Below are 251,360 nucleotides of genomic sequence, written 5' to 3' on the forward strand. Positions count from 1 at the left end.
TATTTAATGTGATTGCCCTAGTGTTATAATAATGAATTTCAGATATTTAAATTACTAACTTATCTTTTGGTTTAAATATTCTTGGCTTTTTTGTTTCAATATTTAGCAATTGGTCTCTAAATTCCAGTTCAATATCTTTTGAAATGTATGGAACATATTCTACTTGTTTCCGGATGTAATTTATCTTGTGTCTTAGATGCATCAATCCATTGATTGAAAAGTTCTTCACCTTTAGGAAAAGTAAACAACGACAACATATTATTTGTACCTTTTTTTTTCGTATAAAAATCTTTTGTAAACAGCTATAGCATACCTTGCCTTAGCATAACTGCTAGCGTATGTAATATTATAAGCAGTCATTGCTATTTCAACATTCTGCTTTTGGAATACTTGTGACGTCATTTTCCTTTTTCTCTTTCTGACTTCTTATAATCATACATCTCCGTATTGAGGTAACCTGAAAGTTCACTAGCCTTGGGTGTACACTTTAGTGTATCGATATGTTTCGATTAGAGCGTTGACGCCATATTGGCATTTGTGGTGTTATTTACGAAATTATAAAGAGAAATAGTGTTTTCGTGAAAAAAAAGAATTGTTAATTATCATATTGCACGGTTAGTAAAATTTATTTCGCACATATACTACAAAACGTGATTGTATATACATTTGTAATCCACAGAACTGAAGCATTTTAATAATACAGAACATTGTTTTTGTGCAGGTAGCTGTGGTTTTGTATCAGGTCTACTAATAAAATGGGGGTAGTGTAATTAATTCTAGTTCTCTAAAAGAAATGTGTCGTAATATTGGCTTGGAATATTAATATAAAATTATTTATTAAACTTCTGTAGACTAATACATTCGAACTGTGAGTTATTTGGATAACCATATCTTTGTAGACTTCGAAATTGGAATACATTTTGAAGGTAACAATTTTGTATGCTATCATTTCAAGGATTTTATGTTTGTAGAAGTACAAGATCCGAATTTGTCAAAAATTCACACATATATGTGTATATATGTATATTTTTTCTGTAATTGTTTTGCCAGATTTGAAGAAAGAACAACTTGTGCTGTTTTGAGTGATTTCTTTTTAGTCTCGAGTAAAGTATACTCGTTGAGCTTTTGAGTTAAGTGATATTATTGTACATCATTATTTGCTGTGTTTTGTTACGTTCTTTGGCGTGGACGCTTTTTGTTAATGGTGTAGACTATTCCTGCTACCCCATTAAATCTACATGTATTTTGCTTTTCCTTTTGTGACACTTGTTGCAAATTTCTTATTGTCTTTACTTGTTTTCGTTCATGTCTAATTCTTTTATTTCACAGTTCATAGACAATTAATATTGGGTAGGTTAGATTTATTCACAAACTCTTGTAAATAAGCTGTGCACAATTTTCATCTCGATAGTAACCTAGCCACCATCGTATCTCGGTCGGCTAAGACCCTTGCCAGCCTATCCAGAGTTACCTGGTTGGGTTTTTTCCGAGCTTTTCCCTAACCTGAGGCGAATATCTATTGCGAATTCTCGGCCTCATCTCGCAAAATATCTCGCATCCATCGATGCTAAATAACCTAGTAGTTGATGCAACGTAGTTAAATAACCAACTAAAAAGAAAAAAAAAATCTATTACACGGTACTGGTACCTCATAGTTTGTAATGTTGTAACACGTTTTATCGATTTGGTCAGTATCTTTTTATCGACTTCACTGGTTGTACTAGAAAGAGATAAATTGCATACGCTAATGGTTATAGGCCTAGTGAGTGAAGACAGGACCTCAGTATGAAGAATGATGTGACAGCAATTTATGTAGACCCTAAATTGAATTCTATATTCATTTCATTCATAGTGTTCTGCCCAAGGGCAGGTCTTCCACTGCAAACCCAGCATTCTCCAGTTTTTCCTATTTTCTGCCTTCCTCTTTGTCTCCACATATGATCCATATATCTTAATGTCGTCTATCATCTGCTATCTTCTTCTGCCACGAACTCTTCTCCCAGTCACCATTCCTTCCAGGTGCATCCTTCAGTATGCAGTTTCTTCTTAACCTGTGACCCAGCCAATTCCTTTTCCTCTTTCTAATCAGTTTCAGAATCATTCTTTCTTCATCCACTCTTTCAACACAGCTTCGTTTCTTACTCTGTCCATTTCACACACTCCATCCTTCTCCATATCCACATTTCAAATGCTTCTATTCACTTTTCTTCACTTCGTCGTATTGTCCATGTTTCTGCCTCATACAATGCTAAACTCCACACAAAGCACTTTACTAGCCTCTTCCTTAGTTCTTTCTCCAGAGGACCACAGAAGGTGCTCCTTTTTCTATTAAAAACTTCCTTTGCCATTACTATTCTCCTTTTAACTTCTTGGCAGAAGCTCATGTCACTGTGTATAGTACACCCCAAGTATTTGAAGCTGTCCACTTGCTCTACTGCCTCATTTAGAATTCGCAAGTTTACCTTCTTTACTCTTCTTCCTATGACCATGATCTTCGTCTTGTTGGCATTTATCTTCATTCCATACTGCTCACAGCTGTAATTTAGCTCCTGTAGCATATTCCTTAGTATCATCTCCTCTTCTGCTAATATCGCCATATCATCAGCAAATATTACACACTTTATTCTTCCTCCTACTATCACTCCTTCCATGTTCTGAAAACAGTTCTTCACTATATCCTCCAAGTAACTTAGATGTTGAATGTAGTAAGTGATAAAGGGCATCCATGTCGTATTCTTCTCCCCATTTCACTTCCTTCTGACATTTCTTCTCCTATCCTGACTTTGACTCGTTTGATATTTAGGTTACTGAATATCCTGTTGTTGTTATTTATTTATTCTGGTGTAGTTAAGGCCACGAGGCCTTCTCTTCCACAACACCAGGAATACAAATACAATAATAGAAATAAACAGAAAAAAAACACTATATACAAAGTATAGCTACACAAGAAATAAAGAGAGAGAGAAAAAAAAACACTGTAAAGAAAGTAAAGCCACACAAAAATATACACAGGTTGAAGTCACACAAGCTTTAAATGAGTGATTAAGTATCATAATTAATTCTAGCCTGCTCTCTTTCCAATCCACTCATAATTTTCTTTAGGATCCCCATCAGTTTATTCCAATTCACTCTGTCAGACGCATTTTTTAGGTTCACAAATACTATATACACTTCTTTCTTCTTCTCTAGATATCTTTCGCCGATTGTTTGTAGCAGTCCAATTGCATCTCTCATACCTTTTCTTTTCATGAAGCCAAACTGCTTTTCTTCCAACTGTTTTTCCATCTTAGAATATAAATGTTGATTCAGTATTCGCAGAAGAATCTTTGCTGAGTGCGATATCAGGCTAATAGTCCTGAACTCGTTACATTTCTTGGCATTATTTTTCTTCGGTATTGGAAGCAACAATGTCTCCGTGAAATCTTCAGGCCAGTCACCTTGCTCATATATTTTGTTGCATAATGACAGAATTTTCTTCTTGTCTTCACCCAAGCATTTCACTAATTCAGTGGGGATTCCTGTTGCTTTCCCATTCTTCATTTCCTTAAGCGCTAGTTGAACTTCTTCCCTTAAAATAGAAAATCCTTTTTCGTCTTCTAATATGGCTGCTTCGTCTTCTATAGGCAAGTCATCTGGACGATTCCCTGTCTCATATAACTCTTCTACATATTTCGTCCATCTGTTCAGTACTTCTGGTCTGTCTGTTATTTCATTTCCGATTTCGTCCTCTTATCAACCACATAGCCACATAGCCTTAAGAACCATCAACCAGGTTTTCACAACCACGAAAATCCAAAAACATATCAGGTTAAAAGCTTATAAAGTTCCAGCAAGACCTGTCCTCATGTATGGTAGTGAGGCCTGGACTGTCCGAAACTCAGATGTTCAAGGCCTAACAACTGCGGAAATGAGATTTCTAAGGAGGACTGCTGGCTACAGCTTGCTTGACCACAAAAGGAATGAACTGATTACAAAAGAATTGAAAATTACATCTATTTATGAACATCTCAACCACTATAGACAAAAATGGCTTAACCATGTCAATAGGATGGACCGTTCCAGACTCCCAAGACAAATTCTCTGCTATATACCACATGGAAGACAATCTTTGGGACACCCCCTGAAAAGATGGATGGAGACTGTAACAGGCCACTAGGCCTAATACCTGCAAGGACGATGATGATAATGATGATGAACCACATAGATTTGCTTCTCTTACTTGTGAAGTCCAAACATTTTACTTTGTGGTACATTAAATCATATCTTGCATTTCTCCCTAGATCCTCTGTTTCTTTACATTTCTCTTTCATCCAGCCTTCTTTTGCCTTAGCAGTTCCTCTTATTTGTTCGTTGTTAAGTTTCCTATAGTTTCCTCTACCTTCTTCTGTGTTGATGTTTTTCCATTTTCTCCTTTCCTCCTCCTTCTTCAACATTTTCCCTGTGACTCAAGGTTTCTTAATTCTCCCACCTTCTGTGTATCCTATTGTTTCTTCTGCTGTTGTCTGTATACAGCTTCTTAGATGAGTCCAGTACTTACTACTATTCTCAGATGTGGATTATAATGTAGCTGTTTTCTCTTGAAAATTTGCTTCACATTTTCTTCTTTCTTCTTCATTCTTCAGTTTTTCCATGTTTCATCATTTGTCTTCCTCTTATCTTCTTCAGACGAATATCTACTTCGCCTATGAGGAGGACATGATCTGAGTTAATATGTGCTCCTGGTGAAGTCCGCATTTTTAAGCAATTTCGGAATCTTTCCTGTCTGGTATCTGCCTTCGTCCCTTTGGCATGTCTATATGTACATTGGTAATTATATTAGTGAATATAGGCTATGTTTTGTTCTTCCATATAATTACTCCTATTTGTGGAAGGAAGATGTAAGTCTACAGTAAAGATGGCATAGTACTCATTGTTCTAACTTGTTCATGCTTGTTACTTTAAATGAAAAATTAAGTGAAGAAAATAATGTTTGTGCTTAAGGGAATATCTTTTGTCTTAATAAAGTTAAATGAATCTTATTTAAATTTTGAACTTGTTAGTTACTTTTCCTTGAATAATTCAGGAATTACAAAGAGATTCGGCAAACGTTGATGTAATGTAGGTAGGCCTATGTTAGCAGACCAGCGGTAGGTCTCTCATGCTACTGCCGCTGCTTGCTTCTGCAAACGCTTGGCGCATTCTGCCTTGGATATGTTAGCAATGTGGACTGTGGTATTATTCTGTTAAAATAGACAGTGAAGCGTTTCTTACTTACAAATGGCTTTTAAGGAACCTGCAGGTTCATTGCCGCCCTCATATATGCCAGCCATCGGTCCCTATTCTGTGCAATGTGAAATTTTATCACACAACATTAGAGTTCACTTTTGTACTGGATGCTGAAAAATGTTAATGGGAAATTGACTCCAGATCGATTTTCTTTTCCAATGAAGCCTGATTCATTTGCATCCACACATTGCATCACGTAATGATAGATACTGGTCAGCAGACATGCCAAGTTATTGTGAATAAAGTTCTGCTTTATGATGAAAAAATATTGGTGTCGTGTGCTATCAGTGGCCATTGAATTATTATTATTATTTTTTTTTAGTTTTTATTTTATTACTACTACTACTACTACTACTACTACTACTACTACTACTACTACTACTACTACTACTACAGCCAACAGTGTGACGTACATAAGTTACATTTTAGAAGTATTGTGTGATGAATAGGGACCGGATTTTTAGTTTTTTAAGAAGTCCATTTTAGGTTATTAGCATAGGCGAAGTAGACTAGGTTTTTTTTTTTAGGTTTTTTGACCAAACTGTGAAAGAGGTCGCAAAAATTGCCTGATTGTTAAAAGTAGGCTTACAGTCAGTTTTAAATAACATAACTTCATCCTCAATGGTAAAGATGGAAACATTTTCAATGCACTATCGTAATAAATGTGATTTCACTTGTTTTGGTATAGCTTACCAGAATATTTTCCGGTTTCGCAAACCAGCAGTAAAGGCTGGGGGGATCATCATGCTAACCACACTACACCTCCATTCTGGTTGGATAATCGTCCACCTCTGCTTTGGCATGTGAACGTGAGGCCGGCAGCTGGCTGCTCTGTCTTGGCCCTTCATGAGCTGTAGCGCCAAGGATTATTACCAGAATACTTAGGAACTTGTATTTACTGTCTAGTGGTGTATGGAAGGCCGAGCTAGTGTGTCCCCTCCACCTTTGCCCTCCACTTGCCTGTGTTATCCCAACCAAGTGACCAGCTCGGCCTTCCATACGCCGGCAGACAGTACTTACAAATGGTGTTTAGAGAACCCAGAGGTTCATTGCCGTCCTCACATAAGCCCACTATTGGTCCTTAACAAAATTAATCCAGTCCCTACCATCATATCCAACCTCCCTCAAATTCATTTTAATATTATCCTCCCATCTAGGTCTCGGCCCCCTCAGAGGTCTCTTAACTAACACTCTATACGCATTTCGGGATTCACCAATACGTGCTACATGCACTGCCCATCTCAAATGTCTGGATTTAATGTTCCCAATTATGTTAGGTAACAAATACAATGCTTGCATTATTATGATGTACTGAAGTACATATGAGATTTCCGTACAGGAATTCTGCCTTATCATATGATGAAGGATGAATAGAACAGAGAAAAATTCTCTCCGGCATTGGAACTCAGTAAGCTTAATACAACTTATCAATTCTAACTTGAAGTTTTTTTTTAAAGCGGACTAGATGTTTGCCATTTTGGTGACTTATAGCCAGCTTTTCAACTGAACAATAGGAGGCATTTCCCATATTTATTTTGGGTTTAATTTCCTCTCAAGTGTAATTTATATTTGTTATTGTTGATCCAAGGTATTTGAATTTTCGAGAGTGTTTAACCTACAGTATATCTACACTGAATAAAAAAAACGCCCCCCCCCCACACACACACACCCCCACACACACACACACACACACACACACACACACACACATGCACTCACGCACGCACACTGGTATTTGAAACCACTACTAATTATGTTTAGCCGGCTAGCACTTCATCATTAATTAAATTTGACGTACAGAAGTAATGATTTATTTGCGTAAATGTGATTTCAAATATGTGATTTATAATAGATAATTTCGTGCTCTTAAACCACAAACTTCTTTGTGCTTTTTCTCCCACATAATCAGTGTTGTCAGATTAAAAAAATTCGGATCATAATGAAAAAAAATACATATAACAAGCAGAGATTGGTGAGATTTTTCTTTTTCGTGAAAATGTTGCATTTTCTTGGAATGACCCACACTTTCTTATTTTTGTGACATTGGTGCACTTTTCTCAGAAAGTATTGTACCCAGAAGGCTGAAATTAATATACAATATCAGTGTGATGGCATTTTACATAGTAGTGTTAAAAAAATTAAGATTATTTCTATCTTCAGCAAAAATAAATAATTTGTAATAATTCTTAATGCAAAAATGTTATCAATGAATTTTTTTTTTTTGCCAACCATTCAATGGAATTTTAAATTTATTGAACTGATTGTAGTATAGGCTACATAAAGGTATGTTACATATACCCTATTTTTTCTACATTTGTATCTTTAATAACTTTTGACAAAAGTGAACCAAAAATTGTTGAATTTAACATTGTGAGATATGGATGTACAGTCTCCCCTTAAAAATAGTTTTTTATTTTAGTAAGAAAGAAGATATATTGCACTTTTTGGTAAAATCCGCCCGGACACTTTTTTTGACTTAAAAAAAGAGAACATGTTCGGGAAAAGAGGACTATGGTAGCCCTAATCAGATGAAGCTTAACAGAAGGATAGTTTTTACAAATGGGTTCCAGCACACAGTGGATTATCTGGCAATGAAGCTGCAGACCATCTTCTTAAAGAGAGAATAATATTTTACAAAACTCCATACTTTATCCTTTTCGACGATTAAAAGATTAATCAACTCAAAAAATTAAAAGATTAATCAACTCAAAATATACTGCTCAAAATAATTAGAGGAACACTTGTAATAAATTGAATAAGTTAATGTTTTTTGAAGCTGTGATGCTCAAAATTGGACAATATATAAATTGGAACATTAATTTAATCTATGGATACAAATTTTAAAGATCCATGGCCTAAATATGGAGCAATTTCCTGAAATAACAAATATGGAGATATCTTTGATCATGGAAAGCACTGACAACTTCTAATTGGTAAGCTTTCTGGTATTGCTCTAGTGATGCATCCTGACTATTGCCTTGTTTATTAAAGTCTCTGACAAAATGAGACATTTAAATGAGTTTGAAGTGTATCATGCTCTACTTCTTTTACAAGGTCAATCACTGAGATAAGTGGCTAGAGAGCTTGAGGTTTCTCCTTCCGTGGTGTTCAGGTTACGCAACAGGCTCAGAGAGACAGGCCAGTATTGTAGAAGACCTGGCCAGGGCCGTAAATGTAAAACAAGCCCGCAGGACGACAGATACAGTGTCTTATCTGCTCTTCGACAGCATACAAAAACTGCAGGATACCTGCAGAATAACCTCTATATGGCTTCTGGAATCTGAGTTTCAGATCAAACAGTAAGGAACAGATTAAGAAAAGAGAATATTCGTCCAAAAAGGCCTATTAAAAACAGCGTTTGACAAATGAGCATAAGGCAGCAAGCCTTACGTTTTCTGAAAACCATGCGGATTGGAACCTGAATTAGTGGCAGTCTGTACTCTTCTCGGATGGCTCGAGATATCGTCTTACACGTTGTGATGGTCGTTTAAGGGTGTGGGGACGGCCAGGAGAAAGATTTTCTGTAGGAGCTGTACAGGAAATTGATAGATTCGGTGGAAGTTCCATAATGCTGTGGGCCAGAATTATGTACAACAATTGTACGGACATCGTGCTTGTTCCCCAGCTACTAAATGCTGTCCGGTATATCGAGGACGTTCTAGAAGAGCATCTAGTACCTGCTGCCATTGGAGTAGGCTCTGGATTTCTGTTTGTTCAGGATAATGCCAGAGCACATTCTGCGGCTGTCACCAGGGATTTCCTAAGGGAGAATGAAATTGAGGTAATGTATTCGCCAGCGATCAGCCCAGATCTCAACCATATTGAACACTTGTGGGGTCTTCTGGATAGGAAAGTCAGGAACCGACATCAAGCTGCACAAACCCTGCAGGAACTTGGAGATGCTCTAAAGGAGGAATGCGAGAATATCCCCCAAGAGGAAATACAAAATCTCATAAGGAGTATGCCATGAAGATGCTAAGCTGTCATCGAATATCGTGGAGGCCATACAGGATACTAGACCTTTATAACTGGTGTTTAAGTTTGAAAAGTAAGGACAAGATTCAATTTCTTATATAGTGCAATATTTTAAAAAGTTGTTTGTTGATATTATTCATTTGTTTTTATTGACATGGAGATAAATGTGGCCATAAATAACCATAAATAATATACTTTATTAATTTCATGTCTATACCTTTATCCAATTAAAAATATTTAAATAATTCATAGAGTTTCTCTAATTGTTTTGAGCAGTGTATTAAGATATAACATACACCATTTCCACGTAATTTCAAATGATAAAAGATGTGTCTCAATGTGCAACAAAATATAATTCCTTAGTACCCAAGGGAAAGTTGATTTGCATCCTTTCGAGTACTCACAGTACTGTCAAAACACTTGAACAAAATTGGAATTATTTCTTCACCACTTCAGGAAGAAATGGATCAGAATTATCTTCAGCGATGTCCAGCCCTTTCCTCTAAAGCCACTGTGTGTGAGAAATATTGGAGAGCAAAAGAGTTAATGACTTCATTGCCAAGAACTGAGCAGTAGTTAACAAAAATAGTAATAGCAACAGTTTTTTAAAGTATCAGAGACAAATCGAAGTTTACATTAGCAAAATTTGACAAGCATATGTCTATGAGGGTGAAATAAATAAATAATTGAACTCGTTCATGTAATTACCACCAATATTTTAATTTCTAACATAATTCCAAAGCACTTTAATATATAACCCCCCTCTTAAGTAACTTAAATTGGTAAGTCAATTTTTAAGCCCTTTATCTGGAAGTCATTTAAAAATGTTCTTATGAAGTTCATATACACATGTGCATGTACATATATTGATAAAATAAAAGAATGAAAAGAAGCTGGCGAAAACATACTATCTGCAAAAGAATACAGTGGAAGAAAACAAAAAAAAAAAAAAAAAAAAAAAAAAGAGAGAGAGAGAAATGTATTTGATCCACTAACTTCACGATTATTATTTATTCTAGCAACTTATTCACTAGGCTATGGAACTCCTTTGAGCTGTAGCTCCGTCCATAACAATTTATAAAGAAAATTAAAAAATTAAAATGTCGAAAAGTGACAACAAGACTTTCGGGTGGATATTGTTTTTCCATCTTCCTCATGGAAGTTCAACAAAATTGATGTTTGAAACACTGTTGTGTCCCTTGTGAATAACGTAAAGTAGTTTGTTGCTACTCCTTAGCCTACAGTTTACTTAATTATAGAAAAATTTGTTAATGTTCTTTTGAGTTTTTATTATTTAGTGATACTCCTACTACTGTAAGAATTACCTGGGGTTCTTGAAAATTCCACTTCTGAATTGTAAAGTAAAATAATAAAAATTCGGCAATTATGTCTTTAATAACATTGTAGTTGCTATTGAAGAACTGATTTAGTTCATAGTTCTAGTATATTTCAAATCTATAGTTTGTTGGTAATGAGCACTATTGAATATATAATCACTCAATAAGTAAGTTGGAGAGTGTATTAAACATTTTCTAGCTTATACAATATAGAATGCATAGTTTTAGTGTTTACTAATAGCAAGTTTTCTTTTAACAGATGGCTGTAACACATTACCCATATTTGTTCCACATAACGAGATAGAATATCTAGATGAACAAACTGAGGGTTTGAACTATGATGATTGAACGGATTGAGTTGACGCATCAGGTAGGTTTTTGGGAAATGAATATTAAATTTAAAAGTTGACTAATTGAGGAAGTTTTTCTAAATTTGGTTAAATATGTTGTCCAGTATTTGCCCAATCAAAGATAGTTATTTCTAAGATTGAATTGTAATATTGTTATTGTTGATGCGCGAGGAACAATTTCCAAATTTACATTGGAGAGTCTCAGAAGATTAAGGGTTCCTGAAAAGACTCTTCAGACAATTGCATCAACCATTTTAAAATCTTCATTGAACATCATAAATCACCATCTTTATAACATATCACTATATATGATTTATTTTTCAATAAATTCTTATTGTATTGATAGCTACCACATCTTATTGCAGATCGTTAAATTTTTAAAAATTTTATTATGCATATTTCTAACATTTAATTTACATTTTTTTTTTTGTTCATTTGAATTGATTAGGAAGCCGATATTTTAAATACAAGATTTGAATGACTATCAATATGATACTACTTTGTCTTGTCAAATATGTATTATTATTGTAAAACTGAAACTACTCTTTCCAGATTTCCTTCATAGAATGAAAGATATGAAAATGTTTACCTCAGAAAAGGACTTTTCAAGTTTGCATTGTAGGTAGAATTAACTGAGGGGTAATTTCATATCTTTTACATTCCATAAATTAACCCTAATCACGCAAGTGAAGTGGGTAAGCATTGACATTGGCATTGGCATTGGATACATTCCATAAATTGAAGTGTAAAGACATTGTATTTGTGTAAAGAATTCTCGTCAGATAGGTGTTATTAGTTTCATAAAATTATATGTGTATTGTATTCCATTGACTGTAAAATGCAGTATTATATTAGAGGATTCATTGCTTAGATATTGTTAATTAAGGATAAAGTACACCTTTCCCACATTTCATCATTTTAATGTAAGTAACATTAGAATGTTCTGTTTACATTACGGAAGTTGTTGGTTAGATGTCTTCAATCTAAAATTGAAATATTTTACATATTTCTTCATTGAAACATAATAGCCAATAAGAAGAGAAATGTGGAAATGTAAGATTACATTGGTCACATTAAGTGGAGGTATTAATTTGAAGTATTGAATTATTTAAACTAGCTGTTCTGAACCTTCTGAGTGTCACGGATCCCTTGAAGCTCATATTTCATTATGGTGGACCCTCAAAATGTTTTTATATAATTTAGGCTGGTAATCATATTTTACTCATTAAACATTTGCATAATGTAGTGAATTAAACATTGTTAATAAATTGATAGCAGTGTTAAATTTCATTTTTAGCTTCTAAATACAATATAGTCTGAAAATGTATAACAAAATTATTTTATGCTATATCATGTCTTTGCTGTGAAATATGAAACCAGTTTTTTAGGCATACCATAAGATTATTGGTGGGATGGTTGATGCCTATGCTGTAAAAAGTTAAAACAGTTTCTTAGACTTACCATAATGTTATCAGTGGGTTGGTTGGTGATGTTTTGCGAAGTCTGACTCAGTATTGTTGATACACTTAAGTTTCAAGTCTATCTCAATATTAAGTTTATTTATACAGTTGTGGAAATTAATATAAAGGCAGTATGAGTTTTGTGGCAATTACGTTTATTTTGTTGATTTGTTGTACACTTCTGCCTTATTCTTGGTAGATATTTACTAACAACGTATAAAGAAACCATACCAAACTAAATTTATCATTTTGTTTTACACATAATACATGAAGAGTGAAAACTCACTGTCTTAGGGGTAGAAATTAATATAAAGGCATCTTTCTATTGTAGAATAAAATAAAGAAACAATAACAAAACACATTACAACAGAGTTCTAGTACTTGATTGAACCATTATTGTTCTTAATAACTTGAAAAATTATCTTTGGCATTGATTTAACAAGTTTGTTTAATTCGTCCATAGAAATTAAGGCCCACTCTGCCTGAATCACATTCTATACTTGAGCCACAGTCTCAAACTGTCTTCCGTTGTGATACACACACACCTTGCTAGGTCTCCATAGGTTTTCTATGGGGTTTAAATCTGGACTTGTTGATGGCCAGTTCAAAAGTGTGATTCCTTTCTCGAGAAATCACTTCTTCGATTTGACAGAGACATGAATTGCAGCATTATCTTGCTGAAAAATCAGGTTGTTACCAAATTCTTCATACATCTGAACCAACTCCGATTCCAGCATCTCTTGGCTTGGAAGTCTTGCGTACTTATCCGAAATTTTTAGCTTTTTAAATTCTAATCTTCAGAACCTAATTTTAATTGTGTTCATCATTCAGGATAGGGCTGAAGCAATGACAAAGAAATTAAACTTGTGGTCTTGCTGAGTTATTAATCAAGGATCCAATAGATTACCCATTCTCAGTGACTTTCTACACATGATGATGAACGTTTGTTTGATATCTTTGGAACTATAGAAAGAATTTTCATTGTTTGACATTAAAATTAAGGGAATATTATTCTTTCTACAATGAAAAAAACAATTCTATGAAAAATGACAAATGATAATATGCCCATCAGAAGAGAAGAGGGGCTGTTAGAATACTGTTAGAATCATCTTCTGATTAGAGCTTAAAACGTGTTTCCTATAAAGTTCCTCTTGTAGTCTTGGTTGCATGCACCACCCATATATCTCGAAGTTTCTCGAATTGCAATACAACACTTAATGCCATTTGCATCAGCATACTTGTGTGAAAATACTTTTTATGCTCTGGTCTTCTTAAAGAAGAAATATACAGTGGTGAAAATCAGTATAAAGGCACGTGAGTTTTGCAGTATAACACGTACGTATTATCCCATTTCTGATAACTATGATGTAGTTTACTTAGGGATATCACATTGCACTAATGTTCCCACATCTCATGTGAAAACTGATTTAAACATAAGACTTTAATGTTGTGAAAACTAGACTGCGGATTTATATGCACTAAAGTCGTGAAAATATACATGCAAATATGCTCAAAAAATTGAGAAATTATGCATTAAAACTTGAAGATATGCAGTCAAAAGTATTTTATTTTACAACAATAAAGTAATGACTCAATAAGTTTCGTCTATATATTGGAGGATGTAAATTTGCATTAAGATTAAACTTCATTGCTTATTGGTATTACAACAGATTACAATATATTTCTCCAAATTTTCAGATGTAAATCTCTTTCGGTTATCAGCAAGTATGTTCTTATAAACAGAGAATGTTCTTTCAACTTCACATGAATTTAGGGGACAGTACTTAAAAGCTGCTGTTTCTTTAGGTGTGTAATTCTGAACAGTCTGGGGCTCACCTTGTAGAATTCCGCTAATCTTTTTCATTGTTTCCAAACCTGGATTTCGTTCCTTAATTTTCTTCATCTTCTCTGTTAGAATTCTCCCCAATGACCTGGTAATTTGTTGAAAGATGTTGTGACAGTGTTCAACAAACTCACTGCAGTAGTCGGCTGAAGACCACATTCCTGAAGTTTGGTCATTGTTTCAGGAAGTGTCTTGATGTGTGCACCTATGTACGAAAGTTAATTTTGAATTCCTACATTATCTGCTGCCAATATTGCTGAATTAATACAGGCCAGATCTTCTGGATACAATAAATGAAGCACCTAAGAACAAACATATAATAAATTAATTATGAAGAAAATAAGGACCATTGTAGGCCTGCCTCCTAGTATTAAAATCTCTCTTTCAATATATTCAAGAAATTTATTCTTGAAATTCAATAAAAATAAACTGCTGTTTATCTAGTAAACAAAGAAAATGTAAACTAAATACAGTGTAGTGCATAAAAACCCTTACTATTTAGTTTATTTATATAATTTAACTATTTAAATTATAGAAATGAATTTACAGTGAAACTTAGATCTATGCATCAATGAAAAACACAAATATTTAAACTTAAATTAGATAACTGGAAGACCCAAAAATAGGTGGCACGAGACTGTAACAGACCCACAAGGGTCTAATACATGATGGCGAATGATGATGATGAAATTAGATAACTCAGAATACCAACCTTCTTAATTTCTTCAATATGTGAACAGTAGTAGAGTGCAGCATTGATCCAGGTTCCCCATCTAGTTAATACAGGCTCTGATGGAAGGGGAATTTCTGGTAGTTCTTCTTCTGAATAGTGCAGTCCTTGCCGAAGCCTTCACAAATACTTTTTTAACTGAAGAAATCAAATTGTTAGCCTTAGGATGCTGCGAACGAATCTCTTCAGCAGCACGATGTAGGTCGTGGACAATGCAAATAATGTGGATGATTTTGGGGTAGAAAACCATTTTCCATATGCTTTCAGCATATATGCTGCACTGTCAGTTAAGAATGCCAAGAGTCTCTCTTCATATTCTTTGGTTGGCCAGAGTAAACCTAAAAACAAATAAAAATTTACACTCAAGTCATTCTCTGATAGGCCTAGCTCTATTTTTTTTCAGTCATTTTCAGGATAATATACTTACGCAATGTATCTCTCACTGTCCTTGCAATGGTAACATGATTGGTTTTTTATAAGATAGTGCATATAATCAGATGAGGAGATCCAGAGTCTTTGAAGTCCATTTTCCCCACAACTTCATTAGCTATATACCTCCCACAGGAGTCTACAGTTTCATCCACGGAAACCCAAATAGGTGAATCTCCTATGTTGTTTCTAATTTCTTGGCAGACCTAAAATATAATTTATTTTTAATAGTTATGAACACAACTATTTTAAAGTACACATCAATTATACAAATGTTTTAAGCAGTTAGCTTTAATAAACATTATTAAATAACAACTTTTTCATACAGTGGATCCAAGAAATTCTTTCTCATTGTGGACTCGCCAGGAATTTGCCTTTTAGTGTATTTCTGCAAAAATCCGTGAAGTAATGGATTGTCTAGTTTCCTCCAAGGTATATTAGCTGCTACTAGGGCTTCACAGACGTTCACATTAAATGTATTATTTTCATTTTGTTTTGAATTCAAATTAAGTAAAGGCTGATAATTATTTTTCTGAATTTAAATATTATTATAGTCACAATCATGCCATGGTATGAAAGAAAAATTTCACAACCTCGAGCGGGATTCGAACCTGCGACTTCCTGTACTCCAGTCAGGTGCTCTACCACTGAGTTATCAAGTTCGTCTCACACCAAAGGCTTGGAATTATCCTTTCATGCTGGCGACTGTTATAGAGTACTGTCCATAGCGTCTGATCTAGTCAGCACTTCACACCATGGCATGATTGTGACTATAATAGTATTTAAATTCATTAATATATCACATCAACGGACGTATATACATCATCCAACATCGTAAGATGAAGATTACAATTATTTTTCGTTGCATTTTTTTATGTGAGATGCAGATGCAAATGCTGATCCACTTGGAACTTTTTTGTGCAGTTCATCTATTAATTAAAACATTATTGAACTTTAAAATATGCAACTGTATGTGATATGTGTCTTTGTAAGTAAAATAATTAAAAGTGTTTGTGGGTAAATATTTTAAAAAAGTGCAAAAGCTTACTTTCTTCGAACAAACTTGACAAAATATACGTTTTCCGTCTGATATTAAAGTCTTCTCTCCATCAATTCAGCTTTTCAGAAGAGTACTACTTGAACTTTTGTCTTTAGGCATAACGAATATTACAGCAAACCACCATGAAACACACGAACCGAATAAATGCATGGAACGTTGGCAGTCAGTTTGAATTTTGCTGTTAAAATATAAACCAATTTATTCTATTTTCGAAAGGGAATACTGTCAGCCCGCGATAGTTTTAAAAAGACAAAAAAAGAGTTTGCGACGTGCTGCTTAACACTGTAGTCTTGTGTTAATGAAGTAGACATTATCGAGTGAGATGGGGAAAGAGAGTATTGTTTCCTCGCAGTTTATATTTTTACAGAATAAAATATTTCTGTATTAAGTTAGTATAAATATGCAAATATATGCTCTAAAAGTATAAACATGCTATAACGTTACAGATATGATCAAATATGCACAATAAAATTCTGCATACTAATTCCAAACAACTAGAAAGATGTTTATGTTTTGTCTGCATATCGTCAAATTTAAGGAAAAGAACATGCAAATATGCAAAATGCGCAGCCTCGTGATAACATTAGGAATAGACTGTGTAAAAGTTGTACTTTCATAATTGTAATATGTATAGTTCTGTTATGATAATATTAGGAAAACTTTTATATCTATGATTTTCAATAGTGTTAATTCTAAAAGTAATATGGGATTCTGTGTGGTATATGTGTTTCTTGTTAAAGATTTCGTAAAATAATTTTTCAGAAGCAACTTCGTTCTTCTGGGTGAAACTCATGCAATTTGCAGTGGAGATGAATGTAAAAATTGTTCTTTTGCTAAATATGTTATATCTGCGTTTCTATAGTCCGGTATAAAAAATGCTTACTGAAATTTTATATAATTTCTGCCTTCGATCTTTTTAGAGCTACATTGGTGTTTGCTACAAATTGGTCCCAGTAACTTCATTTTTATGTTTGTGTACACACAAATGAAACCTGTTTTCCAATTAGAAATTATTGTCAACATATACATTGCTATCACAGTTTTAAACCAGAAATATTTGACATTGTAGTATGTTCATTCTTTCATGATTTGTCTTTCTTGATCCTGTTATTTGCCATATTTGCCTCTGGAGCCAAGTATTGCATTTATAAACACGGTTGAGAGCTGTGGATTTACAAGTTGAAAGATTTCTAACTGTAACATCAGTCAGATAAAGTAAAGCCTTTGTTTGACCCTATATTGTAAATTTACTACATGCAAAATATATCTTTATTCATGAGCAAGCCCCGGATTTTTAGGTTTCAAAATACTAAAATTAGGTTTTTTTCAACCCGGGTTTTAGAATTGTTTAGGATTTTAAATCTTCTCTATGGGAGTCTATGGTTTTTACGGAAAACATAAACAAATACTCTTAATATATTGCAGTACTATTAGGCTTATATTAAAATATCCGTTATTATAAAATTGTTACTTACGAGCTTTTAAGGAACCCAGTTTCATTGCCACCCTCACATAAGCCCACCATTGGTCCTTATCCTGAGCAAGATTAATCCAGTCTCTACCATCATATCCCACCTCCCTCAAATCCATTTTACGTCTCGGCCTCTCCAAAGGTATTTTTCCCTCCGGCCTCCCAACTAACACTCTATATGCATTTCTGGATTCGACCATATGTGCTATATGCCTGCCCATCTCAAACATATGAAGGGTACACGGGAATAACAATCAAGGTCCATTTTAGAAAGTTTCGAGAAAAACCAATTTTAAAGTTTAAGCACCTAATACTTTGTTATGTGTGTATTTAATAGAAATTGACGTAGTGGAATGTCAAGAACGATGATTTCTTATTACTAGCTAGACCACATGATAGTACTTCTTTTCCACTATAAGATAGCATTATTAACTCAATTTCGATTTTTGATGGACCTTGATCGTTTTTCCCGTGTACCCTTCATATGGATTTAATGTTCCTAATTATGTCAGGTGAAGAATATAATGCATGGCCTATGTATGTTTAGTAGTTGCCCATAATAGTTTTTCCATTGTTCAGGATTGAATGAGACTCTGCAAGCAAGTCACCATTCTCATCCTTGATCACTTTTACCCTTGCCTGATATACATTCTTAAATTCGTTTATGCTCTTATATAAATCTCTAATGTTTTTATTTTTACTATTTGTTTCTACCTCATTCAGTTTTACCTTCAAGTAATCTCTCTTTTTATTCCTGAGTGTATGATTTGCTTCCCGTCTTTTATAATTATCTCTATTTGCCTCAACTGGAACCTGTAATAATTTCAATTTTGCCTGTTTCCTTCTTTCTACTACCATGCAACAACCTTCATCAAACCACAGTTTCTTTTTCTTTGTTTCATAATAACCTACACTCTGCTCAGCTGCAATTTTGATATTATCCCTGATATTTTCCCACACGCTATTAACATCTAACTCTTCCTCAACTTTGTCGGAACTTGCTAATACGGCAAACCTATTTGAAATTTCGACCTGATAATGTTGTTTAGTTTCCTCGTTCTTTAATTTCGGAATATTGACTCCTCTAATATTAACTTGTTTCTCTACTCGCTTGGCTACTGATAGTCTTTCTCTTAGTTCTCCAATTACCAAGTAATGGTCAGAATTACAGTCTGCCCTCCTGAAGGTTCGAATGTCTACTATACTAGTATGTCTTCTTTTATCTATAAGATGTGATCTATCTGGTTATGTGTCAATCCAGCTGGAGATGTCCAGGTATATTTATGTATATCCTTATGGGGGAATGTTGTACTTTTGACAATTAAATTTTTTGACTTGGCAAAGTTGACTAACCTAACTCCATTATCATTACTAGTTACGTGTAGGCTCTCTTTTCCAATAGTCGGTTTAAAAGTATCCTCCCATCCTACTTTAGCATTGAAATCTCCCAATAAAATTTTCATGTGATATCTAGGTAACTGATCAAAAATGTGTTCCAATTCCTCATAGAAGCTATCCTTTACATGGTTGTCTTTCTCTTCTGTAAGAGAGTATTTATAACTACGATATCACACCATCTACCCTTAAGTACTAAATACGATAACCTATCACTGATAAATTCGACCTTTTTTACTGCTGACTTTACTCTTTTATGAATAAAGAATCCTGTTCCTAATTGGTGATTATCATTTCCTTCCCCATAATACAACAAGTAATCTTCTATTTGTGTTATGCCGTTCTCATCTAACTTAACTTCCTCTACTCTCACAAAGTCTATTCTATATCTAGCTAGTTCTTTTGCTACTAATGTTATCCCCCTGTTAGTCTGAAAAATAGCCTGGTGATTCACGTGGTGATGACATTTTATGAAACCATTTACCAATATTAATACATATTAATAGTCTATTATGTTTACAGCACTGTATCTTTATTAAGTTATTACAAATGCAAACCACTCATTTAATTGAACAGCAATATGCATCAACTGGCTAAGCGCCACTTTTTTCAAAATTGAGATTTTGATGCCACCTGTCGTACTGGAGGATAAACTAAATGTATGCACTCTTTTGTCGCCCTTCCTTGAAATATGCCTTTATTAAAGAAAAATGTATGCTCTGTTTCTCGAATCCGAGATTGCAAGTTTAGTATCAAACGGCCATGCACCTAAATCTTTATAAATGCTCAATGTAGTTCTGAATCAAGCATCTAAGTAGTATGTTCCTGGCGCTTACATTGTTAATGCATCTCTTACATACTTTCAATTGTGGAGTTTATTACTTGGATAAGGTCATGTAGAAGATCGTAATTACTTTGTTAATATTATAAATATTGAAGTCTAGTGACTGGAGTACAAATTTGTAAACTAATAATGACAAGCTGAGCACAAAATATTGTAGCCATAATTAAGAATCTCCCTAGAACTGAAGAAGTAACTTCCAGCTGATTACAGGTATGTAACAGTGCAATTATTATGTATAAATTGACATAATTTTCCGTTATGTGAGGCACAGAATATGCATTGGTCTGTACTATGTTTACTAGGAGGGCAGAGTAGAATGGGAAATATGCACTGTGACCTGTGCCACCTTATTGTAATCGTTAATGCAATCAGTGTCAGATTTAGGAGTGCGCCAGTGCATCGTAATACTCTAGAATCATTTATTTCACGTCAACAGATTAATTTGGCAGCTTTAATCATGCATCTCTTTGTTGTTTCTCCGTCACTGAACTGTTTTGGATCACGGGCGAGTTCTTAAGAAATTTCGTAACTAGGCAATAATAGTCCATCATGTCTGCATTTATTCTCTTGAATGTCTAGCATTTCTTAAGAGATTTATACGTTCTGGAATTGAAGATAATTACAAAAAAAAAAAAAAAAATCATATTTAACATTTTCACTTTATGTTCATACATTTTCTTCAGAAGTAGTATATACAGACAACATTTAATTACTCATATCTTTTAATTCAGCATGTTCTTTCTCCTCCTCTAAACAAAAGCTGATGTCGCATAGCACGATAAGCTCTGTCAAGGTCAAGGTCCTCAAATGACACACCAATGCAATACCCAAGGCAGGATGAAAGCAATAAGAGATAAGTTCATCATAAAAAGAATAAGTTACAAGTGATGCACATACTGACATCACCTTTAGCGCAAAGTGGGTTGAATAAAATTACTTATGCAGAACAGCCCAATTGGTGCCTCACTGGAAATGTCATTGATGTTGGATTTCGTGTTATTTAAAACTGATAGTAATTACATTCCATTACGATTATGTTGTTTTGTTTAGTGGAAATTCAGAAAAATGAAGTTTACAGTTCATTAGAGTATAGTGTAGAAGTTTCGGAAAATATATCGGAAAATATGTCACTTGTAAGCTATCAAATGTTTGTTACTATAACATTGTTCACAATTTGCCGTACCAGTATTATTGTTCCAGTTACTTTGTATGAAGCTTATTGCACTATTAAAATATATTTGAGAATTAATTAATTGTTTATATACCTAAGTATATACACCTCTTTCTCGGCTCTTAAATGGCTGATGTGTATCAAAATGTGCCACAGTAATATGCATCAACAATATAAGTGCTGTATCTTGCTGCTTAACTGATTGATGTGTAACTGTAATGCAATCATTTCTATTTCGACTAAGTACGATATTGAAATATCGTCTATAATAGTGCGTATAACTCACTAATATGAATCAGTACATGAAACATTATTATATTTGTGGTTATCAACTCCACAAAAATTAAATATATGTCTCCAGGATTAAAAATGTTTCAAAATATTCTAACACGTTTTTCTGGAAACTAACAGAATGTCACATAGCTGGTTAATGCATGTCACCATCCAATTAGTGCTCCTAACAATATGATACTGAACAATGAAATATTTTGACACATTTTCAGAAGTAAAACCTCCTCATATGAATCCTCAAGAAGTGTCTACTGTGAGAATGAATTGCTATTCGTACAGTATAATTCAGTTAGCTCAATTGAAGGGTCCATTCTTAATAAAAAATCCATTAAATTCACCAAACTGAATCATATTGTACAAATAATAATATTGAAGTTTGTATTACTAGCCCACTACTGAACGATAACGGATCAGACTTCTCACACCTTAGGTGAAGAGGCAGTGGCTATTCTTTGCCCATATCATGATCATGTCGTTGTGCACATATGACTGTAACATGTGCAGATGCTAAATAACCTAAGCTGTTGATAAAGCGTCGTGAAATAACCTACTAAAATTTAAAAAAAAAAACTGTAACATGTGCCTTTTTAAAAATTTAATCGACGTCAATACAGACTATACATTGTCACAGCATTCTACAGACACAGAAACAACATTTGAGCCACCTGAATTTTCCAAGTTCCAGTTATAACATACTGTGCACGCTCAGTAAGCTCAGTTCCAGTTATAGCATATTGCACATGCTCAGTAAGCCCAGTTCCAGTTATAACCTACTGCACTGCTCAACTCAGTTCCGGTTATAACATAACATTCTGCACATGCACATTAAGTTCAATTCCAGTTATAACATACTGCACATGCTCGGTGAACTCAGTTCCAGTTATAGCATACTGTGCAAGCTCAGTAAGCTCAGTATCAGTTATAATGTACTGCACATGCTCAGTAAACTCAGTATCAGTTATACTGTGCATGCTCACTATCAGTTATAACGTACTGCGCATGCTCAGTAAGCTCAGTTCCAGTTATAGCATATTGTGCATGTTCAGTAAGCTCAGTTCCAGTTATAGCACACTGGGCATGCTTAGTAAGTTCAGTTCCGGTTATAACATACTGCGCATGCTCAGTTCAGTTCCAGTTATAGCATACTGTGCATGCTCAGGAAATTCAATTCCAGTTATAGCATACTGTACATGCTTAGTATGCTCAGTTCCGGTTATAACATACTGTGCATGCTCAGTATGTTCAGTTCCAGTTATAGCATACTGTGCATGCTCAGTAAGCTCAGTTCTAGTTATAGCATACTGGGCATGCTTAGTAAGTTTAGTTCTGGTTATAACATACTATGCATGCTCAGTTCAGTTTCAGTTATAGCATACTGTGCATGCTCAGGAAGTTCAGTTCCAGTTATAGCATACTGGGCATGCTTAGTAAGTTCAGTTCTGGTTATAACATACTGCGCATGCTCAGTTTGTTCCAGTTATAGCATACTGTGCATGCTCAGGAAGTTCAGTTCCAGTTATAGCATACTGCACAGGCTAAGTAAGCTCAGTTCCAGTTACAGCATATTACAGATGTTCAGTAAGCTCAGTTCTAGTTATAACATACTGCGCTTGCTCAGTAAGTTCAGTTCCAGTTATACTGCGTATGCTCAGGAAGTTCAGTTCCAGTTATAGCATACTGCACATACTCAGGAAACACAGTACCAGTTGTAACATACTGTGCATGCTCAGTAAGCTCAGTTCCAGTTAAAACATACTGTGCATACTCTCAGTAAGCTCAATTTCATTTGTAACATACTGCACATGCTCAGTAAGTTCAGTTATAACATACTGCACATGCTCAGGAAACTCAGTACCAGTTATAACGTACTTCGCATGCTCAGTAAGCTCAGTTCCAGTTAAAACATACTGCGCATGCTCAGTAAGCTCAGTTCCAGTTAAAACATACTGTGCATACTCAGTAAGCTCAGTTTCATTTGTAATATACTGCGCATGCTCAGTAAGCTCAGTTCCAGTTGTAGCATACTGCACATGCTCAGGAAACTCAGTACCAGTTATAATGTACTGCGTATGCTCAGTAAACTCTGGCCCAAGTTTTGTTTCTGTGTCTGTACAGCTTACCTTTCAAAGAACGTCGCCTACAATAAGTTATTTATGCTACAGTGAACAACAATACTATTTCAGCGAGTTCCACAGTTACTTTAAAATGAAAAAAATACAGATTGATTAAATACCACTAATTAAGTTGTGTAGGTTCTGACAAGCAAACTAGGCAGTTTTGGTTCCTAACCTACGAAATAGGTGCTTTTAGGCCCTATAAAATTGAAGTATGTTATTTGTTGATACATAAAACGAAAGAGAAAGGAAAAGTGATATTTCGAGGGTAACGAGATAGCAACAGAATAGGTTGGAACCTAGGAATCCAGGTCTGGTTCATGAGATAATGAATAAAGATAAAAGCCTTTGTCGTAGCCCACCATTACTTTGTTTCCAACTCTTGATAACAGATGTCATCACAGTAAGAGTGTGAACATATTAGCACAGTCTAGTATATATAGTCACGAAGCTCAATATGTAGTAAATATGCATCCATAGATAGTTGCTAACCACTGGGATCGCTAATATTGCCTCTTTACAGACAATGCGAAATAGTACCGGCACAGTCTATTGTTCCTAGCACCCTCACAATTCAAGCTTTGTGACTGTATATACTAGACTATGATATTAGTTAAAAATCATATTTGTGTACAGCATTATGTGTGTAGAAATATTTGCTGATGTTTGGGTGTGGATACTAATAAATTGAGTTGAGTTGAGTTGAGAAGAAACAGTGACTTATTTGCAAAATTTTCAAACATTTGAATTATTTCATTATCCAATTTTGAAGTACTAAAAAGAATTCGCCTTCCATACTCATTTTGGGACTTTATTTAGAGCAACTCAACTGAGGAGATATTAATTTTTTTTTCAACTTAATAATTATTCCCAAATCATGACGAGTTGCCAATGAAATCTTCATAGCAACTCATAAATAAAAAAATTAATAAATTTGGAATAGTGAAGGAAATGACATCAGTGAATAAAGCAGAAAAAATAAAGCTGGATGTATATGAAGATAATTATAATTTCAAAATATATGGAATATACAACCCTCCAAACAACCAGACTTAGGAATTTTTTTAATAACTTCCAAAACTATAATTTTTGGCGATTTCAGTGAACATTCAGCTGAGTGAAATTACACAGATAGTAGTTCAGGTGAAACTACACTACTGGGATTTTTTTGCATCTGTTGTTTTCTAAAACTAGGCATTTGACAAAGTCATTTATCCTCTTGCACTCCAATATATTTCAAAGATTTTGTCATGGCCAGTCACTGAAGCAGAGATTTTGAGGTATTCCGAGTCCATTTCTTGATTTGAGTTGCACAATGGGCAGTTAGGGGACTGATATATTCAAATTCTATGCAGGTATTTGGCCAAACAGTTGTGGCTCGTTGCCAATCTAAATGAGCTACAGATGACTTGTGTGGTAAATTGGGAATTAACTGTGGATTATGATGCAGAGAGTTTCATTTTTTCCCTTGAGATTGTGTTATCAAAATTCTTTCGTTGAAGTCTAAGTATGTAGATTTAATAAATCTTTTCACAGAGCATACGTAGATTTAGTAACAGGTCTGTAAGTAGAAGTGCCACCCTTCTTTACTAAAGCATTCGCATTCTCTTTTCCTAGGATTCCACAATGGGATGGTATCCATTGGAATACAATTTATTCTTTTGTTGAATGTTATTAATTGAGAGAGCATTTTAGTTATTTCTGCTGTTTGAGATGAAGGTGTATGTCTAAAGACTATTGATAGAATAGCTGCTTTGGAGTCTGACAATATAACTGCATTCTTAAATTTATTGATGTGATATAGAAGATTCCTGAGACTTTCACTTATTGCAATGATTTCTCCATCAAAACTTGTTGTTCCCTATCCAAGAGATCTATAAAGTGTGAAGAGACAGCACGTAACACCTGCACTTGCACCTGCACCTCATTCCTTGGAGATCAAGAATCCGCCGGTGTATAAATGAAGTCAGTTTTGTGGAGGGTACCTAATATTAATTGTCTCTAAAGACAATTGTTTCGTTATTTCAGTGTTTACTTCTGATTTCAGAATTTCTTCTGTTAAATTTAGATTATACTCTATATCTAATAGAGTTAAAGGGTTTGGTTTAATATGTAAGTTTTCTTTTAAATTCGGGATGTTGATTTTCTGTTTTAATTCTTGAACCATGGATATGAAACTTTTTTGAGTTTTTAATCTACAGAGAGGGCTGTATGAATGCCAATTGTTTTCTGGTAATCTGATAAGTTTTTTCATATTGGATCAGTTCTTTTTCTTCTATTGTCATTTTGATGTTGTTAATATTAGTGTGGAATCTCATAGAATCTATTGGAATTGTCTTGATTCCACCAGTAATGAGTCTGAGAGCTTGGTTTTGAACATGTTCTATTTTGCAGTGTAGGCTTTCACGGCCGGAGTCTATAGATCTAGATTCATTTTCCGGGCTGAGAGGCCGTGGTCTATTGGTAGGTTTTATACCAGACGTTTCGTCTGCAACTACAGCAGACATCTTCAGTGGAGTGGTATCCGAGGTCGCAAGACTCTTCTCGGCGTACCTGAGGCATCACCTACCAATAGACCACGGCCTCTCAGCCCGGAAAATGAATCTAGATCTATGTTCTATTTTGTTTATGAAAGGTGAAGTAATTAAAATTTCTCCGCAGTATGTCAGCACTAGCTGTATAAACATTTTGTATGTAGTGTTCAAAGTATTTCTAGAGCATCCCCATTTCTTTCCTGCTAGTCTTTTCAGAAGGAAGAATCTTTTACGAGCTTTTTCAGAAATTTATTTCAAACTAGCCGTACCCGTGTGCTCCGCTGCACCCATTGGAAATAAATATAAAGTAATTACATAATTAAAATAGGACGTTTGATCCAGGGAACATTTGTGTTGATAGAAGGATAAATCGTTTAATATGTTACTTAATTTAAATTGCATCCAAATAATTAAATTGCGATCATTTTGGTCCAGAGACACTCATTTGGTGCAATGACAATTCCTTTAACCTGTTTCTTAATTTTTATTACATGCAACCATAGTTTAATGAAGATTGACATCATTTAGATTTAATGTGTATATTTTATTTTACTTGTTATAGGTTTCCATTGAATTATGGTAATAACTTAATTTTAACCCTTGTTTTCTACGTATTCAGTAAACGGCGCTTGGCCCACTATGGTTGTGAACCCTTCAAATAACTTAAATTATATTATATAATATTACATATTATATTATATTATATTATATTATATTATATTATATTATATCATATCATATCATATATCATATCTCATATCATATCATATCATATCATATCATATCATATCATATCATATCATATCATATCATATCATATCAGAAGTTACTGTAATAACATTATAGCATTATGTCCATCTAGAGAAACTACACTTTCCAATGGTGAAATAATAATTAATTATACAAATCTGTTAATTTTGCTTCCGATATTACTTCATACAAACACAGAAACATTCTCTGTAGGCTATCTTTCATAGCTTTCGATTGTTGCTGTCCAAGGCCCCTTATAGACGAAGTCATTTGTTTTTTAATTCATTACACGTCCTTAGATGGCAGTTATTTTAATTTTAAAACTCATTTATCTCATTAAATATCAGTCCTATCAAAATTTTTTAAGGAATAAAACTTATCGCAAATTATTTTTAAAGAAACTTTTGTATAACCCTCCTTTTAAATAATTTATTTTGAATGCCATATAGCCTAAAATCTAAGTTACAACGAACTTAATTTATATTCCAATTTTCATCTAAATCCATTCAGCCATTATCGCGTGAAAAGATAACATACATACAGACAGACAGACATACAAACAAAAATGTCAAAAAAGCGATTTTCGGTTTCAGGGTGGTTAATTATATATGTTAGGACCAATTATTTCTGGAAAATCAAAATTACCAGAAAAATTTCGGCTACAGATTTATTATTAGTATAGATGGTTACTCCATGTTAACTTACTGTCGAAAATAACTCCAGGATATTTGGATCTAAAACTGTTGAACTCTTATACAAGAAAGGAGACTTTAACTACTTGCACAATAATGGAACTAAAACCCAGATCTTACTGTGGTTTCATCTGATATCATTCTACAGCCTACAAGAATAATAATGGATAACTTAGGGTGACCAGACATCCTCTTTTGTCTGGGCATGTCCTCCTTTTTAGGCCTTTGTTCAGAGTTTGGACAAATTTAAAAAAAAATCAAGAAATGCCCTTCTTTTCGTAACTTGTATGTCTGATATTTTGAAATTATCTGATTTTACGGCTTTTTTTAAAGTAATTTGTCTGTAACATTGACGAATATACTCTCTGTCCTCTCCAATAATTATAGTTCCCTTGACTTTCATATGTAGCTAATTGTAAAACAGTTATCAAGTTTTATCATAATTATTTTGTAATAAAATAGATATTAAAATACTTTTAAGTATGATATAAAACCTAAATCTGTACTGTAAATATTTTATAATAAAATAAAAATATTGACATAATTTAAAGTAAAATATAGGCCTAAGCCTAAATCTAAATACATATTATCTGTCCTCTTTTTTCGAACAGTGTCCTCCTTTTTGAAGCTTTGTGACCTCTTTTCTATCGATGTGAATCTTGTCATCCTATGATGACTCAGAAAGAGATCATAAGATGAAAATTACCACAATAAAACCTCAGACAAAACAAAGTGATTATGATAACACTAAATGCTCTTGGAATTTCAAGAAAACTGACTGGAGTAGGTTTAAGTAAGATCTTGATAAAGAAATGGTATATGTCAATATCCAAGAAAATCAATGACCAGATAAAGTATACAACCATTTCTGCAAGTCCATTTTGAAATCAACTTGTAAATTTATACCAAGAGGAAAAGTGAGAAAATTCAAACTTTCGGGACAAAAACTCTGCTCTAAAAAATAAAAAGGAGGAAGCCAAAATTGAAGGAGAGAAAAGTTCAAATTCATCTGATATACAGGAATGGAATAAAATTGCTGCTAAATTTAGAAAAGAATTAACAGTCTCTAAGATAAATGCTTTTCACAAATTCCTGTAATCTATAGATTATAGAAAAGATAGTAAAAAGATATACAGGGCTTCCATTTCAAAACTTGCCAGTCTAAATAACTAATTCGAATTGAATTCAATTTAAACAAAAAACACGTCAGTTTAGATATTGAGGGGGTAAGTCTGAAACTAGTCTTAATTGTATTTTAGATTTCACTCCCCCAGCCATCCCCACTTTGAAATTTCGAATGGCAGCCCTTTTTTTTATACTTAAATATGAAAGAGCATTCAATTGTTTATACACCTCATTCATTTATTTCACATCTTTTTCCTGGCAACCTGGCGAGAAACAGTTTATGTTGCATTAGATCAAGTGTTCAAAATGTGCTCCATTGTTGGTTAAACAGTAATACAATCTATTTTGGAACTCCTCACGAACGTTTTGGTATGTTTCCTTACTAATCCGATTACATTCTTGGGTTATTATATTTTTCAGTTCTTGAATATTCTCAGGTGGAGGAGTATAAACAACTAATTTCAAATGACCCCATAGGAAGAAGTCAAGTAGCGTCAGGTCTGGAGATCTCGCTGGCCATTCTACAGCATCTCTCTACCAATCCATTTTCGAGGAAATCTTCTATCCAGGCATTGTTGCACAGGTACTGCATAGTGTGGGAAAGCTCTGTCCTGTTGAAAATGCAAATTTTGTTCATCCAATACCAGGTTTCCTTCATTGACTTGGTTCTCTAGCGACAGTGTGATAAATGGATCAATTACATTTTGCAATACCTATGTTCAGATACAATTCTCCAGTCAGGTATTCTTCAATGAAAATTGGTCCAACAATATCATTTCAAAAAATTCCAGCCCACACATTGATCTTCTGAGGAAAATGTTTATTATCTTCATGAAACACATGAGGATTTTCAGTGTCCCAGTACCTACAATTGTGTTTGTTGACAAACCCATATGAGAAAAAAGTTGCTTCATCACTAAAGCAAATATTTTGTGTCAAATTTGAATCATCTTCAATTTTCTGAGACATCTGTTCACAAAATTCTACTCTTCTATCAAAATCGTCTTTGCGGACCTGTTGGTGACTTAGTATTTTGTAGGGGAAAAATTTGTTCATTTTCATCACTTTATGTTTGGAACAACCGAAATGTTTGTTACAGCAACTACTTTTGGAATGGAGGTGATGGTTCATTGATGAAATGACCTAGTATTTCAATCTGCGAAGTTTCATTGATTTTTCTAGGTTGGCCATTTGCTTTATTGCACACAGAACCAGTTTCTTCAAACTTCCATATTAGATCTATGACATATCAGTGACTTACGTTTTTCTCAGGATGCCTCTCGTTGAAAACTCTAGCAGTTCTATGAGCACAACGGTTTTCAGCTCCATAAATAAATATGATTTCTGTTCTCTCTTGAAGGGTATACACCATTTTACAACAATTTAATACACGAACACAACTATTACAAGAAATGTTCAGTGGTATTTGTAGCTTCAGCTCTAATCAACAGTAACAACAATTGAGGTTGCCAGGCAACGCTATAAAACAAAAGATGTGAAATAAATGAAAGAAGTGTATAAACAATTGAATGCTCTTTCATATTTAAGTATAAAAATATTGGGGTGCCATTTGAAATTTCAAAGTAGGGGTGGCGAGGGGATGGGGATGAAATCTGAAATGCAATTAAGCCTGGTTTCAGACTTCCCCCTCAATATCTGAATTGAAGTGTTTTTTTATTTAAATTGAATTCAATTTAAATAATTAGTTATTTAGACTGGGAAGTTTTGAAATGAAAGCCCTGTATAATTTCTTGGCAGCTATAAATAACAAGAAAACAAGTGAAAAATAATTCCCTTATTATATTATCACAGTTTAGTATATACAGTTGCGAAGCTTGGATGATTTTTTGCATTTCTCGCGATACTTGCTAGCCGCTTGGAGCGCTGTGAATACTAGGAACAATAGACTGTGTCACTGCCATCATGATCTAATACAGGCCGTAAGGCAGACCATGTAACTCGCTTAACCTGATCACGAATTGCGGCGTTTCAACCATATAAATTAGTTGGAATGCATAAAGAGTAACATATATTTCTCTAAAATGTAGTGTAATTGCATTAATAAAAGTTAAAACAATGACTATGAGACACTTCAGACATAAATCACTTGCGAGTTAAGATGAAATATTATTTTTGTTGTGAAAATTACATTGTTCATATGTGTAATACCTGCCTTTATTTCGATTAAATATTGCGAAATTCTTGTACATTCATTTATGCACAAGTAAATAATTTTCAGTTGCACTGCATGGATATTTAGATATGTTAAAATTATAGGTTATGTTTACTGTCCTACTTGCCCCTTTCTGTCTAATTTTAGTGGTCTCCAATGCCCTGCCATTCATATGGAAATATTATAGGTTATGTTTACTATATCTTATATTCCTAAATTCGCAATTATACATTATAATTAAGCATAATGTCATGTATGATACTCCGCACATTCAATTTGTCTGTATTTTAATTCTACAATTGAGTATTGAATTATTGTATTTATCTACTACCTAAGAGACGAAGTAACACAATCGTACGTACACTAATTTCATAGGAGTGGTATGATAAATTTTCTGTCTTTATTAAGGAAGGTAGATGTGCTATATTAAATCACAATATAAATTCTTTTTTATTAAACCTCAAAATAGCTTCCATTCTAAACTTAAAATGTTGATGCGAAAAGATTATGTTAACATGTAAAATTCTCTTCACATTAAAATAACACAGTTTTGTAATTATTTCTGCAACATAGGCTATTATGCAACAAGAAGTAAAGGGAACTTATGGACACAATACACTAAATAAAACTTAGCTATGATACGCAATAAAGTTATAATATAATAATTCACTGAGCTCCATACACTGAAATAGAAAACCCAAACATATATTACGGCCTGGTTTAGATTGAAAAGGCATTGACTGTGCCGTATTTCGCATTGTTGTGAAAAGTTGTGTAAACTGTGAAATGTTCGTTATCGGTTGTAATAACTGTAAATGGTTAAAATACTATAATTTGAATAATAATATGGGACAAGGAGACATTTGTAGCACTATAAATTCTAAGAAAAAGAGGTCAGAGTTATCCTTCCGAAAGATCCAGGAAGGTGAGTTTATAAAATATAATATATGCTTTATGAAAATAATATATAAACCTTATGTATTTCGTATTTCAATAGTGGAAGGAAGATGTTAATTTTTCAAAAGAACACAATATCAAAAGTACAATACATTTTATCGTCTGCTAGGGAAAGAGTCTGTGATGAGGCGATAGTAGCGATCCTGGTGGCTAGCAACTATCTATGGATGCATATTTCAATTGTCTATGTTTGCATATTTAGTAAGTATTGAGCTTCGCAACTATATATACTAAACTGTGATATTATGAAAATAAGCTCCTTACAAATGAACAAAAAGATAAATGCCTTCACTTCTATGTTTTCGAATTCAAATAAAGTAGCTAAACATATGAAAAAAAAAGTTTAAGAAACAGCATAAAAATAAATGACTTTATTACTGAAGGAAATGACATATTTCTCAATGCCACAAGTGAAAACTTCATTGTCTCAGCTAAAAACCTAAAAGAATCCTGGATCTGATAAAATTACTCCCAAAATGATCATGAACTTGGGCTCAGTAGTCATGGAAAAGGTTTACAAATTTTAATTAATATGGAAAACAACAGTGCTGATAATATAGAGAAAAGCATTAATAATACCAATATTTAATCCAGATAAACCATCCAGTCTACCAGAGAGCTACAGACCCATATCATTAACATATGTCCTACCTAAAATCATGGAAAGGATGATTATAGAAGACTAAATTGGTATCTGGAGAAACAATATGTAATTGATCCTACACAAGCAGGTTTCAGAAAATGTCATTCAATTTCACAACAAACTGTATTGGTGAGCCAGAACATAAAAGATTCTTTTAATAAAGGAAAAATAGTACTAGCTATCTTCATTGATTTCAGAGGGACTTACGACTCAGTGTTGCATCTAAAATTATTGGAAAGAAATGCACAAACTAAAAATCTGCATTAGAATTCGTACATTTTTCTACAACTCTCTTTTCACAATGTGTGTGTGCTAGATGATATGGAAGAGTTACATCAAGATTTAAGCAAACTCATGTGGCTTACCTCAATGTGCAGTCTGAAGTACTTCTTTATACAATATTAATGATAAATGATCTATCTAGTGAGATACAAAAGTTGAAGGGATGAGAACAGCATTGTATGCCCTTTGTTGACATATTATTTCCGGTAATTTAGTAAATAATATACATAAACTATTTGAGTTGCTTCTGTAACTTACCCAACATTAATTTATTAAAATACAAAATATTGTCACATTATAAAATGACTTAAATAAAAGTCATCTTCAGGTTGAATAGAATCACTTAAGAACACAATGTTATGGCAGGGTATAGTGTTTTACATTTTGCATGTTGGTTATGTATGATTTATACATAAAACATACATAACCAACGTGTATGATACTTACAATCTGCCATAACATTGTGTTCTTAAGTGATTCTATTTGACCTGAAGATGACTTTTATATAAGCCGAAAAGTCGTCCTTTTATATTATGTGACAATATTTTGTAGTTTAATAAATTAATATTGGATAAGTTACAGACGGAACTGAAATAGTTTATGTATAGCATTGTATTCTGATGACTAGGGGGCGGATGTTGATGACCTAAAAATCTACTTAAATGATCAATAAAATCCCTTAAAATAATGGAAAAATGACATGAAATTAAAATAAAATGACATTTAAATATTATTCACCATACTCGCACCACAGCTTCTTAAAAATTAGTCACCTGTTTCAATGACTGCCCTCCAAATGTCGGAGAGAGGAGGCAACTTCCTGAAATTTGACTAAGATAAAGGAAAAGAGCATGCAACAAAATGAAAGTTTTAAGGGAAAACTATAGATTTTAATGAGGGTTTACAATGTGTTTCTGTCAGGGGTGGTCCATGTCATTACCTTCATTCTCTGTCTCCTCCTCATTTCGCTCTTCACTTTTCTTACAGACCTTCTAGATGGGGAGTGTAAATGACAAGGTCGCAGTGTTCATTCTTGCTATCTTTGTGTTAAAATACTGTCTACTGTAGTACATCCCATACGAACCATACTGAGGACACAACGTCCTATTGTCCAGGAAATGGTGAAAATTTTCCCCCTTCCAAACATAAATTCTAAAGACACCCTCGTACCAACAAAAGAACAATAGCGGTCAAAGCCCTCACTTAAACTAAACTGTTGTCAAGCATTTTATATTCTGTTGTGTGAGGTGAAGTCTTCAGTGGAATGAGGGATGGACTTTAGAGTTTGTCCAAAACTATAAAATTCGAACTTCACTGTTATTCAGTAGGTAATTACTAGTAGGGCCTACTACTCATCTGTTTGCTTAGAAAAAGATTAAACAGGCCTATATTTAAACAAGGAAGTAAAATGCATTCAAAATGATCTAAAAAGTTCTTCAAAATATTAAAAATGACCAAAAAATGTAAAAATGACCTATTAGTTCAAAAACGTAAAAAAATGCAATATAACAAATTAATTTTTTACGTTGGTATTAACATAGAAAGGATTTCTATATTAATAGGCATCATCCTAATGTGAAAAATAAGATGACTTTTCATCAACATCCGCCCCCTACTGATGACCTATTGTTATGGACTTCAATTATGCACAAACATCGTCAGGATATCAACAAGAAAATGAACACTGCACTGCAGAAATTGTCAGATTGGTGCCTTCACAATAACATAACGATAAATACAAACAAAATTTGCTATCATTTGTTTACATTATGTCACAAACTGCCTAAGTCAGTATTAAGATTGACCAGGAAGTCACCACAGATAATATACCAACAATGTGGGTACACACTGATAAAAGATTAACTTAGAATCAATATGCTGAAGAAATTGCTAAAAAAAAAAAAAAAAGGAAGAAAATGTCTATCAGTACTTAAAAGGTTGCCTAGTTCTAAATGAAATAGTTAAAGACACACATTAAATACAACATATAAAACCTTTATAAATCCAATACTCCGCTACAGTTTCGAAGTAATGGTAACTGCATCTAAATCTGTTATAAGTAATTTGGAATTGATACAAAATCAAGAACTCCGAATCATTTAAGGAGGAACAAAATCCACACCTATCTTTACCATGCAAGCTCTAACTAACAACGCTTAATTACACAGTAACATAGAACAAAACAGCCTCATTCTGTACAAAAAAATAAAAATACGAAGACCAGTCAACAACACCTCAAAAAAATTTAAAGTCAAGAAAGATTTTATAAAAATTCGCACAAATTAAACATAAACATGAATTCAATCTTGAACCTGAAATCTTTCCACTATAACAATGTCCACTAATGTGCACAAAGACTCCTTGCTCTAGAAAGAATACATTTCATATATCCAGAACCTGAATAGCTACACATACACAGAGTGTATCAAAATTGATAGTGCAAACTGAAACGATTGAAAGTACATGATAATAGAAGCAAGAAAAGGCTCGGTAAACATGGGTCTGCAAATGAACTGTTTACGAGATAGTTATGAATGTATGGTTATGAACTGCCACTGACTTTGATTTGTAAATATTGTACACTTTTCTTGTTGTGCACTAGAAGCAGCCCAAGCTTTGCTCTTTCTTTACAAACTGAACATTGCCAACATACTATACAGTACAGATACAGTAAACAGTCTGAAAAGCACTATTGTAGCAGGCACGTCTCTTATCTGAGGAGTGACAGTTGTGCTGTACTGTAGTCAACGTAGAACAACCTTACAGCAGCGAAGAGTATGAGAATATGCATTTCATTTATGATAAAGCTAATGGCAATACACAGGAGGCTGTATGCTTGTACCAAGAAGCTAACCCTGATCTAAGTCACCCCTAAAGTCACATATTCACACGGGTACATCAACACCTCAGAGAAAATGGGAGCTCCGCATATGGTAGGGGAGCAAATAGGCCTGCAAGCATTATGTCTGAGGTTGAGGATATGGTGCTGGACACAGTATACATTATCCAGTAAATTCGTTGAGGAGAATTGCCACACAAGTGCCTGAGCACAATAGTATGTGGAGAATTTTAGAGCTCAATTCACTGTTCTCTTACCACCTTCAATGCTTACATTGTCTCAATACTCTGGACTTTGTTCGTAGAGTGACTTTTAGTCAGGATGCAACAACAGGTGTAGTCAACCCTCGTTTTGCAAGTAACATTTCATTTACCAATGAAGTGGGGTTCACTCAAGATGGTATTTTTAATTACCATAATTCTCATTTTTGGAGTGAAGTAAACCCACATGCTGTTCATAAGTCACCACATCAGCAACGTTTCTCATCAAATGTGTGATTAGGTGCTAGATGACCATCTCATTGGGCCGCATATTTTTCCATGCAAAGTAGATGGACGGAGGTATCTTCGGTTTCTGTGGCATCATCTTCCAGGATTGCTTAAAGGATGTTTCATTTCAGCAACGTCAGAGTATGTGGTACATGCATGATGGTGCACTGAAACATTTTGCAGCTACTGTGAGATGACATCTAATGCACCAATACTGTCAAAGGTGGATAGGTCGATGCAGACCTGTACCTTGGCCTCCAAGATAACTTGATTTAAATCCTTCAGATTTTTGTGTCTGAAATCACCTCAAAAGCGTAGTGTATAGCACTACTATTGACACAGTTGAACTGGAGCAGAGAATTAATTGTATATGCTAATCAAGAATCCAAAAATAATTCAGGGATCTTCGAAAGAATTCGAAACTCAATGAGGACACGAGTCCAGTATTGCGTCCAGATGCAAGGTCATCAGGGAAGAGTGTATAGTAATTGTAACATGTACGAGTAGAAACACCTTCAAGTAACAGTATTGCTAGTGACACATAAGGTTTAATTTGTTTTTATTTGTTATTAACTGGGACTATGACATCTAGTGTACGAAGTGAAAAAGTACATGTGTTCATGTGTATAGTGAAGCCATCAGTGGCGACTTGTAACCATACATTCGTATCTGTTTCTCAAATAAGCTGTTTACGGATCCATGTTTGCTGGGCATATTTTGCATCTATTATCGTGTACTTCAACCATTTCAGTTTGTGCTATCAATTGTAATACACCCTGTATACATATGAATCTTTGATAGAGAAAAATGGGATTTCAGAAGCATATGTGACATTTTACATTTCATTAGGCACAAACTCAACACATTATGAACCAGAACTTAAAGCAGTAAACACAGCATTGAAACAGTTACTGTAGCGAAACTATTGTTTTAAGAAAGAAGTAATTCTGTGTGATTCATTGTCGGCCATTCAAACTATCAAAGAGAAGTCAGCCAGCTCTTTAAAACTATGTGAAATTCATTAGTCATTAAAACTATTGACAACTACAAAAACAAATGATGTCCTAGAAAAAAAAAAAAAGGGCAACAACAGTGTCATAATTTCTCAGTTCCCACACAGTGAAGCTGTGGCTCTTTTTCGGTTGCATACAGAACATCATTGTTTGGCAGCCCACCTACATAAACTGTCTATATTTACATCTTCCCATTGTATACTATTCAACAACACAATATAATCATGGATCAGGACCACCAAGGATCCAACAACACCGAAAGGGACAAAATACTATTTGGATGCACAATGGCAAAATCATATCATCCACCTCCTAAAACATTAAACAATTTAGAAATGAGTCTTTTCTCTGTTAATCTATTCATACAGATTATCTTTAATATTTCAATGTGACTGGAATTGATGTAAAGATTAAAAACGTTTTATTTGCTTAAAGATATTGTTAGCTGCCAAATTTCTGAGTATGAATCATTTGCTTTCTTGCAGTAGTATAATGCATACAGTTTAGACATACAGTAAAGGCGTGGATTACATAACTTAGCATAGTCCATGGAAGAAATTAGCTAGCAATATCTGAAAATATTCCAACTTCAGTAGGGTTAATTTGTAACTTGTTTTAATCTAATTTTTGTATAATTTCTTCTTAGAAATTTGTTAAGTTAAATTTTATAATTTTTGTATAGAATGTGGACCCAGACCCAGGAAAGGCAGCAGCAACAGCAGCAGCAACAACAGCAGCAGCAAGCATCAAATCTGCGGACCCTGGGAATGACTTCAGCCATTAGCTTAGCTGGGCCCAAGCACCTTGACACCCAGAGAACAACTGAGCTGCAGGAAGTTCTCAAACCCTATAATGTATTTGAAACAGATGAAGAGCTTAATCATCGGTAAATAGTGGCATATTATTATTATTATTATTATTATTATTATTATTATTATTATTATTATTGTTTGTTTAGTCAACTATCCAAAGACAGGTTTCAACCTCATAAGTTACACCAATAAGGCATCACTCATGAGGTAACTAGGCTAGGAGATAATGGGGTAGAGTGGCCAGTTCCTTTCTCCCTTCAATGCATACATCGCTGATTAGCTACATAGTCCACTAATTAGACTTCAGATGCATACAAACAGTTGTTCTTCCTCTGGCACATATCGTCAAGTGAGATGTACTGCCTGATAATAGCCAGAACCTCATTCAGAGGTACAATTATTATTATTATTTTTTGATATCGTTGTTACCCTTATTATCATCATTGTTATTAGCCAGGAATACTGACACATGAATGAAATATGTAGGGCCTAGAAGAGTTATATGAGACAGGGCATCATCCAGATGAGTTGGCTGTAGAAGACTAAGCAGCTGTATCAGAAGCCAAGAAAGGATTTTCTATTTTGAGAGAAGAAGTTGAAGTAGTACTTAGGGAAAAGAAGAATGGGAAAGCAGCAGGAGTCAATGGAATTCTCAGTGAATTAATGAAATACTTGAAGACAAGAAAGAAATTCTGTCATAATGCAACAAAATATATGAGAAAGGCGAATGGCCTGAAGATTTTATGGATACAGTGTTGCTGCCAATATCGAAGAAAAATAATGTCAAGAAATGTAATGAGTTCAGGACTATCAGTTTGATATCGCACTCAGCGAAGATTCTCCTCTGAATACTGAATCAACGTTTATATTTTAAGATGACAGCTGGAAGAAGAGTAGTTTGGCTTCAGAAAGGGAAAAGGTATGAGAGATGCAATTGGATTACAACGAACATTCGGCAAAAGATACCTCGAGGAGAATAAAGAAATTTGTATATAGTAGTGTTGTGGGATTTAATCAATTAATCGACCAATTTCTGTTGTAAGATTAATCGATCAAAAATATTTAATTGAATAATCAAGTGGATTAAAATTAATCAGTTGTAGTTGATATTAATTATTATTTTGTTAATACAAACTCATATTAAAAATTCTGACACTATTTCTCTCTCGGAAATTGCTTACTTAAAAGCACAATAGTATTGTTATTTTCTAACTAAACCAGGTAGCATAGGGAAAATCTGTGCACAAACACTTCAGAAAGAGATGGAGATATGAGGACCGTGACCTAGTCTACCTCTATTGAAAGTTGAAACACAATGCGAAACCCTTATTAAGTTTTATGGTTTTTCAAGAAAACTTCCACCTTGTTGTCAGCTCATCTGCCTAACATATGAAATACATACTTTTCTGGGATTCGTCCCCCTCATCCCTTATAAAATAGCCATGTCTACACTGTGTACAAGTGAGAGCATAATTACCTTCTTCTCTTTCTAAAAACTGGTAATTCAATTACGATAGGGGCCAGTCTTCTGTTTCAACCGCTGTACTTTTGCAGTTGCAGTTTCTGTACTGAAGGTTGTGTGTTTAGTTTGATAAAGAAAAAAAATCAGTTTTCTGTGGTTTGTAAAAAGTGTAAATTCCATTATGTCATATGAGAATTTGAGAGTTAACTCGGTGAAACATTTGGATTTAAATTGAACGATTGTGGAGAAGTGCTTGACAGAAAAAAAGTCTTTTCTTGTTTAGTGATACAGGAAACATTGTTACTAAATGTAGAGCAGCACTTAATTCGGAGCATGTGAATGCACTCACATGTTTAAAATTATGGATAAAGCAGTATTAACTAGGTGAGTCTTCATACTTTTTGTTATTTATGTTTGTCTCAAAAATTCCCGGAGAAATTGACACAATAAATTATAAGCCTCATAATAAATATGTTAGTAAATAATTAAAATAGTTGTTTTGTAATATAAAGATACAATATATACAGATATACAACATTTAATACTTATGCTTATCACCGAACACAAGTGAAATTTAACAATAATTATGTATTACAGTATATTAAACATTTTTTTCAACTTGATCAAAACTCGATTAAATTCAAATAGTTAATCGATTAAATATTTTGATCGATCAACAGCACTAGTATATAGTATTTGTGGACCTAGAAAGGCGTTTGACAGAGTGGATTGGAACAAACTGATGGGGATCCTGAAGAAAATAGGTGTGAATTGGAAAGAGAGGAGGCTGTTCAGTAACCTTCATATGAAACGAGTCAAAGTCAGGATAGGAGAAGAAATGTCAGAAAGAAGTGAAATAGGGAGAGGAGTACGACAAGGATGCCCTTTATCACCTACTCTGTTCAACATCTACTTGGAGGATTTGAGGCACACAGTTCCAAAACCCTCTAAATCCACTTTTTCACCAGGATCATTTTTTATCTCTTTATAGTAAGGATTAATGTACTCTATTGACCTATATATCAATAATGTTCAAAAGAGCTCTACATATAGTGAAAAAATTCGTTTGAAAAATAGTTACTTTTCCAATATCCTCTAAATGCAATCTCTACTTTTCCAATATCCTCTAAATACCAAGCGACTTTTCCAATATTCTCTAAAACCAGGATTTATTTTTTGCATATTCTAGTAGTGTAGGCCTACTGATTGTGAGATCTGGCATTTGGTATGCCTTATCATGTTTTCCCGCCAGGTAGGGTCTTTGGTAGATTAGAAAAAGAATAAGGAAAATAAATACGATCACTGATTCTTCTGAATACATCAGAATTTACGTAGAAGAAGGAACTGTTAAGAAGCTAGGATATGATGTTCCTGTCAACAGCTGGAAGGAAAGGAGTGACACGGGTACTGAAAGCATTTTCAACTTAGCCCCTTCTAAGAGAATTTTCTTCAAAAAAGGAAGTCAGGTGTATTAGTGAGAGGAGAATGCCACTATCGTAACGATTTTGGAGTTTACCGAAGTCTTTTGAAATGAGGAGAAGCAATCCATGACTTGCAGTTGCAAAGAAAACAGTTTGGGGTGACAGTAAAAAAGGAGAAAATTCAAGATATTGATAAACTTTTTTCAAAATATTTCGGTCCTTTGTGGAAAACAAACAACGATCTGGAATTTTATGCCCATCTCATCAATGAAAATGGAGAGCAAGCAGAGGAAGCAGAAGAAGACGAAGGAAACATTTTGTCACCTGAAGCTGTAGGAGTAAATGTCAATTTATAAAATGATTGTTTAAAGTAAACTCTGGACTGAGTTCTATTTTTTTTATTCCTGGAATTCTATATGATATTTTTGATTAATGCATACATCTGGAGATATTTTTGGTCGATTAAAGTGACGACCTGAAGCTGTAGGAGCAAATGTGTATTTATAAGGAGATTGTTCAAAGTAAATCCTGGACTGAATTCTGTGTTCTTTATTGCTGGGATTCCATTGTGATATGTGTGATTGTTGCATACATTTGAAGATATTTTTCTCTTGGAATTCAGCTCAACAGTGTTCTATTAAGAGTTAAGTAATGATTACTTTCGTATGTATTTGAGCACGTAGCCCACCATATCCAGATTTATAGCATGATTATAATAGATTGTTTCTTGAGTAATTCTTTATCTTCAATCTGCATTCTTATTTACGTGAATAGTATAATAATAATAATATCCTTGTAACGCTTCTATAAATAAATATGTTAGTTGAAATCTACTAAAGAAGAGACTAGTGAAGTGCTTTGTGTGGAGTGTGCCATTGTATATTTGCCGGCCTGGATGGCTCAAGCGATAAGGGCAAGGCATGTCTCTATCGCTTGGTCTGAAAGGTTGTGGGTTCGAGTCCCGCCTTGGGCATGGGTGTTGTGAAGCGGAAAACAGAAAACAGAGAAAGAGAAACGAAAAAGGGGGGGGGGAGGAACAAATGGATAAAGGGGAAAAAAAATAAAGTAGAGTAAATTTCTATAAAAAATTAAAAAAATATATGGGGGCAGAAACATGGACATTACGACGAAATGAAGAGAAACAAATAGAAGCATTTGAAATGTGGATATGGAGAAGAATGGAGCGTGTGAAGTGGACAGACAGAATAAGAAACGAAGATGTGTTGGAAAGAATGGGTGAAGAAAGAATGATGCTGAAACTGATCAGAAAGAGAAAAAAGGAATTTGTTGTGGGTGAAGAAAGAATGATGCTGAAACTGATCAGAAAGGAAAAAAGGAATTTGTTGGGTCACTGGCTGAGAAGAAACTGTCTACTTAAGAATGCCATGGAAGGAATGGTGAACAGGAGAAAAGTTTGGTGCAGAAGAAGATAACAGATGATAGACGACATTAAGATATACCGATGATATGCAGAGAGCAAGAGGAAGGCAGAAAATAGGAAAGATTGGCGAATGCTGGGTTTGCAGTGAAAGATCTGCGCATGGGCAGAACACTTATGATTGAATGAGTTGAAATCTTTATTTTCATAGGCTTCATCTCGTGTCTAAAACTTGACATATTTAAAGTTCCTTTCCAATATCCGCTAAATACATTTTGTTCCTTTCCAATAGCTTCTAAATAAAGATTGAGTTCCAAAACCCACTAAATACAAAAAAGAACATTAATTTTTGGCAATATGGTTTATGATATTTATATGAAAAATTATATTGATGTTTTCTACTTTCAAGTTAAGTTCATCAGAAAAAAATCAGTCATTTCAAAATAAAAACAAAAGCAGTAAAATGGCCACAACACAGCGGTCGAAACGTCAGCCAATAACACCAAGACAACGCGGTAGAAGCCCTGAAGCTTATCCACACACCATGTACACCAGCTGCGGAAGCCTACGCGAACACTTAAAAGCAGTAAAAGTTTTTTTCGTTTCCTGAAAAATTTGCTCGAATCGATTTAGAGGGTTTTGGAACTGCATGCCTCATTTAGTGATGAACTGTTTTTAGAACATAGGAGGAGTGATAGTAGGAGAAAGAAGAAGAAAGTGTGTAAGATTTGCTGCTGATATGGTGGTGTTAGCAGAAGAGGAGATGATACTAAGGGATATGCTGCTGGAGCTAAATGACAGCTGTGAGCAGTATGGGATGAAGATAAAATGTAAAGAAGATGAAGACCATGGTTGTCAGAAGAAAAATAAAAACGATGAACTTGCTAATACTAAATGAGGCAGTAGAGGAAGTGTATATTGTACGAAATGGAAATATAAAAATTGGAGATTTATCCTTCGAAGAGGTGGAAAAATTCAAATATCTTGGAGCAACAGTAACAAATATAAATGACACTCGGGAGGAAATTAAACGCAGAATAAATATGGGAAATGCGTGCTATTATTCGGTTCAGAAGCTCTTATCATCCAGTCTGCTGTCCAAAAATCTGAAAGTTAGAATTTATAAAACAGTTATATTACCGGTTGTTCTGTATGGTTGTGAAACTTGGACTCTCACTCTGAGAGAGGAACATAGGTTCAGGGTGTTTGAGAATAAGGTGCTTAGGAAAATATTTGGGGCTAAGCGGGATGAAGTTACAGGAGAATGGAGAAAGTTACACAACACAGAACTGCACGCATTGTATTCTTCACCTGACATAATTAGGAACATTAAATCCAGACGTTTGAGATGGGCAGGGCATGTAGCACGTATGGGCGAATCCAGAAATGCATATAGAGTGTTAGTTGGGAGACCGGAGGGAAAAAGATCTTTAGGGAGGCCGAGACGTAGATGGGAGGATAATATTAAAATGGATTTGAGGGAGGTGGGGTATGATGATAGAGACTGGATTAATCTTGCACAGGATAGGGACCGCTGGCGGGCTTATGTGAGGGCGGCAATGAACCTTCGGGTTCCTTAAAAGCCATTTGTAAGTAAGTAAGAGGAAGTGTATAGCTTCAAATACTTAGGGTTTACTATAAGCAATAACATGAGCTGCAGCCAGGAAGTCAGAAAGAAGATAGCAATGACAAAGGAAGTTTTTAATAGAAAAAGGAGCATCTTTTGCGGACTTCTGGAAAAAAAAATTAAGGACGAGACTAGTGAAGTGCTTTGTGTGGAGTGTGGCATTATATGAGGCAGAAACATGAACATTATGACGAAGTGAAGAGAAGCGACTAGAAGCATTTGAAATGTGGATATGGAGAAGAATGGAGCATGTGAAATGGACAGACAGAATAAGAACTAAAGCTGTGTTCGAAAGAGTGAATGAAGGAAGAATGATGCTGAAGGAAGAGAAAAAGGAATTGGTTAAGTCTCTGGCTGAAAAGAAACTGCCTACTGAAGGATGCACTAGAAAGAATGATGAGCGGTAGAAGATATCAGATGATAGACGACATTAAGATATATGAGGAGGGAAGAAAATAGGAAAGATTGGAGAATGGTGAAGAAGATGGCACCAAAGAGAATTAATGAACAACAATCAATAATTACCATTCCTGATTTTATTACATGCAAAGGCTTATTTCTTATTTAGTTTTTATTTTTAAAAAATCCTGTTGTAAAATTCAACATAATTACAGTATAAATATATCATGCTTTATTGTAGACAAGATTATATCACAATAATCCTCACTTTATTAAAGAAAAATAATTAAAAAAAATGCTTAGGTACCAAGTGATACATGCTTTAATGTTCCCTTAAAATGATGAATATAAGATATGGCAAAATGCCATGAATCACATTTCAGTATAATTTCTTTTTCTTACGTAATTATAACTTTATTTTTAACAATTGATGTTTGGAACTTTGAATGCCAATACATAATTTTAGTTTATCATATGTTATACATATCTATACAGATGAATATAGTAATCAAATTAAACTGTTAAGAATCATATTCTTGTAGCTTCTACTATTTTCCCTCTGGCAGACTTGTACTTCAGGAGATATACTGTTCTCTTGAGTAAATAGATCTTTACCTGGGTTGGCCTTAATTACTTGAATAGATTTCAATCCAGGTGTTGGTGATACTTCTTCCCAACTTCTCTTTCTGGAGATAAAAAAAAATTATGGTTTATTTGACGCTCGCAACTGCAGAGGTTATATCAGCATCACCGGTGTGCCGGAATTTTGTCCCGCAGAAATTCTTTTACATGCCAGTAAATCTACTGACATGAGCCTATCGCATTTAAGCCAACTTTCTTGAGAAATATTCTTTATTTATTACCACAACTTTGGTCTTAGACATCAATATCTTAACTACGGCAAAATCTTCAGTATTTTACAATTGGTGCTGATTTCGATTTACTCATAACTTGAGTACGAACAAGAGATGTAGCCTGTCCACTAATTCCATCAACTATACCCTTTCCATGCAATGTAGCAAAGTTCTTCCACATGAATGTCTTATTGACTTTTTTAACAATCTCTGTTAAGAATTTAGCTATGAATCTGTTCTTGAACTCAGAAAATGGTCCATCAAACCATATTACTTCCTTAACACCTGGAAGTGATTCTGGTTTTGGTTAGCAACTTCATGTAATGCAGAAAGAAAAGCCAATAAAGTATTTTTTCTTTGTGTTTTGTATCAGAACATATATTTGCTGTTAAATGTAGAAACAGCTGTGAATAATGTCACACTTCCTCTACTCCATAGTATACTTTGCACTTCGTTTTGATACAGCTGTAATTCATCACAAAATCAATCTGTGTTGTACGTTGCTACTCTTTGTCAATGTTGAATGGATCCATATTCATTTGGTGTCTATATGCTTCACCATAAGTTTAGAACTTCCATTTATTTTTTTCAACAACTCTCCAGCGCACCCTTCTCTCAAACAACACTTGAGTCTATTTTGTTCTGTATTTCTCACTCTTTTCGTGTTATGGGTTTTGCAAGTTCAAGAACTGTAGTCACTTTAGATCCAATGCAGAACTAATCACAGCGCCCATTCCAGCAGTATGAGTTTATTGTATTGTTGCAAAGATTATTTTTCCAAAAGGTACTGGATTTATAGTTTATTTTTAGAGCATCTAATTTTAAGAAATAGTTTTCACATGTTATACATTTATATTGATCAGCTGGCGTGCCATGCAGCTTGCTTGGTCGAAGGTTGCAGAATGTGGAAAAACCTACTTTCATTTCACAAAATTTGTCACAAAACAACTGATAAGCTTCTTTCAAAGAAACTGTCTAATAATTCTTTCTTTCTTTCTTTCTTTCTTTCTTTTCTTTCTTTCTTTCTTTCTTTCTTTCTTTCTTTCTTTCTTTCTTTCTTTCTTTCTTTCTTTCTTTCTTTCCGAACAAATATCTCTGCTTTCATTCCGAGGGATATACAATGTCAAGGTTAAAATAAAATTGGATAATCTTTTCTTGCATATCAGGTCTTGAGTTGAGGGTCAATTTCCCATTCTTCATCATATTGCATACTACTTCTTTTACTAATTTAGCAACAGCTTTCTTTTTTGTAGGAGATTTCGGAAGAACATGCTTTTTTTAAAGCTTTGCCAAATGCCTGGGATGTGAATGAAGTTGAAGATCCTTGATCATATTTGTTCTTATTTTGTATCTTAATTTCTTCCTGTATGCAGCCTTCCTTAACCCCCTTTTTTTTTTTCTTCTCCATATGTCTTATTTAATTGGATCTGCTTTCTTTTTTACGTTTCTCTCTCATCTTAAGTTTATTTTTCTCTTTTACTTTATCAGCATGTCTTTGTATTCTTCAGGTTTTTCTTTGTCACTCTTTTGTTTACTTTTTCCTCACAGTTTGCAAGAAGTATTAAATGTAATTTACAAATTGTACTTGTCCGTTTTTGTGACAAATTATACTTCAAATAAAATCAGTTTAAAATTCTTACTTACCTATTTACACTGATTACAGAAACTTGCATTAGAAATCAATAAATACAGTTAACTAGGCAAGACAAAAATGACAGGAACAACTTTTTAAGATAGGGTGACAACTTGAAAAAAAAAATTTGTCTGGTGGGTATTTTCAGAGCTGAACACTGATGTTTATGATGTTCACTGAAATATTAAGTACATTTATTGTACAAATCATATCATGAGAAGAAATTCTAGGGCCCTTCTCAATTCACAGAAAGACTGGATCAAAGGAAGCAATGCAATGAAAAGCAATTTCTCTCAGTTCTGTGCATCACATGGACTTTCTGTTTCATTTTGTATATATAATTTACAGCTGGATCTTTTCTTCTAATACATGTTAACTAAAAAAATTGAACAGTAAAGCATTAAAGGCAACAGGAAGCAACTATCTTAAATACTTGTGAAATTGTAGTAGCTTAAATACCTATTAATGTCCTGTGCATTACACAGAGAATTGTCCAATTAATAATAGGCAAGATAGGACAAAATGTTTACATCAGCTTGATACATGATGCAGAATTATTCTTTTAAAGAAAGTAAGGTTAATATATTGGAAAAAGTTGTCTGTTGATCAGGCTTTGAGTATTATTTCAAATATGTTGTTATTGTTGTTGACTAAAGGCTCATTCACAATGAAGATAGATAATTTGTAGAAACAAAAGCCACCCTAAATAAGGGTTCGATAGATCGGCCTACTAACCGTAACATAAACACAGAAGTTTGCGGCCAGGCTACCAAATGGGATCATTCACAATGATTCACATAAACACTGACATTAACATTACTGTAAGACATTAACATAAAAGTTTGCAAACTCCAAACTGTCATGCTTATACTTACGTGATTTGCAAACAGAACACCATCATGGAGCACTGAAGTATACGACAGAGTATGAGGAAATGGCATCATTGTTATATTTCCATGATTACCAAGTATGTTTGCTGTTATGTCACAATTGGTTTTAATGATTATTCTTTATGAATTGATTAGTAGGCCGATCTATTCGAACCCTTATTTAGGGCGGCTTTAAAAAAAATATATTCCCATTGTAAATGATGGTATGACTTCTTGATACGTTTACATTCTTAAGTTAACGCTTATGTTATGTTTAATTTTCATTGTGAATGAGCCTTAATGCTAAGGATCTTGGATTTCTTCCATTCTCCTGTGGGCGTCCCAATAGTATCTAGTGAGCTGCAGTGGTAAATCAGCATATATTTTCTTTATTGCTGGGCATTGTAGCATATGTTCGTCATCCATGATGGAATTCTGATTTCTACAGATGGATCCTTGTGGATATTAATTCAATGTAGATGAGAGGCGAGACAATCATGTCCAGTTGTTAAGTGAAATATAGCAACAGCCTTTTTTTTTTTGTGGTAAATCTGGGATGTTATTACTGTCTAGCAGAATATTCCAAGGTTTGCCTTCGCTTTTCTTCAGGAATTCCTGTTTACAAAAGAATTGGACTATGTGTTTGATCCTGACTTTTGGGCATGAAGAGAGATTGTATCATTTTGAGTTTGTCTGATGTTTGTTCCTTTTTGGCCAGGAAGTCAGCCTTCTCATTACCTGCTATTCCACAGTGTGAGGATATCCATTGAAAAACTACCTCATTACGTAGCCCTTGTAGTATTTTAAGAGCAGAAAGAATTTCTCTTACTCGTCTGTTTTCTGAAGGACTTGATGTTAGTGCTTGGAGTCCAGATTTACAATCACTAAGTATAACCACTTTGTTAAATTTATGTATGTGATGAAAAAGCTGTTTCAGGGCTGTATTGATTCCTTCTAATTCACCATCATAATGAGTGGACAGTGTTCCAAGAGATATGTAAAAGATAAAAATATCACTGTAGATTCCTGCTCCAGCATTACTGTGTTTATCAAGCAGAGATCCATCTGTATAAATGTGAAGCCATTCAAATTTTGGATATCAATAGCTAATGATTTTAATACTGATTGTTCGAGGTCACGTTTTGTAGTGACGTATTATATCAGGTTATTTTCACATTTAATTTCAGGCTGTGAGAGTGGGTGTACTGGGAGTAGAAGCTTTTCTATATTATCAGTTGTTTGTATATTGTATTTACTTTGTAATTTATAAATATCTTGGAAGAAGCCAGATTGTGTTTTGAGTTTCCATTCAGAATTTTTATAGTTCTTCAAAAAACATTGTTTGGAATTCGTTTTAATTTCTCAAATAAAATAAGACTTTGTTTCTCAATTTCGTTTTAATAGTGATATTGTTAGTACTTATTTGCATGGCTGTGATGTGGGTAGATTTAACCACTTGTAATTATCCTCATAGCTTGATTCTGAACCATTTCTATTTCATTAAGTTGTGTTGGTGTCGTAGATATAAGAACTTCACTGCCATACATTAAAACTGGTTTGACATAAGTCTTATATGTTGTATTTAGTGTATATACTGAACAACCCCATTTACTTCCAGCTAGTCTTTTCATCACTGTCAGTCTATTTTGCACTTTCTTTGTAACATTTTCAATATGCTTTTTCCATGTATATTTCGAGTCCATTGTCACACCGAAGTAAGTGTAAGCTTCTGTTTCTTCTATGGACTTGTTATTAAATGTGAGTAAGACTCTGAGTTAGTGTGGCAAAGAGTAAAAACTTGGTATTTGGTTTTAGTCAAGTTGATTTCCATCTCATTCTCAAAGCATCAATCTTGTAATTTCAGTAGGGCTTTGTTCATTTTTGCTGATGTCCACATTATGAAATGTTGTGGTGCTGATGTCCATATTATGAGATCATCGGCATACAATTCACATTTAACATTTTTTGTTTTGTTTAACTCAGATAGTAAATCATTGATGCAAATGTGAAAAAGTGTAGGACTAGATATTGCCCCTTGTGGAAGGCCTTTGTGAGTTTGTCTATATTTTGATAGGTATTCATTGAATTTTGTTGCACAAAATCTTGATTCAAAAAATTGCAGAACCAGTTTAGCATTTTATTATGTATTCCAATAATAGACACTTTCCAATAGTTTGAGTCGAGGTACAGAATCATAAGCACTTTGAAATCGACATAAACAGCCAATATTGTTTGTTGCTTGTCCAAATTCCAAAGATAAATTACCGTACTGCAATTCTGTCAGACAAGATGGCATGCTTATAGGGATGTTTTGTGTTCAAGTGCTGTGAGTTCAATTTTCGACCTTAGTCAATATAATTTATTTTGAATGAAATCATTAATATTGGGCTTATTTTATCTGATTCCTATCTTTTTCCACTTTGATACGTCATACCATCACTCCTGTACTATGATTACTTCTTAGGAGAATCTGACATGTTGATTTAGTTTAGTACACATGAAAATAAAAATAAAATAGCAGTTATTTGAAAGCAGTTCATAGCTATTCACAATCCAAGTAGGGAAGTTTTTATTTTTCAAATCAGCAAAAGTAATAGTAAATAAATCTGTCCTCATTTAATATGTACAGAAATGTTTATTGCTTTCAGGATGGAAATTCTCAGTAAGTTAAATTCGCTTGTCAAGGAGTGGATATGTGAAGCATCCATCAAACGGAACATGCCACCAAATGTGGCAGAACAAGTGGGTGGTAAAATTTACACATTTGGATCTTATCGATTGGGTGTTCACCACAAAGGCGCTGACATTGATGCTCTTTGTGTAGCTCCGAGGCACATTGATCGTTCAGACTACTTCACTTCATTCTTTGAGCTGCTGAAACAACAGAAAGAAGTCACTGACCTCAGAGTAAGAACTTTGTTTTTGTTTATTATACATAGATAACATAATACTTAATATTGGTAGAAGTGTGAAATTATAGCATTAATTTTTTGTAATTATAATAATGTTTTTAAAAGCAGCATTTTATACCATAAATTATTTGAAGAAATAGCATTTGTTAGCTAAAACTTGATTTGCTATTTTATGTATTTGAGAAGGGTAAATGAAAATAAGAAATATAGTGTAATGGCCTAAATGGTAATGGACATACATTATTAACGTTACAATGTTCAGTTCTAAGTTTCAATTATATTGTCAAAAAAGACACAGGAAAACAAACAAATAAACAAAAACCATGAAACTGCAAAAAAAAAAAAAAAAATGCACAGTTTTACGTTGACAACACATTTTGCTATAACAATATAACACAAATGAACATCGTACGTGTTTTATTTCATTGACAACCACAGATTACACACAACTGGCAGTTATTGTAATTTAAAAATCACCAGTCAAAACATTACAAACAACTGCTGCCTACTTTTACCCCTGTTTGAGAACATTATCCATCTATGGCTTGGTAAAATAGATCTGAGCCTTCCAAAATGCATGCACCAATCAAAGTGGAAAAAAATAATGATTCTTTTAATTAAAATCAAAATCAGTGATTTTTTTTAAATTTAAATAAGATTTTTTAATTTCAATAAAATATTTTTACCTAAATACTTTTAATTTATTTTTTAATTGGATTTATTGAAGTAAACAAGGTATTATTAATAACATCACACCAATGACGGGAGTTAGACTTTTCCCAGTTATAAGTTAAAAAAAATATACTTGTAACAAATGAAACCAGAAGCTCCACACCTGAATGCTCAGTCTAAAATACACAATCCAAATATACCAACTAGACCCTTAGTCTGCACCAGCATACAAGCTAGCTAAATACAAGGAAAACATCATCAGAAACAACTTACAATTCGCCAATGACACTGCAGTCAAGAACAACAGAGACCTAGTTAACCACATCAAGGACAAGCACATACCCCACAATTAAACATTAGCATCGTTGGACATCAAAAATCTATACACTCACTAGCATACCCATACATGAAACAATAAAAATACTAGAACATAATGTTACAAGACAACACACCACAATCACAAATAGATGAAAACTCAGCAATTTATTTTCAAATAATTTCTTCATCTTGGATTGTGTTTAACTCTAGTAACACCAATGTATTTTTAATAACATTGTAGTACGACCAGAGGGGTAGGAGATTTTGTTACCACTAAAAAAAAAAAAAAATGTTTAATTTTGAGTGCGTCACTTTCTTCACATCCGTCCTTACATATTGAACATACCACAATTTTACAAAAAAAAAAAAAAGTTTAATTTTGAACGATCTCTTTTTAACATTTGTAATTAGCAAATGGTATGTACTACAATAAAAGAGAAACATTGAAATGTCATTGTATATTTTCTAACAATTACTTCAACAAGGAGGGAATATTTTTTCTCCACCTTGACATATTTTCGTATTTTAGTAAAGCTGTCGATGAAAACAATTCAACAATAACACAGTAAGATAGAGGGATTCATAACTGACAATAAATAATATTTTCATATTTTTGGCATTTCAAAAAATATTTAAAATATAAATTGTTGGAGAAGGTGAACACAGAATCCCTTTAATGGTGTCTGCTTATTCAAATGTTTGTCTAGGAACACAAGTTTTGATGTTTTGTCTACAACCAAGCCTGTTGCATAACTCAGAATGCACCAGAGTGTAATCAATCTTCTTAATGTATCCAGCTGTTTGCTGACAACATAAAGTCCACTATAGTCCACTGTAGTTTATTTAGTTGTTGTTTTTCACGAGAAATGAGGGGTATTTTGATCAGTGAACATTATAGATGCCTGTTGCTAGTAACCAGTTGGGGTGTAGTCAATATATATCTGCAGGACTGTGTCTTCCGCAACTGGTACTGATGATTTTAATTTACTTTGTTTGTGGTTTATGGACGGACAGTATATAAGAATGTGTTCCAGATCTTCATCATAATTATTACACCACAGACAAGTAGGATTATCAGAAATGTGAAATCGGTGTAGGTACAATTGTGTGACAATGTGACCTGTTCTGGCTCTTGTTAAAAATGTTTGAACATGTATGGGCAAGTTTTTGTACATTTCCAGGTCATTTGGTTTCTTTTGTAAAGACTGTAAAATTTTTACTTTGTCATAGGAGAGCCAATTGTTGATCCATAGGTTTGTAAAAAGAGACTTTACTGAAGCAAAAGCACTGGATAGAGATATCGCTTGAAGAGGTCTTGGTTGCAAATATGTTGCCTGTTTTGCAATATTATCGACTTCCTCATTTCCAGGTATACCACAATGACTAGGTATCCATTGAAATGTTATTTCCTTTTGGAGTTCTTTTAGTAGTTGTTTCTGAATTAGAATAATTCTATGTGCATATAGGTTTGGTACATATTTAATTATATTAAATATAGCCCCCTTGGAGTTGGTAAGTGTGCAAATAGATTTTTCAGAAATTTGAGTAAACACACTGAAGAGCAGCATCAATAGCTAGTAATTCAGTGTCAAGACTGGAGGAGGATGAACATGGTATGAAATAACTTTCTTGATATTTTCTAATGTAATACTCTGCTCCTGGTGTCCCATTATTAGGATTTAGAGATCCATCTGTATAAATTTGAAGGTGATCCTTATATGTGCTGCAGAGTAGTTCCATGGCATCTAACTTAAGAATGTATGGAGGATCATTTTTGGAATGATTTCCTGGAATTTGTATGCTATGTTCTGGAATCACCCATTTCCATGGAGGAATTTCGTTCACAACTGGAGTTTTAGCAATGAGTGTGTCTGTGATATAGATTGGTATTTCTTCTTTTTTTATTTTATAGAAATTACACAGGATATCATCTGACAGTTTGAAGAACATCTGAGATCTGGATGAGGCTTCCAATTTTAAATGTATTTTTAGATCCTTTTGTAATATATAGTGTCTGATTGGTTGAATATTACATTCAATTTCTAGGGCAACAGTTGATGTGGTTTTTGGTACTCCTAGGCATACTCTTAAGGCTGAGTTTTGAAGAACAGAAATTTTTTGTAGATGAGTTGCTGATGCTCCTCCCCATATTTCACATCCATAGATCAATTTTGATCGTATATAAGCATTATAAAACAGACACATTGTCGTGATATCTGATCCCCATTTCTTATTAGCTATGATCTTCAAGAGATTTAATCGTGGTAGATACTGCAAAGCAACATTGGTTAAATGTGTTTTCCATAAAAGTTTTTCATAAAAAATTAATTCTAGGATCTTAGGAGTTGGATTGTACTGAATTTCGTGATTATTCAAATAAATGTGAGGTTTATAGTTTTTTAAGCTATATTTTCTTGTGAAGACAGTATATTCAGTTTTTGATTGTGAGATAGATTCCATTTGGATGCCCAATTACTGGTATTATTTACATCTGTTTGTATAACTCTTAATGATTCGTTTGGATCTTTGTTCGTAGCCCATACTGTAACATCATCTGCATAAATACTTATTTTTATCTCAGATGGAACAACATCAGGTAAGTCATGTAACATTCATTATATTAAATAAATTTGGGTTAAAACAGAACCTTGAGGTATACCACCTGTAATTTTTTTGGATAAAGATAAATGATTATTTACTGAGGTTTGAATTGTTCGTTCATTAAGAAAAGAATGTAGAAATCTTAGCATTCTGCCTTTGATACCAAGTTTCATAGATTGTAATAAAATGGATCTGTGTGGAGTATTATCAAAAGCGGCTTCTAAGTCTATCATTACAGTTAATGTGGTCTTCTTTTCTGTGAAATCTTTATAAATTTCTTGAGCAAAAAATAACAGAGCTTCAGTTGTGCCACATGGTGATCTAAAGCCAAATTGATATGGGCTTAAAAGATTGAAAGTTTCAAGTCTCCAGGTTAATCTTCTGTGAACAATGCGTTCCAGTAATTTAGAAATGCAGGATGTTAAAGATATTGGTCTATATCATTTAGGGTCTAATTTGTCTTTACCTGGTTTAAGAATAGGAATTACAATTGCATTTTTCCACGTTTTAGGTTAAAAGCCTATTTTCCAAATATTATTGAAGAAATGGAGAATTTCTTGCCTAATTTTATTAGAGGAATTTAATAAAATGCTGTTATGGATTTCATCCTCTCCTGTAGCAGAATTGTGTAGCTCTGATATCGTGGGTACTCACCTTGTCGTGGTGAGGGGACTTAAACTTGTTGTTTAAGCTAACAAGTAACAAGGAGGTACCCACATGAGCTGCATTAACACCAACACAGTCCCACTATATTTTTCACTCCTTATGATTCATGGAGTCCCTCAGTGTAAATTCTCCACAAGTAAAATAGTCCCTCAATCCGATCTCCGGGTAGGGACTGCACTGAGAGATGCCAAGAATCGTACTAAAGTAGTTATTTGGAACACCAAAAGTCACACCAGAGTGTAAAAAAAATCGTGATTTTTTTTTAAATAAATATTTGATTTAAATCGGATTTTTTAAATTACATTTTTGCTTATATAAATCATTTGAAATCATGAAGTACCTAGGATGAATAATGAAGAATCAATATACATGCTGTGTTTTAACAATAATTTGAATTGGGATATGATACATTAAAACATATTTTTGAACCAGTTCTTCTGTCTTATAGCTGAATGCAATAGAAGAAACTGTTTATAGCATAACATAATTTTGCAACTTGTTTATCTGAGTTCTCTTTCTTTTTTTCATTTGTTCGGATGATAAAGGGACTAAGCTGACTTCGCTTAATTTTCAGAGATCGTCTCTCAATGGATAGGGTGATTTGTAACTAATGATCTCTTTTGTTTTGATACTGAATGTGCAATTACTGGACCTGTCTTTAAATTTTGATCTTCATTGTCAGATATTAGAGTAGACCTTTAACTGACTGACAATGTTAACACTACGAGGACAAAGACTTTCAAACTACCTAGTACGACCAGCACCCGTCATTTTCACCTGCACGTTTTGTCGTCAGTTTTTCTCTTATTAGAAATTTTTATTTGAAATAATATCTTACTACAGACATAGTGACTGTAATTAAAGAGTTGAGAGTTAATTTCAGAACATAATTTGAGACTGGTATACACTCTTCTTAGAAAAAATTATGTTGTGCTAAGATGAAAAAAATTGTTTTATTAACTGTGTATAACTATTAGCATGCTAATTCTACCATTTCTCAGATGCATTTCTGTTCTTAACATCATATTCAATGAATTATTCATGTTGACTCAATTTTACATTATATATTTTGGAAATATATATTTTACATTTTGTTTGAAGCTGCTTTTGATAGTACTCCTCACAGATCCATTTCATTACAATCTATGAAACTTAGAATCAAAGGCAGAATGCTAAGATTTCTACATTCTTTTATTAATGAAAGAACAATTCAAACCTCAGTAAATAATAATTTATCTTAATCCAAAAAAAAAAATTACAGATGGTATACCTCAAGGTTCTGTTTTAAGCCCAAATTTACTTAATATAATGTTACGAGTTACCTGATGTTGTTCCAGCTGAGATAAAAATAAGTATCTATGCAGATGATGTTAAAATATGAGTTACGAACAATGATCCAATTGAAACGGGTAGCAAGAATGCATTTATTCCTTCGTTGGCTACTAACGGACCAATAAGTTCGAAAGACGCGTTGCAAGAAACATCTTTAGTGTTATTGGTCCGTTAAAGGTTTCACTGACTTAGAGCTCTGATTTCCTACCTATAATAATACTTATTCCTCTGTTAGACAGTCATCTTACGTAAATTTTGTGTATTGGCGAGTAGTTTATATATTTTGATTCATCATAATGTTACCTGTATGAGATCCAGGCATGCAATATTTTGTATAATAGGCCTATAACATACACGATATTAAAATAATATTGCATATTGATGGCTAAAAAGTGATCCTCGTATTTGTACATTTACAGGTAAATAAAAAAATTGTTTCAGAAATTATTTTCTCAAAATATACAAACTTCTTATATATGTTTATGCTTTGCAAGATCTTCTATTCGAGAACAATATATTAGTACACTGTCCAATTTTGTGAACACAATAATGTAGTTAATCTAAATAATAATAATAATAATAATAATAATAATGTAGTTAAATTAAGTTACCATTTTTGTTGTTAGAGGTATCTCTTCTTAGCCATCGATATACGGTAATTTGATTACTTATTTATTTACTTATTTATTCATTTATTCATTAATTCTTCGAATAGCGAAGTTATTATTTATTTCTTTATTACAGACTCTAGTTCATCGTCTGATGACAAGGTTATATGCTCTGTAGTCTGTTTTTTTTATTTTCTATAAAATCAATGCACTCGTGTGCTATTTCTAAAAAGTAACAAATAGGCATATCTGATTTCTCACTGAAACTTCTGTTCCTGGTTTCTTTCTGGTTCGTATTTATTGCAAATTTTGACAATAAAAACAATGCCTCACATCATTCTAGCAGCCGATGTTCCTTTTTATTCATTCATGTCCCATTGCGTCACTTGTGAATTCCAAAGATGCTTGGTTAACGATCCAATAATTAGTGACCCATTAAATTTCTCTTATGCAACCCAACAATCCACTAACTTTAAAGATCTACTAACTGATGGAGGAATACTTTATTTATAGGTCTGTTTTCTTGCAACTCAGCATGAGAGTTATACAAACAGCTGTAAATAATATCAGTAATTGAGCATCCAAATGGAATCTATCTCACAATCAAAAACTGAATATACTGTCTTCACAAAAAGATACAGCTTAAAAAGATCCTAGGATTAATTCTTGATGAAAAACTTTTATGGAAAACATATTTAACCATTGTTGCTTCGCAGTGTCTACCATGATTAAATCTCTTGAAGATCATAGCTAATAAGGAATGAGGATCAGATATCACGACAATGTGTCTGTTTTATAATGCTTATATACGATCAAAATTGATCTATGGATGTGAAATATGGGGAGAATCATCAGCAACTCATCTACAAAAAATTTCTGTTCTTCAAAATGCAGCTTTAAGATTATGCCTAGGAGTACCAAAAACCACGTCAATTGTTGCCCTACAAATTGAATATAAAATTCAATCCATCAGACACTATGTATTAAAAAAGGATCTAAAAATTGCAAGCCTCATCCAGATCTCAGATGTTCTTCAAACTGTCAGATGATATCCTGTGTAATTTCTATAAAATAAAAAAAGAAGAAATACCAATCTATATCACAGACACACTCATTGCTAAAACTCCAGTTGTGAACGAAATTCCTCCATGGAAATGGGTGATTCCAGAACATAGCATACAAATTCCAGGAAATCATTCCAAAAATGATCCTCCATACATTCTTAAGTTAGATGCCATGGAACTACTCTGCAGCACATATAAGGATCACCTTCAAATTTATACAGATGGATCTCTAAATCCTAATAATGGGACATCAGGAGCAGGGTATTATCACAGTCTAGTATATACAGTCACGAAGCTTGAGTTGTGAGGGTGCTAGGAACAAAAGACTGTGCCGGTAATACAGGGACATCATTTTATTTTTACTTCAATTTTTATTGTACCTGAGTTTTTGAATGTACTTCACTCCCACCCCTTCTAGTAATGATGTTCAACCGTCCTCCACATAGATCCAAGACCGCATATAGTCATAGTACCCTTACGGATATAGTAAACAGTTCAAAAATATGTTCGCGTTTTCCAGTGACGAAAGAGCTTTGAATATTGCATCATTTTCCATTTGCCTACGTCGCATCCCCCACCTGCTTCTATTCGCCTCTCTGTAAATGCTAGTGCCTGGCTGTCTTAGCGCTTTTCTGGGAACATTAATTTCTGTTAGGAATTGGACGTCTACGTAATATTGTACCCATATAATTGTTTAAAATAACTTAAATAAAAGGGCCTCATTAAGTAATTAACTGTGACGTGATTTCCTCCCTTTTCTACGACCCTGCGATATAATCACTTGGACGGACAGTAGATAGCATATCTGAGTAATTTTATCTTTTCAGATCGGGCAGAAGTGAAGATAGAATTTACAGTACGTAAGGTCTCTTTTATAGAGTAGGTACAGAATTATTTCAACATGAGTTACTGATACGAAATACGAACCTGGTAATTGGAATTACGTACAATAGTTTATAGTGCTATAATATGCACATTAGAACTGAAGCCTGTATCGAAACGAACTGCCACCATTTTCAAAAATGTGTTTAAATTTCCATATTATGATTATTTTTCAATTTAACTTTATTCTCTACATTGTACGCTAATGTGCTGTAGATAGTATAATATACACTGCATAATGAATACGTCCGCATGGAAAGCTCAGTTCGTGAGTAAAAACGCTCATTGTGAACACTGTACCGTATATTGATTAAACAAAAACCCAATGAAAATTATCGAACTCTAAATCGCGATATTTCCTAGATTACGTAAATGGATGAACTACTTTTCTTCCCTCCTATACCTAGTACTGTATTGTATATTACGCCAGTATCATCGAACTCCAGTCGTGGAAGTGGTAGAAATCGGTGTTTCCGGTTCTTAATCGTTGATCCAAAGGTATAGCCAGGTTAATATTAGAAATGTTAGTAAAAATAAAATGATGTCCCTGTATTTCGCATTGTCTGTAATGAGGCGATATTAGTGATCCTAGTGGTCAGCAACTATCTATGGATGCATATTTACTATGTATTGAGCTTCGTGACTGTATATACTAGACTGTGGTATTATATTCCAAAATATCAAGAAAGTTATTTCATACCATGTTAATTCTCATCCAGTCCTGACACAGAATTGCTAGCTATTGATGCTGCTCTTCAGTGTGTTACTCAAATTTCTGAAAAATCTATTTGCATACTTACCGACTCCAAAGGGGCTATATTTAATATAATCAAATATGTACCAAACATATATGCACATAGAATTATTCCAATTCAGAAACAACGAAATAAACTAAAAAAAAACTCCAAAAGGAAATAACATTTCAATGGATACCTAGTCATTGTGGCACACCTGGAAATGAGAAAGTCGATAATATTGCAAAACAGACAACATATTTGCAACCAAGACCTCTTCAAATGATATCTCTATCCAGTGCCTTTGCTTCAGTAAGATCTCATTTTATAAATCTGTGGATCAACAATTGTATCTCTTCTGACAAAGGAAAAATTTTACAATTTGTTCAAAAGAAACCAAATGACCTGGAAATGTACAAAAACTTGCCCAGACATGCTCAGACATTTTTAACAAGAGCCAGAACAGGTCACATTGTCACACAATTGTACCTACACCGATTTCACATTTCTGATAATCCTACTTGTCTGTGGTGTAATAATCATGATGAAGATCTGGAACACATTCTTATATACTCTCTGTCCATAAACCACAAAAGAAGTAAATTAAAATCATCAGTACCAGTTGCAGAAGACACACCCCTGCAGTATATATTGACTACATCCCAACTCTGGCTACAAGCAACAGACATCTATAATGAATACCGATCAAAATATCCCTCATTTCTCATGAGAAAGAAGAACTGAAAAGACTACACTGAACTATAGTGGATTTTATGTTGTCAGCAAACAGCTGGATACATTAAGAAAATTGATTGATTAATTGATTGATTGACTGATTGATTTTGTGTTTACTGTATGTATCTACCGTCTATTGCAGTGATTTTCAAACTTTTTTGAGAATGTACCCCTTAGCCATGACTAAATATTTAATGTACCTCCACAATAATGTTTTCCTAAATGACAGGTTGAAAAAAATACGACCACATGCCAAACTGTTATTAAGGCAGTTTTTGATTTATAAAGGACATATCTTTCAAATACACAGTATAATTAATAAGACAAGATCGTGAAAAGAGATATAAATTTAGTAACACATCACAGCAGAGCAACCTGAGTGTTGGTGTCAGTATCAAATTTTGTGCAATAACAATAATGTATGAAAGTTTACAAGACACTAATGTTGTTAGTCTCAAAATGAAATGCATGTAATAACTAAGAATGAATATTTTCAATCCTCTTATTCAGATTACGATTCATCAAAGTTTTCAGTGAGATGGGTGAGCCTGCATGGCTTGATACAGTCTTCTGATGTCTGGTTGTCCAGTTGAAAGTCTCAAGCGGAGGTTTGGCTCCAAATTCAGTTTATTGCGGTACTTGTTTTTTAGGTACACCATGGATGAGAAACCACTCTCACATATGTTGTTTAAAATGGTATCATAAACTTCACAGCACGGTCAGCGATGTAAGGAAACTCGTCCAGTGTCTGCATAAAAAGTTTGTCAAAGATGTTTTCTTGAAACTGGATTTGAGAGTTTCATCACAGGACAGTTCAATAATTTCTTCTTTTTCTTTCATTGAAAAGAAGTCTGGTAGAATGGTGTCTTCCACTGTAGAGAAAGGGTCTTGCATCCAGAACTTGCTGTCTAAATTCTCAGGAAAATATTTTAATTTATTTAACTAGCTAGCTAGTGAGTACAAATTAAAATTATAAAACAAAAATGTTTCTAGCCACTATCGTAAGAGCCAGGCTCGTGTACGGTGTGGTCTTAGCCAATAATATAACATAAAATTTTCAAGGACAGTTTACTAAATACAGTAAGTAACTTAATTCAAACCAATAAATAACACACAAGCGAAAAAAAAAGAAAAAAGAAAAAAAAAAGAAAGAGAAAAAGAGAGAAAAACACATTTAATATATATTGATAATCAGACAGAAGCCAGTGATATTCAATAAAAACAAATATAGTCGACAGAAATAAAAGGTTAAAAAAAAAATACATTTAATATTATATATCATGGATAATTTTATAAATTTCTTTTTTAAAAGCTTCAATTTAAAAATATTTCAAATTTGGAAAATGGTTTGTAATTTTATTATAAAGTTTTGGGCCGAAACTAGCACCATGTTTAAGAGCTGCACTTGTATGACATTTAGGCTCAATTAATGGGAAAGTAGACTTTTGTCTTTGAGTACGATATTCATGTCGATTAGATTTATGTTTTATTTGATTTCTGTGGTAGTAAGTTGGTAAACTACATTTATAACTTTCTTCAATAGTTAATACTTTAAAATCTCTATAAATTAAATTTGTTAGGTAATCCATATTTTTGATCAGACAAATTTTTATTAATCATCTGTGTAATAAAATTAATAGATTAAGTACAGATAATGCTACTCCACCCTAATTTATTATACCATATTGTATTAATGGTTGTACTAAAGCTAAAAATGTTATTCTCAGTGCCTCCTTAGTGATGAAATTTCGAAGTATTATGAATTTATAAATTGTCTGTCTTATATTTGTACACATAAAATCAATTAGTTTATCCCAATGTAAATGCTGATCTATAATTATTCCTAAATATTTGACTTGTGTGGAAGGTGTTAGATGTGGGCAATTACAGTAATTATTTGTTAATTCATTACATGAAATATTATGTATTACTAAGTGATAATTATTCATAGATAAAGTCTGCAATCATACCCAGACAATGTACTTTGATGTCGTTGATCATGGGACCATGAAGCTGAAGTTAATTTTCTTTTACAAAATTTTCCAAGAATGGAAAGAATGTCAGTTGTCCATTCACAACTTCTTATGTTGCAAATTGAAGTTTCCTTTTTTAGAGCTTTTATTTTGTCATGAACCATGAAGGGCGTTGTGTCTTTACCCTGCAGATCTTTGTTCAGTTCATTCAGTTGCTGGAAGATGTCAGCTAAGAAGGCTAACCTGCACAGCCAATGCTCATCTGTAAATCTCTCGCTCAACTCACACTTCCTGTCAGAGAGGAAAACTTGTACTTCTTGTCTCAATTCATACAAACAAACAAGATAATTTTCTTTCGAGAGCCACCTTATCTCAGTGTGGAAGAGAAGATGTTTATGCTCACTTTCCATTTCTTCACATAAGATAGAAAATAATCTGGAATTGCCTGCTTTAGATTTTATGAAATTAACAGTCTTTACTGCTTCTGCCAATACTATTTTCATATTGTTTGGACATTTCTTGGCTACTAAAGCTTCCCTATGAAGACTACAATGAACGAATTTTGCCTGTGGCACAACCTTTTTGATCTGGGGAGCCACACCACTATGCTTGCCAGTCATTAGTACGTGCACCATCAGTGCAAACTTAAATGCACTTCTTCCAGTCTATACTATGCTGCGTTACAAAGGCATTAAAAATGTCAAATATCTCCTGTGCTGTTGTCCTACCTGGAAGCTCCTTGCAGGAGAGAAAATCCTCTGCCACAGCGGAGGTTGAATCAGTATATCTAACAAATGCTAGCAACTGCGCCATATTAGTGCAATCTGTACTCTCGTCCAGCTGAATAGCACAGTATTTTGTGGACTTCAGTTTGCTGATGAGTTGCTCTTCCAAATCATTAGCCGTACAAGAGGTCCTGTGAGACACAGTATCATTAGATAAAGAGATAAAATCTAGCTGATTTGCTTGTTTTTCACCAATAACACATGTCACCATGTCTTTGGCAGCAGGCAGTAAATATAATTCATCATCTGTTTGTGGTTTTCCGGCCTTTCCTATTCACAAACTGACTTTGAATGATGCTTCAAAGGCATTCATATTCAGAGATGAAAATGAGGCAATTTTTTGTTTGCCAGATTTTATTTCAGCTTCCTTTCTCTTTACTTTTCAGGTTCTCATGTTTTGTATGTAAATGTCTTTTTAGTAAAGATGGCTTCATTGAATTGTTGGAAATGGTCTCAAGACGAAAAACACATAGAGGTGTTAGTACAGACTCAGTTCCTGCATACGAAAATCCTAAAGACAAGTATTGAGGATCATATTTTCTGAACTTATGCTGACATATCTGCTGTTGACTAGTCTTAAGCGAAGAAGATACAGTTTCGATTGGAACACCAACTTCATCACAATCATTTTCACGACCAGTAACCTCACTTTCAGATTGCAATATTTGCCTTTTCACATGCCCACTTTGTTTGATTAACCACTTAGCCATCTTAATTGCTATGAGAAAAGGATTAAAAAGGCTTGAAGCCCTGTGTTAAAAACTAAGAAAATTAAAAAAAAAAGTATTCTTGAACTCTATTTTCCGTGAAAGTTACAAGCTACTGCATCCTGAAACAATTAATGCTAGTTAAATACAGGTTTCCCAACTTTGAAATATCATGGTCTCCTGGAACAACCGCTATATAAACACAGGTTTCCCAACTTTGAAATATCACTGCCTTCTGAAACAAATGCTAAATAAACACAGGTTTTTCAACTTTAATAAGGCATGGTCTCCTTAAATAGTTGTTAGATTGATGACTGTTTGCAGCAAAGTTAAAACTTTGCCAACAACATTCAGATATATATTTTATTTTAAAGGTAGGACGGGAAAATATTTTCACATTCTCTTGAAAGCTGCTTGCTTATCCCCTAAATATCATGTGCATACCCCCAGTGGTACGCATACCACGGTTTGAGAACCACTGGTGTATTGGTTATTATAATCACATCTTGCACACACACACATACATGATTCTTTCAGAACATTGGCCACACAAAAATTTGTTACACTTTGTGCAGACTTGTGGTGTCTTATTTCTGCTATGACAACCTCCAATCTGATAGGGCTTCCTCCCTGGTTTCCGGACACTGCTGGGATATACAATCTTGTGAGATATAATTAGGACCACCAGTCTCATTCTCATCTTCAGTCACAAACACTAACTGGGAATTCTCTCTCCGAATATATTTCTGGCAATGTTTCTAAATAATACAGAATTCGTCATCGCTCATAATATTTTATGCCAGAAGTACATCACTTGAATCCTTTTGTGCCATGTTTGCAAAAGGACTACAGTAAATTGCGAATAGAAATCTTGAGATAGACTAATGAAATACTTCACACAGTTGTCAAAAGAATTGCTGCTGTCATCCAAAATATATTTACTGTATTATGTCACAGGAAAGCGGTTATAAACTCCCTATTGTCGTTCATATATTTTGAGTATCAACCAGTCTACGTAAAGAGAATATTTTCGGTAATATGAAAGACTTGTCGCATGTATTCAATGAACTTGCTACATGGCAATGACGTATTGAGTTCATTGTTAGATAGCGGAAGACAATCATAAAACAGCAATATTTGTAGTTTGCTGCTGCATGAAAATAAGAGAGAGCAAACCAGTCAAAATGACCTGTTTGGTTCTACTAGGTAGCTGTACTTGTTACGTCCATAAATACTAGTTTGGAACTTGAAATTTTCAGGGGACCTAAAGAGAGTAAATGCAATAAAAGTCCCAAAGAATGAACTTGATGAACCAATACATAGAGGAGATACAAACAAATTAAATATCATTATGGGTCAAAATGACTGATTGGTCCTAATGTTAAAGATAGAGTAATTTAAATTTCTATTTTATTCACATAATACAATTCGCGCCATTTATGTTCAATTGTAGTCTAGCTACACCCACAAGGTTCTCTATTAGCTCGCCACACTATACATGTCCATGTTAGAGAGTCTCAGAATTATACTTGCTGGTCCATGTGCTCTGTTGCAGACAATAGCAAAGGTTAGTATTGTCCATGTTTGTTTTACAGTATGCGAGACTACACAAAAACGAAGTTCCTGGCTATGTCCTGAAGAATGAAACTAAGTCTAAATCATTTATTCGAAGTAAAATAAAAATAAATTATGCATTATTTGAAACTGATCCTATTTCGGTGAAAGTACAATTGCAGTAATATCCATTTATAGCATCAATTTGCAATAATGAAACTGGCTGCAAAGTGTTGCAATTATGATGAACTGTAAAGTAAAATTTAAAAAGGAGCAAAACGCATGCTTCTTATTCTTATTACATATATCCAATTGCGATATTTTCATGCCTCTAGTTATTGATAATAATAAGTAGCTTTTCATGGTATACTGTAGTGATATAGTTAAAGTGAAAACATTACCAGTTAGTTAGTCATTTGTTTGAAGGCCTGTTTTAAAATTCTAAAATTGCTGAACATGTAGTGGTTCCTTTACCCTCTTCCCTTCTATTGAGCATTCAGCATTTTGTTACAGTATAAAATTTGGTTCACTATTGTCACTTCTTTTTTTTTTTTTTTAACAGGCAGTTGAAGAAGCTTTTGTTCCAGTCATAAAAATGAATTTTGATGGCATTGAGATAGATATGCTGTTTGCCAGATTAGCTTTGAAGGAAATTCCTGACACAATGGTAAGATTTTTTTGCATGAGAATCTGAATTATGCAGTTAATTAAATTTGACATTTGAATCTAAAGCCATTGAATTCATACATTCATAAACATTATTGTGACACAGTATATTTTATTTAGTTTTTTGTGTAGTGTAGAATGATATTTCAAAATCTGTTAAAATCAAATGAATCATTAATTTGTTATAAGTAATTAAGGCTTCCATTCTGTATTAAGTATACTAAGTCATGGTGTTGGTGTTTTACTGGAACCACGTGTGAGAGATGAAGTTATATCAGTGCATTATGTTGATAACTGGGTGGTAATGGTGAGACTACTAAGGAAGAAAATAGACTTAGTGCTAGTGCAAATTTACATGCCACATAGTGGATAAGCAGATGAGGAAGTGGAAGAAAGCTATGACAAGATATAAGAGGTAGTTAAAGAGAAGGAGGGAGCATGCATAATCCTATTGGGCAACTGAACACAATAGTAGAAAGATGAAAGAATAGTTGAAAAATATGGATTGGGAAAAAGAAATGGCAGAGGAAAATATTTGGTGAATTTCTGTAGAGGGAATGCAATGATTGTTGGAAATACAAGAAGAAAGAAGAAGAAAATAAACGTGAACATGTCCAAGGGACAAAAGGAGCTTATGTACTGGTATAGAAAAAATTTCGAAATTGCTTAAAAAAAATCTACCAGGAGCAGATATTAACTGAGATCGTGTTCTATTGATAGACAAAGTAGAAGGAAGAGAGGTGATGAAGAAATTTGACATGGAAGAACTGAAGAACTAAGATGAAAGAAGGGAATTTGAAGCAAATATTCAAGATGAAGCTGCTATATTAGAATCCACACTGGACTCATCTAAAGCTGTATGCACTTAACAGCAGAAGAAACATTAGGATACAGATAAGATATGCATATTAAGAAATCATAGGTCACAGGGAAAAAGTTGGAGAAGTTGGAGCAAGAGAGAAAATGGAAAAATATCAATACAGAAGAAAATAGAAGAAACTAAACAATGAATAAGAAAAAAAAACTGATAAGGCAAAGGAAGACTGGATGAAACAGATATGTAAAGAATAGAGAATCTAAAGAGAAAAGAAATATATGATTTAATATACTGCAAAGTAAAACGTTTACACTTCACAAATAAGAACAGAAAATCCATTTGCTTCATAGCAGACAAAATCTGCAATTAAATTACAGACAAACAAGGAATACTAAACAGATGGACGAAGTATAGTCCGACCATCGAATCTGTGCCCCCGTAAGATATGCGAACTGAACCTTAATTCCTTTTCAGCCTCGGCAATTCATTTCTCTCCCTGTATTCCTATTTCTCTCTTTTCTATCCCTCTCTCTTTCTCTCACCCACTACTCACAATTTTGAGCCTTCTTGCAGGACAGTTTATTTGCACTTGCAGTCCAGTGTTGTCAACTCAACATGAATACTGTAGCACGGAGTGGTGAAAGAAATATTATTAAGCAAATAATAGCATTTTGCATAAGTCAATCAGCGTCATTAGACCTACTTAAATTAAATTATAAATAAGTAATAATTAACCTTACAGTATTATAAGCAATATTCAAGAAACATGACACTGTTTGACGGAAGTTTGGCAACATCCCTATTCGGCGAGGTTCGTGGCCTGCTGTTTGACGTAGTGGGAGAGAAACGGGTGGAATGGGGTGAGTAGAGGCGTTAACTTTTCCAAGAACGACGACAGCGCTGAAGGGGCATAGATCTGATGGTATGACAATATGTAGAAGAGCTAAATGAGACAGGGAATCGTCCAGATAACTTAGCTGTAGAAGATGAAGTAGCCGTATCAGAAGATGAAAAAGGATTTTCTATTCTAAAAGAAGAAGATGAGCTAGCGCTCAGGGAAATGAAGAATGGGAAAGCAACAGGAGTTGATGGAATCCCCATTGAATTAGTGAAGTGCTTTAATGAAGACAAGTAGAAAATTCTATCATTATACATTGAGATATATGAGAAAGGTGAAAGACCTGAAGATTTAACAGAGGCAGTGTTGCTGCCAATACCGAGGAAAAATAATGCCAGGAAATATAACAAGTTCATCGCACTTGGTGAAGATACGCCTGCAAATACTGAATCGACGCTTATGTTCTAAGATGGAGGAAAGAAGATGGAGAAGGAGAACAATTTGGCTGCAGGAACGGAAAAAGTATGAGAGATGCAATTGAACTGCTGCGAACAATTAACGAAAGATACCTAGAGAAAAATATTAAAGAAGTGTATGTAATATTTGTGGATCTGGAGTGGACTGGAATAAACTTACGACGATCCTGACGAAAATTGGTTTGGATTGGAAAGAGAGAAGGCTATTCAGTAACCTTTATATGTAACAAGTCAAAGTCAGGAAAGGAAAAGGAATGTCAGAGGGAATTGGAATAATGAGAGGAGTACAACATGGATACTCTTCATCATCTACTCTCTTCAACATCTACTGGAGAATTTAGTGAAGAACTGTTTTCAGAACATGGGAGGAGTGATAGTAGGAGGAAGAAGTATAAAGTGCATCAGATTTGCTGTTGGTATAGCATTGTTAACAGAAGAGGATATGATACTAAGGAATATACTACTGGAACTAAATGACAGCTGCGAGCAGTATGGGATGAAAATACATGCAAACAAGACGAAGGCCATGGTTATTGGAAGAGGAATAAAGAAAATAAACTTGCGAATTCGAAATGAGGCAGTGGAACAAGTAAATAGCTTCAGATAATTGGGGTGTACCATAAATAGTAACATGAGCTACTCAAAAGGAGGATAGCAATGGCAAAGGAAGCATTTGTTAAAAAAGGAGCATCTTCTGCAGACCTCTAGAAAAAGAACTAAGGAAGAGACTAGTGAGGTGCTTTGTGTGTAGAGTGGCATTATATGAGGCAGAAACATGAACATTACGACGAAGTGAAGAGAAACAACTGGAAACATTTGGAATGTGGATATGGAGAAGAACGGAATGTGTGAAAGACAGGAAGATTGAAAAATGAAGCTTTTCTAGAAAGAGTCGTTGAAGAAAGAATGATGTTCCAACTGATCAAGAAGAAAAACTATCTGAATCTCTAGCTAATAATAAACTGCCTATTGAAATGCGGACAATGCTGGTTTGCAGTGGAAGACCTGCCCTTGGGAAGAAAACTGCGAGTGAATGATTGTGGTAATTGTAAATTGGAGGATATTTTTCAGTTCATATGATCTAGTAGAAAATTTTGAAATTAAAATGTTTTCCTTATGCTTCGTGTGATTCTCTTTATGCTTTTTATATAAGACATAAGATTGTGTTATCTAAGAACTTGAGGTTTCTTATGTTGCAGGACCTGAGAGATGACTGCTTGCTCAAGAACTTAGATCAGAAGTGTGTGCGGAGTTTGAATGGTTGTCGTGTGACAGATGAAATTTTGAGACTTGTACCAAATATTGAGAATTTTCGACTTGCACTCAGAGCAATTAAACTTTGGGCAAAAAGTAAGAAAGAACATGTCTTTCTTTACATGTAGAAAATAAAGTACACAGACTTTATGTTTTTGATCATATAGATGGGACAATTTTAAAATAGTAATTATATTTAATACTTTCTTCAAATCATTTTATACAAGAAGACTTCACATATTAACATACATATCACAAAATCTTTTCATGCCCCAACTGCTGTTTAGTCCTGTGTTCGCGCTGGAAAATGAGGCATGCATCAACATGTGTAGAGAAATGACAGATGACATGTCATAACAGATAATTATTTTAAGGAACAACCTGATGTAAAGCCTTGAATGCTTGCGGGATTTTTACAAGATTGTACTTACATTATGAAGCATCTTTGTCTGGCAAGGGACTGTTTCTAAAGGGTTTCCCTATATTATGTTTGAGCCCTGAATTACCAGCAATTTGCTCAACCATTATAGTCTACATCAGTGATCGTCAAGCGGGCACGGGCACTCAGCACTGCTTCTGTGCAGGGCAATCGGGCATTGCCTCATCCTCGGCATTATGCATCCCTATGTCCCATCCAGTAACGACTCTTGGCAGGCGCTAACTGCAATGTTGAATAGAATTAGTATGTCTCATTGGTCATCATCTCTTTTGGGAGGAATTTCATTCACAATTTCAAGACTTAAACGTATGGAGTCAGTAATAATAATAATAATAATAATAATAGGCACAATCTTACAATTCAGTTTTTTTTTTTTTTTCCATTCTTGTTACTATATTAATAGCAAATAATATAACTGAAGGTGATTGGCCAATCAGGCTGATTGTTTAATATTGAAATATGCCCTGCAAATTCATTGGTGTTAAAAATTTCGTGCTTTCCCCATCATACTAACCTGTGAAGGAACTTCTATACATCCAAGGGAACACTTAGGCTGTAGCTGTTATAGTCTCTGAGAATGTATCTGGAGTGTTCCAGACAAGATATTTGGATGGTATGTTTTACAGTAGGGCTTGCCAAACTTTTCATAGCGAGAGCCACATTAACCATTCAAGAAAGAATTGTGGACCAAGTCACGTAAGTTTGAATTAAGTCTAATAAACAAAGCTCATAAACAACATTAGTATTAAAATTTAGTGTTTTATTGCCCTGAAACCTACACTTACATATTAACTGTTGCAATTAATACTTGACAAGTTATTAGTCATTGTTGCTTAACAATAAAACACGCAAACATGACATTAATACCTGTTATGATACATGTAATATTAACGGTCTGTATTCAATGTGGAGAATGAAGCTGACTTTTCTGTGATATACACAGGGTTGTTTCCGATCTCTGGAAACGAATTTGAATGACGTCATGTGCGTCAGGAATCACACAGACAGTTGAACTGCGGCAAGAGGTGATAGATCAGTAGTGAGTGATTTCATAATCAGAGTGCACAGTGTCTCACAGTAGCAATGTCCAAGAAAATCGAGCCTTTTTGGGGAGGGGTACATAACAACCCTAAACACAAAACCAGAAGGCAGGCGCAATATTGGCAGACAGAAACTAAGATGGTTGGATGGAGTGGAGGACGATTTAAGGACTCTAGGCATGAAAAGATGGAGGCAGAAGGCTCTGGTTGGACAGGAATGGACCAAGATCCTAAGGGAGGCCAAGGCTAGACTACAAGGGCCGTAGTGCCAAAGAAGAAGAAGAAGAAGAAGAAGAAGAAGAAGAAGAAGAGACATAACAACCCTTTCCAGTGCCAAGTAGTTACGTGAAAATCATAGCAGCCTGCGAAAAATGTGGTTTCATTATTTCCAAGAAAGGCATCTTCTGTGTACTTAATAAGATTGGCAAAGCTGGGATAGGATTAATTCAAAAGTGGACAAAGCAAGCAAATCCACCCCTGCCACAAGCCGTTGCACCCCATGAGATGATGCAAATTAATTCTATTTGAGCTTTAGCAATCTTATTAAGTACACAGAAGATGTAATTTTATTCTTTATATTGTAGTTGTAATCCCCTGGTAGAGGGGTAGAGAAGACCTGACGGCCTTATCTCTACCAGGTTAAATAAATAAATACTATTAAATATTAAATACTAAGATGCCTTTCTTAGAAATAACGAAACCACTTTTTTTTGCTGGCTTCTTTTATTTCCACTTAACTGAACTTGGCATTGGAAAGAGTCATAATGTACCCCTTCCAAAAAGACTCGAATTTCTTGGGAATTGCTGTTGTGAGACGACATGCACTCTGACTGTGAGATCACTCATTACTGGTTTGTCACCTCTCGCCACAGTTCAGCTGTCGTGTGACTCCTGACGCACATGACATCATTCAAATTCGTTTCCAGAGATCGGAAACAACCCTATAATTGCAGATATTTGTGGTTCTAATTTTGTGCTTCCAATGAGCAAGACAGACTCTAAATGTTAATCAGACATAACAGATCTGTGCTTTGATTTGACATATTTCATTTTTGAAAACGTTTTTTCACACACATAAGTTGACACAATCACTGATATTAATCCTCGTGCAAAGTCTTTCAAATTAGAACATGTGTCACTCGGCAGACAGTTGTAAAAATCCACCAACTTCTCTACGTCGCATTCAAATGAGTTTTGGAACACACTGATGTTTTCTGCATTGACATCGAGATCAGAAAAGCGATTCTGGAACTGTTGTTGAAGAGAGTGTATAACCTGCTGACAAAAAAAAATGGACTGTTCTGTTGTGCCTTCCATGCTGAATTTTTCACAGCATGAGAAATGAAGGAAGCTGTTGTTCACAAGTTGGTGTCAAAAAATCTCCAACTTTTTTCTGAATCCCTTCACTTGAGTAGAGTTCAGAGATGAATCCTCCTCCTCCTTGTAACCTAAGGTTGCAGTCATTCATATGCTTGGTTATATCTGAAAGGAAAGCCAACTTCCAAATACAATCACAATTAGCAATTATGGGCAGGGGCTGTTTCTTTTCGTTCAAGAAAATTTCATTTTCTTTCCTGTGCTTGAAGAATCTCAGTAATATATTTCTGCAGCTGAGCCACCAAACTGAAGTATGGTAGGGAATATTGGAATACTCTGCTTCTATTTCCAGAAGAAACTCTGGAATTGGTGGTTGTTAAGTCCATGGGATCAAATAAAGTTCACTGTCGACACTACAGGCTCCATGACAACAGGTACCTCCAAATCTTTTCCACATAATGCATGCTAATGGATAATACAGTGCAATATAGGCTTTGGGCACCCAGCTATATTGCAGACTTCAAATACTCTTCCAACAAAATCATTTTCGTGCCGCACATGTTTCTACCCCGTCTGTTGTGATACACTTAAGTTTTTCCCACTTCAAAGCTGTACCGAGTAAGTGTTTTTTCAACTTCACAGAAGATGTCTTCACTGGTAGTTCCACGCATGTTACATACAGATACCACTTCTTCAATGACTTCAAAGTCACTGTTTATGCCACAAATGAACACCGGTAACTGTGAAGTGTCTGAAACATCTAAGGACTCATCAAGTAGAAGTGAAAAATATTCAAACTGCTTTATTTTTTTATTCAACTGGCAAGTTATGTTTTTGGAAATATCTTCCATTCTTCGAGCAACTATATGTACTGAAAGACTAATGTTCTTAAATAAATCTAATTTCTCAGGACAAATCTCTTTTGCCGCCATTATCATGCAGTTCACCATCATTAAAAGGTTTTTCCCCTTTTCGCCAGTTCTTGCAATACACATAGGCCTAAACTAGCCACTGTTGTTGACTGCTTCTTTGTCTGATCTCTGTTTCTTGAAAATATTCTGTTGGCATGATAGTTCACGTTTCATTGCTTCAAATTTATCATTCCGTAACTTCCCCATAAATTGTGAAAATTTTGAAGAATGTTTGGCTTTGTAATGCCTGCGAATATTATATTATTTAAACACAGCAATTGATTCATTACAAATTAGGCATACTACTTTTCTCCAGTTTCAATCACAAAATAGTCCAAACTCCATTGTTGTTTAAATACACGACATTCACTGTCCACTTTTCCTTTCTTTTCTTTTCCTGCCATAATTAAAATTAAGTTACGCAGTAAGAACTACTAGTAAATGCTTGTGGATTAACTCAGAGTGCTAATATTATTCTTAACTGGATAATATTTAACACTTCACATTGTGTGAGCATGTACCGAAAGAAGTTACTGTTGTCAGCTTACTGCGGTGCAATCTCTGTTTGCTCTGTTGCCACACTTCGTGCTTGGGCTGGCCAACCCATGGTTGCCTGGCGACTGACTGCTTGCAACCAGTATATAGTAGCAACATCATTGTTCTCACAGTACATGAGCAATTTGTTTAAGAATTTGAGCCTCTGATTTGATTTCATCGATCGAAATTCGTGAATAAATTGGTCTAATATATGCATACTGTTTATTTTTCTTTTTTATTTACTTTTAATTTTTTGAAGTTAGTAAGTGGGCCAAATAAAAGTAGCTTGCAGGCCGTAGTTTGGCAAGCCCTATTTTATAGTAATCCACTTCCTATGAGGAACAGTATGTCAGAAACTCCTACAGTTATTTTGGAACAATGTTTCGATCTACAGTTCTTTTTTTGAAACTGTTATTTTCTCGGAACTGTTCCGAAAGTACTGTTACATTATTTTTCTCTATCTCTATCATAGACCCATCCACTATGGATGTAGATGGTGTTCTTCTGAGCTACAGCTAGAAATTACGAACTGATAGTGTAATAGTGAACTGAAGGTGAATTATAAAAGCAGGAAGAAGTTTGTGTGATTTTTATTTACATTTTCCATCAGTCAAATTTCTCAGGCTTCATCAGCATGCTTTTGACAGACTGTGCATGTTTGGATCTACATATATATGCGAACATTGTTTTCGTTAATGAAAATAAGTAAATCCTACCTCAGAAGTAGCTAATTCATCTGACTACAATCTACAAAATTTCCTCAGTTCATGCACTGCCCAGATCATAATGTATAATATTGAGCAATTAATACACAATAAAGCAGCTCAGAAATTCCGTAAAATTATCATTACAGAAAATCCGTAAATATTTTCACTAATGATTCATTAATGCATTAACAAAATGAAAGGAAAAAGTAGAAATCTAAAATGCAGTACACTATTTAGTTTTATTCAGCTTTCATTTCATCCCTAACTTATCAACCAATTGGTTTCATACAAATATTAGTATTAAACATTCACATTACTTTAAGTTCAATTTGATCATTATGAGAAACAATTATCACGAAAAAGGAGTCATCATCGCAAGCCTCTGTTGTGTCTGTGGCAGCGAAACATGAGCTCAGCGGGCTTCAGGGCAGGCTGAGATGACATCACAGGACATCGAGTTGATGACCACTCGTCTACACTATCACATATTTTGCAGGACATAACAACATACAATTTTACGACAGCACCACACCGATTGATACTCGCCCCCGCTTACAAATCACATTCCTTCTTCATAGCCTCAATTAATTTTCCAACTTCATATATTGTATTTTCTTTTCGTGTTTAGAAAAATGGCACATTTCCTATTAAATCTTCGAAAATGTACAACAGGTTGTATTTTCAGACTGGAAACTAATGAATATCGCATACTAGGTGCCATAAAGAGGTTCCTTGTTCTGTTGCCTGTGAGATGGACTTCGAACACGTGCATTTGTTTACATGTGGAGTCTTCTTGTATGGAATAAGGAATAATTTATAAGTTTCGAGATAGTATTTGTAGTGTAGCACATACGACATTTACAGATAACTTGAGGTTAATTGAGATAGTTGCATTGGAAGAATATGCTTTTGATCTTCATTTTTTTCCCTTTAAATGATTAAATTATTTTCCAGAGTTTTTCGTGAAAAATTAATAAATCCTTTCTTTGGAATTTCAACAGGGTCTACTGCTGTGGAGTAATGGTTAGCATGCCTGACCGTGAAACGAGCAGGCCCAGGTTCAAAACCTGGTTAGGACAAGTTACTGGTTGAGGTTTTTTCTGGAATTTTCTCTCAACTCATTAAGAGCAAATGCTGGGTAATTTTCAGTGCTGGACTCTGGACTCATTTTGCTGGCATTATAACCTTCATATCATTTAGACGCTAGATAATAACAGTTGATAGTTGTTAAATAACTCTCTAAAAAATAAAATTCGACAGGCAGTTTTAATATATTCATGAAAGAATTTGCAAAAATTGTAAAAATTAATAATTCCTATACTTATTTTGACTTGTCAGAGCCAATCGAGCAGTGGAAAAGGTTTTTTCTCCTGAATTCATCACAGTTCTGAACCTGCTAAGGTAGTGAATTCTACTACAAACAACACCGATTTTATTAACTAAAAAGAAAAATTAATTATTGTGAAACTAGCTGTAATGGCCACCTCTGTCGAGTAGCCATTTCTGTTAATAGGTGAGTCACATGTCAAATCAACACAGGCCACAACCTGACTCTCTTAGATAGTCATGAAACTTCGCAGATTTCAAGATTTTGTGTTTTTAATTTAATTTTGTGACATACTGTATTTCATCGCATGATCGTCGCATTTTTATTACTTTTTTCTTGGTGTCAAAATCAGTGCGGAGTGTGCGAGCAAGCAGGGTCAAGTTGCATGATTCATAGTAGAAGAGGTAGGAAAGGGAAGACAGGAAACCGATATTTGTGTAAGGCTGGAACTGTGACGTGAATAATACCTTTAAAATAATAATTATTGTGGTGGTTTGAATTAAAGAAAAAAAAAAACACTTTTTTTATTTACTAAAAACATTCACAGTATTGTTGAATCACATGTACCAGTACTTCTGATACACTGAAGTCGATATTATCTGACTACTGGACCAGTCCATGGAAAGATGATTGATGTAGGCATAAAAAAGTATGTGATCACTCATAAACAACCATCACTCAGAACCACCTAAAGGCGTTTATGGCTATTGGCTTGATGCTAACATCTCACACCTCCACTCCATTTACTTCCTGACAGCTGCTACTTCTGTTTCTCGTACGTTCGATCTTGAGTGTAAAGATATTTTGTGTTGCAGTGGACGCACATTATTTTAATTCTTTATTATGATAAACAGAAATATCCATGCAATGATTATGTGATGAAATTTTAAAATCCTAATCAGTTTGTCTATAAATAAGAGTGCGACCATTTTGCGAAGATGACAATTATGCGATGAAATACAGTATTCAAGATCTTTGTGGAATACTTTTTTTGGAATAAATACAGTAGAAGTCCGATATAACACGGCTTTTGGGAGACATACTTCACACCGCACTATAGCTTAACCGCAGTATATCGAAAGGTGACCTGTAGAGTGACAAAACTTCTAAGTTCAAGTTCTTATTTCGTCCATTTCTAATTGTTTCTTCTGGGATACAATCCCCACTTGATAAAATTGTCTTTCACACACTGTTCTCCACACAATCAATTATGTTGTTTTTGTGGCTCACTGAAAAAGCTTTCCTTTCTGGGACATCACACGTGCACCGAACTCAAGACTCAACAGTACGCAAATGTAGAGTTGCTAGTGAGCAGATGCGGGAGCTTAAAAACAAGAAATCTATGTGAAGGGAGTCTCCTGAGAGAATTACCAAAATTGGCTACTGCAGAGTTAATTCCTTATTTGGTACTGGTTTTAAACCGCCAGGAATTTCTGCACTTCACAAAACTATTCAGAATCAAAACATTGAGAAGTGTGGAATTAGAATATTAGGATGCTAGGAATGGCGTGGGACTCCTCTCAAATCGAGATAGATTTTCTGATACACTGTAGAATACAGAATCATTCTATGCAAACTAATGAACAAGTATACTGAATGTCTAACAACTCAGAATGTTGCTAATAAATTAATAATGGTATTGTTCTGTCGAGGGACATATTCTTCACTGCCTTAGAATCCGCAGTATTTGGGGCTTCTACTGTATTTGAATTTTAAAAAATGAGAGATTTTTGCCTTGGTTGTTAATGTATCATGACAGTACATAATTTTTGTACTGAACCTACTTACTATCAGTTTTATTTCAAGACTGAGTTCTTATAGAAATCTGCCATTTTTCTAACCTTCTCGTTTGTATTTTCAAAATGCTGTTAATCCTTAGTCAAGCAATCACAAAAATTGTGCTTTCAAATTTCTGTTACATTAAAACAGAAACGACATAAGTCACTGTTAATCAAATTCGTAGTCTTATGATGATACTTAAAGGGGGCAAATCAGTGATCAATTTAGAGAATCAAAAACTAATTTTCTTCTGTTGCAAATAATAAGTAATAAATTTTCCTTGTCAAAGCCTAGGATACCATGACTCCACGTACACGAAAGTTTGATGGACAGAACAATTATTGCTTTTTCTTTTTTCTCCAAGGTAACTCAAACTTTATTAGAATTTTCAGTTTCAGCTATTTACAGAAACTTCTGTGAGTAATAAATTTTATAGATTGGAGCTGACGTTCTTTGCACTGAATGTGTTGTTGAATTTCGGGATTATCTTTTTAAAATGATCAAAGAGAAGATACAAAACCTTGCCTGTTAATGCATATTAATTCCTGTCTTTATTTGTTCTTTGAGTAGTATGCATACCTGTAAAGAATGATGATGGCTTAATGTAGTATGACATGTCTCTAAACAATAAGTTTTTACTAATGTAGATAGATTGTACAGATTATTGAAGAGAGAGAGAATGTAAAAACTGAAAGAATTGATGTACGTTTATAGTTTATTAAGAAAAACTTAAGAATATAATTGTTCAGCAAAGAAATATAAATCCTACACACATCAAAAAAAGTTTTTCATCACCCTGTAAATCTCGTCTATCATTACACTATGTTGAATATTTATATAAACATCATTAACACAGTCCTTTAAACTGTGTAGAAATGTAAGCAAACTTGCATTGAGCACAACTTATCAAAAACAAATCAAACTCAGAGGGCAGGCAGTATGTCAGTTGAAGTCATAACGTCAAGAAGAAAATAGAGTAGCCCGAATTTCAGTATTGCATGGCAGTTCTGAAATGCTGAGAAGGCCAATCTCGAAATTCGATTGTGTCCTCATAATCATCTTTTGTCAAGAAGGACTGTCAACAAGAGAAATAGCCACATGTGTAAGAGTGAATCAGAGTGATGTTGTTCGGATTTTGTATCATTGCAGAAATACAGGAAGTGTTGATGACTTGCCTCAGCCACAACTGCAGCAGTTGACTGCTATCTGCGAATTTGGGCTCAGAGGAACTCCGACCTCAATACTACCATTTTGAATAATGATTTCTTAGTGACTAAAGGACGTTGTGTTGCTATCCAAACTGTGCAAAACAAATTAATGTCTATCTGTGCTCTCAATGTCTATGGCGAGGGTCAGGGCCCTGTTGCATGATTTTACTAATATTATTAGCATAAATTTATAAATTATAAGTTACAAATTACTAATACTAATTATTTCTGTTGCATAATACTCGTAGTTTACTAATATTATTAGTGATTTTTGCTAGAAATATTTTGCAATGGGGAAGAGAGAAAAGGAACGAAACCTCAAATTTTGCATATTAAACAAAATTAAATGTAAAATTTAAATATTATTGGCCGATTTAGCAACACTTTAACTAATGGTTGGAAAATTATATGTGAATATGGAAAATCAATTGGAATAATACATTTTCTGTCATCTGTCATAAGTCTTCTTTATCTGAAGAATCCACAACTAGATAATTAATCATGATTTAGTTTACTATTGTTGTTTAGTCAACTTTCTGAAGACAGGTATGAACCTCATAAGTGATACCAACATGGCACCAATGAGACAAATAGGCCGGAAGATATTAGAGTAGAGTGGCCAGTTCCTCTTCCTCTTCATTGTATACATTGCCTATTAGTTACATATTACATTAATCAGACTTCAAATGCATACAAAGAATTTTTTTTCTCTGACACATGTTGTCAAGTGGGATGTACTGCCTGAGAATACATGTACAATTGTCAAAAAAAAGGTGACTGCACTCATGAACAGCGAATATATTCTAGGTCCACTTCTGATTACAATGATGTTACACAATGCATGCATTTGTAGTTGCACACTTGAAGCAGTTTCGGAACTATGGTGTTTAAGCAGGAGTCATTCAATATCTGCATCTCGTAGAACAGCGGTAGAGTGCTCGCTTAATGATTTGAAGTTGTAAGTTCAAGCCTTGTTCAAGTTATCATTTTATTTTGTCATTGTTCGTTAGCAATATAAATAATATTCAAGTTATCATTTATATTCTATTATTGTTCTTTAGTGATATAAATAATATAAATTTAAAGTTAGGTTTGGAACAATACAGTTGCATAATACTGGTGTTAATTTTTTCTTCTTATGTTATTACATTATACTATCCTGTAACACAATAAAATGAAAAGGAGTGACGAGGATTTGAACATGATACATTGACACCTAAATTCCGACGTTCTTCCAACTGAGCTATGGCATTTATTCTGAATATTTAATAATGATGTAAAAAGGTTACATTTATAACAATAATGGTTGTAGTTGTAGTAGCAGCTGCAGTAGCAGTAGTATATGTAACTATAACTCCTGATCACATATATAACAGATTGGCCATCCCCATGTTAAAAGCAGTAACATGTTGAAGAGATCAAACACTAGGATCGCCACCGTCGATTGGGAATGACCGCTAGATTGAAGTACAGTTGCTCCATGCAATTCAAATGAGAGTTGTAACGTCATTTCTTATGCAGTAGCTAGATGACAGCATAGTGAAATTGATAAAAGTTATTGCAGTCAAAGCCTGTAAGGCTGAGCAATCTGTTATATGTGATCTGTGCTGTAACCAAAGCAATGATTAAGGACTTACTGTGTGGATACTGTTCAATGCAGGTATTTCGAAAACAAATTACGACTCTGAGGTCGAGATTATGAACTATATATTTTTTTAACTCTGTGAAATTTATGTTTGCAAATTATATAGTTATTAATAAGACTCTAACATGTATTTATATTATTATTTCCTAATTGAATAATGTATATTTTTATCATAGTAAATGTTTTGCCATTATTTTAATACCTAGGTAGAGGCTAAGACTCTTTGAGGAAACCACGACGCCAATTCTGCCTGCAACTTTGACTGACATGGCTCCACAAAGAGGTGCAGGAACGAAAGAGTGTAATACAGGCTTTAATTCATCTTGGTTTTTCGGCATCCAAGGCAGATAGGTGTTTCCATGTTTCAGAAAGGACAGCACGGAAATGAGTGCAAAATTATTAACTTTGGCAATTTTTGGCCGAAAAACTGAGAATGATAGAAGGAAAATTTCAACACCACAACAGGACGCCAAATTAGAGGCAGAGGTTGAAAGAAATTCGTTTCATACTGCTGCAGTTGTTAATTTCCCTAACCATGACCAGACTGTGAGAAATTGTTTAAGGACACAAATTTGAGATCTCGATGTGCCATTCATAGGAAAGTTCATAAGGAGGAGCATATAGAAGAGTGTTTAGTCTTTGCAGTGGGAAATGGTGATCAGGATTGGGAAAGGATAATCTTTTCTGATGAAGTCACCTTTTCTACTACAAAGGAAGAACCCATTCTTGTATATCCTCCTGGCATCCAATTCGACCACAGGTATGCTGCCATTCGTGCCCACAGTGGTAGAGTGTTGTATCGTGTTGGGGGTGGATTTCTCGTCGTGAAGTGGGCACAATCCATCGCATTTGCGGGAAATTGAATCAACAGAAATATGAACGTTGCTGGAATGCTAAGGCAGACACCAGTAAATTTGTTTCGTTTATACCACAAAAGATATTTTTGTTGAGAATAAAATCTTTCTTCATTTCCATTTGTAGCCATAATGTCATAATAAATAATGATAAAGTCATGGCATAATACATTCATGAATCTGATATTAATTACTAAAACAGTTATAAAAGAGACAGGAGTAATTATATTTTCTCTCTCTCTTAAAAACAAGAAAACATAAAAAGCACTAGGTTGTGTTCGAACGTATGACCTCATGAATACCAGCCTGGAATAATATTAACATGCAGAAAACTTCAATTATAACTGTAGATATCAGGCCACATGGTCCAACAACATGTAACATTGCCTGTCTCCAAATTGTAGCGAAGAAACCTGAAGGGAACTTAGATTCTAGAGAGTGCTCACTTTTTTTTTTTTGACAGCTGTACATATCAGCCAAAACCTCAATCAGAGGTATAGTTTATTATTATTATTATTATTGACTAGCCTCACTAATAATCTGTAAAATGGGTGAATTCAAACTTGTAGAAAAACATATTAGTAAACACTAATAACAAATAACATTAGTTTCAATTATGCAACTAAAGCTTGTAAATTTACTAACAATATTAGTATTATGCAAATCTAGTCTTTCAGGTGAAGCTCCCTGTAAAGCAGATTTGAATAATTTCAAGGGAAAAATTGTTGAGACGGTGTCGGGTGGAGTTCCCGGCTAGCTCAGTGGTAGAGTGCTGGTACGTTCAACCAGAGGTCCCGGGATCGATACCCGGCCCCGGAACAATTTTTCCCTTGAAATTATTCAAATCTGCTTTACAGGGAGCTTCACCTGAAAGACTAGATTTGCATAATATATAAGTTACTGTGTACGTTAACAGAAAACCACAATTCCAAGTCACACAGAGATTGTGTGCACTCGTTGTGGGTCTCTGGCGTTTCGTCAGCCCACGCGAGTTGTGTGGATATAAAGGGAAAAGTTGAGACGGTGTCGGGTGGAGTTCCCGGCTAGCTCAGTGGTAGAGCACTGGTACGTTCAACCAGAGGTCCCGGAATCGATACCCGGCCCCGGAACAATTTTTCCCTTAAAATTATTCAAATCTGCTTTACAGGGAGCTTCACCTGAAAGACTAGATTTGCATAATATATTCGTTACTGTGTACGTTAACAGAAAACCACAATTCCAAGTCACATAGAGATTGTGTGCACTCGTTGTGGGTCTCTGGCGTTTCGTCAGCCCACGTGAGTTGTGTGGATATAAAGGGAAAAGTTGAGACGGTGTCGGGTAGAGTTCCCGGCTAGCTCAGTGGTAGAGCGCTGGTACGTTCAACCAGAGGTCCCGGGATCGATACCCGGCCCCGGAACAATTTTTCCCTTGAAATTATTCAATATTAGTATTTTTACTAGTAAGTTTTCTTCTTAGTATTATGCAACCAGAAATATTCTACAAATTACAAAACACAAGTAAATGTACTAATATGATTAGTTTGTAAATTATTATACAACAGGGTTCAGTTCTCAAACTGTTACATGTGTCTTGTTGCAGACGATCTCTAGCAATGCGTTTGAAGGCAATCAAGCCAAGTTGTGTCTTGTTGCAGACGATCTCTAGCAATGTGTTTGAAGGCAATCAAGCCAAGTTGTGTCTTGTTACAGACGATCTCTAGCAATGTGTTTGAAGACAATCAAGCCAAGTTGTACCTTGTTACAGACGATCTCTAGCAATGTGTTTGAAGGCAAACAAGCCAAGTTGTGTCTTGTTGCAGACGATCTTTAGCAATGTGTTTGAAGGCAATCAAGCCAAGTTGTGTCTTGTTACAGACGATCTCTAGGAGTGTGTTTGAAGACAGTCAAGCCAAGTTGTGCCTTTTTGCAGACGATCTCTAGCAATGTGTTTGAAGACAATCAAACCAAGTTGTGTCTTGCTGCAGACGATCTCTAGCAATGTGTTTGAAGGCAATCAAGCCAAGTTGTGTCTTGTTACAGACGATCTCTAGCAATGTGTTTGAAGACAATCAAGCCAAGTTGTGCCTTGTTACAGACGATCTCTAGCAATGTGTTTGAAGACAATCAAGCCAAGTTGTGCCTTGTTGCAGACGATCTCTAGCAATGTGTTTGAAGACAATCAAGCTAAGTTGCATGTTTGTGACTCATCGTTCAATGAGTGCAGGGTGATTGTTCTCTAATGTTTTGGAGTGACATTGTATGGGGTCATCGTATGCCTCTCCTGGTCATTCAGGACTCAGCAATACAGGAATAACATTTGCCAACCAATAGTGAAACTGTATCATCAGCATTTTAAAGAAGAATCCATCACGCATCCAATTATGCGTGTGTAGTTAATAACTTCCTTCTTCGTGCAGGCATAGTCTGACTAGAGTGGCCTGCTTGTTCCCTGGACATGAACCCTATTGAACATGCCTGGAATCAGTTAAAAATGTCTGTTTAAACATGTCCAGATTGACCATGCAATCTGCAAGATTTATGCAGAATGGCCATTGCAGAGTTTGACAGATGAACCGATTGAAACAACAAATGCTTGACGACCTGGTGGACAGTATGCCAAGAAGGATCCAGGCATGCATCAATACAGGGGAATGAATTACCAGGTATTAAACTTGCTGAGGATGGCTCTTGTAATCAGAATAACAAACCAAAGCTCTGCTCTTGTTCAGACAGTCTTTAACTTCGATTTTGGTGAGCAATATGAATTTCAGTATATTACAGTTATATGTCTTTCTTTCATTTTGTTGTTAAAGTATCATAAAATACTAGTTCATAAGTGATGAAAAACTTTGATGTGTGTATTTGACACAGTTCGGACACTTACATCACAAACAGAATATTATAATTATGATGTGTCTTCTTAATCATTTAATTACATGAGATTATTGTAATTGTGATCTGATTACACTTATACTATGTTTCTATTACATGTTTGTTCAAAAATAATCAACAATAATTTGTTACATTGTTAGAGAAAATAATTTCCCAAGAAACACACAAATATATATTTTTTATTTCTTACTTAAAATTTTATGGTCAGTCTGCTCTAAAATCCATTATCCATCTACCGATATAAATAAAATTGTAGAACTGGGAAATTCTGAGTTTGTGTGTTTGCGAAAAATTATGTTTTTGAGTATATTTGTATATTAGGATGCTTCTTAAAATCCAACTTTTAAAATATGATTGGGTCACCCCATCATTGTTCTCTTTATCTAGAGAAAAAGCGATGGTTAAAATTTTATCAAATTTAGTTACATTTTAGAGGTCGCTGCCGCACATCAAAGTTATTTTATATATATATAATTTTAACTGGTCTTGAAGACATTCACTACTTCCTCTGAGAACTCAAGATAAGAAATGCTTGGCGCCACTATAGCATGGCTTCACTTCCCCTGTTGCACATGGTGATTCTCCCCGTTATCTTCCCACGATATAATCTACAATATGACAGGTTGTTGATAATAGTAGACCGCTTATTACTGGGATGGAAAAATTATAGATGTTACCGGACATGAAACTGTGGATTGTCTTCCGATTCTCATATCTGATGAGAGAGTTGATCAGTTTTTTGCAGTTCCAGGAGTTATTTCTGGCAGCTTTGTCTGTTTATGAAACAGCATTACCATGGGGAATTTGCGACCAAATAAAATGTATGAACTTCGACACTACTGCAATAAATACTGGATTAAGGAGCTGAGTATGTATTCTACTTGAGCAAAAGATGGGCAAAGATATGTTATGGTTGGCCTGTCATCATCATATCATGGAAGTCATGCTAGAAGCAGTAGTTGTGGGTTTTCATCAGGGCTAGAGTCACCAGAGATATTGTTGTTTAAGAGATTCAGAAATGCTGTGAGTACAATCTGGCATACAGATTATAAAATGCTTGCTACCTCTGCTGCTTTTACCCTGAATGAAGTAAAACATGTTGTCAATGATATAATCACTTTTGTCCAGCCAGAAACAACTTCAAGAGTTCTAACCCCGAGGTGACTACAAGGAATTAGTAAATCATTCTAGGAGGAGGAGTTCCTGAAAGACGAACATCTTTCAGAGCATTTGCAGGACTTCATCATCCTCGGTGGATTGCAAAATCAATGTATTTCTTAAGATGACGAAGAGAGAAAAGATGGGAATTCGTGACATTACAATTTTAACACTAAAAATTTACGTAAAATGTTGGTTCCAAACAGCCTCACCATGTTCAATAACGAGGAAATGGAGTCTCCAATAAAACATATGATTGTGGATCCAGATACCATTGCTATTAAAAATTTAGAATATTTTGCATCAGGCAAAACACACAGATTTTTCAGTTTTGCTGGTATTCCATCTGAGTTTCTACAGAAAAACATTGAGATTTGGGAGAGAGATCATTGTTACAAGACAAATAGAGAAATTTTCTATTCCATACTACATAGTGGGAAGTAGAGATGGGTAAAAAGAGCTGGAACAGTTTTTTTGAAACTGTTTCGTATCAAAGCAGTTTCGTGAAATAACCTGTTTCAACTGTTCCAAAGAGTGATACACTGCTCCAGTGATCATGTCAACGTTCCACATGGTTCCAAGAGATAAACGGTTCAATTTCTAAACAGTTTTCTTCTTCTTTGCTTCTGCGAAGGCCACGTAGCCTATAAAGGTATCATTGACCTCCAATCGAAAGTAGATATAATAATATCTATGTTCCACATGGCCTTCGTACAACAGTAGCCTGTGTAGGACCGCGCAATTTAATTATACAAATCAAATTCTCTGATAAATCTGATATTAATTATTAGCTGCTCATTGATGGAAAAATATGTTTATGGTGTTCTAACATGATGTTAATTATTAATATACTGCGAAAAATATCATCGGCTAATGTCTTATCATTATTAAACTCTCCCAGGGTTATATGCGTTATTTTTACTAAAATCAATTCATTTTGTATTGTAGTTATTTACTGTACTATTTAACAGTGACCTACGAAAAATGACTTTCGTCGTCATAATATACTGAACAGCTGATTTAAAGATGATTCAAGAGCTTTGAAACATGTTCCTGAAATAAATGAGAAGTTGAAACAGTTGGATCACTTGGCACTATGTTGTAAACATATTCTTCTGAAACTCTTATTTTGGAACAGCTTCGTTCATGAAACAGTTACAGTCGAAACTGTTTCTTTAAAAGAACAGTTTATCCCATCTCTAGTGGGAAGTGACATTGATGAAAAAAATACAACAAATTGCATATCACAAACTAAGTACAAAAGCATTATATGGACTTCTAAAAATCCTCTAGACCAGCCATTTTCAACCGGTGTGCCGCAAATGAAAATGAAAATAGTAAAGGCTGCCATAGGAAAAATTGGAAAAGTAAAATTAGAAAGATTAGTAAAAAAGTGAGTCCACAAGAGTCAACTTTCAGCGAATGTGACATAATTCAACATTCAGTAGACACATTCCCTCCTGAAACTCTCAAAATCCCCCCCCCCCAAATTGGAAAGTGAGTGTGCCATGGGATTTTAAATTAAATCTTTAGTGTGCCACATGTTGGAAAAGGATGAAAACACTGCTCTAGACTATTGTTAGGTCACCAGATTTAGTTGTGTATAATGTTCCATTTTGTAGTAAACACTTACAAATAATATTATATAATTATGTTTATGTATTTAAATAAATAATAAAAAATGAAATACAAATTTTCAGTGCCTGATAGCGATCATTAAAATGTAAGTGAAAAAATAAGAAAAAAATACTTATTACTTTCTCACAAGGTAGAACATAATGACTGGATACCTTCTTAAAACTTCATTATAATTTTTTTTTTTTTTTTTTCAGTGAAATAAGCAGCACTCTACAAACTGAAGCCATTGACAAATTAAATAATTATGTTTATAGAAACTGTCCTGACCACATTATCCTGAGGGAACTCTAGGTCATGCAGTACAGGTTTCACTGTGTATTGGAAAATCATTAATTGAATCTTAATGGATTTTTATACCGATGTTAAATCTCTACCAAAATGATTTGAACAGTTCATAAAAATATCACTAAAATACGGTTTTTATGTATGTGTCTCATTCATATGCCTTTTTTCTTCTTTAATTTTCCAGAACATGGTATCTATAGTAATGCTTTAGGCTATTTGGGTGGTGTTTCCTGGGCCATGTTGGTTGCACGCACTTGCCAGTTATATCCCAATGCAGTAGCAGCCACCCTTGTCCACAAGTTCTTCCTTGTATTTTCCCAATGGAAGTGGCCACAGCCTGTCTTACTCAAGCAGCCTGATAATGTTAACTTGGGTTTTCCTGTGTGGGATCCTCGGGTAAGAAAATATGTTTTTGTCTCTAATGGTTATTCCGTCATGAATAATAGTAAAAATACATGTATGAACAATTCCTTCACTTAATATAGAAGATCTAGGAAGAGTCTTCAGAAATGTTAGACATTTAATACTAGCCATATTAAGTTGTCATTTTGAAGAGAGAATGAGTTAACCCACAATCGAAATGAGAAATTTTGACATTTAAAATATTTAACTGTGAGACTATGAATATGACAAAAGAAAATTATACAAATTGCTTAAATATTGTTGATACTTATACATGGAATAAGTTTATAACTGTTACATCAGGACATGTTACTGGGTTCTTAATACAGGGATTGTTTAAAACCTTGAAAGTTTTTAATTTGAATTTTCATTTAATTTGTACACTAATGGTCTTTTATTACCTTAATGATAACATCATGCAGTTAGTAGTTTGTGTATGTTACGAATATGATGTGTTTTTTTTTTTTCTTGTGTTAACTACACAAAAATAGGTGCATGATTGCATGAAGTCGAGATGGAATTGAGCTTTCCAGTTCTGAAAAGTAACAAAGTATGTCTGTGTGTATTTAAAATTGCAGATAAACATAGCAGATCGTTATCACTTGATGCCTATTATCACACCGGCATACCCACAGCAGAACTCCACATTCAACGTGTCCATATCCACTCGTACCATCATGCAGGAGGAGTTCAAGCAGGGTCTGGCTATTACTGATGATATTATGGTTGGCAAATGTACCTGGGACAAACTTTTTGAGCCACCCAACTTCTTTGGAAAATACAAGTATGTTGATAAATTTCTTCCTTTTTCCTCATTGAATTGAATTAATGTTAAAATTTTATTATAGTATTGTTGCAAGAAGAAATAGGTAATATTTTCTATATCCTTACAAATTGCTTTTCATGTTAATATCCAATCTGTTTTCTGTCACAGACATTTTATTGTACTGCTGGCTAGCTCAGCTTCTGCCGAGGACCAGTTAGAGTGGGTTGGTTTGGTTGAATCAAAGGTGCGCCATCTTATTGGAAACTTGGAGAGAAACCAGCACATTACCCTGGCCCATGTGAACCCTGAATGTTTCTCACAGTTAGAACCTGAACCTGATAAGTTCTGCACAATGTGGTTCATTGGTTTGGTTTTTGCCAAGACTGAAAACCTTAATGTTGATCTCACATATGACATTCAGTCCTTCACAGACTCTGGTAGGTGTTATTTATATGCATACATATTATGGAGTTTAATTTATTTGCAGTGATTTTATGATTCAATTTACCTTTTTCCTTTCTTTCTTACAGTCCATAGACAAGCACTACAAATAAAAATGTTGAAGGATGGAATGAAAATTGAAGCAAGGCATGTTAAAAGGTGAGTGTCATGTTTTGGTGCCTGTCAGACTCTACTTTCACTGAATAGTGCCATAGATGTTTCCATTTTTTATAGATGATGTCTTGTTGTTCATGGTCTTATTGTTGTTTGTTGTGGTTGATTAATTAAAAATAAAACTATTTATTTTATAGTGACATTACTGCATCTCTAATACAGTGTGAAATAATTTATATTCCAGGAAACAGTTGCACACGTATCTCTCACCAAGCCTTTTGAAGAAGGACAAAAAGGTAACATCACTCACAAACTAATTAAGTAAAGAAAAATTAAGCTTCTTGAGAAATATTAACTGGTCATGGTCCATTTGATTATGAATCTGATTAGATATTAATGCTTAAAAATGTTCTTCCATTCGTCTTTGTAAAATAGGAATTTCAGCATATTCATTTTTGTGTATGATTCTTAAAGCTATAAATATATGAAAAGACTTAATGCGAGTTTGGTCCCCAGTAAACAAAGCAGCTTTTCACCTTCTTTTACTTACTTACAAATGGCTTTTAAGGAACCTGAAGGTTCATTCCTGCCCTCACATAAACCTGCCATCAGTTCCTATTCTGTGCAAGATTAATCCACTCTCTATCATCATAGTCCACCTCCCTCAAATCCATTTTAATATTATCCTCCCATCTACGTCTCGGCCTCCCCAAAGGTCTATTTCCCTCTGGTCTCCCAACTAACACTCAATATGCATTTCTGGATTCGCCCATATGTGCTACATGCCCTGCCCATCTCAAACGTCTGGATTTAATGTTCCTAATTATGTCAGGTGAAGAATACAATGCGTGCATTTCTGTGTTGTGTAACTTTCTCCATTCTCCTGTAACTTCATCCCTCTTAGCCCCAAATATTTTCCTAAGAACCTTATTCTCAAACACTCTTAATCTCTGTTCCTCAAAGTGAGAGTCCAAGTTTCACAACCATACAGAACAACCAGTAATATAACTGTTTTATAAATACTAACTTTCAGATTTTTTGACAACAGACTAGATGACAAAAGCTTCTCAACCGAATAATAACATGCATTTCCCATATTTATTCTGCGTTTAATTTCCTCCTGAGTGTCATTTATATTTGTTACTGGTGCTCCAAGATATTTGAATTTTTCCACCTCTTCGAAGGATAAACTTCCAATTTTTATATTTCTATTTCGTACAATATTCTGGTCACGAGACATAGTCATATACTTAGTCTTTTCGGGATTTACTTCTAAACCTATTGCTTTACTTGCTTCAAGTAAAATTTCCGTGTTTTCCCTAATTGTTTGTGAATTTTCTCCTAACATATTCACGTCATCTGCATAGACAAACTGATGTAGCCCGTTTAATTCTAAACCCTCTCTGTTATCCTGAACTTTCCTAATGACATATTCTAGAGCGAAGTTAAAAAGTAAAAGTGATAGTGCATCTCCTTGCTTTAGCCCACAGTGAATTGGAAAAGCATCAGATAGAAACTGGCCTATACGGACTCTGCTGTACGTTTCACTGAGACACATTTTAATTAATCGAATTAGTTTCTTGGGAGTATCAAATTCAATAAGAATATTTTTCTTCCTTCTTTTACAGTTTAAAACTCTTACAGTACAATAAGTTTTGATGATCATTACTAATCATAGCAAATAAAGCATTATGGAAAAGATCTATAGAACAAAGTATTTTATTACGTCATTAATTTGGCTAACCATGCATTATTTAATCACAACGAAATGAATTAATCATACTTCTCTTAGCATTGATACTAATGGGTAAGCAAATCATCTCCCTGTTGGAAAGCAGCAACTTTGGGTATTGACAGGTGTGCTCTCATTTGCTGGTTATGCAGTATCAGTGATTTAACAAATCACAGACTGTTTATGTAAAACACTGTTAAATAATAACAGTTTAAATGTCATTTACTTACCTAAATTAAGAAAATCGATTCTGAAATTATCTGCCTTTTCATTCCAAATATTTTTGGCACCTACGTAAGAAATAATGCATAATTTGCTCATTACCTTTGATAAATGGAGAGTATGTTTTCCTGGATGTTATTGTTCGGCTCTTCTAGAGTTTGTGAATAATTTATATACACTTCATCCACTGGCACAGCAAGGATTTAGTTCTGGAGGGAGGGTTTGATTTTTTTTTAAACTGACTGTAATACATACAGTAATAAAACTTTAATGTTTCATTATTTATAATTACAGTTTGAATGAGATAGAACTTCTCATTGGACTAAATAGGTCCCCAACTAAAGGAAATAGAAATCCCATTTGCTGCTGATTTCACATGGTCAGAAATGCAGCATATACAGAGTGATCCGTTTGGGTATGAATAAAATAAAAACCCCGTAAAACATTTACTACTGAACTTTATTTGTTGAAACTTTGTGCATACAATACTGAAAGATGGGAGATTCCTCAGAGCTCAACATGACCCCTATTGTGCACCCTGCACAACTCATAACGGTGATGCAATTCAGTCCATATCTGTTGTAACAGAAGAGCAGTAATTTGTTATAAGCTTGAGTAATTTTTTCTCTCAGATCATCAATGTTCCTCATTTTCTGTGAATAGACAATGTCTTTAACAAAACCCTACATGATGAAGTCAGGAAGGATTAGATCTCGGGAGTTTGGGGACCAAGCCAAGAGATAGCTGCTTTCATGCTGGGTTTTGCCTGCGACCTCCTGCACGGTTTTTTAACACAACCCATTTCTACAAATGTTTGATACCACAACATTATGGAATCATATTTAAGTACATCACACACACTATACTTACTTCGAAATTCCTTTTGAACTCTTTTAACACTCTCAAATTTAGCATATCAAAGAACACATTATGCTTGCTGTTGATTTGTAATAGGTAGCCATATTAATCATCTACGATTTTCATTTGTCCTTTCAGATTATGCTTTGTTTATTGTCATATATGGAAACTTCCATCTTTTAATCATATTATAACCAGCATGAAATTTTTCCTACTATCATAATAGCTTTATGATAATAAATTAATATTATCCATACCCAAATGGATCAGACTGTACTTTCTCAGCAACAGTGCAGTAATGCACATGTGCAACATGTTATCATGACATGCCAGTACCACAGAAAAACATTGTGAGTTTACCTTTCGGACCACATATCGCTTATTGTGCTGTTGCATAAATATGAAATATTGTTAATTTTTCTTGTTGCAGTTGATTTCGTCGCACATAGGATATAGGTTTCTTTTAGTGTAGGTATATTCATAATTCCAGATGATTGGTTTACCAATGCTATATGGTGTACGCTACCATAGCCTATCTCATAGGCAAAGGCACAAAGTCTCTACTTAATTTTAGTGGTAGTGTATAGTAGCACATTTGCTTTGTTTTTTTTTTTAATAGTGATTAGGGAATTAATATGGCTTCAATAGAAAAGATCATACAGCATTGAAAAAAAAAAAAGTGATTATTTTTTTCTGAAATTGATCCATGTAGGTAGGCAATTTATAGGAAATTTTGTAAAATGTTTCCTCCTGTTCCTTCTTCCATCAAAAAAGCCCTATAACATGCTTCTTCGAAAATGTAGTTACACACACTGGAGCTGTTTTCTTATATGAACAGCAACAGTAAAATCGTCTTAATAACTTGTAGAACAAATCTAACTTTTAGGTAGGTAATTTATAGGAAACTTCGTAAAATGTTTCCTTCTGTTACTTCTTTCATAAAAAAGTCTTATAACATGTTCTGCCGAAAATGTAAAAATGTAGCAGTTCTTATGTAAGGTAAAATTGTCTTAATAACTTGTAAAATAATTCTAACTTTTCTCACGAATAATAAATGCATCACTGTTTTGGCTGATGGTATTCTTAATTATGCTCCAAGGCATTTCTATCAAATGTACACCATACAATCGTGCTTTCATGCTTCCAATATTTCTGTGGTTATTTATTTTTTTGGCAAATGCTAATACCCAAACATGTAATAACATGTGGTTCTTACTGAAGAACTGATGCTTCCAAATATGTGGAAAGTAGTTAATCATTTGAAGGCTTTTGTTAGATTATGAAATAGCATCACACAGTGCTGCCAAAATTAGTTTTCGCAGAACTCCAAAAGAAAGCATCTTAAATTCGAGAGTGGTTTAAAACTGTTTTTTGGTCTTTCCTATTTACCAGCATTAGAGGTATAAGATGCTTTTGAAGAACTAATATCAGAGGTTTCTCCTGTTAGTGAATGTTTCGAATTTTCTGATTACATTCTGGAAAACTATATTGAAGCATCAACATTTCCCCCTGAATTATGGGCTGAAGCACCACAATTTCGAATTGAAGGAACTACAAACGCAGCAGAATGTTATCACAATGGACTGCAACATGAATTTTGTAAGACACATCCACTTATCTTCGTGGTCATAGATGTATTAAAATAAAAAATACACTACGTGTAAGGTACTAAAAATGCGAGAAATATGAATGGGAGGGACAGTAAAAAAAAGAGCGGAATGTACAAACACACAAGAATTATTCATCATGAATCAGTATGAATAACACACTTTGAATATCCTATATACAGTACTTGAGGAGCATGGAACATCGACATTAGAAGGAGCACAAATTTATATAGTGTTGCCATACGACAAAATGAAAAATATTTATGTACTGAAATAAAAAAAATTAAAGTTCAATGAAATGATTGACAGCTATATTTATTTTATTACACTTTTAAGCTGAACACATTGTATTTCATACGATGAAAGAGTAATGGAACGGAGAAAAATTCTCGCCGGCGCCGGGATTTGAACCCGGGTTTTCAGCTTTATGTGCTGATGCTTTATCCACTAAGCCACACCGGATACCCACCCTAGCGTCGGACAGAATCGTCTCAGTTTAAGTTCCAACTCTTGGGTTCCCTCTAGTGGCCGCCCATTGCACTACGTCATAGATGTCTATGAACATAGGACTGAAGTCCACACATGTGCTGAGGTGCACTCGTTATGAGTGACTAGTTGGCCGGGATCCGACGCAATAAGCGCCGTCTTAAATCATGAAGTGATTTACGCATATCATATATATTATTTTAATGTACCGAAGTACATATGATATTTCCATGCAGATATTCTGCGTCATCATACAATGAAAGAGTAATGGAACGGAGAAAAATTCTCTCCAGCGCCGGGATTTGAACCCGGGTTTTCAGCTCTATGTGCTGATGCTTTATCCACTAAGCCACACCGGATACCCACCCCGTATGATGACGCAGAATATCTGCATGGAAATATCATATGTACTTTGGTACATTAAAATAATATATATGATATGCGTAAATCACTTTGTGATTTAAGACGGCGCTTATTCCATCAGATCCCGGCCAACTAGTCACTCATAACGAGTGCACCTCAGCACATGTGTGGACTTCAGTCCTACGTTCATGGACATCTATGACGTAGTGCAGAGGGCAGCCACTAGAGGGAACCCAAGAGTTGGAACTTAAACTGAGACGATTCTGTCCGACGGCCGGGGTGGGTATCCGGTGTGGCTTAGTGGATAAAGCATCAGCACGTAGAGCTGAAAACCCGTGTTCAAATCCCGGTGCCGAAGAGAATTTTTCTCCTTTCCATTACTCTTTCATCGTATGATGACGCAGAATATCTGCATGGAAATATCATATGTACTTCGGGACATTAAAATAATATATACAATGTATTTCAGCCTTCTGCATTTCTTACAGCTAGTTCCTTGAGCACATCATTTTCATTCACAAAAACTTTCTCATGTATGTATGTATGTATGCTTCTTCCCTGTGCTGTTCCTAAGGTACGTTTTCTTAGTAATGAAATGACCTTTCAGGAATACAAGTAGTTACAGGAAGAGTTGTCATAATTGTGAACAGTTTGTGTATTACTGGAAGTAAGTCACTGTTAAAATGTTGCAGAGCTTCAACAGAGTTTTTTTTTCTTCTATGGACTTTGGGGGGTGTTTTAATCTCCAAAACCTGCCAGTGCTTTGTCTTTTAAAGTTACCAGAGATAAAAGTTACTGGAGGTTAGGCTGAGAGATCGAGCAGGCCACACATTCCTGCTAATATAATCTGTTCCCAGTTACTATATGAAGTTCGACTGTAGAATAATCAGTTCTATGTGCTGTTGCAGAATCCTGTTGAAAAAGGCAAAAGTACACTACCTCTCCACTAACTCGCCAAAAAGGGGATGGGATATCATTTCCATATACATTTATACTTACAATAATCATATTTTACACCAATATTTCGTGGTTTGACGAATCACTATTCTGTCTTCATAACTGGCATTTAAGAGTGTGCCTATCAATAGCTAAAGTTGTAATTTTTCGGATGGGAAATACATTGTTGACTCAGTAGAAGCACCGACATCCTCACTTCAGATATGTACTTGATTACATGCCAGACGAGAATGGAATTCGAAAAGAGACTTTGAAAGTACGGTTGAAAACTAATTGCTACGATGCATGTATGTTCTTACATAAATTTGTGACGATCATCAGCAAAAGGGTTTAAATTAATTCTTCATTTGATTGTAGTAAAGTATATGCGAAAATTATTGCATTCAAATCACTTATTCACTTGTATGGGCACCTGACTTGTCAGAATTAACTGATGGTAGTCTGTTACATTCATGATCAGAGGAGGAATATTGTTATACTCAATTACTTTCTCTTTTGCAGACTAATGTTACTCCGAACAGCACGCCACCACAGACACGTAATGGTACCACCAGTCCAGGAGCACCATTGAGCTCAGTTGATGGGACCCTTACTAATCCAGCAAACAAAAAGCGACATTCAGACTCATCTTCTGAGAACTCGTGCAAGAAAGCCAAAACAGGAGAAGAGAACTCTAATCAGGTATGCAATAGTTGCATAAAAATTCTTATCATAGTAAAATGTTCATTCATTCATTTTCATTTATAGTGTTCAGCCCAAGGGTAGGTGTTTCACTGCAAACCCAGCATTCTCCAGTCTTTCCTATTTTCCGCCTTTCTCTTAGTGTCACATACAATCCATGTATCCTAATGCTATCATCTGATGTCTTTTTCTGCCCTGAACAGTTCTTCCATTCACCTTTCCTTCCAGTGCATCCTTCAGTAGGCAGTTTCTTCTTAGCCAAAGACCCAGCCAATTCCTTTTTTACTTCCTGATCAGTTTCAACATTACTCTTTCTTCATCCACTCTTTCTAGCACAGCCTCGTTTCTATGACATTAAATTCATGGTCTCTTGATAACATAGTTGTCATTTCTACTTTAAATATTATATTATATCATCATTGCTTTTATGAAATCTCCTGTGTGGCAGTACAGAAAATAATTTTTCGGAAGGAAGACAAGATTAATTAAAAATTGATGTGCATATGTAAGAATATGATATAGTTCGGTATAAAATGTTGTTGTTGTTTTCTAATGCCAGGCGTTTGACAATAAAGTCATTTGACCTCTTGCATTCCAATATTTTTCAAAGATATTGTCATGGTCAGCCACTGAAGCACAGATTTTGAGGTGTTCCAAATCCATTTCTTGGTTTGAGTTGCACAGTGGGCAGTTAGGGGACTGATATATTCCAATTCTATGCAGGTGTTTGGCCAAACAGTCATGACCTCGGTATAAAATGTTGGTGAATATGATGAACATAAATGATATCATCGAGGATCAGTATAGGCTATTGATATTTAATCAATTTTTTTCTTCCTCCTGAAAAATTATTTTCTGTACTGTGACATGGGAGGTAAAAAAAAAAGTAAAGATCATAGATATAATACTGTAAAAATGACCTTTATTTTTACACATTAGTATAACTACTGTATCGTGTGTTATTTCTATTTGTAGTTTATAAAAGTAGGCCCTCACCAGCTAAAGAAATTCCCATTGACACAAAATTTTTACTCAGGCATTTAATTGTCATATATGAATTTCCATAAACATAACAGTGCACTGGTAAACTCTGTTCACTGAACTTTAACTGCGCATTTTCAATTTGTTTATTCTTCAAAGTCATATAATTGGAAGAATCATCACTACTGTCCATTTGCAGAGTCAAGCGACTGCAAGTAAACACAGATAAGGTGCACAAGTAGCTAACTAAAATCGAATGTGAAGCAGAAGAGTATTACATCTAGTGGATGATAGAAACTTTTTTTTTTTTTTTTTTTTTTTTTTTTTGCGAATCAGTGATGTGCATCTGTGTTGTAAGTTTTAGTGAAATGTTATCAATATTTTATAAAAAAAGAAGCATGACTAATTTACTGTGCAGTTACATACGTAAACGTTTACAGTAGTGCCTGAAAAATGAAGAGTGAACTTCCAGCCAGATGTCTGAGACGAACTGCTGCTGCTCTCATTGCTTAGGTTTATAATTAGAAGTTCATTGTTTACACTACTATGTTGTCCAACTTCTACAGTCTTGTTTCCACCAAACAGTGTATTGTTTTACATCTTTTTTCGACTTTTTTTCCACCTTTTTATTAATTGCATCTATCAGAAGATTTTCTGAGATCAGCTATTTAGCTATTTTAAAAATCTTATTTTTCTGGCGACATAATTTTTCATTTGTTTCCATATAAGTTAATTACATTTAGTTCACAATAGAAGGGAGGTAACCACAATACAATTTTGTTTGCTGCTTTTGTCATTTCACTTATTGCTTATTTTACTCTGACAGGCTTATTATGTCACATTATTTGTAACATTTCTTTTTTAAACAAGACATCCTCAAATAAAATGTATTTAGACTTAAGCCATTCTTTAATTTGTTGTTTGTTTCAAGCTGTTGTTGTGAGGAATGATATGAAGCATTGCCCATTACAATAATTGAATTATCGTCTAGTGAAGGAAGAATTGACAATGAGAGAGAGACTGGTTTCATAGGCTTAGGCATCCATTTCTTCATGTTAGTCACTACATTTGTTCGATTTAAATACCCACAAACAATTCTCCACATAACCTGATTTACTTTCAGTATGAACAACCATCAAGCCTGTTTTATTAAAAGATAGATTTGTAGTAGATAATCCCAACAAGAGATCTTTCTTGAATAAATGGACAAATCTAGCCAGATCTTATTTTTTATGTGACCTGCATCGAGCTATATTTCTATATTCCTTAAATGTTAAGTTCCACGACACAGTGGAACACCCAAAAATCTATTTCTGAACACATTCATCATGAAAGTTTAAAAACTCGTTATGATTTGTAATATGCGTTCTCTGGAAATCCAATAAAACAGGATCTTCATTAACAGAAGAAAGCACTTTGTCAATGTTAGCAGTTCATTTTCAAAGAAGAACACATGCACTTTTCTTCTAATAGCATTTTTATCAATTTCATTAACACTGTCCACAATCTTCAAATGTGGCAGTGATTTGTTCTGTATCACCAAATCACTTTGTAAACGGAAACTGTACATTTTACTGTGGACTATGCAGTTTTTACTTGTGATGTTAGAAATTAGGGTGGTTGGATTTTAATGCTGTTGTGTTTTATACATATTTGACAATTTTGAAATGCTCACTTGAGTAAATATGTATTTACATACTCTGTTATGTGACATATTTTCATGTAACATTAAATTCCCGAAGATATAACAAAATACAAATACAGTAGGAGCCCCATTTAACGCTGTTGTTGGGGTACAAATATCGGTCCCACATTATAACTTAACTATGATACATCAGGAAATAACTGTAAGGTCGCATGGATGTGTAAATAAAGCATGTAACCTAATGCAATATTACTGTAATTAGACATAAATTTAAGTACAGTAATTAAACATACAAAATAGAAAAAAAAACACTCACTGTTTTATGCATTTTACTACGAGTACATGCGACATCACTCCACGTTTATTAAACTCAAAATTACATGTCTACATGTCAGATCAAAAGACTGTACACTGTACGTAACTTTAACAGATTTTCAAGATTTCTGAAAAGAAAAAGCCATATCTGAGGCAAATTGTATTGAGAACTTGTTGAGGCAGGGTTTATTTCCCGTTAATTCTGTTCAATTCTCAGAATTCAGTTTTACAGCCTCAAATTAAAGTCATTGTCCATTAGGGTCGTAGCATATCTGACTACAGTGGTATGTTGTATTGCAGGAACATGCTATGCAGGAAGCTCTATGCTGACTCCAATATTTTACTGCATTTGAAATATAAACATTTTGGGGGATACACTTCCCCCCACATTAATTACGAATTCGCAGTATATTGGATAGCATTAAATGGAGCTTCTACTGTATTACAGCTAGCAAAGTAACAAAAAGAAAGAATATATGTACAAAAAAATCACAAGTACATGCCACTGGTCGCTCTCGGTAGCATAGTTGGTATAGCGCTGGCCTTCTATGCTCGAGGTTGCGAGTTCGATCCCGATCGAGGTCGTTGACATTTAAGTGTATTTAAATGCGACAGGCTCATGTCAGTAGATTTACTGGCATGTAAAAGAACTCCTGTGGGACAAAATTCCGGCACACCAGCGACACTGATATAACCTCTGCAGTTGCAAGCGTCGTTAAATAAACCATAATTTAATTTTAATTTATATGCTACTGAAGGAAAGGGAGCAATATTGAACATCCATTACTCAGATATATAGAACAGTGACCTTACCTATGTTCAAATTGAGGTTGCTCGTCTCTGCAAAAGGACAGTACTATTGATTTCTTCTGCCTCATTTGTAGCATTCATATGTTTCAGGTCCTAATTCATATTGAATGCTTTCATCACTCTTCAATTGAGGACCGTTTTTGCAAAACTTGCTAATTGCAAAATTTGAAAAATTGAGATTTTGATGGATTCGTTAACATAAGGCAGGCCTCTACATGATGTTCAAAGCGTCTTAGTAAAATTGGGTTATTTCTCTTCATTGTAGTGTGTCAAAGTGTGATCGTTTTTTCAAAACTTGCTTTCTGCTATATGTGAGACATACAGCAAAACTTGCTTACTATAGTGTATTGTCTCTCCTGTAAAATTTATTTTTTCAGTTAGCAAGTTTTGCAAAAACGGTCCTCAATTTTTCATGCTCACATACTATTTTATCTGATTCAAATGCCTCACTTTCTAATGTACTGATGGTGTTAGGCTTATGGCTTTCTACCAATCAAACCATTTTCTTCCTTATGAATGATCTCATCCTTCCTCCATCCTCCTGAAATTTTTGTGTGTGAAGGCTTAGAAATTTTGTTGCAATGTCGTCATTTTAATATTGGATATTTAATCTTAGTCTTGGACAGGTCTTATTTTTGGTACATCTAACTGATTGAAATATTAATTCGAAAGTGAATGCCACTTTTTGTTACAAAAACCCATTTCTTTTATACAGTTAGAAGTTTGTCTTTATTGGGAAAATATAACTGATATTTCTACGTCTCCTTGGAAGTGTTGACACAGTCATAAACACTGCATGAAGACACTTTTGACAGTGCAATGTGAATAAACCGAAGAAGAATAATAATAATTTCAGTCAGTATTTCAGTGAATACCAACATTTTTGGTATGCACACATAACCATAACAGTCCAGTGATACATTGTCAGTCAGGTAAACATTACATAGCTGCCTGCTTGCTGCGTCTGATGACTAGTGTAGAGTGATATCATTGCAGAGGACCACCATCTTCATAAATTGTTAATGCTTCTGTATTTTGCAGTGTGATTTTCAATGCTGCCATTGCATCCATCTCCTCTATGTTAAATTAAATATATATTTTTAGTGAGTAGTTCGTTAATGCCAATGGTCAATAACTGTGTACTAGATAGTGTCAGCCAGAAATATTTAATGTGTTCTGAAATGAGTATTTTCTAAATTTTTGTCTGGTTACAGTCAGTGCAGTACAGTTACAGTGAAAGAATTTGATCATACAGGGAACTGTATAATTATTTATTACTATTTAAGATTGAGAAGAATTTTTTTTTATGAAAATTATGAAGGATTTCCCTCTTCTCCAAAATGGCATGTCATCCACTTTTGTTTAATAAATTTTCCCTAGTAAATCAGACTATACATGTAACGTCCATTAAGGAGAGTGAGTCGAGAGTCCGTGACCTCCATCTCAGCTGTGTTACCTAATCAGTATAAAAATTATGTTAATATAGCATTGCACGAATTTTATACTAATGAAGTTGATTTTAATGTAGTGTTGCAAGCAGAATGCATCTACTGGTTTACAAGTAAATTGAATATAATGGTAGTACTGTCATCTGTTGGCATAGTCCAGATCAACTACTGGTAGTTTGATTTCTAACAGTTACACAACGTGTTTAACAAACTGAATAGCCAAAATTCTTGAATGTCTTCTGATCTCAAGCATTAATCCAATATTGAATACCACAGGCCGATTTCGGCACCAACAATTCGAACTGGGGTGAAGGGAAACGGTTTCAGATATCCCTTACTTAGACATCTTGTAACATACGGTTTATAGGGTTATTATAAAGTAACTAACATACTGATTAAATTTCAAACTTCTTTACCGTGTTAATATTTAGGATTTACCTTGCTTGACTAATTTCGAGTCTTGTGCTTCATTGTCCAAAGCCTAGTGGAGATCCTGCAGATGAGTGATAAGTGTTAAAAGTGCATGTAGAAAAATAAAGAAAGATAACTAACATAGTTGAAATTAATATAACTGCCAAATAAATTGAGCAATCAGGATGAACTAAATGGCTATGGTATGTGTCAAGAAAGGAATTTAATCTGTGCACCTAGATTGTCTGTTGTCCATATTCAACAGTTGTGAGTATTGACTCCACCATTGAGAATAAAGTGGGCCCCATCTGTCCACTGAATTCATCATCTTCACAAAATTTAATCACTTTTCCTGTAGTACATCAGTGATTCCTACTACTTTTCTTTTACCCATTTTCTGTAATATATTTTCTTCTGTCAATTTCACAAGATGATCAAAAACATATTTCTTCTCAGCCAAGAATTCGGAAGTAAATTGAGAATTTTTACTTTCTCTTTAAGAATGATAGTACACTTCTGTTTCAAGTTTTCAGTTAGTTGTACATGCTCTTCTGTCAAAGATTTCTGCTCATTTTCTTTGGTATCAGGTATTTTCTGATCAAAATATGTTTCTGTCAGCGCATAGAAAAACTGAAGGACAGATTTGATCATTGCCAGAGAACTCCAGAGACTCGAAAATGTCACAAGTTTCATAATGTTGCTGAAAACACTATCAAATGTTGCTTGAAATCAAACTCAGAAGAATAAGAAGGTCATCATATCAGTCAGATTGTACCTCTGAGTTTACAGTCATGTAACACTGTTGCATGCATCTATGATCGACAGTGGTGGATCACAGAAATTGAGCACATCAGTTTAGAAAACAAGGATGTTTATATGTTATTCTATCACCCAGTGGGACCAAGAACCTTCTTCAAAAAGTCAGCTGCTGACATAAAATATCTGCTTTGGAACTCACAACAGTAACAGGTCACTCACATGTTATTTCTGACAAATCCTGTGAAGAAATATCTCAACTTCATAATAAACACATACCTTAAAAAGTTGTTGATATTGGACTTTTTACACAAAATATCTAATTAGTAAGCATAATAACTGCTTTTATATGATGATTTGTTAAACAGAGCAATATTAATCGCACAAGTATTACTATAGCAGGGCTGGGCAACAGGAGCGAATCCAAATTCTAAATGGGGACACTTAATATTCATCCACCACGGCATTAACGCTGCGTGGTGTTCAGCGAGGAAGAAAGGGGTTGAAGGAAGTCATATGACTCCCTGTGAGGGAGTAGAATTCGCTCTTGGTGCCTAGCCTTTTAGTATAGTATAAACCCACTTCTCACTCATTTTTTCCCTGTTGCAACTTCGGTCCCCATGGAATGTCAAACTCTGATTATTTATTTATTTTTTTTTTACAGGTACCTCTTATAGAGTACTCTTTGTGTTAAAATTTGAAAGTTTTATTAGGTCTCCCACCAGAGATATTTCGTTCATTCATAGAATTCTGTCCAAGGGCAGGCTTTTCACTACAAACCCAGCATTCTCCAATCTTTCCTATTTTCTGTCTTTCTCTTTGTCTCCACATATGATCCATATATCTTAATATCGTCTATCATCTGATATCTTCTTCTGCCTCGAATTCTTCTCCCATTCACCATTCCTTCCAGTGCATCCTTCAGTAGGCAGTTTCTTCTCAGCATTGACCCATCAGTTCCTTTTTCTCTCCTGATCAGTTTCAGCTTCATACTTTCTTCACCCACTCTTTCCAACACAGCTTCATTTCTTATTCTTTCTGTCCACTTCACACATTTCATTCTTCTCCGTTTCCACATTTCAAATGCGTCTATTCACATCTCTTCAATTCGTCAGAATGTCCGTGTTTCCGCCCCCCCATAGAATGCCACACTCCACATAGAGCACTTCACTAGTGTCTTCCTTACTTCTTTTTCCAGAGGTCCGCAGAAGATGCTCCTTTTTCTATTAAAAGCTTCCTTTGCCATTGCTATCTGCCTTTTGACTTCCTGGCAGCAGCTCATGTTACTGCTTATAGTGCACCCCAAGTATTTGAAGCTATCCACTTGCTCTACTGCCTCATTTAGAATTCGCACGTTTACCTTCTTTATTTTTCTTCCTTTGACCATGGTCTTCGTCGTCTTTGCATTTATTTTAATCCCATACTGCTTATAGCTGTCCTTAGCTCCAGTAGCATATCCCTTAGTATCATCTATTCTTCTGCTAACAATGCCATATCATCAGTAAATCTTATGCACTTTATTCTTCTTCCTCCTACTCTATCACTCCTCTCATGTTTTGAAAACAGTTCTCCATTAAGTCCTCCAAGTAGATGTTGAACAGGGTAGGTGATAAAGGACATTCTTGACATACTCCTCTCCTATTTCACTTGCTTCAGACATTTCTTCTCTTATCTTGATTTTGACTCGTTTCATATAAAGACTACTGAACAGCCTTCTCTCTTTCCAATCCACACCTATTTTCTTCAGTATCCCCAACACTTTATTCCAATCCACTCTGTCAAAAACCTTTTCTAGGTCCACAAATACTATTCTTCTCTAAGTATCTTTTGCCGATTGTTTGTAGGAGTCCAATTGCATCTCTTATATCTTTTCGTGTAGCCAAACTGCTCTTCTTCTAACTGTTCTTCCATCTTAGAATATAAATGTCGATTCAGCCAGAGATATTAGGGCCCAAATTAAGACATAAACTGAAAAGCGAGCATTTTTAAACTGCTCTAACTAGTACCTAAAAAGAGGAGATGAGTAAGAGAACTAAAGTACTTCTTGCTAAAGATTTGAGTGTATAGCTGTCCCCTAACAAAGTGACAGTCCTGGTATTTCATTCCTTTCCACTGCAAAAAAAAAAAAAATAAATAAATAATATGTATTTTTTTTTTAATACGGTAATCAATTTTGGCTCTAACTTTCAACTATTAGAAAGAGGGATAGGGTAAAAAGATACAGGACATAAAATGTAGCTTGGAATGTGCTGAAAAAAATGGTGTTCTCCCCCACCTTTCTGTAATTTTTTTGAGCTGAGCTATCGCATTTACTGCAACTGTCCGCAAAAATAAAAAATGTCGAACACCATAATACAAAAATGGTTGCCATTGTTATATGAAGGTAAATAAAAATATAATTTCTGTCTACTTACAGATAGGGGTCATCACTGTTTAAAAAAGTAAACAGTTTTAAAAATGGTCGACCTACTAATTAATTTATTCCTGGACCATTTGGTATGGATTGGCCCTGCTACATCTACCACTGTGATTGGCCAATCTAACTGAGGTTTTCATGGTTTCTCTTAGTCATAAAGCCAAATGTCAAATTGGAAATTTAATAGTATGATTTATCACTGCCAGTCACCAATATCATAAACATTAAAACAAACCTAAATCAGTTACATGAACACACGACAATAGAAACTGAAACTCAACTGGCCTACTGATATACCTAAAGATCTCACGCATGTGATAAGACCATAGATATTAAAGTGTGTGTATAAAAAAAGAAATCAAATGACTAACAAACATCTTTCCCCCCCCCCCCCCAAAACTTAAAGGCCCTGTCAACTAAAAAATGAAGTGGTACTCAAAATAAAGGTTTTGTTTAGAGAAATATAATAGTGAAATCCGCAAGTTTCTATGATGCTCCGTTCTCTCAAATCTGCGTGTATAATGATACACCAGCTGTAGTCGTGATGTCACAACTCCAGGTAGTTCACTGCGATTCTTCCTTAGAGCTTTACTCAGTAGCGTTTTGTACGGTGAAGCAACTAGTGTCTTATTATTTCATATATAAGTTTGTGTGCTCTTTTATCAGAAATGCCTCATTGTCGTGTTTTTGGGTGTTCAAATACTACAAACACAGATCTTGGAAGAAGTATTCATGTATTTCCTAATCACCAATTAGATTCAAAGCATGAATGAATCGAATAAATCAGCGTAATTTCGAACCCACTTGGAATTCCATCGTTTGTTCTGAACACTTCATTCTAGAAGATTTTTTGCATATCAAAACAAGTAGACCGGTTTTAAAAAAATGTGCAATCCCTTCTTTAAGATTGAAACCAGATGAAATTAATGGACGTTATCAAGGTCAGAGAAAAACTGGTGCATATGTAAGGAAGAAGATTATAAACAAGCAATAGACTAGTCATTTACAAGTTCATTCAGCGAATTTTGTGAGACAGTGAATAAAGAAGCAGGGACCAGTGATATCCAAGAACAAACAAGTGATGATGCCAATTTAAACACACATACAAATTGCAATGAATTAGGTGTGCAGTGTGGGCTGGGGAGTGAAATTTTCAGGGGTATTTCAAACTGTGAAAGTGAGGAAATAAATGATATGGATGTGTCCTTTTGTGAAACAGCTAGTAGCAGTAGTGACAAGTGCACTGTCTCCATAGGAGAAGCGGTTTTACCGAAATATAACAATTTAAAAATAGACAAGAGTGCTATATTTTTTATTGTGTGGGAATGTTTACTCTCTCTGTTCGCCTTTTGTCCAGTAAAAATTTCGATATGTATATTGATACAAATTTATCAGTTAAAACTTTGAATGTTGTAATAGGTTTTTGAAATTGATTACTTTTTTCTGATCGAGTTATCACTAACATTGAAACAATTATAAATGGCCAACAATATGTTTATTGGAGTTAAAGTTATTAAAACCTTATAAAAGGAAGGAACAATTGGAAAAAAAAAAATTAAAATTAAGATAATTTTTTTAATGTTCTTAGTATTGGTTGAAAATATAATAAATTGTGGTGAATTTTTTTTAAATTAAAAAAAAAGTTCTAATTACTCAAAATACGAAATTTCCCTTCTATCAGCAGTTTGAAAGTTTCTGTACTCATTGTCAGAGTTGGGATATTTACGACGAATTTCTTCTATTATGCATGAAGGTATGACTTTTCTGTTTCCTCTTCCGAGGAGATTCCAAGAATTAATCCTGTAAACAAACTGTCTGTAAGCTACATAGCATATGTTCCTGTTATTTACCTCCCATAACTGTTCCCTTTCAAAATTAGACTCCGTCCTACCATCGTAACATGCCTAGCAGTATTCAATGTGTGTCTGTTTAGTACAACATCATGAAATACATTATGAAATGCTCATAATACACATAATACACTCAGCACTTTCCTTTACATATCTTACCATTGCACTTTCACAGCAACAGAAACACACTATATGGGTTGCTGAAGAAACACATTCACTATAGAAACACCAGTCCATGGTTCCTAGCCGGTCTATATTCTCACTGCTTTCTTCCCATATTCTTACAATTTCACCTTTCCTGGGCTCAAATTGATATGGTCTGATTCCAGCCATGATTCGTGGAAATAACTATTTCATATAAGACACGACACCAGAAACTTACATTAATAATAGGAAGAGACTGACACGGGAAGAAGCTTACAATTACCATATAAAGCCCAGTTGCTGCTACTCATGGCCATGGCATACTTGCCACGGTGGAGTTGTGACATCTCTTCTGTACCTCTGGGAATTTTAAACTGTGGATTGTCACCGTTCTATTAATCGTACCACGCTCAGGTTTTCACAGAAAATAATCTCTACACCTACTCTGTTAGAATTATTTTCTATCTAAAAGTGCATTTTTTAAGTTGACAGGGCCTTTAATTGTTGCATCATAACAATGGAAGCATTTTGTTTTAGCATGGAATAACTAAATCCTGTTCTTCAACATTTGTAGTCTCATAGTTCTCTTGATTGTTCAATTTGTTTAGAAATACCAGTAATATTAATTCCAACTACGTTAATTACTTTGTACCCATAATAACCCTACATTTAGGAAGGTTTTCAATGAAAAGCACCAGCTGTCACTTTCTTGGATTAGCTCAAGCCTCTAATAGTATTTGGTATGATGGACTTCTGTATGTTACAAAACCTCAATATTCTAAATGTATACAGTATATACATTTCATTGTTCAATATCTACAAAACAGAACATATGAAATACATTTTGACATATCTAGACAATAGAGGCTGGAGTTCCACAGGACTCTGGTTTGCGCTATAAATTATTCAATAAACCATAGAATCAGATATACTGTTCATGCAGTTTAATTTTGTTTTTCAACTTGTACTATTCTATGTATTTTACATAATTATGTAATCCTGTTATATTTTTTACTTTTAAGATCAACAGTTGGGTCTACAGTAATACAATTACGAGGATCATTTCAAAAGTTCTGCATAATGTAAAATGAAATTGAAAAAAATAATTTATTTTACAAAATACCTTTACAGACCTTCAATATAATCTCCATTCTTCTTTATGACAGCTTCCCAACGTTTTGGAAAATTTTGTATTCCATACAGGATATTTTCATTGTTGAGCTGTCTGATTACTCAAGTCACCCCATTGGAAACTTCGTCAGAGGTACCAAATGTTTTCCATGGAGTGGTTGCTTCAGTTTGGGGAACAAATCAAATGGACTCAAATCAGGACTGTGTGGTGAGTGGTGAAGTACTTCCCATCCATATTAAGTCGAACATTTCTTGCACTGTTAGGGCAACATGTGGTCCCACGTTATCGTGCAAAATGAGGACATTAGCTGCAAGCATGCCAGTCCTTCTTTGACGAATTTTCAGGCGCAAAACATTTTGAATAAACTGCTTGTAATAAGTGCCTATTACAGACGTCTCCTGAGGCAGATTATCTGTGACTATGACTCCATTTTCGTCATAAGCAATGCTCATCATCAGTTTCACATTTGATTGTTGGCAGTGGCATTTTTTCAGATGCGGAGAGACTGAATGTTTCCATTGAGAGGACAAACTTCGGTTCTGGCTTAAAATCTCGTATCCAGGATTCATCTATGGCAACAATCTTTTTTAGAAACTGCTCTCCTGATTGGTAATGCTAAAGAAATTCTTCTGTAATTCTCTTGCAACCTGCTTTCTGCTCTTCATTCAGATGATGAGGAACCCTTCTGCCAGCAACTTTTCTCATCTGTAAATTTTCAGTCATTCTGAAGCGACAGACATTCTGGCCTCGTGTGAAATTTTCTCACATGTTTTTGTCGATCCTCTTGCAAAATGTCATTAACAATAACTTCAGATATGTAGTCTGTTGCAGTTGATGGTCTTCCACTTCTTTGGTTGTCCTCAGTGCTTAGTTGACCTTCACGGAAATAAGCAGACCATCATGACACTGTGCTATGATCCACTACACTATCTCCACACACCTCACGCAAAGAAGTGTTGTGAATTTCAGTTGGGTTCTTCCCTCATAAAGTTTCAATTTTGATGTAGGATCGGTGGTCGCTACGTGAAATTCCAATCTGACTCGGTTTCCTCTTCCATTTTAAGGCAGAATTATTCAGCATAGAGCCAAGCTAGCCAGCAGACATACATACAGCTCTCTAGCCTGAATTCTGGTTCATAACTGTCGCAGATTTCAGAGTGATCATGCCACCATAACGGTCACACATGTGCAGTGTGCAGAACTTTTGAAATGATCCTCGTATATTGTATAGAGGCTTAAAACTGGTGTCTTTGTGTGTTTCTAACCTCTTCATTGGGTCTGACACAGTGGTGTGTTACCTGTGTTGCTTACTGACACTGGGTCTGCCTCATAGATGTGCCAGTGAAAGAAGCATAATTGTGGCATTACCCACAGAAAGACCAGGTAAACATAGCAGATACATATAGAAGGAAAAAAAGTGCAAATGTGTAAGTGAAATGAGCTTATCTGAATATGAGGGTGATATTGATGAACTGAGTGTTTCTGTGCCGCATCTGAAAATAAAGTTTTAGAAAATGAAAGTGAAGTGTTGGTGTGGATGGAACATCAGTCATATAGTTGCATCTGTTGCATCTCGCCGTCATAAATTAATGTGCTTTAAAGAAATGTTCACAACAGATTCAACAGACCAAATTACGTGATCTTTTTATAAAGAAGATGTAAAGTGTAAATACATGGTGTCCCATAATGATTGATCCGATTTCACAATACTTTGTCTTTGTAAGTGTTAATGCTACAGAAATATAGTAAATGCCAATAGACAGGTAGTCTCAAAGTTTTGTTTTATAGCTTAAAGTTCTTGATGTGTGAACCTCAGATCACAAGCCACACATCTAGGCAGTATTCCAGTTTCTTCTACACACTGTGCAGCACGTCACCATCTATAGCAGTACCACAGCTGTGAGGCAATGTCATAGCTCCTGCAGGTTATTGACCAAAGGAGGAATATAAATATTGTCCTTATGTACCCACACAGGAAATAATCACAGGGAGTTAGGTCAGATGAGTACTGAAGCCATTGGTAGTTTTGGTCATTGGTAGTGCAATGGTCGTCCAACATTGAGGGAGATGCTCGTTAAATACTCACGTATGTGATGATGAAAGTGACATGATGCATGATCATGCTAAAAAGTGAACTCACAACGAGCTGTAGATTTGGGTCACAAAACACCCTCTGAGATTTCGATAACACCATTTTTTTATCAGTGTCATTTTTCAACAAAGTTAGTACTTGTGCATATGACAGCCATACACTTAATAAACTTAAGAGATATTAGCTGCCTACTGAGGCTAACTGCATTCCTACAGCTTACATACTTTTCGAAATAAGCCATATTAAAATCAGAGAAATCATTTTGGGACTGTTCTATACAGTAACCATATCAGAATATGGTAATAAGTAAAGTTTTAAGTGCAGTCCATAATGTTTAATTTTCTTATACTCATAGAGTAAAGTTTCGTTGTACTGCAGACATGTTATAACATGGGTGTAAAGCATGTTATCCGACCTCCATGTTGTTGAGGTTTTACTGTTTTTTCAAGATCTTTTGCAGTGTCCTAACTGTATGCAAATTTTCTATGCTGATAGTGCAGTTCTGTACACAAAATATTAATATTACCTGTGCCATCAGATAAGAAGACATTAGCTCTTCTCAGTCAGTAGTCTACTAGATGGAGACCACAGTAGCGTGCAAATTAATCTGAACACGACATATTTTTACATTTTCTGTCATTGTTGGCCTCACAGCTGCTCATACTGCTTTAATTGACATCTGTAGTACGTGTAATTCCATTGTTGAAGGTCTGTCATTTTTTTTATAATATGTGACATTTTGCCTGTCATTTTGTACTTATAAGCATTTCAGTTGTGTTGGAAGACTTAATACTGCAATCCTGTGTACATTCTGTCGTCTTCACAAATGGATACAACTCCACGAAAACGGTCTAAAATTATAACATTAGCAGAGCATTCTTCTATGACACAGAGGCAAATTGCTGCAGAATGTCACATCGGTTTGGCTACTCTTAATTCGATCATAAAACGATACAGGGAGACTGGATCCATCACACCCCAGAAAAAAGGAAACTGTGGCCGGAAAAGGAAGACTTCACCTACAGATGATCGTTTAATTGTCAGGAAAAGTAAATTAAATCCTAGACTAACTGCTGTCGACTTAAACCGCGAGTTAATGGCTACCACTGGGGCGAATATTCACGTCACAATAGTGCGGCGTAGGCTTTTGGAAGCTGAATGAAGGGCTCGTAAGCCTATTAAGAAGCAACTTCTAACCCCTGTTATGTGCAAAAAACGCTTAATGTGGGCAAAATTACATCAACACTGGATAGTGAATGACTGGAAGAATGTACTTTTTTCCGATGAGTCTCATTTCGAGGTCCACGGCCACCGTGTTTCTTACGTACGGAAAGGATCCGAAAAAGTAAAAGCAGCTCATCTCCAACAAGCACCCAGATACCCCCTAAAGTAATGTTTTGGGGTTGTTTTACACGTGAAGGGCCTGGAGCATTAATACCTATCAAGGGAATGATGAATTCTGACAAATATATTCACTTATTGGAAACCAGAATCGTACCCCAGCTGCAAAAATAATTTCCGGATGGCAGAGATGTGTTCCAACAAGACCTGGCACCATGCCATATGTCTCGAAAAACTACAGAATTCTTCAACAAGAAGAATATTCAGGTACTCCCCTGGCCAGACAACTCACCCGACATCAACCCATTGAGAACTTGTGGTCAATTTGCAAAAGAAGAATGCAAACAAATGGATTGTTCTACAAAAGAGAAGATGATTTCTGCCCTCATTGGTGTATGGTTTCGTGATGAAGAAATGAAGAATATTTGTGGGAAATTAGTGGAATCCATGCCAAATCGTCTCAGAGCTGTTATTAGGAACAAGGGAGGCCACATAGATTACTGAGGTATGTCTTAGATCCTTTTTTTATCCCGTTTGAGTGTTTTTGCATAAGTAATTACGTTGTTCGGATTAATTTGTACGCTACTGTAGATAAAACGCACATAGTTGTCTTGTACATTGATTTCCTCATCTAACTGAACAGTTAAGTATCCATCAGGAACTCATCTACAACACAACAGTTATGTATTTTAGAAGTTCTAGATAAAAAATAACATTTGGACAACATATGCTGAAACCAGAGCTAAAGCCTTCCAACTTTTTATATTATTGTACCTATTATTTAATAGTTTTATTTCTCTTCACTTCAAGCTTTTTTCTATACGAATCACTGAACAGTCTGTCTACCAGTGACGAAAGTAACGAAATATAACTAATTTTATAATCTGGATTATTAAGGGTAATGAAAATTCAAAGTTGAATATTGTAGTGTTTAAATCATGGTAATCTAACGTCGCTAGATGCCGCGTTATTTCAAACTTGCAAAAGTCAAACATTATGTTGTGTTTGTTTCTTTTATTTTTACAATGTGTGAAGTATATAATTGAAGAAAATGAAGTAACATGTCCTCAGTCCCAGACATATAAAATTCTCAAATTTTTAATAATGACAATAGAGAGTCCATCCCCCTTCATCTAATATCTCAAGATAAATGGCTACAATATTATCAAGACTTATGGAGTCAAGACACATCTCCCTTGACTATGCAACATTCAGAAAATTCTGACATAGAACATATTACACTAGATGAAGTTATATCAGTACTCAGTAATTCCAAGTTCAATAAAGCACCAGAGGAAGACAATATAAACATGGAACTATTTAAAAACTTGAGTGAACCACTTTTGCACAGATTTCACAACTTCCTCAACATGATTTGGAATGGAAAGAAGCCTCCTCAATGCTGGTCAAAATCACTTGTGATACCGATCTACAAGAGAGAGAATAGAAAGGATTGTGAAAATTGTAGGGGTATGAGTTTATTAAATACTGGTTATAAAATATTTGCAAATTTAATAAAAAAAATAAATTATATAAATATTATGGGAACATTTTGGGCGAAGAACAAAACAGATTTAGGAAAGGCAGATCATGCTGTGATGGCTACTTCACAATGAAACTTTTGATTGAGAAGAATCGAGAATTCAAGATAGAAACACACATTGCATTTCTGGACTTCAAAAAAGCTTTTGATTATGTAAATCGTAACATTGAATATATTAGTGGAAGATTGCATCCCACAACAAATTGTTCAGAATATTTATAATATATATAAAGATACTTTAATCTAAATTAAAATTGCAGATAAATTGTCAGCCTGGAAGATGGTTTCTTCTGGTGTCTGACAAGGATGCCCACTATCCCCCTCATCTATTTAACATATATATGAATGTCATGATATGTGAATTTAGGAAAACAAGACATGGGGTCAAGTGAATAAAGTCTAGCAAATGCTTTTACTAGTACATTTTAGGCAAAAGCTAGTAATATTAGTGAATAACATCTAAGATAAAGCTTTTGCTAAATAGAAAGATCTAGCGGTACTAGTAAAAGCTAAATTTTCCAGCATATACTAGAAAAAGTGTGAATAAAACCAAGCATTGTCTTGATTTTATTAGCAATTGCTTAAAAAATTTTAAGTGTGGGTCAACCCAGACTTAAAGGTTTCAGTCTTTTTCTAAACTTTCATTTGAAATGGGGGGATTTATGCAGTTGAGGTCTCCCAAGTTCTACAGGGAACGAGTAAGGACCAGGGAAGAAGACTACTGTGATTTCTACAGGTTTAATGAGGAGAATGTGGAATCGATTGCTAATTATTTTCTTGGTGCGACGAATGAATCCAGAGGTGGTCAAACTTATGAAAATTCAATTGTTTTTACAATTATTATTAATTTAAATGCAAGAGATGTTTTCATTCTGTGACCATTCACAAAACTGTGTAAGTTAAGACATTACTCTCACTGTTACTTAGCTTATCGTTTTTCAGTCCCTCTAATATTAACATCTCTTTTTCTTTTTGAATTTTTGTCAGCTGTAATTGTTCCAATAAAAGAAGTCTTTGCAATTCACTCGTCGAATTCTTCGTTTCCTCTGTTTTCGTGAGAAAGAACTTGGACTTTTTTTTTAGGTGGCGATGGTGGGGAAAATTCTGAAGTAACTTGAGGTGCCTCAGAACAATTACCAACAGTTAGGACTCCTAAATTAAAAAAAATAGTATTGTAAACTTTCATATTTTTAATGTCTCATACTTGTTTAAATAAGTAAATAAAATTATTTTGACTCATCTGGAATTTTACTGAAGACAGGATTTTGATCTGAAGTCAGTAAATGTAGAAGCTCTTTTTCCCATGGCTTTAGGACTATTTTCTTGTTACCTGTCGCTGTTTTGTCCGTTTTCTTTTTTACCTCTGCTTTCATATTCTGGACTTTCTTCTTTAATTGCTTCTCTGAAGTAGACTTCCCAAGTTCTTGCTGATATTCATTCACGATCTCTCCCGAAGCTTTTTCTTTTTTACCTTTGATCATAGGAATCTGTGATTTATTAAAAATCATAGGATGCTTGCTCAAAATAGTCACAAGCCTTGCTCGAGAATCGCTTCCACAATCATCAGGATACTCACTTTCCGAAGAAGACATTTCTAAAACTACACACCTGAACTACCCAGAGTCGAACTAAATAAATGTTAAAGAAAACATCTGAATTAACCCAACACAGAGTCAAAATAAAGAAAACAGGTGTTAATTAAAGTAATTTCAACAATCGATAATGGTATTGTCGTCAATACATGCTACACTGTAAATACACGTGTCTAGCCAGCAAAAGCTAAGATTTTCCAGCACTTTCTACCTAGCATTAGCAAAAGATTATTCACACAATGTTAAGCTAATGCTAATGCTAGTACTGAATGCTAGATAGCAATTGCTTTTGCTAATACTTAATTCTAACAGCTACAGCTTACTTTTTATTCACTTGGCCCATGGTCACATACCAATAAACCACAATTTAAATTTGGACGAATTGTTATTTGTAGATGATTTAGCTTTGCTAGCCTGTTCACAGGACGATTTACAAAGGTTCATATACAGTACAATTTGAAACTCATAGCAGACAAATACTCTATGGAAATTTCTACTGACAAAACTAAAATTATGGCTTTTTATGGCAAGGAGCCCGTTTCTAGCAAGATTTATATTAATGGAAGTATTTTGAGAAGAGTTAAAGAATATAAATAACTTGGCTACAAATTATCTTTCTTAACGGATTTAGACATCCATGACAAAATTTTATAGTATAATAAATCAATGGTTATCATAAACGAAATCATGAAACCATCTCTAGTTCAGCGACATACTTGCACTCGTCTGTATAAAACCTTAGCACTATGGAAGTGAAGCATGGACTCTCAGGAAATGTGACGCAAGTAGAATCACTGCTAGTGAAAATGAGATTAATGCGCCAAACAGCTGGTTATACTAAGTGGGACCATAAAGGAAATGAAGACATCTTAAAGGAACTTGAAATGAACTCTATACTAGCAAACATATGTCACTATCAAGATAACTGGCGTCAGCATGTGAGGGATATGTCTAGGACTGGAATCCCTCATGCAATCCTGCATTACCAACCTAGAGGCAGAAGATCAACTGGACATCCAATGAAGATATGGGCTGAAAACTTTTGTGGACCGTAACAACCTTCTGGGACTATAACCTGCATGGCTGATGATGATGATGATGATGATGATGATAATGATGATGTAATTGTTTGTTTAAAAGGGAAGATAAGTGGTAACCAATGGAAGGTAACTAAGCTTCAAGTACGTTTCACTTGATGTGGAAAATAAGTGTCTGTTTATTAATGATGTCGTACTTTCACTTAATGATAAAGCTCCTTCCCTAATGCTTGAAGCGACTTCTGCGTCCATACATTTACCCCATTCTGGAGCATGTATGTGCTCTTTTTCATACAGTACCTCTAAGGTACCTATGGCCAAATGTAATCGACCTGAACACTGTTCTCTTTTCTCACATCTCCATTCATGTTTAACCTGGAACTGAAACACCAGTCTGTGAATTGTATACTGTGGCAACACTGTTGGAGCTGCGCCTCCCTCCTCCATAGTACCTTCATTTGAGACATTTGTCTACAATGCACAGGTGTTATTAATTAGTTACTGAGCGATTGTTGCAAGTTCCGGATCATTTTGTGAAATCGTGCTGGTATCTTTTATTACGCACTAAATCTGTTAGGTATGTAAGACCGAATGTTTCGCATTGTGTATACTTCATGGTTTTCTGATTTTTTTCTTTTTCATTTCAATAGTATAATTTATTAATTGTAAGGCATTTTTTTGGAACTGTGGCAATACTGGTAAATCATCAACATCTTCGAAGAAAGAAAGGTTTATTTCAATGACGAGAATTTTGAAAAGAAATTTGCACACTGGCGGAACATGACTGAAGACGAGTGTGAATAGGAATAACGGATGCCGATCCTGACTTTGTAATGTGTGAGAGAGAGGAAGAAAGAGGAGAAAGAATAGATGGAAGTGATTTGGAAAGTGACAATATTTATGATGGAAACCTGAAAATCTTCTAGAAAATGTACATGAGATTCCGATCAATAATTATTCACATGATGAAAATGAAATTCTCCAGTCTTTCATTGGAAAAAAAATGCAAACGAGATTTCATTTGACAGTCACACTCTCCAGTTCCAGAAGAGAAATACATGTTCGAAGTGTCCATCCTTCAAGGAGAGGAAACATCTTACAAATGCATAATGTGTAACAACCCCATCTGCTTAGAATGTAGCAGAAAATTGTGCATCACATATGCAGTGACAAATGAATGAGGGCTGTGAATGGCTAAGCAAGGAAGTGGATCACCTTATTAATTAGTTACGATATGCGGCATATAAGAAGTATAATGAAACTAGCTTGAGACATGTAGATGACACCCTTATATTTTTGTACTTAAATATGAAAGAGTATTCAATTGTTTATACATCTCATTCACTTGTTCGCATCTTTCGTTTTCTATCGTCGCCTGGCAATCTGGATTGTTGTTATTGTTGACTAGACCTGAAGAGAATAAAGCTACAAAAACTTATTGAGCATTTCATGTAATAGTTGTGTTTGTGTATTAAATTATTTTAAAATGATGTATACTCTTCAAGAAAGAACATAAATCATCCTTATTGATTAAATTTAGGAAATTACACGAAATAAGTTGTGTTTTCATCCTACAATCAATTGATAATAACAAAATTACAGGTTGCTAGGTGATGATGGAAAACAAAAGATGCGAAAACAAATTAATGAGATGTATGAACAATTGAATGCTTTTTCATGTTTAAGTATAAAAATATAGGGTTGCCATTTGAAATTTCAAAGTGGGTTGGCTGGGGGGTTGGGGATGAAATCTAAAATGCAGTTAAGCCTGGTTTCAGACTTCCCCCTCTATATCCAAATTGGTGTGTTTTTGTTTAAATTGGATTCAATTTAAATAATTAGTTATTTAGACTGGGAAGTTTTGAAATGAAAGCCCTGTATATCATTTTTGTATGTTAATAAATACATATAGTATCAAATACAACAAAAATAGTGAAATAAAACATGCAAACAAGCGATTAAATCATATCAGTTCTCTCAGACCGAATGTTTCTAATTATGTACTACTGATCGATGTTTCAGTTTAAGGGTTAACATCTCCTTCCCTATGTTTTGAGTATAAGAAACCTCTGTAAATGAGTTTGAATTTTCCCCTTTTAGACATAGTTAGCCTTGGCGGGTCCATTTACAGATAATTTTGTAATTTACACTTCCAGTTTAGAAACCTATTGATTTGTAAAGCTATAGCAATGACAACAAGCACTGTATTTTTAAGTGACAATGTTGTATGAGTTCTGAGAATACTCTAACAGTAACATATAGGCTTGTCGTTGTATTTGTACCTAACAAGTGGAACGAACAAAAATATGGGACAAAAGTGTCAAGCTTTGATCCCAATTGTGTGGTACAAACAATTTCATACGAAAACTGTTTGTGGTAAAATAATTCCTGGGATGTTAGTGACCTGGGATGAACTGCTCGGGACAAAAAGTCTTACTATGCTTAGAAACACACTTCGATAGACAGCATTGTCACCACCAGGTAAAATCCACTTGTTACAGAGCTAAATTTCACACTAACAGAACCTTTTCATACTGTTGCCCTTCATCCCTCCACTCAAAGGTGATGCTAACAACTCTGGCAGAATGTGGTACTTAGTTACAAGCTTATACCTGCTGTTGTTGGGCGAAATACCGTGTTCATGTTACTGCAAAGACTTTCTATATGCACAGTACTATTTGGCTGTTAAAGGAGAAATACTTTATTCAAAATCACCATACTTCTAATTACTGTACTTCCCTACGTAATTCCCACTATTACTGAAGCATTTATAGCATAGCACCAGTTTCTACACCCCTTCCTCATAATACAGGGCCACCTATGAAGACACATTTTGTTACTTCTTTGATTTCAATTTTTTTTTTTTTTTTTATGTTGACCTGAAAGAACTTGAGTTAAGAGCCAAGTGTGGTCAAACATTGTTATGAAACAACACAATCTCTGAGTAAGCATGGCATGCCTTTTGTTTTAGATTGTATAATGCAGTTTCTTCAGGGTCTCATAATATGCTGCTGTTTATTCTACCTTGAGGCAAGAATTCATCAAGGAAAACACTTTGTCTGTCCCAAAAAACTATGCACATGATTTTGTGGGGTTGAAATAGTCTGCTTGAATCTCGTGTTTTTTTGCATTGAAGTATGCCTCCAGTCCATGAACTGTAGATTCTATTCCAGAGAAACATGGGGATTCCTGTTTCGTCACCTGTGCCAATATGTCTGCTTGCACTGAATGTGCTAGAAAGGTCAACATATTGGCATCTTTTCTCGTTCTTGTGTTCCTCAGAGATCATCTCTTGACACCCAGTGCAAGCATATTTTCCATAGAGAGACAAAATTTGCGGGAAATGCAAGGAAAGCAGTGAATTTGTAAACTGTCTATTCTCCCAGATTCTGTCAGACATGCTCACCAGATCATCATTGACTATAGACAGTTGACTGCTCTGTGCCTGGTTTTGCATGAACTCTGTTGGATTCTCTGACACATTTACTCACTGTTCCATCACTCATGGCATTTTGACAATACACCACACAAATCTGAGGAATGTCACTGATTGTGCATTTCTAGCTTTAAAAAAAAAAACAGAACACTGTATTCCATAGTTGACAGGGTGCACGAACATCTAAAAAATGTTTAATCCACAGAACAATTTATAAACATGGTTTGCATGTTCTCACAAAGGCATCTCTGGTTGCCAAGGAATTAAAGAAGTCATTGCATATGTGCAAAATCATAAACATGATTAGCATCTATGGCAGAAATATTCACAAACAGTGTCAACTTTCCAAACATGCCCCATGGATCTGTATTATAATTTTTTACTTTATGACTGTGTACCATTAGCCGAACAGTTAGTGTGTCGGCTTCCCACACTGGTGACTCAGGTTCGAATCCCAGCAGGTCAAAGTGGAATTTGTGGTGGGCAGAGACAATGCTTGATGGTAAGTTTTTGTATAGTACTCCCATTTCTCCATTAATAATCTTCGTCATCATGTAGTACTATAATACTCTTCCTATGGTGGGCTGAGGAAAACGCTTAAGCACTGGCAAAAAAGAATTGCAGTTTTGACATGTGACTCCTAGATGGGAACACTTGGGTGAATGATGCAGTCAAGTACCAGCTATTGGATAGAAATAAAGCATTGATGACCTCTATTTTAAGTGAAGCAGACGAAATATGTTCCCCCCCCCCCCCCATTTAATTTTACATTGATTTTGGAACTTATATTCACAGTTTTGTTTATTTGCTCTGTATTTTGCATATTTTAAGCTTTTAAATGAGGACTTCTATTTTGTTTATCTATTTATTTACTTACTTAGTTACTTTATTTACTTATTTATTCATTGTGTAAAGCTATAGTTACAAAATATTATCTCCAGAGAGTTATCTGGCATATGACTATAGCTGTAGGATACTATTTTTCCTTGGTTATGTGGCTTCATAAAGCAATACTTATTGTTCTCAAATTTTTCCTCAACACCCCTCATTCTTCTCTATTTTATCAATATTGTGGTTTCTTCATAAGGTGTTGAGGAAAATTGTCCATTTCATTTAATATTCTAACAACATTTAATTATTTAGACCTGCTGTATTTTGTTCTACAGTCTATACAAAACTAGAACGGTATTAACAGTTCAGTGGCTTCAAAGCGTCACCATGGCAACCGCTCAAACTAGCCAGTCAGAGACCATGACAACAGGCCGACTTTGCCGACTGTTTTGCAGCTAGCACGTGGTAGCCAGTTGCTTTTTTCGGAAATGTTGAATCTTCGTTACTGTGTTACAGCAAGTATTGGTGTTCTGTCATGACTATTGTTTTCGCAGATATTTGTTGTTGATGAAGGTAGAATAAGTTTGAGTTTAGTTTTAATTTAATTTAGTTGTGAGTGTATTTGTAACGCGATTTATAGTGTGCAATTAGCGGCACAAAACGAACCATGAGCTCAGAGAGAGAAAGGAGTGCTACAAGGGACAGCAGGAGGTCTAGCAGTAATGGAAAAGGTGCTCCTCTTACAAGTCAGGCAAGAGGAATGGTTTGTAATGTGCGGGACTATTTTGAGAAAGAAGAGACAATGGCGGTCCTCTTATTCCTGTACAACAGGTGGTAAATAGTACTGCAAAGACTCTCAAAATAGGAAAGAACATCATTGTTAAATAGGAAAGGAGAAATTTAAATTGAACGAGCAAGAGGATGGATTTTTCCGACTTGAAACCCCGGGAAAGAAAAGGAAAGTGGAAAAGCGGTGACAAATTTAGATGCCTTTCAGGAGGATGCAATCCGGTGGCATGTACGAGTATATTTATATTACCGACAGAAGGAGCATCCTACATTAAAAAAGCTACAAACTTCGCTTCAAGATGTGGAACTTTTCCACTGCAGTGTTGCTTCTGCACACTGTCTTAAGGGGACACTCAACTTAAAAATTGGAGAAAAAGTGTCATAGAAATGAAAAATTAAATTTCTACACTAATTTACATGACAGAACTAAATCAATACGCAGAATTCTTCCCCTATTCATTGAGAAGTCACAGTCAAATCTACAAAGCCAAAAAATAAAAAATGATAATTAAAAGTGATATTTCAATCAATCATTAATTGAAGTACCACTTTTAATTATCATTTTTTATTTTTTGGCTTTGTAGATTTGACTGTGACTTCTCAATGAATAGGGGAAGAATTCTGCGTATTGATTTAGTTCTGTCACGTAAATTAGTGTAGAAATTTAATTTTTCATTTCTATGACACTTTTTCTCCAATTTTTAAGTTGAGTGTCCCCTTAAAGAATTTAGGTTTCAAGTATAAAAAAATCAATGGTCGTAAGGTATTAATGGAGACAACTTATCGCTTACACACTATGTACCATATTTGCATTCATTCATATGTTTATCATTATTATTATTATTATTATTATTATTATTATTATTATTATTATTATTATTTATTTTTATTTTATTGGGTTATTTTACGATGCACTATCAACATCTAGGTTATTTAGCATCTGAATGATATGAAGGTGATAATGCCGGTGGAATGAGTCCGGGGTCCAGCACCGAAAGTTACCCAGCATTTGCTCGTATTGGGTTGAGGGAAAACCCCGGAAAAACCTCAACCAGGTAACTTGCCCCGACCGGGATTCGAACCCGGGCCACCTGGTTTCGCAGCCAGACGCGCTGACCGTTACTCCACAGGTGTGGACATTATTATTATTATTATACTAGTCTGATCAAAAAGTACTGTATGATACAAAATTATGAGTTTACGATCGATTTCGTGTCAGCTGCATAGTTCCGACAAAGCAGACAGGCGGTGCAAAGAGCTGCACAACTTCACAACATCGCTCCCTTCCCGCGTATGTGAGAGAGAACTGTCAATACCTTTCTAGTTTTGTATAGATTGTAAGTGTGGAAATGCCGAATGAGTTAGTGCATATTCTCAATAAAGGAATTCAAGGAAGCACATGTCCATGTGCCCCTTAATTAAAGCTGCCATTAAAATAATATGCTACAAATCCCTATTATTATTGTTTATTTTACTTCTCCCAATAGGGGACAACCTTTGCAAACAAAGTATACAAAGAAACAATAGAAAATATAAAAAAGAAGAGAAAAGTATGTATAATACAGGTCAGTCGGCCATCAAATCAATGTAATCTGTTAGAATGTATACAAATGATTCCGTAGAATGTAAATGGAGTACTTTATTGCAAAGAGAGAAATACTCTTCATCACTGACTTGTTAAGTTTTTGTAGGAGCTCACAAACCAACAAAAAATTACCTTCACACACAATCCACGCTATGTTGACATTACTTTGAAGTGATTTATTAAAGGGTGTATTGAAGACTAATTTAGGAAAATATAAAACGAATGTTCCAATGTTCCCTGAACTGAATGATCCTATTTTAATTTTGTGTATATAATAACAATTAAGAAACAAGGAATTATCCTTGCACCAAATTTGTGCTTTCTGGACCAAAATGATCGTATTTTAATTATTTAAATACAGTTTCAATAAAATTAAGAAACATGTTAAATGATTTATCCTTGTACCAAAAACAAATGCTCCCTGGCCCAAATATCCTATTTTAATTATGTAATTACTTTCTAGTTTAATCTGGTATTGTATGAGGTTATGACTGAGATACATATTGTTAATTGTAGTCCATAAGTGATCGAGCATATAAGGATTTGCACACAGTGGGGTGGAGATTGGGGTTTGAGATGGCCCATAAGCCATAAGTCGTGCTGAATATTGTATGTTACTTTGCTAATTATCCAGTATGGAGTGATGTGTTATAATTTTGAAGTTATTTTTAATTATTTAAGTACGCATTTTCTCCCGTGTGTGGTGTAGGAGGAAATCGAAGTTGTACCATATTTTGTAATGTAGGTTGGACATTAATAAATTGTGTGTCCCATTTTGAATGTTTTACATACTAGATGGCACTGTGCGGTTGTGCCCAACTTTACCGAGAATCATGGCAGACAGCATCCTGGCTCCTCTGCCTCCTAGAGGATTAGTAGTGCATGTGGGGCATTGAATTTGGTTTGTGCTTCGTTCATTTTAGTGAATAAGTATAAGGCCGTTCTCCCATCAGCCCTGCACTACTACGACGCTACCGTAATGAAACTGAACCTTCGATATCGCGCAGCGACTGATAAGAGGCTTGCACACATACACTGCGACCACTACACAGATGTTTGGAAGATGTCTTCTGATGAGGATGTCATGATTGTGTATCACTATCTCAGAAGGAAGAAAAGGCGGAGCTGTTGGATGAAGCCATATATTAGGAACGATGTGAATAGAGGGGCTTTTGTTTGTGTCCAAGAACTGCAAAATGACGAAAAATTAAATTAAATTATAGAAAATCTAATTTAAGAACTCTTTACATTTTATGGCTCCAACAAACACATTATATCATCGAAATTTATATATTTGTTGAGATTATTTCAGTATATTATTTTATTTTATTAGATACAGTACGTAACATTTTGGATTTAGATTTCAGCTTTTACATTATGCAGTAATGAGGATGATATACTGCATCGGTCACAAAGTGATGGCTGGCCAGGAATTTCTTCATGGGATCAAACAGATGAAAGTCCGACGGTGCAAGATCTGGACTGTATTGTGGATGCTGGAGCACCTTCCAACCAAATATATTGATTTTCTCACGAACAGAAGCCGGAACATGGTGGGCGAACATTGTCATGAAGTTTGACATTATCAGCATTAATGTTACGGTGTTCGTCATATAGGGCATGATGCAACTTTACCAACGTTTGAATGTAGGCTGCGGCATTCACAATGGTCCCGTGTTTAGCAAAGTCCACCAATAAAACACCATGCATATCCCAGAACACTGTCACAAGCACTTTCTTAGCAAATTGCGTCATTTTGAATTTTTTCTTTACTGGGGAAGCATCATGTTTCCACTCCATAGAGGCCTGCTTTGTTTCAGGCGTGTAGTGATACGTCTAGGACTCATCACCAATGACAATTCCTTTCAGAAAGTCATGTCCTTCTGCAGCATGACGCCTTAAGTGGTCCAAGCATATCATCATTCGCTGTCCTTTGTGGCCTCTGTCAGGTTCTTAGGCACTCAGCGGACACTAACTTCATGAAATTTTATGTGTCATAACAATGTCATACACTGGACCGTATGAAATGTTGAACTGCTGAGATAAGGTTCGAAGTTGGATCAGCAGGTCATTCAAAATTGCTGCCTCAATGTATGTGACATTCCGCTGGGTTGCAGCTGTTACCGGCTGCCCGGAACATAGCGAATCACAAAGTTCTTACGGCCATCTGCGAAGAATGCGCACCACCTGGAGATGTTGCTATGGTCCATACAGTCTTCCCCGTACATGCCACACATGTCCCTGTAAATTTCACTTCAGTTATATACTTTAGCACACAAAAATCGCACAACACTTTGCTGCTCTTCACAAGTTGACGACAGTAACATGCGCGCCATCTTTGTTGTGTAGTTCATGCTTCTCTCGTTAGAGCTGCACATGCAAAACAAATTGTGTCTGTAGTGAAAACTTCAAACTATATCTTGATGGAAATATCAACATCCCAGCCGCAATACCAACGCAGAAAAAAATTGTGTGTTACTTTCCGATCCAACCTGGTATTTTCTATATGTTATAATTTAATTTAGAATATTGTCATTTTCATTTTTTGTTAAGTATTACATTACAATTGGTCCTTCCCTCTCTTTCTCTCTCTCTCTCTCTCTCTCTCTATCTCTATCTCTATCTCTATCTCAATCTCCTCCTTCCATTTCTTTCCACTCTTTTTGTTTTCTCTCTCTCTTTCAGTTTGTAATTATTTTATTTTGTTTATAATATAACACATGTAACTGTGTAATTGCAGTTTCTACTCTGTTGTCACATCTCTCCTTGCATATTCCGTCAAATTATGGTTGTATAGGCATGGATATTGTTCTACTAGTTGAATGAAGGCAGTATTGTTCTTTTTTCTTCTGCCATCTCAAGCGACTGATCGCGGCAAGATAGCAAGGAGACTGACGTGTCGAGTCACGCATGACTCGTCGCCAACAAGTGACGTCGTGATCTTGTATTTGTCGCGCTAGTGAGAGAACTTCCATTTAAAACCCAGTGCAGTGACTTAAAAGCGATGTAGCGTAGCACTGGTTGGAGAACAGTCTAAGTTGAATGTTAATAATTTTGGGTAGTATTCTCTGAAAGAGTTCTAACTGTTAACGTTAGGTAGACAGGCCTATTGTTTTTTATATAGTACATACTTCAAAATGCCAAACAGAAGTCTCAGTTATCCCGAAACACTTCTGACTCAAGTTAAATTTTATTATGATAGGTCAAAAATAAATTTAGAATACAAAGAAAGGTATAATGAGCTTAAGAAACTATATAAATCTGGAATAAAATCAGCTAAATGTAATGCAATTATAATTTCATAATAATTTTTAATAATCCATGCAAAACTGCTTGGAAAGTAATTCATGGAGAAACTATAAGTACAATAAATCAAGTGATAAGGTACATAAAATGTTCATGAATTTAATAAATGTTTTGTGAATGTTGTTCAAAAGATCAGACCTAATGAGAATGGAGTGGACTTAGATCAAATTTAATTAGAGAATAATTTTTTGCTGTAAAAGATACAAGTGCAATTTAAGAATAACAGTTGGGAAACAGTTTGACCTATGAATACAGTGAAACCTCTCCTTACGGTTACCCCCAAGATATGGACACTCCTCAAATACGGACAGATTTTTATGTCTCAACTGAAATAATATAGAAATAATGATAAATTTAACTCTCGTTTATGGACACTCTCAGACATGGACAAGGACAGCTGTTTCACAGTCCTAAAGCTTGCTTTACCTCCTGACTGCGGACAGAACTTGGTTTCCAGGACCTAATGTGTTACAAAAATGGAAAATTTAGTTTTGAGAACTTTACAGAAATTCCTTAACATGAAAGAAGACAATAAGGGTCTCGTAGGCTTAGCCAGCTACTCCTTGTTAGCTGGAAGCGGGTGGATAAACAGAGTCATAAAATTTGACTTGTCTGATAGGTCCAAGGTTTCTGCGATCATGAAATTGTATTCGACACATGATTGGGTTAGTAGGATTATTCTCTTCACTTCAGTCAGTTATTCTGTTTCAAGAGACATGGCACCTAAACGTAAAGGTTAAGTTGAAAACTGTAAATTACAGTACTGCATAACTGTAGACCTAAAATAAAATTGCATGGCACAGTACTGTATTTTCCTTTTTCGGTCTTATCTACTGTAGTTAAAGTTGAAAAAAGTTTACTGTAGTAAAATATACTGTATTTAGAATTAAACTACAGTAATACATTTAATTTAAAGCATGAAGGGATACATAGTGCATATTATAAATTTACTGTTAGATTGGAGAGCCTCCCTCCCAAATGTGGACAGATTATTACATCCCTTTGATGTCCGTAAATGAGAGGTTTCACTGTATAATACAAAGTGTTAATGGTATGAAAAACTCAAGATCTGAGGATTATTACGGATTTTATGATTATTTAATTAAAAATTTATTTGATGTACGTATATATTTTTTAGATGTTTTAATTAATTGGATATTACAAGAAATATCTTAAAATCACTTCAACTGTACAATTTATAAGAAAGGTCAAGAATCTAATCCAGACAATTAAAAACATTTTCTAGTACCTATAATTTCTAAAACTATAGAAAAGATACTACTGTAGTTAAACAAATCAAGAATTATTTTATGAGTAATATGTTTTCAGAATCTCAATATGGTTTCATAAAAAATTAGATTAACTGTTAAAGCCATTGCAGATACTTACTTACAAATGGCTTTTAAGGAACCCGGAGGTTCATTGCCACCCTCACATAAGCCCACCATTGGTCCGTATCCTGTGCAAGTTTAATCCAGTCTCTGTCATCATATCCCACCTCCCTCAAATCCATTGTAATATTATCCTCCCAGCAATGTCTCGGCCTCCCCAAAGGACTTTTTCCCTCCGGTCTCCCAACTAACACTCTATATGCATTTCTGGATTCGCCCATCTCAAACGTCTGGATTTAATGTTCCTAATTATGTCAGATGAAGAATATAATGCATGCAGTTTTGCATTGTGTAATTTTCTCCATTCTCCTGTAACTTCATCCCTCTTAGCCCCAAATATTTTCCTAAGAACCTTATTCTCAAACACCCTTAATCTCTGTTCCTCTCTCAAAGTGAGAGTCCAAGTTTTACAACCATACAGAACAACTGGTAATATAACTGTTTTATAAATTCTAACTTTCACAGAGTTTTTGACAGCAGACTAGATGATAAAAACTTCTCAACCGAATAATAACAGGCAGTTTCCATATTTATTCTGCATTTAATATCCTCCCAAGTGTCATTTATATTTGTTACTGTTGCTCCAAGATATTTGAATTTTTCCACTTTTTCGAAGGATAAATCTCCAATTTTTATATTTCCATTTTGTACAATATTCTGGTCACAAGACGATCATATACTTTGTCTTTTCGGGATTTGTCTTCCAAACCTATCGCTTTACTTGCTTCAAGTAAATTTTCCGTGTTTTCCCTAACTGTTTGTGGATTTTCTCCTAACATATTCACGTCTTGCATAGGCAAGAAACTTATGCAACCTGTTCAATTCCAAACCCTCTCAGTTATCCTGGACTTTCCTAATGGCATATTCTAGAGCGAAGTTAAAAAGTAAAGGTGATAGTGCATCTCCTTGCTTTAGCCTGCAGTGAATTGGAAAAGCATCAGATAGAAACTGGGCAATATGGACTCTGATGTTTCACTGAGACACATTTTAATTATTCATACTAGTCCCTCTTAACTGAGTCATATGCTTTTTTGGAAGTCTATGAATAACTGATGTACTGTACCCTTATACTTCCATTTTTTCTCCAATATCTGTTGAATACAAAAAATCTGATCAATAGTCTATCTATCATGCCTAAAACCGCACTGATGGTCCCCCAATAATTTCTTCCAATTGTACTAAAATTTATTGATGAATTTGAAATCAATAATTCAACAGCAACTATTCTATTAGATCTAATTGAAACTTTTAACACTATTTCACATGACATTTTAATAATTGAGAAGTTTAGATTTTATGGAATAACTGGTATAGAACTATGCTTGTTGGAATTTTATTTGTATGATAGTTTACAGTTTGTATTGTTAAAAATGGGAATAATGAAATCTGATCTAAAAATTACTAATGGCGTACCTCAGGATCCATTTTTTCTTTCTTATTTATGTAAATGATTTCCCAAGTTATATATCTCAGAAATTTGTAATGTATGCTGATGATGCAACTCTTCCAGTTGCTCCTAATAACTTCAATTATTTTGGATTTCATACAAAAATATGCTTCAGAATAATCTGAAATATGGTTTAATTATAATAAATTAAAAATGAATAAGACAAAACTGAAGAAATTATATTCACTTTAAATAAAAACAAAAGTATAAAACAAGTTGTTATGAATTTATTTGCATTCTAAACTTACTTGGAATGCCCATACAGGAAATTAATGCAAAAATTATCTATGATTATTTATTTGCTTCGAAAACTAAAATCACATACAAGCTAGAAATTGTTACTTATGGCATATTATGCCTTTTTCATTCTCATCTATTATGAGGTATCAAAGTTTGGGGCCATTCTCCTGGTGCCAGTCAAGTTTTTAAATGGCAAAGAAAGTCTATGCGAATTATTTTAAAAGGTATCAAATTCAATGTATCATGTAAGATAATGTGCAGTCTTTACCACATTCAGTAAAAATATTTCTAAACTCTGTCTCTCCCCTTTATTAAAACCTGATCAGAAGGTAATGATTATGAATCAATATCTCTGGCCCACTCTTACTTATCCCTTACAGTGTGCTCCACTCTACCAAATCAAAACCAAATTTCTTAATGATTTAGATAAAGTTACCAGAGGAGCATGCAAAGAGCTTATTGATCTTCCTCATGACTGCCCTGACAGAATGCTCTACTCCCCTAAAAAATATTGCAGTCTTTCGTTAATGAAAGCATCTTGGGAAGCTTATGTACAACACATAAATATCTGTAATACTCTTCTTCGTGTTGATGACTGCCATCTCCACAATGTTAGGGACCTTGTAAGCGAAAAAGTTTCTGCTCTGTCAAAATTGAATATCACAACTATTGATGCTATCAACTGGTCAGGTCGTAAAATTTGTAAACACTTGAGAAATGAAGCATTCCAAACTTGGACAAACCATACCTTGCGTGGTAAAGGGGTTATTGTTTATAGTGATCTCCCCAAGGCTAACTCATGGGTAAGCAATTGAAAGGGCCTATCTTCCTCAGAATGGACCAATGCTTTAAAAATGTCAAGCAATATTTCGGCGGTTCGCGTAATACCGGGCAGAACTCTAAGCACAACCCGCTGCCATCATCCAGACTGTAGTGAGGTTGAAACACTTGGACACGTGCTTGGACAATGCCCTAAAGGCGAGCTGCTGATCAGCGCTAGACATCATCGTGTATGACACACTTTCGCAACATCATTAAAAACTTTAAATTGGGAGATTCATGAAGAAGTACATTGTGTATCATAGATGGTTCTTTTAGATGGGCAGACATTGTTGCTATTAATGGATGCTTAAAACGGGCTCTTGTTCTTGACCCTACTATCCGTTTCGAAAGAAACCTAAATCAGGCCACCAAAGTTGATATTGAGAAGAAGTCTATATATGAACCTTGTCTGCCTTATCTTTCTCAAAAGTACAACGTCTCTCTTAAACATTGGTCTGTCATTGGTTTGCTGTTTGGCAGTAGAGGTTCAATTACAAAATTCACATGAAATTATCTTAAGGAACTTCACATTCCTTTTGATTATGTAATGTCTATTCTTATGAATATTATCAAGGATTCTCTTCAAATATTACATCATCATCTCTATTTAAATTAATCCACTTATATTTGCCTTCAACAATTAACTTTCTCTTTTCTTTAATGTATCATATCACATTATATTGTACATGTTTATTGTATTCAGGACCCTTGTGGTCACTCAAATTCTTTGAGCTGATGTCTATAATGTAGAAATATATATTATTGAACTACAAATATTGACTGTGTCTTTACTTTTTATTTTAAATGTCGTATCATATGTCAAGGAGCATTATAATAATTTAATCTTAAGATCTGATATTCACGATTTTATCTCATGACGAAGATATCAATTCAATACTTTCTGTGACAGATTAAATAAAACCCAGATCTCTTTTAAGAATATGGGAATGAAATGTTTTAATAAATTGTCAGTAAATGCAACTAGTGTTCATTTTAAAAGATTTAACGTAGTTATTGAAGAATGATTAACAAGTAAGGCCTTTTATAGAGCTGACAAGTTTCTTAAGACTAATATAATTGACACTATATTGTAATAATATTGTGTAAATTATTTCATTAGATAAGCAAATTACAATTTACATTGTGTATTTATTTATTTCTTCATGTATCTTTCCATTGTACTTGTGTTGGTGTGTACATCCCTATTGTATATGGCTAAGTACGAAAAATAAAGAATACATACACAAAATATTTTGATGGGGGTTTTTAAGTGCACTTTATTGGTTAGGCTTATTTTATAATTGTCTAATGATTACATATAGCCTGCAGAATTGGCATGTTAGTTATCCATGGGCCAGTCACACTCCTCAATTTTAGATACATTTGTTGATTTGGAGGCTGAGTGACTAAAATATTTCTCAGAAGAATAAACAGTTTTCCAAAGAATAATAGCTAAGATCCTTGTAAAATGTTTACAACAACAAAATTGACTTTACGATATTTACTTGAAAGCTCTTTTTCTCTTTGGTCCACCAAGTGTTTGCGTGAGAGAAAATCCTCTGAGTGGGACCATTTGAGCCAAACAGACTTAAGCAGAAGCATAACAACACTTGAATGTCCTTATTTATAAGTCGTAGTTTCATTATCTAATTGTGCAAAAGTTTCCTGCCATCTTGCTGTAACACTATGCTCTGTCCTTCATTGGTGAGAGACTTGGCTACAGGAAGAGTGTCCTTCAGCATACTATAAGATTCTCTCACATTGTCCCAATTCAAATCACTAAAGCAATTAAGAGAGCTCCAGTTCATTTTTTTTCAACCAGTCCATTGGTGCAGTCCACTATGATAGATAGTCAGCTGAGGTGTGGAGTAGAAGTTCTTGACCTCCTTCCTGAAAGTATTTTCAGTCATCTTCCTTTCATCTTCTAGGCTCCTTACCATCTTTAAAAGATCGCTGTTCATGAAATTACTTCTCTTGATTTAAGTTTCAACAGGAGACTTTCTATGCCTTCATCATCTCAGAACCAGTTGTTTAATCTCTTTCAGTGTTTAATACAGCTTCTGAAAATACTACAAGCTGACTTTGTAGAACAATAGCATAGGCAAACTTCACTCTCTTCTCAAGAAGAGGTCGGAATTTAAGAATTATCAGTGTACATTCAGTTCCTTTTCGTGAAAAATGTAACATTTAGCATCTTGATTGAACTTCGTTGGGACACCAGGATAAAATTCCTAAAACGGAATTCTAGAATCCCTACCTTTTCGAGAAGCCAGATCACACTGTAAAGCAGAAGACAGGAATTAAATGTAGCAGTAGTGTCTCCTAAACTGGAAATGCAAACAAATGCAAGAACAAAGGTTATCTTTCATGACCTGCACATGTTTACAACCACATGCTCAGCAAATGTCAAGATCAACTCTACCTTGCCTAGGTTCCCAGAAACATCATTAAAAATAGCAGGACACTCAACACTGATTCTAACTTTGGTGTATATTTTCCATTACATTTATCCATATCATCATTGAACTGATTAAAACAATATAATTACATCAAATTAAATACTATTATTAAAAATAAAATATATAAAGCATAAATTGAACAAAGTGAATTGAAAGTGTACTCCTTACAAAGTAGAGTCACCCGAGAATATTGTTATAAATCAGAGTCACTCATACAGTACTTCTCTGGAGAATGCATTTCGTGTAACAATTGTTTGTTGTGAAGAATTAAGTCATGAAATGTAACACAATCCTCGCTAAAAATGATTTCACAATAAACATTGATTTTACTGTCTTTATAATATCGAGAAAAAGAAGTTACGTAACTTGTTTTTCTCATCAGTCCACAGTGATTTTATGCAAGGGAACAATCTTTCAACATTCGCATTTGTAACAGGAATACATAATTATAATGGGCCCATCACTTCTCTTTAATTTGGGACCTTTTCATCAACACTTATGAACAGATTAACCCAGAATTATTTAAACGTTTTGTTTTAAGGATCTCCTTCAATTTACTACAGGCATCTTCTTTCGAATTCAGAACATTTTTCACTTATCACTTTCATCAAACAAGTGAGATTCAGTGTCACCGCCAATGTCACCAACAGTAATAGAGACTGATAGTTACAATAAAATAGCAGTTGATATTCACAGTTTTGTTTTTTCAGACACTAATTTTTAAATACGGGATAAAACATTTCCCAAAGACCTCTTTTGAGACATCCAGACATATAGTATTAGCAGAGAAAGGAACATTCCTGTATTTTACGGGAAATGTGGGAACCCTTGCTATGCCCCATAGTGTTACACTTATAATGCAGTAGTAATAATGTTTGTGATATGCTAATGCAGACAAACAAGTAAATGCATACTCACAAGAAATGAAAAAAAATTTTAAATCCATGTACAGTTTGTTAAATATCGTCTTGTGGCATTCATTTGTTGTGTCTTATATAATACAATGATCACAGAGAAAGATTCGACTTCTGATGTCTCTAGTACAGCACATGGAAGGTACAGGGCCAGAGTATGACATGGCAACTAACAGCATTCCCCTTCCCAAACTCGATGGCACACAGCTGGATGATGGATAGGTGGATGGGCAGGCGGATAAACTCGAAAGGAAAGTTAGGGAATATATCTATGTGGGACGCTGTGCCCACTTCCTGTGTAGTGTTAGAAAGGTGAATGATGGAATCAGTTCCCTTTGGCTTGTAAAATACAGTGATCGCAGAGAAAGATTCGATTTCTGATGTCTATAGTCAGGGGCAGCTTTAAAGGCAGTGCTATCGTGCCATGGCACTATCAGAACACAGGAGAGAAAAGGAGAATTCATATTTTCAGCTCAAAACCGGAGAGAAATAATTATGCTCAATACTTGCAAATTCTTTCGCCAACAATATCGTTCCTGCCAATCACGTTGTAACCAATGTTTGCAGCAAGGATCTGTGCCAGACACTACATCCCATAAAAAATATAATGGGATGCGCACACAGTGTTCATCTTCTCCCATCCATTGCAGCATCTAAAACGAGCCAGGCACAGTTTACTGCTCTCGTTTTTAAATGCTTGGATAGCTGTATACAACCCCATTTACTATCTCACTCTCTTACCTCGCACTCTTGTCTGTTCTCCCGCTTTGTGGGAATAAGTTTCTTAGAGGAAATGATGAAGAATAAGATAATAAAATCCTTGCCAGTTTCTTAAAATATCTTGTTTAAGAATGCTTCTATTTCAGTATATTTCTAGCTGTAGTGCGAAACGGTAAACCTGTGAAGTGTTATCATATTATGTAATGTTACAAAAAAATTAATTCAGTTATCACTTTATTAAAATCTCCGCTTTCAATATGAACATATTATGAAAACTAACTTCATATTAAATAATGTCTTACACGGCATTTAAATATTCACCAAAAGTAGCAAAGTGCTGAAGTTAACTGACCTGGCAAGTTCAACTTGGATGTTATTATAAAAAAGAAATTGGTTTTGTGGATGATATGGAGAATGCATTCTTCTGTTTCCCGTGTGTTCTGTTCCAAAGTGAACATAACTAGTCAAAACTGGGTGTTACAGATTTATTACATTTAGGGCTAAGGTATAGAATAAAACACATAAAAATCAAAGATTATATGAATAACGACTTCAGTTGGTCTATATTGGTTAAAGAGAATTTTGGAATTCAGTTAAAGCTCACATTGCCGACTCACGATTGCAAAACACGAGCAAGTTGAGGAAAACAGATAAGTCCTAAATTTAATAATAAATTGTATAAAATTTTATGCAGCAGTCGATTTAGCATTAAGAAGGTGCGATTAATCCAACAACTCAGAATATAGGGGCGTGTTTTGTGAATTAGTTCACTTCAGTTCTGAGTTATATGAAACTTAAAAAGTTAAAAGAGCACTTAACCAAGTCAACAGCATTTAAGAGTACTTCTAAAATCATTCAAAACGAGTTGCTTGACTGCATATTCAAAATGTACCATTTTTCTCTAATTTGTCTGGACTTTGTCTTTGTATACAGTTTTATACATTTTGGGGAGTTTAATAATAATAATAATAATAATAATAATAAATAATAATATCATTAATGTTACTATCTATTCCTTATCCCTGGCACTAGGCATTAAATGTTTGAGCCGCCACTGTCTATAGTACAACACGTGGAAAGAACAGGGCCAGAGCACGACATTGCAACTAACAGCATTCCCCCTTTTCTGATGGCAGTCAGCTGGATAGCAGATGTGTGGATGGATAGACAGATAAGCACGGAAGGAAAGTTGTGGCAACATCGTGTCTGCTTCTTGTGTGGTGCCAGAAAGCAAGTGATGTATCCAGTTCCCATTGACTGAGGGATTCAGGGAGCGGATAGGAGTTAAAACATATGTCACAATTTGCTTCTTTGCCTGTGGGACCTTATGTGTGTTTTGTGGACTTAACCAGATTGCACATGAGTGAACACTTGAGGCAGGTATATGTATCTGTAATAAGTAGTATTTTAGACTGCCCAAACCATCGGTTTTGTTACTATTGTGACCATTCTTATCATATGATACTTTACCTAGTTCAAATTTCGAAAGAATATTGCATATTTGTTCTCAGGAATGGCTTTAATGTCACATTCTGTTCTATCAAATTATATTCAGGTAATAATTGTTTTTGTCATAATGTGTTGCAGGGCGATGATTCACCCAGTAACTCTATTGTGGTTCATTGTGGTGATGACTCCAATTCTGCAGAAGAGCAAGGACTGAATGTTGCAGAAGACAGACCATTGCCCCCTGTGTCTAGTTCGCCCATTACTGCAGAAGTAAGGCCTATTTCGAGAATAAGCTAAACTGTGTATACGCATGTAAGTCTCGTGCCATGTATCTGCTCAGCAGTGCTCTTTCAAAATTTATTACTGTGTCTTACTCTGTTTACTTGAGAGAAGCATCACAATTATGGTTCATTTTTAATAGACCAATAAAAAATATAATTAACTGATACTTTATACTGCAGTTTTAAAAAGTTTTTGTTCATTACAAACGTTATTTAGTGTGCCCATAATCTCTTGATTTAGTATTAACATCAGATATTGTTTTCCATTTTTTAGTATTTTGAACTAAAATTTATATCATTTTGATTTCAGGAAGCATCGAGTACACTACATGAAGGTTTCATTTGTACATGACCATTGAACATCAGAACTTCAATTCATTACTTGAAATAGTAAGTAGATTCCAGGAGTAAAGCGTAACTTTTTTTTAAGTATATTTATTTGTTGGTGATTCTGATGAAAGAATGGCAGAGCAGTGTTGTGGTGAGAGTGTGAAAGTGTCAGCTGAAGTGAACATTCCATTACTCCTGAAGTTTAAAAATTTAATGTTGCTCAAGGGCTGTGTCAGTACCGCAGTTGAACGGAGATTATGGACTTTGTTGGCTGGATTGGCATACGTTAATTTTACGTAAAGTGTCCAAAAGATACGGATGTTTTGAGAAGTGAAAAATTGTCAATACGTAATGCCAGGACTGCTGTAGAATTGTGTCTTAATATTTTATTATAGATCATTTGTTGAGATGATGATAAAACCCCGTTTCACAGTGTTGAAATGTGGAGGTGCTTGTAACAGTGTTGATGCTGTCATTCGTGAAGATAATGAAATGCACGTATTGACTCAGCCTTTATTGAGCATGTGGCAGGATGGAGAACTTATGGGTGTCCCTGCCTTATGAACATTGTCTCGTCTCCCCTTCTAAACCCATACACAAGTGGCATTTTATTCCTGGCGAGTGGCTTGTGACTGTGTCTCATTTGCACTAGTGCTGGTCCACAGACAGGTGTCAAGTGCAACGGAAGAGCGTGAGAGGCTGGAACATCTCCAGCATTAGTGCAATCATTTGTTTTTCCTCCCTCATATTATTAACAGATATTGTATTTTTTTAGGGTCTTGGCATTTTTCATTGCGGTAAAGTGAGAAGTGCTGCTTATATTGTATTTTTTTGTCCGAATCAAATATTATAAAAATATATAAAAAAAATATGGCGAGATAGAGCTGTTAATTTAAAGTGATTTAACTCAATGTACTTCATCTTTTTTTTTTTTTTCAAATGAATGTAAATAGAGAAATGCTTAGTGTGAATTTGGCAATTTTATATAAAAATGATCATGTACACGGAATTGTTTCATTTTGTAACAACGTTTGTGTTTCTGGATGTGAGTGTAATGTTGTAGTTCTCCCATATACCCTAATCCCATTTCATGGGAATTGCATTTCCACACCTACCTTTCGTCTGCACTAGTTCAGGCGAATTCATGTCTGATTTACCATAGTACATTAAAAGGTTACATTCTGATTATAACTTAATCGTCATTAAGTGAGTACTTTTGATACTTGAAATGTGTATGTTCTTCAACAGAGAAAATGGCTTCTCAAATTTTGTTACCTCTTTCTAGAAACAAGTGCCTGGGAACTGAACACTGTTCAGGCAGAGTCTCGGTGTTTGTTCATATTTTCTCTTTTTCTCTCTTTTTGTGTTTTAGCTTGACACATTGAGAAACCCTTCTCTCGGCTGAGATATGATTAATTTATCTTGAATGTAGCGGGAAGATATCCCAACATGTGTTATTCATTTACTTAGGCTTGGTGGGATTCAGTATTTGTCGTCACAGTTCACACTTTAGTGAATCAATGGAATTTGACATTAGCTCTGGGTGAAAGTCTAATGAGTGGTTATGTAATAAAACCGTCATTTTTATACCAACTTGTTTATATCCTCTTCCTTCTCCATTTCCGTATGAGGTTGAGATCCCATCTCTTTTTAGTCTAGTAGTGTAACAAAGAGAGTTGGGTTTTTGAAAGTTGGATGTATAAGATTTGACAGATGAATAAATTAATTCTAAGAGTAAGTTTTGTTTTCAGTCTCTCTGTCCCTCATCTTGTCTCCCTCTACTTCTTTCCTCTCTCATCTTCACTTTCTCATCCTTCCTCTTACAGTAGTGAATTTTGCCTACACAAAATCATTTATCATGGTAATATTTAATTTCAGTAGAATCCCTCATATTCAGCAAATATGGGACAAAGGCAATGCTGCATAATTGATTTTGACAGTTAATTGGAAATAATTTTATAGGTTATTTAAAGACATATTGATAGGGAGCTGCAAAATTTCTCATTTTCTTATAAAATAACGCGAATTTTGCTATTTTTTATAAGAATGTCGCGAATTTCTCAAATTTTTTGCAAAAAGTCGCGAATTTTGTGACTTTATGCCATAAAAATTATTTTTTAACTTTATTGAGTGCAAAGAATGTACTTCACTCATAGTCTATGGGCAATAGAATAAACACGAGAAGGAAGTTACTCGTAGAAGAGACAACACAGAACGGTGGATTTCTAAGCTCAACTTCCAATTACGTAATCTCGCTCTTGTGTACATGTGATCGCGATTGCGTCATTCTTGTTTGATTGTGCCTCGTAGTTGCGTGAAAATGCCAATGCCCATTGTGAATGTGAAACAAAGAGAGAAAGAATCCACGAGTGATGGATTGTATGCAAGAGATAATAGGTGTTAATGTGTAAAACTTGTAACTGTACAGTTTCTTAGAAAAGAAAGCATTCACATGTTAAGCACATATTATTATTATTATTATTATTATTATTATTATTATTATTATTATTATTATTATTATTATTATTATTATTATTATTATACTATAAGTTGTGAAAGCTCTTGGCTGCTGAGTTTACAATATAGTACCACTGCACCCTGTCCTGACAAACAACTTTCCAGTTTATAGGTCCTCCTCCAAATTGTCCAAATATCTAAGCCTGGGTCTTTCCAGTGGTCTCTTCCCTAAAGGAGTTTCTGTGAATACCCTTTTTACTCTTCTTTCTTCTGGAGCTCTTAGTACATATCCAATCCATCGCAGTCTTTTTGCTTTAATTCTGACTACATTCAGGTTCATTATAAAAATCACAGATTTCTTTATTGTGTAGTTTCCTCCATTCCAAAGTATCTGCATCTCAAACTGCTGTGTTAAGCACATAGAAAAAAAAAACTTAGTACCAACTAAAGCAAACGAGTCCAAGCGTCAAGCTGTAGTTGCTGTGTTGTTTGAGCCACCTAAGATGAAAAAAAGATGCTACTAGCAAGTTCGCAAAGGACACCACAGAAGCTTTCATGAAAGCAAATATTCCTATTAAGAAGCTGGACAATGCAAACATACGAGGATGAATAAATAAATACCGTGAAGGTTAGTATTTTTTAATATTTTGTCTTCCGGGTTGTGCCTGCATTGAGAATACTACAAAATCTATCAGCTTGCATTGTGATGTAATATTTTTTAATTTAAAAATTATGATTATTCACTATTACTCATTCATTTTTCAGAAGGTGGAGATATACCACATGCAAGGACTCTGATGGAGAGATAATGGTAGAGGCAGTTTGCAATCGAAAAACAGAAGTGCCCAACTAAGTGAAGGCAAAGAGAATAGACATCTGATGTGATGAGACTACTGACAAAATGGGAAAATTTATTTTTGTCATATTGTTTAGAATATGTAATTCTGCTTTTGAACTAGTAGTTGCTGGTGTTCATTAATTTGAATCTGCTAATGCTACCAAATGCATTAGGGCAATTCTGAATTCCCTTAGGGCAGCGAGATGTATTGTAACAGACTCCGCTCACTACATGACAAAATATATAGAGTGATTAAAACTAGTGGTAGTGGACAGTTTAATACACATTCAGTGTTGAACTCATAAACTAAGCCTTCTTGGTAACATTTGTTCTCAGGAATTGGCAGTATTGAACAACACTGTGGTTAAGAAAAATAGTTTGTTTAACATCTTTATCGTTCCTTTCTCAAGTAAAAGACAGGAGGAACCTGCCCTCTGTTCTCAATGCCAGTAGTTACTCTGGAATTCATTTGGCAGATTATCTGCCACATATTGTTGAATTTTGTACCTGTGAAGAACTCAGAGACATAGCTAACTGTGGTGTGAACTGTTTCGTATCTCTAAGTTCTGTAGAGGTTTCTGCTGCCCATTGTCAAGCAATTTTTGTGCAGGAACAATTTCAGTGTTTGGTTGAACTGATAACCAAACTTGAAGAATCAAGTTATCTTACGTCTCATCTTCTTTATGAAGAACTAGGAAAACTGCAGTCACAGTTCAGAATTATACTGGCACAGAGGTTGCACTTGCAGTTATCAATACCAGACAAGTAGCTGCACTTAAAGCGTCTTTTAGGCAAATTGCTTCTAAGATATTGATGAAATTCAATCTTCTATTGTCACAAGATCTGGCGAAGGAAATTTTTAAAGGGCTTCATATCCTACATCCCAAAATTGTTTTTCTAAAAGAAATTAATCTGTCTTTCCTGGCCAATTTTAAGAAACTTCCTTCTTTAAGGAATTGAATCAGGACAAGTTAATTTGATTATTTCGTGCAGTGATATTGTGTTAATAAACATGGCTTGGAAAGTGAATTTGACATGACTGTATTGAAAGCAGTTAGTGTTTCAAAATCAGAGTTTGCTACTAAATGTATGGAACTAATATGGTTGCTTTGCGCAAATGTGGACTGTAAACATTTTTGTCTTGTTATAACAATGTTCTCACAGAAAAAGAACAAATTTGAAGGAAGATAACCTTGCTATTCTGTCACTTTTGCATTTGAAACTAGGATATAGTTAATGATACACTAGTTAATGTAAATATGACGTGTATATATACTAGATTTGTAAATAAATCATTGGAAATAACACCACTTTCTGGAAAAAGTAACCTCCCTTTTGCAGGTCCCTGCATATTGGTACACTCATGTAGAGGTACTTCCATCTTGCAACTGCTGTTTCCAAACATACTTACTAAATTGCTTACTGGTTATCTCATAAGTTTTAGGGGACTGAGGCCATGAATTAGCTGTTCCACCATTTGTCGAGAAAGCACAAAACTACGTACAGTTTTACGTAATAGATGTGCACCCAAAAGCATCACATAACAGTGGCCTTTTATGATAACATCACACTCAGTATCTATAGTGCATATCTACACTAAATGTTTGTGGAAATTGCAGTACCAAGAAGGATACATGTGACTGAAATGAAATTGATGCCATAGATTAGGTACATGACAATACACAAATGATTAGAATTACAGAAGTGTACCTGATCTGTGACCGTGAGATTTCAGTATGGTGTTAAACCTCCATGTGCTGCAATCAGAGCCTCTAAGTGTCTTGATATGGAATCAACGAGGGCCTGGATATGTTTCTGGGGAATCTCCCTCCACGCAGTTTGTATGTGAGTTCACAAAACATCAAGAGTGGATGCTGGAGGAACATGACGAACAAGTTGCCGACCAACCATATCCCAGACATGTTCAATGGGCGACATGTCTGGCAAACGTGCAGGCCAGGGAAGCAGTGATACTCGTTGTTCTTTGAAGAAGACTTGCACAATTTCTTGTCACATGTGATCGAGCATTGTCCTGCTGAAATATGGCATGTGGAGTTGCCTGAAGGAGGGGCAGTACTCCCCTAATGTAGAGGTTGCTGTTCAGATTGCCCTGAATACATAGGAGGCGAGATCGCATATTGTATCCTATAGTGCCACAAACCATCACACTAGGCGTTTGTCCGCTATACTCCTCAATAATGCAGGGTCTCAGATTGCGTCCACCACAGTAGCGTCAAACACGTATGTGGTCATCATTGTAAGACAAGTTGAAGCGGGACTCGTCCGAAAACACACATTTTGCCACTGAGCATGCCAGTGATGGTGTTCATGTGCCCATTGTAGTCTGAGGCATTGGTGGTTTCTGGACAATGGAAGTCAATGCAATGGCATGCAAGCTACTAGTCCAGCCCTCAAAAGACGGCGATGAACCAGACGCAGACAGGTCCACACTCATTGCAGTACTTCAATGTCGACTCAACACTGTGGATGAAGCTGTACGGTCCGTCACAGCCATGCAGACAAGATGGCGATCATCCTATGCTGTGGTCACATTACGCGATTCAGTACCTGCTCGTCTCTGCATACGACCTTCTTCTATGCACTGGTTCCACACATGCATCACTGATGTAGCAGCATGCCCTGTACGAGCTAGAATTTCATGGTATGACACCTGCTTCCCGGAGACCAGCCATTCTGCCCTGTTCGAACTCACGTGCTGATATTGTGCTCTTCCACATCGATGAGGCATACTTGCACAATGGTCTGTCCAAAACAACTTCCGACCTGACAAATGGCGCCTTTAGCATGTTACCATGGCAACCATTCAAATCAACCAATCACGAGAGAGGCGTAACCATGGTAACGGAACGGTGTTGCCGTGTCTATGTTTACAAGTTGCACATGAATACCACGGCCTAGAGCTGAATACAGTGCCCGGAGTGACTTTGAGTTGGCTGGTTAGTGCTTGCTTTGTGTGAATTAAAAATATTATTTAATTGTATTATTGGTCTAGTGTACCGGTATCGATAATTATTTTGTTTCAATTATATTACATGTATTATCTTCGTTGTCATTGGTGGAATGTATGGCTAGTGTGTGTTTTCTAGTTTCTGCGAGAGTTTCTAAACAGGTGAATTGTGCAGTGTCAGAAGGAAGGAAAGGCAGGTGGAGAACAAAGAATATTATACAATGTGCCTCGTTAAAGAGTCAAGCATGAGAGATGGTGTGTTATGTAAGAGAGTATTTTGAGAGGGAAAAAGATAATGTCGGGCCTCTTTTACCTTTGGCGCATGTCGTAATGAGAACTGCTGCTTGTGTTAAAATTAATAAGAGCACTGTTATCGATATTGGAAAAGAAAAAGGCCGTGCAGATTTTTAATCGTAAATATTTTTACAGTTTACAATTTTTGAATGCCTTTCTAATAATATTAAATTGAAGAATACCGACACTCATAAAAGTAGATGTTTCGTATTAAATTTGAACCTGTTTTTACAGTTTACAGTCCTTTCGACACTTTTCTAATGGTATTACATTGAAGAATACCAGTACTACTACTACTACTACTAATAATAATAATAATAATAATAATAATAATAATAATAGACTAATAAAAGTAATAATGTACACAAATTTTAATGCCTAGTGTTCAACAAATTGCTTAGAAATGTATACGTTCATGTCAGCCGTTCATTACTGCACTCTATCAGCAGCGTGCTCGCTTATACGAACGATGGGCAACATGACAACACTGCTCCCCCTTCTCTGTAAACTGTCAAGTCGGAAGTAGTTTTGGTCAAGGTATAGCTTTCAGGTTTCAGCTTCGTTTGGAAGCTCTGCACTGACTGAGCAAGGCCTAACACTGACCTTGCTAGTGACATAAGAGACGTCACTGTTGGGCCTGTGTGTATGCCACCTCTCTGGAAACGTAATCAATTATTATTTGTGGTACACTGTTCTACATTCTCCCGAGTTTGGAGTCGTTCGGGCCATTCTTTCTGGGTGTTGCACTTTTCACAAACAGTAGTGTATATACAAAGTGTATCTAAATTCCCATTACAGACTTTGAGGGCTTGTAGTGTGGACCAAGAAGGTTATGTTTTGCATAGGAACTCATGTCCGGAAACATTACATTTCCCTGCTACAAGCAAAACACCACCATAACACATGTTGAACTCTCCCATTTCTGCTGCTTACTTACTTTGTTTTTGCACCTTCTGCATCCACGTACAAGAAGGGCTCGATGTAGTGACCACCGATGTCAACACAAACATCATACCTACATATCATGTTCTGGTACAGATGATCACCAACACCACCTGCTAGTCCAACATCCGCTGCTGCCATAACCCGCACCAGCAGGTCTTCCTCTGATTCCACTGGGGTCACGTAAATCAGGCTCATTACGTGTAGGCTAATAAACCTTGCCAAGAGGGTGTGTGAAAGTGTCTGACAGTGTGGAAAATGTTCTTCATACAGCTGACGAGCAGCTCTCCCATTACTCTGAGCTTCACCATACAATAACATCATATTGGCGTATTCTCTTAACATCTAGTCAACCATGTTTTACACTACAACACTGCCAATGAATTACAGCTCGACACCACAAGCACTACAGTAGGTACGAACGTCCAAATCATCGACACTTCACCAGGCAGCTCACGAAGTAAATGGCATGCAAACAAACCTGTAGTGAACACGTGACATCAGGTGATCATCAAATGACATGTATAACCTGGTCATTGGCTCCGAAAATGCGAAAGAGTTAAATGTGTGTTTCGGTGGTGTTTTGCTTGTAGCGGAGAAACAGTACGTTTCTGGACATGAGTTACGAGGCGTGTTCTTAAAGTAAGTTCCAAAAGGGTGTAGTAAGTAAAGTGGAAAATATTTACAAACCATTTTTGTTGCATTGTATTCCCCACACTTCAATTATTTCTCAACATAATCTCCACCATTAATGAGGCATTTATCGAGTCGTGGCACGTCTTTCTATCCCCTCATTGTAGAATTCGCCCGCCTGCGATGCGAACCACTCCCGCACTGCTGTTCTCACTTCATTGTCACCATCAAAACGTTGACCACCGAGGAACTTCTTGAGGTGCAGGAAGAGATTAAAGTCACTCAGAGCCAAATCCGGGCTGTAGGGGGGATGGTCAATTTGTTCCCAGCCAAATTTCGAGATGAGATTTTGAGTGTCACGAGCTATGTGTGGCCAAGTGTTGTCATGAAGCAACACAATTCCGTCGATCAGCATCTCACGTCTCTTGTTCTGAATTGTGTGACGGAGCTTCTTCAAGGTCTGACAATAGGTTTCTCTTTTTTTTTTTTGGGTTATTTTACGACGCTGTATCAACATCTAGGTTATTTAGCGTCTGAATGAAATGAAGGTGATAATGCCGGTGAAATGAGTCCGGGGTCCAGCACCGAAAGTTACCCAGCATGGTTTCTCTATTAATAGTTTCACCCCAAGGCAAGGATTCGATGAGTAGGACTCCTTTTCTGTCCCAAAATACAGTGCACATGATCTTGCGTGTTGACATGGTTTGTTTGAATTTCTTTTTCCTTGGTGATGCAGTGTGCCTCCATTCATGGACTGCTGCTTTGATTCAGGTGTTATGTGAAACACCCAAGTCCCGTCACCTGTCACGATATGGTCAAGAAATTCATCACCTTGCTCACTTTAACGTGTGAGAAAGCTCAATGTACTGGAAGCTCGTTTGGTTTTTGTGTTCTTCGGTGGACATCTTGGGTACCCATCGTGAGCAAAATTTTCGATATCGTAATCGATCTATCTCAATTTTATAGAGAACACTTCGCGACATTTGTGGAAAATTCAAGGAAAGCGAAGAAATTGTGAACCTCCTGTCCTCATGAATTTTTTCATCGACAGCACGCACCAAATCATCATTGATCAAAGATGGCCGACCGGTATGCTGCTCGTCATGCACAGAGACACAGCCCTCGTTGAACTTCCTAACCCATTTCCTGACCATTCCATCCCTAATGGCATCATCACTATACACCTCACAAAGTTGACGAATGTCAGCTGGTTTGATGTTTCTCGCATTCAAGAAATAGATAACAGACCGCAACTCACAGTCAGCAGGGTGCTCGATTACTTTAAACATTTCAGCTGATCACAACTAACCACACACACGGACTGAATCTCTGAAACTGCATGCACAGCTTGCCTGAGGACTGAAGAAGAAAACACGCATGCTCAAAATGATTGCAGCGATGCAACAACTATAATTGAAAACGGAACTTACTTTAAAAACACGCCTCGTAATATGCAAAGGTTACATTCTCGATCCCCACTACAAGCCCTCAAAGTCTGTAATGGGAATTTATACATACTCTGTATATCATATAACAGATCTGTGGAGCAAACACAGGCTCTTGCCTGCTTTAAAAGTAGCACCTTCCAGCCTCACTTTTCGATAGGGTTGCCAGTTATCTTACATTTTTAAATTTGTCCCTTATTTTTACTGTATATATATTTCGAATACAATTTTCTGTTAGCAAAGATCATCTCTGGCGCAAACTGATAGCCATTTTTTTTTTTTTTTTTGTTCTCGCATATACTGTATAGTCAGAGTTATGTTTGGCCAGGATGCTCATTGAGTTCTTTATACCTTTGAGGATGCTTAGCTTTGACCACTTTAGCTTCTGCTCAGAGTGACCAGATTGGGTGATATGTAGCCTTTGAGCTGTGTAAAATAGAATTTTGCGACATTTTTTTTAATGCGACTATGACCTTTTGGCGGTATTTTTGGGCGACATAATGCTATCTGCATTTTTAACGTAGTTTAATATAGAGATGATTACCTTCACAAGAACTAGTGAAGAATGGATGGAACGGAGAAAAATTCTCTCCAGCATAGGGATTCGAACCCGGGTTTGACCTTTACGTGTTGACGCTTTATCCACTAAGCCACACTGGATTCAAATTCCAATGCCGGATTGAATCCTTTTCAATTTAAGTTGTATCTCTCTGTTTCCCTTTAGTGCCCTACCATCATGTACTGTGTCACAGAATGTGTGACAGTGGCACAGTGTCTAACACTATGTAAAGAGGTGCACTCATTGTGAGTGACTAAGTGACCGAGATACATGGAACATGGCGCTGTCTTGAATCACGAAGTGATTACTTACGCATATCATATTACTGTGATGTACTGGAGTACATATGATATTTCTGTGCAGGAATTCTTCATTACCATATGGTGAAGAATGGGTAGAAAAACGAAAAATTCTCTCTGGCACCGGGATTCGAAATCAGGTTTTCAGCTCTACATGCTGACGCTTTGTCCACTAAGCCACACAGATTCAAATTCCGATGCTGGATTGAATCCTTCTCAGTTTATGTTCTGCCTATTTCCCTTTGGTGGCCTACCTTCATGTACTGTGTCACATAATGTGTGACAGTGGCACAATGTCCAACACTATGTACAGAGGTGCATTCATTACAAGTGACTAGTGGCAAGGTCCAACGGAACATGGCGCCATGTTGAATCTTGAAGTGATTACTTATGCTTATCATATTACTATGATGTACCGGAGTACATATGATATTTCTGTGCAGGAATTCTGCAGTACCATACGATGAAGAATGGATAGAACGGAGAAAAATTCTCTCTGGCACCGGTATTTGAACCTGGATTTTCAGCTCTACGTGCTGACGCTTTATCCACTAAGCCACATGGGATTCAAATTCCGATGCTGAATTGAATCCTCAGTTTACGTCCTACCTCTTTGGTAGGCCACTTGAACTTCAGCCTAGTTCAGTGGTTAGAGTGCTTGGTACATAGAACCAAGGACCCAGGTTCGATCCCCGGTGCTGGAGCTAATTTTTCTCCTAATAACAATATTGTTACCATAACAGATAAATTCTGTAGGACCACAAATTAATCTTTACGTAGATTCTTTGCCCAACAGTGCATATACTATGGAATCCTGGCCACCAAGTCACTCACAAGGAGCCATTGTCAGACCGATGTTACAGATCAAACGGAATTTTCGAGGTGAAAGTACAGTGAAAATAAAAATACCCGTGTTTCGGCTTTCTCTCCCATAGGTCCCCTTTAAGCCGACAATTTTTTTTTTTTCGCAAATTTGCTTACAGTCGCATATTTCTTCGTCCTAGTTAATATACAGGGTGTTTCTGGGTGTGTTACAAACTTTCAGGGATGATGGGGAAGGGCACATGTATCAATTTGAGACCAGGAACCCTGATCCGGAAATGACTGAGTCGAACACTTGATGTGCCGTACCAAGCGGTGCACGTTAGGACAGTTATGCACACAGAACCTACACCCACTGCACAGCGCTTGTTTATGCTTGCTCATGTTTAGCGCCGTACATTGTATAAAGTGTAAGGTATACAGGCAAATTCTTATCTTTCACTTCCTGTCTCCTTTTGCATTTTGTATGGCGTGGTTGTGTGTTGGTGTTTGTCTTAGAGTACAGTATACAAAAGAAAATATAATGGACGACAATCCAATTGCTGGATCATCTATGCACACGGACAAGATGTTAGCTAATAGTGCAAACTTCACAGTCAGTCTGTCTGATCAAGAAAAGAAGATGCAACAGGAGCAGTCCGATATTTTCAAGGTAAACATACATTAATTCTATTTTGTAATATTGTAAAATAAGTAAGCTACATGACACTACATATAAAATACGAGGCGTGTTCTTAAAGTAAGTTCCAAAAGGGTGTAGTAAGTAAACGGGAAGATATTTACAGACCATTTTCGTTGCATTGTATTCCCCACACTTCAATTACTTCTCAACATAATCTCCACCATTATTGAGGTATTTATCGAGTCATGGCACAAGTCTTTCTATCCCCTCATTGTAGAATTTGCCTGCCTGCGATGCGAACCACTCCCGCACTGCTGTTTTCACTTCATTGTCGCCATCAAAACGTTCGCCACCGAGGAACTTCTTGAAGTGCAGGAAGAGATGAAAGTAATTCGGAGTCAAATCCGGGCTGTAGGGGGGTTGGTCAATTTCTTCCCAGCCAAATTTCGAGATGAGATTTTGGGTGTCATGAGCTGCGTGTGGCCGAGTGTTGTCATGAAGCAACACAACTCTGTTGGTCAGCATCCCACGTCTCTTGTTCTGAATTGCGCAACGGAGCTTCTTCAAGGTCTGACAATAAGTTTCTCTATTAATGGTTTCACCCTGAGGCAAGAATTCGATGAGTAGGACTCCTTTTCTGTCCCAAAATACAGTGCACATGATCTTGCGTGTTGACATGGTTTGTTTGAATTTCTTTTTCCTTGGTGATGCAGTGTGCCTCCATTCCATGGACTGCTGCTTTGATTCAGGTGTCATGTGAAACACTCAAGTCTCGTCACCTGTCACGATATGGTCAAGAAATTCATCACCTTGCTCACTTTAACGTGTGAGAAAGCTCAATGTACTGGAAGCTCGTTTGGTTTTTGTGTTCTTCGGTGAGCATCTTGGGTACCCATCGTGAGCACAATTTTCGATATCGTAATCGATCTATCTCAATTTTATAGAGAACACTTCGCGACATTTGTGGAAAATTCAAGGAAAGCGAAGAAATTGTGAACCTCCTGTGCTCATGAATTTTTTCGGCAGCACGCACCAAATCATCATTGATCAAAGATGGCTGACCGGTATGCTGCTCGTCATGCACAGAGACACAGCCCTCGTTGAACTTCCTAACCCATCTCCTGACCATTCCATCACTAATGACATCATCACCATACACCTCACAAAGTTGACGATGAATGTCAGCTGGTTTGATGTTTCTTGCATTCAAGAAACGGATAACAGACTGCATCTCACAGTCGGCGGGGTGCTCAATCACTTTAAACATTTCAACTGATCACAACTAACCACACACACGGACTGAATCTCTGAAACTGCATGCACAGCTTGCCTGAGGACTGAAGAAGAAAACACGCATGCTCAAAACGATTGCAGTGATGCGATGGCTATAATTGAAAATGGAACTTGCTTTAAGAACACGCCTCATAGCAACTAATTCCTTATTTATTTACATTTAATAAATAAAATAAATGAAACCCCTATCATTCTAGTACAATATATTCGAATACCATTAACAATTATGCGCTCTGCTTATAATGTTTTTAACGTCTATTTTTAGATCGGCTCTTAAGCATGGTGATTATTGGAACTATAACTAATGCGGAAATAACTTCGCTCACAACTGATTGGAAAAGCAAGTTATTGAAATGTTAATGGAAACTCTCGACTTCAGGTGTAATGAAACTGAAAAACTGTTCCACGAAAATGAAGTTGACTCCTTGCAGGACCTTCCACGAGTGAATTAGAAGCACAATACATCATGTCTGATGAAAGTTCCACTCCTTCAGGGGAAAGCGACCTCTCCAACTTCCAGCTTAGTCTGGGTAAACAACCAAAATATGAACATGTTCCCCTTGACGTGAAAATAAAAGTGGTGAATATTGCCAAAGAACATCCTAATTGGATCCTGACCACATTGGAGCATCAGGCATGTGTAGCATTAAAGCTTATGGGAGCAGGAAATACAAACAGGAGTGACTTGTTATGGCAAAATAAACGTGATAGATAGTTGGGTGTATGATAGATTTGTGGAAGCAAGGGGAAGAAATTTATTTATTTATTTTGTTAATAATTGTAACATAAAATATAATATAAACAAAAAAAAACTTTAGCTGGCCCCTGAAAGACTAGAACTCGTACTCAGGGGTGGATTCCTGAATTGAAATTAAGAAGTATATAATACAATTTGTCTTATGTCTACTACGCAATAAGAATATATAAATTTAAATTTACAATTTTTGTAAAATCCATGCATCACTTTTTAAATTTAATACTAGAACTATTAGAATTGACAAGATTAGGATATCGTCCCTCCTCTGGCAAACTAGCGAAAGTGCAAATTGTTAATTTTTCAGGAGAGCTAAAACAAACTTTGATTGCTCACGTAAAATCAAGTATTATTCTTAAAAAAACTAGTTTACCAACTTGTTTGAGATTAGTTTCGGTTTGTGTGCTTTTCTTTGTTTTAAGGGCAGAAATGGCAGTTTCGTTACTTTGCCTGAGTGATATTATTACACATCCCATCTGTCATCATGGTGCAAAGTGTTGAATCTGCACTACAACCGTTATTGTTTTACTAATGATTATGATTTAAGTAGATACATTTGTACTTCGAAATTAGAGGGATTGAAAGGAAATAAGAAGTGTATGTAATATTTTATTAGAACATTTAATTTACGAGTTGATTTTTTTATTTTAGTAAGTTATTTTACGACGCTTTATCAACAGCTTAGGTTATTTAGCGTCTGAATGAGATGAAGGTGATAATGCCAGTGAAATGAGTCCAGGGTCCAACACTGAAAGTTACCCAGCATTTGCTCATATTGGGTTGAGGGAAAACCCTGGAAAAAATCTCAACCAGGTAACTTGCCCCGACCGGGAATCGAAGCTGGGCCATCTGGTTTCGCAGCTAGATGCGCTAACCATTACTCCACAGGTATGGACTTTACGAGTTGAGGGCACACATTCAAGAAATAATGAAACAACTTTTTTTTTGGTCAATAATAATTAAAAAAAAAGACTTTTGTTCTATTTAATAATACTTTTCCAATCTATTCTTGGTCTGACTCCTCTGAAATATTTGGCTCTGCTAAAGCATCTCTCACAGTTGCTGATGATGGAAGGCTTTCATAAAATCCATGTTATGCCTTCCGGATTTGCGGGTCATCACAAAGTTTTTGCAGATCCTTCCGTTTTGCATCAGATATACATAATCTTGCACAGTAAGGTTTCACTGGTTCAGACTTTAATGGGCGGCTCCTTCATTGCTTGAAAGTGAACCTTTTGAAGTAGCTATCTTCATACCCAATCTTTATCTGAACCGTACATGGTACATTCTTTGTGTAATGAAACCACACCGTTTGTCAGAAGGGCAAAGAAGTATTCTCTTCCTCAGCTGTAAAATTATTCTTGTTTTGGTTGAAGTCAAGGAGTCATCATGTACCAATGAAAAAACTTTGTAGGGTGATGGATTCTTACGCACATTCCTTATCTGTTGAACCCACCCTTCTGGAGTGTACACTGAGAGTTGTTTTGCAGACATGAATATGTTTTGATGTATAGAGTCGCACTCCATTAAACTATGTCCTGACTCAAAATAAATATGATCAATCTGCTGAATTTTTGGATGGTTTTTTACTGCTTCTAGACACATACATACAAAATTTGTGTTTTTTTGCTGTCCTCCGCAGCTGTCTGGCATCATCATTACAGTCTCAGCATTAGGGTATTTCATGAGATAAGAGTAAATGCAAGTTGAAATTTCCACGCTTCCTCTCTTTTCTTCAGTCTTATCCCATATAAAACATTCTACTGAAGCATCACCTAAATTGTAAACTGTTGAATTATACACAGCCAGCTTCCTTACATAGAAAAATGGACCCTGAGCTCCTTTTGTGGTACTTAAAACAGCCTGCAAATTGAATTCAAATGCCAACATTGTTTTGTCATTCTTTGCTTTCTATTTACCAATGTCTTTCAAATTACGGGCAGCTTCTTTCCTCTCCACATGTTCTTTGTACGATTCTTTTTCATTTTCAGTTAATTCCCCTGTTTTCTTTTTTTCTACAGCCGTGAAACCAGGTGGCCTGGGTTCGATTCCCAGTCGGGGCAAGTTACCTGGTTGAGGTTTTTTTTTTTTCCGGGGTTTTCCCTTAACCCTATACGAGTAAATGCTGGGTAACTTTCGGTGCTAGACCCTGGACTCACTTCACCGGCATTATCACCTTCATCTCATTCAGATGCTAAATAACCTAAGACATTGATAAAGCATCGTAAAATAACCTACTAAAAATATATATATTGAACAAGTTTTGCAGTGATCCTTCTTAGGAACATGGAAGGTAATTTTGTATTCACGGAAAATTCTCCGTACTTTTCAATACTTGCACAATATCTTGTTTCTGAGTCACGACATTGCTTTTCGTACAGTTCATAAATTTTTGTAATGTTTACATTGGGTTCCAGATATGCGTATTCACTTTTCCTCCTGCAGTAGTGTGATTCTACGCTCAGGAAAGACAGTATGTGTTCCCTAATGAATGCTTCGTGTTCTGTATTAAGCTTGTTCTTTGGTTCATGTGTCCCTCTCATCTCAGGAAGTAAAATTCGTTGCTCAGTGACTTTACATAGTGCTCCCCTCACTAAACCTTCGGAGATATTTAATGTGTCCAGAAAAACTCGCGACAAACAAAAACCGCGGGAAAATTCTAACAATCACACAGCTGATCCGACCTTTCGTTAATTTGCCGTAGTGAATGTTGACTACTTCCACAATAATGACTATGGTAAACTAACAACAGTGTAGATTCGCTACTTCTGCATAGTCTAATATACTAGCATCGTAGTTCGGTGAAAAAAGCACAGCTTATTGTAGCCATAAAGAAGGAGATGCAGATACGATACTTTGCCAGAGTGTAGTTCTTATATAGATTGTACAATGTAGACCTTAAGTGAAGATTCGCTAATTTGTCACTTTCGCTAGTTTGCCAGAGGGGGGACGAATGTAAATATAAATTTGGGCCTAAATTACTACTATGATTAAATACTGTAGCAGTGTTGCTACAAACAATTTTTAAAAATTCATACTTTTGTTTCATAACTATGAGAATACAATTCAAAATTATTTCTATTTTTATGTATGAATTTTATTAATACAATATAATAAATTTGTCTTATTTTAAGAACATTAAAGTCTAAAAACAATTTTTGAGATGAAAAATCAATAGGTTTATGAAGACATATTTTAATTATTTTCTTCTGTAATAGATAAAGTGGATTAAAATTGGATTTATATAAGCTACCCCATCCTATAATTCCATACATAATTACCGATTGAAATAAAGTTAAGTAGGCCTATATTGTGCGTAATAAACTTATTGACAAGTAATTCCTCAATAAAACAAAATAATATATTCTTTTACGTAATTTATTACAAAGGTAATTAATGTGTTGGTTACATTTTAAATGATTGTCGAAAATTATGCCTAAATACTTAACTTCAGAGGACTTCTTAATAATCGAACATTTACACTGTATAAGGCAACAATTAGAGTTATGTAATTTACTGCTTAATATAGATGTAGTAGGTTTGTTACATTTTTCAGATAATGAGAATGGAATAATTATGGTTTTATTTTCATTGATAGATAATTTATATCATACCATTTTTTTTTATTAATTTAAGTTCATTATTTGAATTATTATATGCATCATACCCAGTGGCGTGTGGTGATAAATAATCCAGGTGGTGCACAAATATGTATTATGATTATTATTATTATTATTATTATTATTATTATTATTATTATTATTATTATTATTATTATTATTATTATTATTATTATAGGTACTAACTACTACATAACTATTAACATATATTACATAGGTATAGATTTACATAATTTTGTTAGTCAAGAAATTGCAGTTAATCAGTTTCCTATATAGGTCCAGTAATAGCAAAGTAAAGTGTTCCATTTCTATTGCAGCACACCGTAAATAATATTGTTTTCGCTATATTGCGTTTTATAACACAGTTCACACGTTCACAAGCATTCGATACGTGTGTCATCTCATCAGCCTTAACTGCTAAAAAGTCAGCAGCTTTCTTCATTTCTTTGGAATCTCATCATGGCATACATCAAAATGGCTTGAAGGACTTCGTTCTGTATAGTGTTTGATGTGCTCTTAAACACTGTTCCTCTTTCCAAATGTTCCTTAAGAGTGCGTCTAATTCAGAACTGAAATTGATGAGGCCAAGAAAAATACTAGCGTTTAAAGATGAGTTTCCGTCTTCGTGACCTCTTAAAGCCAACTAAAAGCTCCACAAAACTGCACGCACATATCTGTTCTTGGTAGCTTTATCATTGTGAAGTGCAACAATCCAATTGAATCTAATTGTGTCTGTATGTTTGTTTGACCCAACACTGTTAATTTAACATTATTGTTGATGTGTGCAGCTGAAGAATCGTGTTTTTTAATTCTTTCATTCATGTGCTTCAAATCAATCATATCTGCAGAATGATAATCAAAATTATTTAGTTACTATGCACAGTCCAAAATTCAAACAGAAAAATAAATAAAATTCATAAAACGTACTTGTTTTTGTCAATAAATGTTCGCCGTCGAACAATAGGCAAGGAAAACAAAATACAGCGTCTTTTCTATTGCAGCCGCATATTGCATTTTTCGTAAGTCCGAATGTTGAATTTTCTTGTCACATCTCCATTACTGTTCTTCGTCACTTATAATTTTAATTCATGTGTAGATCTACCCATCTTCTTTATTTTGATATTTTCGTGTAAAGATCTTACAGAAAATTACATATTTAAAATATTTTGCACACTATTCATTGTAGCATTTATGATGGAACGAGCTTGAGAACACATCTGAAAGTGCTCCTAACCCCTCCTACGCACACTGTACTGGCTCCCTACCATGCTCCAAAGCCTGCCAGCGAAACAGTACTACTGCGCATGCTCGAATGGAACAGTGTGCCGCAAGTGTCGAGCAGTAAATGTAAGTCCCAGGCGTCAACAAGAACAGTACACGTGCAGTATTATTTTTACATAGTATTATAATAAAGAATCATGTCGCTCACATATTGTACTGCAGCTCATTGATTTAACTTTAAAAACATGTGTTATTTGAAGATGTGGTGCACTGACCTGTGCTCCTTAAGAGAAATCGCTACTGATCATACCAGGTTTTTCCATCAAAAAGTAAAACTGTGTCATCTGCATAGGAATAATGAATACCATTGTATTGTTGTAAGTCAATTTTTAATAAGTCAATATATATTAATAGGGACCGGATTTTTATGTAATTACATATTATATTCTTTTCAACCTAACCGTATTTAAATAACAAATCTTTGTGAATCTTGTAATTACCATTAATATATTAAAATTTGATGCTACATAAATCTACATATTTAGGGGTTTTATTCATTTTTACTACTCTAAAAGGAAAAGAAAACTTCTGCTGGGGAAGTTTACAATTTAAAAAGCCTTCTTACCTACCCAAGAAAGGATATATTTCAGGACGAAACATAACGTCCCTAGTTCCTGGAAGTAATAAAGGCACTCACCTCATACCGCCCACTGTAAATATGAGTGAACAAAAGGCAACCTTTCTCATACAACTACCATGTATTATAAAAATCACTCAGAAAGTAGCGTTGCTTTCATGCAGTGGAGTGGGACAAGGACGACATGATATGTCTCGAACTATAATTGTTCTGCACACGTTTTAACAAGCCGTTTCCATGTAATTTGCAACCTTACATACCCTCGGAAAACCCATGTCAAGTCTGACATGAACTGCTATAAAATAGTTGACTTTTGAAAAGAAGCTGGAGTAAAGGAACAAACTAGAAAGATGTTAAAAGCTTAAAATAAATAGCTTTTCAGGTTATTGCTTGATCTCTTTACTTTAAATTTAGTAGACCTATACGGAAATGGGATTTTCCGAGCAATTAGAAAGTATGGTTCTCGGCTGGAATAATCCTACCCTTCTGAATGAGACAGGAATGTCACTTTTCAAACAACAGTTTGTAAATGCCTATAGTTTGAGGTATTAGTAGATACTTTGCTTCTTACAGGGAGCAGCTAAAATGCATGTGTCCCACATCTCATATTTTCTCCTAATCCAGTAAAGCGAAACAGTGCTTGCATTACTGTTGTGTCACTCAGTTCTCTAGTTTTAGTACTTACAGTATAAAGTACAAGTGAGTTTATCTACTGCTTTTAACTAAGTAAAATGGCCCCTGTATCTTCAACCCTAACGACAAAAATTAAATCATGGATTGTGATGGACGAACCTTTCACTACAGATGGAGAAATAGTAATGTGTCAAGTGTGCTGTAAAAAAGTCGAGTGCTCTATGAAATCACAACTGGAGATTCTTACCTATCCTATTCCTGCCAGATATTGATATTAAATATTTTCATAATTTTACATATTTTGGTACATATTCAGCTTATTTTTCTTACATAAATATGTACATATTTCACACCTTGATATTACATAAAAATCCGGTCCCTATATATTAAAAATAAAATAGGGCCTAGAACTGCGCCTTGGGGAACACCTATAGTAATAATTGAAGGTTCACTTGAACAATTGTCAATTTTCGTTATTTGAATTCTGCCAAGATACGATTTTATTAAGTTTAAACATTACCTTTGATTCCTAATAAGTCTAATTTCTCAATTAAGATATCATGTTTCACTGTATCAAATGCTTTTCTTATGTTCAGGAAAATACCAATACATTTGTTACCTTGATCAAATTCTCTAACAATTTTTTTAGTAACTTGATACGGCATAGTGCATTACCTATACTGGAATTTTTTCGAAAACCAAATTGATTATCGCTTAATATATTATGTTGATCAAGATAATTCATTAATCGGACTTTAATACATTTTTCTAGTAATTTTGAAATACATGAAAAATGATATTGGTCTGTAATTGTTCATATTTCTTTTGTCTCCTGTTTTAAAAATAGATTTCACAATTGCATTTTTTAAATTTATTTGGGAATTTGCCATTTAAAAAACATAAATTAAAAATATGAATTAGAGGTTTGACAATATAATTTATAACCATCTTAAGTATTTTAGAACTTATGTTATCAGGACCAGGTGATACATTATTTTTTAAAGTTTTGGCTATATTGATTATTTCGTCATCTTGATAGCTTGGTTTGACAAGGATTGCAAAAACCATTATTCTGAGAAAATTGAATTTAAAGTTTTACTATACTATAACTTTTTTATTTATGAATATTTTTCAAAAAAATTTTTATACCTTCTTAGATATCAGTGGAAAGTAGTTTTAATGAGTTCTCTTTGAAAAATTCCTTTTTAAATCGTAGAATCTGAGATAGCAAAAATGCAGTTAGAACCTTGTAACTTTAAATTTGACGCTTCAAGAAAGTTACAAAAGTGTAAGTGCACATAGAACCTTGGCAAACTAACATTTTAATCACTATTCAAAAAATGTGTTAGTTACAACTCCAGATTATAGGGACCAAAAAAATTAAAGCACCGTAAGTCTATGTTGAAAAAAGAACATTATGGTATCAACTATAAAATAATATTGGATTGTGACATTATTTAAAACAAAAATGTATTTAGTCTCTACTAACTGGGTTGCTGAGTAGTAACTTGTCTTGCACAGCATGAAAGTGAGAGCTGCTTTGATGTCATTTTTCAAATCTGATATCTTCTTATTTTGGATTTTTGGTTTGATATTCAAAATACATATTGATCCTGTGGGACAGGCTTCAACACTCCTCTGTGTTCATTAAAATTGATATTAGCAACTTTTTTTGTTCATCTGTCTCATGGGTTAATTTGTATTTGATTTCATGATAAGGCCTATGTTTTTGTGAACAGTACCGGTAGCTACTTGGGAGAATGAAACAGTCTTATAGACCCTAATTTAATAGCTTTACAGTTGCTGAAAAATCCTTGATATCTTCTGCTCTCGTTTGTATTACCCGATTAGATTTACAATGGTCACCTGCTTTAACAGTCTTATCAGATCTATTAGGGAGTAGCAGAATACAGAAAATAATAGATTCTATGAAGCTCTAGTTGTTCTTGTGAGTATTTTTTGGCTACATTTATATTTATATTGCCTGACATTTTTGGTATATTTACAGTTTCTTATGAAAAAGATTTTCCTCTCTATGATTCACATTGTCTACACCTTACCTTCCGATGTGCTTTCTTCCGCATATTACATTTCCATGATACTGGTTTGGCCATAACCTTCTGTACATTCTTCTTCTTTGGTGTATTTTGAGGTGGTATTAGTTTCAATTCCAACCGTATTCCTTTTTTCTACTTCATTTTCATCAACATCCGTGTTAAAACTGTTTGTTATAATGCAAATCTGGCTTTCAGGTAGTAGCTCCCTGTAAAGCAGGTTTGAATAATTTCAAGGAAAAATTGTTCTGTGGGCGGGTATCAATCCCAGGACCCTTCGCTTAGCGCGCGAATGCTCTACCGACTGAGCTACCCCAGGAACTATACATGACACAGTCACAATTTTTCTTTTATATCCACACAACTCACATGAGCTGACAAGACGCCAGAACTCAGTTATGAGTGCACACAAATGGTGTGTGACTTAAATTGTGGCTTTCTGTTAACGTACCTCCAGTAACGAATATATTATGCAAATCTGGCTTTCAGGTAGTAGCTCCCACTACTAATTATTAATATACATTTTTTTACGCTTCACGAACAGTATTTATTGTGAATTGTTAAGACAGTCTTACATGTTGCAAAGTGTAGTATAACGATTCAGTAATTTGAAAAGTATTCTCGCTTTCCTTCTCACTCTCACTCACTCTGTCTACATGCCAGATGAATGGCTACCTTAAAAAGCACTACTTTACCACAAGGAAGGAGGGATTTGTGAAGATCCTATCCAGTGGTTTTTTTTTTCTGGCAAAACGGTGCTCTAGTACCTTTTTAGTGTATTTTTAATTATAAAACCGAAAAATGTGTTAATAATTACATTTTTCTTGAACTCTGCTTAAGCCTTGAAAGTCGTAAAGTTGGATGAAAAGGAGATTGAAAACGACAAAATTCCCGTGCACTTGACAGTAATAATTTCCCTGTCCGCTATAATGTGTTCTACATAGAGTTTCACCACCTTTTTCTCCTACCACGAATTGACCAATTTGGAAAGTCACAGAATGAGCAAGTCACATCACCCAAAACTGCAAAAAGGAAGGCGAAAATAGAATTCAATCTCCTTATAAAATAACTACAGTTACAGTAATTTTAAGTTATTAGCTACATTTGACGATATATATTTGCATTCCACGAAATTCATACCTACGTTGTTTTACCAGTGCAACTAGAATATTGAACAAACCAAGTTTAATATGAATACTGTAAAAAATTAACTCTTGATGCAATTAAATCGACATTTATTTGTAAAGCCTTTAAAAAAAGCACACACACACACCAGGTGTTTCAGACCACCTATATCAGCCTTCCTTCTCGAAAGCTATATGATACTGGTTGTTCATAAAAAAATTTTGATGGCCGAAACTTATGTAAAGAATTGATTAGTGGTAGTACCATACATACATACATATATATATATATATATATATATATATATATACACATATACACACACGAGAGTCATTTAATAAATAATGCACACAATTTTTTTACTTACACATTTATTTTTTTACAGTATCTCTTTACAGTCCTTCAATATAGTCTATCGGAGTGAATCCCAACATCTGGGAAGCTTTAATATTCCATCCAAGACACCGTTCTGTTCATCTGTTGAATAGTTCGGATAACAGTGGCAGAGAGCTCTTCCAGAGAAGCAAAACGACGTTTATGCATAAGTTCCTTCAACTTTGGGAACAAGTTGAAGTCTGGTGAAATCATGTCCTGACTGTAGGGAGCATGAGGTAACACTTCTCATCCGTATTTGCGCTGCTTTTGGGTTACTACATTCCCATGTGCTGGCGAGCATTATCAAGGAGAATCAGTGGCCCAGCCTCAAGCAACTGAGGTCGGTTTTTGTGCATTTTTCTGCGCAGATTTTGCATGAAGTTACGATAATACACTGCTGTGACACTTGTTCCACATGGGACTCTGTCTATCATGATGATTTCTTGGTGATCACAAGCAAAGATTATTTGTTTTACCTTAGATTGAGGTCATCGAAATTTTTTTGGTCATGAGGAAGCTGAACCTCTCCACTCGGACGTGATTTCAACTCTGGCTCAAAGTCTCTAACCTAAGTTTCAACAATAGCGATAATTCGATGCAAGAGAGCTTGACCTTCAACGTCGAATCTTTGTTTCAGCAAGGTTGCAATGTCCAGGTGTTTCTGTTTTTGTTCAGCAGTCAAGCAGTGAGGGACCCATGGTGCAGAAATTTTTCTCTTCTTTAAATTGTTTCTTAGAATTCGGAATACTGACATTGGTGAAATCTCTGTGGTTTCAGAAAGTTCCCCATTTGTTGCACAACGATTTTCTTCAAGAGCATCTGCCACAAGTTTCACACTTCTTTCATGTGTTGGCAGGGTGCGAATTGACGGGAGGATTTCCCTCCATTGGAAAGTTATTCCCCTCTCACAAATTCATATTAACATCCCTGTTAGGGATAACTTCTATCCCCCTCACAAAATATAATTGTTATAAAGTATAAAGTAAGCAAAGAAAATAATATTGATGTACTATCATCATCAGCAAGCTGACAACAATCAATAACTTAGGAATTACACATCTTATCTTAAGCTTGCTCATGGACTTTATTATTATTATTATTATTATTATTATTATTATTATTATTATTATTATTATTATTATCATCTGCAAGACAAACAGCTCAGTGCAACTAAGCATTGAGCTGTATCGAATGAGGCTGAGGTTGTTCTGTTATCAGTTTGTGTGTGGTAAGATAAGAGGAGTAATATAAATCCATGGTGCTACAGCCCTTTGCAGAGCCAAGACCGACCAGCCAGTTGCTGGCCTCACGTCCACATGCCGAAGCAGAGGTAGACGATCATCCAAACAGAATGGAGATATCATGTGGTTAGCACGATGACCCCACAGACATTATAGCTGGTTTGCGAAACCGGATTTTCGCTATCTATCATAGCTATCCAAGTGCATCACGATGCTGGGTGGGCACTGGTCCCATACACTGGCCGAAATTTCATGAGAAAATTTCTTCCCCCATGAAAACACGAACCAGCGCGCATTCCGTAACGCGAGTCCAAGGCTAGATGCCTTAGACCGCGATGCCACGGCACGGAACAAGAGGAGTATTGCAATACGTAAATACATTTAGTTCGGAGAAATTCCGATATGGTTGGATGCTTGTACTGTTCAGTATGCTACACCATGAACTTAAACCAAGGCTATTGTATGCATGATGAATTTAAGGTATGTGAATTAATGATAGCGAAATGAGTCCAAGGTACAATGCCAACGAGTTATTCTCTATCTTAGGATTCTATCCCCCCCCCCCCACCATCAAAAATCTTAATTCTCACTCTGTGTGTTGATATTTTCGGCTTTCCTGGTCTTGGATCATCATCTGTGCACATACGACCACCACAAAAATGATGATCCCAACGAGAAACTGTGCTAAGGTTCACTGTGAACTCACCACAAACTTCACTTAAAGCACAGTGGATTTATGTGGAGTTTTTGCCACATGAAGTTTCGATCTTAACGTACAGTACCATAGGCGCCACTAGAGTCGGGCAAACAGCCTCTTACTCCCGCTCGTCTCGTAGGCGAGACTGGCTGGCCGATAACGCCAGTTCCGAGAATCGTAATCTCGAGATTGGCACTCTCGGGAACGAGGAATACCGGGTCCCGGCCTGTTATCGCACGGCCGACTTATCGTTATGAAATGCGTACACTGACTGCCGGCTTAATTGCCGCTCATCACTGAAATTCGTGACTCTTTCTGAAATATTAATGTTCATAAAGTAATTTAAGAAGGCACAGCAGTGTGGTATGCAATAATACAGCACATTATGATTGTCGACATTCTTACAGAAGTCACACTATTTTAATGAACTACTTATTGCCTTTCTGGAGAAGCAAAATAATGCAGCACTTTCAGTCGTTACCTAATCCTAAGCTAGTCTAAAACAATAACACGTTATGGTTGGAGCTATGATATACTTTCTCGCTATCAGCATTTCGTTGACATTGCATATTTAATCATTCGATAGTGTTTTGTATACGCTATAGTAATGGATAACACACGACTGTATTATTATATTGCGCGTTCACATCTGGATGTTTCGTTGTTATGCAATGGCATCTTCATCAGCATGGGTAATTATTGTGCTGTGTAAGGACGAAATAAAATAATTGATACTTATTTATATTATAAAGGACCAAAGAGTCTGACAAAAGATATTTTTGTTTCCCAACTGATAAAATGCTGCATGTGAAATGGAAACACTTTTGCAAGAGGAAGGACAGAATTACGAAACAGAGTAGAACCTTTCACAAATTGATCTTAATTACTTACAAATGCATTTTAAGGAACCCGGAGGTTCATTGCCGCTCTCACATAAGCCCCCCATCGGTCTCTAACCTGAGCAAGATTAATTCAGTCTCTACCATCATATCCATTTTTATATTATCTTCCCATCTACGTCTCTGCCTCTCCAAACGTCCTTTCCCTCCGGCCATCCAACTAACACTCTATATCCATTTCTGGATTCGCCCATACATGCTAGATGTTCTGCCCATTTCAAACCTCTGAATTTAATATTCCTAATTATGTCAGGTGTAGTACAATGCGTGCAGTTCTACGTTGTGCAACTTCCTCCATTCTCCATCCCTCTTAGCCCCAAATATCTTCCTAAGAATCTTATTCTCGAACACCCTTAACCTCTGTTCCTCAAAGTGAGAGTCCAAATTTCACAACCATACAGAACAACCGGTAATGTAACTGTCTTATAAATTCTAACTTTCAAGTTTTTTGAGAGCAGGCTGGGTGACAAAAGCTTCTCAACCGAATAATAACAGGCATTTCCCCCCATATTTATTCTGCGTTTCCTCCTGAGTGTCATTTATATTTGCTTTATCATAACAACAGAGAATAAAAGAGGGTTATTATTATTATTATTATTATTATTATTATTATTATTATTAAATTAGTTACTTTACGACGCTTTATCAACTGCTATAGCTATCTAGCGTCTGAATGAGATGATGCCAGCGAAATGAGTCCAGGGTCCAGCGCCGAAAGTTACCCAGAATTTGCTCTCATTGGGTTGAGGCGAGAAACCTCAGCCAGGTAAAGGCTGGTTTACAATAAACCGGGAACGGAAACGACAACGAGAAATAATCTATACTAATAATAAATCTGTAAGCGAAATTTTTCTGGTAATTTTCGCTTTTCCAAAAATAATTGGTCCTAACATATATAATTAATTAATTATCCTGAAACCGAAAATCGCTTTTTTGAAATTTTTGTTTGTATGTATGTCTGTCTGTCTGTCTGGATGTTTGTTACCTTTTCACGCGATAATGGCTGAACGGATTTCGATGAAAATTGGAACATAAATTAAGTTCGTTGTAACTTAGATTTTAGGCTATATGGCATTCAAAATACTTTATTTAAAAGGGGGGGTTATAAGGGGGCCTGAAGTAAATAAACCGAAATATCTCGCTTATTATTGATTTTTGTGAAAAATGTTACATAACAAAAATTTCTTTAAAAATGATTTCCGATAAGTTTTATTCCAGGCAAAATTTTGATAGGACTGATATTTAAGTCTGTCTGTCTGGATGTTAGTTACCTTTTCAGGCGATAATGGCTGATCGGATTTCAGTGAAAATTTGAATATAAATTAAGTTCGTTGTAACTTAGATTTTAGGCTATGTAGCATTCAAAATACTTTATTTAAAAGGGCGGTTGTAAGGGGGCCTGAATTAAATAAACCAAAATATCTCGCTTATTATTGATTTTTGTGAAAAATGTTACATAACAGAAGGTTCTTCAAAAATGATTTTCGATAAGTTTTATTCCAGGCAAAATTTTGATAGCTCTGATATTTAAGGATATAAAAGAGTTTTAAAATAACAATACAATACATTTCCACCGCCGCCTCAGATTGTAGCGTCGTTGTTCCGTAACTGCTATGTGCAAACTATTAAATTTTTTAGTAGGAAGAAAAACAAATTTATTCGTTCTATGGCAGTAGTGCATAGAAGATCGTGAATTTTTACATTTTTACACAATCAACTCTATTAATTTGGAGTGATTTATTAAAGGATGCATTCAAGACTAATTTAGAAAAATGTTAAACGAGTTATATTTGCACCAAATGAGTGGTCTCTGGACCAAAATGATAGCATTTTAATTATTTAAATACAATTTAAATTAAGTAACATATTAAACGATTTATTCTTCTATCAAACACGAATGTTCCCTGGACCCAATGTCCTATTTTAATTATGTAATTACTTTATATTTATTTCTAATAAGTGCAGCGGAGCGCACGGGTACAGCTAGTGTTAAAATAAATGTATTTAAATGTGAACATTCACAATTAACGAGAAGATTAACGGGAACGTGAAAGTTAATTGTGAATGCTTACATTCAAATGTATTTATTTTAACAATATTTCCGTTATCGTTGTCGTTTCCGTTCTCGGTTTATTGTGAACCAGTCTTAACTTGTCCCAACCACGATTCGAACCGGAAGCCGATCGTTTCACAGTCAGGTGTGCTAACCGTTTACTCTACAGCGATTATTATTATTATTATTATTATTATTATTATTATTATTATCATTATATCATTATTATTAGTAGTATTACTGTTATCATCATTATCGTAATCATTAGGATGATTAAGATTATGATTATCAGGATTATTATGATGGTTATTATTTATTACTGTCTTGTAAGTTATCATTAGGTACAAGTATTAGAAATCTGATTAATTCTTAATTTGTTATTCTCATTCCTATAACATAGGATAATTATTGTAAATCATATAGGCCTATATAATTTTATATTGTAACATGGCTAGAATACGATAATGATTGTTCTGTAACAATAATTTATAACTTGCACACCAATAGAAAGTGTAGTTTTCTATAGTATAGGCTGGTTCACAATAAACCGGGAACGGAAACGAGAACGGAAATAATGTTAAAATAAATGTACAGTATTAAATGTGAGCATTCAGAATAGTTAATTGTGAATGCTTACCTTTAAATACATTTATTTTAAAAATATTTCCGTTCTAGTTCTCGTTGCCGTTTCCGTTCTCGGTTTATTGTGAACCAGCTTTTAATATTTTCATGTTTCATATCATTGTGTTACAAACAATTTTTTTATTTAGTTGCTATAAAAGATAGCCTAATCACTATAAAGTGTAAACCATGTTGGACTATATAGCCTCATTTTCAACTATCTTTATTAAAATATCAATTAATACTATCCGTCCAATAACGAGTTTTCATGCGTTGAAAGGTTCCGTACAAATTTTACGGAACAAACGTTTGAGTCATGAGTCCTGCTCTAACAGGTTAACTCGCAGTTATTCGAGAACCAGTAAAAATTTTGAGTGGCCATCACTTTTAAAAGTAATTTCCATCCTTTCTCAACATTTCTCTCGCTTTGACCCCCCATCTAACGTGAAAAACAAAAAAGTTTTCAAAGGTGAAAGGTGAAGTTGCAAATGTCTATTCTGAACACATCAATCTCCATCGAAGTTAATATTTTTTTTCTCACTTTCCAAAAAACATTTTCAGTTCGATTTTTTTCCTATGTTTTCCTTAGACATTGAGCTATCAATCCAAAAAATTACAGCGCAATTGATTAAGTATTATAGGAGCTACGACATGATATATATTTAAAGAACCGGGAAATGCATAAGCCAATGCTTCCTATAAGAGCACGGCCCGAGCGATATTGCTTGCTTATCAGTACAACAGTCCCGCATAGACGTCCGAGACTGTCGGGAGTGATCTAGTATCGGTAATCTCGGGACCAAGAGAATCTCGTGTTCTCTATCAATGAGTCATTTGGCTGCGTTAGGTACTCGCGCACTGGGCGAGACTGCGGTGATTACGCAACCGAGAACGGGCGATAATATGAGGCAGTCTGCCCGACTCTAGGCGCCACTATGGGTATGCTTGGTCGCTCAAGTAAACCCCAATATTTGAGTGGATATGCACAGCATACCTCATTGAAAATTGTAGTATTATTTTTTCTTTACGGTACTATTCTGTAAAAAAAAATATATATACAGTATATAAATGTTTTCATCGTACCCAGCTGGCACTATAAAGGTTTGCTTCTTGACCGTAATTAAAATTGACTCACTCATTGCATTGATGGGCGGCTGGCTTTTGTAATACACCGCTGTAAAAAGGTTATCTCAAAAACGGCTAATTGAATTCGTAGGAATTAAAATCCACATTGACATATAAGTGAAGTGACCGTTTTCTAAATAGTCAGAATATTAAGGGAATGCTACTTGTTAAGTCATTAATGTAAACTGAAGGTGGTGATCTTTAATTATTGTATTAAATAACTAGATATGAAGCTGGTTGGGTACGATACGATGAAAATGTTTATACTACGAATTTAATTAGCGGTTTCTTTTAGGATAACCTTTTGACACAACCACATACATTACCAGTGAGCTGACATACCTGCTATGAAGAGTACCTCATCCCTCCTAGCTAAAACATTCAGTAAATGAACAGTACTTATAAGAACTTGGCGAAGTTCTTTGTGCTTTAATTGGCAGCTCTGCAACAATCACGAAATGCAACAGCCAGCGAAAGATTTTTTCTTATGAAATCACGTTGGATATAGTCATAGTGTAACTTATACTGAATTTGAATTTCCAGAATTCAACAATTGAACGAAGTAGTCAGAAGTCAGAACGTGTAGACCGCTAGACGTTAGTTTGTGTTCTGTTTGACCTGTGTCACTTATGCTTGAAATTATATTATGTCTTCATATCTTGTGTGTCAAAATCGTTAAAATGGATAAGTATATAGTGAAATACAAAAGGACTTCGACTGTTAATCGTGATGGTGATGGTGATACCGAATCGACAGCGTGTAGCAGTAAAAGTGATCCATCTTCGGCAGCTTGTGACAATGAAATCCCTGTTAGGCTACTATTTCTGGTAATTCCACGAAAAATGATACCGGTACTGAAAGTGGCAGCTGCAGGGGCAGGACTTTTCAAAAACATTGGATAAAAATATATACATGGATTCAGTATGACGAAAAAGATGACAGAGTTTATTGTTTTTTGTGTAGGTCTATGTGTGAAAACAAGAGATTGCCTCCAAAAACTGTTACTGCGAACAAGGATTCCTATAATGCATTTGTTAAATACGGCTTTAATAACTGGTCTGTTGCTCTAAAACGATTCAAATCTCATGAAAAAAGTAATTTGCATATGTGTTCAGTTAGTACAAATAATTCTATGAAAAAAGGAGTAAATATTCATCATCAATTAGTCATTCTAAAGCAAAAGGAATGCAGGCCGCTACTGTTTGTTTAAGGAAAATTTTTACTTCTATATTGTTCTTGGTTTGCCAAGGATTGGCCTTACGTGGTCATGTTGATGAGTCTTCTAATTTTGTCAATCTTCTGAAATTACGTTCCGAGGATGTACCCGAACTGAAACTATGGCTTAATCAGACTAGTTACAGGTGGATGTCTCATGACATAATTAATGAAATTATACCATTGATAAGCATCTCTCTTCAGATAATTTTGATTCAACAAATAAAAGAATATGATTTATATGCATTAATGTTGGACAAGACATCCGATATATCAATTAGAGACCAGATGTCTGTTTGTTTTCGTACTGTTGACTAAGATTTTACTGTTGTTTTGTGGTTTTTATGAGCTCCCATTAACTGATTGAGATACCATGTTTATATCTGTGAAGAATATATTAAGATATTCTGTTTCTGTGAACAATTGTTATGGGCAATGCTATGACTGCGCAAAAAACGTTAGCAGTTGTCTGCAAGGACTACAGTCACAGATAAAAGAAATTGAACCCAGGGCTATTTACATTCACTGCTTGGCTCATTCCCTAAATTTAGTTGTTCAAGACTCGTTTAATAACATTCCAGTATTAAGAGATATTCTGTCAATTTTCAAAGATTTGATTCCATTTATTCATGGTTCACCCAAGAGGCTATGAAAATTCGGAAATCTTAAACAATTGCTTTCAGATTCTCATGACATTGAAGCAGGTCAAGGTTTATGACAGTTCTGTCCAGCGAGATGGCGCATGCATGTTGTGTCTCTGTTGTGCATAGATAATAACTATGAAGTTCTTTTGCAATTTCTTAATGATACGCAAGATGAAAGAAATGATACTTGTGCAAAAGCTAAAGGATTTCTAAAATGTCTGCAAAAATTTGAAACTCTGTTTCATATCAAGATGCTAATTTTTGTATTCCAAAGAATAGAAAAACTTAATGCAGTACTTCAAAAAGTTTCATTGAATTTCCGCTTTGCTCGTAATTCTGTAGTTGCTGTTTTGTCTTCAATAGAAGGAGCCAGAAATACAGATACATTTTTATCACTTTGGGAACATGTTAAAGAAAAGTCGACGGTCCCTAGGAAGAACATTGTAACTGACATTTTGAAGAATTTGAGTTTTAATCGTAGACCTGAAGATTTCATAATAGACCATCTGTGGAATAAATATGATTAAGATCGGCTGGATATTTGGGCAGTAATCGCGCAATATTGAAATATTGTAACCAACATTCATACATTTTATACGTAGAATAGTATTGTATCTCACTTAAGAATTTGTCGATTGTCTCCTTTCGCAATAATGTCACGTTAAAACTATTTAAGTGACACAGTTACCATAGTCTTCTATGAATGAATAATTGAATCAGTGTATGTAATTTAAAAGTATTGTATCTGCATTTTGCAACAACATGCAGACCTATAATAATCCGAGGCACGACAGCCCATGAAGGACCATGACCAACGAGACCAGCCAGCTGCTGGCCTCATGTCCACATGCCGAAGGAGATGTGGACGATCATCCAACCAGAATGCAGGTATTGTGTGGTTAACACAATGATCCCCTGAGCCGTTATAGCTGGCTTTCATAAGCAGATTTCGCTACCTATCTTAGCTCCCCAAGTGCATCACGATGCTGGGTGGGCACCGGTTCCATACACTGGCCGAAATTTCATGAGAAAATTTCTTCCCCCATGAGGACTTGAACCACCGCGCATTCCGTAACATGAGTCTAGGCAGGATGTTTGCAAAGGAGGTGTATCTATAAAAATGCAGAAGAAGATGTTCCCGGTAAATTTGATTTTGCTATATTTTGTTGTTATTTACTATATAGTGTGTTTTTGAAAACTTTAGCTTAAGAATGAAATATCCAAATACCTATCGTGTGACCACATTCATAACTAAAAATAGAGAAGTTCTCCTTGCACCAACAATATAGAACGTCAATAGATTCTATATAATCCAGCATATGGTCCGTGTGGCTCTGGTTTGTTGCAATATTAAGGCACGGTTATTACAAACCTATCTACAGTTTATTTGTATTCTAGATTTGTTAGTAACTGCAAGCTTGCACCTCAGTCTTGACATTTTATTTTGAAGCTCAGTTAGCTCTGTAATGGTTTTAAGTTATAATTAAATATATTCTTATAAATGAGTTCTATACTTAATTTTTAAATGAAAAAGGTAAGTTTTTAACTTCTTCTCCACCGTCTGAAATTTCCAGAGTAGCCTATTATAAAACATTTTCCATACTTGGGTCTGAGGGCGAATATTTCGATTCAGATTATTCATTGAGATCCAACATTTAGTCTCCCTACTGATAACCTAACATTAATTATAATATTGTATTGTATTACTTCAACTAATACAATCATGATTCGCTTTTTGAATGTTGTTCATTTTATAAGAAAAAATTGCGGTATAACAATGGAATTCTAACATTTCATTTTGTATCACAGATTGACCTGCAACAAATGGAAATGGCACCAGAGCAAGATACTTCTGATGATAACAATAAGGGACTTCTACAACACATTGTATTTGACAATAGTATTATAATATGTCTGTTCAGGATAAATTCCCGGAAAAAAGAACACACATGGAATAAGGCAGATTCAGTCCATACTTTAAATGAACGAAGAAAAAAAGGACGAACAGTATTCACTCCGAACAACGGATAATGCTACTGAAAATGACTAAAGCAAGTGGAAACCCAATGAGGTAACTTAAATAGCACAAATCGATTTTAAAAACTTGAAGTCTCTAATCGCCAACGAAAAGGACAACTGAAATTTGACAGAAGAAAATGAAAAAATGTGTCTCGATGAAAGTGAAGCAAATTCAAATTGTTCCTGAATTAAGCAAGAAAATATTTACAATCATATTGATGAACAAGAACATACAGTAGCATTGACATACAACGCAAAGTCAAACTCAGGACTTGGAAGGATATAAATCTAAAATATGATTACATTGCTCCACTACCCCATCTCCCAAAGTAAAGTATTCATCGATCTGCTAACAGTGTGACGAAATACATCCCATATTCCTGGCATTTATCACGGCAGTGATGAATAACATTAAATTCAGTGGCATTGTAAAACAAATTACTACACTTTTTGTACAAATATGTATGTACATTCCTGTTTGTAGTTATGTAGTTACAATTCTGTTAAGTGTAAACTTTGACATCGCTCCTTCTTTCACAAGCAATACTATTGTATGTCACATACAATGTCCTTACTGGGAATTTATGTTAACTTTCTATTATTGTAAGTAACAATACGCATATAAGGAATGATTTCAGAAAATGTGTTATCACTACAATGGAATAAGACATCAATTTCAATAATGGTAATGCAAAGAAAAAAGGTCTAATGAAAAATCCTGATTTTTCACAGCCATCCGAAGTTGTTTTTAATTCTACTGCAAAAGTTCATTTTGTCAGTTACAATGTTCTTCCTTGGGACCGTCGAAGTGTGATGCATTGCAATTAAGTCTCCCCATTGTTTCACGCCCTAGAAAATTGCCATTAAAATTAGAAGGTAGTGACAAGCATAATTCATCAGATATTCAAGAAAAGTTGCGAATTTTATATTTTGAGGTAGTGGATCAAACAGTAAGCAGCTTTAAAAGCAGATTTCCGCCCGAAACAATGTCACATTTTGTCAAAATAGAACAGTTTTTATTAGGCAAAGAAGATAGTAGTTACGTTACTTCTTTTTACGGTGACGATTTCGACTGTGTAAGACTGACTCTTCATAGAGATATTTTGTTGGATGTGGTAAAACAACATAATGTTACACTAGATAGCTTTGAAAGTGTAGTGTAATACTTGAGCAGGACAGAGGATGACAAGTGTGTAGCTCTGAAGAATATGATACCAGAATATGAAAAATTATTGTGACTTCTTTTAACGATACCTGTGTCCACGTGTACTGCAGAACGTTCGTTTTCTGCACTTCGAAGACTGAAAACTTACACCAGAGCCACCATGAACCAAGACTGGTTAAATCATGTAGCATTATTGAACATCCATTCCGATCTCGAACCTGGAACCTCTAATCAACGAATTCATCAGCAAAACAACTGTCAGAAGAGCACGTTCCAGTCTCTCCCTATTTAGGTGAGTGTTCATGTATTTTAAGTTAATTGTGTAGCATTTAAATTTATTATAATTATATAGGGGGTAATTATGAGTTTTAAAGTGTAACATCATGAGCATACCCCAAGATATTCAAAAGTCGGCGCCTATGTACAGTACGATTATTTAGTGCTGACAATCACCGACAATATGCGCTTGGATCAGGCTAGTTCATTACATTACGCCAAAGGGTGTTTGGGTTAGTGACTCACTTACACTCAGAGCCATCGGATGTCATGTGTGTGGCAGAGAGGTGTGTTTTCAACACAGTTAAGCTGTACTGCATTTCTTTACTGACGGGTCGCCCTTATCTCTACTCCGGAGCTCTCCCCACTACTCCTATTACTTCCCCTCTTTCTCGTCACTGAGCTGTCAGGAATAAATCGGTCTGTACGACCTTTGATTTCCAACATTAACAGTTTCCGAGACACATGCAGGCTCCATTTCTAGCTCTCGTTATTTCAACATATTACCCTATGAATTAAATAAGACACACGCTTCTTCGTCAAGCTTTCAACTGCAACTGATGTAATTTCATTTTCGCGTCACTCAATCTGCAGCAGCTTTGCCAATCATGCGGCTTGATTGGATCGCACAATTGACTCCAAATTATCGTGACTTTTAATTCAAAACAATAATGTTACTTTTATTCACAACAATAATGGCTTTCTATTTCTGAATTTAAATACTCCCGTCAACAATGGGTATTTAACTCCACACAGCAACACAATATTCGTTATTGCACTCCACAGACAATGACAATTCACTTGGATTATTGAGAACAACAATGCATTCCTAATCTCAACTAATGTTTACAAAGCAAAACTGTCAGTTCTCAGTTCACAGTTCGTTTGCAATGGCTAGTTCTTCTAGCTCATTCACTCAAGTTCACAGTATATCGAACCCAAGACTTCCAGGGACATTCCACTGAACTTCGAACTCAAGACTTTCAGATAAAGTTCACTGCACACCGAACCAAAGACTTTCGGACGCTGCCACAGTTACTCAGCTCACCGCTCGACGAACCCAAGACTCCTGCACGCATTGCTTCCGCCTGGGCGCTGCTACAGTTACTCAAGTTCACTCGCGTGTCGAACCCAAGGCTTCCGGATACGCCGCACTCGCCTGGTCGCTGCCCCAGTTGCGGACCCACTCAAGTCGAACTCTGGTCTCGAAGGCTGGCAAGGAAGCCAACTCACGGCTCACGGCTACTTCACAAACCTACTGCCTCGCTGTCCAAACTAAACTGGCCTTGGCTAAAAAAAAAAAATCGAAGGAGAATTGGGAGGAAAATTTAAAAGATACGCAAAATGCGTCCTTGCAAGTGGGTTGGGGGCTGTACAAAACTAAATATGTGAGCTCCAAGCCTGTTAGCCACTAGTCTCACTCCGGGTTACGCTGCTCCCCTGAAGGAGCTCTAGAAAATTTTGAAGGGGAAGCCGAAATTGGACGTAACCTCTTAGGTACCACATACGCGAGGGGGGCTGACATTGATCAATTGATCACGGAACGGGGCGAGGAGGAGTTGGCTGGTGTTTGCCGTTAGAATGGCAAGACGCCGTCATCTGTTGTTCGATGACAAAGCATGTGAAGGCTGTCGGAAGAAGCGCCGTGAAATCTAAATCTGCAATTTGAGAGGTCCCTGTCCTTTCAATTTGCGACTTATTAAGTGACCTCGTATATTTAATAGACTATTTATATTATCTGAACTAGGGCATACATCGTTTATAATAAGGGTGGAATATATATGGGGAAGGGCATATAGGTCCGTGGCCCATTTCTTATAGGGCTCATCCCGACATTTGTCTTACGCCTGAGGAAAACCACGGAATACCTTAGGCGAGATGAGTTGTCTCGTGTATAAGAGACTAGCCAATTTGGCTATTATGTAGGAGGTGATTGTTGTCATGAGCCTTGTTGAATCGTCTCAATTTTGAGACAAGCCATTTGGCTATATGATGGCTCAATTACGAAGAGGGGAAGAGATGTAATTAGTTGATTAATTTAAGTAATTAGGGAGATTAATGGGGATATGAGTGCAGGTCCGTGGCCCATTTCTTTTAGGGCTCATCCCGACATTTCTTGGACGTGAAAGGAGCAAGACGTGTCCTGAGGCCTTCTGATTGGCGCACCGGCGAAAGCAGCTACAGCGGACAACCAACCAGATTCCTCAGTGCTACAGCAGCAAGCGAGCGCAGCAGCCAAGCAGCTCTCGGCCAGGGAGGCTCGAGGCGCCGAGCATCGTACTTCTGTCGGCCAGGCGGCGGACACCTACGTAATCGGCACTTCTTAAAGAGCAGCCTATTGGTTCCATTGCCGCACCGGCGCTCAGCGCGAAAAAAGCCGCGCAGCCTACGGAGGGCTGTGCGCACTAACTTCCCTAGGCCAGGCGGATCCCGGTCGGGGATTGGGTCCTCTCTCGAGGAGACCCCTAGCCGTCCTCGGCCCCTAGGCAGGCTTCCCGCTAGGGAGAGACTCTGTGCCTTCGTGCCGGAGTGACTGCCCAAAGGCAGGGCCTTCGGGCTAATTTGCTTTCCGCCCTCCACTCTTCTACTATTGCCCGGCCCTTCTGAGGGCTACGCAAATTTTCGTCCGGCCCTTATCAGGGCCAACGAAATTAGCGAACCAAACCGACGGTCCCCGGCGGGCTCCGCAACGCTTGTTGCGATCGGCTAACCGGGCTAGGCTTCGGCGACCGGTCGGCCGTAACTGCTGGCCTTCCACCCTTATTGGGAAAGGGGCCTAGCAGGTTCTTGCACTGCGGACAGAGTGCCGCTTAGGTCTCCCCCCTGACAGGATCGAATCTCTAATTCGAATGGCTCCAGTTAAGAGCAACAAGGCCACGAGCCATCCTACTGCAGGTGGCGTAAAGCGGTTGCTAGTTTGCACTAGCCAGACATGGCCCACCACCTCCTACTTGCGCGTGTCGCGTCCCGCGCAGATTACTCCTCCGCCCAGGCGTCGGAACCTGCGATCGGCTGGTCCTGTACGGACGCCGCCTGTCCCGGTCCCCGTTGCGGAGATCCTTGAGCTTCGTCCCCCTACCACCATCCCAGTCCCTTCAGGACTCCCGAGAAAGCCCACCCCTCCCAAGGTAGCTCCCAAGGTCACTGAGGTGACACGTATTGACTTGCCCGGTCCTAGCGGACTGAATAGCCGTGGTGTTACGGTCTTGGCTGATGAAGTGCCGCCGATTCCATCTGGGTCCGGCGCACTTCAGGTCATTAAGGCCAAAAAGAAGAAGAAGAAGAAGAAGGGCTCAGCTAAGACTGAGCAGGGCGGCATTCCTTCCGCTAGTGAGCTCACCAAGGAAGAGAGATCGGCTCTCTCTACCTTGGAGCAATTAGAGGCGGCGACTCTTCAAGTCGTGACCGAGGAGGCAGCACCCCCCGCCGAACCTGAGGCCCTACACGAGACGGCTGCTGCCCCTGAGGTAGATCAGGCAGTTCCCCGCCCCCCTTCCCCAGCTCGTACTCACGTGTCGGAGAGTGAGGACGAGGAAGATGATGTTGAGACTGCCCTCACTAGGAGACGTGGTGATATCCCACCCGTTATTATTACGCCAGCCTTCACTGGCTCGCTGGGCCGACTGAACGTAGAGTTCAAGGCCGAATACGAACCGTTGGGCTTATGCTCGTACAGGGCGCGCGGCGGGACGGCCGTGAAAACTGTTTGCGAAAGGGACTACGCAAATCTTTGCAGGTTCCTGACCGAACGGGGAGTAGCGTACAACTTGCTGCGCCCCAAGAACGACAAGCCTCTGCGATTCGTTTTAAGAGGAATAGATATTCACACAGATGAGGAGGACATCCAGGGCGACCTGGAATTCCAAAGCATAATCGTCCGGCGAGTGACGAGGATGCACTCATCAAGGACAAAGGCCAAACTCCCAATGGTCATTGTCGATGTGGAGAATTCCCCCGAAACCCGGGATAGGATGAAAGCCTTGCGGCAGTGCTGCCTGATGAGGGTTACAGTTGAGGACTACGTCCCCAGCAAGCGCCCGCCTCAGTGCAGCAACTGCCAGTGGTACTACCACACGCAGGCTAGCTGCAAAGCGCAGCCTATGTGTCGAGCTTGCGCCCGCCCCCATAGGACTAAAGATTGTCGCAAGCCGCACGATGTCCCCGCTACATGCGCACTCTGTAATGGCGCTCACACCGCCAATTACGGAGGTTGTCCCGTAGCACTACAGGTTAGAGATGCCACGGAAGGAACGAGCAGGGCTGCCCGACGGAGGAGGGCAGAGCTCGAGGAACAGCGGACGCTCCAATACGAGTGGCTCCGGCAGCAGCGGGTGGAGCGAGCTGCGAGGCAGCAGCAGCTGTTCCGAGAACAGCAGCCGCAGCCACAGGCTCGCACCCCTGTGCAGGGGCCTCGTGCGGAGCGACGCACGGAACTCGGGCCGGTCCGCCAACAGCAGCAGCAAACGCAGCAGCAGCAGCAGGCGGACATCCCTTCGCTTCTGGATGTGCCCGTTCCCGCGCCTCTGTGGTCCACCGTGGCAGCGACAGCCCCCCAAACTGCTGCCAATAATGTAGGACCCCTTTCTCAGCGCCCTAAGCGCAACAGGGGCAGCAGAAAAGCCACCAAGGCTACCACGGTAGAGCCCATCTCCGCCCCTGTCCCACCGGCCCAGCAGGAAGCTATTGCAAGCACCTCCAAAGGCCCGACCGGTCAAGGCGCTACCTTGGACCAAGTCCAGCACTTTGCCGAGGCGTTGCAATTAGCAAACCCCAACCTCCCGCTCGCCCCAATACTAGAAGGCCAGAGTGATAGTTCTCCTTATGGAGAATCCTATGTCTGCCCTCCCGGAGATATTTAAGCTCCTAACCTCCCTCGTTTCTCTCAATGGCCAGACGAAGTGACGGAGTTGCTAGGATGTGTATATGGAACGCCAGGGGCCTTAGACATGATAGACATGAGTTCAGGGCCTTCCTAGACGCTAATAATATAGACGTAGCATTTATAACAGAAACGTTCCTGACATCCCAAGTAAATTTAAGATGCGCGGGGTTTAAAGTCTATAGACAAGATAGAGCGGGTAGAAGAGGCGGAGGTGTAGCGGTGTTCGTTCGTTCTTCGATCGCGCACTGTGAGTATCTCCTTCCCCAGCTAGCGGCATTAGAGGCAGTGGCTATTAGAGCCTACATAGGCAGACTCCCCTTTCTGCTTATGGCTGCCTACAGTCCTCAGGGCACACTAAATTAACGCGATTTAGATATAGTGACAAGTCTATCCGATAGATTCGTAGTCGCCGGCGACCTCAATGCGAAGCACGCTAGCTGGAACTGTCAACGCCCCAATCGGCAGGGCGATAGGCTTTTTCTTAATTCTACAGGAAACGGATACGTCGTGATGGCCCCTAGGGAACCCACACACGTACCGGATGCTGCAAATCAACTGCCTGACATATTAGACATCGCTCTGGTAAAAGGTCTCACAACTAGAGCGAGACTAACAACCCTGGATGATCTTCCGTCCGACCACCTACCGGTGATAATGGAGATCATGCACCCAGTCGAACTCTCCCCAACCGCTGAGAAATTCAACTACAAGGCGGCAGACTGGGTGTTCTTTCAAGACCAGGTAGCCGCTACGCTTCCACCACTCCCCCCTGAAGTCACTCCGGCAGGGATAGATAGGTCAGTTAGCGACCTGACGGAGTGCATAAAGAAGGCAATGGTTGCTGCAATACCGAAACGGTCTTCACAACCGGGACGGATGCAGCTCCCACCCTATATTAGAGACCTAAAGATCGCCCGCAATAGAGCAAGAACATTATGGAAGCGTACTAGGTTAGATCAACATAGAATAGAAATGAACCGCTTGCGCAGGCGGATCAGTGAGGCGGTCCACGAAACGGTCGTGGATTCTTGGAAATCCAAGGTTGAAACGATGGACAGCAGAAACATGTCAGATGTCTGGCGTGTATCTCGAGCTCTGTCCAATCCGTCTCAATCTATTCACCCATTAGTAGTCGGTCCAGATGTCACGGCCTTTACTCCTGAGGAGAAGGCTACCGCACTGGCAGACGTTCTAGAGACCACTTTTCAACCCGTGGAACAAAATTTAAACTTGCCCCATATCAGAGCTGTTGATGAATCGGTTCGAGACCTCCTTAGCAGGGAGCCGGAAAATGGGATACGACCTACGAACACCCACGAGGTCGCCCATTTCATTCGTCGCCTCGGCCCTCATAAGGCCGCAGGAGCCGACGGTATACAAGGAATTATATTGCAGCATCTCCCAAGGTCAGCTATGAAGCGCATAGCAGAGATAATTAATAACATCTTGGCTTCCGGTCACTATCCCATTCCCTGGAAAGAAGCTCACGTAGTTCTCTTTCCAAAGCCCGGAAAGGATAAGACGAATCCAAGCAACTATAGGCCTATTAGTCTGCTCAGTTGTCTCAGCAAACTGGCGGAGCGGGTCATACATAGACGCCTCACTGAAGTAGTATTGCCCCAAATCAGGAACGAGCAATTCGGTTTTCACCCTGGTCGTTCCACTACACTCCAGGCACTCCGCATGACGGAGGACATTACCTGGGCTATGAGCACGAAGCGTGTAGTAGCTGCAGCTTACCTGGACATCGAGCGAGCATTCGACAAGGTTTGGCATGAGGGACTCCTCGTTAAGTTACTGGGCATGGGAGTCCCAGATGGAATGATACGCCTCATTTCTAACTACCTCCGAGGCCGTACATTCAAAACCCGTGTAGGCACTAGTTTCTCCACCCCCCGTGAAATTCACGCAGGAGTCCCACAGGGTTCCATTATCGGGCCCATACTTTTCAATATATTCATTAATGACCTCCCGTTTCGCTATATCCACGGCAGAAGTAGTCATCTGTATATCTATGCAGACGACACTGCCCTCTTGGCGATGGGCAAAACCTATAGATTAGCGTCCCGTAGATTGCAGTCGATCTTAGATCACCTCCAGCCGTGGTTCCACGACTGGAGAATCAAGGTCAAAGTAGAGAAATGTCAGGCCATACTCATTTCACTAAGAGCGAGGCTCGAAGACATACCACCACCACCCACACTTTTCGGACGAGAAATGCCGTGGATGAACCAAATTAAATATTTAGGGATCATTATAGACTCTCATCTCAACTTCCGAGATCACATCCAATCCCTTCTTCGTAAGGCCAACGGGCTGATAGACACTATCCCATTCTGGCGGCCTTAACTCCTGACAACCTGAGGGTAGGACTTACCTTGTATAAGGCCCTCATTCGCTCTGTCATTACCTATGCCGCACCCGCATGGGGGTTTGCGGCAGTGTCCCATCTCCGTAAACTCCAAGTTGTCCAAAACCAGGTGATTCGACTCATTACCCATCTCCCCCGAGTCGCCTCGAGAAGAAAGTTCCATGATGAACTAGAGTTGCCAACCATAGACGAGTTCATTGCTCGACTGGCTAGGAACCTGTATGCGGAAGCTCGTGCTAACCCCAACCCGCTCATATCTGGCCTCGGCCAGTATGATCCTAGGTTACGGCGTAGACACCAGACAGGTCCATTAGCTATACTATTGAGACAGGAGGACAGGGAGGCTGGCGTTACTCCCAGGTTTTGGTAGCCAGGACTCAACTCCATGAGACTCCTTGGATAGTGCAACCGCTGTAAAATGACCTTGTCTTAACTGGGCTAAACAAAATCCCTCCCTAACATTATCTACTTTTGTTGATCGATGGAACTATAATAGAGCCAATTGGCTAGTATATATCCATCGATTCATAGAGTCATTCAACCTAAGAGCCAACTGGCTAGTCTCTGATATTGAGACAACTCATCCTGCCTAAGGTTTTTCCGTGGTTTTCCTAAGGCGCTAAGGCAAATGTCGGGATGAGCCCTAAAAGAAATGTGCCACGGACCTGCACTCATATCCCCATTAATCTTCCTAATTACTTAAATTAATTAACTAATTACATCTGTCCCCCCTCTTCGTAATTGAGCCATCATATAGCCAAATGGCTTGTCTCAAAATTGAGACGATCAACAAGGCTCGTGATAACAATCACCTCCTACATAATAGCCAAATTGGCTAGTCTCCTATACATGAGACAACTCATCTCGCCTAAGGTATTCCGTGGTTTTCATCAGGCGTAAGACAAATGTCGGGATGAGCCCTATAAGAAATGGGCCACGGACCTATATGCCCATCCCCATATATATATACCACCTTTATTATAAATGATGTATGCCCTAGTTCAGATAATATTAATAGTCTATTAAATATACGAGGTCACTCAATAAGTCGCAAATTGAAAGGACAGGGACCTCTCAAATTGCAGATTAGATTTCACGGCGCTTCTTCCGACGGCCTTCAACTGCTTTGTCATCGAACAACAGATGACGGCGTCTTGCCATCCTAACGGCAAACACCAGCCAAATCCTCCTCGCCCCGTTCCGTGATCAACTGAGCAATCTCAGCCCCCCTCGCGTATGTGGTACCTAAGAGGTTACGTCCAATTTCGGCTTCCCCTTCAAAATTTTCTAGAGCTCCTTCAGAGGAGCAGCGTAACCCGGAGTGAGACTAGTGGCCAACAGGCTTGGAGCTCACATATTTAGTTTTGTACAGCCCCCAACCCCTTGCAAGGACGCGTTTTGCGTATCTTTTAAATCTTCCTCCCAGTTCTCCTTCGATTTTTCGATTTTTTTTCGTACTGCTTCGAGTATCTCCCACCCGATCGGCTCGCGTCGCTTTCCAGAACCATCTGTTCTAGATATTTCGTTCCCCCCACCCCTTTACCAAGCATAGCCACGCGCCATAGCCGAAGTCCGCGTCTCGTAGCTTTTTCCCTCTCCGCGCAGCAGCAAATATTCTCTAACAAATACTGGAAAGCTTTCCTGTTTAGCATTGCAAGCGGCGGCGAAACGTAGCAGTGCTGCCATCTAGCGGCTTGAAACGTTCGCACACTTCGTTAAATACGGCTGGTCGGCTAAATGTAGTATCACCACAGTCTACTATATACAGTCGCGAAGCTCAATATGTAGTAAAAATGCAAACATGGGTAGTTGCCCACCACTAGGATCGCTACTATCGCCTCATCATCGCAGATCTCTCGCCTAGCAGATGACAAACACTTTTGTTGTCGTGTTCTTTTGGAAACATTAACACCTTCCTTCCATTATTGAAATATTAAATGCATAAAGTTAATTTATTATTTTAATGAAGTGCCGTATATTAAATTCCACCATAAACTCGAAGATACCTGCAAGAAATAAGGTAATATAATTTTTGTTTGTGTAAAACGAACTGAAATTTACTATAATAGCTTCACTCATTCAAGATTATAGTGATAATTAACTATGAAACCAATAAATATTAATTTGCATTTCCCTTTACAACAATAATAATGGAAATATGAATTAATGGAGTAACTTACGTGTACCGGTACTTGTAGTGTAAACTTACGTAGATAACAAAGTGGGATGAGGTTAAGCAATAATAATCACACCAGAATTGGAAATAAAACGTGATCAATGAATTTTATTGTAACGGACTTTTTCTACGTCTCTAGTAAAGCAACAAATAAAAATAACAAAATTAACAGCTATAATTAAAAACATGTCTTTTGAAAAAAAAAAGTAGGCCTAAGCAATAATAATCGCATCAGAATTGAAAATAAAACGTGATCAATAAATTTCATTAAAACAAACTTAATTTTTCTACGTCTTTAGTAAAATAACACATAAAAATAATAACAAAATTAATAGCTACAATTAAAAATATATCCTCTGAAAAAAAAAAAGTAGACCTAACCTTTATTTCTCTGGAAATAAGTGACAGAACTTTAACCGGTATCTAATGTCCTTTCGGTTAGACTGAAACATTTCATTGTGAAATTTAAGGATATAATGTATTCTAACAGTCACAAAGAACTTCAAAATTAAGAGTTTTATTTCTGCACAGCATTCTTGTGGAAACCTAGGAACCTTTCTGAATCTTTCGGAAATCGGAAAAATGATAACTCTGGCCTCTTTCTCTTATTGTTGCTACAATCTATAACACTACAAACGTCTCCTCCTTATCCCATATTATTATTCAAATTATTATATTTTAGCCATTAACATTTTCATTACAACCAATAACGAACATTTCACAAGCATCAATGTGAAATACGCAACGAGCTAGCACTCGATAGAAATACAACACAGTCCAAAGTCGACCATGGACAGTCTATTGTTTCTAGTTGCTAACCACTTGGAGCGCTTTATCATGAGATTTGCAAAAAAACACCCCAAGCTTCGCGACTGTATATAGTAGACTGTGGTATCACCGTTCCACTGCCGTCGTGATCTAATCGTTGCTTACGAGATTACACAAGCTGGCGCATAGCACGATCGAGAGTAGGTCTCTGTGAGTCATGACAATTTCTGCCGCTAGGTTCGCCTCCCTGCCCTATGAAATGATGAATAGTCCATTACAAAGCATTGTGCATCGTGAAAATAGTTCGATTAATTGTGCATTACTCATTGAGTACGAATATTACAAATATGCCAAGCATATTACAGTGTTATTTGAAGTTTGTTCAGCTAAGTTATATTCGAAAATTGTCTGTGTTTTGCTATGTGAAGAACTCTGTACCAACAGGTCGTATCTTTATAGGTTAAGGTAATTGTCAAAGTTCTCTCATATAACAAGCAATGTTGTGTTAATAGTGGCGAATTGCATTTTCCGACTCTCGAATGATGTGACCCGAAATGTAAAATAATTTCATGCATTGTTTCACTTACCAAGCATTACTGATATAGGCCTAATGAAAATATGAACGACGTGATGTAAACATTTAAGATAATGTTACTGTTTTCCCTTTCTCTTTTAGAAAATACCGACAAAAGTAATGAATTATCTTCATACTGTACTTATTAGGTAATTAATGTGTATTTTTCTGTATTTTAGACCTGTGTATTGTTACGTAATTATCAGTGAATTAGGTTACAGAACTTAACAAGGTTAGTATGAGATTAGGTAATGCACCTCAAACTGGTAACTAATAATGGCTGCTGCGAAATAGGCTGAGGTGGTTATCGTGTGAATCAAACTATATCTAGAATATCTAGTTTTATTATATACGGATACATAAAGTTTTTTTTTTTTTTGTTTTAGCATGTGTTTGTAATTTTGTGAGGTTATGTCTAGCCTAATTTCTTTTTATTCTTGTATCATTACCAATACATTAATTTATTTTATATTCATTTCAGGTGTTACGGAGGTGTTACATCTATGGTGGCAACTCTACTTATGTTAGGATATGAAGTAACAGTATATATTCAACTTCATCATTTGCTAAAAATTAAAGAAAACTGTATGTCTTCGACTCATTCCATCGTCATTTCTTCTATGTAGGTGAACCACGTTCATTCTAAAAGTGCTACATTAAATGAACACTATAGACAACGTGATGGAACAATTTACAAGTTACTGTTAAGGTGCTCAACATTTTCAAGTGGTGCTATACCCATTGTTTCAAAATGTACATACATATTTTTACATTTCTATAAGAGGTGTCATAAATTATTTCAGCATATTTGTAAATTCTTCAAAATTAATTCTTCTAATTAATACCATAAAGTAATGAAATAATATAGCCTAGGCCTATATGTGATTTTATACTACCGGTATTGATGTTGATCTTGGTAAATTAATCCAATTTCACAGTGTTGTCTTTTGTACTGTGGTTCATAACAATTATCACAGTATGTACGTGGAAATGTTTTTAAAATAATAAATTCTAGCTAATGATTTTAAGTGGTCGTTTCAATGGGAGGTTATATTGGAAAGATGATCACAAATGGATAATTTACTGCAAGATACAAGAACTAAATATAAGTGAGTGTTCCGTTGAAAGTGGAAGTGAAAATTTCGTTTTACAAGAGCTAAGTAGGCGTAATATTTATTTTAGAAATTATTTGAAAGCTACAGAATATGAAGAATAGACCTGTAACCATAGAAATCAACTGCGAATGGTGAGTGGCCAGGTATCATTAATAATTGAAAGGCAGTAAAAATTATTTTCTTCTTATCATCCTGTTTTCAATATTCAAATTTAAGCACCTTTCTCTTCCTTGTTATTTCGTGAGTGATTACTTCATACTATCACATAAGCTAAATTTTTTCTGTACAGATAATAAAAATTACATACATAAGTAGGCTACTTGAATACTGACGATACAAACTTCATATACATACCTCATCAGGTATATTCAAGAAGACATCTAATGTACTGTAACCAGCACATGATTAAAATACTGATCAGATGTCCAACAGTTTCTTACTGCACTCTTCACTTCAAAAGTTTGGCACATAGTTAATGAAAATCTTGATCAGGAAATCATTCATAAAAAAGTTAAATGTACACGTTTAAAACTTTCCTATAACATAGGGCATCCTCATTGTTACTTTTAAGTTTTAGGAATGTACGCTTATAACTGTATCACAATCTGAAATAATCATAATATTTATAATACGAGGGTCCTTGTAGATAGTCAGTTCCAGTGTTCTATATGTAATTAAGAAATGGCCCAGTTTATTGCACTTTCAGCATTTTTCTATTTAGGGGCTTCTGATTAAGTTTCCTAATCACTTCGTATTTACTGGAAATATCTTTGGCAATATTGCCCAGTAGTGGCTTCGCAAGTTTTCCCAAAAGAAAGAGGGACATTTCCTCATCTTTACATGTGTCGCACTTCAGTTCTTGCGAAAATCTTGGCTTCAGAAAAGAATACTACAGCGTTTACTATTACTATGCTCAGTAGATTAATCAGTAGGCCTATAGAAATGTTTTCACCACTGCAAGAAAAAATCGCGTAATAATTATACTTCTCAATTATTGTGACGTTCGTATTTTTTTAAAAAGAGAGGGAAAAGTTACGCCTTCTTGCAAATGCTTAATTATGAATTCAAGGAAATTAAAGATAATGCAGTACCTTAATTAGTTGCAATATCTTATTTAATAACAATATTAATATTATTAGGTGAAAAGGGTAGGCTATAGTGCGTATATGTAAGATGTCAAGTTAATTTATTTCCGGAAATGTTTGGTGTATGAACTGAAGTACAGAGCAGACAGTCCCTCAGTTTATATGTAATATGTTTTAATATCAAGAATGACAGCCTTTTATTGTAATATAATTGAGGAGTAGAAGTTTGAAAATTACGTCTCTTGTCCATAAAATATTGTACGAAGCATTTAATAAGCAAATGTCCCAAATGTCAATGTCTTTTAAGTGTTCTGCTATGAATATATAGGGCAGAACAGCGCTCCGAGCGGCGGAATTGGCATTACGAGGGAACCACTTCAGACTCGTTTTTCAAGCTCTATGCGCCAGCTTGTGTAATCTCGTAAGCAACGGATCTAATACAGGCCGTAAGGCAGACCACGTGACTCGCTTAACAGCTGATCGCGAAGGGCGGTCTTTCAACCATATCAATTAGTTGCAGTACATGAAAAATAACATATATTTCTCTGAAATGCAGTATAATCGCGTCAATAAAATTTTAAACAGTGACTGTGAGACACTTGAGACACAATTCACTTGCAACGTAAGGTATAATATTATTTTTTTGTGAAAATTACGTTGTTGCAGGCAAAGTTCGTATGTGTAATACCTGCCTTTATTTCGATTAAATATTGCGCCCTTATGTGGTTAAGTGAATTTTTGGTGTTATAAACAGTAAATATGTGTAATAATATACACGTGAAAGTGAAACATTGACTGGGATGTAAAGTAAATTATGATTAGGCCTAAGTGCAGCGTTACTGATGTTACTCTTGTCTAATCCATTATTGTTAGTTTACCGTATTTATTTTATTAAATTTAAATTATTGCGCCCTTCTTATGTGTGAATAATTTACATTATAAATAATACGTTTGATAATATACACAATTTGAACTAAAAGCGAGATACATATAGTATAGTATGAAAAATTATACCTTATAGTTTTCATTACTGTTACAGTATCTAGTATTGTAATTAATTGAAATAAAGCACGCTCGCTTCATTACGAAATTCTTGCACATTCATTTAAGCACGTTTCAACAATTTTCAGTTGCATCGCACGCATATTTTGATGTGTTGACATTATAGGTTATGTTTACTCTATCAGTACTTGTCTTATTTCTATATTCGCAGTTATGCATAATAATTAAGCATAACGCTAGTATAACTTGTAAATACAATTTGTCTACACTTCAATTGCATTTATTCGTTTCACACGGTACTCCAGTCTGATTAGTTTAATATGTTACCAGGGCGAAACTAGCGCTGAGGTAGTTCCCTTCGTATTCATACACCTTGCATATACTAATTAGTTCGGTTAGTTCAGGCTTTTATTATGCCTTGCTTAGAGGATGAAATGCATCTCCACAAAAAATAAATTCAACTGTTTTCAGTTCAGAAGTTACCGGAATTATACCTCAGCGCTCGTTTAACCCTAGTTAAGTAATATAACTGGATGTATATTTCATAGGAGGGACTGTGGTGAATTTTTTACCTATAAGTAAGGAAGATAACCGTGTTCTGAAGTTTATCCTAAATATATTTTTCTTTATTAAATCTCACAATAGCTTTCGTTCTCAACTTAAAATGTTGGCACAAATAGGTTATGTTAACATGGTGAATTCTCTTCACATAAAAATAACACAGTTTTATAATTATTCCTGCCACATTATGCAACAAATAAATGGAACTAGCCGGAACTTATGCACATATTACATTGAATAACAATTTAATTGTATTATTTATTTGTTCCCTACTATACTGGGTCGCATTGAATTCTATTTATCTAACCTACCAGATGAAGTATCACACAACCGTACGTACCTACACTAATTTCATAGGAGGGACTGTGGTAAATTTTCTACCTACAAGTAAGGAAGATAGATGTGCTAAATTAAAATCACAATATAAATAATTCTTCTTTATTAAATCTCAAAATAACTTCCATTCCAAACTTAAAATGTTGATGCAAACAGGTCATGTTAACATGTAAAACTCCGTTCGCATTAAGGGGACAAGGTAGTATGAAATGGTCAAAAATGGCATTTTTTAATGTTAGAGTAGTTAAATTCTCCAATCTCTCCTGATTAAGAAAATATATAGGTTTATAGTGATACGACAATTTATGGCAATTTAAATGCCATTTTAAATATGACAGTGCATCCCTTTAAACTTGGAGTGCCACACCCCCTTCTTGGTACATGTATTTCTTTGCTTCCAGAGGTGATAAAAACCGCAGGTAAATGTTATTTTGTGCTGGAAAGTTAGTGGCTGCACTGCAGCTTCGTGATGCTGCTTTGTTCTTTCTCTGTTGTTGTGTGGAAAGGAATGTGAGCATTTTTTCTTGTGGATAATAGTGAAAAGTTTAGCAGACTCAGTGAAAATTTTGGAGTTCATTATAGTTTGATTTCATTTCTACAACATGCCGAGAAGTACGAGAGTGTACAAAAAACACAGATTTCATGGTAATCAACATACCAAAAACAATGTGCAGTCTAACCTCCGAACTCCACGTGTTGACCATAGTGTTACAGAGTGTGTGGTTAGTGCTTCCAAGAGGAAACTAAGTGAAGCAGTTGTACATAATGATAGTGACAGTGTAAATAGTAGTAATAGTGAAAATAGTATGCCTAATGATGTAAATATTATTATTAGTGTTGACTTACTTTCATCTTTTGTGAATAAAAACACTATCTGTAAATACTGTAAGTCTTCAGACTCATTGTATATAGAGGAAAATATTAGTGGTAGATTGGGTCTCTGCTCCCAGATTGTTATGAAGTGCAAGAAGTGTGATGCTGCCAACACATCAAGAACTTCAGTATGCACGAGGCACAAATACTATGATATTAATGTCAGACTTGTATATGGTCTCCGATCTATAGGCAAAGGGAAGAAATGTGGTGAACTCCTGTGTGGCATGCTCAACCTCCCTCCTCCACCTACTAAATTTAGTGACTACACTGAATTCTTGGAAAGAAACTTGAGAGAAGTTTCCAAGGGTTCAATGATGAATGCTGCCATGGAAGCCAAGAGAGCAAATGGAGGAAATGGTGACCTGACAGTGGCTATCGATGGAACATGGCAACGTAGGGGACATTTGTCTCATCATGGTGTCGTAGCAGCAACGTCCCTTGCTACGGGCAAGGTATTGGATGTGGAAGTATTATCCAACCACTGTAGGGGCTGCAGCACTAATATAGAAGGTCACAAGTGTGTCAAGAATCATGACGGGTCAAGTGGAGCCATGGAGGCAGAGGGTGCTAAAGAAATTTTCCAGCGCTCTTTAGGAGACCGCGGTGTCAGGTATGTAAAATATTTGGGCGATGGAGACTCTAAGGCCTACAAGACTGTTTGTGAGAGTAAGCCTTATGGAGATGTAGCTATTGAAAAGCTAGAGTGTGTGGGCCACATGCAAAAGAGAATGGGGAGAAGGTTGAGAAACCTCAAGAAAGAAATGAAGGGGAAAAAACTTTCTGACGGAAAGAGTCTTGGTGGACCAGGCCGACTAACTGAGGCTGAAATAGACAAACTTCAGACTTATTATGGCCTGGCTATTAGACGTAACACAAACAGTCTCAATGAAATGACATCAGCAGTGTGGGCATCATTCCTCCATAAGGCTTCAACCGATGACAGACCTCAACACCAACTCTGCCCGAAAGGACCCGACTCATGGTGTGGATTTCAGAAGGCTGCAGCTTCTGGAGAGGCATACCACCACAAGCATTCTCTTCCTAATGCAGTATTGGAGACCATAAAACCAGTGTATAAAGATCTGTCAGATGTTAACCTACTCAGAAAGTGTTTACATGGCCAGACACAGAACCAAAATGAAAGTTTTAACAACTTAATCTGGGAGCGAGCACCAAAAACAGTATTTGTGGGACATCAGACAATTTGGATTGCTGTGCATGATGCCGTGATCACATTCAATAATGGTGCTGCACGTAGATTGCTGGTTTTGAATGAAATGGGCCTAAAACCAGGTTTCAACACAGAGAGAGCACTATGTCGCATCGACAACGAACGGGTTTATCATGCACAGCGAGCTGCCCAGTCATCCACGAAGGAAGCCAGGACCACAAGAAGGAATGCTGAGAAGCAGAAAGAGTCGGCTCGTGAAGAAGCAGATGATTATGATCCTGGAATGCATTGATGTGAGGTACAATTTGTTATCACTAACTTTAAACCCATTTTTCTCAAATCTAAATTTTTTGACACATATGTTCCTTTTTCTCAAGAACTATTGGAGCTAAAAATCTGAAATTTTGCACACTTCTTTCATATATAGTTTTGAACTTTATCCGCCATAAGACATAAGAATATAATGATAATTTTGGTTTTTAGTGACACATTACCATTGGAAAAATTAGAGCAAAAATGGTTTTTAATTTCTTAAATGTGAATAAATTTATTTCTCCTAACCTGGTAGTCCTAACAACATCTTTGTGGCAGACAAAGTAAAAAAGTATATAATGAACATGTACAAAAAAATTTAATCCTGTACTGCATGTCACTTCTGAGAAAAACGTACATGAAGATACCACTGTTTTAGATAAAAATTTCGATAATTTTTATCACATAATAATTTTTATAAAATCAAATACAATAGATAGCAAGACAAACTAAAAACAAAAATAATCTCCAAGGCATTGTGTATATATGGTAAAATTTACATGCAAATTCATTGAGAACCTTGTGAGTAATAGAAATTTTCTTTCCGGAATGTGTGACAGCTAGACGTTCACACTACCTTGTTCCCTTAAAATAACACAGTTTTGTAATTGTTTCTGCAACATTTTATGCAGCAAGAAGTGAACGTCTCTTATACACACATTACACTAAATAAAATTGAGCACCAACACGCATTAAAGTAATATATTTCACTCAGCTCCGTATACTCAAATACAAAAGCCCGACCCATCGAGTGACGTCACACATCCTGCATTACGGCCTGGTTTAGATCACGATGGCAGTGACCGTTCACTCTTGGCAGATTTCTCGTATGCTACTCGAGGCTAGTTGAGCTCGAGCAAAGTGAGAGTGACATGATGAGCCTTTTAAATGAACAGAATGGATTTGAACAATAAAAAAGTAGCTGTTTTAGCGTCTGCAGCTTCAAGTGTTTTGTTAGCTTCAAAGAGTTTGTAATATATAACTAGAGACATAAACGGCGCTAGTTTCGCGTACAAAATTGAACCGCTCTTCGGCCGCCATTAAAGGGAGTTGATACTTCGCCAGGAGTGCAAGCAGTTATTGAGGAGTACGAATAAATATAAGTACACTTGAAGGGAAATAATAAGAAAATGGTGAAATATTGCGCCGCAAATAATTGTTCGAACATAGCTACTATTGTAGGATGCCCAGGAAAGCATGCATATCTTAATATTTGGAAGAATGTTCCAAATGCAGTTCCTCCTTTGAATGTGTTTACAGAATGTCGGAATATTTCTTGGATAAAGTTTTTCCAGAAACACATTAATCAGGTTTATAAGGTTGATTTCAACAATGTATGTAAGGGTTAGGTGCCATCACATGACAGAGGATTATAGTAGCAGAGTGCATAAGAAAATCCTCAGACTAGCTGTATCTGTCTAAAACTGTTTTGTTTCACAATAAATGAATTAATCGTGTAATTTTCGTTTTGTACAGTATGTAGGCCTACTTCTAATTTTTGGTTGTATTAAATGCAAAGAAATTAGTAAAAATATAGCTGATGGCCTATTATTACCACTACTACTAGGTCTACTATGACCATTACTACTAGGTCTATTATTACCACTACTACTAACTAGGACTCACTACTACTAGGCCTACTAATACCACCAAAACTAGGCCTACCATTACCACTACTATTAGGCCTATTATTACCACTACTACTAGGCCAACTATTACCACAAAAACTAAGCCTACTACTACCACTAATACTAGGCCTACTATTACCACTACTACTAGGCCTATTATTACCACTACTACTAGGTCTATTATTACCACAAAAACTAGGCCTACTACTACCACTACTGCTAGGCCTACTATTACCACTACTACTACGCCTACTATTACCACTACTACTAGGTCTATTATTACGACTACTACTAGACCTATTATTTCCATTACTACTAGGCCTACTATTACCACTACTACTACGCCTACTATTACACTACAACCACAGTCTAATATATACAGTCGCGCAACTTCAACACTTTTTTTGCCAACATTCGCGACACTAGCGCCCAAGCGGCAGGCAAGGCACTGGTCATAGGGGTGATACAGCCAGCACGTGCTTTAAAGGGATGCGAGATGTTATAATAACGTTTTAATCATGCGTCGGAATAAAGGCAATGTGTGCAATGACGAAAATTGCAATAACAACAAGTTTAAATCTCCGAATTTGTCGTTCTTCAGATTCCCTAAAGACCAGGAGAAAATCATAACTCAGTCATAACCAATAATCCACGTTGTAGGTACCCCACGTATTGTGTTCGTTAAAACATTTATTATTTATCAGTTACCTATTTGTAGGTCAGGAAGGACAGCTTAAATAAAAAAAAAGTAAATACCTGTTATAGTGTATTATTTTTTGCAGAGATCATATGTGTAAATGTGTAACCATTCCGATTTTGGATAATATATCTACAGTTTTTAATGCAAGTAATTCCATAATTTTTGTATTCGTGTTTTTTTTTTCTTTCTATTTTTCAAAAGTTGAATGTTATATAGCATTCAAGTAGGTATCATGGTGTTAATTTTGCAAGATTTCATGGAGTATAGCAATCCTTTTGCAAAATATTCACTTCTTGAATAAATCCAGACTGTGTCGTTAAATTTCTGATGTGTTGGTGTAGATTCATGTGGCAGACGTATTAGGTTCTCAAGAAATAAAAGTGCCTTTTTAAATTTAATATAAAAAGCAATCTTTTCTGTAATAATTTGCATGACTGTTATTGGTGTTGATTTCACATTCCCAGTGATTATTTGAGCCGTTCAGTGCAGAAATGGTGTAAGTCAAAATCAGGTAATGAGGTTTACAGTAAAAATTCTGTAAAATACAGCGCAAAGTAGCAATTAATATATCCTTCGTGCTATTCACTGACTATTAATAGTTTAAATACATTCAATATTAACTGCCACTTTGCGCTGTATTTTACAGAATGTTTACTTTAACCCTCATTACCCATTTTTGACTTCTGCTCTGAAAATAAAATTAGGCCTACATTTTCTTAGTTAATTGAAGTTACAATTTTTTCAACAAAATTGTGTGTTCATTTACTTGTTCTCACTTACGTCATATTAACAGTAAATGCATGTAAATTACGTATTATATAGGTAGGATAAGTTAAAATTAGGCATTATGTGTGAAAACTGGAAATGTAATGTAAAATGCGGTAAACTTGGCATAAAAATTTAAACTATACATCAGCACTATTTGTGACTCAAAATAATAAAGGAAATACCGGTTCTTAAGAAATGGAAAAATAATGAACTTCATATTAATGTTTAAATCCTCCTCTTTTCTTTATTTTCAAGTTTATCTCAGCGGCCGAGTTTATCCCAATTTGCGGTATGCAAAATCGTTAATTTCTTAGGAAATGGGGAGAAGAGTTCACCACGCGATGTGCCCTACAATTTTGAAGCTACTAATTTTTACTCTTCTCACAGGAAATACAAAGTTCCAATGATTCATAAATATATTTAGGAATGAATTGAATTAACCGACCACGCACGAACAATTATATTATTTCAAACCATGATACGTGATCAAGACCATGATTCAGCTGTAAGGAGCAGAAAGAATTACGTTTATTCCCGGCTTCTGAAACTTGTAGATTAACTGTGTGTGAAATTCTTCCAGGATTCTAAAGTAGAATTAATAAGAACCATATACACTTATTATAGCATAAAAATATAAAATAAATTACGCAAAACCCGTTTTCTGATGTGTTATCATATGTCGTGTGCACACTTTTAACTTGCCTACCGCTAGAGGGCTACTGTCGCTCCAACTGTCAAATGTTGGCATATTTTATACGTATAAGTTGCGTGACTATCTATTAGACTGTGCTACTACTAGGCCTATTATTACCACCACTACTACTAGGTCTATTATTACGACTACTACTAGACCTATTATTACCACTACTACTAGGCCTACTATTACCACTACTACTACGCCTACTATTACACTACTACTAGGCCTATTATTACCACTACTACTAGGTCTATTATTACGACTACTACTAGACCTATTATTACCACTACTACTAGGCCTATTATTACCACTACTACTAGGCCTACTATTACCACTACTACTAGGCCTACTATTACCACTACTACTAGGCCTACTATTACCACTACTACTAGGTCTACTATTACCATTATTACTAGGCCTATTACCACTACTATTAGGCCTAGTATTACCACTACTACTAGGCCTACTATTACCACTACTCCTAGGACTACTATTACTGCTACTAATTGTATTAAAAAGTCTGTACTGACCTCTAATTTGGTGGTCGTCAACTACACAATGAATAGATTGTTTTGTGATAACATTTATTCTCATTATATCTTAAAACAGTTTCCAGAATTTTTATGATCTCATATTTCACCACTAAATAATTTCTAACCCCCATATACCTTCCTCTTCCGTTGCATGAAAGGACTGAAATACAGATCATTTTAAATATTACAGTAAATATCCATTATTATGTCTTTAAAACAATAGGCCTACTAGTAATACTGAAAATTAATGTTGACATTGCCATTATTCAAAATTTCACATACTTATTCCGGGTGTATATGGGTGATTTAATTTATTTTTTAGAATATCGCCAAAGGTGAATCATTATAATACTTTAATAAATATAGCGCTCCTCTGCCATTCATGTTTATTCCATCACGACTCATCCTTTGTAAAAGATGTTTAAAACAGTGTCTATCACCAGGCTACATCAATGTATTGTGGTACTGTTTTCGAATTTCGCGCCGCAAACACTCCCTTTAATGGCGGATGCTAGCCGATTCAATTTGTGACATTTTTCTTGCTTGCCACTCACGGGTATGTGTCTCTAGTAAGTATTAAAAACTCTTTGGTTAGCTTGCACTAATGAGAAGCAATAATAATAATAATAATAATAATAATAATAATAATAATAATAATAATAATAATAATAATAATAATAATAATAATAATAATAATACCAAAGAGAGACTGGGAAAGGAAATAGATATCCAGAAGGCAGGAGAAAGGGTTATTCCATGTTCTCAGTAAAGATTTCAAACTGGAACAAATTGTCCAATAGATATGTATTGTATTAAAATGAATTGTAAGTTTAATTTTCTTTTTTTGCATATTGACTTCTGATGTTCTTTATTTTTGTTTTGATGTCGGAGGGAATAGTATTGGGAAGAACAGACTCCAAATTTTTACAAATAAATTTCAGTGCATTTTCCCTCCGAATCCTATTGTGATAGTCCTTACTTCTGATGTCATAATATAAGCATGGACATTGCTCGTAAAGCTCGATTAATTTCATTACTTGGTTTTTGTTTCACTCTGACATGATGCTACAAAGCGCTCGGAAAGAGAGAAACAGCTGGTTAAAAGTTGTCTGCTACTGCTTCTTCCGAACCATGTTCGGGTCCTGTCGCGTGAATTCGGCTGGCCCACCTAGAGAAATGTCGCACCAGGACCTCCGTCCCCATTTACACTTGCTATTTGTCGTTCGACTTACAGCGCAGGCGCATGCGCAGCACGGATTTCGTTCCTTTCCTTTCGACATCTGCAGAGTAGAAGCTGTTTCTATTTCTGTGCGACATTTCCTGGGTGGGCCAGCCGAATTGATGTTGCGCGACAAATAGCAAATGTAAATAGGGACTAAGAAAATTAGGCTCAACTGCAGTATTTGTCCCGCTATGCTGTAACATCTGAAGGAGTGCCAACATATTTCTAGCGCTTTTTGCGCTACCAACCTTAACTCATCTGCCTCCACTGTAACGAAAATTGTTACTTATGTCAATCTTCCTCTCGATAAAAACCTAATGCAGGTCGAGCAGAGAGTACAAGACGCGGAAAGAGTGTAAAATTCTGCTGTCTTATTAGAAAGTTTGTATTTCTAGTAGGAACTGTTCATCTATGGAACCGCCACCATAGGAACCAATTAAGGCCGAATTCGAGCCCCGAAAATATATAATTCATCATTATAGATATAAAAAATTACAGAAAAGTCCAAAAACATGTAACGCAATTCTCCACTTCCGCGAAATTAGTCTGTAGTTTGGATTCAGTGACGGCATTATATCCTGGATTTGAGCCCCGAAAATTTATAATTCTTTATTAGAGACATAAAAAATTGCAGGAAAAATCTAAAAACTTGTATAGGCAATGTACATCTTCCGCCAAATTACAGTCTCTTCTTTGGACAAAGTGACGGCAATATTTCCTGAGTTCGAATACCGAAAGTGTAGGCTATAATTGTTTATTAGAGGCATAAAAATTTCCAGGAAAAATCTAAGTACTTGTATACACACTGCTCGACTTCCGTCAAATTACAGTCTGTAGTTTGGACTCAGTGACGGCATTATTTCCTGGGTTTGAGCCCCGTAAACTTATAATTCTTCATTAGAGACATAAAAATTGCAGGAAAAATTTAAAACTTGTATAGACAATGCATATCTTCCGCCAAATTACAGCCTGTAGTTTGAACCCAATGACGGTATTATTCTCTGAGTTCGAGCCTCGAAAATTTATATTTTTTTATTAAAGGAATAAAACATTTCAGGAAAAACTAAAAACTTGTGTACACAATGCAAATCTTCCGCCACATTACAGTCTGTAGTTTTAACCCAATGACGGGACCTGAGTTCGAGCCCTGAAAATGTATAATTGCTTATTGTAGGAATAAAGAATTGCAGGAAAAATCTAAACATGTATACATAATGAACCCCCTCCGTTAAATATCGGACTGTAGTTTGAATCTAGTGAGCGTGTTATCTCCTTAGTTCGAGCACCTTAAAATTAAAATTCATTAATGTGGGTATGAAGGATTTGCTGGAAAATCTAAATCTAACAAAACCTTACATATTGAACCTTTCCACTAAATTTCAGCCAACACTGTCTTCTCAGTCATTGTTTTATTCTCAGTCTTCTCTTTCCTTCATGAACTGAACTTTGAGACGAGACAGAGTGGACAGAGGGAAGGCAAAGGGCAGAGTGAACTGAGTGTACAGAGAGTGGACTGTGAGTAGGCCTACAGAGAGTGGAATGAAAGGACAGGCAGTGGACTGAGAGGACAGAAAGTGGTCTGAGAGGACAGAGAGTAGACTGAGAGAATAGATGGAGCACTGTGGGGATAGCGAGGGAACTAAAAGAATAAAGAGGGACCAGAGAGTGAACTGAGAGAAGAGAGAGTTGACAGAGAGGATAGAATTGACTGAGAGAACAGAGAGTGTACTGAGAGCACAGAGTGTGGACTGAGAGCACAGAGTGTGGACTCAGGACAGAGTGAAGACAGAGAGAGGAGTGAGAGGACAGAGAATGGACTGAGAAGACAAAGAGTGGACTGATAGGACAGAGTAATCTGAGAGAACAGGGAAGGGACAGAGAGTAGACTGAGGTGACAGAGAGTGGACTGAGAGAACATAGAGGAGACAGAGCGTGGATCGAGAGGACAGAGAGTAGTCTGAGAGGACAGAGAGTACAGAATATGGACTCATATGACAGAGAGTAGGCTGAGAGGACAGAGTTGGGTGAAAAACTGAGAGTGGATTGAGTGTACAGAGAGTGAACTGAAAGGATAGAGAGAAGACTGAGAGTAAACTGGGGAAACTGCGAGTCAGAATTCTTTCCTCTCGGTCCTCTCTATGCTCACTCACTGTAATTTCAGTAATCTCTCTTTGATATCGGTCCACTCTGTTTCCTTTCCCTGTTCTATTACCTCAGTCCTCTCTCTCCTCTCAGTCCAACCTGCGTCTTCTCAGTTCACTCCTTTTCTCCTCAGCCCACTCCATCCTCTCAGTTTTCTTTGTATCACTTTCCGTCCTTTCAATCCACACAATGTACTCTCAATTCACTCTCTGTAATCTCTGCCCCTTCTCTGTCCTCTCAGTCCACTCTCTGTTCTCTCAATATACTCAACATTTTCTGTGTCCACTCTCTTTTCTCTCAGTTCACTCTCTGTTCTCTTAGCTCATTTCCACTCCTCTTGCTCATTCCCTATCCTCTCAGTCCACTCCCTATCCTCTCAGGCTACATACTGTTGTCTGAGTCCTCTCCCTGTCGTCTCAGTCCACTCTGTCTCTTTTTCCATTCTCTGCCCCTCAGTCTACTCTCTGTACTCTCAATTCACTCTCTGTAATCTCTATCCACTTTCTGTCCTCTCAGTCCACTTCCTTTCCTCTCAGTCTACTCTCTGTCCCCTCCGTCCACTCACTGGACTCTCAGTCTACTCACCATCCTCGCTCTCCACCTTCTTGTCACTCAGTTCAGTCTCTGTTCTCTTAGCTTACTCAATATCCCTCAGTGCTCTATCTATCCTCCCAGGCTCCTCTCTGTACTCTCAGTTCACTCTCTGTACTTTCAGTTCACTCTCTGTACTCTCAGATCATTCTCTGTCCTCTCAGCCCACTCTCTGTACTCTAATTCCAGTCTCTGTTCTCTCAGTCCTTGCAAAAGTTTCTACAGCTAAAGGACATTTGTCACAGCGTTATATCAATATGCCAACAACACCTAAAGGGTTAAGCAAGGATTTTATACGATTTCGCGTTTTCCTAACTATATAAGTGCAATTGACTGAACACATGTGAAAATACAATCACCAGGTGGAGGAGATGCAGAAATATTCAGAAATCGCAAGGAATTTTTTTAAATTAATGTGCAGACTGTCTGATTCTTCCTTGTTGATTCGAGACATTGTGGCTAGGTGGCCAGGCTCATCTGATGACTCACATATTTTTAATTCTTCAAGAATTAAGAGGCGATTTGAAGATGGAGAATTTGGTGCAGCCATTCTAGTTGGAGATAGTGGATATGCTGTACAAAATTATCTCATTACACCACTGGCAATTACACACACGCCAGAGGAACAACTTTTTCAGGAGGCCATCATAACGACTAGAAGTCTAGTAGGGAGGAGCTATGGGGTGTAGAAAAGAAGATTTCCTGTTTTAGCTACTGAAATCAGATTAAAATTGGACAGAATTCAAAGTGTAATTGTGGCAACAGCTATTTTACACAATATAGCTTGCAATGAGAATGAAAATATTCCTCCTGTTACTGATGACCAGTTGGATGCCATTAACGCTGTGCATAACTTCCCTCAAGCAGCTAACAACCACCCAAATGTAGCAGAAAATAATGTCACGCGAAACCATCTTATCCATCAGTACTTCCATGATTTGTTGGTAAACCAGTGAAGGAAGAGATTAAATTAACATAAAATAAGTTTCATTCACTGCAGTAAATGTAACATTGTTTATTATTCATGTTAAACTTGCATATTTTCAAAAGTATATTATAACTTTACTTCACTGGAAATTAAGCATTACCAGCACCTTATCCATCAGTACGTTCATGACTAAAATTTGTTTCTGAATCAGTGAAAAAAAGGGATGAAATTAACATAAAGTAAATTTCATTCACTGTAGTACATGTAACATTGTTTATTATTCATGTTAAACTTGGATATTTTCAAAAGTATTGTAAATTTATTCCAACTCAACAATGTAACTTTTATTTAAAGCAACAATAATAATCACATTCTACAATTTAATTCTGCTCCCGTCAACAATGGGATTTCCACTCCACACAGTAACACAGTATTCGTTATTGCACTCCACAGACGACAATGACAATTTACTTGAAATATTGAGAACAACAATGTACTGCTAATTTTAACTAATGTTCACAAAGCACTATTTACAAATCAGAACTGCCAATTCTCAGTTCGTTTGCCTTGGCTAGTTCTTCTAGCTCAGTCACTCAAGTTCACAGTATCTCGAACCCCAGACCTTCAGAGACAATCCGCTGAACTTCGAACTCAGGTCCCCCAACTGCTCTCAAACTCAGTTGTGTCCGTAACTGAGTATGCAGAGTACTGGTGGACACCGGGGCGATGCTCACTATCGCCAGACCAGACGTCGTGCGTGGAGCCCACAGTTACGGACACAACTCAAGTCGAACTTCGGTCTCGAAGCTGGCTTCACTGCTACACAAGACTGGCTGGCTTGCTGTCCACTGACTATAACAACACTGCTCAAGTTCACTCGCGTGTCGTAATATATAACCACACCATAATTTCTTGAGAGTTCGCGTCCTGACAAAGGCGGAGTATACGGCGTCGGACGTCCACCGTTGCATCGAGTAACCGCATGGCGTCGAGTCCCAGGACAACGTCCTCGGTAATGTTGGCGACGAACACCCATATCTCCAGTTTCCTCTTCCCCAAGGTCAGATCCAGGAAGACTTCTCTCTGCATGGGCAAGCTCACGCCTGAAGCAGTCCGTAGCTCGTATTGGCGCAGCGGCGTCCTCCCAGGTAGGCCACGCACGACGTCTGGTCTGGCGATAGTGAGCATCGCCCCGGTGTCCACCAGTACTCTGCATAGACGGCCTTTTATCCGTCCTTCAGCAATCAGCCCATCGTCGCATCTTCTTTTGACCGGTTTCAGGACGAGCCGAGGGGACGGTGATGATGGCGCCGACATGCTCCTCCTAGCATCGGCCCCCTCTCTCTCCTGACTGTAGCCAGGTCGGTCGCAACTCCTCCGCAAGTGCCCAGGTTCACCGCAGAACCAGCAGGTGGGCAGCCGACGTCCCCGTTGCTCAGGCGACTGTTGGCTCATTTCGGTGTCAGCCACCTCTCTCTCCTGCCGGTACACAGTGGGCCAGAATTCAAATCTAGCGGGAAAAAATTAAATAAGTATGGAATATAATTTTAAATGATTCTGTTTTACTAAATAATGATTTCTAAGAGCTTATGGAATAATAATAAGCCAGTATGGGATGTTATCCATAGTAATGAGCTATGAGTGCGAGTTTGAATAACTATTTTCATGGAGCCTACTAGGTACTTAATTATATCACTTGTGCTTTTTGTGAACTTGTAGTTTCCAATATTCTCTAATAGGAGGAGTCATCGTCTGCATCATCGTCCTCCTTATCTTCCTTCCTCTTTCTCTTCCTCCTCCCCCTCCTCCTTCCCCTCCTCCTCCTCCTCTTCCAGCTGCAGCTGCTCTTCGTCCGCTTCATCATCCTTCCCTCTTGTCACACGCACGTCTTCACTTGTACTATAAGTATGGAGTTCCTTCAACATTTGTCGCACTTTCTTAAAATGGATAAATACTTGATATGATAGGATCAGGAGTTACAAGAAGATGATTTAAGATATCCTACATTGTTTGAATTCGAGAAAATGTTCTTGAATAATCTTTGCAGTACTTTCTAATGCTCTAATGTCTAGCTTCTTGGGCAAATCTGTAGGTAACACTTCACATTGTATTTACGTTTGGTGACGTTATCTATTAAAAATTGTAATGCTTTCTCGTGTGTATATGGTCTTGGTAAAGTTGGAGATTTATTATAGGCTATCGTATACTTTGTCGCTCTTTTTGGAGTAATTTGTGGCGAGTTGTTGTAGAACGTATGTTGCATCTCTTTTCCCTGAACCCCGCAAAGATAATTGAGTATCTAGAGCTAATTCACTTTAAGAACGCTAACCTTTCAGAGACCGTACCCTACATGTTTAATTCTTGTTTTCACGCCACTTTCTTGAAACAATTTTTGAGATCTACCTACTCCTGAAACGGATGGAATTAAATCCTTGGACATTTGGCGAGTTTTTATTTATTGCAGAACTCTTTGGGGAAATTTGATATCCTTTTTTAAATTGGGGACACATTAATTAAAGTGAAAGTTTAATGGCAAGCAGAGTAATTATCTCATGCCTCCATGTTAAATTTTGTACCAATGCACTTTATTTGAACCAGGTACCTAGCTTTGAAGCCGTTAGCCCTGTGAACTGAGAGTGTATTTAATTCCCCTGTTAAAATTTTCAGGTTTTACTAAAATATTGACAATAATTTATTAATGGAGAGAAGAAAGAGTCTGGAGTAATCAGCCAGGCATGTGGGAAAAGTAGAGGGAAGGGAGGAATGTCCGTGGTCCATTGATTTCACTAACCATTCCGAATCTTTACGCAAAAACCTGTCCATTTTCCTGGAGCACTGTTTCAAGCGTTTTTCTAAATTACTTCTAAATGTGCGCACAACTTTTTCGACACACCGTATAATATCCTTGGAACAATGTTGTATTTCTAATTTTGTCACTACGAAATCAGTGAGAGTTTGAGTAGACCCTTTTTAGTAGTCAACACCTCGTTTAAGTCCATCCGAGTCACAGTGGACTGGATATGGGGATTTATCTCTGAAATAAAAACGCAAATATAAGAAAAAGGCAAGCAAACGCAAGCAAATCTTAACTTTTGTAATAAACTCTAAGGATTGCTTTATAATCTGATGCAGATTTTAAGGTGACACCTGGTGCAACATTTTTTATATCTCTAATTTAAAATGAAGTAAAGACATAATTCCGCAATATTTTAAAGCTATGTTTAACGCATCCCTGGTAATATTTCACGTATACAATTAAAGTATGAATAATGGAAATAGGAAGTACGAACCTTCTGTTAAAGCTTCCATCACAGAAAGACACTTTTCTGCACATCAACAACACACAGTTCACCCTCACATCACTACCGCCATAAACCGTCTGGCGCTCGGCGCTCAGGTTCTTAACACTTGGCGACTTTTAGCAGCCAGTCCTGTTGGCATTTCGCTCGGTATAAATTGATGGCATACAGATTTATGAAGATCAGTTTTAGTACTTCGAGACTATATAGCGAGAAAACGTTATTTAATACATTCAAAAATTCAATATTTTCCAGCTAGATATGAATTCTGGCCCACTGTGCGGTGACCAGATCGGTCGCAATCCCTCTTTAGGTGTCCCGGTCTGCCGCAGGACCAGCAGGTGGGCGCCCGTCGTCTCTGCCGCTCCGGTGACTGTTGGCTTCCCTCGGCGTCGGCCGCCTCTCTCTCCCGTCGGTCGCTAGATCGGTCGCAGTCCCTCCTCAAGTGTCCCGATCTGCCGCAGGACCAGCAGGTGGGCGCCCGTCGTCTCCGCCGCTACGTTGACTGTTGGCGCTCCTCGACGCCGGCCACCTCTCTCTCCTGCCTGTGGCCGGATCGGTCGCAGTCCCTTCTCAAATGTCCTGGTCTGCCACAGGATCAGCAGGTGGGCGCTACTCGTCTCTGCCGCTCGGGTTGCTTCGGTTAGCGCCTCCCAGCATCGGCCGCCGTGACGCTCCTGATCCAGTGCGGTGTTGAAACTCCCGCCGCCGGCTTGGCCGCCTCCATCCTGAGGGCCGCCGCCAGAGCTGCGTTGATGGTACGATGCTCTGCCAAGTGTAGCTATTGTCTAATTTCGGGGTCTCGAACTCCGCTCCCGAAGGTGTAGGCCGCCTCTCCAGCGATGAAGTCATTAGGTAGGCCCCTGAGGGCCTTATGGGCCAGTTGTTCCACCGCCTTTGCAAATTCTTGCAGGGACTCGCCTGACCGTTGGACCCTCGTTTTCAGTTGGGTCCTGAATGCTGCCGCAAGTTGATGGTCACCATAACGTCTCTCCAAGGCCGCCATTATCTCATCGGCTGTCCCGTCTTCTGGAACGCTGTGAAGAATCTCCGACGCCTGTCCTTGAAGCGCGGTCAGGAGCTGAGTAATCTTCTCCGCTGGCGTCCACCCATTATGTGCCGCGGTAGCCTCGAACTGGCGACGAAAAATCGCCCAAGACGTCGTTCTTTCGAACTTCGGCGTCTTGACGTTCGAATGTCTGGCTGAAGGTGATGGCTCCGCAGGACCACTACATGGAGTCCTCAAATCTGTTGCCGCTTCTTGCATGGCCCGTCAAACCTCCTCGGCAACTATCTGTTTATGTTCTCTAGCCTGGCGATCCACCAACGCGAGGATGTGCTTGGTTTCTTCTTCATGTTGGTCCATTAACATACTCGTCTTGTCCAGTAACTCACTCGTGTCCTCTTGACGACGTTCGAGGGCGCGAATTTTTCCGTCGAAATGGTCTACGTCCTGTTTTAGTTCGGCCACTGTCTCGTTTGTAGTTGCAAAATTCTCATTTAGTCTGTCAAAATCGGCTTTAAGTTCGTCTCTCACGGTGGTAACTATTCCATCTACTTGGGCCGAAACGCTACCGATTTGCATAGCGACGTCACTTTTAATCTCTGTTTTCACTCCACATATGTCACTTTTCATGTCACTGATGTGCTTGTTCAAGTCGTCTTTCATTTCTGCTTTCAATTCTGCGATGGCTTGCAGGATTCGCTGTAGGTTCTCCATTGTGTCAACAATATCTCACTTCTGCACTAGTGTATATTTTAAAACAAAAACAATAATGTAGTTTTATTGTTACAACAATAACTCTTCACTTTCTACAATTTAATTCTGCTCCCGTCAACAATGGGATTTCCACTCCACACAGTAACACAGTATTCGTTATTGCACTCCACAGACGACAATGACAATTTACTTGAATTATTGAGAACAACAATGTACTGCTAATTTTAACTAATGTTCACAAAGCACTATATACAAATCAGAACTGCCAGTTCTCAGTTCGTTTGCCTTGGCTAGTTCTTCTAGCTCAGTCACTCGAGTTCACAGTATCTCGAACCCCAGACCTTCAGAGACAATCCGCTGAACTTCGAACTCAGGTCCCCCAACTGCGCTCAAACTCAGGACTTCCGGCTCCACAGTTACGGACACAACTCAAGACGAACTTCGGTCTCGAAGCTGGCTTCACTGCTACACAAGACTGGCTGGCTTGCTGTCCACTGACTATAACGACACTGCTCAAGTTCACTCGCGTGTCGTAATTTATAACCACACCATATATTCTGGAGAGTTCGCGATCTCGCGAGCAATCGACAGACGCCCAGACTTCACTGGATTTCTCCTCTCAGTCACCAGCTGCTACTTCCTCTCTCTCCCGCCGCCCAGAATGCCGCCGTTTCTCCTCTCTTACGTCTGTCCCCTCCAGACCCGAGAGGCCACAACCTTCTTCACCGCGTATTCTCGTGCGCCCCCGACCTCTGTGGGACGCAATCGAATCCCGACTGTCACAGTGTTATAGCTTTACTTCACTGAAAATTAAGCAGTACCAGTAACTTACACCATAAATTATTAGCCTAAAATTGTTATTTTTTTTTTAATCTGACATATTATCTTGTGTGGTGTAGCTTTAGATGCAACACAACCGCCATAATATAGAATCTAATGATGACATGACCTAACTGTAACTGTGTTGTATAAAATATTACTACTACACAAATATTTTAACACATTATAGTGTAGTCACAATTTATGTAAAAATCCCACTTTATTTAATTACGCAGTGATGTTACAAGTTCAAATATATCTGCATTTGTATCAAAATTATATTAATGTCGGATTTCAATGAAAGAAAGTAACTAATTACTTAAAATATGCAGTGAGTTTATTTTATAACATATAAGAAATTAGCTGGAGGGAATATACTGTATATTTCATATTATGTTCATGTCTATTAAAATAATTAGAAATGAAACTAACAATTGATTTATGAACATTTTGATGTCATGTTATAATTAGGCCTAGCCTACTGTTTTTTTTTCTTATGTATTATTACTATATTATAAATAAGCCATATATAAATTATGGGATAGGTGATAACATGCAATAAATTTCGTTTTTTCAATTGGAATTAAGTTAAACTACCTACTGATTAACTTGTTATTCAATTATTTAAGAAGCTACATAAATTTAAATATCTTCTGTTTTAAGTAGCATGATAACCTGATGTGATATGTTGAATATGGTATTATTAATACAGTGAATGCTATAAACCGAATGACATTATGAAAATATCAAAATGAAATCATAACATATTACGACCACTACAAACCACTACAAAACTGAAGTTATCAGTATGTAAGTTACCTAATGTGATTTAATATGTTAGATTAAATTTTTTAATTTAAATAAAAAAGATCATATAGGCTTGAACAAAATAAACACCATAACTACTTCAAAATCTTGTGATTTCAGTTAGCTGTTTGTTTTAAGGTCCAATTCCCTATTCCTAACATCAAGTTCAAGAATTCTTCTTTTCATCTCAAGATCAAACTCCTTATCTTTTTGTATGAAGTTCTGTGAGTTTCATCTTCACTCTATGTTCTTCTTTCATATTTATGTTACCGGTACTTTAAATTCATGCTCCATCCTTTGGAACTGAATTTGATCCTCTGTTGCTTGTTTTTGTAACTGCAGAACTCGTTTTTCTTGCCATAATGCCATAAGTTTCTTTCCTGTCAATGAACTGTCTAGTGATGGTCTTTTCTTCTTTACTAGAAGTGTAATGGAAGTAGGTATCCTCAGGTCCCTAATACTGAATTGACTGCTACATGGAATGGCTTCTACTTCATTAATTTGTATATTATCCTGAGATACTATTGGTATATATCTTCAATTACCTGATCAGTGGGATTTGAATCGTCACCTGCGACAAATGCTTGGGAATCAGAAGCTACAGACTTGTATAGATTCACAGATAAAAAGGGAATTACATTGGAATTTTAAATTGATTGGATTTGAGGAGGAAATTGTGCTTTTCCAATGGTTGCAGATGGATGCTCCACAGATGCGAGTAGTGATGACTGGCCAGGACAATCTGAGTCACATACAGATGGTAGCCCCTCAAGTTGTATTGTGCCAATAATCTCTTTTATTTTAATATAAGTAATTATTAAGTTCGGTTGATTTGGACCTCCACCTGCACCTGATGTGTATTTTTTATCTTCGGAAAATCTCCTTTTACAGGTCTTTTTGAGGTTTTCATACTTCCCCTTTAATATCTTCAAATCTCTTACCGGTACTACAGTTCCACTAATTTCATTGAAACTTTCTGCTAGCTCTTGCCAAGCTTTTTCTTTGTCTTTAAAGATACACTATCGGTTTTCTTACACTCTAATATATCTTTCTTTGCACTAACTAAAGAGAGCAGTAAATCAATTTCTACTTGACTAAAATTCTTATTTTTTTCCCTGAATTCTCCATGTCTAAATACAGTGTACGTTAATCAGCTTATGATAATCTGATCAAAATTCATAATGGACTATGAAGCAATTATACAGTGCAACCAACCGTTTACTGAAATAAAAATAATACAAGAGGATGACACTTATTATGAATATTTAGGCCCTGGGTTTAGGTCACTGGAAAACTGAACAGAGCAAATGTTGGCACCCTAACCTCTTTCTTTAACTTTATCCCTTCTATTACCAAACAAAAATGTGAAACAATAATTGTGCCAATTCACCAAACAAAAAGGTGTTTTATTACATTATTTGTAAATATTCATTTTTATTGACCATGTATTTAACAATTATTTCAACATCCTACCTTAAAATACTTTCTCTTGCTCCTTTCCTCTGGGTATTTGCCCATTCTAGCCAATTATAAACTAGGGCCTGTGAATATTACAGAAATAGATAAGGTCACATACTGCAATGTTAAAAATAAAAGCTATTTCCCTTAAAATTATCAAGATCATCAGGTAAGCCTAATTTAGTGGGTTACCGAACACGTTAAAAAGCTGGAAGTTGTCTTCTTGAAATTAATTAAGATCGTGATTTTCGGAGGGAAAGGAATAAACTAAAGGAAATTAATTTTTATATTAAAATGGATCCACACATGCCACCAGTTAATGCACATTAACACAAGAAACAAATTATTCTAAGATCTTGCCTATCAGAGAAAAGTGGAATCGAGAACACTTTCCAATAAATTCAAGAAAACAGCTCATTAAATGATACACAACACTAAACATGGGTATAAATGATTTATTTATTTGTGAAACTATACTAAAAGCCAGGTTATGAACCGACGAAACAGGAAGTAGTTGGATGGGCGAGAGGAAAGTGCGGGTTAGAGGGGTAACCTGTGCAGTGATGACACGTTGAGTGTGAGGGATGGAGGGAAGAACGAGAACTGAGCTTTCCATTGGACCTCGCGTGAAAATGTCGTCTGCTAACGAAAATCTGGCAACGGAATCACGGAGACAGTGTAGCCAGTTCATTTGCAGTACCACGTGCATTACGAGTCGCATTTGTTACCAGCGTCATTAGCTCGTGCTTTCTTAAAAACAGTAATTTTAATTACTAATATTGTGGATAGTGTTATCGAGAACTATATACAGTAGTTATTTTAAACATATCGGTGACAAACGCTGAACACGCTTTGAATCTCGCCCCACTATGTGGCAACAGAGCTCAGAAAGAGACCAACAGAACGTTGCTTCCGGTTTATTCGGTTCATAACCTGGCTTTTAGTATAGTAGATGCATTCCTTCTTCATTCGCGTTGATTAGATTATAGCATTAATTCCCTATAAACAGCTGATATCATGATTTGTGGCTGACAATTTGAAAATCTGACGCGCCATCAGTAATCATGGCTCTGATTGGCTAGTTGTTCAGTGTAGCCAACACATGAGAAGACATGAGCATCTAGTGCCAACATTAGTTTAAACGGGTGGGCTGTCAGATATTTATGGAGAAAATGGAAGCATGTTTAAACTGAATAGTAAAGTTGAACGGGTTTAATTTATCCCAAGTTTAACTAACTTTGGAGAAAACGGCCCTAAACGATGCAATATAACTGCCGCCATTTGTTATGTTGAGTCTCAGCTATTGTGAAATGTACCTGCTAAAACGGTTTACGTACATGTTACTGTTAGAGCACCAGCTTTGTCTATGGTGTGATATGCTCCTTTACTTGTCTGTATCTTGCGCATGCGCAGTGTCCCATCATTGGACTTCGAAAAATTTCTTCCGGGTCACTAACTGCACTTTCTCCGGAAGTTATTGTTAAAAATTAAATATGGGAGCATAAAATGATTTTTAAACAATTTGTTGTCTGCTTCCCTTGGGAGAAGGCTTAAAAATGAAATACATTATCTTTGTCTTCAGGAGGATCAGCACACAAGTCGTCTATCTTGTTGATTGGTAAGAGTTTCAGTTAATATCAACCCTTCCTCTTCAATTATGTAGCATATTATAATCTTTGGTATCCGCATGGTATCTAAATTCCGTCGACACGAATGCGTCCAACGGAATATAAATTTGTTTCAACTATGGTAGGTGGCTCTGAATGAGTATAATATAAATCTTGTGGATGTCATTTCGATGGATTGAGTTTATGCGAGTAGTTGTTTGGGTCGGCAATGTTTGTATTTCCTATTTATATCATATCTGCCAAGAGAATTTATTAGTTTGTTGTTGTTGAGTGCTGCCTTGTGATAGAGTTTATTTGTGATTTTTTGTATATATTCGGAGAGATATTCTATTCGGAGGTCATCATGAAGTTGTCGTGTACTTGTTCCCCATCCACTGCCGTGAATGGTTCTCAATATTTTGTTTTGGATAACTTGTTTCTTGTTCATGACGGATTTGCTTGCATATGCCCAAGCTGGTGGAGGATCAGCACATAGACTCAGACGGTGCTATAGTTTCTGTGATGGATTCCAAGGTGGCTCCGCTGATGGCTGCCCTGCGTGCTCACTTGCTGGCTCCCGTGTTGCCTACGGTTGTTCACACGGTGCTGGCTCTTTTCACTGTTCAAACTGGAAAATCATCTGCTGTTTCATCTGTTGCCAACACTCATGGTCAAAAAGAAACTAAACCGTGAGTGGAAAACAACTAAAGTCCTACATTAACAGTAGTAAAGCCCGGTTCAGACGGTGCGTGTTTCTGTGATGGATTCCAAGGTGGCTGCGCTCATGGCTGCCTGCGTGCTCACTTGCTGGCTCCCGTGTTGGCTACGGCATTGCCATCGTGATTTGATACAGGCCGTAAGGCAGACCACGTCACTCGCTTAACAGCTGATCGCGAAGGGCGGCCTTTCAATCATATGAATTATTTGGAGTGCATGAAGAATAACGTATATTTCTCTGACATGTAGTGTAATTGCATCAGTAAAATTTGAAACAGTGATTGCGAGACACTTGAGACATAATTCACTTGAACTTAAGGTATAATATTATTTTTGGTGTGAAAATTGCGTTGTTACAGACAAAGTTCGTATGTGTAATACCTGCCTCTATTTCGATTAAATATTGCGCCCTTTATGTGGTTAAGAGAATTTTTTGTTATAAACAGTAAATATGTGTAATAACTAGACTTCGTGGAATTGCCACGACAATCGCAAGGTTTACTGCGCACGAGATATAGACTGTATGAGAAGGGGGCGTGCAAAGGATGGAGTATGCCTCTGATGTATGAGCAGTATACTGCGGTTACAATAAAACCTGTATCCTGTATTCAAGAAATATAATGAATGATTATTGAAGTAGGAAATGTCTTGACATGTAAATACACAATTATTTTACAGTGAGATATACGGTATTAACTCTTAAAATTTAATGTATTATACTCACATCATCCTTGAATATGTGCATTGCAGTGAAGTGTTACGTGCATTTTGAGCGACTCCAAAATAACCTCCTCTGATGGTCACTAAAACAGTTTTTATTTTGGGAAAAATGTACGTTCGACATCACGTGATGTAATACGTACATATTTCAAGAACGGAAAGTCACTACTTTTTAGTACATCAACTTCAGAGGTCTTGTCGTGACCTGATGGTACATCATTTATACAAAGGGGTTGATAATAGGCAGAATTTTAGCAATAATGTTTCTCAACTTACATGTCACTTTTTCTGAGATTAGTGAATTGTTATTTTGGATAACGGTTTATGATACTTATTCCATTATATTAAGGGCTTCTCAGAGTTGTAGTTTAGACGATTCTAACAGGATGATGCTTTTGGACACGATTTTGAAATTAGAATCAATGAACAGAATATCAAAGTTTAGTATATACAGTAGCGAAGCTCAATACTTACTAAATATGCAAACATAGACAGTTGAAATGCGCATCCATAGATAGTTGCTAGCCACCAGGATCGCTACTATCGCCTCATCACAGACACTTTCCCAAGCAGACGATAAAATGTATTGTACCTTTGATATCGTGTACTTTTGAAAAATTAACACCTACCTTCCACTATTGAAATACGAAATACATAAGGTTTATATGTTGTTTTCATAAAATATATATTATATTTTATAAACTCACCTTCCTGGATCTTTCGGAAGAAGGATAACTGTGACCTCTTCTTCTTAGAATTTATAGTGAAACAAACGTCTCCTTGTCCCAAATTATTACTCAAATTATTGTATTTTAACCATTTACAGTTATTACAACCGATAACGAACATTTCACAGTTTACACAACTTTTCACAACAATGCGAAATACGGCACAGTCAATGCCTTTTCGATCTAGACCAGGCCTTAATGTATGTTCGGGTTTTCTATTTCAGTGTATGGAGCTCAGTGAATTATTATATTGCGTATAATAGCTAAGTTTTATTTAGTGTAATGTGTCCATAAGTTCCCTTTACTTCTTGTTGCATAATATGTTGCAGAAATAATTACAAAACTGTGTTATTTTAATGTGAAGATAATCTTACATATTAACATAATCTTTTTGCATCAACATTTTAAGTTTGGAATGGAAGCTAATTTTAGGTTTAATAAAAAAGAATTTATATTGTGATTTTAATATAGCATATCTACCTTCCTTGATAAAACAGAAAATTTATCATACCACTCTTGTGAAATTAGTGTACGTACGATTGTTACTTCGTCTCTTAAGTAGTAGATAAATACACTAATTCAATACTCAATTGTAGTATTAAAATACAGACAAATTGAATGTGCGGAGTATCATACATGACATTATGCTTAATTATAATGTATAATTGCGAATTTAGGAATATAATATATAGTAAACATAACCTATAATATTTCCACATGAATGGCAGGGCATTGGAGACCACTAAAATTAGACAGAAAGGGGCAAGTGGGACAGTAAACATAACCTGTAATTTCAACATATCTAAATGTTCGTGCGGTGCAACTGAAAATTATTGAATAGTGCATAAATTAATGTACAATCATTTCGCAATATTTAATCGAAATAAAGGCAGGTAGGTCTATTACACATACGAAGAACGTAATTTTCACACCAAAAATAATATTACACCTTAACTCCCAAGGAATTATGTCTGAAGTGTCTCCTAATCATTGTTTTAAATTTTATTAATGCTATTGCACTAATTTTAGAGAGGTATATGTAACATTTTATGCATTCCAATTAATTTATATGGTTGAAACGCTGACCTTCGTGATCGGATTAAGCGAGTCACATGGTCTGCCTTACAGCCTGTATTATATCACTATGGCAGTACACACAGCGCTCCAAGCGGCTAGCAACTATAGCGAGAAATGCAAAAAATCACCCCAAGCTTCGGGAATGTATATAATAGACTGTGAGAATATCTTTCAATAGCTGTTCAGGAGGCAATGGTTACGTTCAGCCGCGCCAGCGCTGTGGTAGCGCTGATATAGCGACAGCACTGTACGCCTTGCTGGCCGACAGCGCTGAAACAGCGGCCGCCATTTTTCATAGCAAAATTTTTTTCGCTGCAATCCTGCTGCTAGAAAGCGAAAGTGGAGGGGGTAGACATCAACCAATGATCCCGAATTAGACAGAACAATGGCGTGTCTCATTCAGTGATCTCGACATTAGTATAGAGCTCAATGATTTCTTTGTAAACCAACGAGTTAGAAAGAGAAAGATATAGAGTGGTCATTGCGCCGCCATGTTTGAAGAAATTTGAACGACCGTCGGTAATGAACTTATGCGCCCAAAACAAAGTGGGCGTGGTGATAACTGACAATAGAATCGTCAGCTGTCTTAATTTCATTTGCATAAATAACTTAAACTGAAGTGGAAAAACCTAGTATTTCGTTAAATACATGCTAGGAACTTAATCTAAACTTATGTACGCTAAATTTAAAACACTTGAGCTATTCCTAGAAGGAATGCTTAAAAGAATAACCTAAGCAAAATTTATTGTCATGTAGTATGGCAAGACGTCCTAGCAAATATATTGAAGAATATGTTAATATTCCTAGGTTCTTTTAAATGCTACCTTCAAGATTGCCTATAAAATCAACGAGTATGATTCGGATGACTTTATTAAATTGTTTTCCCAGTCTCTACACGTTGCAAAACTATTTACTATACCATAAGATATAGAATGAACGTAGGCCCTATCTGTAGTAAACAACCTTTACCTCCAAGCTTGTAACGTGGGTGAAACATGACAAAACACGCTTTCAGTTTTTTTGTTACAGTAAAGTATAATTATTATCGAAATGTGAACGTGAGGCCAACAGCCGGCTGGTCTGTCTGAGCCTTTCAAGGGCTGTGGCACCACAGATAATTATTAGTGTATAATTGAGCACCCACGTACAATAATGGGGTAAGTAGTTACGAAATATATTCATACTTACCCCATTATTGCACGTGGGTGCTCAATTATGTTCTTTCATGTCCTTCCAGTCAAAATACTAACAACAATACGACCTACCCCAGAGTTTTGCGTTATTTTGGATGCGAGTGTCGAAATACAATTTTAATATTTAATTGCTTTTACTAGGTTTGAAACGGAATTGTAGCAGTTTTATGCGTATTTAGTTTAACTTTATTACTAGTGAACCATTTATTTGATTAATCGTTTGTCTTCGAAATAGGCCTACTTCTTATAAGCTACAGCTCATCGTCTTCTTGCATAAGCAGTAAGGACAGAAGGAGCAGAAATAAAGGATGCCGGTGTCGAAATACAGTTTTAATATTGTATTGCTATTTGTTTTTCACTGGGTCTGAAACGGAATTGTATTGGTTTTATCCGTATTTAGTTTAAGTTCATTACCAGTGAACCATTTATTTTGTTTATGCCGGGCGTTGTTACACATTTATGCATGAAACAAAATGCTACTAATTAACAAAACTATACACTTTACTTCATAAAATTTACATGAAATATGATATATCAGTTGTCTGTTTCCTTTGACATTGCAGTTATATGGAGCACACACAACAGGCATGTTTTTTCTTCGTTTATTTGTAGTTCTTATCTCCGTTATACAACATTGTAAGCAGACGAATTTTTACAAAGGTGGGCGCTTAGCTCAGATCTGCCGTGTTTCGCGGTGGCACCGCAAAGAGCGCTGTACAGGACAACATGGCCACTCTATAGTCTTCACTTTCTAACTCGTTGTTGTAAATACAGCGGACATTTTGCAGCCTGATCGTTCAGCCACTAACAGCTGCTGTAACCAACGAGTTAGAAAGGGAAAGATATAGAGTGGTCATTGCGCCGCCATGTTTGAAGAAAATTGAACGACCGTCGGTAATGAACTTATGCGCCCAAAACAAAGTGGGCGTGGTGATAACTGACATTAGAATCGTCAGCTGTGTTAATTTCGTCACAGTCTAAGACATACAGTCATGCAACTCATACGTATAAAATATGCCAACATTTGACAGCTGGCGCGACAGTAGCCCTCTAGCGGCAGGCAAGTTAAAAGTGTGCACACGACATATGATAACATATCAGAAAACGGGTTTTGCGTAATTTGTTTTATATTTTTATGCTATACAGTAAGTGTATATGATTCTTATTAATTTTAATTTAGAATCCTAGAAGAATTTCACACGCAGTTAATCTACAAGTTTCAGAAGCTGAGAATAAACGTAATTCTTTCTGCTCCTTACAACTGAATCATGGAACTGTTCACGTATCATGGTTTGAAATAATATAATTGTTCGTACGTGGATGGTTAATTAAATTCATTCCTGAATATATTTATGAATCATTAGAACTCTATATTTCCTGTGAGAAGAGTCAAAATTAGTAGCTTCAAAATTGTAGGTTACATTGCGTGGTGAATTCCTCTCCCTATTTCCTGAGAAATTAACTATTTTCCATACCGCAAATTGGGGTAAACTCGGCCGCTGAGGTAAACTTGAAAATAAAAAAGGGGAAGATTTAAACCTTAATATGACAGACATTGATTTATGAAGTTTATTATTTTTCATTTCTTAAGAACCGGTATTTCCTTTATTATTTTGAGTGACAAATAGTGCTGATATTATGGTTTAAATGTTTATGGCAAGTTTACCGCATTTTACATTACATTTCCAGTTTTCACACATAATGCCTAATTTTAACTTATCCTACCTATATAATACGTAATTTACATGCCCTTACTTTTAATATGACGTAGGTGAAAACAAATAAATGAACACACAATTTTGTTGAAAAAATTGTGACTTCAATTAACTCAGAAAATGTAGGCCTAATTTTATTTTCAGAGTAGAAGTAGTGTAAGTCAAAATGGGTAATGAGGGTTAAAGTAAACATTCTTTAAAATACAGCGCAAAGTAGCAGTTAATATTGAATTTATTTAAACTATTAGTAGTCAGTGAATAGCACGAAGGATATATTAATTGCTACTTTGCGCTGTATTTTACAGAATATTTACTTTAAATCTCATTACCTAATTTTGACTTACACCACTTCTGCTCTGAACAGCTCAAATAATCACTGGGAATGTAAAATCAACACCAATAGCAGTCATACAAATTATTACAGAAAAGATTGCTTTTTATATTAAATTTAAAAAGGCTCTTGAGAACTTAATACGTCTGCCACATGAATCTACACCAACACATCAGAAATCTACCGACACACTCTGGATTTATTCAAGAAGTGAATATTTTGCAAAAGGATTACAATACTCCATGAATTCTTGAAAAATTAACACCATGATCCCTACTTGAATGCAATATAACGTTCAACTTTTGAAAAATATATAGAAAAAAAAACACGAATACAAAAAGTATGGAATTACTTGCATTAAAAACTGTAGATACATTATCCAAAATCGGAATGGTTACACATTTACACATATGATTTCTACAAAAAAATAATATACTATAACAGATATTTACTTTGTTTTTATTTAAACTCTCCTTCCTGACATACAAATAGGTAACTGATAAGTAATAATAATGTTTTATAGAACACAATACGTAGGCTACCTACAACGTGGATTATTGGTTATCCCTGAGTTATGATTTTCTCATGGTCTTTAAGGAATCTGAAGAACGACAAATTCGGAGATTTAAACTTCTTGTTACTGCAATTTTCGTCATTGCACACATTGCCTTTATTCCGATGCATGATTAAAACGTTATTATAACATCTCGCATCCCTTTAAAGCACGTGCTGGCTGAACGAGACTATGGCCAGTGCCTTGCCTGCCGCTTGGGCGCTAGTGTCGCGAATGTTGGCAGAAAAAGTGTTGAAGTTTCGTGACTGTATGTCTTAGACTGTGAATTTCGTTCGCATAAATGAGTTAAACTGAAGTGGAAAAACCTAGTATTTCGTCAAATACCTGCTAGTAACTTAATCTAAACTTATGTACGCTAAGTTTAAAACACTTGAGCTATTCCTAGAAGGAATGCTTAAAAGAATAACCTAAGCAAAATTTATTGTCATGTAGTATGACAAGAAGTCCTAGCAAATATACTGAAGAAAATGTTAATATTCCTAGGTTCTTTTAAATGCGACCTGCAAGATTGCCTATAAAATGATCGAGTATGATTCGGATGATTTTATTAAATTGTTTTCCTAGTCTCTACACGTTGCAAAACTATTTACTATACCATAAGATATATAATGAAAGTAGGCCCTATCTGTAGTAAACAACCTTTACCTCCAAGCTTGTAACGTGGGTGAAACATAACAAAACACGCCTTCAGTATTTTTTGTTGCAGTAAAGTATAATTATTATCGAAATGTGAACGTGAGGCCAACAGCCGGCTAGTCTGTCTGAGCCTTTCAAGGGCTGTGGCACCACAGATAATTATTAGTGTACAATTGAGCACCCACGTACAATAATGGGCTAAATAGTTACGAAATATATTCATACTTACCCCAATATTGCACATGGGTGCTCAATTATGTTCATTCATGTCCTTCCAGTCAAAATACTAACAATACGACCTACCCCAGAGTTTTGCTTATTTTGGCTGCGAGTGTCTAAATACAATTTTAATATTTGATTGCTATTACTAAGTTTGAAACGGAATTGTAGCGGTTTTATCCTTATTTAGTTTAACTTTATTACTAGTGAACCATTTATTTGATTAATCGTTTGTCTTCGAAATAGGCCTACTTCTTATAAGCTACAGCTCATCGTCTTCTTGTATAAGCAGTAAGGACAGAAGGAGCAGAATTAATGGATGCCGGTGTCGAAATACAGTTTCAATATTGTATTGCTATTTGTTTTTTACTGGGTCTGAAACGGAATTGTATTGGTTTTATCCGTATTTAGTTTAAGTACATTACCAGTGAACCATTTATTTTGTTTATGCCGGGCGTTGTTACACATTAATGCATGAAAAAAATGCTGCTAATTAACAAAACTATGGACTTAACTTCATAAAATTTACATGAAATATGATATATCAGTTGTCTTTTTCCGTTTGACATTGCAGTTATATGCAGCATACACAACAGGCATGTTTTTTCTTCTTTTTTTTATTTTATTGGGTTATTTTACGACGCTGTATCAACATCTAGGTTATTTAGCGTCTGAATGATATGAAGGTGATAATGCCGGTGAAATGAGTCCGGAGTCCAGCACCGAAAGTTACCCAGCATTTGTTCCTATTGGGATGAGGGAAAACCCCGGAAAAAACCTCAACCAGGTAACTTGTCCCGACCGGGATTTGAACCCAGGCCACCTCGTTTCGCGGCCAGACGCGCTGACCGTTACACCACAGGTGTGGACTTTTTCTTCGTTTTCTTTTTGTACTTCTTACCTCCGTTATACAACATTGTAAGCAGACGAATTTTTACAAAGGTGGGCGCTTAGCTCAGATCTGCCGTGTTTCGCGGTGGCACCGCAAAGAGCGCTGTACAGGACAACATGGCCACTCTATAGTCTTCTCTTTCTAACTCGTTGGCTGTAACTCAGCAAAAATGAATCGCTACCCCAGCGCTGTCCCGGCTGAACGCAGCCAATGATTTTACAGCTCCAACAGCGGAACTCTCTGTGCTATCCAATGCACCAGGTACCTCCACGGCCGTTTACCTAGTACGTCACTTCATCCGTCAGAGCGCTCTTACACGTCACAGAATAGATAGCGCTATCAATTCCTTCATTTGTTCTTTCCAAATAATCCTATTGGCCGGGTCATTACGTCTCACGAGGATAGAGGGGGAGAGAGTTTACCTGTTTAACGGAGATACACGGAACGACACTTAGATTCCGGTACGCGGCAGATACATTTATCAAGGCTTAGGCTCTCGTACGCGGGAGATATTCGGAAACAATTGGCTCAGATTCAAGCTCTCGTACGCGACAGAAACATTTAACAAGACTTAGCATTTTAGTACGCGGCAGATATAGACAACGTGACTCGGGCTTTGTACGTGCTGGAGATAGATCAGTGGAGTAGTTAAATTGCGTCGTGTGTGTTTTGGATTTTAGTGGATCGTAGTTTGAAATATCGCTTGCTAGTGATACGTCTTGGGGGCAAGTTTTAGTATTTGCATCGAGTAACATATTTGTGAGATATATGTGTTTGAGGTAAATTGTATTGGGAATTATGTAAGGAGATATGATTTGAAATGTGAGTTCATGTTCCGAGACGGTTAGAGTGATAAGGCAGCGATTACGGTCTCACATATGGTTTTAGTGTTTTCCCTGCTGCATTTTGATTGTTGCTTTCCTTCGCCGCTATTTTCTTATCATGTGCGTCGAGTTTAGTTGCTATTTAAGTGATCCTTGAAATTGGAATTATCGTCCGTTACTTATTACGTGCATCTGTCTCCATCCCTCTCTCTCTCCGTTGGGTGTTCATTTTGTAAAGTGCAGAGATTTGTCTTAGTGCAATTTGCACAGTTTATGTGACCAATATGTGCAATGGGTAATGTATAGTGATCTGTCATGTAATGCCTAATGCTGGGTACAGTTTGTCTCTTATTGAGTGTACATGTATTTTTAGTTTGGTTACACAGATTGAGTGGTATCTATGGTTGAATGGATCATGTATTAAGTTAAAGTGCTGGCTGGGTGTTGTGTTCAGATTCGTACTCAGATAGTTAATATATATATATATATATATATATATATATATATATATATATATATATATATATATATATATATATATATGTATATTTAGAGAGTGGTCCATGAACATATGCTTAATAGGTTAGTCTCTGATTGTCGAGAGACGGCCATATTAGATTGTTTCATCACTTATAAGTGTTTTGGCATCAGCCTTGTGATACTTACATGATTTACATATCCTGGGGATATCATTTCAGATTAGTTTGTCCTATTTTCACTCACCTATTTCATATTTATTGTTATTTCATTTTCCATTTATGTACATTGTTACTTATTATTGTTAATTATATTTGTTTTACAAATTCACGCTATTCATTTCTAAAAGTCTTCCACTGCGCACATTCAATCCTTCCAATGTGCCGTCCACGTGGCGAAAGCAGCCAATATAAGAAAGATATAGAGGAGGAGTGGATGATCGTACCACCGCCCCTCACAATTGTTATTTTGCCGTAATGTTCTGCATAATAATTAACAGCATCCAACCACGTTCCCCAACGGGTCAAAACTGGCTGCAGGGGTAAGGTAATCGAGGGGCAATTGTTTGGAACAGCAACACTCTCATTGTAGCATGTCTGATTGAATTCTTGTCTGCACTGAACAAATGTTAAGCTTTGACTATTCCAACCACAGTAATGCAAAAAACAAGTGCCATAGGTATACATTAGTTGTGGCTGCTCTATCTATTTGGACCGGTCACAACTCTTAACATGAACTGCTTATACTACGACACCGGCGGTCGCTCACCTCTTCTATACTACCGTACATCGGCAACCTGATTGAATGCTGCGTGTGGCAAATCAACGAAGTCTAGTAATAACATAGTGAAACATTGTCTGGTATGTAAAGTAAGTTGTGCAGGCCTAAGTGCAGCGTTACTGATGTTACTCTTGTTTAATCCATTATTGTTACTTTACCGTATTTGTTTTATTAAATTTAAATTATTGTGCCCTTTTTATGTGTGAATAACCTAGATTATAAATAATACGACTTTTGATAATATACACAAATTGAACTAAAAACGAGATATATACAGTACCGTATATTACGAAAAATTACACCGTTTAGTTTTCATTACTGTTACAGTTCCAAATATTGTAATTAATTGAAATAAAGCACACACGCTTCATTACGAAATTCTTGCACATTCAATTATGCACCATTCAATAATTTTCATTTGCATCGCACGTATATTTTGAGGTGTTGAAATTATAGGTTATGTTTACTCTTTGAGTATATTTACTTTATTTCTATATTCGCAGTTATGCATTGTAATTAAGCATAACGCTACGTATAACTTGTAAATACAATTTGTCTACACTTCAATTGTATTTATTCGTTCCATACGGTACTCCAACCTGAAGTCTGATTAGACCAATATGTTACTAGGGCTGAAGTAGTTTCCTTCGTACTCATACACCTTGCACATACTTATTAGTTTGACTAGTTTAGGCTTTTATTATGCTTTGCATATAGGATCAAATGCATCTCCACAAAAAATAAATTCAACGGTTCTCACTTCAGAAATTATCGGAACTACCTCAGCGCTAATTTCCGTTATAGTCAACGATGTATTCAATGGAAGGGAGAAAGGAACTGGCCACCCTACCTCATTATGTCTTGGCTTAGTTGCTTTATAAGTGATATCTTATTGGCCTTCGGACACTACTAAACGACAGCTGTTCTGCAATAAGGCAACCCCAAGCAACTAGATGTACAAGTTTATGTCATCATGTCGAATGTGAAAGCACAATTATTCAAATTGCAGACTACTGCATTAATATATGTATAAATATATGTTGAATAATTATTTTAGAGTGAAAGCAAGCATTTGCGTTAAGAAATCTTCACTCAAAGTAGTTATAGACACTGACAAAACATTTCCAGAAAAAGATCAGGAATGTTTAATGTATTTAGTTTTAATTAAGAAGTAGTTATATAAAATAACTCTTTTGTCTAATTTTGATTTTCTCCAATGCCCTGTCAAGCCATAGTTACGTTATAATGACATATAAATATTATAGGTTATGTTTACTGTATTTATCTTATATTCCTATATTCACAATTATACATTATAATTAAGTATAATGTCATGTATGAAATTCCCGCACGTTCAATTTGTATTTTAATTAATCTATTTGTTACGATACTGGGTTGTACTGAATTGTATTTATCGACTATCTACAAGGGGAAGTAGGCCTAATATAACCGTATGTACATTTCATAGGAGGGACTGGTGAATTTTCTACTTATAACTAAGGAAGGTAACCGTGTTCTGAAGTTTATCCTAAATATATTCTTTATTAAATCTCAAAATAGCGTTCGTTCTCAACTTAAAATGTTGATGCAAATAGGTTATGTTAACATGGTGAATTCTCTTCACATAAAAATAACACAGTTTTATGATTATTCCTGCAACATATTATGCAAGAAATAAATGGAACTTATGGACACATTACATTGAATAAAAATTTAATTATATCATTTATTTGTTCCCTACTATACTGGGTTGTATTAAATTGTATTTATCTAGCCTACCAGAGGAAGTAACACACAACCGTACGTACACTAATTTCATAGGAGGTACTGTGGTAAATTTTCTACCTACAAGTAAGGAAGGTAGAAATGCTAAATTAAATTTACAATATTAATATTTCTTCTTTATTAAATCTCAAAATAGCTTCCATTGCAAACTTAAAATGTTGATGCAAACAGATTATGTTAACATGTAGAACTCCGTTCACATTAAAATAACACAGTTTTGTAATTATTTCTGCAACATATTATGCAGTAAGAAGTGAAAGGATCTTATGCACACATTACACTAAATAAAACTGAGCACCAAGACGCAATAAAGTAATATATTTCACTGAGCTCCGTATACTCAAATAGGAAAGTCCGACTCTTCGAGTGACGTCACAACCTGCATTACGTGATCGAGAAGGCATTGGCTACGGTGATGGTAGTTGTTCACAAGGAACTGGCTCTTTTCACAGTTCAAATTGGAAAAACTAAACCGTGAGTGGGAAACAACTAAAATTCTACATTAATGGTAGTAAATGTCGTAATAAAGTAATTAAGCCATAAGTGCAAACAGCTGAAGTTCGATATTTAGTTGTTGTTTCTAAGAAGCTTAAGAATATAGAAAAAAACAGGTTTAGTTGGAAAACAACGAACATGGCGACATGGTTTCAGTGGTGATATTATACGATATATATATATATATATATATATCAACGAGTTAGAAAGAGAAGACTATAGAGTGGCCATGTTGTCCTGTACAGCGCTCTTTGCGGTGCCACCGCGAAACACGGCAGTTCTGAGCTAAGCGCCCACCTTTGTAAAAATTCGTCTGTTTACAATGTTGTATAACGGAGGTAAGAAGTACAAAAAAACATGCCTGTTGTGTGTGCTGCATATAACTGCAATGTCAAAAGGAAAAAGACAACGGATATATCATATTTCATGTAAATTTTATGAAGTTAAGTCCATAGTTTCGTTAATTAGCAGCATTTTTTTTTCATGCATAAATGTGTAACAACGCCCGGCATAAACAAAATAAATGGTTCACTGGTAATGTACTTAAACTAAATACGAATAAAACCAATACAATTCCGTTTCAGACCCAGTGAAAAACAAATAGCAATACAATATTGAAACTGTATTTCGACACCGGCATCCTTTATTTCTGCTCCTTCTGTCCTTACTGCTTATACTAGAAGACGATGAGCTGTAGCTTATAAGAAGTAGGCCTATTTCGAAGACAAACGATTAATCAAATAAATGGTTCAATAGTAATAAAGTTAAACTAAATAAGGATAAAACCGCTACAATTCCGTTTCAAACCTAGTAATAGCAATCAAATATTACAATTGTATTTAGACACTCGCATCCAAAATAAGCAAAAGTCTGGGGTAGGTCGTATTGTATTTTGACTGGAAGGACATGAAAGAACATAATTGAGCACCCACGTGCAATAATGGGGTAAGTATGAATATATTTTGTAACTACTTACCCCATTATTGTACGTGGGTGCTCAATTATACACTAATAATTATCTGTGGTGCCACAGCCCTTGAAAGGCTCAGACAGACCAGCCGGCTGTTGGCCTCACGTTCACATTTCGATAATAATTATACTTTACTGTAACAAAAAAACTGAAAGCGTGTTTTGTCATGTTTCACCACGTTACAAGCTTGGAGGTAAAGGTTGTTTACTACAGATAGGGCCTACTTTCATTCTATATATTATGGCATAGTAAATAGTTTTGCAACGTGTAGAGACTGGGAAAACAATTTAATAAAGCCATTCGAATCATACTCGTTCATTTTATGGGCAATCTTGCAGGTCGCATTTAAAAGAACCTAGGAATATTAACATTTTCTTCAGTATACTTACTAGGACTTCTTGTCATACTACATGACAATAAATTTTGCTTAGGTTATTCTTTTAAGCATTCCTTCTAGGATTAGCTCAAGTGTTTTAAATTTAGGGTACATAAGTTTACATTAAGTTCCTAGCACATATTTGACGAAATACTAGGTTTTTCCACTTCAGTTTAACTGATTTATGGAAACGAAATTAAGATAGTTGACGATTCTAATGTCAGTTATCACCACGCCCACTTTGTTTTGGGCGCATAAGTTCATTACCGACGGTCGTTCAATTTTCTTCAAACATGGCGGCGCAATGACCACTCTATATCTTTCTCTTTCTAACTCGTTGATATATATATATATATATATATATATATATATATATATATATATATATATATACATACATATATACATGATCATCTTTGGTTCCAGCCTGCAAACCATCACTAAAAATCAACGGACAGAAAGAGAAGAATATAGAGCGGACATGTTGTCCTGTACAGCGCTCTTTGCAGTGCCACCGTGAAACACGGAAGAGTTGGTAAAATTCGTCTGCTTACAATGTTGTATAACCACAGTCTAAGACATACAGTCACGCAACTCATACGTATAAAATATGCCAACATTTGACAGCTGGCGCGACAGTAGCCCTCTAGCGGCAGGCAAGTTAAAAGTGTGCACACGACATATGATAACATATCAGAAAACGGGTTTTGCGTAATTTGTTTTATATTTTTATGCTATACAGTAAGTGTATATGATTCTTATTAATTTTAATTTAGAATCCTAGAAGAATTTCACACGCAGTTAATCTACAAGTTTCAGAAGCTGAGAATAAACGTAATTCTTTCTGCTCCTTACAACTGAATCATGGAACTGTTCACGTATCATGGTTTGAAATAATATAATTGTTCGTACGTGGATGGTTAATTAAATTCATTCCTGAATATATTTATGAATCATTAGAACTCTATATTTCCTGTGAGAAGAGTCAAAATTAGTAGCTTCAAAATTGTAGGTTACATTGCGTGGTGAACTCCTCTCCCTATTTCCTGAGAAATTAACTATTTTCCATACCGCAAATTGGGGTAAACTCGGCCGCTGAGGTAAACTTGAAAATAAAAAAGGGGAGGATTTAAACCTTAATATGACATTGATTTATGAAGTTTATTATTTTTCATTTCTTAAGAACCGGTATTTCCTTTATTATTTTGAGTGACAAATAGTGCTGATATTATGGTTTAAATGTTTATGGCAAGTTTACCGCATTTTACATTACATTTCCAGTTTTCACACATAATGCCTAATTTTAACTTATCCTACCTATATAATACGTAATTTACATGCCCTTACTTTTAATATGACGTAGGTGAAAACAAATAAATGAACACACAATTTTGTTGAAAAAATTGTGACTTCAATTAACTCAGAAAATGTAGGCCTAATTTTATTTTCAGAGCAGAAATGGTGTAAGTCAAAATGGGTAATGAGGGTTAAAGTAAACATTCTTTAAAATATAGCGCAAAGTAGCAGTTAATATTGAATTTATTTAAACTATTAGTAGTCAGTGAATAGCACGAAGGATATATTAATTGCTACTTTGCGCTGTATTTTACAGAATATTTACTTTAAATCTCATTACCTAATTTTGACTTACACCACTTCTGCTCTGAACAGCTCAAATAATCACTGGGAATGTAAAATCAACACCAATAGCAGTCATACAAATTATTACAGAAAAGATTGCTTTTTATATTAAATTTAAAAAGGCTCTTGAGAACTTAATACGTCTGCCACATGAATCTACACCAACACATCAGAAATCTATCGACACAGTCTGGATTTATTCAAGAAGTGAATATTTTGCAAAAGGATTACAATACTCCATGAATTCTTGAAAAATTAACACCATGATCCCTACTTGAATGCAATATAACGTTCAACTTTTGAAAAATATATAGAAAAAAAAACACGAATACAAAAAGTATGGAATTACTTGCATTAAAAACTGTAGATACATTATCCAAAATCGGAATGGTTACACATTTACACATATGATTTCTACAAAAAAATAATATACTGTAACAGGTATTTACTTTGTTTTTATTTAAACTCTCCTTCCTGACATACAAATAGGTAACTGATAAGTAATAATAATGTTTTATAGAACACAATACGTAGGCTACCTGCAACGTGGATTATTGGTTATTCCTGAGTTATGATTTTCTCATGGTCTTTAGGGAATCTGAAGAACGACAAATTCGGAGATTTAAACTTGTTACTGCAATTTTCGTCATTGCACACATTGTCTTTATTCCAATGCATGATTAAAACGTTATTATAACATCTCGCATCCCTTTAAAGCACGTGCTGGCTGAACGAGACTATGGCCAGTGCCTTGCCTGCCGCTTGGGCGCTAGTGTCGCGAATGTTGGCAGAAAAAGTGTTGAAGTTGCGTGACTGTATGTCTTAGACTGTGGTATAACCACAGTCTAATACTTACAGTCGCGCAACTTCAACATTTTGTTTTGCCAACACTAGCGCCCAAGCTGCAGGCAAGGCACTGGTAATAGGGTTGATACAATCTCGGTCAGCCAGCACGTGCTTTAAAGGGATGCGAGATGTTATAAACGTTTTAATCATGCGTCAGAATAAAGGCAATGTGTGCAATGACGAAAATTGCAGTAACAACAAGTTTAAATCTCCGAATTTGTCGTTCTTCAGATTCCCTAAAGACCAAGAGAAAATCATAACTCAGTCATAACCAATAATCCACGTTGTAGGTAGCCTACGTATTGTGGTCTATAAAACATTTATTAGTTATCAGTTACCTATCTGTATGTCAAAGTAAATACCTGTTACAGTACATTATTCTTTTGCAGAGATCATATGTGTAAATGTGTAATCATTCCGATTTTGGATCATGTTTTCAATGCAAGTAATTCCATATTTTTTGTATTCTTGTTTATTTCTTTATATTTTTCAGAAGTTGAATGTTATATTGCATTCAAGTAGGGATCATGGTGTTAATTTTTCAAGAATTCATGGAGTATTGTAATCTTTTTGCGAAATATTCACTTCTTGAATAAATCCGGACTGTGTCGATAAAATTTCTGATGTGTTGGTGTAGATTCATGTGGCAGACGTATTAAGTTCTCAAGAAATAAAAGAGCCTTTTTTAATTTAATATAAAAAGCAATCTTTTCTGTAATAATTTGGATGACTGTTAGCTGTTATTGGTGTTGATTTTACATTCCCAGTGATTATTTGAGCCGTTCAGAGTGGAAGTGGTGTAAGTCAAAATTAGGTAATGAGGTTTAAAGTAAAAATACAGCGCAAAGTAGCAATTAATATATCATTCTTGCTATTCACTGACTACTAATAATTTAAATAAATTCAATATTATCTGCTACTTTGTGCTGTATTTTACACAATGTTTACATTAACCCTCATTACCCATTTTTCCTTACACCACTTCTGCTCTGAAAATAAAATTAGGCCTACATTTTCTAAGTTAATATTGAAGTAACAATTTTTTCAACAAAATTGTGTGTTCATTTATTTGTTCTCACCTACGTCATATTAACAGTAAGTGCATGTAAATTACGTATTATATAGGTAGGATAAGTTAAAATTTAGCTTATGTTTGAAAACTGGAAATGTAATGTAAAATGCGGTAACCTTGCCATAAAAATTTACACCATAATATCAGCACTATTTGTGACTCAAAATAACAAAGGAAATACCGGTTCTTAAGAAATGGAAAAATAATGAACTTCATAAATCAATGTCATATTAAGGTTTAAATCCTCCCCTTTTTTATTTTCAAGTTTACCTCAGCGGCCGAGTTTACACCAATTTGCTGTATGGAAAATAGTTAATTTCTCAGGAAATAGGGAGAGGAGTTCACCACGCGATGTACCCTACGAGATATGGCCTACAATTTTGAAGCTACTAATTTTGACTCTTCTCACAGTAAATATAGAGTTCCAATGATTCATAAATATATTTAGGAATGACTTGAATTAACCATCCACGTACGAACATTTATATTATTTCAAACCATGATACGTGATCAGGGCCAAGATTCAGTTGTAAGGAGCAGGAAGAATTACGTTTATTCCCAGTTTCTGAAACTTGTAGATTAACTGCGTGTGAAATTCTTCTAGGATTCTAAAGTAAAATTAATAAGAACATATACACTTATTGTATAGTATAAAAATATAAAATAAATTGCGCAAAACCCGTTTTCTGATGTGTTATCATAAGTAGTGTGCACACTTTTAACTTGCCTGCCGCTAGAGGGCTACTGTCGCGCCAGCTGTCAAATGTTGGCATATTTTATGCGTATGAGTTGCGTGACTGTAAGTATTAGACTGTGGTATAACGGAGGCGAAGAGTTTGTAATACTTACTAGCGACACATACCCGTGAGTAGCAGGCAAGGAAAATGTCACAAATTGAATCGGCTAGCATCCGCCATTAAAGGGAGTGTTTGCGGCGCGAAATTCGGAAACAGTACCACAATACATTGATGTAGCCTGGTGATAGACACTGTTTTAAACATCTTTTACCAAGGATGGGTCGTAATGAAATAAATATGAATTGCAGAGTAGCGCTGTATTTATTAAAGTATTATATGATTCATCTTTGGCGGTGTTATAAAAAAATAAATTCAATCACCCATAAGTTATACTGGGGATAAGTAAGTGAAATATTGAATAATGGCAATACCAACATGAATGTTCAATATTACCAGTATTTTTAGGGCCATAATAATAGATATCTACTGTAATATTTAAAATAATATATATTTTAGTCCTTTCATGCAAAGGAAGAGAAAGATATATGGGCTTAGAAAATGTTTAGTGGTGAAATATGAGATCATCAAAATTCTGGAAACCTGATTTAAAACATAAGAATAAATTCTTGTTTTAAACAATTTATTAATTGTATAGCTGTCAGTACAGACTTTTTAATGCAGTAGTAATAATAGGCCTAGTAGTAGTGGTAATAGTAGGCCTAGTAGTAGTGGTAATAGTAGGTCTAGTAGTAGTGGTAATAATAGGTCTAGTATTGGTGATATTAGTAGGCCTATTAGTAGTGGTAAGAGTAGGCCTAGTATTGGTGGTATTAGTAGGCCTAGTATTGGTGATATTAATAGGCCTAGTAGTGGTGGTAATAATAGGCCTAGTATTGGTGATATTAGTAGGCCTATTAGTAGTGCTAAGAGTTGGCCTAGTATAGGTGGTATTAGTAGGCCTAGTATTGGTGATATTAATAGGCCTAGTAGTGGTGGTAATAATAGGCCTAGTATTGGTGATATTAGTAGGCCTATTAGTAGTGGTAAGAGTTGGCCTAGTATTGGTGGTATTAGTAGGCCTAGTATTGGCGATATTAATAGGCATAGTAGTAGTGGTAATAGTAGGCCTAGTATTGTTGATATTAGTAGGCCTATTAGTAGTGGTAAGAGTGAGCCTAATATTGATGGTATTAGGATGCCTAGTATTAGTGATATTAATAGGCCTATTAGTAGTGGTCAGATTGAGCCTAGTATTAATGGTATTAGGAGGCCTAGTACTGGTGATATTAGCAGGCCTATTAGTAGTGGTAAGATTGAGCCTAGTATTGATGGTATTAGGAGACCTAGTACTGTGATATTAGTAGGCCTATTAGTAGTGGTAAGAGTGAGCCTAGTATTGATGGTATTAGGAGGCCTAGTATTGGTGATATTAGTAGGCCTATTAGTAGTGGTAAGAGTGAGCCTAGTATTGATCATATTAGGAAGCCTAGTATTGGTGATATTAGTAGGCTTAGTATTGGTGGTATTAGTAGGCCTAGTATTTGTAGTATTAAAATGTCTAGTAGTAGTGGTAAGAGTAGGCCTAGTAGTAATAGTAGGCCTAGTATTGGTGATGATTGTCGGTCTAATAGTAGTGGTAATAGTATGCCTAGTGTTGGTGGTATTAGTAGGCCTGGTGGTGGTGGTGGTAGTGGTGGTGGTGATTGTAATAGTAAGCCTAGTAGTGGTAATAGTAGGCCTAGTAGTAGTGGTATTAGTAGCCATAATAGTAGTAGTATTAGTAGCCCTAGTAGTAGTGATATTAGTAGGTCTAATATTTGGTATTAATAGGCCTAGTATTTGGTATTAGTAGTCCTAGTAGTAGTGATGGCAAGGCAACTTGTGATGGTGGTAATAAATTTGTGGCCATCGGCTATATTTTCACGAAAAAACTAGAGGTACCAAACGGAAATTATATGGTTTACCGTAATTTATTCTGAAATAAAACAGTTTTATACAGATACTGTCTGAGGATTTTATTATGAACTTTGCTATTATAATCTACTGTAATATGATTGCACCTAACCCTTACATACATTGTTGAAATCAACTGTATAAACCATATTAATATGCTTCTGGAAAAAAAATGTTATTCAAGAAATTTTCCGACATTCTGTAAACACACTGAAAGGAGGAACTGCATTTAGAACATTTTTCCAAATATTAAGATATGTATGTTTTCCTGGGTATCCTACAATAGTAAGCTATGTTAGAACAATTATTTGCGGCGCAGTATTTCACCATTTTCTTATTATTTCCCTTCAGGTGTACTTATATTTATTCGTACTCCTCAAATAAGCATGAACTGCTCGCACTCCTGGCGAAGCATCAACTCCCTTTAATGCCGGCCGAACATCGGTTCAAATTTGTACGTTACACTAGCGCCGTTGGTATCTCTAGTTATATATTACAAACTCTTTGAACGGATGTAAGAACTACAAAAAAAAAAAAAAAAAAAAAAAAAACATGCCTGTTGTGTGTGCTGCATATAACTGCAATGTCAAAAGGAAAAAGACAACTGATATATCATATTTCATGTAAATCTTATGAAGTTAAGTCCATAGTTTTGTTAATTAGCAGCATTTTTTATGCATAAACAAAATAAATAGTTCACTGGTAATGTACTTAAACTAAATACGGATAAAACCACTACAAATCTATTTCAGACCCAGTGAAAAACAAATGCCAATACAATAATAAAATTGTATTTCGACACCGGCATCCTTTATTTCTGCTCCTTCTGTCCTTACTGCTTATAGAAGACGATGAGCTGTAGCTTATAAAAAGTAGGCCTATTTCGAAGACAAACGATTAATCAAATAAATGGTTCACTAGTAATAAAGTTAAACTAAATACGGATAAAACCACTACAATTCCATTTCAAACCCAGTAATAGCAATCAAATATTAAAATTGTATTTCGACACTCGCATCCAAAATAACGCAAAACTCTGGGGTAGGTCGTATTGTTGTTAGTATTTTGACTGGAAGGACATGAAAGAACATAATTGAGCTCCCACGTGCAATAATGGGGTAAGTATGAATATATTTCGTAACTACTTACCCCATTATTGTACGTGGATGCTTAATTATACACTAATTATTATCTGTGGTGCCACAGCCCTTGAATGGCTCACACAGACCAGTCGGCTGTTGGCCTCACAATCACATCTCGATAATTATACTCTACTGTGACAAAAAAAAAAAAAGACTGAAAGCGTGTTTGGTCATGTTTTACCCACGTTACAAGCTTGGCGGTAAATGTTGTTTACTACAGTTAGGGCCTACTTTCATTCTATATCTTATGGTATAGTAAATAGTTTTGCAACGTGTAGAGACTAGGGAAACAATTTAATAAAATCATCCACATCTTACTCGTTCATTTTATAGGCAATCTTGCAGGTCGCATTTAAAAGAACCTAGGAATATTAACATTTTCTTCAGTATATTTGCTAGGACTTCTTGTCATACTACATGACAATAAATTTTGCTTAGGTTATTCTTTTAAGCATTCCTTCTAGGAATAGCTCAAGTGTTTTAAATTTAGCGTACATAAGTTTAGATTAAGTTCCTAGCACGTATTTGTCGAAATACTGGGTTTTCCCACTTCAGTTTAACTGATTTATGCAAACGAAATTTTTTTACAGTTGACGATTCTAATGTCACTTATCGTCACGCCCACTTTGTTTTGGGCGCATAAGTTCCTGGCGGACGGTCGTTCAATTTTTTTCAAACATGGCGGCCCGGTGACCACTCTATATCTTTCTCTTTCTAACTCGTTGCGACAAAATAGCAAGGAACCTACCCTCGAAATAGGAGTGGATCAGGACAGCACGTTTGCACATCTCCTTTTTATGTTAGGTTAGGTTCTTTTCAAACTGAAATGACGAGTGAAGCGTAGGACAGTTAAAATTACTCTAACCTAACGTAACCTAACCTTTTTATGTGAAGTTAAGTTAGGATAGATTAGGTTAGGTTAAGTTAGGTTAGAGTAATTTTAACTGTACCTTTCACTCGTCATTTCAGTTTGAAAACAACCTAACCTAACATAAAAAGGAGATGTGCAAACGTACTGTTCGGATCCACTCCTCTCGAAATCCAACAAGCTAGCCATCCACGGAGCCACCAGAACGCATTACTTCCGGCAAATGAGCACGCATTCTACCCATCAGCGCAGCCACCCGTCCCGGTTGAGACGGTGCGTGTTTCTGTGATGGATTCCAAGGTGGCTGCGCCATAGACTTACTAAATAACCGTTAGACCGCTCACTGGCGCTAATGTTATGTTCCCAAATTGAACAGTCGACGAGCGGCCATTTGTTTGGTAGAGCTGAATAAGTATGGTTCTTTCGTGTGCTGCTTTTAATTGCAGTAATGCACACGGATGTAACGATAAAGAAGGAAGGAATGTTATATTTCACTGGTTAGATAATTCTTAATTTCTACGACGATTGTTTTCTCCATATTATGTTACAGAAGACTAACTATTGTACTTGCCATGTGATCTTTATACTTCAAGTTTCCTCTGAGTAAAGATTCCCTTAACCGAAAGTGGATAGTTGCAATCCGCAGAGAGAATTTCTACCCTACATTGAATCATTCAGTGTGTTCAGCTCATTTCGAAGATAGTGATTACCTTTCAAACTACGTTATTATACACTGTTATTGTCCTTAACTCACTCTATACCATTCATTTTCTTCAAACAGCTGTTGTTTAAGTGCATACATGACTAATAAAATTATTCACCGAACTTAAACATACAGAAACTGCATAAATTATAAAAATATATTTTTTTAATATAACTGATTGAAAGTAATTCTTGTCTTAGTTACGGATTAATGAAACAATTTCTTATGCTATTGCTGCTGCTATTGCTATTATTACTACTACTATTCCAGCTACTGCTGCTACTACTTTTTTGACTTCATGCAGCAGTTTAACCTACAGATTGAATTAAAAAGTTGACATATTAATTCCTTTATTAACCGTGGTTATGAATGTGAACATTCAGAGTTCCTATGAAAATAATGCAAGTCTGAACACAGTACCTATGTCTGACAGCCAGGGTTGTCGGGTATCCAAATTTAGGCGGGATTCTCCCAATTTCCTGGTCGAGTCCCGATTAAAGGGAGTCGGGATTGACAAAAATCCCGATTTTACAGTTATTAGCCTTGAACATATTTAAGCAAATTAGTCTGTATTTCCCATTATCCGATATTTTATTTATATATTGACTCAAATGGTATCATTGAAAACATAGAGATAATCCGCGGATATTTAGGAAGTCTATGATGTAGCCCAGCTGATTACCGTAAGGCAACTAAACTCGCAAAATAATACTTCTTCTAGTTTTACCGCATTGTTGATTATTCCGTTCCGGTCCCTAGTCGCTGTTCTCGCAATTAGTAAACATTGTGTATTTCAAGTGCGTTGGCGGGCAAGAAAGATAACGTTTTGATATCGTACTTTACACTAATAACAGAGACATACAATTATTGCTCCGTTTTATAGTTTAGTGAACTATGTTTAAACATGGACTCATCGTCAGATAGTGAAACTGTTGCAGTACCGGTTCAAACATTAATTTATTAGCAAATTGTTAAAACATAGGCTATTCGCGGTCAGTAAAAGAAAAAATTATTGTAGCGTTTACTGTACTGTGTGTCCCTCGTATTTTATTATTTTCAACGGAGGTGAATAGGCCTATTATATTAAAAAGCACGTGAACACTATGCAGAAAACTGCTATAAACCTTATGATAGGCTAAATTGTTGACAAGTCTAATGTCTTAGGTTAGCTTCTGATATCACGACTTCCCTCGCAGAAAACCTAGCAACTCTGCTGACAGTAGAAACATGGTATTAAAGGTATCCCAAAGGAAGTATTGTTCCTTTAAACAAAAACATTTAACTTTCGGAGACGCAATACAACACGTATTCAAATAGCAGTTTCGAAATCCCGCGCGTTTTCTACCTGACAAATGGCGGCTTTCTGCTGCTTCAATTTGGGAACATATTTCTCAGTTCTCCGCTACGGCGTGGTAGGGGCTCGGGCTGCACGGATGGGTCGCCTGCGTGCTGACTGTCTTGCTCCCGTGTTGCCTACGGTGATGGCAGTTGTTCACACGGAACTGGCTATTTTCACCAACGAGTTAGAAAGAGAAGACTATAGCATAGTCTAATACTTACAGTCACGCAACTCATACGTATAAAATATGCCAACATTTGACAGCTGGCGCGACAGTAACCCTCTAGCGGCAGGCAAGTTAAAAGTGTGCACACTACTTATGATAACACATCAGAAAACGGGTTTTGCGTAATTTATTTTATATTTTTATACTATACAGTAAGTGTATATGTTCTTATTAATTTTACTTTCGAATCCTAGAAGAATTTCACGCGCAGTTAATCTACAAGTTTCAGACGCTGGGAATAAACGTAGCCTAATTCTTTCTGCTCCTTACAACTGAATCATGGCCCTGTTCACGTATCATGGTTTGAAATAATATAATTGTTCGTACGTGGAAGGTTAATTAAATTCATTCCTAAATATATTTATGAATCATTAGAACTCTATATTTCCTGTGAGAAGAGTCAAAATTAGTAGCTTCAAAATTGTAGGCCATATCTCGTAGGGTACATTGCGTGGTGAACTCCTCTCCCTATTTCCTGAGAAATTAACTATTTTCCATACCGCAAATTGGGGTAAACTCGGCCGCTGAGGTAAACTTGAAAATAAAAAAGGGGAAGATTTAAACCTTAATATGACAGACATTGATTTATGAAGTTCATTATTTTTCATTTTTTAAGAACCGGTATTTCCTTTATTATTTTGAGTGACAAATAGTGCTGATATTATGGTTTAAATGTTTATGGCAAGTTTACCGCATTTTACATTACATTTCCAGTTTTCACACATAAGCTTAATTTTAACTTATCCTACCTATATAATACGTAATTTACATGCCCTTACTGTTAATATGACGTAGGTGAGAACAAATAAATGAACACACAATTTCGTTGAAAAAAATTGTAACTTCAATTAACTCAGAAAATGTAGGCCTAATTTTATTTTCAGAGCAGAAGTAGTGTAAGTCAAAATGGGTAATGAGGATTAAAGTAAACATTATTTAAAATGCATCGTAAAGTAGCAAATAATATTGAATTTATTTAAACTATTAGTAGTTAGTGAATAGCACGAAGGATATATTAATTGCTACTTTGCGCTGCATTTTACAGAATATTTACTTTAAAACTCATTACCTAATTTTGATTTACACCACTTCTGCTCTGAACGGCTCAAATAATCACTGGGAATGTAAAATCAACACCAATAACAGTCATGCAAATTATTACAGAAAAGATTGCTTTTTATATTAAATTTAAAAAGGCTCTTGAGAACTTAATACATCTGCCATATGAATCTACACCAACACATCAGAAATTTATAGACACAGTCTGGATTTATTCAAGAAGTGAATATTTTGCAAAAGGATTACAATACTCCATGAATACTTGAAAAATTAACACCATGATCCCTACTTGAATGCAATATAACGTTCAACTTTTGAAAAATATGAAGAAAAAAAACACGATTACAAAAATTATGGAATTACTTGCATTAAAAACTGTAGATACATTATCCAAAATCGGAATTGTTACACATTTACACAGATGATTTCTGCAAAAAAAAATAAATAATATACTGTAACAGGTATTTTCTTTGTTTTTATTTAAATTCTCCTTCCTGACATACAAATATGTAACTGATAACTAATAAATGTTTTATACAACACAATAGGTAGGCTACCTACAACGTGAATTATTGGTTATGACTGAGTTATGATTTTCTCTTGGTCTTTAGGCAATCTGAAGAACGACAAATTCGGAGATTTAAACTTGTTTACTGCAGTTTTCGTCATTGCACACATTGCCTTTATTCCGATGCATGATTAAAACGTTATTATAACATCTCTCATCCCTTTAAAGCACGTGCTGGCTGAACGAGACTATGACCAGTGCCTTGCCTGCCGCTTGGGCGCTAGTGTCGCGAATGTTGGCAGAAAAAGTGTTGAAGTTTCGTGACTGTATGTATTAGACTGTGACTATAGAGTGGCCATGTTGTCCTGTACAGCGCTCTTTGCGGTGCCACCGCGAAACACGGCAGATCTGAGCTAAGCGCCCACCTTTGTAAAAATTCGTCTGCTTACAATGTTGTATAACGGAGGTAAGAAATACAAAAAAACGAAGAAAAAACATGCCTGTTGTGTATGCTGCATATAACTGCAATGTCTAAAGGAAAAAGACAACTGATATATCATATTTCATGTAAATTTTATGAAGTTAAGTCCATAGTTTTGTTAATTAGCAGCACTTTTTTTTCATGCATAAATGTGTAACAACGCCCGGCACAAACAAAATAAATGGTTCACTGGAAAAGCACTTAAACTAAATACGGATAAAACCAATACAATTCCGTTTCAGACCCAGTGAAAAACAAATAGCAATACAATATTAAAACTGTATTTCGACACTGGCATCCTTTATTTCAGCTCCTTCTGTCCTTACTGCTTATACAAGAAGACGATGAGCTGTAGCTTATAAGAAGTTAGGCCTATTTCGAAGACAAACGATTAATCAAATAAATGATTCACTAGTAATAAAGTTAAACTAAATACGGATAAAACCGCTGCAATTCCGTTTCAAACCTAGTAATAGCAATCAAATATTAAAATTGTATTTCGACACTCGCATCCAAAATAACGCAAAACTCTGGGGTAGGTCGTATTGTTGTTAGTATTTTGACTGGAAGGACATGAAAGAATATAATTGAGCACCCACGTGCAATAATGGGGTAAGTATGAATATATTTCGTAACTGCTTACCCCATTATTGTACGTGGGTGCTCAATTATACACTAATAATTATCTGTGGTGCCAGAGCCCTTGAAAGGCTCAGACAGACCAGCCGGCTGTTGGCCTCACGTTCACATTTCGATAATAATTATACTTTACTGTAACAAAAAAAACTGAAAGCGTGTTTTGTCATGGTTCACCCACGTTACAAGCTTGGAGGTAAAGATTGTTTACTACAGATAGGGCCTACTTTCATTATATATCTTATGGTATAGTAAATAGTTTTGCAACGTGTAGAGACTGGGAAAACAATTTAATAAAATCATCCGAATCATACTCGTTCATTTTATAGGCAATCTTGCAGGTCGCATTTAAAAGAACCTAGGAATATTAACATTTTCTTCAGTATATTTGCTAGGACTTCTTGTCATACTACATGACAATAAATTTTGCTTAGGTTATTCTTTTAAGCATTCCTTCTAGGATTAGCTCAAGTGTTTTTAATTTAGCGTACATAAGTTTAGATTAAGTTCCTAGCACGTATTTGACGAAATACTAGGTTTTTCCACTTCAGTTTAACTGATTTATGCAAACGAAATTAAGACAGCTGACGATTCTAATGTCAGTTATCACTACGCCCACTTTGTTTTGGGCGCATAAGTTCATTACCGACGGTCGTTCAATTTTCTTCAAACATGGCGGCGCAATGACCACTCTATATCTTTCTCTTTCTAACTCGTTGATTTTCACAGTTCAAATTGGAAACCATCTGCTCTCTCATCTGTTGCCACCACTCATGGTCAAAAAGAAACTAAACCGTGACTGGAAAATCAACTAAAGTCCTACATTAACAGTAGTAAATATCATAATAAACTAATTAAGCCATAAGTGCAAAACAGCTAAAGTACGATATTTAATTTTTGTTTCCTAGAAACTAAAGAATATAGATAAAACAGGTTAAGTGAAAAACAACGAACATGGCGACATGGTTTCAGTTTTGATATTATATGATCATCTTTGGTTTCCAGTCTGCAAACCTCCACGAAAAACACCAAGGAACTTAACCTCGAAATCCAGCAAGCTAGCCATTCACGGGGCCACCAGAGCGCATTACTTCCGGTGAGTGACCACGCAGGCGACCCATCCGCGCAGCCACCTTGGAATCCATCACAGAAACACGCACCGTCTGAACCGGGCTTAAATGTCGCAATAAAGTAATTATGCCATAAGTGCAAAATAGCTAAATTCCGATATTTAATTGTTGTTTCTTATAAACTAAAGAATATAGGAAAAACAGGTTCAGTTGGAAAACAAAGAATATGACGACATGGTTTCAGTGGTGATATTATATGATCATCTTTGGATCCAGCCTGCAAACCATCACGAAAAATAGCGAGGAACCAGAGACCCTACCACGCCGTAGCATGAAGTGAGAAATATGTTCCCAAATTGAAGCTGCCGAAAGCCGCCATTTGTTGGTAGAAAACGCGCGGGATTTCGAAACCGTTATTTGAGTACGTATTGTATTGCGTATCCGAAAGCTAAATGGTTTTATTTACAAGAACAAAAGTTCCTTTGCGATTTACCTGTAATACCGTGTTTCTGTTATCAGCAGATTTGCTACGTTTTCGGCGAGAGAAATCGGGATATCAGAAGCTGACTTAAGACATTAGACTGATCATCACTTTATAGTGTTCGCGTGCTTACAATGTAATGCTCGCCTCCTTGAGGAACGCTAAATTACGAAGGACACACAATAGAGTGAATACTACAGGCTAATCGTTTTCTCTTTATTAACCACGAATATCTTTTAAAATTCGCTACTAAATTAACTTTTTTATCGGAACCGGTATTGCAACAGTATGAATCCATGTTTAAACATAGTTCACTAAAGTATACAACGCAGGAATTGTATGTGTCTGTTATTAGTGTAAAATACCATATCAAAACGCTATCTTTTTTGCCACTCAACGCACCTAAAATATAAAATGGTGATTAATTGCGAGAGCAGCAACTACTGTAAGTACCGAAAAGGATTAATCAACAAAGAGGTAGAACTAGCAGAACTATTATTTTGCGAGTAGAGTTCCCTTACGGCAATCAGCTGGGTTACCTCACAGACTTACTAAATTTCCGCGGGTTTCCTCTATGTTTACAATCCTAATTTGAATAAATAAAAATATGGGATAATGGGAAATGCAGGCTAACTTGTTTAAATAACGTTGTAGGCTGTTATCGTTCAAATCAGGACTTTTTATCAATCTCAACTCGCTTTATCGGGATTAAATTAGGCTGTCAGGCTTGCATCATTTTCATAGGAACTCTCAATGTGAATATTCATAACCACGGTTAATACAAGAATTAATGTTTACTTTTTTCCGAAGGTTAAACTGCTGTATGAAATTAAAAGAAGCAGCAGCAGCAGTAGTAGTGGTAGTGGTAGTAGTAGTAATAGTAGTATTAGTAGTAGTAGTAGTAGTAGTAGTAGTTGCAGTAGCAGCAGCAGCAGCAGCAGGAGCAACAGCTGCAGCAGTATAAGAAACTGTTTCATTAATCTGTAACTAAGACAAGAGTCACTTTCAATCATTCAAATTAAATAATTAACGTTTTCTAATTTATACAGTTTCTGTACCTTCAAATTCAGCGAATAATTATTCATGTATGCACTGAAACATCAACTGTTTGAAGAAAATGAAGGATATGAAGTGGGTGAAGAACCATAGCTATGTATATTGTAATAACTAGGGAACGGAATTTGGAGTAGAAAAAGCTAGTATTGGCATCTACACAGTCACTTGTTTACAACCCTTTATACCAAGTCCTCCCCTCCATGACATACTCGCAGGTCTCTACACGTCAACAACAGGTGAACGGGACAGTTGTCGCATAAGAACTTCAACATGCAGGTTTGCAGTTCAGAGTAGTGAAGTGCAGGTACATTGCGAAAGTGAAACCAACTAACAATACAGTATTGAAAGACTATATTTGTAAAACCTCCAGATCAAGTATAAAAATTCAGGAAATAATTCCCTAAATTGTCGCTTCCCCCATGTCCAGTTCCTACGAGATGGGGGTCATGGTTAGAAGCTTGTAATTATTACGCACGTCACCTCCAATCTGTGAAGAAAGTGGTCCAGTCTTTCGATACCGATCACGCGGCTGCGATTCAAATACGCCAGGAACTGCTAAATGATGAAACAATCGAGAAAGAAGTCACGGATATTAAGTCAAATTTTGGATATTTACTGGATGCCATTATTCAATTAGGAAAGTCAGGAGTAGAACTAGTTGAGCAAATAAATATTATGAGGACTATTGTAAATAGAATGAGTGCAGTAGAACGTGAAATAGGAAAACGTGTTGGTGAAAAAATGAATAAAGTTTTGATTAAAAATGATGGATACGATATTCTTAGTTGAATTTCAGATGTACTAACAAAGACGTGTCCCAATGACGTCATTCAACATGTGAATTTAATTGACGTATCTTGTTTCAAGTACTCTCTAATTGTCTCTGCAGAAGGAGAGCGGAGTTTTTCCATGTTACAAAATTTTCTTCCTTGCAACAGAGCAAAGTTGTATTTTAAAAATTTGAAAATAATATTTACAATTTATTATAACAAGGCATAACAAGGCATAGCATTAATTGAAAATGTCATTTCGTTTGGATCTACATATTCAGAGGCGAGTTCCATACAGAAGACAACTGTCTATCAACATCAATATGTCCACTGACACGCGAAGATGCAGAGGTTCATATTTAATTGTGTATATTTGTAATGTTGTTTATTGGTGTCTTGTGCGTTGCGAAGAAAAGCACATGTAGTTAAAAAATAAATGCAGATTATGTATGTAGGTCACTATATGTAATTAAACTATTCCATTTGTTTATTCTGAAATATATTTACAGACGTTGCGTGTAAGTTTGTATGAAGTGGACTGTACTCTTCCATGAACCGTGACGCAGCTCGCATGACAGTCACTGAGCTACGAATATCTATACTACGTTTCACCATTCTTTATAATACTCCAAATCCCTTTCCCTGGTAATAACGTAGGTTCAAGGTAACAACTATCTTCGAAATGAGTTGAACACACTGAGTGACTCATTGTAGGGTAGAAATTCTCTCTTCGGATTGCACCTATCCACTTTCGGTTAAGGGAATCTCTACTCAGAGGAAACATGAAGCACAAACAGTCATATAAGTATAATAGTTTGTCTTCTGTAACATTATTCGGGGCAAAAATCGTAGTAGAAATTAAAGATTAACTAATAAGTGAAATGTAACATTCCTTCCTTCTTTATCTTTACATCCTTGTTCATTGCTGCAATTAAAAAACAGCACACGAACGAACCTCTACATTCTGCTCAACCAAATGGCCGGCCGTCGGCTGTTCAATTTGGGAGCATAACTCTAGCGCCAGTGAGCGGTCTAGCGGTTATTTAGTAAGTCTATGGAGGAACTACCCTCGAAATCCAGCAAGCTAGCCATCCAAGGAACCACCAGAGCGCATTACGTCCGGCAAGTGAGCACGCAGGCTACCCATGAGCGCAGCCACTTTTTTTTTAATTTATTTTTGGTCGACCAGCAAACTTGCTATACAGATCACTGTTAAATTATGGAATATCCCATAAAGAATATCATGCTGATGTTGACTGAAAAGGCTCCTCTAATTAAATTTATTTTAAATTAATTAATCATTTTTGTGAACTATGAGAATAAAAATATGATGATGATTTTCTGTGTTAAATTTATGAAGAGTCGTCAGTATCGCTAAGGGTAGGTACACGTTGGAGCAACGATAAACGGTAAAAGAAATGACCTAGCGACGCTTTGGTATTGTCAAAGAATCAAGTGTTCATATCCGAGCAACGAGGACGCGGAAAGCGAACATTTTGATTTATCAGTAGAAGATATTCTATTCATCCACTTAATGAAAGAAGATATATAGGAAATATCAGCTGCTAGGTTCAAGTTTAATATAACTTAAATACGTACAAAAGTGAACCCGTTTCTCATCCCAAAGGTAGTATAAATTCGTTGTGCTGTGATTGGTTTTTGTGATCACATAATGTATCACGAATAAATACACAACTGATCAATTTTCCAATATCTACAATAATTAATTTAATATGCCGAAATAATAATAAATCGATAAATATTCGGATATATTGATAACCACCTGTCATTATGCAGAGTAAAGCCCGGTTCAGACGGTGCGTGTTTCTGTGATGGATTCCAAGGTGGCTGCGCGGATAGGTCGCCTGCGTGGTCACTCACCGTTAACAATGCGCTCTGGTGGCTCCGTGGATGGCTAGCTTGCTGGATTTCGAGGGTAGGTTCCTTGCTATTTTCCTGCGTGCTTCTGTGCTGGTTCAGTGTTACCAAAAGAGTTGTTCTCCAACTAAATCTTTTTTTTTTTAATGTATTTCTTAGTTTCTAAGGATAGAATAATCAAATATAGAACTTTAGTTGTTTTAAACTTCTTGTTTAATTATTGCTTTGTTGCAACATTTACTATTGTTAACCCATTTATGCCCGTAACTTTATTTTTGTCCAGATGTTGTGAATGTCACACATAGTTTTCCTTTTTATACATTTTTAATTGTAAATGAGCGAACACAGATGAATTTTTACATTTAGGCCCCTTTTCAGGGTGGGTCGTTAACGACCCAGTGGGAAAATCTGATATACATTTTTTCTTTCTTTTTATTTATATCTAAATTACTACATGTCACGACAATAATTGTGAATATTATTTCTTTGTGTTATTGAATCATCATATTATTGATGTTTTACATGTAATATTTAGAATTTTACAGTGCACAAGTACATATTCACATAAAGTTTAGTCATAAAAATACGTATAGTAAAATATAAATGACTCAATATTATCCAAATACATAATTACCATGTTATGTATGAAACTCTCTGACGCACTTGTCATGAAGCGGAGTCGGCCATGAAGGTTTGGAACAGCCTTTAGTAGTCTTGTTTTTGCAGACAGCGCATCGGCGACGTGGCTGACCAACCGCCAGCAAGTGTCCAGCATTACGACGTGCTGGACCTGCGACTATATTTCCCACATTCAGATGCTTTCTGGGCCCGGTGAAGATACTGGTGTTCCATATTTCTGCATCATAGCGATTACAGTTGTACGTCTGAAGGACAAATTATCCAAGGAAATTCCTTTTGATCTTGCTGTTAACCATGCATTATTCATGGCGACATCAAACATCCACAAAAGAATTGGAACATACCATTTTTTCCCCTCTTATTCCAATTCTGTATGCTGCTATGTTTTGGTCCATCTGATCAACACCTCCCATAAAACTATTGTATTTCTTGATGGGATGGATTGTGTAATGAATATCCTCTTCTTATATTTGGCTGAGTACCGATCTGCTGTTCCTATAGGGTGCACACCAAATTCATTCGAAACAACTGTCAAAATATTCAGCTGGTTGACTGTCTTTAGGAAGTGATAATGGATGACTCGACTGGACAGGATTATAATCTGGTGGAAAATTAGGGGGGTCTGACCCTTTTTCCACTGCGGAATATATTTTGTATTCAGTACAGATCTTGGATTATAGTTTTTATCATCTCTTGTTTTAGTTGTAGTCTCTAACTCAGCTTCTACTTCCAACAATACCGTAGCCTCCAAAGTAGACTCAGGGGAATCATTTTCATCATCTCTTGTTTCATTTGAAAACCTTACCTCAGCTTCTGATTCAAACAATGTCCTCGTCAAGCAGTCTGGATTATTACAATCCTCATTTCCAGAATCCCCATCGCTTTCTCCATGTAGAGGTGGTGCAATATAAACATCAATTTCTCCAGGATTGCTCCTCGTGTCTGTTGCTTCAAGTTCAGACAGTATTTCATGAGTTTTCAGTCCCTTCTTAGTATATCAAAACAAAAATAAACTATAACTAACGAAAAAGAATCATATAAAGAGAAATATTACTAAGCGACAAAATGGTACCTCTCATTTTCCCACTGGGTCGTTAACGACCCACTCTAAAAACTATTGTCATTGTTGCTATATTACTATAACTGTTACAATGCTATCAGGGTATATTGTATTATTTACATTTTAATGTTTTAGATTCGTATTCAGAAGCTCGACAATGAGCCACACTCCATGGCAACAAATTGAAATTATTAGCTGTGTGCTGCAGAATTCTAGTCAATTACGCAAGCTGAGAGATAGTTTCAAATAAAATGTGAATGGTGCAGCACTAATCATACACAGATGTTTATAACTCAAGACAACACTTTCAGTTACCAACCTAATTTATAGAAGTCACAATATAAAACAACCGGGATATTTTATACAAATTATAAACACTGGGTCGTTAACGACCCAGTGGGCATAAATGGGTTGTAGAATTTTAGTTGTTTTCCACTTATGGTTAGTTTCTTACTTATTATGAGTGTTATATAGACTGTTCTGGGACCTTGGGAGCGAGAAAACAACAGTGTGGATCAATCTCGGGAAGGTTGCAGAAGCTACTATTTTAAGGAGAGAGGATGGTATTTTTGATGAAAAATTACTAAATTAAAAAAAAAATCTTTAAAATACTCTGTGATATGTGTGGATCGCCATTTTTAAACTTCCTGCATTATGGATTTTTAAATCACTCGCCCACTTTTATTGTTGTTTCCTGTAAATTAAATTTTCAAAAAAAAAAAAAATTGTCTTTAAAATACCCTATGATATGTTTGGAATACATTGCATAACATTTTGTGGGTATTTGTGCCCTTATCGGATGTTGTGACGTCATTTTCAATCTTCCTGCGCTATGGATTTTTAAATCACACTCCCTCTTTTATTGGTTTCCAGTAACTTCATTTTTTTGCTACACTGCCAGACAAAATGAATATAATTTCTGAACTATTAAAGATACATGGATGATATTTAGAACACACATTCTTTAGACTATTAGGAAACTTTTCTCTGTAACAGAATTTTGTTAATTGATTTCATTTTAAAAATACGTGCGTTTGTTTGCAAGAAAGGAAATCAGAAAATTGTTATTAAATTTTAATTGTTTATTTTACCAACGTAGGGACTAATATCAAAATTCTGTTACAGACAGTTTGTAGAACATACTTTTGCAAATACATTGCAAAAACTGTTTGAATCTATCTTTAAAAAGAGTTTAGATATTTCGGTTTTAGAGCAATCCTGCATTGGGTATATATTTTTTTTCAAATTTTGGCCCCCCATTATTTTTTTTTTTCAAATATTTTTATTTGGTTGAGTTGCCACAGCTATGAGCTCTCTACATACAAAAAATTAATAATTTTCACCAAATATGAAAAAGTTTTGAAAAATACCATCCTCTCCCCTTAAGACAGCAAGTGGAAAATTTTGATTATGAATTCCTACGGTTGAACCAAAGATCAAGTCAGAACTTTAATTGAGGCGTACAGAGAAGAAACATGTTTATATGCTATATACAAACAGCAGACATCTTGGCCCGTATTTCTACGCAGTAACCATTTTCGGCTCCACATTCTACTCTTTTTAATTTGATCCGTCTCCTCAGCGTTCAAAGCTAGCAAAACAGCAAAGGCTGCTAGACGCCTTCTTCGTACAGCTTCCATATTTGATGTTTACAAATCGTACCGCGCCAGCATCTCCAACTTCCAAACTGGGATCCAGCCAAAAACTCTTTGGATCCAGCCAAAGACGTTATAATAGTATACTAGACTCACACAGAGCGCTGGTGTGCTGTCAAAAATTGAAACCAGTCTGCGCATGTTTACACCGCCATGCTACTGGTAGAAATAGAGCGGTAAACACGATTGTCATACTTGTCCTTTGTTTTGTCTCGGGTGTTTTTAGTGAATAGTGTGAAAGTAATGGCAATATAATTTTGAAAGATGATATATTATCGTCGCGGACTCATGGTTAACATGTCGGCATCATACAATAACGTGCGGTGTGGTTTAAAAAAATAATTTTGCCGACTGATTGTTGCTCTGTAAGTTTCACTCTAAGCGTCACGTTGTCACGTCTACTTCCTCGATAAGAATAAGCACTAGTTTGTTATATTGTTAAATCGAGTACGTTGCCTTTCTTAACTCTTAATAATAATTCTATAATAATAATTTTTAATCACATACCTTAATGTTCGTCCTCAGCACAAGACATTGCAACCTCGGGTTTAGTCTACGTGGATTAGACAAGTAAGTGTCATTTAATAATAAGTGAAGCAGCTTATTGGTTGCATTATTGAAATTGAGGCGAGTGATTGGAGCGGCGACATAAGAAATTGAAAACAATAATACAATTAAATTTCAAAGACCTGCCGAACGCATGAGGCCGCTCAAAGACCTGCCGAATGTTAACCATGAGAGCGCGGCGATAATACCATCCCTGTTGAATTTTCCAAGCTATTTGCAAAAGGTACGATATAATATTATCTCTGTTCTTACTATATCAATATCATTAAAAATCAATCAGTAGTTTACGACAATAACGAATACTTAATTGTTAGTACAGGTATATCAGACTGTAGAGAAATCCCACTGAGTGAATTATTTAAACTTACACATCAGATGTTAAAACATTAGTGGAAAGATAACTTTTTGTTTTTATTATGTAAATGAATTTATCTGCAAGATAATAAACTTTAATTCAAGATCCATATATGGATAAATAAATATACAGATAATAAATAAATAAATAGCTATAATAGCTAAGCCTCCTTTGTGAACTTATGATTCAGAGTTCACCTATAAATAACTCTTTTACGTTTTGCCGGATATATTTTATTAACAAAACCAAGGAATAGCATCTTATTGATATTGCATATGTGCATAAAAATTATGTACCATCACTCCGCAAGCAATGATAATATATCTATTTTATTTATTTAAAATAAAAATACAATATGTAAAAAATCCACACATAAAAAGTATGTGTTTTTTTTATCTTGCATAAAGTGATTGTTTAGTTTTTAGGTCTTCACGTTACCTATTGTTTGCAGTGTATTAGGTACCGATACTTGTTATAATTGATAGCATTCCCTTTATTAATTGAAGAATGAATTCAATGTAATTTGGTTACCTTCGCATATTATATTTTACCAGATTACCTATGTCCTGTGGTCTAAAAGTACCGGTAATATAATTTATTTTTGATTCTCTAAAACTTAACAACAAGTCTATACTGATTATCGCATATTTATTTCACTTAGGAATTTGATTATAACAAGAACTTGTGTAATCAAGGTGCATATATTTATGTCTTGTGATCTAAGAGTTAATATGTTAATATAATTTTAGATTCTCTGAAACCTAACAATTTGCTGATTATCGTAAAATTATACAATCTATAATGTGTATTGTGTAGGCCTATTTATGGATGTAACAGTATGTTTTCTATAAATTGCTGCATACGTATTTTCTTTTCTTTAATGTTCTAACACATATCAATGAAACTTTGAATATGTATATTTCGTCCTAATTTTACGTTAAACTTCGAAAATGGCCATAATATGTCAATTTTAGATCATCACAGCGTTAAATTGCGTGATTTACGCACTGCTATTATTTGTCTGCTCTCCAACAATATGGCGGCAAGCGCAGCGTTCAATTTGCCCCGGTTTCCTCGTTTCGCGCAGCCGAGACTGTAGGGGCTTGATTGTTCCTAGTACTCACAGCGCTCCAAGCGGCTAGCAACTATCGCGAGAAATGCAAAAAGTCACCCCAAGCTTCGCAACTGTATATACTAAACTGTTATTCAGCTCCAACGAGTTAGGAAGAGGGAGATATAGAGTGGCCGTTGCGCCGCCATGTTTGAAGAAAATTGAACGACCGTCCGCCATTAACTTAATCGCACAAAATAAAGTGGGCGTGGCGATAAGCAACATTGCAATCGCAAGCTGTCTAAATTTCGTTTGATGCTGCCCTTTTAATTGGGTACTTTCCACGAGCCTAGAAGCTTGCTGAAATCATTGTTTTTCATAAGCCTAACAAACCTAAGCACTTGCCATCAAGTTATCGACCTATTAGCTTATCGAAATTGTTTGAGAAGGTTATTCATCATCGCATTTGTAAATTTACGTTCCAAAACAAGATTATACCAGATTTTCAGTTTGGCTTTCGTCCAAAACATTCTACAACACACCAACTGCAAAGAGTCACTGAATCCATTTAAAGACTTTGAAAAAAAAACAATACATTGGTACTGTGTTTCTGGATATTGCCCAAGCATTTGATACTGTTTGGCATGATGGTTTAATGCTAAAATTATATAGAATTGGTTTTCCTGACTATCTCACACGCATCCTGAAAATTTTTTTATCTGAGTGTCAGTTCTCAGTACGTATAGATGGGATTAAAACAACGCTTCATCCAGTTTTAGCCGGAGTACCACAAGGATCTATACTGTCACCACTTCTCTTCAATCTCTTCACATATGACATTCCATGTTTACAACCGTCACACATAGCGATGTATGCTGACGATACAGTTCTCTTTTATTCTCATAGTAACCTAAATACTGCAATCAGCACTCTTCAGACATTCTTACAGGAGCTGTCTAAATGGTTCTCTGACTGGAGATTACTACTCAACATTACCAAGATAGAAGCTAAAATCTTCTCTTTAAGGCCTATTCATAATCCACCTCCTTTGGTTTTTCTAAATGAACAAGTTGCATGGCTCTGCAGTCAAGAAGCTGTCAAATATTTGGGAATATTATTAGACAAGAAAAGTACATGGAATGCCCATATAACTCGCATTGTTACACTAACTTCTTCTAGAATTCGAAAATTATACCCTTTGGTTAATAGACGTTCACAAATTGGATTGGACTGTTCAATGCTACTCTACACCTCGCTTGTTAGACCTCTTTTAACTTCTGCAGCGCCAGTGTGGGGGACTGCAAATAAGGCACACATGCATCGCCTACAAGTTCTCCAGAAATAGTTCATGCGTACTGCAACAAATGCCCCCTGGTTTGTAAGAAATCAACAACTGCATCAAGAATTGGGAATTCTTGCACTAGAACAATACATCCATTCAATGTCAAAATCTTTCTTCAACAAACTTCCTGGTGTTCCTGGATCTGTGACATATAACGTTGGAGCAAGATCTTGTCAGCCATCTCGACGTAAAAGGAAACTCCCTCAAGACGTCCTTCTTAGTGATACTGAGACTCTTCATAATTTAACACAGAAAATCATCATATTTTTGTTCACATAAATCACAACAATGTTCAATTAATTAATTTAAATTAATTAGAGGAGCCTTTAGAGCCAACCTCAGCATAATATTCTGCATGTGATATTTCATAATTTAACAGTGGTCTGTATAGCAAATTTGCTGGTCGACCAATGTTAAACATAAAAAAAATTCGTTTGCATAAATCAGTTAAACTGAAGTGGAAAAACCTAGTATTTCGTCAAATATGTGCTAGTAACTTAATCTAAAATAAAGACCTTATGTACGCTAAATTCAAAACACTCGAGCTATTCCTAGAAGGAAAGCTTAAAAGAATAACCTAATCAAAATTGTTATGTACGTATGACAAGAAGTCCTAGCAAATATACTGAAGAAAATGTTAATATTCTTAGGTTCTTTTAAATGCGGCCCGCAAGATTGCCTATAAAATGAACGATTATGATTCGGATGATTTTATTAAATTGTTTTCACAGTCCCTACACGTTGCAAAACTATTTATTATTCCATAAGTTATAGAATGAAAGTAGGCCCTAACTCTATCTGTATTAAACAACATTCATCTCCAGGCTTGTAACTTGGGTAAAACATGACCAAACACGTTTTCAGTTTTTTTTTGTTACGGTAGAGTTTAATTATCTAAAGGTGAACATGAGGCCAACAGCGGCTGGTCTGTCTGAGCTTTCAAGGGCTGTGGCACCACAGATTATTTTGTTCATTAAGAAAGCACTCAACACTTAAAGATTTTTTCTTCAGAAAATATATTAATTACATATTAAATGTAAGAGAAAAACACTTTTCAATAATTACAATATAATAATAAAAATAATACACTGCAATTTCTTACACATTAGGTATATATAACAGAGAAACCTACACTTTTCCTTTAGAAAACAAAGATTTGTTAAATCAAGGTTTAAATGGCATCCCAGGAAACACAGCTTCCTATGCACTCCACATTCAGAAGACAAATATATGTACATGACAAGGAGAAGAACGCAGTTTTTGACAAGGTAGTACAAACAATTGCTGGTTTTCCTGCACATTTACAAAACAATAGTAAATCCAGATCCTCACCTACGAAACGTTAAGTTCATGATATAATGAAGACAGTGTTAATTTCATTTTTTTTTCAAGAAAATGCAGATCACCAAAACTACAGTAAATAATTTAGGGACTTGAACAATAGGTTGTGTGAAACTGCATCATAAATTATAAACATGTGTTCTAATGGAGTACTGAAAGAACTTCTAGAAATTAACAGCTCGGAGAGACACCATTTGTCTCGTTTCATATTTATTATCCACTGTTTCAACAGTTCCTTTTTTTTCAAAGGGTATCTGCAAGAAAGGAAAAATACTGTACATACCGCGTGTTATGCCGGGCGTTGTTACACATTTATGCACGAAAAAAATGCTGCTAATTAATAAAGCTATGAACTTAACTTCATAAAATTCACACGAAAAATGATATATCAGTTGTCTTTTTCCTTTTGACATTGCAGTTATATGCAGCACATGCAACAGGCATTTTTTTTTCTTTGTTTTTTCGTAGTACTTGCCTCCGTATACACAACATTGTAAGCAGACGAATTTTTACAACGGTTCATATCAACGAGTTAGATACTATAGAGAGGTCAAAGACCTCAGAAAGTTGAAGTCAATTGAACATTGGTCCGCCATGTTTCGGTTAATCAAAACAAAGGGGCGTGGCTCGGATGTTGTAGGAAATGACTGAGCGTATTCCGAATCTCACCGGTGAGCAATCCGATGGCATCACGGTACTCCGAATTTCACCGATGACGTCATTGATCTCCACCGGTGTCGCACCGGTGCCATCAACTTGCAGAGGTGGTGGCAGTCTCCATCAGCCGCCATCAGTGAATCTGATTGGTTCGTGTATAGGGCGGGAATTAGCAGACGAATAGCATCGTGCACTCTTGTGTCATGGCGGTGTGTTCTGCTTTAGTTCTGCTGTATTGTTTGTAATGAGCACAACGTAAAAACAATATGTTAATGGCTTATGAGCGAACATGTCAACGGACCAGTTATTACTATTGGTTCAAGAAATAAATTGTTTATGCTATCTTTTCTTTGAACGAGATGAGAGTACGAAAATTTCGCAATATTTTGCTAGCGTAGCACAGACAACAACTTGTACAGTCGCCATGAGAACATCGATCCTTCCAGCAGTTTTGTTCCTTATTTCGCTGCAACGTGACGTCATTGATGCCACCGGACCGGTGAGATTCGGAATACGCTGACTGTGACGAAGTTAGTATTATTGTGAATTGAGTTACATCACAGTCTAATATATACAGTCGCGCAACTTCAACACTTTTTTTTGCCAACATTCACGACACTAGCGCCCAAGCGGCAGGCAATGCACTGGTCATAGGGTTGATACAGTCTCGTTCAGCCAGCACGTGCTTTAAAGGGATGCGAGATGTTATAATAACGTTTTAATCATGCGTCGGAATAAAGGCAATGTGTGCAATGACACAAAATTGCAGTAACAACAAGTTTAAGTCTCCGAATTTGTAGTTCTTCAGTTTCCCTAAAGACCAAGAGAAAATCATAACTCAGTCATAACCAATAATCCATATCGTAGGTAGCCTATGTATTATGTTCTATAAAACATTTATTAGTTATCAGTGTTTTTCTCTTTATATTTTTCAAAAGTTGAATGTTATATTGCATTCAAGTAGGAATCGTGGTGTTAATTTTTCAAGAATTCATGGCGTATTGTAATCCTTTTGCAAAATATTCATTTCTTGAATAAATCCAGACTGTGTCGATAAATTTCTGATGTGTTGGTGTAGATTCATGTGGCAGACGTAATAATTTCTCAAGAAATAAAAGAGCCTTTTTTAATTTAATATAAAAGCAATATTTTCTGTAATAACCTGCATGACATTTATTGGTGTTTATTTTACATTTCCAGTGACTATTTGAGCCGTTCAGAGCAGAAGTGGTGTAAGTCAAAATTAGGTAATGAGGTTTAAAGTAAAAATTCTGTAAAATACAGCGCAAAGTAACAATTAATATATCCTTCGTGCTATTCACTGACGACTAATAGTTTAAATAAATTCAATATTAACTGCTACTTTGCACTGTAATTTACAGAATCATTACCCATTTTTTACTTACACCACTTCTGCTCTGAAAATAAAATTAGGCCTACATTTTCTGAGTTAATTGAAGTTACAATTTATTCAACAAAATTGTGTGTTCATTTATATGTTCTTACCTACGTCATTAACAGTAAGTGCATGTAATTTACGTATTATAGAGGTAGGATAAGTTAAAATTAAGCTTATGTGGTAAAACTAGAAATGTAATGTAAAATGCTGTAAACTTGTCATAAAAATTTAAACCATAATATCAGCATTATTTGTGACTCAAAATAATTAAGGAAATACCTGTTCTTAAGAAATGGAAAAATAATGAACTTCATAAATCATTGCCTGCCATATTAAGGTTTAAATCCTCCCGTTTTTTATTTTCAAGTTTACTTCAGCGGCCGAGTTTACCCCAATTTGCGGTATGCAAAATAGTTAATTTCTCAGCAAATAGGGAGAGGAGTTCACCGCGCGATGTACCCTACAATTTGAAGATACTAATTTTGACTCTTCTCACAGGAAATATAGAGTTCCAATGATTCATATATATATTTAGGAATGAATTGAATTAACCGTCCACGTACGAACAATTATATTATTTCAAACCGTGTTACATGATCAGGGCCATGATTCAGTTGTAAGGAGCAGAAAGAATTACGTTTATTCCCAGCTTCTGAAACTTTTAGATTAACTGCGTGTGAAATTCTTCTAGGATTCTAAAGTAAAATTAATAAGAACCATATACACTTACTGTATAGCATAAAAATATGAAATAAATTACACAAAACCCGTTTGCTAATGTGTTATCATATGTCGTATGCACACTTTTAACTTGCCTGCCGCTAGAGGGCTGCTGTTGCGCCAGCTGTCAAATGTTGTCATATTTTATACGTATGAGTTGCGCGACTGTATATATTAGACTGTGGTTACATATTAAGACTATGTTAATAAGTTAAAAGTAAAATACTTACAAAATTTTACGTTTTATAACAGCTGTAGGTCTATGTTTTATGAGTTTCACTAAATATAGCCCAGATATTAAATGACAAGCTATATACTCGATGCAACCTAATATGAAATTATGTAATTCATTGCTCACCAGGTGATTTCAAGAGACGACATATGTAACTAATAGGAGTAAAATATAGGAAAGGTAGTGTCGAAAATTAAAAAAAATATCCAGTAATTAAGTTATTGAGAAAAATTCATTTGAAATTGGAATTAATACAGAGAACTTTTGAAAACTGCAATTATTAAAACTAGAAATAACCTCTTAGCATGCAACATAATAATTAAAGAATGACACTAATAGAAAGTTGCTCATGATCATAACTCAACACAGTTATTAAAACGATAAGATACGATTATCATTGTTATCAAAAACAACAGGAGCCACAGCTAGCTACACTTCTTTTCGCGTGATGGAGACATCATGTAGTCTAATATAATTTGAAACAAATATTGTCGCGTGATGGAGACATCGTGTAGTCTAATATAATTTGAAAC

General features: G+C 35.9%; 1 protein-coding gene and 1 non-coding gene across 6 annotated transcripts; one reads left to right on the forward strand and one right to left on the reverse strand.

The window, feature by feature from the left end:
• The first annotated feature begins 485 nt into the window (after positions 1–485).
• On the forward strand, positions 486–136,878 carry hrg (poly(A) polymerase hiiragi). Of its 5 annotated transcripts, none has more exons than XR_011331384.1 (14): positions 486–614; positions 10,837–10,947; positions 37,914–38,117; positions 50,335–50,593; positions 65,792–65,896; positions 69,226–69,376; positions 87,183–87,394; positions 87,979–88,184; positions 88,335–88,603; positions 88,697–88,766; positions 88,966–89,017; positions 95,448–95,627; positions 134,217–134,456; positions 134,668–134,794. XR_011331384.1 is itself a non-coding variant. In XM_069821433.1 (14 exons), the coding sequence occupies exons 3-13, from the start codon at positions 37,915–37,917 to the stop codon at positions 134,824–134,826; spliced, it is 1,866 nt and encodes a 621-aa protein (XP_069677534.1). In that variant the 5' UTR covers positions 486–614; positions 10,837–10,947; position 37,914; the 3' UTR covers positions 134,827–134,841; positions 135,121–136,878. The 5 variants fall into 5 exon arrangements, 4 of the variants coding, with proteins under 4 accessions (XP_069677534.1, XP_069677532.1, XP_069677535.1 ...); XM_069821433.1 differs by lacking the exon at positions 134,217–134,456 and adding an exon at positions 135,121–136,878 and having other exon boundaries at positions 134,668–134,841; XM_069821431.1 differs by lacking the exon at positions 134,217–134,456 and adding an exon at positions 135,121–136,878 and having other exon boundaries at positions 134,668–134,799.
• TRNAY-AUA (transfer RNA tyrosine (anticodon AUA)) lies at positions 93,914–93,985 on the reverse strand. The gene has a single exon. It is a non-coding gene; the product is annotated as a tRNA-Tyr (tRNA).
• Positions 136,879–251,360: the final 114,482 nt, after the last annotated feature.

This window comes from Periplaneta americana, chromosome 3 (assembly GCF_040183065.1).
Source record: "Periplaneta americana isolate PAMFEO1 chromosome 3, P.americana_PAMFEO1_priV1, whole genome shotgun sequence".
Classification (NCBI taxonomy): Eukaryota; Metazoa; Arthropoda; class Insecta; order Blattodea; family Blattidae; genus Periplaneta; species Periplaneta americana.

What these genes read in the sequence shown, in the direction of transcription:
- hrg (XM_069821431.1), top strand. Translation starts at nt 37,915, where the DNA reads ATGTGGACCCAGACCCAGGAAAGGCAGCAGCAACAGCAGCAGCAACAA. An exon ending in GATGAAGAGCTTAATCATCG is followed by an intron (nt 38,118 to 50,334) that starts GTAAATAGTGGC and finishes TATTGCTTTCAG; the next exon opens with GATGGAAATTCTCAGTAAGT. An exon ending in AGGAAATTCCTGACACAATG is followed by an intron (nt 65,897 to 69,225) that starts GTAAGATTTTTT and finishes CTTATGTTGCAG; the next exon opens with GACCTGAGAGATGACTGCTT.